Source organism: Petromyzon marinus, chromosome 29 (assembly GCF_048934315.1).
Source record: "Petromyzon marinus isolate PM22_M1 ecotype Great Lakes invasive population chromosome 29, UKy_Petmar_22M1.pri1.0, whole genome shotgun sequence".
Taxonomy (NCBI): Eukaryota; Metazoa; Chordata; class Hyperoartia; order Petromyzontiformes; family Petromyzontidae; genus Petromyzon; species Petromyzon marinus.
This window is the reverse complement of record NC_133695.1, coordinates 192825-473156: the sequence shown is the minus strand read 5'-3', so window position 1 is coordinate 473156 and position 280332 is coordinate 192825. Positions and strand designations below refer to the sequence as shown.

At 43.0% G+C, this 280332-nt stretch overlaps 2 protein-coding genes across 6 annotated transcripts; both read left to right on the top strand.

Moving 5' to 3' along the window:
* The first annotated feature begins 12770 nt into the window (after window positions 1-12770).
* On the top strand, window positions 12771-47467 carry CENPF (centromere protein F). Of its 4 annotated transcripts, none has more exons than XM_032963074.2 (18): window positions 12771-12928; window positions 13689-13870; window positions 14952-15148; window positions 17932-18044; window positions 18224-18330; window positions 18701-19097; window positions 20097-20284; window positions 22175-22300; window positions 24561-24689; window positions 25637-25759; window positions 27179-27314; window positions 27687-33025; window positions 33370-33816; window positions 34535-34696; window positions 35910-36072; window positions 39441-39632; window positions 40313-40482; window positions 41088-47467. In XM_032963074.2, exons 2-18 carry the CDS (start codon window positions 13709-13711, stop codon window positions 41379-41381), a joined length of 8445 nt encoding a protein of 2814 aa, XP_032818965.1. In that variant the 5' UTR covers window positions 12771-12928; window positions 13689-13708; the 3' UTR covers window positions 41382-47467. The 4 variants fall into 4 exon arrangements, with proteins under 4 accessions (XP_032818965.1, XP_075926561.1, XP_075926559.1 ...); XM_076070446.1 differs by having other exon boundaries at window positions 40304-40482; window positions 41115-47467; XM_076070444.1 differs by having other exon boundaries at window positions 40304-40482; window positions 41091-47467.
* Window positions 47468-81602: 34135 nt separating this feature from the next.
* On the top strand, window positions 81603-254658 carry LOC116947392 (potassium channel subfamily K member 2-like). Of its 2 annotated transcripts, none has more exons than XM_032963075.2 (9): window positions 81603-81930; window positions 84038-84561; window positions 94484-94809; window positions 102284-102401; window positions 141876-142036; window positions 169585-169771; window positions 181962-182104; window positions 241542-241814; window positions 246832-254658. In XM_032963075.2, exons 2-9 carry the CDS (start codon window positions 84495-84497, stop codon window positions 247222-247224), a joined length of 1668 nt encoding a protein of 555 aa, XP_032818966.1. In that variant the 5' UTR covers window positions 81603-81930; window positions 84038-84494; the 3' UTR covers window positions 247225-254658. The 2 variants fall into 2 exon arrangements, with proteins under 2 accessions (XP_032818966.1, XP_032818967.1); XM_032963076.2 differs by having other exon boundaries at window positions 84038-84687.
* The last annotated feature ends 25674 nt before the right edge of the window (window positions 254659-280332 follow it).

Here is a 280332-nt window from a genome sequence, read left to right as displayed (position 1 = left end):
GCAATGATCTCAAGGCAGCTGGGACCATAGTCACCAAGAAAACAATTGGTAACACACTACACCATGAAGGACTGAAATCCTGCAGCGCCCGCAAGGTCCCCCTGCTCAAGAAAGCACATATAATGCCCGTCTGAAGTTTCCCAATGAACATCTGAATGATTCAGAGGACAACTGGGTGAAAGAGTTGTGGTCAGATGAGACCAAAATGGAGCTCTTTGGCATCAACTCAACTCGCCGTGTTTGGAGGAGGAGGAATGCTGCCTATGACCCCAAGAACACCATCCCCACCGTCAAACATGGAGTTGGAAACATTATGCTTTGGGGGTGTTTTTCTGCTAAGGGGACAGGACAACTTCACCGCATGAAAGGGACGATGGACGGGGCCATGTACCGTCAAATCTTGGGTGAGAACCTCCTTCCCTCAGCCAGGGCATTGAAAATGGGTCGTGGATGGGTATTCCAGCATGACAATGACCCAAAACACACGGCCAAGGCAACAAAGGAGTGGCTCAAGAAGAAGCACATTAAGGTCCTGGAGTGGCCTAGCCAGTCTCCAGACCTTAATCCCATAGAAAATCTGTGGAGGGAGCTGAAGGTTCGAGTTGCCAAACGTCAGCCTCGAAACCTTAATGACTTGGAGAAGATCTGCAAAGAGGAGTGGGACAAAATCCCTCCTGAGATGTGTGCAAACCTGGTGGCCAACTACAAGAAACGTCTGACCTCTGTAATTACCAACAAGGGTTTTGCCACCAAGTACTACGTTATGTTTTGCAGAGGGGTCAAATAGTATTTCCCTCGTAAAAATGCAAATCAATTTGTAACATTTTTGACATGCGTTTTTCTGGATTTTCTTGTAGTTATTCTGTCTCTCACTGTTCAAATAAACCTACCATCAAAATTATAGACTGATCATTTCTTTGTCAGTGGGTAAACGTACGAAATCAGCAGGGGATCAAATACTTTTTTCCTTCACTGTAGGCTTTCGCGACCAATATCATCCATCATCCATAAAATAGGTTTTTGGGTTAGATCGCGTAAATATATAAATGTGTTGTTAAAACCTGCCACCACCTGACACGGCCTACTAGTAATGGTTGTCACGTAAACAGAACGTGCCAATTCGTCACGAGTACAGCACACCGGTGTGTTGGAGAGCCAAGCCACAACATTTACAATCTGAGCACAACGTTTCGCCAGTAATTACAACTAGCTTCATTGATGAACCTCTCCAACACACCGGTGTGCTATACTCGTGACGAATTGGCACGTTCTGTTTACGTGACAACCCTTACTAGTTGGCTGTGTCTGGTGGTGGCGGGTTTTAACGACACATTTATATATTTACGCGATCTATCCATATTTAACTTGCAACAAATACATCTATGTTCAGATTAGTTAGCTAGGAAATGGATGTAATGTTGTGCGTGTTGGATTTTTTTTCAATTCCTCCGTTCATGTTTTTGGAGTACACAATGGTATATTACTGTGTGGTCCTTAGTAATGTGTTTGCAATCGCAAGGCGGCCTTTCTTTGATCAGCCATGACATGTGCCTATTTGATTTAATGTGGACCATTGTTTTCGAGGGTACAATAGATTTAATCCCGGAGGTTCTTTAGTCGGATTAGCAATCAGGTGCTTGCTCGGGATATTGGCGTTCGACAAAATGTGTTGTCATTTTGTGTGTATGTTGAACTTCTTTTGCACCGTACGTAGCCAACCGTGCTAATCGAAGGTGCGGGGGATGCACAATTTACCGCATAAAAGGGACGATGGACAGGGCTATGTACCGTCAAATCTTGGCTGAGAACCTCCTTCCCTCAGCCAGGGCATTGAAAATGGGTCGTGGATGGGTATTCCAGCATGACAATGACCCAAAACACACGGCCAAGGCAACAAAGGAGTGGCTCAAGAAGAAGCACATTAAGGTCCTGGAGTGGCCTGGCCAGTCTGCAGACCTTCATCCCATAGAAAATCTGTGGAGGGAGCTGAAGGTTCGAGTTGCCAAACGTCAGCCTCGAAACCTTAATGACTTGGAGAAGATCTGCAAAGAGGAGTCGGACAAAATCCCCCCTGAGATGTGTGCAAACCTGGTGGCCAACTACAAGAAACGTCTGACCTCTGTGATTGCCAACAAGGGTTTTGCCACCAAGTACTAAGTCATGTTTTGCAGAGGGGTCAAATATTTATTTCCCTCATTAAAATGCATATCAATTTATAACATTTTTGACATGCGTTTTTCTGGATTTTGTTGTTGTTATTTTGTATCTCACTGTTCAAATAAACCTACCATTAAAATTATAGACTGATCATTTCTTTGTCAGTGGGCAAACGTACAAAATCAGCAGGGGATCAAATACTTTTTTCCCTCACTGTAACGAAAAAAACTGCTCATATAACTCGAAGAGGAGGCGGCAGAGGAAGGCAGCAGAGGTTCAGAAAGTAAGCTCTGTGTTTAGGTCTCATTACGGCATGGGCCGCTGTGGATGAGTGCCAAGAGGTGGGAGAAACGTGGAGCAGCAGCGCGTAAAAACTGTGTTTTTATTGACATAACTTTCAACAAATGGAATATTTGTAGGAATAAGGAGGCACTTCTGAGGGTACGGGAGATGTTTCACAAACTCATTATCCGCTCCACCTATTTCGATTATCCTTGGATTGTTCTTGTCCATTGCAAACCAAGTTCCTCTTATATGCACTTTTTCACGTATAGGAGAGTTCATCTCCAAACTCATCATATTATTCGTGAGTAACGCATTTTTCCCTACGGATGAATGGAGTAAATTCTGCAGATAATAGAATCCTCGACATTGGGCCCCTACACTGAAATTAAAGGACTTTTTACTCTCGCACAATTACATGTTTTTTTTACATTCGGTGATTTTAAAGCTGTATTATTAAATTAAGGTTGTACTATGGATAGACTGGTCCACCGATGGGAATTTGTAACACCTCATTCTGCTTGAGTATACAACACTTTAACCGTTCCTGAGGTATAACAGTTAACTATGTTTTATTTGACATTTTACAATCTGTGAATGAAGCTCTGCATCATTTGATTCAAGCTCTAATTCATGGTAATGCATTTTAGATTATTCAACATACAATGTAATGTTCTGATTTCATTCAGTGTTTTAATATTTACATTTCCATAAGTGTGTGTTTTTTGGCCTCACGTTATTTTACGTATTTCCCCCTCCCTGGAGGTGTATTCTCACTAGGTATCCTCGCAACCAAATTATCATTTTTTTAAATCAAAGCACAAATAATTACAGTATTCATATTCTTGGTTCTTTCAGTAAAGTCACGTAGAAGGCAAACAATCAAATAATAAAAATATAAACAATAAAATTCTCACGACGTTTCGACTGCAACACAAGCAATCATCATCAGGTGTGAAAACACAAGAAAATTTGAAAAAAGTGGCGTTTTTTAACGTTAGCACCACGGACAGCGATTTGACAGTTTGTTCAAATGGACGAGTCAATCTATGTTCGGAAAAGAATAGGGGGGAGACGAAAAATAATGGATGTGGTCTGAAAGCGACCTTAAGCGTGATCAATACATTATTTTTCGTCTCCCCCCTACTCTTTTCCGAACATAGATGGACTCGTCCATCTGAATAACTGTCAAATCGCTATCCGTGGTGCTAACGCTAAAAAAAACACCACTTTTTTTCAAATTTTCTTGTTGTGTTTTCACACCTGATGATGATTGCTTGTGTTGCAGTCGAAACGTCGTGAGAATTTTATTGTTTTATATTTTTATTATTTTATTGTTTCCCTTCTACGTGACTTTACCGAAAGAACCAAGAATATGAATCCCTGCAGTCACGAAAGCTTTAAATCAAAATTACAGTATTAGCAAATGAGGATTTGATATCTATTTTTTATTACGAACCGTCATTTTTAACAAAGATGATGATTCCATGTAACAAGTTTGCTGTTTATTTTCACGTGTGTGCAGTCCCGTTTAAAACCACCGTGTGAATGTTTACCGCTACACTGTGTAGCTCTCTCAAGTGTATTTGGGTTGTTCCACGTTATTGCGCCCTTAAGAAGGTCCCAGCACGTGGAGCGAAACGTCAGACAAAATTCTGAACGCAACCCGGTACAACCTAAGAACACATTGGAGAGCTAGTCTAATTTAAAGGCCAAGTCTATTGAATAGAGGGCTGGGCCATTTCCTGTCACAGACACATTGTGCTTCCACACCCCCGCCAGGGTCAACAATGGTTACTTTAAAGGGCAGGCTTAGAGAAAGAATTTAAATTGAGAGCTATGAGCCAAAAGAACCCCCCAGATTTGTGTGCTGCAAGTCTATCACCTCTCAGGTAAACGCCTGCATAATGTATGCCCATAAGTGCCACTCATTTACCTGCGTATGTTTGACCCTAGAAGTTGTTTCTCCTTTTTTTAGAAGTGCTGCGTATCATGCGAATACAGTTTTTTTTTGGGTTAGATCGCGTAAATATATAAATGTGTCGTTATACCCGCCACCACCCGACACAGCCAACTAGTAAGGTTTGTCACGTAAACTGAACTTGCCAATTCGTCACTAGTACAGCACACCGGTGTGTTGGAGAGCCAAGCCACAACATTTACAATCTGAGCACGACGTTTCGCCAGTAATTAGCTTCACCAGGCGACAACCAGATTTGTGAAAAAGCCCGGTGTGCTGTACTAGCAACGAATTGGCCACGTTCTGTTGACGTGACAAACCTTACTAATTGGCTGTGTCGGGTGGTGGCGGGTTTAACGACACATGTATATATTTACACGATCTAACCCAAAAGAAAAAAAACCTGTATTATGGATGATATTGGTCGCGAAAGCCTGAGTGTTAAACTATCATGCGAATATTGTTACATCTAAAACATGGTGTTGCTGTATTATACAAACGTTAAGTTCAACTGGCCATCCTTATAACACTTTTTTGTATTCTAACACAGGCCAAGTGTTTGACTGTGTTATCTCTACAGCCCTGTGTAGGGACAATGATCAATACTGTATTACCATGAGGTCATTATTGTAGACTGCAGAGCCTTATCAGACGAGAACAAAAAGCATGAGAAGGAACTACACTCTATAAGCATTGAGCCTACCAATAAATAGGTATGACCCCGAGCTTACAGTTTATATTTGAATTGTAAAATGTTCCGCCTAATACTGTACTTACTACAGCATAGATCTTGGCCTTAACTACATGTTTTGGGAGTTAATAAATCACTGCTTTTACAAATGCTTGCTCTATTAATCACGATACATATTTCTCACGAATTTATTATTTTATTTGAATGTGTACTTGTTTTAGGCATGTGTGCGGAATGTTGTTTTTCTCATTCCTCAAAGCCACAAGCAAATACGATGCCACAAACTAGACAAACTAATCAGGTTCTCTTTGGGATACCACACTGAATCTTCACAACACGGCTGGTCTTTTAATTTAATATGCCATAATCGGCCATGATCAATTCATTGCTGGATGAAGGCCTCCCCAAGCAATTGCCATCTCTCACCTAGCACACGAGCTGATCTCATCGCTTTCGGGGACATCCTCTCGGACACGTTCCAAAACACGTGACGTCGGGAATAATTATTAAAATGAAGATAGAGGTCTTATGCGTGTACATGTACATGCATGTGGGTCCTACTGTGGGGAACGGTAGTTTAGCGGTTAGCACGCTGAGCTACGAACCCTGGAGACCAGTGGCGATTATCTGAACCGGTCCTGGGCCGCCTCCCCTAGGTAGACTCAGCCTCAAATTATTACCTGGTGCGGTGTGTAAACGTCGCCACTGGGGAGACAAAGGCGGTCGGGCGTGGTCCTGGCTGCCGTGCCGGTCTTCTTAAGTGTTCGCAAACAGAACTCACCCCAACTGTCTGCTGTTACAGGCTATGCGGGGGACCTTTGTCTTTGTGTACCTGCGCCGTGTCAGCCTTAATAGGTGCTCGCTAAGAGCACGTGTCCCGTAGTTTGTACGGCTATACGGAGGATGGGTGGGGAGTGAGTCGTTGTCTTTGTCCTTCGTGGTGTAAAGTATCCAGGATTATTCATTTAAATTGGCCCTGTGCATCACACAGGCCATGTTTTCCAATCATCCGGAACATGCGAGCGTCAAGTTCAAGTTTACACGTTTTGTTTAACTTGGTGAAACCCCAAGAGACAGTCTCATTTGCAAAAGTGATTATTTACAAGAGTGCAGTGTGACAACTTCATTTGCATTCAGAGAGAAAGATCGGCAAGCACGAAAATGGAGAACGTTTGGGGCCACGAGGTGGGCAGATTTGGAACACCCTGCTAAGACTCGTTCTGGGATGAGTGCTGTGGCTGAATTCAGTTCGCGGCTACAGTCCACATGCCACATGCCTGTCATGCAGGGGCAAGGTACAAATGCCTCTTACACCGCGCATGGAATGGAATGCTCTAAAGTCAATAGCGCACACCTGTATAGCCTCACAAGCTCTTGTGAAACTGCACGCGTTAATTACAAAGTGTGAGCATAACAGCACACTACAGGACATCCTGGTCCTGGACTCTATGCAAGTCAGTGAATAAACACACGCTCATCACTGAGTTACAGTGCAACATGAAAAACACAACAAATAAAATACACATCCTGTACACATTACCTGTAGTAATGCCTACATACACCTATATTTTTATTGCAGCAACATTTTGCCACAACTAAATGCATTCTACACAAGGCGGGGGGGGGATTCCCATGGATTCGGTCATGCTTCCAACATGCGGTCAGAAGTGTTTAACTAGCGATAACGACGCGTGCGTGCACGTGTGTTAGATGCGCAGGCAGTAGCAAGGACGCACGTTTTGAGCAACCATTTGATCAATTGGTCGGTATTCTATCGAGTACATCTGTCATAGCAACACAACTTTAGACCTAAGTTATGTTCATGTTGAATCGTCTTTATCATCATAGAGTTATCGTGCTCTCAATTTTATACATATGGACAGCTAATGTATTAAGTAATTAGTTGGAAAGTTTATAATAGCATTAAATAAGCTTTCCGTTATATAACATAACTGTTGTGATATTTAATCAGGTTGTTATACTAGACAATTGTTCATATTTACAGCCCTTTGTCAATCGACTGCTGGATAAAGGCTCTCCTGTGTCACGTTGGTGATGAGAGTTGTTTAACCATACTTCACCATGTTGGTTAGAAAAGTATGGTGAGGTGGGGGGCCAGGACTACTTCAGCTATCAATCACCAATGTTGTCGGCAAGGTCAGGAATCAAACTGTTCGCTGCTTTTGTAATGGTGTACTAACCACTGCCGTCACTGCTGCACCCAAATTCTACTGATGGCTCTCATATACATTTTCAATCGTTTGACATGGAAGAAATGTAATACATACACTTGGATATATTACAGCGTTGTTTTGCAAAATCTTTACAAATATGAAATATAGATGGATCATATTCTCAGTTCTTAGAAATTTAGTGCCGTTAAGAATTTATCTCAACAGATTCCACTGAATTGGATCCAAAAAACGCTTGCAATAGTAATGGCGATCTGTGATGTGGCCTAGCAGTAGTGTATTTGCCACTTGTTGCAGAAGTTCATGATTTGACACCCGGTGGTTGCCCTGGTTAATACTGTGGAGAATTATTAACTGTCTGCTTCAAAGTGCATGTTAAATATCTTATGAGGATATTCGAAAAATAATAGTCCATGTGTGCAGACGTCATGGACAAAAGTAGATACATTACTCGCAGATTATCTTCCCCGCTTGGTTTATTTGAAGTTTTCACGTTCTCCCCGTGGTCGCGTGAATTTTTGATGTTCCATACACAATCACTTCAATTTTTGCGAACGGGGATTTCATCAAATTACACCCAACTATAATTTTCATAAAATGTGCACTTGCATTGTAAAAACGTTACCACACAAAAACACGTGTAGTACTACCACGTATTTTTTTTACGGTTGTGCCGCATCGCTGTCCAATGTGTTTTCTGGTTCTTCCGCACATTTTTTGCACCTCCGATTAGCACGGTTGGCTGCATACGGCGTGAAGGAAGTACAACATACATAAATGATAGCCAATGTTTTTGCTTTACATATTGAGAGTATCTTCATTAAATGAATGCAAATGAATTCACATAATTCAAAAACAACAGGCGATACAACCAACAAACATATCAGAGAGCTGCAACATGTGGAGGTTTTTGTGTTTTACAAATAAAGGATTATTTTTCATCCTAATCACAATTTTGTATGTACAAAACTGGGTTAAAACTCATAATGAATGGCGAAACCTTTTGCCTGCTGTCCTTTATTGCCTTCTGGTGCATGTACATTCGACACCGAGGTCGATCACTGGGTCTTACTCCTATCTCTGCGCTGCAGTACTGTTTCTGGCACACAATCAGCAGCTCTACCATCTGCTTACGGATGCCGTTAAAACGTCCGCATCACTTTGTGTAACAGAAGGCCATTGTGCGTTGGTGGCATGCCAAGATTAAGCGGCTGCAGTAAATGGGTCATGTTCCAAATAATAAAGGAGGTCCTCGCTTTGTAAAGAGGCTGTAAGCTACTTATTTGAGAACAAAACCACCTCTGAAATATTTATTTCCAAAGAATACAAACACACATATATTCGCTCAAAAATAACTACGGTCAGAATAAATAATAGTACTCCCTTCTATAACAAAGGGAAATTCTCTAGTGCTTCTAGCATGTGTACAGGCACAGGAATTACTTAAGTAAACAGGCATTAGGTTATGTGTATGAATGTTTATTTCAGAAGGAAATATATTACTATATTTTAACTTGTATGCCTAATTAGTGGTCTAGGAAGAAAATAAATATCCAAGTTATCATGTAATGAACATACACTAGTAAAAATGCCTGATATATTTTCGGTTTGTATCGTACGTTGTGCGGTATGATGTCTGACGTTTCACTGAACATCCTTATGGAAATGAAGCCATACTATCGGCAGCTGTAGCATCTGCTTACAGATGTCGTTCATTTCCTAAACAAGCTCTCAGCATGTGACGGGAAAAGTCGGATATCATGCAACACGCAGTACTCTACAACCAGAAAACACATCTGAGAGTTATACAGCACAACTGAAAAAAACACAGTCGTAAAAAAACTAATAAATTGAAGCAGGAAAGCTCTTCATGAAGATGGACAGTAGAAGGGCCAAACATGTATTATTGAATGTTGGGTATTTTGGACCAAATACGAACACGACACAAACCAAAAGTGTTGACATCTATTTGTGGAGACCTTCATTCAGTAGAAGATGGCTTGCAATTAGAGAATATGAATAATTAGTACTCAGATTGTAAATGTTGTGGATTTGCTCTCCAACACACCGGTGTGCTGTAAAAGTAGCGAATTGGCATGTTCTGTTTACGTGACAAACTTGACTAATTGTCGGGTTTAACGACACATTTATATTTATGCGATCTAACCCAAACAAAAACCCGTATTATGGATGAATTAATTCACCCACATGATTTCAACACTTATAGCCATAATATGGTTTTTCCACTTTTTTTCTGGTAACAAAACTGAAACGTTTTTTACGAAGATTCATGTCTGCTTTAATCACAATACCTGCAGTCAAAATGCAAACAAAAAACATACTATGATAATATATGCATTGTCCTTGAAACTGATGGGTCCACACCAAGGGACGGCTTTCTTTTGAGCCTCGACCCAATTGGTGCTCGACCAGATGACGCCAAAAGGCGTACAGCTCAAAGACAATGCACTATCAAAGTAATGAGGGCTCGGGGTGAGCATCTACATCATTATACCTCCTTTGCCAGTACCAAAATGTAATAATAGGGTTTTTTCCCCTTTTTTTCTGGCAACAAAACTGAAACCGTTTTTATACGAGGATTCATGTCTGCATTAACCACAATACCTGCAGTCAAAATGCAAACAAAAAACATACTATGATAATATATGCATTGTCCTTGAAACCGATTGGTCCACACCAAGGGACGGCTTTCTTTTGAGCCTCGACCCAATTGGTGCTCGACCAGATGACGCCAAAAGGCGTACAGCTTATAGCCATCTTTTCCCAAACCATTTAGAAAAATGTGGTGACGTACAACAAGTTAACTAAACTATTGTTGGAAGAAAACAATCAAAAACATAACAGAGTAGGTATATTCAGGGCAATTATTTAAGGAAAATTTAGATACAAAATGATCAAATAAGAGGAGAGCTTATTGGAAAGTTACATTTTAGAATCTAAAGCAACATACCAATGTGTCCGAAGAGGAAAGTTTTCAATCAATACATACACTATAAAATATGTACGTGACTGATGATTACTTCCAAATACAAAGGAACAAAATATAAAAAGTACACAAAGTAGCATGGTGAATGTGTACTGTGACAAATAGCGGAACACATGTACAGTATCAAAGAACAAATTAGAGATATTATTTTGATGGTTAGGAAAACTGGGCTTGGAAAGGACACATCGCTCGAAGGGATGATGGCTAAAGATGGAACATGCCCGAGGATGATGAACCCCACAGAGATGAACCCCAATGAGATCATTGCATCTTCTTTGGTTCTTTCGGTAAAGTCACGTAGAGATGATTGCATCCGCAGGAACGAGATGGATCATGGCATCGCAAGACCATGACGAATGGCGGCTGTTGATATGGATGATGAAAAGTTTCTAAAACGGGTGTGAAAATGTGAAAAACCAAATGCTTCGTAAAAATTACACCTGTTCAAGTGTGAAAATCCCATGGCCTTCGTATCCAGGCTGAAAAGGTTACATTCCCCACTCAGTGCTAGACTGCCCCCAACTGGTTAAAATTGTGGAGATAAACGTAATAAATTGACAAAAAACGGAAACCAAACGGAGACTGCATTGTCAGTGCCGCGCAAGCACAAATAACAACAAAACCCAACAGATTAGTCAATAACACTGCCATACAAGGATAAACATGATAAGCGACGTTTTGACTAATGGTCCTTTATTCTTTCAGATTGAGTGCTATCGACGAAAGTGTTGCGTTGATGACCATAATGCATTCATTTATATGCAGAAACACATACTTCATGGCATCCAGGTACGACTCGAGACTAATGGAAGAACTCATCACGGTGCCGTATGGTACATCTATTTGCCCCCGTTTATCAGTTAAAAGGTGCAACCTCATTCTTTCAATTGCCGCCCCGGGAAATCTAATCGAACTGGCGATCTGTGGATTGCAAAAGCAGTCGTAGTGTGATCGACGACTTGTTGGGTTTTCTGGATCGCGAGCTGTGTTCCATCACCGCTCCCTTCGTTTCTCAGTTAAAACAGGTTCATCCTCGTTTTAACACGTCGGCTTTCGCGACCAATGTCCATCATAGAGTTGTTTTGGGTTAGATCGCGTAAATAAGTGCTACTCATTTATCTGCGTATGTTTGACCCTAGAAGGTATTTCTCCTTTTTTTAGAAGTGCTGCGTATCATGCGAATACAGGTTTTTTGGTGTGTTAGATCGCATAAATATATAAATGTTGCGTCGTTGAACCCGCCACCACCCGACAGCCAACTAATAAGGGTTGTCACGTAAACAGAACGTACCAATTCGTCATTAGTACAGCACGCCGGTGTGTTGGAGAGCCAAGCCACAACATTTACAATCGGAGTACGACGTTTCGCCAGTAATTATAACTATCTTTATGGTTCATACTCGATGTTGTATTTCTTGCGATACACTTCTAGACTTGAAGTGTGAAAAACCGGAAAAAAATTTGCCCGGTATTTTTATTCACCCGGTTCCTGGTAATGCAAAATAAATACCGATGCTGATCATACTGCCTCGTGCATATAACAAAGAACCTTAATACATTAATCATTAACACTATGGCCTTAAAAGGTGACGTGTTGGGCAATGGCCCTTAGAATATCCATTCCGTCAACTATTCTCATTTAAATTTACTACCTATTAAAATCACTCAAGTTTAAGTTGTGAATGTCATGTTACAATATAATTGATTTGAAGTTTTTTTTTTAATCTGCAATTGTGGAATGCTGTTGTTGTCTACCGGCCGAGTCGCCCTTGAAAAAAAGAGCTTCTTAACTCAATATCCTTTAACATTAACTTTTTAAAGTTACTTTTGTACCTTTCCTTCCTATACTCTGCACTCCTATTGTGTTTTTGTATTGTCTGTTGTTGAGACGCTCTGACCTGCCCTTGACTGTAAGGACATCTGTGAAAAAGCTTTATAGCTCATCGGATTCCTCCAAATATGTATCAGCAAATATTCTCATTCTGATCTCCCTGCTTCCTCCGAGAGCGCTCATTCCTTGCAAAAAGTTTATATTTCGTGTTTGAGCATCTTAACACCTGTTTTATTGGCAGGTTTTTTTGTTAGAGCGCGTAAATATGTCGTGAAACCTGCCACCACCCTACACAGCCAATTATTAAGGTTATTGGTCGCGAAAGCCTACGGTGTTAAACTCAATGTCATTAATTATTTCAATCTTGATTTGAAGCTAATTAATTATTGTTGTTATCTGAATGTGGAAAGCATCTTCCGGAAGACAGCGGCGGGGCGCACGTGGTTCCCGGGGACCTTTCCCAAACCGCCAATTCTGCTTCCAGAACACGAGTTCGTGTTTTATTCGTGTAAACACCGCCGGGCGTCTTCCTCTTCCGGTGGTGGAGGCGACCGTTACTCGAACCGCCCAACGTTTAAATCCAGTGACCGCGCTCCCATTGGCTAAACGGCGCGGCGAATGGGTGAAGCCGACGAAATCGAATTGGACCAATGGCAGAACGCGCCGCGCGGCACGTGACTCTATTTTTGGCGCCGCGTTCAAGCCGAGCGAGCGGCCGTCTTGCGGCTGTGGCGGCGTAGACGTTCACAGTTTGTATTCCTTGCGTTGCATTGGCACGGGGGGACAACACTCGTCGTGATAATCGCGGGTAAGCGTCCATCCAACACGCGTTTCTACTTCGTGGAGCTTTGTTTTGTCTGTAAAATATGCTAAAGTGGCCGCTATGGTCACGGCGGCTTTGGTTGGAGGTCTTCATCCAGCAGTGGATGGATCATGGCCGTCGCAAGCGTCACAGATTTTAAGTGCCGCTTCAAGTGTTAAAGATTTAAATTACAACTTAGAGCGGTAATGAAACATGTATATCATTACTATTATTGCACTGCCAATAATGTAACGTGCAATGGCATGAACATGCCACATGTTATAGCTTCACGTACATTTCGCCAATCCACTACGGTTGTAGGTGAGGAGCTGTCCACGCCGTGTCGGTTATGGGCTGATTTGACCATACTTCACCACGCTGGCCAGCGAGGGTTGGGTGTACGCCTTCTGCCCACAACGAACCCAAGCAGCAGCCCAGGTTTAAATGCTCCATCCAGGATCTGCTAAGCTTTGGAGAACTGGCGATTCCGAGTAATTTGGTCACAGGCGAATGCATGAATACAGACAAGGCTTATACATATACGGTGTAATCAATTTGTACATGCTCTCAACGGCCTGTACAGGGTAAAATCCTGACTAAAACCAGAATCCCCTGATGACAAGATAGTTGATGGTACAGCTATAATCTGCAGATGCTTGCATTTCACTATCAAGTTTCGTAAAATATTCTAAAGTAACACGGATATAATTGGGAGCAAATGTTGTACTTAAATAGTTTTCTGCAACTTGCCCCTGGACCGCTTTAGCGCGTGGCTGAGGCACCACCATGAGCTGGGCCGTGGAGGAGTGGAAGGATGGACTGCCCGGACGAGCCCTGCAGAAGATCACGGAGATGGAGACTCAGCTGGAAAAGCTGCGCAAGGAACAGCGCCAGCGCCAACTGCACATTGACACGGTGGAAGCCGCCTGCGAGAAACAGAAGCAGAAGGTCGGGCAACACTACACCCAGGCACCTCGATGTGCCAAACTTACTTGCTTGCTTTTACTCAAGTCGCCTTGAGCAATGGCCATTGCGAGGCCAGGCTGTGCCAGCCCAGGATAAGCCCAGTTACCTGCCCACAAGCAGCATCGCGGTCTCCATGCTTCTTATTCCATGAAGCGCAATAGTGTTGAAATAAATTAGACTTACAATATGTTTAAACAAAAAATTATTGACCAACAAAAGTATAATTCGTAACTGTTGCTCTCAGTAGATTGAATTAAATGTATATTAAACTCAAACTTGGCATTGCACATGTCGAGGAGAAATATATTACGATGGTGTTAACGATAACGCGTTTTCGATTTGCTTGGACACCGCTGCAAACGCAGTTATTTAATTACGTGTTATGACTTTCAAACCTGTGTTTTAACACAGCTCATCAGAAATCATTAAGCAGCTGGTGTTTTATTGAGCTATGTTTATGTTTTCAACGTCAGTTTTTATTGGCTATTTACACAACGACTGATTGTGATCAACAAGTTTTACATTTGCAGCACAGGCATTGGGTTGACAATGGAGGTGACCACAGGCCCCATTCTTCTTTGATCAGGGAAACGCTCTTGGATTTACGTTTTGATTCAGATAATGGCCTGACACCCCAGCTTCTTGGCACTGTCATCTTACAACCTTCAAAGTGTGGTACTTTTTACACCAGAGACGATTTGGTTCTTTGAGTAACATTCCACTTACATTTTTAGACCACAATGGAAATGATTTATTCTTAAATAACTTGAATTATATTATTCCAAATGAAACTAAATCCACATGCTGTAGTTTTTCGACAAGTTCCTGTGGAACAAGTTACTGAATTCCCCATCATTGACTTTGCAGTTTTCTTGCAAACTCATGCTGTGCAGAAAAATTGCAATGCGTTTTTTTATGCATAAAATATCAATGGCATGCGTACGTTAAATGTGTATTTAATTTGGTAAATTGTGCAATACGCACCTTATGTATGGTGAACTTCTTTCGCACCGTACTTGGCCAACCGTGGTAATCTGGAGCGTCGGTGGTGCTGTTATCTCAGGTGGAGGAGGCAAAGTCGGAGATCTCTGCCTTGAAGCGGGAGAACCAGAGCTTGATGGATGCGTGTGATTCGCTACAAGCCGCACGGCAGAAGTTGAGTCACGAGCTGCAGCAGCGCGAGACGCAGGCGAACTGCCTGGATGGCCAGCTCACCTCGGCACGCTTGCACACAGACAAGATCGAGCAGGAGCTCAAGAGGTAAACGCCGCTCAGCCGGTTATCAGCAGGTTGTGGGTCGATGTAGTTTAAAACAATAAATCCTTTGACATTGCATTGTCTAAGAATATGCATAATCGTGATGCATTAGGGCAATGCCAGCCATTCACCGAAGAAGCCGGACGTTTCTTCTGCAGCAATTTTTTTTTATTCATCACTCTGGAATAACCCACCATCACAATAAGGTGAATAGGCACATACTCCACAGTCGGGGTGACAGTTATAAATGCAGCTCCATTTATAATCCGGCCAAAGAAGCAGACAGGTGTCTGGAATAAGGAGTTTCTTGGTAGGTTGGATTAGTAATCGAGTCGTGTGCACAACTGTCCATCCCAATCTCCCCTCATTGGTTTTGTGTCGAAGTGTAATGGGGTGGTGGGAATGATCAGACTCACAGTGACTACAGTTTCATTTCTGTAGTTGAAATGTCTCACTTGTTAAATGGAAGACTGGTGTGCCCAAACTTTGTACGAGATGAAATTAATAGTTCTCAATACACACAATGTGTATTTTTTTGTAAGTATGAATTGTATTGCCTTCTTTGGGATGTAGTATCGACATACCTGTACACTAGTGATTATGATTATATATAATAGGGTTTTTCCCCTTTTTTCTGGCAACAAAACTGAAACCTTTTTACAAGGATTCATGTCTGCATTAACCACAATACCTGCAGTCAAAATTCAAACAAAAAACATACTATGATAATATATGCATTGTCCTTGAAACTGATTGGTCCACACCAAGGGACGGCTTTCTTTTGAGCCTCGACCCAATTGGTGCTCCACCAGATGACGACAAAAGGCGTACAGCTCAAAGATAATGCACTATCAAAGTAATGAGGGCTCGGGGTGAGCATCTACATCATTGGACCTTCTTTGCCAGTACCAAAATATAATAATAGGGGTTTTCCTCTGTACGCCTTTTGGCGTCATCTGGTCGAGCACCAATTGGGTCGAGGCTCAAAAGAAAGCCGTCCCTTGGTGTGGACCAATCGGTTTCAAGGACAATGCATATATTATAATATGGTTTTTGTTTGCATTTTGACTGCATGTATTGTGGTTAATGCAGACATGAATCCTTGTAAAAAGGTTTCATTTTTGTTGCCAGAAAAAAGGGGAAAAACCCTTATTACATTTTGGTACTGGCAAAGGAGGTCTAATGATGATTATATATGTAAAAGGGAAATTTGTGAATGTGTGTCTGTTCAAAATGTTTAGCGTACTTCCCGACATGCAACAAATTTTGAATTTGCCATGTGGGTACTTTCCAGACTGTACACCATGCAAAAGTTATAAAAATACACTTTGGTATATTTTTATTTGGGGGGGGGGGCGCAATAATGCATATATTTTGCACGGCAAGTGTGCTGTGACGTCACATCTATCATGTCACCCGCGCATGCAGAAGCGTAACGCGCAGTGTGCCTGCTCATGTCACGGCCCCCCTCCAACCCTCCGTGGGTAAAGTGAAATACAAATGTGTTGCAGGTCTAAGGCGTTCTTCGCTCAGCATTGCTTTATTATTTTAGTCGTTTACTGCCGCACGCATCCTGAAAGTTGTGTGTGTATCTGCTGCAAGCGCGTTTATGTGTGGGGGGAGCAGTAGTGTAGTGGTTAGCGCTCCGCTGCGCTACGAACCCGGCAACCCGAGTTCGATTCCCGCTCACGGCCAACACCGGTGACGATTATTTGAACTGGTCCTGGGCCTCCCCTAGGTCGACTCGGCCTCAAACGAGTAACTGGTGTGGTGTGTGAACATCGCCACTGGGGAGACAAAGGCGTGGTGAATCCAAGTTTCGGGCGAAGCCGGATAGTAAAGCTAGTGTTTAATAAATAAAAAAAGAGCCATGTGCATTGTGCACTTTGGGAATAATGAACTTCTTACCCTCTTTGAAAAAAATTGGAGAGGATTATGTCGAGTTATGTTAGAAAGAAGCATAAATAAATAACTTTTTCATTAATGACCAGTCTCTGAAAAGTTTTTATTTAAAGAAAAATAATTTGGGTACAATAGAATATAAGAAAAATTAATGGCTCCTTGAAGAATATTGATCATTTTGAGTGATGGTATAAGGAGCTGATGCATCATGTCCAGACTGTTGCCACGATGTTTTGACATTTAAGTTAAAACCCTTGGGTGCACAAGTGAAAAACGAAACTTATTTATTTAAAATAAGTAAGATACTGTACAGTATGCATGTATCATGAGGGACACTTTCTGCAACTCTCTTTAATATGAATTCCACATGTGTTCACTTGAGCTGAAAAAACTATTTAAAGATTTAATTAATAGCCAAGATCATTGAACTCCCAGAAAGCAAATGTTGTAATTATGCAATCCTTGGAAAGGCACTCATTAATTAAGTGATTTATAAATCAGTTAAGGAAGCTGTTTGCACACCAGTAATACTGCCTTTACGTTGTTGTGTATGAAATAATGTATTTTTTATTTGCAATGAAACCTTGTAAATTTCCATGACTTAGGCATTTTTGTTCAGTTTTCTTCAACTTTAAGCCTCGGGCAACTGAATCCAGTCCATTGTTTTGTGTCAGGTAGGCTTAACAATTCACAATTAACTGAACACATCAAGATACTTACATAGCCCCGTCTGTTGGTAAACAAATACTGGACTTGTTTCTATTACCTCAAGACCAGTAATAAGTACACATTGTTCTGTTGGCTTAATGTGTACTGCTGGTCTTGCTAAAGCCATTTAGTAATGCCTCTGATACAGAGCTGTCTTTAAACTTTCTTTCGAAAAGGTGCAAGAATGAATTGGAGTGCCGGTCAAGTGTGTCTTCTTCTGAGCTCCAATCTTTTTCCACACCACATCACAAAGGAGCAAATAACTCTACAGTATATCCTGAAACACGAGGCAAGTTATTTATTCACTTTGTTTTGCTCTATAATGTTTCTACATTCAGCATCGCTTAACCTGAATCATGACAATTCACTATTAGAGTGATTTAATTTGCTTGGTACATTTTTGTTTTGGATTTCACTTCGATTATTTATTTCGTCAAAGGCATTCAATGCAGGTATTTTTTCTTGCAGAAAGGAACACATCTGATGACAAATTTGAACAACTGTATGAGAAGTACAGCACAGAAGTGGCAGAGCGGAAAAACCTTGAAAATGAGCTGAAAGTTCTGCAAATCAAAGTAATATATTATTAGTAATAAAATGTGTGCATTTTCAAACCTTGTGTATGATATTTTGCATGCACTGTTGTTTACGTTGCAGTTTTTCTGAAACTAAAATAGTACAGTTCGTATATCTGTAAGCTGTTGTGGTCATTGAAAGTGTGGTATGATATGCCTTCTCAAAACTATCAGGCAAGGGTAAAAAAGGAGATAATTTGGCATTAAAAGGGCTGTGCTTAACATTGTTAAACCTGCAGGGTGTAACCTTTTCTTGGTTTGCTATTAATCTCATTACAAGCTCCTCATTAAAACAAAAAAACAAAACTCCCAAGTTTGATCGAATATGAGAGAAGTGAAAGTACGCCTCAAATTTTCTGTGATCTTCCAGCTGGTGAGCCAGACGCAGGCGGCCACTTCCACGAGTCGGCAGGCCATCGGTCGGCAGCAGGCCTCGTCCTCCGTCTTTCCGTGGCAGAAGCAGAACACCACGATGCAGGCCCGCTGCGGCCTCTTCACGGGGGACACGCCTCTCAAGCGCACCTCCACCTCGTCTGTGTTCCCCTGGGAGAATGAGCCGGTGTCGGCCACTAAACGCTGCGGCAGCGCGCTCTCCTCACTCGAGGTGGTGCCCTCCAAGCGGGGCTCCTTCACAGTGCCCGTGGCAGACAAGCAGCCGGTGGGGGCGAGTGCCGCTGCTCGAGATGGTGGCGCTGCTTTTGGGCGGGAGCGGTGCGGAATGCCCACCTGTAATTTGGCCGATGAAAGTATACCTTCTCGCAGCCAAGGTAGGTTTTGATGTTTCTTCTCTGGAATAAAGGTGTTTTTTTGGGTTGGATCTTGTAAATATAAATGTCGTTAAATCCGCCACCACCCGACACAGCCAATTATGAAGTTTTGTCACGTAAACAAAATATGCCAATTAGTTACTTCTTCAGCGCACCAGTTTGTTGGAGAGCAAACCCAGTGTTACTTCTGTCAGATATATGTATGTTGAACATCTTTTGCACCGTACGTAGCCAGCCGCACTAATCGCACCGTACATAGCCAACCGTGCTACTTCAAGTTGAAGATGCAGCCCTGCAATTGCTTATTCACACCACTGCTGGTGGAAGAACCACAACTAGAGGGGGCCCATCTATAGTGTTTTGCTTCCTCTTCCACCCTGCCCAAACGTCTTTGAAGAGGCGTGAGTATCCACACTTTACCCCCGCGTATACAACCTGCCGATCGACAAACTCGTTTACCCATTTTATACTGCTGGTTGGACAGAGGAATCTGTTGTGAAATTTTTAAAAGCATTTTTGTAATTTGCAATGTGACCCTGAATGCCACCCCACCACACACACATTGATGTCCTGGGTCTCGTTTGTGGAAAGGCATGCAAAGGATGAACTGCAATGCATTGGTGTTGCTCCGACCCCTCCCCCAATCTCTTTCTACCCAAATGTAGTTTTTTTTGTTACGCATCAGGGCGATGCACTTTCATTTAGATGCAATATTAATTGAAGTGGTTGTTGTTTAAGAGTTAGCTCAGATTTTTATACATTTATTTTGGTTTATGATTTGTGGACATTCTGCTCGTGGTAGTTTCCATGTCCAGAGTTATTTTCAAGCAAGTCTTTTTCTTGGAGAGAAAAACGAATACAAAGTTCTAAATTACAATGAGTGCATTTCATGAAATAATGCGCACTTTGAAAACATTGACAGCTGGCGATTGTTACATTGCTGTGCAAGCTTTTGCTGTACGCGGTCGCTCACTTGCATTTTTTGGTATTTTAATGAAGAGAGGGAGTTGGAGCAGCGAGTGCATAACCAGGAGATGGAGCTGGAGAGCTATGCCAGCAAGCTGAACGTTGCCATGGGACAGCTGGACTCAGCTAGGACAGAACTGGTGGAGAAGGAGCAAAGCCTGCTCAAGTCCCAGAATGCACTGTCTCGCTTGAACATTCAGCACGAGCAAGCAGTTGCTAAGGTATTATTGCTTCGTCTTACTGACACCTTGGTTCCACGTATCCTGCAGCCTTCAGGCCTGCATTAATTACATCTTGGGAACTGAGCCAAGTTAACGTTAGACTAATGGCCTTAATCTAAGTTGTCTTGTGGTTCATATTCTTGGTTCTTTTGGTAAAGTCACGTAGAAGGGAAACAATAAAATAATAAAAATATTAAACAATAAAATTCTCACGACTTTTCAACTGCAACACAAGCAATCATCATCAGGTGTGAAAACCACAGCAAGAAAATTTGAAAAAGTGGCGGTTATTTTTAACGTTAGCACCACGGAGAGCGATTTGACAGTTTGTTCAGATGGACGAGTCCATCTATGTTCGGAAAAGAAGAGGGGGGAGACGAAAATAATGGATGCGGTCTGAAAGCCACCGTAAGCGTGAACAATCAATTAAGACCCAAAATGGTTTATCAAATCCTTCCAATGATTGCTAAGCCAGAATCCATCTTGGTTGAAATTGTCTCTGTGTTTGTATATGCGGATAGCCTCATGAACGAATCTCTCATGGTAGCCAGATGGCTTGCAAAGAACCTCTGTCGTGGAGAAGTCAATGCCATGTGAGCCTACTGAATTATAACAGTGATCTGCCACGGCCGAGGTGTTGGTCCTACCGTGTTTTAGGGCTGCTTTGTGTTCACGAATGCGGTCCGAGACATGTCGTTTGGTTTCTCCAATGTAATTACTACCACAGAGGCAACTTAGTTTATAGACGCCAGGGTACTGTATGTCCGGAATTACATCTTTTACAGACGGAACCAGATCACGGATTTTATGTAATGTATTGAATCGGACCTGGATCTTGTGTTTATTCAAGATTTTGGAGATCTTTTTTGTTATCTCCGCAATGTAGGGTAAAGTGATGCTTTTGAAAGGCTCCTCAAGAGGGTCCTTCTTTATGGTTGGAGTGATAGCTTTGCGGATTGTGTAGTCGGAGTAACCATTAGCGTTGGTGTATGGTGCTTTTTCTGCAATATTTTGCCGTCTTTTCTTGGATTTTCTGTTTGCACAAAGTCACATACAGTAAAACCTTGGATTGCGAGCATAATTCGTTTCGGAAACGTGTTTGTAATCCAAAGCACTCGTATATCAGTTGTGATCACGTGACGCTTGGCAGACAAAGCGTATACATACTACTCGCATTGCAAGACCTCGCTCGTTTTTCAAATTAATATTTATTTTAAAAATTTGCTTGTCTTGCAAAACACTTGCAGACCCAGTTATTCGCATTCCAAGGTTTTACTGTAGTCACTTGAAGATGTTTTCTTGTTCATGTTTTTGTTTTTTTGCTGTTGCACCGGATTGAAGAGCCGAATGGCTCACAGGGCTATACCAAATAAATGAAACTTAAAAAAATGAAAACGAATGCTCGCACCCATTGCCAGCAGGCAAGAATGCTTGAAGCAATGCTTTTGGGGAGATGAGTCTGCATCATTTTGAATGTCGAATAACAAGTACTGTATTTAGGCACACTATTAACTTACTATCAACGTGTAATGCAAATTGTTGATGCACATCCTTTTTTTGTTCAGCAATTTATAAAGCAGCAGAACCAAGCAAGGTATGATGATATGCTGGACAATTTAAGCTGTTCTTTAGTACTTAAGGTGGAGGGTATCTATCATGGGAAAATGTAATTGTAGGTTTGTTAAGATAACTTCTAAACCACTCCACCAATTTCAATGAATTAAGGTATAATTTAAAAGCTTATGATATGTTAATGTGAATGGCCCTGGCACTGCTTACCGACTCTACCATTTTACAGGAGCTATCTTTTGCTGCCAACGTGCCCCACAGCTAAACGAATTTTGTTTTCCCCATGTGCATGATGTTTTGGTTGCTGCTGCTGGTGTAAAGGTGACTGCACTGGAGCAGAAGCTCAAGCACGTGGCAGAGGAGATGAACTGCCAGCGACAGAACGCCGAGTCGGCACGCCTGGCGGCAGAGCAGCGCCTCAAGGACAAGGAGAGAGAACAGCAAGAGGTCATATGCATGCACTTAATTTACATCTGCTACACCTGCACTTTTCGTCTTAGACTAGTGGTCACAGGCTTAACATGTACGTAATGGTTGATCTATGCACTCTATTGAACATTCACTTTTATTATTAACAATGTTTTACTTTCCTGATTATCTGTTCGATTCCTTGAATTATGCAATAACATGACAAGAATTGGAAAAAGTAAAGCGTCTTTTTCCATGCGTGCCACTGGCTGGAAGATGATGGACGGGATTTGTTGATGTCATTGGTATCATGAGCCACGTCACACTGGGTGTGTGGGTGTGGTTTGTTTGGGGTTTCCCTCCTTTGGGAGACAGGGACCTAAGTAATAAACTAGTAAGCTTTTTTACTTAATTCTTTGTTCCAGCTCTAATTTTAATCGTCAAACGCCCTGTTGAGTCATACTCTGGTTTTGCTAATTCAATGGGAATAAATTGGAGTACCTGGAGAGAAAACACCCAAGCATGTGGGAGGGTAACGGTGCAAACTCTGCACAATTTGGTAATTTACCTGCTTGCTCTGCTGTCTCCTACATGCACCACCTATTCTCCTGTATGTAGTTGGGTGTTGCCCATTCTAGTAGGGAGCAATCATACATGAGTTATGAATAATTGCAGTATTGAAAGATAGAAAATCAATTAGACTTGCTCAGGCATATGCACAATAATTCAGGAAGTGGACATTCTCAAAGGGCTGTGGTTGACTGTTTTGACAGAGAACACGATGCTCAATTTTCTTGTTTGCTTATCTCATTAAGTTTAACATGTCTGCGATGTGCTACATTAAACAATGTTAACATAAAAACACGAGTGCATTTATTATAATAAAGCACCTTTCCTCATTATGTATTTTGGCCCTTTGTTGAAACGTTTTATATAATTGCATTAAATTGGTTTGAAAGACCATAACTAATGTGCAAATGTTTATATATATAAAAATGTTTTCTAAACATTGATTTTGCAATGTCAAAACTAACCATAAATCAGAAAGTGTACAACCTATTGAACTCATAATATAGTATTCTTGGTTCTTTCGGTAAAGTCACATAGAAGGGAAACAATAAAATAATAAAAATATTAAACAATAAAATTCTCACGACTTTTCGACTGCAACACAAGCAATCATCATCAGGTGTGAAAACCACAACAAGAAAAATTGAAAAAAGTGGCGGTTTTTTTAACGTTAACACCACGGAGAGCGATTTGGCAGCTATTCAGATGGACGAGTCCATCTATGTTTGGAAAAGAGGAGGGGGGGGAGACGAAAATAATGGATGCGGTCTGAAAGCCACCGTAAGCATGAACAATCAATTAAGACTCGAAATGGTTTATCAAAACTTTCCAATGATTGCCAAGCCAGAATCCATCTTCTCGGTTGAAATTGTCTCTGTGTTTGTATATGTGGATAGCCTCATGAACGAATCTCTCATGATAGCCAGATGGCTTGCAGAGAACCTCTGTCTTGGAGAAGTCAATGTCATGTGAGCCTACTGAATTATAACAGTGATCTGCCACGGCCGAGGTGTTGGTCCTACCGTGTTTTAGGTCTGCTTTGTGTTCACGGATGCGGTCCGAGACATGTCGTTTGATTTCTCCAATGTAACTACTACCACAGAGGCAACTTAGTTTGTAGACGCCAGGGTACTGTATGTCCGGAATCACATCTTTTACAGATGGAACCAGATCACGGATTTTATGTAATGTGTTGAATCGTTACCAGTTATTGAAGGTAAATAGAGCATATGGATGTGGATATTTCTTGCAGTGAGATGGTTGCCCCAATTGAATGGAAGATCAAATGTTAAAGGGAAGTTGATTCTTTAAGATCCACACTCATCCGACAATACCTTCACACATTATATTTGAACTCTCTGTTGACCGCGAACTCTTGCATGCTAAATAAAAATGCTGTTTGTTTTATTTAACCAATATTCAATGGTAATGGTTGATTCGTTAAAGTTATGGCAAATAGAGAAGGTAGCAAATGAGAATCATTAGATCAGTCTGATATTTTCATATGCTAATATCTCTAAAGGTCTGTGACAGTTTATTTTATCAATTAATTTCAATGTGGACTGGCGGTGCCATTTCTTTGTGTCTGTTACATAAAGGCTGGATATGATGTTGACACATTTAGCTGTGGTGTTTCGAAACGTTACTGCGTAAATTCCACTTGTGTTGTACACGCAATTGAGTGGCTTATCCAGGGATGCTTGATGGTAGCAGTGTGTTCCCATTGTAGGAGGTGGCAAGGCTGGAGCACAACATCAATAGCTTGGACCAACAGCTGAGCCAGACAAAGACGAAGCTTGGCCAGGAGCTGCAGCACACCAAGAATGAGCACAATGCCCTACAAGCTGAATTTGACAAGGTTGGTGTTGCTTTTTAAACCAGACTTTTTTAATGACATCAGTAGTTTTTATTTCAGTTCTACGCTGATGCAGATACTTGTTTTTATATTTGTTGTCCATCATGCATACAGAAAAGATGTTAATATTGCATTTTCCATCGCAGATTTAATCACTTTGTTTTTCCATGGTCATCAATTGTATGCATACTTTTGAAAGGCATTTTGTCGCTTATTTGACAAGCAACATCTCTTTTACCGATGTGTTTTTTCACGGTGTTACATCTTACAGCATTGGTCTATAATTACTGCAATACATTTTTCGTATCTTTATTTTATTCTAAGGCTCTTTTACCTGGCATTCTGTCAGCTTGAGAAGCCTTCGGCTTGTGATTTTGAGTAATTAAATTAATATGAACAATTCAAAATATTTAAATATATTTAAAAACTAAATCGCAGTCCGAGCTTGGTAACCATGGATGTGCTACGGTAGTATGCCACATACTGCACATTCAGTTTAAGGAGCCTCTGTATTTGATGTTCTGTAGAATTGTAAAGACTACAGGATGAGCTAAAAATAAACTTGCATAGCAATAGCCCTTTTTACATGTTATAATAAAAAATGCTTTTTCAGTAATTTTAACAAAAATACTTTAATAAATGAACAACCTTTATATTAAATTAGCAGTTTATATTAATTAAGGTAACAAAAAATGACTGGTTATTCAATTGCGGTTTATTTACACAGATTCTTGATATGCTATAGCTTGCCAGTTAAATAGCACAAAAAACCTCCCAGAGACCACATTATAATATTGCCCCCGTTAACATTGTGCTATTCTATTTATCTCAACTTAAACCCAAGGGATAAATGTCCCATCACAACATGGATAGAAAGTGATGCAATGTTCCAGTGGATTAAGGCTGCAGACCAATAGCTCATATCCTTGGTGTTGCCGTTGTATTATCAGGCTTTGCTTCAGAAGCAGCTTCAGGAGAAGGAGGTGCAGGAGCTTAAACAGGTGTTGCAGAAGGCCAACGGCAATGTCAAGCTGCATCAGGACATGACGAAAGATGCCAAATGCAGCTTGGAGGTACCAACACAGCATTTTATGTCCCATTTTCTCAACAGTTCACATAGAGTCTAGAGTTTACACTTAGTTTGGACTACAAAATTACAGTTTATTTGCTTTTAATTACAATATGGGGTGTTAATTATATTTCTACTGATAATTAAGTTTATAATTAAAATATAAAATAAGTGTTTACTGAAAGAAAACGCATACCGACGCCTATCTGAATGCAGAGTCACACCATCACCTCGCACAGAAATCTGCTCTTATCAAGACGTTCATTCATCAAGCTAAGAAAGTGTCAGATGGTCACAGTCCTGGAAGTTCAATTCAGCATGTTAAAGAAGCACTGCAAATGAACGGTTACAATGATGCACAAATCCAACAGGGCATTGAATACCAAAACCAAATAAAATAACAAGAGCATTGAAACTGCCCAAGTAATTAAAACGGTCAAAATACCGTACATTGCGGGAGTAACTGATAAACTAGCCAGATGTTTGGAAAAACAAAACATCCGTGTTAGATTTGGCACGGTACATAAAATACAGAATTAATATGTGGTACAATAGATGTATTACCGAAGCTATCAACAGAAGGTGTGTACAGGATTAACTGCACGTGTGGTAAATGTTATGTTGGGCAAACAGGACGAATGATCAGCACGAGACTAAAAGAACATCAGAGAAATATTAAATTCTCCCAAATGTCAGCAGTAGCAGAACACGCGTGCTAACAAGGACACTCAATTGATTTTGATAATGTTGACGTTTTGTGCAAAACTAGCTACTACTGGCGAAGACTAATTAGAGAATATATCGAAATTCAAAGAAATCAAAATAACTTTAACCGTTATGGATAGCTACCATCTTAGTGCTACTTGGAAGCGAATCATAAAATAATACATTATTAAAATGCATGCCTACAAAGGGCAGCGTACTTCAATAGGGATTACCGTTGGTAGGGCTATTTTAATAAGCACAATAGGCAGGAAGGACAAGTTCAAAGGGCTCGCATAATGCACATGCAATAATGTACGTTGCCTCAGTAATCCATCCCCTCCCATCATTGTGCAAGAGCGCAAAGGGTGGTCAACACATCTACGCCTCTATATAAGGAACGAAACAGTAAGACTTCTCCACAAATCTGGCTGTCGCTTGATGAAGCTAGTTGTAATTACTGGCGAAACGTCGTACTCGGTTTGTAAATGTTGTGGCTTGACTCTCCAACACACCGGTGTGCTGTACTAGTGACGAATTGGCATGTTCTGTTTGTGACAACCCTTACTAGTTGGCTGTGTCGGGTGGTGGCGGGTTTTAACGACACATTTATATATTTACGAGTTCTAACCCAAAAACCTCTTTTATGAATTAAATGTATGACCCACATTAAAGTTGTTTCTTTTTTAAGCAGCAAAAGTGGTTATTTTTTTTCGTGTAGGAAGCCACCAAAGAGAAGAATAACTTAAGCTGCAACTTGGAGCAGAGTGCCCATCGGGTAAGAAAGTTTGAAGATGATATGAAAAATCTCAAGCAAGAGCTCTATGACAGCCAGAGACTACAGGAAGACTTACAGAGTACGTACCAACATTTTTTTTGTATTTATCCGTTATTGTTGTGTTTGGTGTGTTGCCACATGCCACTGATAAAATAATTTGTTCATAGAATTGGTCATGACTAAGGTCCCCTGAAAAACGGGCAGTGATGGTACCTGTCTGTTGGAGGCAATGAACAAGTTAGTTGCTGGCCTCTTGAGTGCTTCCTGTAGATATGAGTTTTTGCCAAGCACTGGTTTCCTCCCACACTCAATACTGTGAAAGTAATTCACCTAGAACTCCAAGCAGGCTTTTTCTGGGCATACTTTTAATTTTGGAAGTTGTGTTTTGTACAGTATTTGAAAGGAGACTGACATGTATACTTATTGCATGTTTGTGTTGTTTGTTTTAAAGGGAAAGTGGTGTCTCAAGAAACTGAAGTTGAAAACTTAAAATCAAAATTGGAAAAGCAAAGCAAGTCACTAAATGGCAATGTGGATAATCTAAAGATTATTATATCCGATTTGGAAAAGAAGAGAGATATTTCTTTAGCTGTGGTAAAGAAAAATGAATTGGAGATGGAAAAAATGCACTTCAAATTGTCTGCATCTACAACTGAAAATGAAGATCTTAAGAATAAGTTGTGTCACATGGCAAGTGAATGCAGCTCCTTGGAAGATGAAAAAGCATCCCTTATTCAGCTTAAAAAGGAAATGTCTGATAACCTAAACAAACTGAAATTGGAAAGGGATGGGCTGTCTGAGAAGGTACACGACCTGGAGGCACAGATGGAGCAAACCCTGTCTGCCCCACTGGGGAAGCAAAACACTGATGTGCTTGAGCAGGAGAATAAAATAATAAAGACACAGCTATGTGAGCTAAAACAGGCACTGGACAACAAATGTCTGAAGAACACAACACTCAAAGAAAAAGTGTGGGCACTACAAGAAGAGCTCGAGGAGTCTGTGAAGAAACAAGGCACGGGAATTATTGAGTTGACAAAAAGCTCGACACAGTTCTCTGAAAAGGTGGCAGGTTTAGAACATCAGCTGAACTTTGAGAAAAATGTTAATGCTGAACTTAAAGAAGAAACTGCGGGTTTAGAGAGACAGCTTACAAATATCAACAACTTGATGAAGTCTAAAGAGCATCTTTTTGAATCAAAGGAAGCAGAATTAAAAGTGATAAAAGATGCATTGCTGAAGATTGTTGAAGAGCTTGAAAAGGCACATTGGACATTATTTGAGGAAAAGGGCAACACTAATGAAGAATTTGGACATAAAATGTTGGACACACCAGAGCAAAACCTCTCAACAATTGAGCCGTCTGTGAGATTAATGCATTATTTTACCATTTTGGGGGAGCATTTGTCGACTCTACAGTCATCTCTTATTGCTCATAAGCAAACGTGCAGTGAGCTGGAAATTAAATATGAATCCCAGTTGCTAGAAATGTCGAAGGCTGAGGTACAGACACTGGAGATGTCTGCGTTGTATACCAAGCTGCAACATGAATTTTATAAAAACACATCCAAAATGGAAGAAGACCTAAATGAACAGGCTACGCAACTTGAAAATATAAAAAAAGTCCTCGAAGAAAAGAACTCAAATTTTAACGATATCTCAAAAAAACTTAAAGATACACAGGCCAACCTTGTGCTGCAGCAAGAAAGGAATACAATACTGCAGCTGGATCTTGAGGAAGCACATCATAATCTAATAATGAAATCAAAGCAACTTGAAGGTTATGCCACCCAGAGTAAAGAAAGTGACAGTTACCTTGCTAAAATTCTGGAAGAAAACGTTTGCTTGAAAGAGCAGGCAAAAGCTTATGAAGATTTCACAAGCAGGCAAAACCAAATGACAGAATATGAAGAAATGATAAAAGAGCTGGAGACTACAGTTAACTGTTTGAAAAGTGAACTGGAAAATGAAATGCATTCCAGAGAGTCTCAGTGTAACGAACTGCAGGAGGATGTACGTGAACTTCAGGCGCAAAATGTAATGCTACAGCAGGAAAAGGAACAACTACTAAAATTGCAAGATGAAAATGAAGCTCTTATTAATAATTTTAAAAGCCAACTGCAACAGGCTGAACATTATTCTTTACAAACAAAAAGCCAGGCCTCCAAGGCAGAAAAGGAATTGGCCAATCTTCAAGAACAATACATGACCAGTGTGGAAAAGCAAAGAAAGCTAGAATATATGTTAAGTGAGCAGGATAAAGAATTGACATCCAAAATCTTGGAAATTGCACAGGTGAAAGATAATTCTCATGAGGCTCTCGAGCAACTTATGTCAGCTATTAAACAGCTGGAAGAGAGCAAGTGTGAGTTGGTGGAAAAGCTTAAGCAAGCAGAGTTGCAGGACAATACAAATAATAATAAAATTGCTTATTTAATGGCTGAGGCAGAATCTGAGGTTAAGCAATTTAATGAAGAAATGACCATGCTTAATTGCAGATTGTCTGACGTTCAAGAGGACAATCAGGCTCTACGACTGAGCAATCAGAATCTGGAACAAAAGATTTGTGAAAACGAGCAACATTTGGAGTCAAGAGAAGAAAAGATGATTGCAAGGCAAAATGATTATACCAAGAGATTTGAACAGTTGGATGTGATTATTGGCAAGCAGACTGCACAGCTTCAGCAACTAGAGGGGGAAAATACCAAAACAAAAGTCACACTTCATGAAAAGCATCAGGAACTGGAACATCTAAAAGTGAAACTAGAGGAGAGTAGATTTGACTTTCTGAAGATTTCAGGGAATTTGGAGATGCTTCAGATGGATCTGGAAGACAAAGACGTGAATTTGGAATTGTACGAGTCACAAATCAAGCAGCTCAAGGATACAATTGAGTCACTCGATAATAGGTTATCTGAAAATGAAGACGTTGACAAAGTGAGACAAGAATTGGAAGAAATAAGGGTGCACTGTGATGCTCTGAGCAGTCAGCTTTTGGAGAGCCAAGCCTCTGCTGAATCACTTGGATATAAAGTTGTAGAGCAGGAGAAGTTGCTATCTGATCTAAGGGTAGATGTGGAGAATGCACACTGTCGTGAAAATGGTCTCTTAGAGAAACTCCACTGTGTGCAAGAGCAGTTGGAAAGTAGTCTTTTGGAAGCAGGCCATCTCAGAACAGATGTTGACAATAGGAATAGTGACATCGCAGCTAAGGATTCAATTATCTGTGATCTCACAAAAGAGTTAAAGCTTTCAGAAGAGAATATTTTCAAAGCTAGAAACATGTACAATGATTTACAATCAGAATCTAATGCACTAAAGGAACAGCTGACCAAAAGACAAAGTCATTGCATTTTACAACAAGATGCTATAATACAGTTAACTGGCACTAATAACAATGATGAAGAAAATGCTGTAAATATTCCACCCACACAACATTGTTTAAATGTCTGCTCGTTACCATCATCTGAACAAAATTCCAGTATAAATATAGAAACTGAGTTATGTCAGCTGAAAGCAGATTATGGTGTCCTGAGTGAGGAATTTAGAGATCTCAAGACAAACTATGATGCTCTTCAGAAGACCTGCAATTTACTGTCAGAAGAAAATACATTTGCTTTACAGGAGAAGATTTTAGCTGGATCCCTTCTTACACAGGCTCTTGAAGAACAGGAAGAGTTGAAGGTTGAATATCATAAAGGACTGTTATTGCAAGGGCAATATGAGGCGCTGCAGAGCTGTCATAATGAGTTACAAGAAAAGGTTCAACAGACAGCAGAACATGTGGTTGAATTGAACAGTGTTATTGAATCTCTTCGCTCAGATAAGAAGAACATGGCTGAGACTCTCATTCGGCAAAGTAATAATAACGCACAAGTAGAATGTCTGGCATTGCATAAGCAAGTGCTTGGCCTACAAGAAAAACTTAAAGACACACAAGAACCCATGAGACAAGTACTCACCAAATCAGAGTGTAACATGGTACAGCATTTACCTCATTCATTACGGGATAATATAGATACCAATGATTCAGATGTGGAAAGCTTTCATAAAAGGCCAAAACGTGACCATGATGTAGAAAGTGCACATGCAGAAGAAATGCATGAAGGACATGATTTAACAATGTCCATTGAGTTAGATGACCAGCTAAACAACGTTGTTGAGCTCAGCATTCAGCTTAATATTGATAATTTGCAGGAAGAAAGTATTCAAGGTACTCACAGTGCTAAAGACATAACGAACGATAAGGTTTCAGAAATTTTGGAATCTCAGATTGTGTTTAATTCAATCAAGGCAGATGAATGTGAATTGTCCTGTAATATAGACGCTTTACAGGAGAAAAATTCAGTTGTACTCAAACAGGTTAGTGTTTTTGAGACAAACCAGAACAATCTTTTGAAAAAAGTTAAGAGCCTTGAGCAAGACTTGGACAGTGTTCTCTCTCAGTCTAAGCATGAACAGGCCAAAGGTTCTGATTTGATTGATAAGCTGCACAGTCTAGAACTGAACAGGACCTTGTTAGAAGACAAAATTCAGGATCTTGAAAATGAAATGCAGCATATCAAGTCGGAGAAGCTTAATCTAGAAAAGCAGATTTTGTCATTGAAAGCTGATGCTCAGGATGTATATTCCAAGAATGCTTCACTTGACATGCCAAATGAGCAGACACTATTGGCACTGCACAAAGAAGAGATGGTCTCAGTAAAAGCTGAACATGCGCAAATTGCTGCAGAGCTGCACAGCCTTTCAAATGCACATGCAACATTGCAGAACAGCTATGAGATTCAAAACAGCCAGTTGTTTACAACAAGGTTGGAAAAAGTGGAAGCTGCTGAATTCATTTGCTCCCTAAAAGCTGAATTGTTAGAATTTAAGGAACGACTGCAAGTTTGTGAAGAAGGTTTTTTGCGTATGTTGAACGAAAAAGAAGAACTTTGTAATAAGCTCCAGAACCTTGATAATGAGGCTTTAGCTAAATCTTTGGAGTATAAAGAAAAGATGGAAAGCATTGAGCTCCTGAGGAATATGAAAGAATTGGCAGAGCAGAAGGCTGCAACTTCACAGGCAAAGCTAGAGTGCTTCCAAAATGAACATTCCAGGGTCTTGGAGTCAGTGAATTCTGTGCTTCTTGAGAAGGCTATGCTTGGCAAGCAGCTAAATTCTACCGAGGAGGCCATAGGTGAGCTAAAGCGCTACATCGAGAAGCTCAAGTTGATACTTGAAGCGGATGACAGGAAGAGAAAAGAAATGGAGCAAAAGATACGCCACAGTGAGAGGAAACATGACGCCCTGCAGGATAAGATTGAGCAGCTGAAAAGAGAGTTGGAGATGAGCGAGGCCAGCTTAGAAGACATGGTTCTGCGCCAAGAAGCAATCGAAGAGGATGCCAAGACAGCTGTGGAAGAAAAAAACGTGGCAACAGAAAGCTACGAGTCTTGCAAAGCGCAACTGGACCTTGTGTCTGCAGAAAAGCAGGAGCTCGTTGAGGAATTGAAAGAGAAGCAACATCAAGTGGATGAGGCCAAGTCCACCATCATTGCACTGCGAGACACCCTGCAGAGGCAGCAGGAAGATGACATGAATACCAGGAAGGTGTTTGAGAAGCACTCTTCTCAAGTCGAGGTTGAAATGGCATGCCATTTGGATACAGCTGTCCATTTGCAGGAACAAATTAAACTTCTAAATGAGCAGTTGGTATCTTGTAAATCTGAGCTGCAGGAATGGCAAAGACAGAAGGATGAATGGCTCTCACAATGCCATGCCCAAAAGCTGGCGTATGATATTATGCAGGTGGGGTTTCCGTGTTCACTTTGAAAATAAGAACTTGTAAACGTGATTGACTCGTTGCTGAAAAATAGCTCATTAAGTTCAAAAGATATATTATTTTTTAAAGTGGTTATAGTTTTGTTTTAATTAAACAGGTGTTTCACTATCAAACGTACAATTTCTAAATGTGTTTTTTTATCTTCCTGTTTAATATTTTAGGTAAATGTATGTGCCATATTCATCTTTTTCCACATTTTTAAATCAAAGTACTTTAAATCTGCGTAAGTCACAACAGGAATATATTTGTCATTTCTAAAATTGCAAACCTGAATAGTAATTTCTGACTCGTGTGTCGCATTGTGGCTCAGGAGAGGGCTGCTGCGGCAGAAAGCCACGTCGCCAGCCTGAAGAACGCCCGTCACGCATTGAGTGTGGAGCTTCAGTCTGTGCACCAAGTGCTGTCTGAGCTACAGGCGAAGAGTAATGTTGCACTGGCAGAACTGCAGGACAAACAGCAGACTTTTGTGGAGGAGCTTCACAAAGAGAATGGTAGAAGATTGGCGGAAATGCAGGTGAAAAATCATAGGGCATTAACTGTGCTGCATTCCCAGCATGATGAGCAACTACTCTCCGTCCGGGGTGATTATGATTCTGCTCTTAGCGAAATGTCTGTCAAGCACGAGACCTTGCGTGCAGAGATGGCAGCAAAACACGGAGAGGCGAGGATGGAAAATCAGGCATTGAAGTTCAAATTGAAGACTCTGCAGGAAGCTCATCAGCAACTGGAGGTGGCGGCTTGTACGTTGAGGATTCAGGTACCTTCAATGATGTGATACTTTAAAAGAAGTGGTCTTTGCAATGATAATTGATGTCTTCGTTTAACGATGAGCAGTGGATTTGCAATTCAGAGATCACTGGGTGGGTTCATTCTCCTGGCATGGCAGTTAAAACAATGGTGTAAGTTTCTGTAATTCCCCACTGTCGCCACCTCTATCAACCCAATAATATGATTGGGTACGCTACAGTCGATCGGCAGATCCTGTGCGGTGGGGTTAGGTACTCCGTGTGGAGGTTAAAGGTAGTCATGCAAAGTCTTAAGTCACCCGTGAGCTTTATTGATCAGAATTCGATCAATTCATTGGCACGTGTAAATGTAAGTGTTTTTTTTCTTTTATCGCGCTGTGCATATATAAATGTGAACATATTTTCTGCTAGAGTTGATTACATGAATTTGAGCATAAAACTACCATGTGCATGAACCCAATAACCAATATGGAACGATTCCCATGAACTCACATTGAGGCCTTGGTCTATCAGACTGACTCTTTCATCTCATCCATACTATGTTCAACCACCACACACAGTGCAGGTCAATACACGTCTCTTTCTGATTCTTTCCTCGCACTGCTCAAATTTGGTGCTGTTTGTTGCTGGCCACTTGATATGTTGGACCTTTGGGCCTGTGCTCGGCAACCGTGATTAAACCATAAAGTCAACAGGAACCGTTCTTGATAATGGCTTGCTTTGTCACAGAATTCGGCAGAGAGGATCGGGCTTGAGCATCAGATCAATGATCTGCAGGAACAGATTTCCAGCCAGGACAGGAAGATCGCCATGCTGAAATTAGCCAAGGAGCACGATGACACCGAACTGAAGGATGCTGAGAAATGCAAGCAAGAACTCCTTGATGCCAAAGTGAGATGACCATGGTTTTTCCCCCCACTGTCACTGCCACTGATACATCACCGGGCAGCTCTTGCAGCGTGAACGTTTTAATAGTGCACATTAGAGCTTAGGGAGTCTCGCAAAACTTTGTGGAGAATTGTAGGGTCAGTGGGGTATGAATGCAGGGTCCATAGCGGCTTGGCCAGCCCATATTCATCATTGTGCATTTTGATAAATAGATTTTTGTTTGCAGTGAATGCTTGTTAAGGATTATTAAAAACGGCAGTAACAGTTTGATCAATGGGATGGCATACATGCAGGAGTCCAGTTAAATAATATAGTAACAGTGTTGTATTACTCATGAATTATAAGAAAGTACGAGTTGTATGAATGTATATACAGTAGTAAGACAGTTATTTTTGCAAATAACATCTAGCAATCCAACAGAATTAATTGAGTTTAACACGTAGGCTTTCGCGACCTATATCATCCATAAGAGGTTTTTGGGTTAGATCGCGTAAATATATAAGCCGTTAAAACCCTCCACCACCCGACACAGCCAACTAGTAAGGGTTGTTACGTAAACGATGAAGCTAATTACTGGCAAAACGTCGTACTCGGATTGTAAATGTTACGTAGAAGGAAAACAATAAAATAATAAAAATATAAAACACTAATGTCGGGTGGTGGCGGGTTTTACGAAAAGAACCAAGAATATGAATCCCTGCAGTCACGAAAGCTTTAAATCGAAAATTGTAAATGTTGTTCCTTGGCTCTCCAACACACCGGTGTGCTGTACTAGTGACGAATTGGCCACGTTCTGTTTACGTGACAATCCTTACTAGTTGGCTTTGTCGGGTGGCGACGGGTTTTAACGACACATTTATAGAATTAATTGAATAAGCCCAACTCTGCTGATGCGATGGAATAGGTTGAAACTGGTCCAGAGGTTGCTTGTTTACTGGAACGAATGCTGCTGGACAATATTGGGCCGGAAAGCCAATAGGCTGGTGGACTGAAAATGTACACTATTTACGTGTTAAGGCACAGAATGGAGATCTGCTTGTACACATTTTACTGTAGTATCATGTCTCTAGCCAAATATGTATTCCCAGGGAGCTGCTGTTCCCCACACCCATGCATATATGCCTATCTTGCTTTCAATCATTATTTTGTTCTGCGCTCCCCTTTGAACATTTTCACAAAGACACGTTTCCTGTCTTATGTTGTTGCTGCCCACCAGGTGGCGGAAGTTGAAGCAGACAAAGCCCGATTGGCCAAGGAAAAGGCTGCTCTGCAAGGAAAACTACAGCTGTGGATGAGCAACGGTCGGCAGCTGGAGAAGGAGAAAGAGGAACTGCACAAGCGAATTCACAAGATGGAGGGGAAACTGAAGACTCTGCAAGGTGCAGTACATTGTTCATATAAAATGACCTTTAAAAATAATACAAATCTACAGCCTTTTGTTAACCAGTGTGAGCGACACAACATGGGGGAGATCTTCAGCAGTGAATTGACAATGGGCTATACTATAGTACACACTAGGCATACTGACGGGGCTACTGTTATATGTATCGTTCTTAGATTTTGGTGTTGTACGTACATATTCCCATTTGAAAAATCCACTGGCATCTCAAGATTGTTTCTTTGAAGTTTCAAGCATTTGGAGTGTGACATGGTTACAGGCAGGGAATGGGCACGACTATCCACATCCTTGCAGGTTATAGTGACCGATATCATAGCTATAGTACATGAGCATGCTAAAGGCATTACTCTTCACTCTAAGTTCAGTGCAATGCAGTAAAGATGCTGGTCTTCAAAACTATGTTCTTGCAACTATCATTTGTACCTGCAGGAGTTTGTGCCATAAAGCATGGCAATTGCCCTATTTAAAGACTCTGGGAAAAGACCAATGTGAATACGCTAATTTAAATCAATTACTCACATTACACTCATGAGAATACTGGGAAACTCTTGCATTTGTGTATGCCCTTCGATATTTCATCAGGTTTTTCATTTGCCAAGTTGTGCCTTTTATCAGCTGCACCATATGCTGAGCTATTTACTGGAGACCAGCTGGAAAATTGGCACAAGCTGCTGTGAAATTGATTTTAAAGAGGCAGTGCATGGTTACCTCTGTTTTTGCATTTATTTATTACTGATACTCCTGCTAACCCTGCTCTGAAAATGATCCCTGAAAGGAGCAGGTGAGATAATTTTTTGTTATACAAAAAGCAGGCTGATAAAGATGGGGCTTTTATAGCTGGCCTATACAATTATTTAAGTAATCGATTACTCTACCAATTATTGCTTCGATCACTCATTAGACAGCACAACAATATTTGGAAAATGCCTCACCTCTTACCATGTGTGTCGCTGGACGGGAGGTGATGAGCATGGCATGGTTACTTGGCATTATCAGACGCGTTGTGCAAGGAATGGCTTGTAGGGGTTTTCTGCCTTCAGTAAACAGCATGCGGGGCGGCCACCATTTTTAAAGGGGCCCAAGTAATCAACCACAAAAGATGAGTTGATTACAAGTTCTGTCAATTAATCGCATAATTACCCCAACTATCATTTTCCTATAAAATTGTACAAGAGAACGGCAAGCACTCTACCCAAACATATACAAATGGACGTTTAATCTCATTTCATTTTATACGTTTACATTTTACAGTAGTGTCTGCATGTGCATACATGCCCTGGTATTTGTAAGTTCCAAAACCTAAACACAGAGATTGAATACAAATGTATGTAAAATACCTTTATTCAGTTTGTTGTGCCGTGCGATACAGAACGTCGTTGCCTCATTTGCAGCTGTATCAGCGCGGCTTTCTTTTCCCGATGTTATCCCTTGGGGTAGCATGAATGGAACGGCTCATCTGAGAGTTCCTGTGCGTTCATAGCCAACCACAACAGAACTGTTTACCAGCATTTAATAAAAATAGCATACCAAACTGAAATGCTCAGTTGGCCTGATAACCGTACAGGTGACTATGGTTTGAAATAATGTGTGTAGTATGTATTATTTAGACGACTGTATTGAGTTTAGCACACATGTGAACATGGGTTTTTAGGCTAATACATACTTGGACTCTACCGTCCTTGAGTTACTCAATCCATCGAGCTATCAGAAAAATAACAGATAAAGTAGAGATCACTTGAACCAGGTACATTGCAGCAGAGATTATATTAATGCATACATCGACAAAGTCAGTGTGTGAAATGGCAACGTTTATTTGCAGTTCTATCACATTGCCTCATTGCCATAGCAACAACATATTTGTCCGTATGTAAGCAATAAGGCTCTATCTTTTCAGCAATGTGATGGTTATTGGCTCGGTTGCTCACTTGTGGGCCATATTGGTGCACCCTAGAGTCATATTAGATTGTTGTTGATATGGCCATTTCACTTGGCTTAAGCCTTTTGTGATGCTTAGAGATGCACTCCGGTGGGGTAATTCAAGAAGCGGATTACATCACGTACTTAAAAAGAAAAAGTAAAACATCTAATTTTGCATGTAAAATAGTTTTCACAATATTTGTATAATTAAGCGTTTTTCTTTATAAATGATTTTAAGCGTGCAGATTAACAAAGGGCACACGATCTGGTTTCACTTCTATTAATGAGCTTTCAAAGTTATGTTTAAATATTCATTTAAAGCTTTCATGACTGCAGGGATTCATATTCTTGGTTCTTTCGGTAAGTCACGTAGAAGGGAAACAAATGGAAAAATATAAAAAATAAAATTCTCACGACGTTTGACTGCAACACAAGCAATCATCATCAGGTGTGAAAACCACAACACTTTTTTCAAATTTTCTTGTTGTGGTTTTCACACCTGATGATGATTGCTTGTGTTGCAGTCGAAACGTCGTGAGAATTTGTTTTATATATATATATTTTATTATTTTATTGTTTCCCTTCTACGTGACTTTACCGAAAGAACCACAAAGAATTCTGTTTAAATGTGTATAAACTCTTATTAATTTTACGTCTTGTCTTATAGTTGCATGTTCGTAAATCAATCTTGATTATTATTTTTTCCTAGGCTATACATTAATTTACTTCACAATGCATATTCAAAACATATTAGATTTTAAAGTGTTCATTGATAAACCTTACCATGTTGTTACTTTAGAATATTATTTCATTGTGGTTGATTTGCTAAAGTTTTTAGTTTTAATACTGATATATGTAATTTAAGTATATTTGGACAAGGGCCGTGGCATGATTTATTCACATATATTTTTTATTGACATGATACAAATTTACTTATTTTAGAAACAAAATTGGAAATTAGTAACGTTATAGGACTGTTAAAATATGTAGTATATGCAAGACGCCAGCGAGTAATGTGAACAACATACATTAAAGTATTTGAAGTATTTGTCTTCCTCGACATCCATTACGGGTGGCTGGATAATTCTTTGGAACCTACCCGAAATTTACTTGGTCAGGGCTCTTTAAATATCCCACCTTTGAAAAATACAATTACCTCTACACAATAGCAATTATTCCCAAGATAATCTTTAAGCAAAACATTTTACTCGTTGGCGATTTATCAAGTGCATAGCGAACTCAATACTTGCAAATTTCAATATAATTTATTGTAAACATGCCGCACATGTGTGGGAATTTATAATTTACAAAATAACTTATGAGGTTCCTCTTTAGTTTGTTGTTCAAGTTTGTAGGAGTGGACTCTGGGTTGTGTCGTGAAATAAAATTATTTGGAAGGTATGCTGAATACCTTGCAATGCTGTGTCTCAGGGCCAGGGGCAGGCTGCAGGAAAGCGCTGCGTGATGAGGGAGACCAGGTGACGGTCAAGCGTGGCAGGAAGGGCGACGTCGAAAACAGGACCGAGGCAAAGCGCATGAAGCCCCTTCCAGAGGGGAGGCGCACTGCCGCACGCGAAGGCACCACTTACCAACCAGACGGGCTTCCGGAGGTTGTAAACAAAGGTGAATTTAACTTATTTTTGAATTAAGCACGACATTTTGTCAGTTTTATGAGCGGGTATTTTTTAAGGATGGGGGACACTAATTATTGTATGTTATTAGAAATAGCATAATATACTTATATTTCTTGTATTGCCGACCAAAAGCAAGTGGGTGGTTATTACTACATTTTGTACTTATGACACTTGACGACTGTCTCTTGCAGCATTGTTTGTGTTTTGGTATATCGTTTGTTTTAACATGATTTATGTGTTCACGTGATCCCAATTGTATTCAATGATAAACTTGCTTAAAATAAGATGCAACCAAAAATATTAATAGCCGTTGAGTTTAAAGTTTAATTAATAGAAACATACTTTCAAATCCATCAGGAATGCTGCTTCCAAAGTGGGTTCTGACAAAATAGCATTTACGCATTCATAAGCGATAGGTCATGAAACTAAAGTACCAACATACTTTGTCTGACATTGATTTCAACGTTTTGTTTCTCATGATGAATGGCAATTTTGGGTGGAACAGCGGCGAACACAATGTATGCATAGTATGCATGTATAAGATACGTGCTATTTGTTGTTTTATGATGCATCTTTCTTTAAGCAAAGCATAGGGATGCACTTCACAGCAGATTGCGGTCATTATCCTATTAGATGTTGTTGTCCCATTTGCTGGGACAGGCTTTGCAGACATCCCATTGGTGCTGGAATCCAGCCCGTACGTGCTCTGTCGCACCACCATGCTCTCCCGGAGGGGAGAGGATGCAGCAGCTTCACCTTCACCCGCTCGGAAGCACCCCGTGACAAACCTGCAGCCTCAGCTCCTTACTCGGAACACGGCCACTGCCAGCAACCCAATGGTAATGCTGCACATTTTGATAGAACGATTCGCATTCATAGGGTGGTACTTGTATCATTCATCAACTAAGAATGCCTTGCATCACATCTCAATAATTCTAATTTCCTGCTGCAGTCTAGCCAAGGGGATCTCTCATGGCAGTTTTCCCTATGTGGTACCCTGAAGCAGAATCCTTGCTCTGCTGCATGTTCATCACTGAACTCGTATTACCTTTTGCCAACCATTGTTTTGACTACGGGTCATGTAGCTCTAATAGTACTGCGCTTGGTTTTCACATTCATCATTAGTTTTACCCCCTTTGTCATTGCCACTTTCTCAATAAAATAATTATGGACTTATACACATTACCAGCCAGATTTCATAGATCCACTTATATGTATGAAAATATTGAAATATATATATAAACTAAAGTTACACTTTTCAAATATAAAATAACTTTAAACGGCTCTTTATCTGAAAACACGTTCTTGGTATATACAATTTTATCTACAGAGAGATTTGTGTAAAATCATTCCTAGTTTGCTCATCGGGCTTGCAAACGGTTGAGAGTATGAGCCGTGAGTGATGCTAACATAGAGCTTCACCCTCCTCGGTTCGCGTCTTGAGCAGGGCAAGGAGCAGGGCAAGGAGCAGGCCAAGGAGCAGGCCAAGGAGCAGGCCAAGGAGCAAGCCAAGGAGCAGGCCAAGGAGCAGGCCATCGGCAGCCTCCCATCGGCGTGGTCGGCCTCTCCAATGACAGTCATCACCAACAGTCCCAGCCGGACGGCCCCAGGCTGTGGCGCCAGCAAGCCAACCAGCCAGCGCTCGCTCAGCAGGCTGTCTCCGGAGCAGAGGGAGAAGCGCAAGCAGACGCAGGCCATCTCCGAGGCACAGCTGGATGAGAACTGCAAAATGCAGTAGAGCTCTTGACCGCATGCCAACCCAAAACACACAAATGAAGACAAACGTGGTATTTTTAAAGGGAATCTACGTTGGATAGAGTCTCATGTTCTTAATGTTTTTCACAGCAGGAATTCTTCATGTAGTTTCATGCACAATTGCGCAGATAACAAGTTAACACAGATTTGGGAAATCGAGTAGCTTTAATTGATGGGTTCGCATGCAATGCCCTTCAGCAGTGGCTCCTCAAACTTCTGCCATTTTACAAACCATCACTGACTGAGGCATAGAAATATGGGCTAAGGTGAACATCCCCATACATGCACACATTCGATTGCTAGGAAATATAGTTCTCTATGAAAAATGAAAAGGTTTTACTCTTTCTAGGCAATACTACCGGTGTCAAGATACTCTTTGGTTTTATTCGGTAAAGTCACGTAGATAAAATAAAACAAAATAAAAGAAAATAATTAAATCACGACGTTTCGGAGGCAACACAAGCTTCCGTCTTCAGGTGGAAAAGTCAACGCAGAATATCTGTGTCAGGAGCACAGTTCAGAGACAACAGGGATTTTATACAGGTGTTGAGGAGTTCCCGACGACGACTCGGAGACGGCTTGAAGGTAAGGGCTTTCGCCAAAGGTTTATTAAGTATATTACAATAACACAAAGGGTGTGACAACTCCCAGGGGTTAGGGGTCTTACACTAAGTCCTGGTCCAGCCCGGCTAGCTCCGGTCTCTCTCCCTCGAGTCGGATGGGGGCACTAGCCAACCCCACCGACCGGGAAGAGCAGCACCTCCTACGGCTACCACCGGCTTCACTCCTGACTCTCGTCGATCCCTCTCTACCCCTGGTTCCTTCTCCACCCTTCTCACTCTACCCGTTCCCACAGTGACCCCGCTTTCGTCACGGGGTCCCCCTTAAATACTAGACGAGACATGACGTCATCGAGCCGCCCAGCGTGCATAATGCCACGTTCCGTGACTCATCGCACTGGACGGCACACATAACGTCACGTTCCCATTTTAATCCTCTACATTACCACTCCCTGTGGAAAAAAATTCAGCCGACTCGGCTGTAAAGAACATAAAAGTAGAGGAGTGCCGGAACCCAAACAACCACATTTACAACAACTCACAACACCATGGAAGTGGCTACAAAGACGGACCGCCCCCAAAACCAAACACAACACCAGGGCAGCCCGACAACAATAAAGTCAAATTTACGAACCCCACATCACTCGGTACGACAATTTTTACAGCCCAACCATAACACAACAACCGACACTTGGGCAGCCCCGACAACACATAAACCGACAATTTTGGCGATGAGGGCTGGAGGCCGACGGCAGCGGTCCGTCTGGTCATCACAGAGCGCCTGCCCCAGCGCACACGTGCTGCAGACCCGCCTCCCCATGCGGCATCAACCGCCAGGCCAGGCACCGCGCCAGCTAGTGACAGGCCCCAGGAGAGCTGCAGCAGCCCAGCGCTCCTCCCTCCAGACCGGGGCAGGCCACTCGTGGCAGCACCAGGAGTGAGCTGCGGAGGGCGAGTGGAGGCTCCCCCCCCCCCTCCCGCCTCTGCAGCCAAAACCCCAGGTGCGCACCGGCCCGAGCGGTGGCTCCTGCTGCCCCCCAGGCGCGGCTGCGGAGAGGGGCCGTGGCGCAGCCGGCGGCCCACCCCACGACCGCGGCGACATGCGGAGCCGTGGCGGTGGGCGCGGCAAAACCCGCAGGCACAGCGAGGGGCGGAGCCGCGGCGGCCCTCCCCGCAGGCGCGGCGAGGTGCAGGGCCGCGGCGGCCCGCGCCGCGGCCGCGACGACGTGCTGAGCCGCGGGCGCGGCAAACACCGCAGGCACGGCGGCGTGCGGAGCCGCGGCGGCACCCGCGGTAACTTCGGCGGCGCGGTGAGGTGCGGAGCCGCGGTAGCGGTGCACGGGGCCGCGGTGACACCCGCGGCAACCCACGCGGCGCGACGAGGTGCGGAGCCGCGGCCGTACCTGGGGCCCCCCCGGCGGGCACAGCGTGGTGCGGAGCTGCGGCGTCGCCGCCGGCAGACCTCGCGTGCTCGGCGGCACCCACGGTGGAGAGCGGCGGCGCCGCAGCGCCCGTTGGCGCCGACATGCGGCGTCGCATCAACAATGGCGGCCGCTTGCGGCGTCGCAGCCAAAATGGCGGCCGCCTCCCGTGGCGCCCCCGTCGGGAACATGGCGCCAATCTTAAAATTAGCGGGAAGCGGGTTGGCGGGATTCCGCCGCTCCCCTCCAAAATGCGTGTTGAGCGCGCATCTTTGCCTCCACCTCCTCGATCTGGGCGCACAGCTGTCCCATCGGCCACGTGAGCAGCTCCAGCTGCTCCGCGAATTCGCTCCCCGCCCCCGGCGGCGCCCCGCTGGCACCCCCGGACGCCTTCTCCATGTTGATTCGGGCGCCGAGCTTCGCCATCGCCTGTGTGAGCAGCTCCAGCTGCCCCGCGAACGCGCTCCCCGCGCCCGGCGGCGGAGCGCTGGCACCCCCGGACGCCTTCTCCTCCCGCTCCGTCCCCTTCCTCTTCTCAGGGGCCGTCACCGGGGCCCTGGACTCCGGGGTCACTGCCGAAGCCTCCTCCATGCCGTCTTCATCCTCCGATCGTCCCGTCGGTGGGTTCTTGCGCGCCGCTCCCGATGTTGACAGTGACGGCAGCGCATCCCACTTCTGACACCAGTTGTTGAGGCGTAAATCATGACTCGGAGGCAGATCTTCGTGTAAGGGCTTGCGCCAAGTTTATTAAGGGCTCACACCAGTTGTTTTATTAAAGACCTCTAATTGCACACGACTCCGTGTACTGCACACTCACTGCCTACACTCCACACCCCAGGGGATAGGTACTGGGGATTCCCTAGCACCCGTAGGCTACGCTAGCTTGGTGCCAATTTCCCCCTACCCCAGGGTCCCATCGCTCCCCCAGGGGAAGGGTACTGGGAAAGTCCCTAGTACCCGCAGGCTACCCTAGCCTGGTGCCAATTTCCCCCTACCCTGGGTCCCGACTTTCACCCTTCACGTTCCAGGACCCTCCAGACGACCCTGAACCCGTGACGGGTTCCAGATTAAATATTAGATGAGACATTACATCATCGAGCCGCCCAGCGTGCATGATGCCACGTTCTGTGACGTCATCGCACTGGACGGCACACATGACGTCACGTCCCCATTTTACTCTACACAGGTTAAGGGAGGGGGGAGGAGTCAGTAAGGGGGCGTGGGAGGGCTGGGGTAAGCAGCCTATTGATAGGCTGCTGCGGGTAACAACCACCTCGCACTGCACGGGAGTGGGTAAAAGACCCACCTTTTGTTATGCTGCGTGGGGGGTCGGGGGGATTTTGAAAGCGGGTGCAGTGCGAAGTGGTTGTTGTCTATTCGTTTTTCGTTATTTTTATACCGGCAAAAATGTCCCCGTAGATATATAGTTCTCTTTGTGTTTATGATCAGCATATACCAGCACTTTTCCTAACACTTAGGTCTATTAATAATTTTACTTGTGAATTCAATATTTACATAATATTCTTATCTATAGAAGTGGATAATCTGTATTATGCATTTTTATCCAAAAAACTCCTAGGCCACTCGACCAATTTCATTGAATGATGTGTTATTTAAAAGCCTATGATATATAGTTTACGTGAATGAGGTGAACATTATTGGAAAAAATACCTTTAACCCAATTAGTTGGCTTATTGATCTCAAGGCTGAGTATCTGCTCCAGCATTTACAACAACCAGGCATGTGGGTGGCGGGCTTGCTGAGTGGTAACACTTGTGCCTCACGCCAACAATGGCCGAGGTAGAATTTCAAACTGTGGTGCCTTACTGTGGCGTCTATGTTCTAGAACCCTGTTTTGCATGGGTTTCCTCCGAGTTCTCCAATTTCCTCTTATCGCAAAAAAAAACCCATACAATCTAGCTGGTAATGGCCAAACATCCCAATGCTAGAAAATTACCTACACATTGCTCTATTGCATGGGTCTGCAGTCAAAATAATAATGAGCCATTTATTTTCTAATTCAGTAAAAACTATTTCAAGAGCCGCGATGCACGTAGTGAATATGAGACTGTGGTGGTCTTAATAAACAACGTCACGAAGCAGCAGTCCTTAAAGAGCCACCGCATGCGGCTCCGGAGCCGCAGGTCACCGACCCCTGGTCTATTGGGTTGACACAGCAACATCGCCTCTTACTGCGCAAACTTGGCAGGACCCTCATAAAAAAGACTTGATACTCGGTGAGACTTCCCGGGTTAAACAAGCGTCCTGATAACGTGGTGCATCTCCATCACAAAATTATACAACTCATAGGTATGTGCTATTGGGGTCAGGTGTGGGTGGAGGTGGGGAGCAGCCATTTTAATATGAACAGGCTACCCTCTAACGGTGTTTTTCACAAATTTTCAGAGGAGAGGGCCACTTTCGCTGATAAGAAATCAACAGTGTGAGGGCATATTCTTGGTTCTTTCGGTAAAGTCACGTTGAAGGGAAACAATAAAATAATAATATATAAAACAATAAAATTCTCACGACGTTTTTTATATATTTTGTTTCCCTTCAACGTGACTTTACCGAAAGAACCAAGAATATGAATCACTGCAGTCACGAAAGCTTTAAATCTAAATTTAGTGTGAAGGCGGTAACATTTAAACCATTTTGTTTCACAGCAGCACGGTGGTAGTGTTTTCACATTTGTGTATTGTCGGGGGTTGCACGTCAGGGGTCGCACCGAAGGTCACCAGGGGCGGCTAGTGTGCCTGCGGGCCTTGCAATGAAGAACACTGCTCTATTGTGTATATACTGGTGAGTGTCAGGTGAGTGATGCATTTCTGACTCGGGACACGTGAGTGGTAGATGTACGTCATTTGTAATTGAGTCACAGCACTTAAGTAATTGTCTTTGTAGAGAGTCGAATAACAGCTTACCTTTACCAGAAGGAATTATTGTATTGCTGATGAGCTATCTAAGATCTGAAGTAAGTAAATAAAGTGCCCTGATGGGGTGTAATGATGCTATTACACCACCACAAGGGCAGCATTTGTAGTGGGAAAAGTCTGACAAGGTTAAAGAATACTTGTGTGCATTCTTGGGTAAATCAGATTTTTGTCAATGGCAGTTGTTGGGTGGTGGAGAGTAGTAATGAGGCTTCAGATCACTCGTGCAATGAGGTGTCATTAAGGATTGTAGTTCGAAACAGTTTCTGCATCTGTTGGATGGGCTAGTACCAGAGTGTGGTGTATTATATTGAAATAACTTTTTTTACGTGTCGTTCATTTGTTGTGGCAGCTATGCTTTTGGATGCTATTCCACATTTACGAAGTATATTCATGCACTTATGTTAAACCCAGTTTTTTTAGTATTGCTCGTGATTATACAATTGTATACCCTTTATTTGCTATAGTGCTAAAGCATTTGTGAACCTGAACAGAATTAACACGTATGCTTGTGATGTTTAAAGTAACGATTAAATATCTCAGCATGGATTCAGTCGTGCATATTTTGTGAGTCCATAATTAGAAAACCGTACACCTTGTTTTGTCTGCATTTACATATCCAATTCGGCAAGTGAAAAAAATCACGTACGTGGTTGTCCAATTCCATTGACGGTGTTTGAACGAGAGCTCAAGCGTCTCGGTGAGACTTTACTCAACATTTCACAATCGGGAATAATCCTGCTACTCGGTGTAGTTGTGGTTAGTGATGCTGCATTTCCAGCTTGCCAACTTGCCATTCGATTTCCGGTTATGGCTAATATCAGTAGCGAGTGATATCTGGACCCGTCATGGACTTTCCAATCCGTGCTAACCATTGTGATGAAGTATGGTAAAACAACGGCTATGACCGATATGTATGGCACTACATTTCAACAATTTTCCATGTAATAGTAAAAGGACCCACATCTCCAGCATGCATATAATATGACATTAATCAGATTCTTTGCAAATATAAATGAGAACTTAAGTTGTTTTACATAGTGTATTTTTTTTAATCCAGTCTGTAATTCTTATGGAATGAACAGTAGTGTATTCTCAGAATCTGTTTGTTCCTTCTGTCAGCTATTTTTGTAATAAACATGTAATACCACTTTTTATTTTGTGCATATATCATTACTATCTTAGAACTTGTCAAACAATTTGGAATGTGTGGTTACGTCACTAGGGAACATAATTCGGTTGTCAGTTGGGGTATGACGTGTTGAAGAGTAAACCCACATTTACAATTCGAATACTGTGACGTTTCGCTGGTGATTATTCTTCTTGCTGCCTCTTCCCACTTTGCTATATGGGTCAGCTGCCCACGTTTTCCAGATGTCACTTCCGTGTCAAAGGCATCTCCCGTGTCACCCAAGCCACTTGTATGTCTCGATTAATGTTTTCCTCCAAGCTCATCTTTGGTCGTCCTGTTCCTCTCCTTGCTATAATTTCTGTTTAAATAATTATATTATTCTTCCCTCTTAACACCAAATGGCCATGCCATCTCAAAGTCTTGCTTCCCTCACTTTTTCAATTCCTTGTAACTCACAGGCGTTGATCTCCCTTAATTTTAAACCGTGTTCACCCGCTGCTCTGCTGTGCTCGTGACTTTTATCCCATCTACAAAGACTCATCTGGACTGCTTTACTATAAAATTCCATCAAAAATAGCAGCTGCACTATAACGATGGAATGGTGGTATCTCATAGTGAAGCTGTTTAATGTTACATTTTTAAGGATCCCACACTAATTCGTTTCTTCATTTCACTATAATGATAATTTATGAAACAGCTTTTTTATATTCGTGAAAATTGTGTATATTATCAATAGAACAGTAATTTTATCCTTGCAAAGATTAGTTATTTTCAACGTAAAATCTCGTCATATATAAAAGGAATGCCGAGGGTTAAGTGGATCACGTTTTATTTTCACTTCAATGTTTAAAACCATTATTTTTTCTACGATTTGACAGTTTGCTGGGCAAAAGGGTAATGGAAATGCTGTTGCCACTGCAGCTGATTTTTAGAAATTTAAGTAAATTGGGCAAAGCATGTATTAATTGAAGGCTACATCTCATTTATTATATCTAATTTTGTAAAAACATTCAAATCAAAGTAGCGTAAATTAAATGTATGCAGTGCCCCTATATTATTCAACATGGTTAAACATTTCATTTTGAATTGACAGGTAATTTCATAGACGTGCTACTTTTGGAAATGTTTGCGTGCCTTTTTTAATGCCTGATTTGCTGTTGTGATATTTGTTAAAAATCAAGTCGAAATTGAGCATGCTTTTGGTTTAGTATTAAAATTAATCTTTTAACACTTTTCCAATTACCATCAAACTCTTTCGTACACTATTCACTACTAAAGCTATGTTACACGTAAAAATTAAAGTGGAACATTCAGGAACCAAAAATAATTAAATTAAAAAGTGTAAGCCTTGCCATCGACATTTTTTTGCCATCATTTTCACTATTAGAGTGGGACGAAATGTTTAGATTTTTGAAAATGAGTAAACAAATCAGTTGAACCTCGTGGAATTCATATTCCCATATTTTTCTTGGTTTTACACTCAGCGTATATTGTCTTAAGTTGGGTGTATTTTATTTGCACGCAGATGTTTCGATTTCCTGCCTTTCTAGTTCGTATTCAGGCCAAGAACCCTTTTGGGGGTCATCTCCCTGCAGATTGGAGGGTGTAAATGAGCAGCCCGGACCAGGTCTGATGGTCAAATACCCAAAACTTTTGAAAAGAAAACACACCCTTTAGATAATTTAGAATCGTTGGTTACAAGCCACAGCCATCTTCTGATTACTGTAAACAATTATGTTCTAAATTATATAGGTTGTGCATTGTCAGCTGGGGAAAGCAAATATTTATTGGAAGCTTTTTTTATATACGGTTGCTAAGCTGCTGCCATGGCCGTGTTGACGCGCAAATCACAAACGGAGATCCATGTCAGAAGTTCACACGACTCGGAAAAGCGTCTCTTGGGAATGAATCACTTTACCAGCTGAACAAATACGGTGAAAATGTCTTCCTCTTGAGTGTGGGGTGGTGTTCATCTCCCGAGGAGACCCGAAGCTAGTGGTAGAACCCCCATGTTCTCACCCTTGGTCAAGTCAATAGAACGTCCTTTATCAACCGTCTCCAAATAACTTTTTTTTAATTAATGTTAGTTCAATGTAACCAATGTGGACCGTTAACTGGCACTTTGAACCAACAGCCATCGACCGACTTGCACATTCTGGAATATAGTTTAGTGGCTTAGCCTAATTTTGTTTTACCATTTAGTTTAAGTGTAATTGGTTTGCTACACGGGTGGTCACGTGGAGCCAGTTGCCCTGCGACTGACACTGAGATCCACGATGGGCAATAATGACAAAAGAAAAGACAAAAAACGAAAATACAAACCTCAACATTGCAAAGAACGAGTCCAGGGTCTTTAACGTTACCCTGATAGGGTGGATAAAAGCATCAAATTTCGTTTTTATGTCTGAAGTCCTTAGAATCAAAATGAGACTGAATTCTTGATAGTATCCGAGATTTCGATTTAAAGCTTTCGTGACTGCAAGGATTCATCTTCTTTGGTTCTTTCGGTAAAATCACGTAGAATGAGAATAAAATAATAAAATAAAGTAACAATAAAATCCTCACGACGTTTCGGCCACAACACAAGCAGCCTTCTTCAGGTGAAAGAACAACTGTCGGGACGACAGAGCTTCAATTAACGCTGCTAAGATTCGCAGCGTCTTTTTAAGCTCTGTGAGAGGCGCAGCGAGCCTTGACAAAGGAGTTTACATATCAGAGCAGGAGAATTTAGCATTGAAATAGTCGAGGGATTAGCTTGTGACGGAAATAGCTGTGTTAAAGTCAAAGTTTACATATCCACAGAAGCATTTAGTATATGGAGGCTAAAGGCCTCCAATTACCAACTATTATAAAGTAAACCATAGCGTCTTTTAAGCTCGGTGAGAAGCGTGAAGAGCCTTGACAAAGGAGTTTACATATCAGAGCAGGATAATTTAGCATTGAATAGCCGAGGGATTAGCTTGTGACAGAAATAGCTGTGTTAAAGTCGAAGTTTAAAAATCAACAGAGGCATTTAGTATATGGACGCTAAAGGCCTCCAATTACCAACTATTATAAAGTAAACAATAGCGTCTTTTAAGCTCGGTGAGAAGCGTGAAAAGCCTTGACAAAGGAGTTTACATATCAGAGCAGGAGAATTTAGCATTGAAATAGTCGAGGGATTAGCTTGTGACGGAAATAGCTGTGTTAAAGTCAAAGTTTACATATCAACAGAGGCATTTAGTATATGGACGCTAAAGGCCTCCAACTAACCAACTATCATAAAGTAAACCGATGTGAAAAAACTAAGTCTATATCACATCAATATAATAAATGTACTCAATATATTCTTGAATAACCATTGGAAAGATGTTTTAAACCATTTCGGTTCTTAATTAATTGTATTTTACGGTGACCGTCAGACCGCAGCTCTTTCGCTGGCATTGTGATTTTCTCCCTCCCTCCTCATCCCTTCCGAGCAGGGATCGACTCGTCCGCCTGAATGTCGCTGTCCTTGGTGCTGATGTTGGGGGGATGGGAAAACCCGCCATTTTCACCATGTAACATTGATATATAACGATTTATTGTTAGTTGCTCAGGTGCTTGGAGAGTATATAGAGTGTATTGATAACATTGAGGAGCTTATATTTTAGTTTTTTTTATTGGTTTACTATATGGTATTCATTATATAGTGTAATGTATACCTAGTTGATGTATGATTAATAGCTCAGCTTATTGAAGCATATATTAAGTACATTTATTATATTGATGTGATATAGACGTAAAATTTCGATTTAAAGCTTTCGTGACTGCAATGATTCATCTTCTTTGGTTCTTTCGGTAAAGTCACGTAGAATGAGAATAAAATAATACATTGATAAAATAACACAATAATATTCTCACGACGTTTCGGCCACAACACAAGCGGCCTTCATCAGGTGAAGGGGCGAGACTGTCTGGTGGGACAGCACTCCAGCGCTGTCCTCCAGACAGTCTCATCCCCTTCACCTGATGAAGGCCGCTTGTGTTGTGGCCGAAACGTCGTGAGAATATTATTGTGTTATTTTATTTTATCAATTTATTATTTTATTCTCATTCTACGTGACTTTACCGAAAGAACCAAAGAAGATGATATAGACGTAGTTTTTTTCACATCGGTTTACTTTATGATAGTTGATTAGTTGGAATCCTTTAGCGTCCATATACTAAATGCCTCTGTTGATATGTAAACTTTGACTTTAACACAGCTATTTCTGTCACAAGCTAATCCCTCGACTATTTAAAAGCTAAATTGTCCTGCTCTGATATGTAAACTCCTTTGTCAAGGCTCTTCACGCTTCTCACCGAGCTTAAAAGACGCTATTGCTTACTTTATAATAGTTGGTAATTGGAGGCCGTTAGCGTCCATATACTAAATGCCTCTGTTGATTTTTAATCTTTCACTTTAACACAGCTATTTCTGTCACAAGCTAATCCCTCGGCTATTCAATGCTAAATTCTCCTGCTCTGATATGTAAACTCCTTTGTCAAGGCTCTTCACGCTTCTTACCAAACTTAAAAGACGCTATGGTTTACTTTATAATAGTTGGTAATTGGAGGCCTTTAGCGTCCATATACTAAATGCTTCTGTGGATATGTAAACTTTAACACAGCTATTTCTGTCACAAGCTAATCTCTCGACTATTTCAATGCTAAATTCTCCAGCTTTGATATGTAAACTCCTTTGTCAAGGCTCTTCACGCTTCTCACCGAGCTTAAAAGACGCTATTGTTTACTTTATAATAGTTGGTAATTGGAGGCCTTTAGCGTCCATATACTAAATGCTTCTGTGGATATGTAAACTTTGACTTTAACACTGCTATTTCTGTCACAAGCTAATCCCTCGGCTATTCAATGCTAAATTCTCCTGCTCTGATATGTAAACTCCTTTGTCAAGGCTCGCTGCGCCTCTCACCGAGCTTAAAAAGACGCTGCGAATCTTAGCAGCGTTAATTGAAGCTCTGTCGTCCCGACAGTTCTGTTCTTTCACCTGAAGAAGGCTGCTTGTGTTGTGGCCGAAACGTCGTGAGAATGTTATTGTGTTATTTTATTATTTTATTCTCATTCTACGTGACTTTACCGAAAGAACCAAAGAAGAAGTATCCGAGATGCCAGGTCAGGCACAGTATCCACATGGGCAGGTGGACATTACTGAGAACAGTTTCTCTGCAGACAAGCGACCTACTAACATAGATTAGGTGGCACACACAAGGACAGACCGTCACGCTTCTTTCATCAGCCATAATCTATCTACTGCTGGATGAAGACCTCCCCGAGTCACTGGCCTTCTCTCACGGTTTCGCAATGCAACCATTCATCTTGCTTTTGCACATCTCATCCGGCTCCTCAGTCGTTCTTCCTCTCGTGTATGACCCCTCCTTTATTATTCTGTCACCAGCCTCGACCATTAGCTGCCATCCCTTCTGGCGATGCGTTCTGCCAAAGCACACTTCACCCTCACGTTAAAGTGTATTTGTTAACCCATTTGAGAGCTCCATATGACAAGGTTTTCACAGTTGTGCTGTGATAGCTCTCCAACGTGTTTGCAGGCTGTCCCGTGTCGTGTTCGTCCAGCATGTGGAGTGGTCGCTGTAAACTAAAACCAAACTAGTTTTTTATTTTACCAAGGAAGGGCCCACTGAGCTATATAGCTCTTTTTCAGAAGCGACCTGCCCACAATTGAAAGCTCAACGAAGTGGCTCATCATGTGGAAATGTATCGCAGCCAAATACTCTAAACGCACGTTTCTAAATGTGGAGGGAAAACCAGAGGACCCGGAGATAGAACACACGGAGAGAACTAATAAAATATAAATATACAGCAGGTGTCAGGGTCGGGATCGAACCCACAACATCCTGCATACCAAGCAAGGGAGTCAACATCTCCTGGCCACCACGGCACCGTGGGCTGACTCAGTCCCCTTCGTTTATAATCGGCACTGCCCATTGTCCCCGCTGCACATCAGACATCGATCAGGGATTGCCAAACCGTGGCTCCTAGGTCGGCTAGGTGTGGCTCTACGGAGACGTATTAAACTTCACCTTTCACTCTCTTACTCTTTGGGTCTTTGGGTAAAGTCACGTAGACAGAAAAATAAATCATGACGTTTCGATCGCAACACGAGCAATCGTCTTCAGGTGAAAAAATATTTCACTCTCTATTTGAAAAAGGGAAAATCTGCAAAAGCAGTTGCCACCAAGGGCACTCCTGCCCGTCAAGGACAAGGAGTTCGTTCTGCCTAAGGCACATTTTTAATTCAAGACTTCACAGCACAACGTCCACAAGCGAAGCGACTATGTGACCACCCCACGTATCCGCCACTCGTGACCTGCTCAGTGTCTCGCGGCTCTTGGTCAAATTTCCGCACCTCCGTTTATCACGGTTGTCTACGTACGGTGCGAAAGAAGTTCTACCTACATACATTTGAAGATGTTCACGTGCAGCACATAGGGTCAAGAAGTTTGGTCGCCCCTGATAGATCTCAGCAGAATACAGTGAGCGTCACTCAGAATTCAAACTCCTGTGCTATGCAGATGTAAGGAAAGCTGCATACGTGTCAATTGAAGGATCAAACTACTCTGACCTGCAAACACGAGTTTATCGTGCAACGTGTGACTTGTCTGTGCCGATGTGTTTCGCGCAGCCGGTGTGTTTTGGCCAACAGTTCAAAGGGGAAAGTAAATCAATGTAAAGTGGGCTGTGACGTATCACCCAAGTATATACTCGCACCAAAAATACAACGTGCTGGGAGTCGAGTTTTATTTTTACAACAGTTTTTTTCCCCCAAAAGTGTAACTATTTCTTCACGGGCCATCAGATGTGTTTATATATCTGTAAAATATAAAGTTAAAGGTGAAACCACTGCAGTTGATTGCTCACATCACTCCTGGTGGAAGGTCCTCCACTCAAGGGAGCTAAAGAGAGCTCCTCGAGAGAGTCGTAGGCCTACTCTTCCATGCTGGGCAGACTACAAGAGGCAGGAGCACCCACACTTTACCCCACCAGACGTGACCTGCCGATCGACAAACTGGTTTATCCATTTACACGAGTCGACAGAGGCCGAGGGATTTAATTAACTCGCAACGTTGTTTAGCGGCTGCACTGGGAGATGCAATTGAACCTGTAACCTCTGCATTGCAAGTCGAGTGTGCTGCTCACCGTTACATAATGGCTGCTTCGCCTGCATTAAAAAAAAACACGTAATTGTGCGATTTTTATTTTTCATATATCTGAAAATATTTGATGTGAAACGCACTTGGTGCTAGATGTTCAATCTTGCAGATTGCCTTTAGCAGTGGGATTTCAACACAAATCCCAAAGAGATACATATCATCAACATTACCATCAGCCATCATCAATCCACTGCTGGATGATGGATTCCCCTAGCCAGCACCTCTCACCATCGTGCGATGCAACAATCCACTCTATATTTATGATTGCACACAATTGAATAAATTATTGTCGATCATGGTATACATTGTACATCTTTTGTATTATTTATTTTAATGAAACACATTTTTAAAGTAAGCTGTTATGTTAAAATGTAGATACAGTATACAAAAAGACATGCATTAAAATATATTTCAGTATTTATACCTTACAAAAAATTGTGAAATGTGTTTTAATATACGTGACATAGAATGGTGTCAGTCTCACGATGGAATCTGATTCCCTTGTATCTAAAAAAAACCCACACACTGACATTCACTGCATTATTCACCAACTTTGCACGAGTCGCCTGACAAGATCTGGAATCGCTTCATTTATTTTTGGGCTGTCAAGTCCTGTCACTGACACAAAAAGTCTATAAAATAGCGGTGGTGAAAAATGACGTCATTGTCTTTTTCTTCTTTGGTTCTTTCGGTAAAGTCACGTAGAATGAGAATAAAATAATAAAATAAAACAATCAAATTCTCACGACGTTTCGGTCACAACACAAGTGGCCTTCTTCAGGTGAAAGGGACAGACCTGTTGGGAGGTGACTACGACCTGCCACGTAAGGTCTGAGAGTGCGTGTTTGAAAGATTTACTTCCTCACAGGAAGGGCTGTCTTTGTTTTCAAGAGCCACTTTAAACAGCGATGTAGACTCTGAGAAGGCTATCTCTTTGAATACAAGCACTTATAACAAGATGTGAAATATGCCTTTGGTAGTCTGTAAAATACTGAACAGTCGAGCGGGGAAAATCGGTCAATTGCATCAATTAATCGACTTGAAATTATAATGAGCTACTTTTGTGGTCAATTACTCGTGTCCAGTCTGTAAAAGTGGTGGCTGCCCCCACATTCAGCCTCACGAAGCTGGGAAACCACCTACAAGCCATGCCCAGCGTGACGCAGATGACGATGCCAATGGCGTCACCAAACCCCGCTCATCACATCCCGTCCAGTGACACACGTGGGAACAGAGGTGGGATTCTTTAGAATTTCCAAAGATTTGTGTTATCCAATTAGTCGAGTAATAAAACTGCTAATTGATCGAGTAATCAACTACTTAATTAATCAGATATCCAGACTCTATTCAATAATGAATTAATGGTTTTTCACATGTCTGATACCAGTTCGCCTGCATCGTGAATAATTGAATAACATCTTGGCATTCAGGCATCTGTTTTCCGTGCTACCAGTAAATGGGATAGTTGTGGGCACCTTCAGGATTTAACTCACGTGTTTTCGAGTTGTCCCTGAACAAACTCCTCGCACGTGGAGCAAAACTCCAGACATCATGTCGAACAACACGTGGTACAACCAGGAAACACAATGGAGAGCTCTGTAGAGCACAACTGTGAAAACCTTAAATATTTGATGTAGAAAGTACGAATATAGACAAATATAGAATGTATGTAAGTGTAAATAGTGATGGCATGTTTCCCCGTGTAGTTTATGGATGACAGTTTGATTCATAATATTCCTGCAGACTTTAGCTCCAGGTTATTATTTTGAATTTTAGTTTATTAAAATATGACACGGATGATCCCGTTAATCCAGTTGCCCGGCTATTTTGCGAGGGAGATTTGTGGTGCGTGAGCACAGCAGCAGCAGCAACAACAAAGACGAACACGTCAAGGTTACAGAGAACGAGTACAGGGTCCTTAAGGAATATTGCACGACAAACAAACGAGGTATTAAACGGTCGCAAACGAAACAAAGTGGAAATGTAAAAAAAACGTGGAAATGTAAAAAAACGTGCAAATATAAAATGAGTGCAAGAGGCGACAGAAAAAGTTAGGTACAGGTGCAAGTATGATCTGTGTTTTGGTTTATTCTGGAAATGACAGGGGGAGTGAAGGGAGGGAACCAACCTACAGATGAGTGACAAGGGTATTCCAAAAACGTGGATCAGCAATGAGGGAATGGCTTTTTACCAAATAAAGTATTTTGCAAATAAGCATTTTAGTCAGAATAAGGAGGTATTTTTTTCTATTATGGCCATTTAAAATGTTTGCTCTGTAAAGTCTTGTCAGGCATTTAATGCATTTCTGAAGGATTTATTTACTTATGTATACAATGGGAATTTCGTATTAAAATACAATTTGTTCATAATAAAGGTTTTTGGGTTAGATCGCGTTTATTTATAAATGTGTCGTAACCCTCCACCACCCGACACGGCCAATCAGCAAAAAAAATGTGTCACGTTGACAAAAAGACAAATAGTTCACTACTTTATCCCACCGGTGTGTTGAAGAGTGAATCCACATTTACAGTTTGAGTACGACGTTTCGCTGGTAAATACATCCAGCATCATCGGGCAATTCGCCAGAATGGTAAAGCCCTCGCTTGCTCCCGATTTTATATAGAGCAGCAGGGTGACGTCATCACTTAACTCATATCAATAATACACATTACATTTTGATTTAAATAATTACTAATCTACAACTCATTACTAATCATAACCAATGACTGATTACTAATCGATTATATAATTACAATACCCCCCCCCCTCCGCCTCTAATCACTGCACCTGATATGAGTTAAGTGATGACGTCACCCTGCTGCTGCTCTATATAAAACCGGGAGCAAGCGAGGGCTTTACCATTCTGGCGAATTGCCCGATGATGCTGGATGTATTTACCAGCGAAACGTCGTACTCAAACTGTAAATGTGGATTCACTCTTCAACACACCGGTGGGCTAAAGTAGTGAACTATTTGTCTTTTTGTCAACGTGACACTTTTTTTGCTGATTGGCCGTGTCGGGTGGTGGAGGGTTACGCACATTTATAAATAAACGCGATCTAACCCAAAAACCTTTATTATGAATAATATTGGTCGCGAAAGCCTACGTGTTAAACAAAATACAATTTGATAAAGTACACATTTGTCCTGTTGGAGTGAATCCCAAGGGATGTCATTGGGAAATACAAAACATTCCACGGAGCAACCAACACAACAGACATTCCGTCATTCAACTTCTAACTCCCATAATAACATTTTGTGATCGACAAAAACTCATTTTATTACCATAATTACATAAGGCAACTCAACCAAAGTATAATATGAGACATGGCTTGAGAAGGCATTCATTCGATAGTGGAAATCGTTTTACAATGTAAATTGTAAGGTGTAATTTACGGGAATTACAGTCACTGTAATGGAATGGGCTATGGGAGGAATTAGATTGCCCGGTGTTTACGGAAATTTACCAGCAAACAAAATCGACTGAATTGTCAACAGTGATTGACCTATTTGAATGTTAGCACCTCCGATTACCACGGATGGTTACGTACGGTGCGAAATAAGATTAACATGCATGTAAAATTTGAAAAAAAAAACAGGTTCACATGCTCATGTGAATGGAAGTAAAAAAATAACAATTGCATTCGACATGGATGTTTCAACCTACCTCAAACTCTGTTTCAAATATAAACTTCTTGTTATATCGGTGGTTCAATGAAAAGCTTGACAATGATGTTTCTAAAGGCTCCTGTAAAACAAGTAAATTGGTTAAATTTTTACTTAACTTTCGTGACTGCAGGAATTCATAATCTATGATTATTTCGGTAAAGTCACGTTGATAGAAGAATATAAGTAAATTGGTTATTGATTAACTAAAGCCGCTGTTTATAAGCACACTTGTGTCGCTATTTATTTCGTGATGCTGCTGAGTTGGCAGTAGTGCACAATTACAAACAACAAGACAACACCCAATCACAAACAACAACAAGACAACACACAATCAGAAACAAAAAGACAACACACAATCACAAACAACAAGACAACACACAGTCACAAACAACAAGACAACACACAGTCACAAACAACAACAACAACAACAAGACAACACCCAATCACAAACAACACCAAGACAACACACAATCAGAAACAAAAAGACAACACACAATCACAAACAACAACAAGACAACACACAATCACAAACAATAACAAGACAACACAATCACAAACAACAAGACAACACACAGTCACAAACAACAACAAGACAACACACAATCACAAACAACAACAAGACGACAACACAATCACAAACAACAACACACAATCACAAACAACAACAACAAGACTCAACACAATCACAAACAATAGGTGACGTTTCGCGCATGGCACATGACAGCCCTTCTCCACCTTGTGATATGAAGAAGGGGAACGGCCCCCAAACAACGCCTATTGGACACTCGTCTCAGGCCACAGAGTGTTAGTGACGGATGTGTTGAGATTTAGGCTCACAATGCTACGCCTCTCAAATAATTAGAGAATGCTCAGACATTGTATTTTACATTCAAAATTTAATAATTCAACTATCCCCGGTCTCCCCCGTTGGCTAATTCCTGTTGGGTGTGCGCTTTATATATTTTGTTAAATTAAACGAAAGGCCATCATTGTTGTGCTGCCCCGTGCCTAGCTTGGGTTTGCTAAATGTGGAATGAAGCACTGCAGCTCTCTGTAATGAAGCATGTGCCAGGCAGCAATGCTGCAGCCCTTTAACAGCTGCACCTAGGCAATGTATACTGCGGTGCACGATTTATTTGCTAATTGTATTTTCATGAAAAATAGTGCTGCGTTCATGTATTGAACCCATCTTTATCACATTAGCTCTGGGAAACAATAAAAAATATGGTTCTGCTTCATGCACAGAACACAGCTGCGGGAACATTCTATACGCTGACCATTTAAGTGCTTATAGGTAGTATTATACAGAAGCACTCCCCTGAGTGTGTGGATTTATTCCATAGGCCATTGTAAAGCTCATCACTCGGGTGAATGGTGAATCCCGTTATAACGCCATTAAATGCACTACACAACAGCCTGTGCAGGCACTAAGGAATGTGGCTCATTTATTTAAGAAGGTTCATCATAGTTAAGGGTGGTAAGTCATCATCATCAGCCATGGTCATCCTACTGCTTGTTGCGATGCAACAATCCACTTAGCACTTGCACACGAGCTGATTTCACCGCTCCATCTACAAGGTGGACGTCCTCCTAGACACGGGGCATTCCTTGGCTGCCGCTCCATCACTACTCTTGACCACGGCCATTCCCCACAGCGACACGGATATCCCCAAACATGGATACAAGAGAATACCGTCCTCTATATTTAAAGGTGTCCGATACAATCATTTGTGTTCCGTACTGTTTTGAAAGACGAAGGTGACTGTGTGTATTTAAAGTATAGAGAGGACGTTGTGTGTGCGTTTTTTAAATATACATGAATTGCTGCACATCTATATAAACAAATGTATACTCATGGCCGAGGCTTTCGCGGTTCTTTTGTGCAGCCCGTCGATGCGCTTCCAATCCTTTCGCGTCTTACTATGCACAATAATAACAACAACAAGAATAATTAAATATGTTAAGGCGCTTTTCATCCGTAGATCCCAATTGTGCTCGCACCGTGTACGGAAAGCAATAAACAAACACCGCCAGGACTAGGGGCTCGAGGCCAATTTACAGAGGGGAGGTTTCAAGACGACCTACATATAGCCAACGATTCTGATGATCTTCTTAGCGAAGGCAAATCGTTCCAAAGATTGGGAGCTGCACTGGAAAAAGCCCGCTCACCTCAGAAAATGACCCTTGACCTCAGAGTACTTAGCAGAAGGCGATCCGAAGATCTCAGGGACCTCGGAGTATAAAGGTGGATTATTGCAGCAGCAGCAGCAGGATCTTATAGTCCACTGTAGACTTGACTGGTAGCCAGTGTAAAGACAGGAGCTCAGTAGGTGTGTGATGTGCTCGCGAAACGGTGTAGGGGTAAGGACTCTAGCAGCTGAATTCTGAACAACCTGGAATCTACATAGCCCCGTACTTGGTATCCCAAACGTATCTATGTTGTATGAATGTTACATTTCTTTCGCATCGTACGTAGCCAACCATGCAAATCGGAAGTGCTAATTGACCAGTAATGCGTTGCAGTAATCAAGTCGAGAAAACACAAATGTATGAACCAGTCTCTCCAAGTCATTAGCTGACAGGAATCGACGGAGCCGGACAATATTTCTAAAGTGGAAGAAGTAATTTCTAACCGCCCTTGGAACATGTGCCTCAGTGGACAGGGACCGGTCAAACTGAACACCATCAGCCGGTGGTTTACTCCACGTGCTTGGAGCGTTTTCAGGAACTGAAGACCTCCATTCAGATTGTTCCATGTTTGTTTCAGAGTTCAGCCATGTTGTGGTTGTATGCCAAAATTATTGCCACTCACCCCTCCACCACCCTACAAGATTGGCATATTTACAAAGCTATTATTTATACTTACCTCACTCAAAAACGAATTTGGATCAGTGTTATTGGCTCTGATAACCTACGGAACTAATTAGCTTCTTCGGGAATTGAAGAGCTGAAGAGTTCAATTAATTTCCTGAAGAAGCATCCAACACGGGGAGTGAAACGTCAGACATCGTGCGGAACAACGAGCGGCACAATCCCTCCTCACACAACGGGAAGCTAGTCCGTGTGGGCTTCAAAAACAAACAATCCCTCCTCACACAACGGGAAGCTAGTCCGTGTGGGCTTCAAAAACAAACAATCCCTCCTCACACAACGGGAAGCTAGTCCGTGTGGGCTTCAAAAACAAACAATCCCTCCTCACACAACGGGAAGCTAGTCCGTGTGGGCTTCAAAAACAAACAATCCCTCCTCACACAACGGGAAGCTAGTCCGTGTGGGCTTCAAAAACAAACAATCCCTCCTCACACAACGGGAAGCTAGTCCGTGTGGGCTTCAAAAACAAACAATCCCTCACACAACGGGAAGCTAGTCCGTGTGGGCTTCAAAAACAAACAATCCCTCCTCACACAACGGGAAGCTAGTCCGTGTGGGCTTCAAAAACAAACAATCCCTCCTCACACAACGGGAAGCTAGTCCGTGTGGGCTTCAAAAACAAACAATCCCTCCTCACACAACGGGAAGCTAGTCCGTGTGGGCTTCAAAAACAAACAATCCCTCCTCACACAACGGGAAGCTAGTCCGTGTGGGCTTCAAAAACAAACAATCCCTCCTCACACAACGGGAAGCTAGTCCGTGTGGGCTTCAAAAACAAACAATCCCTCCTCACACAACGGGAAGCTAGTCCGTGTGGGCTTCAAAAACAAACAATCCCTCCTCACACAACGGGAAGCTAGTCCGTGTGGGCTTCAAAAACAAACAATCCCTCCTCACACAACGGGAAGCTAGTCCGTGTGGGCTTCAAAAACAAACAATCCCTCCTCACACAACGGGAAGCTAGTCCGTGTGGGCTTCAAAAACAAACAATCCCTCCTCACACAACGGGAAGCTAGTCCGTGTGGGCTTCAAAAACAAACAATCCCTCCTCACACAACGGGAAGCTAGTCCGTGTGGGCTTCAAAAACAAACAATCCCTCACACAACGGGAAGCTAGTCCGTGTGGGCTTCAAAAACAAACAATCCCTCCTCACACAACGGGAAGCTAGTCCGTGTGGGCTTCAAAAACAAACAATCCCTCCTCACACAACGGGAAGCTAGTCCGTGTGGGCTTCAAAAACAAACAATCCCTCCTCACACAACGGGGCTAGCAATGCTCTTCTGGCTCGTCTAATATAAATGCATTATTAATGGGAGGCTTGTTAATTATGTCTACATCACACGCACAGACAGAGATCACCCTGATAGCCTCAACTGACTTTCAGCACAAATGCTGTCAGCGAGCACCTATACAGGGGGTGGGTGGCCAGCACCACGCCTGACTGCTTCTGTCTCCCCAGTGCCGATGTTTCCACACTGCACCAGGCACTCACTTGAGGCTAAGTCGACCTACAAGAGGCCCAGGACAGGTTCAGATAATCGTCTCCGGGTTCGTAGCACAGCGTGCTAACCGTTTCGCCACGGCTCCCCGCTGTATTATACACAGGCACACATGCACACAAATAGTGCATTATCAATAGTAATAATAATATCTAAAGTAGTGTTTAATAAAATATGAATGCATTTAACTATGATTCTAGAATTAAATATGAACCCACGTTGCCTTGTATGCTAACCATATTTGCATGGAGAGATGAATGCTTGGAATTACAGAGACAGAAACAGAAACACGTGGTTGAGAGAATACAGGCAAGTTTTAAAGACTTAGTTTAGACTGTGAATAATAAAAGTAAGCGAGGCTTGGGCAGGAGACGTCACGAGAAGCGATGATGGCCAATGGTCACGAATAGCGACGGAGCGACAGCCAAGGAATGGAACGCGTTCGAGAGGATGTCCACGGAGGAGGTGGAACGATGAAATGACCTCGTGAGGATGAAGCACTCCATCGCAGGATCGCGAGCGGTGGTGGCAGCATGGAGAGGTCTTCATCCAGCAGTGGCTTCACCGTGGCTGCTCATGATGATGACGACCATATTTGTTAAATTTTCTTTTGTAAAACTGAGGAAACATTTTAGTTTGACCTGAGATTTTATATTCGCACATTAAACCCACTGTTTTTGTCTACACTTGCCCGGCAGTAGAACCACAAATTATATCCCTTGTGGTTAAATTATCCTCTTGAAAGTAATGGATTTTATAAGCAGTGCTATAGTCGCTTTTATGCACGCAATTGCAGTTATTATGTTTGTTCACTTGACTAGAGCCTTGTCTGGACTGGGCTCTATACCCAGACAGAGAACTTCAAATTAAGAGGTCACCAACATGGTTCATGGTTGATTAACTGTCTAAGGAATTGCACTTTGCACGTCCCGTCTCAGAAATAATAACTTGTAAAGTAGGATCTCTAATATGGGATAATTGTGATTTATAAAGCTACTGTATAATTGTTTGCAGCTGTGCTGTATATCTCTCTGATGTGTTACCGGGTTGTCCGGCTTTTCGTTCCACAAGCTGCGAGCTTCTGCTGAATTCGGTTCCATAAGCCCCTAGCACGTGGAGCGAAAGGTCAGGCATGATGCCGAACAAGACGCTGTAAAAACAGAAAACACATCGGAGAACTTTAATTTATAATGGCAATAATAATTGAGGAATAAAACCATGACATGTCAAATTGTAATGAATGTAAAATAAGGCCCAGACAATAAATGCATTGACCTCATCTCTGCTTTAAATATAAACGGTCGGGCATTAGAGTATTTGATTGTCTGTGAAAAAGCACTGCTAAACACACAACCAAAATCAATATCAATTCTAAGTTAAATGCTAAAATGTGCATAAGAAATAACATTAAATATTTCTCGCATTGATTCTCTTACAGAATAACTTTCTGTTGACTGCTCTGATTTTATAGTTTCCTAGGATCTGCCCTTGACAACTCTAGACCGAGGCTTCATGAGACATCTCCCAGTTCCTTACTAAATCACCGTTCTTAGCTCACATTCTTTCCACACTGCCTTTCAACTACCACACCGCAGGTCACTCATAATTCGCGTCTTCCCTCGCACGGCTCGACTTTGAAATTCCCTCCCATCGTCTCTTTCCCTAATTTCTTAAACCTTGCTCATTCAAAACTTGTATAAACTCTTATTCATTGCACCATCAGTCAGTGCTGTTTGTTGCTGGCCATTTGGTGTTTTGGGCCTGTGCTCAGCAACTGTGATTTAAAAGATTTCCTTCCCAGCACGAGTGCACACGTGGTCGATAGCTATCGTGATAACAGACCCATGTAGTGTGTTTGTGTGAGAGTACCATCACTGCCAAACTGCCGCGAATGGGTACCCATTCCTTTCCGTTTATCAGAATTTCGTTTTATTTTATTTTCATGTTTTTCCATTATCATGGCTTTTGGAACATCACGAGCCGGCAGCTATTAATGTAGGACAATGAAAATTACTGGGACAACATGCACTTGTTTGAAAGATATGGAGCATCACGCCTCCACACTACTTTTCTTAGTTAAATCGTGACCCCAATCACACATATGTGATGGGTTTCCACAAGATTGATGTCAAATTGGTGATTATTATGCTGCTAATAATAATAAGCATGCTCATCAGTGGCATACTAGTCATCAGTGATGGTGAAACTGATGAGCAGGGTTAGTTTAATCACAAGTGCTTGATTATGATTGGCATATACCAGACATGGGCAAAGTACGGCCCACGGGCCGTATACGGCCCATTGGGCTTTTTAATCCGGCCCGCCGAACTTGTCCAAATATTATTATTAAATTAAATTTTACCTTTCTCCTGTAATGCCCCCATTTCCCCATTAGATGGCGCACTTTGACCGGGAGTGTGGTGTATAGGGCTCGAAAGGGCACATGATCTCGCAATGCATTGTGGGCCGTCAGCGCCATTTTCAGGGTTTGTTTACATTGCTGAGTTAGACACGGTGCTCCCTTCACTGTTTCGCTTTGCCCTGTGAGCCCTTCTGTAAAATGAGCGGATCAAGGAAACGAAAAGTGGACAATGAGTGCCGAGTGTTTAACACGGAGTGGACAACAAAATACTTTTTAACTGAAGTCCAATCGAAGGCTGTATGCCTGATATGCCGAGAAACTGTCGCAATTTTTAAGGAGTACAACATCAGCCATCACTTTGCTACGAAGCATGCTAACTACGCTAGCAAGCAGTCAACGCAAGAACGGGCGGCTGCTGCTCAGAGGTTGGCGGCTAATTTACAGACTCAGCAACATTTTTTTCACTGACAAACTGCGATTCAAGAGTCAACTACCAAGGCAAGTTTTTTGGTGGCATTCGAAATAGCAAAGGCTAGCAAGCCTTTCTCCGAAGGCGAGTTTGTAAAAGAATGCATGGTACAGACAGCAGACATCTTGTGTCCAGAGATCAAAAGCCAATTTGAAAAAAGTTTATCATGCAGGACTATGACTCGCCGTATGGAACTGATGTCATGAAAATATAGCCAGCCAATTAAACAAAAGTCTGATTCCTTTGAGTTATATTCACTAGCACTGGATGAAAGTACGGACGTAAAAGACACTGCTCAGCTCCGAATTTTTATCCGAGGCATTGACGACAGTTTTGCGATAACAGAGGAGTTTTTGACCATGGAGTCCCTGAAAGGAACAACGTGGGGAGAGGACTTGTATAACCAGGTGTGTCTGCTGTCATCGAAAGAATGAAGCTACCTTGGAGTAAACTTGTCAATGTCACAACGGATGGATCGCCAAATTTAACTGGAAAAAATGTTGGGCTGCTGAAAAGAATCCAGAATAAAGTGAAAGAGGAAAACCCTGACCAGGATCTTATTTCATTCACTGCATCATCCATCAGGAATCCCTGTGTAAGTCTGTAATGCAGCTTAATCATGTCGTGAATCCAGCCGTAAAACTTGTTAACTTTATACGAGCAAGGGGACTTCAGCACCGTCAGTTTATTACGTTCCTGGAGGAAACTGATGCGGATCATCAGGACTTGCTGTACCACTCTCGTGTCCGCTGGTTAAGTTTGGGGAAAGCGTTACAACGAGTGTGGGAGCTGAAAAAGGACATCATCGCATTTTTGGAGTTGATGGGGAAAATCTGACGAATTCACTGAGCTAAGCGACAAGAACTGGCTTAGTGACTTTGCGTTTGCTGTGGACATATTTTCACACATGAATGAGCTGAACGTGAAACTGCAGGGGAAAGATCAGTTTGTTCACGACATGTACAAACATATGAAAGGCTTCAAATCCAAGCTCACTTTGTTCTCCAGACAAATTGCGAACAAATCTTTCGCTCATTTCCCCACACTTGCCATGCAGGAAGAGGCACCGCGAAACGCAAAAAAGACAGCAAATCACTTGAGGACCTGCACGGAGAATTCTGCCGTAGGTTCTCTGATTTCGAAAACATTGAACAGTCACTTCAGCTGGTGTCCTGTCCCCTGTCACAAGACTCTGAAACAGCACCACAGGAGCTGCAGTTGGAACTGATAGATCTTTAGTCTGACTCCGCCCTAAAGGAGAAGTTCAACTCTGTTAAACTGAATGACTTTTATGCTTCACTTAACAGAGCCACGTTTCCAAACCTCCGGAGGACTGCACAGAAGATGCTGACTTTGTTTGGCTCGACTTATGTGTGTGAGCAGACATTCAGCGTCATGAACGCCAACAAAGCCCGTCACAGATCAAAGTTAACGGATCAGCACCTCAGATCTATCCTGAGAATTGCCACAACCAAAATAACTCCACACTGAAACTGAAAGTGATGATGTGTTGCTGCAGCGAGGTTGGAGCCAAATCTCCGACACACAGCCTGCCTGGCTGCTCTAACCTGTTAATGTAGATCATAAAGATGTTCAAGTGACGCAGTTGGTTTGGGCACAGGCCTCAGATGTTTTAATGATGTTTGATCAATCACGTTACGACATGTTTTTGTATTGTTCATGTTCGTGCAACTTGTTAAATTGCCTTGTTAAGGCCAAATCCTTTCATGTAATGATTTTTACACGTCATTTATATTAGTTCAGACAAACACTCCATCCATATGTTCCTGGCCCGGCCCCTCTATTAAATTTTAGAACCCATTGTGGCCCGCGAGTCAAAAAATTTGCCCACCCCTGACATAGACATATTAGCTTCATAATCATAACGTAAGCTGTGTGGTGACGAATGCTTCAGAGTACTGCAAACAAGTGCACGCACACTGGCAGTACACAGGAATACAACAATAACAGTCAACATCCAAGCAGCTTCAGTCCCAGTTTAAGACTCGAACCAAACCCTGGGACCGTCCGTATGGTTAGATATAAACAGGAAACACGGAACAGAAACATATTACTGCAGATTACTGCAGATTACTATAGATTACTACAGATTACTGCAGATTACTGCAGATTACTGCAGATTACTATAGATTACTACAGATTACTGCAGATCACTGCAGATTACTACATATTACTGTAGATTACTGCAGATTACTACATATTACTGCAGATTACTACATATTACTGCAGATTACTACAGATTACTGCAGATTACTGCAGATTACTACAGATTACTATAGATTACTGCAGATAACTACAGATTACTACATATTACTACAGATTACTGCAGATTACTACAGATTACTGCATATTACTACAGATTACTGGAGATTACTGCAGATTACTGCAGATTACTACAGACTACTACAGATTACTGCAGATTACTACAGATTACTGCATATTACTGCAGAGTACTGGAGATTACTACAGATTACTACAGATTACTAATCCAGCACTTGGAACGCAAGGGTTGGTGGATCGCTCCCTTCGGCCCGGCGTTCAGGAGGTGCCGTGCCCCGGCTTGCCAGGAGACGGCAGTGCAGTGCAACAAAAACGTCGACCCCGTCAGTGTGGGACAGTGTTTCTGTTTCCCGCTGGGATCAGTCGGTTGTGTGCCCTGTGTCAATACATTAATTAGCCGGAGACGCCTTCATGTGTAGAGGGCCGCTTGGGACATGGTTGGTGTCGATCCATTGTGTGGCTGCCTTCCTGCGTGTCCGTGATATCTCGTGCCTGTGAGTTGTTCTATGTTAACGAGAGGGAACGACACTGCGAGAGTAAACTGCGACTGTGCGTGTTACAACGCCGAAATCGTTATTATTGAATGCTAATTGTGATGAGGTTAAGAGGTCATGGTGCTGCGCTGGTACTGCTGAGATCCTGGGATCCAATCCAGGTGGGTGCCTGTGTACAAAGTACAGTGTCAAGTGTGGCGAGTTGATGTCCTCAGTTCAGTCATCAATGGATGCACAAAACACCCCATCTGAGAATTTAAAACATGGGGTTTACTCACATGTGCCAAACATTACTCTCAGTCGCAGAGCAGGAGGGAAAATTCTGACCCGTACTGCGTGGAATAGGTCCCACAAGGAATCTCAGATGTAGTGTGAGGGTATCAACTTCAACAGACCATTATATAACACACAGGTGTGCACTCTTCTTTGAGGGGTCTCAGTGGATACTTCATCTCATGACATGACACCGATAGCACAACCCGACTAAAACTGTGGAAGATGACCAAAACGAAAAATGTATCTATTGGATATCATGGCAACTGAGTTTGGCTGTATCCCTCATGAAGATCCGTAGGTTTGGCATTGGTCAAATTGGCACTGAAACTGCTTAGGTTTTCACTGTGTTATCCAAGTGCACTTCTGTTTTGAGAGCACTTACAATGATGATATTTTTGAAGTCGCTTTCACGGAAGGGTGAATTCACGTGTTTTTTGGATTACAGTATTTATATGAAAGGATAGCCTTCTTCACAAATGCACAAATTAAATGATGTCATCTGCCTATAGAAAATGGACTTGCAGATCAAACCAATATCTTCATTGCAAGGAGTTTGCATTTGGCACTAATACATTGGAAGGCGTTCCACATATCTCAAGATGAATGTGTCATTCTGGCGAAAGCCATTGATTGCCACCACAACAACGCCTGCTGCCCTCCGTCAAAACCCACAGCTGCTGCACAGTAGACACGCCACCTCGCAGACCTGGCCCAACAGTGTCCCACCATGAGGTCACAATCATTACACGCAAAGTGCTTGCCACAAATGAACCACAATACCTTGCTGATCTCGGCAAGGAGTATAAACCATCACTCGTACTCGGGTCATCCTCGCAGCTGCTTTTGGCTCGCCATCAAATAAAGACGGTAACTGCATCGCGCACTTTCAGATGCGTTTCTGCGGCCGTCTGGAACACTCTTCCTTCCGATATTAGGAAGCCACTGGAGTAATGCACTTTTAGATTGAAAACTCATTTCTTTAGAGCTACTTTTTTGTATTTAGTTTGTTTTGCCTTACCCATCACCTCCGATTAGCACGGTTGGCTACGTATGGTGTGAAAGACGTTCAGGTCTTCCCGCTGGTCACCGGATTTGTTGAGACCACTCTGATGCCTCTCTTGGTAACCTGCCCACCTCCATCCAGCACACACGTCCTTCTCAGCGCAATCTGTCTGCCTTATCGCATCTGCAACACTTACCTGGCAAGTTATCGGTCTAGTTGACGAATAAATGTGTATTCTATGAAAGATATGTAACTATCAGCCTCTGCTACTATATACAGAACAGTGGCCACCCTTGCACCACTGATGATGTTTTTTTCACTAATGACTAAGAGTTTTATATACATATCAGCTTGCATGATTGCACGGATAGCATTGTCATTTTCTCATGCTCTCAGTGGGATTAATAGCGTTGCATTACCTGTAGAAGGAAGGATTATCACGCATCGACACGAAATACTGCTTTTAAATCAATACCGTAGTGGCTTGTGCCATTTTCCAGCATTCACCTTCAGCATAATAAAACAGTTTTCCACCATTGTCTTAAAATGTGCCGATAGCCAATGCAGTGCCAGAAGCATTGTGCGGTTGCTGAAAGCGACGATCTATGTTCTTTAGTCTATTTATCCTGGAGTATATCTCACTGAAAAAAACATATTTTATCATTTTCTCTCTTTTAGTTGTGCACCTAGGAGCTAAGAAGCAACATCATGCGGGTACATGACAGGCCAGCCAAACCGAACAGATGCCAAAAGCTACTCCTGTGTCAAAATGTATTTATTGCAATAACCATGCTGCATGTATACATTTATACTTAAATATGGTTACACATACGCCGATACATGTGTATACATAGATGCTTCGTATAATATCTGAGCTTATATGTATGTGATAGTTATATAGACGTTTAATTATGTTCTAGTATTAGAAATATGAACATTTGCATAAATATGGTCACATATATGCTTGCATCTATGCAAATAAAAAAAAGCTTGGAGTCTGGGCTTCCAGGAACTATTGTTCAGCGGTTGATTGGTTTCCATCAAAGGGAAGCACCTGTCTCAGGGTTTATATGGCTCTGCCTTAAAGAAAATGTCGACAAGAATCGTGATACAAACAATATATGGTCCCATCATCAGTAAACCAAGTAAATTGTCTACCGTGGAGTTACGCTTAGGCCATGAACCAGGCCAAGACAGTTATCTGTGCAGCACTAAATAGTTTCCTCAACGCTTCACCAAGCTGAAGTGACGAGCATGGTGAAGTATGGTCAAATAACCTCCATGCTCAGCACAGCGTGGAGAGGTCCTCGTCCAGCAGTGGATGTCCATAGGAAGGTTTATCTTTAAGTACAGAGATTCACTGAATTCTATAATATTGCAATAGCACCTGTTCTTTTTTAATGTCAGTTACAAATCCCCCTTACAAAAGATTTGACGATAAACAAGCTTTCATCTTTAAACAAACTTAATACGTCAATATTATTGTATACTCCTCATAACGTGCCTAAGGGCAATTATAGGGGAAATCGTATTCTATGGAAAAAGAGCTCTATAGCTCAGTGGGCTTTTCCTGGTCAAATAAAAGGTTTAGTTTTTAGTTTGTATGCGTGGGAGGGGTTTCTCTGCGGTTTTCAGCTTCATCCACATGAAGCCAAACTTGAATAGATGTTGATAAGACATCACTATACAGGGACATTCCCTCTCTCAGCCTTTCCCACTTCCACATAGCCACGCCTATTCAATGACTAGCTCCGCCCGTGCGGTGAGCGGCCCAATGAGTGCGCTCTACCTGATGCCGACTCCACCCACTCCCCTGCCAACCACGCCTACTACTCTATAGCCCCGCCCTTCACCGGTATCGCGAATCTAACGTGAAACCAGACAATCTTAAACTGGGACAAAATCCCCAAATTTGTACAAAAGCCTTTCTGAAACTGGGTCACCCAGACCAAAACTGGATGTGTGCTCGGGTTAGCTGTCAACAAGAATAATCCTTGAAAACAACTCGGTGTGGCTTTCCAGGATAAATATTTGTTTGTTTCTTGCAGTCATCCATTCGCTGCTGTGAGTTTTGCCATCACGTGGTTTTTGCACGTTGGCATTTGCTGCAAAGCGCATCTTGGGAAATTCATAATAGTGTAGTGTTTATAAAGACGAATAAACTTCTTAGGAGGCACACTGTTTATTGTAATTCTTTCCTTATACAGTCCTCAACACACAGAGGGGTATCCGGTCCCCTCACCCGATACCCTAAGGAGGTACAGCCTCCGGACTCAGCGTAACCTACACACAGGTCTCCTTAATACCTAAGGAAGTACAGCCTCCTAGCTTGGCGGGACTTACTCTCGCGTCTACCGCTATTCTAGAGTCCTCCGGCTGGGACCTAGGGGAGGCTATCTGACCCACCGCTGGCCCGGTGGGTCCTGACCACTGGGTACCCGAGCCTTAGCCCTCAGAAGGGCTGGAAGGCTGGGTCCAGGGTCCTAGCTAGTCTTCAGCCCGGGCTTCAGTCTTCGTGTAGGGAGAGAACTCCCCGCGCTCTGCGCGCTCACCCTTCTTATACCCGTTTGTGGCCAGGTGTAACCAATCCCACATTCCCACGTGGAACTGTCTGATTGGTTCTTACCAAACCGTGGCTACGATCCACTTCACCTCGTCTGACCCCAACCGTTATGCACCCAGAGGTAATGCTGCACTGCCCCTTTTATACCTGGTGGCAATGCAGGTTATCGAACAGTGCGTAGTTAACACCTCTACATCACCCCCTCTTTCGGAAGCTACAGCCGTCCCGGCTGCAACAATGCGAAACATCTAAATGCAATGACGGAAGAATTGTGAGTGTGCCTCACGAACAACAAGAACAAGAGAAAAACCCATATAAATACCCCCCCCTAACAACATAACGTATATACAAGGCAATAGAGCAGGCGGCGAGTATATCAAACCTGATTAGGAACCGGGAACGTGTCCGCAAGCAAGAGAACATCATTAAAAACGGCGAGATTTAGCGCGCGTGTGTTTCGCGGGGCCATCGTAGGGGATGGTAGGCTTCGTCGGCGGCACAAGAGGAGGAGGAGGATGAATACGAACATCCAGTGGGTCTTGAGGCATTTCCACGGGGACACCTGATGCTCCATGGTCCATCGAGGCCGAATGTGGCCTGCACGGAGCCGTTACTCCCGTGTCATCTGCAGGAGGCATGACACGCCTGCACTATGGGTTCGGCACCAACGGGGCAACATCTGGCTCGTCGTCACGGCCACCAGCGTGGTCGGACGATTACCGGCCGGTCGACCTGGTCGCCATGAAGGCCCGGTCGGGGGAGAACTCGACATCCCTGCTGGCAGGCTCCGATGTCGAAGCCGAGGCGGCGATGGTCGAATCCGTGTGGAGCAGTAGATGTGCGTGGATGCTCCGAGTGGCTCGTAGCGAGCACATACTGTCGTCGTCCACCGCTTGGATGACGGCTTCATTCCCAGAGCTGAACATCCCAGATCCCTCCCGGGACTCAGCTTCATTCCCAGAGCTGAACATCCCAGATCCCTCCCGGGACTCAGCTTCATTCCCAGAGCTGAACATCCCAGATCCCTCCCGGGACTCAGCTTCGCTCCCAGAGCTGAACATCCCAGATCCCTCCCGGGACTCAGCTTCATTCCCAGAGCTGAACATCCCAGATCCCTCCCGGGACTCAGCTTCATTCCCAGAGCTGAACATCCCAGATCCCTCCCGGGACTCAGCTTCATTCCCAGAGCTGAACATCCCAGATCCCTCCCGGGACTCAGCTTCATTCCCAGAGCTGAACATCCCAGATCCCTCCCGGGACTCAGCTTCATTCCCAGAGCTGAACAACCCAGATCCCTCCTGGGACTCCGCTTCGCTCCCAGAGCTGAACATCCCAGATCCCTCCCGGGACTCAGCTTTATTCCCAGAGCTTAACATCCCAGATCCCTCCCAGGATTCGGCTTCTCACCGCTGCGGCGTGGCCGGCTCCGCCCTTCGCCACGCCCCCCTCCAGACCCTTCGGGGGAGCCCTGGTTCCACATCACGTGGCCATCACACCCCCATCTGGGGGTCCCCTTGCCCCCCTCTCGTCCGGCCACATGCCCTCTCGGGTTCACCCAGGGTATCATGTCCTGAGCCGCCCTCAGTGACACCCGGACCCTCGAGTGAGCCATTCCGTGCCATGCTCACACAGGTGCCAAAGAGAGGCACCGCGCATACAGTAGGACTCATCACTCGGTACTGTCGCTACACAGTAGTGACACTATGTATGTCACTACATATATAATCAGCCGATTATACAGAGTGACCGCATTCCAGAGAGGACGTTAAGGTAATTTTGACCTTAACGATATGCAATGCAGAATGACAGGTGTGTAATTCGCGAGCGTGTACGATACACGCACAGGTGAGGCACGCGACATTAAACCGCACCTTCGGCGAGAAGTCCGGCAGGCGACATCCCCAAGGGGTGGATCTCTGTAGAGAGCACTGCCCTCCTAATGTGAGGGCGAGCAATTCCCGCGTAGCAGCAGAGGGCGAGAGGCGTCTCAATCTGCCGCTCACGAGTTCACGGGAGTGTGGAGACCCTTGTGTGTAATGACCACACATTACAAGCGCAGTACTGCACATCCATAGTGGACGATGTAGCCACGGGAAAGCAGGATTGATTGCTCGGAGTGTCCCTTCAATTGAACTCACGGTGCTCGTCCGTTATTCAAGATCAGAGATAGCACACCCCAGTGTGCGCTTTATTATTATTGAGCGTGCCAAGAGCTCGCTAATGCACCAAGTCAGCAGCTGTCGGTGTCTCATTACCCTGCGAGATGCACAACTCGCAGGGCGATGTTGAATAGTGTCTTCAGAACTACCAAGGAGGAATATTTTGTTTCAAAAAACGCCACAATGAACGCTCCTATCCAAGTAAGCCTTTGATCCCATATTATACATTCTCATTTGAAGTGTGTTTTTTTCTCCTTGACTGTGTTTGGTCAAAATAATTCCTGTTTCTGCAGCGGATAATTCATGACGACATTAATCATGCCTTTCACTCGGTAAAAGCTGATTAAGTTCCAAGACTCCTTTTCAGGAGGATCCTTCGTTGGTATGATGTGGCCATGTCTATTAGTGAGTGTAGCTGTGCGTGGGAGGAAACAAATACCCTGGGAATTATCACGCATCGCAGGGGTAATGTAGAAAGCTGTCCACAACGAGTTTGTTCAATTAAGCACATTGCCATGCAATGTACATGTTGTACCAGATGCAGTTGTATGCAAACTATGTTAATCAGAATGGTAGACCACCAGTAGAGTCAGTTCCCAGCACCCTGGTGTAACTCAAGCAACGTTAGGGCATCACAAAGGTTGGCCAAAGTCTGTCCAGCAGCCAGCAAGGAGACAATGGACAATGGGATGCTGCCGTGGTGATTCGATCTCCTGGCTCGGCAGTTTTAACAATGCGCAGGTATCTTAAATGCCCCCCGTGTCTGCCCTACCAGCAGTATAAATGAGTTACACCACAGGCAGTCGGCAGGTCGCGTGTGGTGGGGTGAAGGGTGGGTACTCACACCTCTTCCAAAGATATCTGGTCAGCATAGAAGAGGAAACCAAACACACCCTCTAGAGGGGCCCTACAGAGCTCTGGGGTTGCTCGCCAGCGCTTCTTCTAGTGAGTGGAGGCCCTTCTGCCGGAAGTGAGCAAGGGATGTGCTCCAATGCTATTTAAAACCATTAAATACCTCGTTTGTGCCTTTGTTTCGTTATTGCTGTGCTCATGCACTACGGATCTCCTTTGTAAAATAGCCAGGCAACTCGCTAAACGGGATGATCCGTGTGTAGTGTTTATAATGACGAATAAACTTATTATGGGGCACACTGTTTATTGTAATAGTTCTCTTACACAGTCCTTAACACACAGAGGGGTATACGGTACCCTCACCCGATACCCTAAGAAGGTACAGCCTCCGGACTTAGCGTGACCTACACACAGGTCTCCTCCTAACCTAAGGAGGTACAGCCTCCTGTCTTGGCGGGACTTACTCTCGCGTCTACCGCTATCCCAGAGTCCTCCGGCTGGGACCTAGGGGAGGCTATCTGACCCACCGCTGGTCCGGTGGGTCTTGACCACTGGATACGCCGAGCCTTAGCCCTCAGAAGGGCTGGAAGGCTGGTTCCAGGGTCCTAGCTAGTCTTCAGCCCGGGCTTCGGTCTTCGTGTAGGGAGAGAACTCCCTGCGCTCTGCTCGGTCACCCTTGTTATACCCGTTTGTGGCCAGGTGTAACCAATCCCACATTCCCACGTGGAACTGTCTGATTGGTTCTTACCAAACTGTGGCTACAATCCACTTCACCTCGTCTGACCCCAACCGTTATTCACACAGAGGTAACGCTGCACTGCCCCTTTGATACCTGGTGGCAATGCAGGTTACCGAACAGTGAGTAGTTAACACCTCTACACGTTTTGATTTAAAGTTTTCGTGACTGCAGGGATTCATATACCTCTACACGTATAACGAATCAAATTAACTCATCCTCAATGCTGGAGGAAGGAGACGTGGGAGGCGATCTGGTCAGCGATCTGGTCGCTTCCGGTAAGCTTTGTCGGAGGAAAACGGAAAACTTTGGTAAGATCATACGGAGAGATGTGGAGCGGTGACAAGAGTTGGGGTGTGGGGTTAGACACACCTGGCTGGAGGGACTGATGAGGTCACGGCAATCGTTGTATATCACAACGTTGTACAGCACTGGCGGTGTTCATAGGACACAGTTGAAGCGTCTCTATTGTTAAGGACATTGTTTTATGGGGATTGTTAAAGGCTTCACATTTTACTACATGAGCACTTACAGCTCTACACAGATAGATTCATTAATCTATTGCTGGCCACCTAAAAGTCCAACTCTACAACACCCTGCTATGTTTGAGTCCACTCTATGATGCGTGCCAATCAATCAATGTGTATTTGTGACACGGGAAGTCCCATTTAACGAGTCACCCAGCTAGTTTGCGAGTGAGAGCCATTGTGCGTGTCATCTCTTTTCACTGATTTATCCACGTTGCAGAAGCACATTGGCCGTGAGCAAAAAAGGGTTACCACCTCCTATCGACATCAAAGCCACGTGAACGTTGTTTTTTTAACTGTTAAAATGTCACGCTGACCCCAAACATTTACTTTCTTTTAGCTTCCAAATTTTAGTCACGTTTCCTCCTCATATATATGTATTACTACTCAGAAACTGCCCTCATCTATAATACCCTGATATGCAATGAAATCCTGCTTTAAATTGCTGCTTCTTGTGTGTGTGTTTTTCAGTTAATTTGTTCTCCAATGTTTCATTTCGGTGAAGTGTTATATGGCTCTGTAATGTGGGAGTAAAGTTTTCCATATTTGCCCTTTGATTTATCCAGGAGGTCAAGTTTATTTTGTTTAACCAGTCAAAAACTCAAGAGACCTGGTTAGCCTCCTTTGCAAGAGTGGCAGGTGGCAGAGCGGTTAGCACATAGCAATACGAACCCGATAATTTCAGGTCACTTCCCTGTAACAGCTAATATGTGTGTATGTTGAACTTTTACACCGTACGTAGCCAACCGCGCTAATAGGAGGTGCGGAATCATTGACGATTGGAATCATGATACGGTCCTGGGCTGACCCTTCAGCAAACCTGCACTGACCAGAGCGGTAAAGTATGGTCACACAACTTGATCTGATTGGCTCTGTCGGGTGGCAAAAGCTATAGCTGAAAATTGGCATTAAACTTACACGATCTAACCCAAAAGTTCACTAACTATGAATCATAACAGTGTTCGTGAAAGCCTACGTGTACAAATCGCCCCACTGTTTCAACTGGGAGATCGAATCTATCCGGCGACCTTTGAAATGTAAGTTCCGGCGTCGATAAAAAATGCTTATCGTGACACCACGGCAGCATCCATGCACGCAGGGTCAGACGAAATAATTTCCACAAAGAAACACGAAGCCCCACTCCATCACAACCAATCAGGGGTCGCCAACCAAAATAACAACAGCCATTTCTCCTTAGTTGGTAAAAGAAGCCACTCAATAGTTCACAGTGCCGCACAGTGCGCGTCGCGAGCACGGGGCGGTGGTGGCTGCTTCACGCGGACCGCTGCACCTGCTGGGTAATGCCCCGTCTCGTTTAAACGAACGACTGCGGATTAAACCCAGGGACACGTGTCCCTCGCTGCGCCTCTCCCGTGCACCTCTCGATCGAGTCCCGCCCCAAAATCTCTCTCGGCAGCGGCCACCTCATCAGAGTCACCGCCATCGAAGGCTGCGCCGTAGGGGACTCGACCAGACGCGAGCGCCTCCTGCCACCGGCCGCCCGTCGTGTCGACTGCGCGGCCGTGGGGCCCCAAGATGCCCAAGAAGAATCGCCGGGTTCATTAAATGAAATGCCGACAAAAATAAACTCCCGAAGCGAGGCACGCCGTCACTTCCTTTCAGCAAGACGCACGAGTCGGCATGCAACTTCCTCCGTGACACTTACGTGGGGAGGCTTTAATCCAGCAGTGGATTGATATATCGTCGTTACGTTGTGATCATCGCGGGGTTAACAATACGGCCTCGCCCACGCGCGCGTCTGTCAGTCAGTGACACACTTCAAAACGATATGCGCTATATATTAGCACTAAGCTAAAATAGCACCTACATGCACAGCCTTTCACACCACTTAATACTGATTTATTATTATTACTCACAGCTCAAAAAATACCTATATATATCTTTGCTTGACATGTTTTGCACTGAAATAGTTTACGCATGTTCCTCCTTACTGTTTCGCCGGACTTCGCCACGAACCATCGCGGCGAAGAGCGGTGATGGAATAAACCAGAGCAGTGGCATGTACATTACCACGATATTACTGCTATATCATTTGTATTCATTCCGGGTCTCCACTGCGAAATAACCACAATACCTCGCTGACCTCGTCAAGGAGCATCAACCACCATCACGCAAACTCCGATCGCCCTCGAAGCATCGGCTTTTGGCTGCTGGCCATCGAACAAAGACTGCATCACGCGCTTTCAGATGCGCTTCTGTGTCCGTCTGGAACGCTCTTCCTTCCGATATTAGGAAGCCATTGGAGATATACACTTTTAAATCATCTAGATTGAAAACTCATTTCCTAAAAACTGCTTTTCGTGGTTAATTTCATGTCTCTCCCCCGCACCTCCAATTAGCACGGTTGGCTACGTACGGTGCGAAATAAGACCAACACACATGGGGTCTCGCTGACATAAATACAGTGGCTTAGGAATTATACTTACTATTCTTGACGCCTCTGATAAACAAACGATGGCCAAGTAAAGTAGCTGAGTGGCAGCCAAGGAGTGGAATACGTCCAAGATCGTGTCCACCGATGACACGGATCAATGCAATAGGCTCGTGTGTGGGTGCTCGGTGGAGTACGACTCCAGGCCAGGGAGCGGTGGTGTAGCGGTTAGCGCGCTACTCTGTGAAACCGGCGAGCCGGGTTCGATTCCCGCTCACGGCCAATACCAGTGACAATTATTTGAATGGGACATGGGCCTCCCCTAGGTCGATTCAGCCTCAAATGAGTACCTGGTGTGGTGTGTAAACATCACCAGTGGAGGCCGGGCGTGGTGTTGACCACCCACCCTCTCGTGTGCCGTTCCGGCCTTCTTAGATGCTCGCTAATAGCACTTGTCCCTACAGTCTGATCAGGCTGTACGGGGAATCTGTGTCTTTGTCTTATTGCTAGAGGATCATGAGAGATGGTTACTGATGATGGTAACTTAGACAAACATCATTTTAACTCCATTCCAAGGACCAAATCACTCTCACCAACACCGCAAGTGACGTCACGTGCCAAGATCGGTGCCCTTCGAGGCGACATGAAGTGTGGACGGCTCTTGCTGCTGACAGATCACGGCACAGACCCAGGTGGCATGGGTTAACCGGCTGAGATAGCTGACAGATGCACAAACTTTGCTTCCCACTGTGCCCCCTTCTCTCTCTCTTACCAAGACCTCTGGGGCAAGTGGAGTGAGCAAACACCCCGATGGGGTGGTGTGGCAAGATCCACGCCCGGTCGCCTTTGTTTTCCCAGTCGCACAAGGTTGTCATGTCGGGCGTAGTCGACCTAGGGGAGGACCAGGATCGGTTCAGATTAATCGCCGGTGATGTAAACCCTGGTCGGAAGTCGAACTCAGGTGGCCGGGACTCGTAGCGCTTTGAGCCAACCGGGACGGCAGCGCTCCGACCACCACCCAATCACTCAAAGACAAAGGTCCCCCGTACAATCTTAACAGACGTTGAGGCAAGTGCTGTTAGCGAAGTCCCATGAAGGCCGGCACGGCACTCGAGGGGTGGGTGATCAGCGCCATGCCCGGCCACCTTTGTCTCTCGTTTGGTGATGTTTATACATCGCCACACGGTACTCCATTGAGTCGACTTAGAGGGGCCCCAGAACTGGTCGTGAGGGTAAATCGAACTCGGGTCGACGGGTTCACAGCGCGCTAACTGCTGGACTACCGCTCCGCACACCCATTCACTCACCCAGCCACTCAACCCACTCAGCCACCCAGCCACTCAACCCACTCAGCCACCCAGCCACTCACCCACACACTCACCCACACACTCACCCAGCCACTCAACCCACTCAGCCACTCAACCCACTCAGCCACCCAGCTACTCAACCCACTCAGCAACCCAGCCACTCAACCCACTCAGCCACCCAGCCACTCAACCCACTCAGCCACCCAGCCACTCACCCACTCACTCACCCACACACTCACCCAGCCACTCAACCCACTCAGCCACTCAACCCACTCAGCCACCCAGCTACTCAACCCACTCAGCAACCCAGCCACTCAACCCACTCAGCAACCCAGCCACTCAATCCACTCAGCCACCCAGCCACTCACCCAACCACTCACCCACCCAGACACTCACCCACTCACTCACTCACCCACACACTCACCGACACACTCATCCACTCTCTCGCATGCACCTTGTCCTGTGCCATCGCATGTCAAGTCCTCGACAGTATACTCCACAGAGAGTCTCTTTGCTGTGCGGCTCAGTCCGTAGCACGTGGAACAACAACAACAGCAGTGGCCATCGAGCGGTGCAACTTCTCAGAGGGAAGCGAGGAGGGCTCCACCGCGTGAACAATAACAACCGCGTGGCCGCGTGAACAACAACAACAACAGCCACGTGAACAACAATAACATCAACCACGTGGCCGCGGTGCATCTCCATATGTCACGGTTGGCTGCGTGCGGTGCGAAAGAAGTTGAACATCAATTTCGATTTAAAGCTTTCGTGACTGCAAGGATTCATTTTCTTTGGTTCTTTCGGTAAAGTCACGTAGAATGAGAATAAAATAATAAATTAATTAAAGGTCGCGATCTGAGCGTGACTTTTTCACTCCAGCGCTGTCCTCCAGACAGTCTCGTCCCTTCACCTGATGAAGGCCGCTTGTGTTGTGGCCGAAACGTCGTGAGAATATTATTGCGTTATTTTATTTTATCAATTTATTATTTTATTCTCATTCTACGTGACTTTACCGAAAGAACCAAAGAAGAAGTTGAACATACATGCATCCATGCGCATGCGAACATAACAAAAACACATTCAGCGATCGCACTGCATAAAAATGAAACATAATAGGCGACGTTCCGGGCAATGGGTCTTTTAAAAAAAAAATTCGTGATATAGAATGAGCAGTAATGCATAAGGACAAACAAGAGACTCAACGCATTTGTCAATAACACTGCCCCAGAGGAAACATCGAACAACACGCGACGTTTTAGGCAATGGCCTTCCGTCATCACATTATTATCTCTCTGGTGTGAAGGGCCATTGCCCGAAACATCGCCTATGTAAGCCTTGTATGAGCCGTGGTATTGATGAATGCGCTGTGCTCTTCATGTTTGTGTTTGCTGAGTTCGTGCGATCAAGCCGCTGGGTCCGTGCCATCCTCACGCTTGGGGCTGCGTCACTCACAGCCCTTGCCACTTGGAGCTGCTGGGGGGAGGAGGGGGTGGTGGTGGTGGTGGTGGTGCCCGCGCTCTCGGTCTTCCCTCCCCATCAGCCCCCTCCTTCCCTGTCTTCTCCTCCCATCCCTACCCCCCGACCCTCCACTGGGCACGAAGCATCCACCACCCTCCCCTGCTGGGCTCGGGATGACTGCGGGATAAGAGTGCGAGAGACGAGAGGTGCCGCTACAGTGCAGGCGGCATCACGCGCGGTGCTGCTGCAGCAGGAGGGGGGAGGAGGAGCAGCGCTCTCCCGTAGACCTTGCGCAAAGGCAGCAGCACAACACCAACGCTCTCTCATTTGCGAGCATCTTCATATCTACACGCTCAGGTCGGTACGTGTGTGTATTTGCAGTATGTATACTGTGTCAATGTTTGCACGTTATGTTGTGTTAATGTGGATGTTGTGTGATGGGGGAACGGCAGTGTGGTGGTTACCGTGCCGACGCGACGAACCAGGTTCTATACCCACTCACAGCCAACACCAGCGACGATTATCTGAGCCGATCCTGGGCTGCCTCTAGGTCGACTGAGCCTCAAATGAGTACCTTGTGCGGTATGTAAACATCGCTACTAGGGAGACAAAGGTGGTCGGGCGTGGTGCTGACCACCCCCTCGTGTGCCGTACCGGCCTTCATAGGTCTTCGCTAACAGCACTTGCCCCAAGTCCGTTAAGACTATACGGGGGATCTTTGTCTTGTTTAGACTGATATGGGGACGCGTAGTGGTGAGCGCACTGCGCTACGAACTGAGCACCCCGGGTGAGATTCACCAGCGGTGAGCGGTGTTATCTGAACCGGTCCTGGGTCGCGCCTCGATACTCAGCCTGAAACGAGCACGTGCCTGTGCCCATCAACAGCGGCGTGGTGTCGTGCACGCGTCACCCTGTCCGTGCAGCGCGCCATTAAGAGGTGCTCGCTAACAACAGTGTGGAGGGCGTTCAGGCGACACGGACGATATTTGACGATGTTGTATCGTAACCACAAATCACGTTACCCATCAAGACGACGGCTGTGGCGATATAGAGCGCAGCAGGAGGGGCCAACAACGATCTCGAGATGGATGTTGTGGAGGATGAAGAGCGGGCACAGACGACGCACACTCTGCTCAGACAGACGCAGCGTGCTGAGGCTGATGCTGCTGTTCAGCTCGCTGTGGTTGTCACAAGTGAACGCTGGTGGTTGTCACAAGTGAACGCTGGTGGTTGTCACAAGTGAACGCTGGTGGTTGTCACAAGTGAACGCTGGTGGTTGTCACAAGTGAACGCTGGTGGTTGTCACAAGTGAACGCCAGCGAGAGCTGCCAGTCGCATTCCCGAAGCCACTTTTGTTATCTTCGTGTGAACGGGGATTAATTTCTCTCTCGATATTTTTTTCCGGAATGCTGCGCGGCTGGCTTGGCGTATGGAATTATCGGCTGGCAAGGCACTGCCACTAGAATACAAAGTGTGCCTATCCACAATAATCGTGTATTACCTGTTTGCTATATTACTACAATCCCTTGAGGACAAACAGAGTATCAAATCAAGTGAAGTCTCCAACCTCGATCCCTCCTGTCTGTGTACTATGAAGAAGGACCATTGCCCGGATCCACGCCGATCACGCAATAGACACATTTTATTAATTTAAAATCACTGAGTCTTTCTTGACGAATGAGACTCTCGTGAAGTGTTCAATAGTTCATGGAACAGCGTTCCAGACTGTGTCCGATCGAAATGAAGAGCTGCGTATGTGCGCGTCTGTGCGTGTGAGTTTGTGCGTGTGAGTGTGCGTGTGAGTTTGTGCGTGTGTGTGAGTGTGTGTGAGTGTGCGTGTGAGTTTGTGCGTGTGTGTGTGAGTGCGTGTGTGAGTGTGCGTGTGAGAGTGAGTGTGCGTGTGAGAGTGTGCGTGTGTGTGAGAGTGTGTACGTGAGTGTGTGCGTGTGTGTGAGTGGGTGAGTGTGCGTGTGTGAGTGCGTGAGTGTGTGTGTGAGTGTGTGTGAGTGTGTGTGTGCGTGTGTGTGAGTGCGTGAGTGTGCGTGTGAGTGAGTGCGTGTGTGAGTGTGCGTGTGTGTGAGAGTGTGTGTGTGAGAGTGAGTGTGTGTGAGAGTGAGTGTGTGTGAGTGTGTGTAAGAGTGCGTGTGAGAGTGAGTGTGTGCGTGAGTGCGTGTGAGTGTGTGTGAGAGTGCGTGTGAGAGTGAGTGTGTGTGTGAGTGTGCGTGTGTGTGAGAGTGTGTGTGTGAGAGTGAGTGTGTGTGTGTGAGAGTGCGTGTGAGAGTGAGTGTGTGCGTGAGTGTGTGTGAGTGTGTGTGAGAGTGCGTGTGAGAGTGAGTGTGTGCGTGAGTGCGTGTGTGTGAGTGCGTGTGAGGGTGAGCTTCTATATCATTACTGCTGCTGTGCGCCTGCTGTGTTTTTTTAAAACGCCCGTGCCGTGTGCGTCTGGTTGCGTGCTGTCGAGCAGCCTCTGTAGGGGCCATAGACCGTGAAGAAAGCCGGCGACACCAGCGGCGAGGGACTCACCCCGAGGAGCTGGGGACAGACAACGAAACGAACAAAAGCCAACACAGCAGCCATCCTGCCCAAGGGCGGTGGGGGAGGGGAAGACACAAACATAATTAGCACAAATCAGCGGCTGCTTTCAATACCCTCTCACTCCGGGACTGATGGGAGGGACCTTACAGGGAGGGAGTCGACCCTCGCGCTGAGATGGATTAATAAGATTTGAGGACGTTCCTCTGAATAGACATCGCACGGGCCCATGTCCTTCATGAACCACGGGCTATGGCCGGTGCTGGCCCTGGGTGCAGGTCCACCAACGCCGCGGCGCGTCAGCCCTGAGAGGTCTTCTGCTCCCACATGCGGGCGCGTGGCTGTGGGTGGAGGAGGCCCGGCGTCTCGACACTGAAAGTGGCGTCACCATGGTGTGTCTGGAGACGGCGATGGCCAGTGGAGCGATGGTGTGCAAACCCGACTGCTGCATCAAAGGTGAGAGAGAGAGCGAGAGAGAGAGAGCGAGAGAGCTCAATCACTCGATCGGAATCTCCAGAACGGAGTCGTCGTAGCCGGCGGACCACTTGGCAAGACGCTCCTGAAAAGAGTCCAGGAGACGAGGTGAGGCTTCGCTGGGCTACCGAGCGTGAGGACGAACACGAGAGAGAGAGGGGGACGGAGCGAGTCGCTGTGTGCGAGCCCACAATTGGCCCGGTGAGATGGATTTGGGTCTTTACGGTGGGTTGGGATGTTCACCGGTCGACTTTTGTTGTGAATGATGGGCGGCTGCAGTTCACCGTGCGTGGATGATACGAGTCGATACGTGTCTTTGGAGAAATGTCAATATATATACGTGCCTAGTCAATACGCAATAAGTTATTGTTATAGAATCAGGGCTTACATGTTCATCTTCATACATTTTCCGGCCCCTCCCCTCAACCAAACCCACAACCTATGAGACCCTGAAATATTTTCCGGAAATAAAGCCGATTGTGTAATTTATAATAACAACGGCCGATTTTTATATCAATGAATGCCCCAGCGACCATCTCAATAATCTTCATGAGGAGGGTTCTGCATTGGAATAGATAGCCAATCGCATTCAAATACGTGGCCTTTGTGTCTCTGCATTGATTGCGATGTTTGGCCAGTAGATGTAGTCAGTTGTGTGGCACGTGTGCGGGAATCGCGGAGAGAAGCCACCACTATGCACGTAGCAGGTGAATATCAAACAGGTTCTGATGGATTCATTACACTCGCTGTACTCTCATCTCCGGGCCACCTCGCAGCCCAGCTGATGAGGGCGTCACACAAACCTTGACGTGGTCCACCAACCCTTACATCCAGAGCATGGCGCGGTGCTAGAGTCAATGTTGACCACTCCACATTACCCTGGTACGAGCCAGTTTATCCACAGGACAAGGGGTTGGTAGATGTATACATATTCAGCACGCATGCCTGTACAATATATCGGTGTCAAGCTTCTGCTACAGAAATGAGTAACTATTTACATTCGCGGTTTTATTTGATTCAAATGATATGCATTTATGTTGAACTTCATTCATTGTAGTTTATTGTAAAAATTCGGTCAGTCCCTGTGATCACTGTTACGTTGCAATTATGGCTTTATTTTTTGGTGATTTCGAAAAGTTTTTTGGTTTGGACATGTTTGTTTTGTTGTAGTACGGAGTTAGACGATGGCTTTAATTTAAGTTTTGTTGTGGTTGTTATTCTTGGTTCTTTCGAAAGAACCAAGAATATGAATCCCTGCAGTCACGAAAGCTTTAAATCAAAGTTGTTGTTGTTGTTGTTTGACTTGCATCCCACTGGGATCTTTTGCACACAGCGTTGGTGTACGGTGCTTTTTCCAGGAATATTTTTGCTGCTTTTTGTTCATGGATTTTCCGTTTGCACAGTCACATAGTCACTTTAATATGTTTTCTTGTTCGTGTTTTTGTTTTTTGTTTGTTGTGGTTGCACCCGATTCAAGAGCCGAATGGCTCACAGGGCTATACCAAAATAAATCAACTGAAAACTGAATTCTGCACCGTACGTAGCCAACCGTGCTCTGTGATAATTAAGTTAAAAACTGACAGAGGTTACAACAAATAACTTTATGTCCCCTGGAGTAGATATTTGCCAGTCTGAAATTTTAAATTATCTTATAATCTCGGTTCTTTCGGTAAAGTCGCGTAGATAGAAAAAAAAATAGAGAAAAATAATAAAATAAAAAATAATGCAAAATTAAAATAATGAATTGAAAATAATAAAAGAAAAAACAAAAAGAAAAATAGTAAAATAAAAAATATTTCTTATTTTACTTTTTCTATTTTTATCGTGTTTTTTTTGCTTTTATTATTAAAAAAATATATTTTAAATTTAATTATTTTTAGCTTTTATTTGTTATATTCTTGGTTCTTTCGGTAAAGTCACGTAGATAAAAATTTTTATTCTTATTATGAATAGGTTTTTCCCCTTTTTTTCTGGGAACAAAACTGAAAGCTTTTTACAAGGAATCACGTCTGCATTAACCACAATACTTGTGGTCAGAATGCAAAAAAAAACATACTCTTATCATATATTGGCATTGTCTTTGAAACTGTTAGGTCCACACCAGAGACAGCTTTCTTTTGAGCCTCGTCTCAAGCGGTGTTAGACCAGAGGACGCCAAAAGGCGTACAGCTCAAAGACAAATTCACTATCAGAGTAATGAGCATCTACATCATGGGACCTCCTTTGCCACTACCAAAATATAAGAATAGGTTTTTCCCCTATTTTTTCTGGCAACAAAACTGAAAAAAATGAGAAAAACCTAATCTTATATTTTGTTACTGGCAAAGGAGGTCCCATGATGTTTATTATTATATATTTTTTATATGATTTCTATGTGACTTTACCGAAAAAACAAGAATATTAATTTATGCAGTCACAAAAGTTTTAAGTCAAAATTTAAACGATCTTATGAACGGATTACTTTCCACTAAAGCTTGATTTTACCTATTATATGTATCTATAGGGTGTCACGGTGGCGAGATGTTAACAACTTCGCTTGGTATTCAGGAGATCGTGGGTTCGTGATTTCATTCCCGACCCTGATGCCTCTATATATTTGGAGTTTGCGTGTCTCTCTCCACGTGTCTCTCTCCAAGTTCCCGACCCTGATGCCTCTATATATTTGGAGTATGCGTGTCTTTCTCCCCGTGTCTCTCTCCACGTTCCCGACCCTGATGCCTCTATATATTTGGAGTTTGCGTGTCTCTCTCCCCGTGGATTTTTCTCCGAGTCCTTCGTTTTACTCTCCACATTCAGAGACATCAGTACAGTATTTGGCTGCTATACATTTCCATATGATACTACCTGGTAAAATAAAAAGTAGTACATTTGTGTACAGTCTATCAACGCGTATGAATTCATCTGTGCAGAGCTTCATGTGTGCATGGTGGGGTTCCCCCCCCCCCCTAATGAAGTGAAACATGAACGGAATTGGCAAGCCTTGGTAATGCAGGACCCTCCTGAAAAAAACCTAGATACTCCGTGAGGAATTCCAGGTTAAATCAGGGGGCATCATTATTGTATTGTAGGCTGTGCAATTGCTGATCAACTAAAGAAAGTAATTGTATTGAAAATTTACCATTACTGTTATTATTTTTGCTGATTTCCAATTATAAATTCGGCTGACTAGTTGGAAGAAGCCAGCACAATCAAGTGGAAATCAATCAAATAACATTGACTCTTGAATGATCTTGCTGGGACATTATGGCTCCATCCCATGCTTTAGGTACATCCGCTCTTAAGTTTGTTTCCAGCTCAACTATCCAGGCCAGGCGTGTGATCCCAAAGAAGAAGACTATGCTCGCTGTTGAAATGTAATGATGGTTATTGATGGCATCGGTAACGCCTGTTGGCATCAGCATTGCATAGCCCAATATACAATCGAGGATGGATGCACTGCATAATTGGAATGGATTCCCATTTATCAGGTATGAGATGGTTTTTGCCCAAAGTCTGTCAAATTTTGTTTTAACGTTTGACCTCTAAGCAACATTGAAGAAAACGACAATACTGTATTTATAATTGTGAGTTCAAATCCTGGTTGGGTGTTCACTCAGCCCATCATTCCTCTGGGGTCGACAAAATACATACCAGTCCAACAGTGATCGTCCTTTGGAAAGACTCCCCTGCCGTCGGAATGTGGAATTCCCACCAATATCTCAGGCCTGTTCACATTTGAGCACAGCCTGAATACCAATTGTAGCAGGGCATCGCTTTGATTTTGAGTAGTCACAACTCTTTATTAACATCAGTGTTGGTATATTGTTTTTTTTGTTGGTACCTGCAGTATATGCAATACTATGTCATGTATGCAATGATTTACTCACATGACAACGAATCTTAGCAACATCCGGATGATGGAACGTTCGTCATTATTAGTGTAACCCTTGCACAGTCTTGGCCATCTCAATATCGGGATAGAACGCGCTGATTTTAGAAGCGATTACCTGTCTGTGCAAGGACCTGTAAAATGCCACATTGAGAAAACTCTCAATGTGGGTCATTATGTGATGCTCCCAAACCCATGCCAGCCCCTTCATCATTGTCAGTCGTTGTCTCTTCAGCTTTTGCCATTTGTATAAACACATATATTGATACTTTGATGTAAAGTTGATCGAATGCACATTCTAAGCATGTAATGTTCTAAGTTATTTTTAATATTGAAGACGATAAAGTGCCACAATTAACTAAATGTATACATTCTTAACATAATGTATAAATATACATTCAGTATAAAGCATATGCTTAACATTTTGACTTAAAACTTTCGTGACTGCATGATTTCATATTCTTTGATTCTTTTGGTAAAGTCACGTAGATAGAAAATAAATAAGAAACTCACGAGGTTTCGATCGCAAGACAAGCGGTCATCAGGCGACCGCCGGATGATGACCGCTTGTGTTTTTGTGTCTACGTGACTTTACCAAAAGAACCAAAGAATACATATGCTTAAAAGTTAAACTGTATGTTTTGTTTTGATTTAAAGCTTTCGTGACTGCAGGGATTCATATTCTTGGTTCTTTCGGTAAAGTCACGTAGAAGGGAAACAATACAGTAAAAAAATATGTAAAACAATAAAAGCGCGAATGGTTTACGCATTATTTATTTATTTTATTGTTTCCCTTCTACGTGACTTTACCGAAAGAACCAAGAATATGTATATTTTGTCTTAAATTGTCTGATTCTGATATATTATTGACAATTAGTGTATGGAAAAATTCTGCCGGGGACTAATGTTGCTGCCTATAATGCATTAATTTTGCACGAAATTTAATTACCAGATAAACAAAATATGCTAGTGGCATTTTTGTGCTAAATGTTTTTTTGTGGCCAAAATTAAAATGCCTAATTGAAATCGGACAAAAACCCAAACACATGACATCAAGTACAAAAATAATTAAGTCAGCTTTTAGCCTGGACTTTATTTTAACAAAAATGTAACTCACTGGTTCTTTTTGCATTAATGAAATTCATAGCAGTGAAAGCACTTATTAAGGACAGGCCCGGACAGGAGGCAGCAGATAAAAAATTATTGGCTCAAACATCGTTTAAACAAACAACTGCAGATTAAATACTAAAACTATTAAACTATGTTTTATTTGATCAGGTAAGGCCCACTGAGCTACGTAGCTCTTTTTGAGAAGCAAACTTGCCACAAAAGATAGCTCAACGAAGTGGCTTATCACGTGGACATTTATAGCAGCCAAATACTCGCACGAAGTTGATTCTAACGCGGAGGGAAAAACCGAGGACCCGAATGAAAATCCACGCGACCACGGGGAGAGAGACACGCAAACTTCAAATATACAGCAGACGTCAGGGTTGGGATCGAACCCACGACCTCCTCTATACCAAGTGAGGTAGTTAACAACTCTGGTAACGTCATCAGCAAGCCGTTGTGAAATCCCTGGAGTTTAACTTTTGGCGGCGCCTCATGAAGATTGTCAAGGAACGGAACGTGTCCGAGATGACGTGCAACACGGAGACGGAGCGATTAAATCGGCTCGTGTGGAGTTGAATTCTATCGCAGCATATCAGCAGATGGTGGCAGCTTGAGGAGGCCTTTATCCAGCAGTGGATTGACCATGGCCGACGATGATGACGACTCTGCAATCTGCTGTGACACTTTGCAACGCGAAAATTTACTACTCCTCTTTGTTGGTAACGTGACTCCCTGTGTGGCATCGAGCAAGGGAAACATCGCTTGACCTGCATCACCAATGAATTTCGCTCTACGTATAACCTCATGTAGCTACAATCCGGGGCAGGCTTAAACTTCAAAGGTCATTTGTGGAAGGAGCTTAACGATCTATAAGTGCTGTCATCCTTCTGTTGAGCATATTATATATTTAAGAGGTGAAGGTAATAGAACTTGGCAGAAAATGACAGGCTGATGCCAGCATTGTGTGTGCGCAGAAAATAGGTCCCTCTTTTATACATGCACACACATTTCAAACTGGCAATTGTCAAGTGTTTTAATTCAAAGAAGCACGTGCCCTTTCTCGTGTGCAAATTGACCCGATCCGCCTTCAGGAATGACGGCAGGAAGTATAAAGGAAGGCACTGATCAGAGCCACTGTAACCTCGAGAATTCCTCCACAATGCAGGCTAGTCAGATCACGACAATTGTCCCATTGAGTCTGCACACACTGCCTCTGTGGCTGCCAGATACATTCACTGTGTAGCCTTTCCGCAAAGCACATGTCACGCAAAGTTGCGTTAATTCCCTCCATTAAATATTTTCTCACTTAAATTTTCTTATCCCCCCCCCACTCCTAAATTTACATGACAAGACCCGAGATATACTTTTACATTAAATCTGTGAGCTTAAGGTTCCCGATCAGATATATATATTTAAATCACAGAGATGCTACTGGTACTATTAAGAAACAGATAAAGATTAATGTGATATTAAACGTAAATGAGATGTTGCTGTGGTGCAATGGTCAGCACACTGGACTTGCAATCCACCGCTCATTGGTTCCATTCCTTCTGCTGATGTGGCAGTGGAACACCACGGTGCAAGTTGCTTGAAAGCCACCGCGTCTGTCCACCCAGCAGCGTGAACCGTTTTGCCACGGTGGAGTCAGTCGACAGGTCGCGTGTGGTGGAGTAAAGTGGGAGGACTCCCACCTCTTAAAAAATGTAGGGTCTGTGTGGAAGAGTAAGCCAAGAGAGGGGCTCTCTAGATCTCCCTCTGGTAGAGGTCCTTCTGACGGCAGTGGCGTGAGCAATCATTTGCATGGCAGCCCCTTTACCTTCCGTTGCTAACGTACAACTACGACAGCTCTCAAAGTGATTGATAAAGAAGCGTGGGAAAAGAGGTAAAAACGATGAGAGAATAATGGGACTGGAGCAACAGGCACAAAAACAACTTAGTTACCCAGACAAAACTTTCCATTAATGAATTAATCGACAGCCTGGAGATGTAGCCATTTATAGAGCTCTCCAGTGCCACTGTCAAAAGTAAAATTGCATCCTCACTCGAATGACGAATAGGACAGTGCTCATCTCTGTTGATGGCACTAAGCCAGTGGTGGAAACTCCACGTTACCATGGTGAAAGGCAATCAAATCATATTGTAATAATAAATTGGCATAGCACCAATACATTACTTTAATCAAAAAACGTAAACATGCGATGATCCTTTTCCATTGTTACTCCCACGTTTGAATGCTTTGAAATTTACATTTTCCTATGTGTTGTTCGCCATTTGGCGTTCTCTGGGCTAGCGCTGGTGCTGAGACAAGTCCATAAAGGAGGCTGTCACTGGTGTAGGCCAATCAGATTAAAGGACAATGCACACGTTAATTATTATTAGAGCATGTTTGTTTGCATGCTTTCCCACAAGCATGTGTGGTTAATGCAGATTTGATGCCTTGCAATAGGTGTGTCTATTTGGTGTTTAAAAATATAACACCTCCTGTGTTATGCCGGAAAGGGTAAAGCCTGTTGTTTCTTCATCATCTTGACTGTGTTCTCTACATTATAGCACAATTGCATTGTGTCGCTGCAACCCAGTTATGTTGGGATAGTGGTTTTTCCATGATATCTGATAACTATGAGCACAGTTGATTGGGCAATGAGTGGGACAGTGTTCACGGGAAGACTAAATCGTGATACAAATTAGAGGCAGATTATTTTAAATGCTACCGGGTATATGCCAAGTTGTAACTGAATTTGCAGAAAAACCTCAGCTCGATCAATAGAGGTAATTGAATGATGGATAGTTCTTTATGCAGTTCACATTACATGTATTGATCGTGCCTGACAGGGAACAATCAACAATAACAAAATCCTAGAAAAGATTCTTCTTTCTTGATGTTAATTTAAATTTGCACTTTATACTTTTTTCTCTCTATATGTTATTCCCGAATGTCCTGTTGTCATGATGCCATAAGATGAAGAATCCATTCGAATCTCTTGCAGAGCAGTGCAGCCCTTCATGTTAGATAGCAGTCCACGGAAGTGGATATTACAGAGCTACCTCTGAGATTCCTTCAAGTGACCCCTGGGCCACACGCAGTAGGGGGCAGCACCCTGCCACGGAGAATAATGTTCGTATGTCTGTTGTATGTATGTTATATGTATATATGTATGTTGAATTTCCTTTGCACCATATGTAGCCAACCGTGCTAATTGGAGGTGCGTGGGAAGGACAACAAACTAAACACAAAAAACAGTTCTCAAGAAATTCGTTTTCAATCTAGATTTAAAAGTGCATAGCTCTAGTTGCTTCGTAATATCGGAAGGAGGAGCGTTCCAGACGGCCGCTGAAGCGCATCTGAAATAATTTGTTGCATGACAGTTAAACCGATATTAATTATTCTCTACAATTTTGCCAATTGTAAGTACGAAAAGAAAGTTAATGTGACTGTTTTTGTGCAGTCATTCGTGGCTGGGCTGAGACCACTAACCCAATTTAATCACCATCTCAGCCATCATGTCTCCAGGCCAACCAGTGATGAGTTCCATCAGTATAGTATAATATTAACAACCCCAGAGGGATAATGGGTTATGTTGACCCCCAGCTGGGATTTGAGTTCACAAGCTTGCAAATAATGAGTTGGGCACTGATAAAGTCTTGAATACTCACCAGGATACCTAGTGAATCCCTTGGCAATTATTACTACCACGTGTGAAGCTGTCTTGCCGTATGAAACGGTGAACCGTGAACTACTCTCCAAATAGGCACTTTCCCCACTATAATTCTAAAAAGGGGTCCTCTGAAATGAATGCAGAAACATGTTACTACAGAAAAATAAAATCATCGTACTCTTCAAAATAATCTTTGCCTTGGGATTCCTGGCTTGCTGCTGGCTGGGTTCCTCACCACCACAACAGAAACTCCGTCGTCATCGTTGTTGTTAGTGGCTGCTGCAGGCTATTTCCACCAAAACTAGCTGGGTAACTGGCCGAATGGGATTTAACAAACATTAAAAAGTAGAAACGGTGGAAGAAGTTCAGAAGTCGCAGAATAGACAGTCACACCGAAGAGGTGGGTGTAAGGCATGCAGAGGGCTGACATGGTTCATCACAAACATTGCCCTAACTTTTCAATTCGTGCTTAAGTTCAGTGCTCCGACTCTAGGATTGTGAGATGAGTGACAATGACAGCTGTCTCTTATTTTGTGTTGCCGAGCAACGGGTTCTCTCATAACAAGGAAAAAAGTGGTATTTATAAAACTGAGGAAAGCCTCTCCGAGTCTCAACACTATTTCAGGACGGTCCTGCACTTCGCTATATGACCTCTACTCCATCAGCGAGTTGGTGGCATGTGGGAGAAAACTGTTGTGCTTCCCCATACCTCCGATGAGCACAGTTGGGTTACATACAGTGCCAAGTAACATAAATACGTAGAAACAAAATCACAAAGTATGAGCGTATAGCACCTCAAGGCTCCAAATAGATCAACTACGCTTCCTGTACCATCATCTCTTGGCATCCTCGCAGTCCGGCGGATTTGGGAGTTTCACAATTTCGTTTGATTCACCAATCCGTGCCTCGAAAGCGGTGGATCACAGGTGGGTGCGGTGACAAGTGCCTAGGGCGGGATGGCACCAGTGTGCCGGGAGATGATGAGCACTCAACAACTTCTGTCCGCCGCAGCGCTCCGATCTGTTTCTGATTTGTGCCGCGTGCCGTTCGGCAACGATGTCCGACGTTTCACTCCGCGTGGCGAGAGCCGAGGAAGTTCCGCAGACGCCGAGCGAAACGCGGTAACGATCGCGACGTCGAACGACACGCGGGAACAGCCCAAAAAACAAACCGGTGGCCCGCACCGCAAGCGCCTCCGCTCCCCGGCCACCTCGCAGCCACGACCCCAACGCCGCTCCGCTTTCTCCCCCCGCGTGTGTCCGCGCAGTTGAGACGCCGCAGCGGGGCCAGCCCAAGCGGCGGCTGGGCGTGGCCTCCAAGGTGCGAGTGATGGGTGTGGCGGCGGCCGCGGCCGCCGCGACCACGACGGAGCAGGAGGAGCAGGAGATGGGGGCGCGGCGCAGGATGAAGTGGAAGACGCTGCTGGGCATCTTCGTACTGGTGCTGGGCTACCTGGTGCTGGGCGGCGCTGTGTTCCGGGCCCTGGAGCAGGGCAACGAGAGCGCCCAGCGGGACGCCATCACCGCGCACAAGGCGAGCTTCCTGGTGCGCCACCCGTGCGTGCCGCCCGACGAGCTGGAGAAGCTCATACAGGTGAACGAGACTCGGTGGGCTCTGCTCGGGGTCGCCGGCGTAAACGCGACGTCGGCCCGGAGTTGCGTTCGCGGTTCGTGTTGCGATTGGTGTGGTGATAAAGAACCTCTCGTTCAAATGTGCCAGCCGAGGAACAATGTCGAGTTGTGGCCCTGCTGGCTCGTTCCCAGGTATTTTGGTGCTTTGGGGCAAGGGTACCATCCTTGCACCCGCTCTAGTTAAATTATTAATTGGACAGCGCTCATCTTCTGTCCGTGACCTTAAGCTAGTGGTGGAATTTCTGGATCGGGGATGTTATTCGTAGAATGACCATAATTAGCATAGCACCAATGGAATAAAGTCAAAGAGATGTCCAGGTCATATGAACATTGAGGCAGTGCTCATTTCCCATTTACAGCCCTGAACCAGTGGTGGAAATTCCACAGTTCGATGGTGGTGGCGAGACACCTGCTGTTGGCTTCTTATTTTTATGAACCCTGAAGAGGATGATGCGCTGAGGCAACCTCTAACCCCCCCCCCCCCCCAAAAAGGATTTGAACTCTCGACCTTCTGACTGTGAGCCACTCGCTCGACTATCGAGCCCCTTCGGCGGTATGGTGCCAGACTATTTTCGTAGTGCTGAGCATCACTCAACGCAGCGGTGGTGGTGGTCCGATCCTCTCCTTCATCACCGCCGTGGGGCCTCTGGCGGCTGTTGGTTTTTCTGGCTCACGACCTGATGGGAAGAGCCGCGTGAAGGCGCGGCAAATGCGGTTCAATGTTGATGTTGCGATTGCTGACACGGTTTAAACTTTCAGCGGCGCGGACAGGACACATGAGGAATGTTACGGAAAATAAGTTCTCTATGCTTTCAAAACCATCCGATGTTATCGCGCGGGAATTAGAAAATTCCCGTAAGGTTCCATAGCATTCCTTTCGTGTTCCCTACATTTTTGGAGTAGGTCTAGAAGAGTCGAAGTTACGTGGTTTTATCTCTTGTCTGTGCGTAGTATAAATTAACATGCACACATTACATGGTATAAAATAATTCTGCCTCGGTGTAACGGTTGCCCGTTCGACTCGATCTCCTGGTGCGGAAATTGAAACAAAGGGGGCAAGTTTCTTGAATCCCCCCCAGCCCGCCTCTGTCCACCGAGCAGTGCAAATGGCACACCGCCACGACCAGCCGATCGGCAAGTGGCGCGCAGTGGGGTAAAGTGTCGGTACCGCCACTTCTTCCGAGACGTCTGTGGCCAGTGTGGAAGCGTCGACCAAAATACCCACAAGAGGGACTCTCTTGGGCTCCCTAGAGATCTGCCAGGAGTGGCCTGAGCATGAATGTGCACGGCCGCACCGCCAATGAACGCGGTTGGCTACGGACGGTGCGATAGAAGTTCAGCATACACACGTGCATCTCGTCATAGCGTGGTCGGAAGTCAAAGTGCCTCGCTGCTCAATTGAGCGTGCGGTGGGCGCTTCTCCCTTTGTAGCCCTGAGCCAGCGGCGAAATTTCACATTGCACGTTGGGGGCAATTATCTCCTGAGGGAAAACACTCGCGGTCGATGATAACCTCCAAATATCCCATTTCCGAGTACTACACCTGAGGTGATGTGCGACGTATATCCGCTGACATTAACCTAACCCAATGGCTCGGCTTAGTTTAAATTGTTAAGAAACATAAAAGGTTTCACCATTTTGTAGGACATAAATAGAACGTTATGTTCTTTTTTAGCAATTCTCACACACATGTAATAAAGACCTGCACAGAACTATCTGGTAAACGTGGGAGGCATTTACCCCCTGGCTCGGCAGATCGTGAGTAAGTGTTCCTTCTAACGACCTAACACTTTATCCATTAGGCTTCTTTAGCACAATGAGGTTGGAGCTTGCGCATAAATCACTTGCAGGTGGTCATGAAGCTGAAATAACATCTGATGTTACCACGGTGAACTGCAAAGGTCAGGAGGTTGCATTATTTGAAACTTAACTGCTTCCAATTCTTTCCAAAGAGGTAACGGTTAAATCAACATAAGTTTCTTCTTTTGAAAAAAAAATCACGGCAACATGCCCCGCAAGGCGAACCTTCCGCTGAAATAACGACATTTAATGACATTGTGCCGTGCGTGACCCCCTCGTGAATCGCCGAGTTGGCACGCACGGCGAGAACCACGGCCGGGTGACAGACGTGGAGCCGAGAGGAACTCACTGCGGTGAATCCCAGCGTTCGCCACCTCACTGCCTGGCCTACACCGTGCCATTTACAGCCCTTTGGCAACCTTTACTCGGCATGAAACAGTCTGGTTGAGTGACGATCAAGCACCCACTGGCTGTGCTGTCTCATCATCCGGACTGTGTTCAACAGGTCTAAACACTCCTCTTTTCTTCTCCTTACCTCGCACTATTCGACTTTGGAATTCCCTCCCATCACAAGTTTGTTTTTCCCGAACAATTATAACAACCTTGCTCAATTTTAAACACGTGTTAACTCTTATCTATTACACCTTGAATGGTGGTGTTTGTTGCTGGCTGTTGAACCATTTTGGCCATTGCCTGTGTTCTGCAACTGTGAACAAGACAATCTACTGCCGTGGCCCTCTCCAAGGTGGGCGTAGCCACACTCAACCAAACGAGCGTTTCATTTGGCACAATCTCCAGTGCGAGGATTAGCCGTCGTGCATCTCGGCTGCCAGGGCAACGTCGTCTGTGTAGTCGAGGTGAGCGAACGCCTCGGGTTCTCCTCCCAGCACTCCTTGTGAACTGTGCGCTGCACGCTGCAGCACATCGGGGCAAGGGACAGCCATCCGCGTGGAATTGCCGTTGAAATGGTTTACATAGGCACAGGCCGTGTGCTTCATTGGTGATTTCGGTCGGTAATGGAATCCCGATACCAGCTGGCCGTGAGCAGTATCATCGTCATCACGAGGTATACTTGGCTGGGAAGCGGCATTGGCAGAGTTCCACATGTGAAGTGCGGTCCAAATATCCTGTAGACTTTGAGGGAGGTTTGCTTCGTACCGTTTTGGTAAGGTGTTGTAAATGACTCTCTTTTTTGTGCATGTAAACATTGTCCAAACGACATTTATACTGTTTAAGCTAGATATGGGCTCATTCACAATTTCGCAATGAAAGATGCTGTCGTCTTACTCGCATGGGGTTTAACATTGCACTTAGCTCAACTGAATGTACTGTTGATGACAACTAAAACGCATGCCATAGCACGAGGCCGTGCTGTGAATCTACCTGCACGGAGAATAATGTAATCTGTGCTTTAGTGCACATAACAGCACAACACATTGGTGTGTCATGGATGATGCAATGGATCCGGATATAATTAATTTGCACCAGCAACCGTTTACTGAAATGTATAAAATAGCCGCAACACACGAAGCCCTGTGAATCTGTTTTGAAGCATTCCCGAGAGACAAATGTATGCAAAGTTTAACATTCTATGGAGACTTTAATTTTACTTGTCGCAGTTGTGTGAATGGGAATTTTATATTGCCTCGAAAGAACTGCAACGAATCCCCGTGGCGTTCTGGTTGTCCACTCTCTGTAACAAAATATCACCCTTGGGAAATGTATTTGGTGTCATTTTGGGGGAGGGGGATATTTTTTGAAGTTGTTTGATATTTACAATGCCAGCTAACTTATATAATTGGAAAGGACATTTTGTTATTTCATGCACACATGTTATAAGTTGAACATATAAAAAAATGCGAGTGAGAAAAAGTAAAGACATGCAACATATTTGGATATGAAATCACATCCAAGTATGTTTAAGCGAGTGTACGAGCTGCTTCGCTCACAATGGATTGCTCTGTTTTCAGCATCCACCCTGGCTCTTGCTGCCCGGGTTGATTCGTCCGGATAATTGAGGCTGGGAGTGGTGGTGGGGGGAGAAGATGGTGCTTGTCGGTGCTCTGTCTGTGCGCCTCAGTTCAGATTATTCGCATAGACACTTGCTTTCATATGAGCAGTTCCTGAACAGACTGACAAAAAATGAAATTCTACGATTCTTACAGGTGAACCGTGTGCAATTTAAAGCAATTGGGGAAAAAAATAGTGGACATTTTATTGGAGCCTGCCCACGTCTTACAATTATAGCGTCTGTACATTGTCCTTGATCTCTGCCTGCATGTAGAAGAACAATAATACGATCTATAATAATAATACCTTTTTTGCCGAACTGGAAAATGATCCCCAATTCTTGAGAATATTTTTCAGGAGAGTCTTGGGATATATTTGACCAATGTTCCGTGCCAGAGAAAATCTCAATGCAATGGGGGTTACCCAAACATATGAGAACACTCAAACTCGACTCGTAAACATTACACAATGCAGTACAATGCAATTTCCATTTATACAAAATCTAAATGCAATCCCGTCTGAAGAAGGCATACAAAGTAGCAGAACCTGTATCAGGGGGACCGCCAGCAAAGGGAGGTGTATCTTGAAATATATATTTACACATATTTAGAGATGTATCCGTGGTATAATAGTTAGCACATTGGTTTGCAATCCAGAGGTCACCAGTTCAACTCGATCTCGTGGTGCGGCAGTTGAAGCATTGGTGGCAAATTTCTTAAGTCCCCTCCCACCTCTATCCACGCAGCAGTGCAAATGGGTTACACCACGGTTATTCAAAAGGCAATTTGCATGTGGTGGGGCAAAGCGTGGATATTGTCATCTCTTCCAAGGTTTCTGGCTAACGTTGAAGAGCAGGCAAATATTGTGTCTAGAGGAGCTCTCTAGAGCCATGTCTGCAGTAGTGGTGAGAGCAATACATTGCAGGCCTGCACCTTTGTCTTTTACCATTTTTAAAATTCCGTTTACTTCTAAGTGCCGACTGCATGGAGGTAGCTTGCACACATCTTTGCATGATCCACCAACCCTCCTGCTGAAGTTCTCAGGGATGCATGTGCTCCTATTCGTTGCGGTTATGATTTGGCGACCACACTTGTTTGTCATGAAGTAGCTGTGATGAATTGGAGTCTTGGCGTGACAATAATAGAAAACATGGCATTACCTCGATGTAAAACAATCACGAAACGGCAAAGGTAATGTAAAAACAATGCCAAGCCTTTACCTCTGTCAGCATGTTCTCATAAAATTGTAAAAATCTGTTTGCCCGATTGCTTCATCAGCAGTAAAATCTGGCGAAGCTGCAGACGCTGGGGACCCGGTGTCCCTGTCGCTCACCTCTCTGCCGTCGAGTTCCTGATGCAAGAGCAAAAGCAGCCGACCAAATAACTTATCTCGCCTTTTAAACTTCCACAAAGGGAAATAAATTCTATTAACATTTAATCACGTGCACTGTATACATTACATAACGCTGATGTTGTGGTGTTCATAAAACCTTGGCCGATGATCGGAGCAAAGGAATCGATTTTTAGCGAAACCTTTAAACATTTGTACGCCTGCGTTCTGACGATTTTCGTTTCAAGTGTGCAAAGGCGCTGACACAATGACGACGGCCAAAAAACCCCCACAGCCAGACAGCCTCCCCTTTGCAGTGACTCACACATCCACTCCGCAGTTGCGTCATAACGTCTCGCACGCACACAGACTCCTGGCACGGGCAGCCAATGCAGCCAACATTACGAATTTTAGCTCCCTTATCCATCTCTAACCCATAGTCGCGCGTTGATTTAAGGTGCTTTAGACGAGCTCAGATTTACCAAATGGCTTTGTAACATGCTTTCGTTTTTAGGATGCAATATTTGTTCCGCGCTCCTCTTTATCATGGTAATAATCAGGGATGTAATCTCCCACTTGATATATTAGCGGAATGCTGCTGGGTCTGCTTGGAGTAGGGATTATCGGCATAAGCGCGCTATTGCCACGAGTGTACGAGGTATACATATATGTAATATTTCCATGTTCATGTACTCGATGTTGCTGTAATCCTAGTGAGGACACACTGAGTATCGTGTGAACAAATAAGGTGAGATGGATACAGTGTGCCATGATAATTCCTGGTCTGATCAGGCTGAAATTCAATCACTGGTAATCATAATAATAATGATGAGAAACATTTTTTTGCGATACTTTCCCTTAAAAGGCATAACTCGTTTTAAGTGAATCACAGCTTCCACTGATTGTCTGCTTCTAGGTTGCCACCATAGCACGGGGATTTTGTTTTCTCATCCAGTGCTGTAGAGAGCTGGAGGGGGATATTACAATAATTTTGAGAGCAAAAACAAGGGGCTGGATTAGGCAGTGATTTATTTGTGTAATTCATCACCATCATCATCCATCCCTTGTTTATCCACTGCTGGATGAAGGCTTCCCCACGCCGTCGCCATCCTTCACATTAATTCGATGTCACGAGTCATCTCCCTCCTGCACTGATCTCGTCGGCGGAGTCAGTACAATTGTTTAAAACCATTAAATAAAGAGGCGTATATCGTTTGCTCCAACATAGATCAGAAAGCCTCGCACGTAGATTTAATACTCGCACGTAGATTTAATACTCGCACGTAGATTTAATACTCACACGTATATTTAATACGGCTAATAATAGACATCAATTGATTTGGATTTGGCTGAGGCGATATAATGATCTGGCCAGGTTTATGTCGTAAGCCCTCCACCCCCGACATAGCCAAAGAGATTAAAATGCTTGTTTAACACGCAGTAGGCTATCGCGACCAATATCATCCATGATACAGGGGGTTTTTTTGGGTTATATCGCGGAAATATAAATGTGTTGTTAACCCAAATCTGGCTGTCCCCCTGATGATGCTAATCGTATTTACTCAGATTGTAAATGTTGTGGATTTTCTCTCCAGCATACCGGTGCGCTGTACTAGTAACGAATTGGCCACGTTCTGTTTTCGTGACAAACCTTGCTAATTGGCTGTGTCGGGTGGTGGCGGGTTTAATGACACATTTATATTTATGCGATCTAACCCAAAAAAAAACCTGTATTATGGAAGATATAAATGTTACTTGGTCAAGTGTTTTTATGCACCAATCATTATTGCTTCAGCTCACCAGTAAGTTGATATCGGAGACGTGGAAAGGTAAATGTATTGTTGCATCGCAGGGTCATGAGAGATGGCAGTGGCTGAGAGAGGCAATCGTCCACCAGTGATAGATGATGGCTGATCACGAAGATAATATTCGCCATATTGAATTAGTGGAATTCCACCAAATAATTTATCGTCGTGTGTTTGGGCTGCGCCGCGCGTTGTCCGGCACGATGTCTGACGTTTCGCTCCGTGCCCTGGGAGCTTCTCTCTGTTCAGTTCCCGCAGAAGCTTGGCAGGCGTGAAGCAAAACGTCGATACGACAAAACGGCAAGACCCAAAAATAAATTGGAGAAATAACAAATTTATTCATTTAGCTGGCCCGTGCTGGTTCAAGCTGAAGTCCATTGTTGTTGTTGGCGAGATGTTAACTTCCTGTCATTTATTTTATATTTGTATCCCCATGGTCGGATGTCACGAGAGATCACGTGTAGTCATAATTGATTCCGTCTCTCGTTGGCAGAATGTGGCGGCTGCCCTCAGTGCCGGTGTGAACCCCTCGGGTAACGCCACGAGCCAGAACAGCCACTGGGACCTGGGGAGTGCCTTCTTCTTCGCCGGCACAGTCATCACCACCATTGGTACGAACACGCGCACGCCTATTGAACACGCGGATGCCTATTGAACACGCGCACGCCTATTGAACACGCGCACGCCTAATGAACACGCGCACGCCTATTGAACACGCGCACGCCTAATGAACACGCGCACGCATGTACGCACGCACCACACGCTCGCACCGACGGCCCAGCTGCTTTGCGTGCCGTGGGCATGAGGACGCCCCAAACACTGCAGTAGACATGGCCACGAAGTGATTAATATGCCTAAGAGACACACATGGACATTAACATATATATTTTTTCCCTTCAGCAAGGTGACATAATTGCAGATAATGCCGAAACCTGTAAATACACAGCTGCACGCAAACAACAGGCTCAGTACTCTTTGGTTCTCACATCTGATGATGATTGCTTGTGTTGCAACGGAAACGTCGTGATTTAATGTATTTTATATTTTTCATATTTTATATTTTATACCTACGTGACTTTACCGAAAGAACCAAAGAGTATGGATCCCTGCAGTCACGAAAACTTCAAATCTAGCAGGCTCAGTACCGAGTCGATAACCAGTAGTTGCACAGAGTTCATTTCATTTTCGTGCAGCCGAACTGCTCTCATCCGCGATGACGTGGATGAAGGGAGGCTGCACTTCACAGATCCTATCCGTAATGTTACCAATATTTAAACGTGAGCCATTCCCTTAAAGGTCACCCAGAACTTAACACACGCACACACGCACACACGCGCGCGCTCTAATTATGACCGTGAGCGTGGACCGAAACGAAAGCACTCGCGCACACACGTATGGACAGACGCCCACACGCACGCAGAGATAAAGATCCCCGTACAGACATGCAGACTGTTGGGGCAAGTGCCGGTGAGCGAGCACCTATGAAGGCCGGAACGGCGCATGAGGGTTGGTGTTGCCAGCACCCCGCCTGTTCACTTTGTCTCCCCAGTGCTGAAGTTTTGCAAACTGGGCAGGGGAGATTCATGACAGGTTCTGTTACCACTTTCCATGGTTTGGAAATAATAGCCTTGTAGTTAGGCTCGTAGGCAGTGCGGTAACTGCTTAGCTACTTTTCCCCACACATGAACTTGCGACAAAGATCCCCCGTATAGCCTTAACAGACTGTTGGGGCAAGTGCTGTTAGTGAGCACCTATGAAGGCCGGCACAGCACACGAGGGGGTGGGTGGTTAGCACCACGCCCGGCCCCTTTGTCTCCCCAGTGGCGAAGTTTACACACCGCACCAGGTACTTATTTGAGGCTGAGATGGTATCACTGATATCCAATATCTATTCAAATATATCTTATTCCATCTAATTTGCATTTAAGAATCGTGACAGACGAATTCTGTTATCATCAGAACTAATGGTGCGAATCATCACACGTGCATTGCATATACCGACAGGCACCCACACACCAGACCACCTTGCACACACAACACAGATACGCACCGTCTCGTCGACCATCGTCAACTCACGAAGGCCTTGTCAAGCCTTCACTGTCCACCTAGCGGACGTCCTCCTCTGGGATTGCGTTCCATTATACAGCACAACAAGAATACGTCAACGTGATTTTCTGCTCAAATGAGTGTTGGGGCGGTCCTCTGTGCCGGTGGTTATAGCGGGGGTGAGTCTACTCGCATGACACCCACTGCTTGGCTTCCCATCAAATTTTTATTGACATCGGAGGGATGGTGGTCCGAGACAACCCCAAGAGGGATTTGAACGCCTAACCTTCCGGCAGTGAGCTGCTTGCTCTACCACCCAGCCACGGCCAGATTGTATAACGCGGGCCACTAATGGTCTCTTGTTTTCCGTGCAGCTTGGCCAGACGGAGCGCAGCGTGGCGCGCTGGTGCATAAACGCACTCTGCACATAAAACGGCATTAGCGTGTTTACGTACATACCGGTCTTGCGTACACACACGTGCCTGGTGCCATTACTGAGGCTCCTGTCAGAGCGCTTTTGTGGACCGCATAGGAGACCACGGAGCCCTGAGTATAAAACCACAAAACAAAGCGCAGTGTCGCCTAAAAACCTTTCTGCGGCCACCTACATACACACTGATCTACCACTTATTGGTACTCTATACACAAAGACAAGGACATGAACATTAGCAATAAGCCACTCGGTATACACGCAACGCACGATAGACTCACTGCAATTAAATGTGCCGGTTTCTCTGTTTGTTGTCTGTGCTCTTAAAACGAGATGCACTTGCCAGCACAAAAGCATCGTCTCCGATTGTCGCATTTGCTCACGAGGAGAGGGCACCACGTGAATGCTGGCGTGCGTTCGCGCGAAGGTGGTGCCCGTACTCGCACCCCCTGCGCAAGCCAGAACCATACTAATGGAGGTGTCGTCAGCACACAACCTACTTACGATGGCTCGCCTTTTGACTAACCTTCGAAAAAAGCCAGTCACTGCATTGTGCGTTTTATGATGTGCTTCTGTGGCCGTCTGGAATGTTCTTCGTATATTAGGAAGCCCCCGGAGCTCTGCACTGTTAAATCATCTCGATAGAAAACTCATTTTTTCGTGTGGTTAGTTTGTTGTCCTTCCCCCGCACCTTTGATTAGCATGGTTGGCTAGATACAGTGCGAAAGAAGTTCGACATACATGCATTATGATTAGGGGCTGCTTCGTGCGTTACACATGTAAGCAACATAGAGAAAACGTCTCCAAAGATTCTGGCTTATAGACGATTATTGATACTTTGTCTTTCACTGCTACTCCTGGTATGACATTAATGTTATTACTTTGTTTATTTACCCAGGAAAGCCTCACTGAGTCTCATGACTCTTTTCAGGAGGGACCCGTCACGTCTCCCCAGTAGCAGGGGGGGGGGGCGGGGGGCAGCGAGGATCTTCGAGGGGGGTGGCAGGGGGCGGGGGGTGGCAGGGGAGGGGGCGACGATTGCTGTGCACATTCCAATCGAGTTACCTCGCAGGTAATTTGTACATTTTGGTGGCAGATTTAGACCGTGACGTGGGCCCACAACGGTCTCCTCTCGAGAAAGACGTCACAGGATCTTCAACGTCCACCGTGAAGCAGATAGCACGTCATTTTACGGTTCATCCATGCCGCATTGTTAATCTGGGCAGCCACTGGATTTGAACGCTGAACCTCTGCAGAAAGCGGTGAACGTGCGCCCTCCGAGCCGTGCCAGCGCGGTGGCTCTGTGTGCGTGGGTAGCCCGCAGAGTGCCGCAGGGCATAGGCCGAGCATGGGAGAGTCCAACCGTGGTGTACAACAGCCTGGGCACTTCAGTTCCAGTTTAAATTATCTTGCACGAAATTGAACAACATTTGTCTGTTTCTAGAACCCAATTTGCAATCCACAGAGAGAAATCACCAGTGTCTAATATAATCTCTACTGTTGGTGGGTAATCTATGGCCCTTTCTAGATGACCAGTGTCTAATATAATCTCTACTGCTGGTGGGTAATCTATGGCCCTTTCTAGATAACCAGTGTCTAATATAATCTCTACTGCTGGTGGGTAATATATGGCCCTTTCTAGATGACCAGTGTCTAATATAATCTCTACTGCTGGTGGGTAATCTATGGCCCTTTCTAGATGACCAGTGTCTAATATAATCTCTACTGCTGGTGGGTAATCTATGGCCCTTTCTAGATGACCAGTGTCTAATATAATCTCTACTGCTGGTGGGTAATATATGGCCCTTTCTAGATGACCAGTGTCTAATATAATCTCTACTGCTGGTGGGTAATCTATGGCCCTTTCTAGATGACCAGTGTCTAATATAATCTCTACTGCTGGTGGGTAATCTATGGCCCTTTCTAGATGACCAGTGTCTAATATAATCTCTACTGCTGGTGGGTAATCTATGGCCCTTTCTAGATGACCAGTGTCTAATATAATCTCTACTGCTGGTGGGTAATCTATGGCCCTTTCTAGATGACCAGTGTCTAATATAATCTCTACTGCTGGTGGGTAATCTATGGCCCTTTCTAGATGACCAGTGTCTAATATAATCTCTACTGCTGGTGGGTAATCTATGGCCCTTTCTAGATGACCAGTGTCTAATATAATCTCTACTGCTGGTGGGTAATCTATGGCCCTTTCTAGATGACCAGTGTCTAATATAATCTCTACTGCTGGTGGGTAATCTATGGCCCTTTCTAGATGACCAGTGTCTAATATAATCTCTACTGCTGGTGGGTAATATATGGCCCTTTCTAGATGACCAGTGTCTAATATAATCTCTACTGCTGGTGGGTAATCTATGGCCCTTTCTAGATGACCAGTGTCTAATATAATCTCTACTGCTGGTGGGTAATCTATGGCCCTTTCTAGATGACCAGTGTCTAATATAATCTCTACTGCTGGTGGGTAATCTATGGCCCTTTCTAGATGACCAGTGTCTAATATAATCTCGACTGCTGCTGGGTAATCTATGGCCCTTTCTAGATGACCAGTGTCTAATATAATCTCTACTGCTGGTGGGTAATATATGGCCCTTTCTAGATGACCAGTGTCTAATATAATCTCTACTGCTGGTGGGTAATCTATGGCCCTTTCTAGATGACCAGTGTCTAATATAATCTCTACTGCTGGTGGGTAATCTATGGCCCTTTCTAGATGACCAGTGTCTAATATAATCTCTACTGCTGGTGGGTAATCTATGGCCCTTTCTAGATGACCAGTGTCTAATATAATCTCTACCGCTGGTGGGTAATCTATGGCCCTTTCTAGATGACCAGTGTCTAATATAATCTCTACTGCTGGTGGGTAATCTATGGCCCTTTCTAGATGACCAGTGTCTAATATAATCTCTACTGCTGGTGGGTAATATATGGCCCTTTCTAGATGACCAGTGTCTAATATAATCTCTACTGCTGGTGGGTAATATATGGCCCTTTCTAGATGACCAGTGTCTAATATAATCTCTACTGCTGGTGGGTAATCTATGGCCCTTTCTAGATGACCAGTGTCTAATGTAATCTCTACTGCTGGTGGGTAATATATGGCCCTTTCTAGATGACCAGTGTGTAATATAATCTCTACTGCTGGTGGGTAATCTATGGCCCTTTCTAGATGACCAGTGTCTAATATAATCTCTACTGCTGGTGGGTAATCTATGGCCCTTTCTAGATGACCAGTGTCTAATATAATCTCTACTGCTGGTGGGTAATATATGGCCCTTTCTAGATGACCAGTGTCTAATATAATCTCTACTGCTGGTGGGTAATCTATGGCCCTTTCTAGATGACCAGTGTCTAATATAATCTCTACTGCTGGTGGGTAATCTATGGCCCTTTCTAGATGACCAGTGTCTAATATAATCTCTACTGCTGGTGGGTAATCTATGGCCCTTTCTAGATGACCAGTGTCTAATATAATCTCTACTGCTGGTGGGTAATCTATGGCCCTTTCTAGATGACCAGTGTCTAATATAATCTCTACTGCTGGTGGGTAATCTATGGCCCTTTCTAGATGACCAGTGTCTAATATAATCTCTACTGCTGGTGGGTAATATATGGCCCTATCTAGATGACCAGTGTCTAATATAATCTCTACTGCTGGTGGGTAATATATGGCCCTTTCTAGATGACCAGTGTCTAATATAATCTCTACTGCTGGTGGGTAATCTATGGCCCTTTCTAGATGACCAGTGTCTAATGTAATCTCTACTGCTGGTGGGTAATATATGGCCCTTTCTAGATAACCAGTGTCTAATATAATCTCTACTGCTGGTGTGTAATATATGGCTCTTTCTAGTTGAAAGACATTTCCAAACTTGGACAATAGGATTTATTTTCGGCCAACTGCAAATTATTCGAAGTTTCAGGACTTAGATGTATGCAGCTGCCTTGGGTTTATTGCTATAAAGGTATTTGTATTTGAAAGCCATAATAACTTAGAAGATGCCACGTGGCTTTTTTTGCAAAGGACTTCGCTTCTGAGAACAATGCAAGTCTTAAGCACTTCTGTCTGGTGTGAGAAATTCCCAAGTCCACAATGTAAACGCTTAATATCATTGGATAAAATGGGCTCTCACGTTGCCAATTAAATCCAAATAGTGAAGATTGGTGTTTATTATTATTTTACAAAATAAGTGATGGAAATATCATAAATTTAGTGGGTTTTTTTGTCAAAGATGACTTTGACTTGATGGAAATTGTCAGTCTTGCTGGTGACTATGACCACCCACCAAAGGCCTAAGACTGACTGACTGACTCTGATGAGACAAAGACCCAGATGAAATCATTTTTATAAAACACTTCATAACTAAGAGTGGAATAAATGTTTGACTGGTATCGTCAATTAGACGAAGAGAATGACTGAAACATACCTCGACAAACAAAGGCTTGACAAACATTGCATTGGTTATCATTAGCTGGAATAATGCTATGAGTAAATGGAATTTTAAAAAAATGCTGGCTAAATTTACGGCAGTGAAGGCCGAACGAATGAGTGCCAAGGTCAATGACAACACAACACAACAATTGCAACACAACACACCGCTGTCCCTCCTGCCCATACAAACGATCCTAGCGTCCATCTGTGCCCTGAAGTTGGACGCTCGTCCGCCTCTCGCCCACTGCTGAGCAGCACCAGGTCGGACCCTGCAGGTGGAGGTGCCACTCCAATGGCCTTCAGGGCTCAATGAAAACTGCAGGCTAATGCCGGGCCCAGGGGTATCAGACGCTTGCTGCGTTTGTGTGGTCGCAGCAGCGCTTCAACTCGGTATTTGAATCGGGGACCCACTGATCCCTTTGTGCAGCGTGACCACAAAGGCTAATTAATGGTCACGGCAGAGTGGATGTGGGAGTCTTGTTGCTGCAGTCAATCAGAAAAGCTAACGGAGAGCTTAAAAGTGAAATGCGTTTGTTTAGTAAAGGGCACGTGCTCGCGCGATCGGTTTCTTCAGAGTATATGTTATTGCATTTTATATTTCCAATGAATATGGTATCTAGAATATATATTACTCTGCTAACATCAGTGGCAAGTTATCTAAACTGGTCCTGGGCCCACTCTTCACCAATCCGCACTGACCAGTGTGGTGAAGTATGGTCAAACTACCACCGAGACATGTCACAGGCAGGCCTTCATCCAACAGCGAATTTACAACAGGCTGTAAATTATGACAGTTTTGTTAATTATTTACACATACAAACCTTCGTTTGCGTCACGACTTCCTCAAGTGAGTCCAGGATGCTTATTACATTCCAGACTACTTGGAGAAAATCCAGGTGTATGAGATGAGAACACTCAAACAGCAAAGCACAGATAGCCTGCTAGAAACCTCCTTGTTGTGCTGCTTCATATGGGGCACCTTGCTACCATCCACACAGCTGCACGTTGCATACTTGATAGCTCCATATATGAACGATCCATCAACCCTACCTCCAGCTAGTCATGTGTTGTACCCATTACTGTTTGACCATACTTCACCAAGATGGTAAAGTGCGAGTTGTCAAGGTGGGAGCATAGACTTTGGAGCATAGATGTACAGTACAACGATCGATTTTTCTGCACTGCTCTCAATGTAGCCCCTTCGTTTATACTTGCTGGTCACCCGTCCAAACACAGTCCAGGCACAACCCTGCTTTACTTCCGAGATCTGACGAGATCGGCCACATTCCTCGTGATTCGGCCAATACAGCATCTCGCATTGCAAAATAATTACGCGTGGGATATACTTCATATCGTCAGCAATGTGAAAGCCCTATTTTTCCCATTCAGAATGTTCGGCATTGCTAATAGATTATCTAAATTCAAGGTCACACTGGTAATAGAAAGTTGGCATGGGTAATTGCCTGGGAGACATGCTCCCCATAATTGCTGCCGCTATATTTAAATGTGGTGGCTCAATTATCGTAATGTTGTGATGTCATAATTTACCTAGCAGCCCTTGTGAACCCACTTAAGATCACAATTGTGTAGCCATGTGGATTTTGGAAAGCACGATCAGACATACAAGTCGTGTATGTTTTTATTATTGTTTAGTTATTCTGTCCTTCCATGGTGTTTTCAAAAGGCCGAGTGACAATTGCACCACCGATTGCGATGGTGCAATTGATAACGTGTTTCTTACACTATGTTTTGTTTTGAGTAACACATAACAGTGAAAGCGACTGGACTGACAAACATGAACATTGAAATTGGTTGCAGCGTTCCAAATAAGAGCACGCCTCAACTCATATCTGTCAGCAAGGCCCACGGGGTAACGTGGGGGGCTTTTGGCCCCCTCCCTCCCCTAAAGCCACTTCTTTGTCGTGGTTGATGATACTGGAGCACTGTGATACATTCTATAGATAATTTAGATAATTTGGTGTTTGATAATTTGGTACATTAAAGCCATAGCTACCTCGCTGTTGAAGCAGACACACCCACTGTCGACTTTTACTTTTGATGCCCGACGTTCATATATTAAACTGGTTATTGAAGGATTTAATCAATTTTAATCAATTAAAATCCGTGCAAAAGTTATCCACAACTACAAATGATGAATGTCTTCACTCATACTCATGAATATGAATGAAAGGGTGTATTTTCGGTCATTGGAATACAAATTGCACCCAACATCCCATTTGACCTTTGCTGAATGCCTTAATTAGATTTATATCGAGGTAAAGCTGTAGCTTTAGACATGACTTTACCTTGGCATAGGGCATGGTAATATTAAAGCCATATCTTAAATTAATTATTTATCTATATGGCTAGTCATGCTTATTTTATAAGGGGTGTATGTCAGTAATACACATCACTGTGTTTAAACTACCTCAATCTAAATTATATAGTTTTGTGAATGTTTTTCTTTGATTTAGTTTTACCGTTTGTATGTCATATTTAATGTCATCTTAAAATAAATATGATTTTGGCATTAAAAACAGGTAAACTGGGATGTTGAGTGCAATTTGTATTCATTTGAGCTATTATATGTCATATCCATGAGTATCGATGAATACATTAATTACTAGATTTGGCGCTTTCGTGACTGCAGGAATTACTCTTTGTTTTTTCTACGTGACTTTACCGAAAAAAAACAGAGTAGATTAATTACTCTTTTGTGTTTGTGGATAACTTCCGCACAGATTTGACTTGATTAAAACCCTTGAATGACCAATTTCTAAATTGAATGTTAGACTTGAAAGTGACAATCTAAAGCATGTGTTTGCTCAAACAAGTCTGATGCTTATTCGGGTTGTACCGGCATAATTTGTGACATTTCACTCCGTGAGCTGAGAGCTACTCATCCTGGAAGAACATTTCTGTTCCTGAAGAAGTTTCCCGCACATGGAGTGAATCGCTGCACATGAGTGCCAGTGGTGTTAATTTGTTATGCCTCTGGTTGGGTGCCAGTCACTCTGTATGAATGATACTGTTTACTTCCCACGAATTGCTACGGAAGTCATTTAATCAATCCTCAAGGGATGATAGCCAAAGTGCACAGTATGTCTGACATTATCTGTACGTCTCAATTTGGCTGTACAAAATATATTTTGCATGTGCATGCAGAATAAGGAATTGAACTTCGTAAAGACTGTTGGATAAATAGGACCCTATATATCTCTCTAGATTTACCATATTTACAGTTTATCATGGCCCAATGTGACCTAAATATAATGTCACGTTGTCTTCATGAGCTGGGGTTATATTATTTTAAACTAAAGAATGTTGATCTTAAAATGTGTAATTTATTACGTGAGCATTTATGAATGCTTATCAGAGATCCTTAACTTTCAGTTTCTTTAACAATAATTTATGAATGGGTCAGAAAATATAATGGTAATAATTACGTACCACACTTTTAACAGTCCACTGCCTTAGTCATAGGGGTTGTTTTACCATACTTCACCATTCAGATATCACTGACCACTGACGTTAGCCATGAATTGAAGTCGGATTTCTGGGATCATTGTACAGTGCGATATCCACTGCACCACAACTCAAACCCTGGTCAGGAACTAGGAAAGGAATATAAAATGTGAATACAAACGAAACTCAAATAACTGAGGAATGGGTGTTTATTATGTAAATGTAATGGGTGAGTGAATGCGATTGGAATAATGTGTCTCTGTGGAGAGTGAATTGTAATGATTTCTAAAAGGCTAATGTAATGGAAGCTTGCCAAAATGATCAACTGGAGAAAAGTATTTTGCTCGTTTTGAACTTAAAAAATATATACTCAAGTAGTTACCATGTGGCAAATTAATATGCTGCAGTCTCTAATAAAACTTCATATTTCCTTTGGTATAATCATAAGTCACAAATAAACATTTCCAATACTTTAATGTCATTTGTATAATTACAGAAGTTTAAAACTGTTACAAAAACATTCGAATGCTTTTCGATGAGAAATGCTGACCGAGGAAAGTAAACGGAGAAGTCCATGTTTCGATATAAGTTGACCTTTGTCCAAATGAAAAATTCGTGAGATGACTTTCACAAAACTATCGTTTGGCTATTCTATTGTGTAGGGTTTAGCGATCGCGCTGAAGCAATACGGAACGTCGGACATCATTGCAAACGATATGCGGTACAAGTATAAAACGGGATGGATACAATGTTGTTCGTTCCTAGAAAGGTCTTGGTGACATTATCCAATGTATTAATTTAACTTAATCCCAAGAATCCAAATATGAAAATGTCCTCTTTAGTATTTGCCTGGCTGTTTTGATAAGCTAATATTTACACATTTTGGCAGTATTGGCATAAGTTTCGTTTATGCACAAAAGTTGTTTTAATTGTTGTAGTTGTTAAAGATCTCATTACTTTGCAAGTTTTCTCTCATCCTGTTAATAATTAAAAAGGCAAGTCTCAACACATACACCCTAAAATAGCAATAGTTGCATAAAAAGTACAGCTTGGAAAGAACATTTAAACCCAGAGATGATATCTTTAAAGTGTTTATATTGCCAGCCACATGTCTAAGCCAAACAAAAGCGTGGAGTGTTAAATTGCTCACAAAGATACCGCAAATTTAGCATCCTAGCCCAAATTCCGTATTGACACGGAATGATAAATGTCTTAAAACGATGCCAAGAAATGTTTACAATCTCCAATTAAGGCATAATAAAAAAAATATATAATCATAAGAAGTGTAGGAAAAAAGTGAGCACAACTCAATATCGGTATCGAAACTTATCTTTGAGAAAGTTCTCGATATTATTTAGTGGTTTAATTAAAATGCGATGATCGTTGAAAGGGGCATAGCAATTGCAACAATAACTCCCCCCCCTCCACCCATCGACCCAGCAGCGTGCGAGTGGGTACAGAACAGTGTGTGGTGGTGTTGAAGTCTGGGACTCCCGCCTCTTCCACATTTATAGCCAGCGTGGAAGAGTAGGCCAAATACCTTTGAGGGGCTTTCTTAAGCTTCCTGTATAGGAGGCCCTTCCGCCAGCAGTTGCATGAGCATGACATTGCAGGGAAGCACTTTTGCCTCCTTAAAGTAATTATAACTCTGGAATTTTGTTCAATTTAAATTTCCATTGCATTTCCACGAGACATACGTTGTTAGAGTGAATACAAATGTGGCACGCATGGACGGTTCGTTTAATTTGTTCTATTAATCATCTGGTTCAGCTTTGAAAGCTGAACAAAGTCAAAGGAACAAAGCACATTACATGTAGACCAACAGTGAGGTGGGTTGGTAAATGAGTGGCAATTGTCTCGATGGCAACACTTTGAAATTATCTGCACGTGGTAAATCGTGGCTAATGATCGGCTTTCAGGTAGGACCTGTGGAGAACAAATTTTGATTGCGTAAATAAGCCACCACCTTTCAGTGTGATTTAGATTAAGATTCGTGCCCAATAACAGTAATTTACATGGAAGTTAATCAGCCCATTTGTCATCTGCATAAGGATGAAACTGCATGTGTATGGACAATCCACTATGACTCATCGTCTAGAACGCCAGGATATAAAACAACTGGGAGAGCCTATTTCTTACAGGATATGCCAGCAATTTGGCATATAAGCATCATCATAATAATAATCATAGTGATGCTGCCCTTTCTTTACATAAAAAAGCCTCACTGGGTCTGACAACTCGTTTTCAGGAAAGTCCTGCATTGTAATCACTTGTCCATTTCCATTCATTAGTGTTTGGTGATTCAGAAATAGTATGTGCAACATATAATCAGCCTTTTTTATCTATACTTTAAAGTGTAGGAAATAATGAAATGGCTCCGTAGATTTTCGCGGTAGTGCTTTAGAGTACTGCTCTCTGACGTGCATTCAGGTTGTACTTCGTTTTGTTTGGCATGAAGTCCGACGTTTCACTGCACCTGCCGTGAGCCTCTCCAGGAACGCAATGGAGTAGGTCACATTCTCCCTCGCTTATTGAAAGTTGATGAAAAAAACATGTACATTGGCTGGCTAATGTAGAACAGCAGCAGCTGGAAAATGTTCATAATTGATGGGGCCCATAAACCACTCTGCAGTTGCTGAAGAAGGTCCCAGGACGTGGAGTGAAATGTCGGACACCAGGATGGCAGGGCTGTGTGTTGTTGTGCCATATTTGTATGGTCCCCACTCTTTGTTTGCCACCTTCACCAACCTGAACTGACCAGCATGGTGAATTATAGTTAAACAACCTTTTCAGCGGCCCTCCATGTCGAAGTCTTTCAGCCAGCAATGACCTGAACAAGCAATTGCAGGGCTGCATCTTTAGCCTCTTAATTAAAGTAGTTCGCTTTCGTCTATTGTTGTGACAATGTGCAGAAATGTCAACAGATTAAATATTTATAGACGCGTTTAGTAAGAATATTCCTTTGTCTGGGTTTATAGAGAGCTAATTAGGCCATATGTAAGAGATGATGAAAAGGGCCGTCACCCATGGAGCTGGTATGAAATGCAAATGATCATATTAACAAACGTAAGTAAAGTTAACTTTTGCAATTGGAGCCGCATTTCATTGAGCTTGCATTTCCCATCACTTCTGTAAACACCGTGCTCTTTGTGAGAATGAATTGATCATTTGAGAGAAACATTACATCCACTGGGGAGAGGGGTTATCCACCATGTGCATGCTATCATGTGTCAGCCTGGCTGAATCACAGGCATAGATCTCAAGCCCAATAAATGAATGTACAGCATTGAATGACCATCATGGGAATTTTATCCTTCGAAATGATAAATGTGAGATCTGGGGGTTGTTGAACTCCCCACACCCCGGGAGCTTAAAATTCCCTTGGGCTCGAAACTGAATTCTGGAAATGGATGACCCTGATGACTTTGTTTACCCATCTTAGTCGTGCCACCTGTGTGTGAAAAAACATGTCTTTATATAATGTTTTTCTTCCGAATATTAAACGTATCTGGTTTGTATAATACTGTCAGAATTCCTGAATCAGAATTGGCTGGTTGTCCGTTTAATTCTTGGTTCCAGGTCGACTCTATCCATCATCCTTCTCGGGTCGATACACCGGTGTTACCCCTTCTGAGGTGACGAGTCATCAGTCATCTTCTTGTAGAGATACAGACCTCTACCATTGGAATGTGGAGTGTACGCCACTGTTTCAGAGCCATGTATTGCTATGGCTGTGAGAACCACCCACTGCATGTTTGATCGGAGAGATACTCTGACCTGGCTTTGATCCATATGTAAAACTTTGTAGGTCTCAGTAAAAGTTTAATTCACTGAACTATTCCTTTTTATCCAGTTTTTCTACCACAATTTTTTAAATATTTCTTTAGTTCTGGCAGCTCTGCGGGATGACTTGCCACGTGTTAATATTTTAACAAAGTTAGTGGTGAAAATATTCAAAGTGTTTTTATTCAATTTTATTGGGTCAGTGGATGAGCATCATCCAGCGTGATGATGACTACTGCCCACCAAAAACCAAAGTGTGACTAATTAGTGCTGAGATGTAGATTTGAATTTTCGTGACTGCAGGGATCCATACTCTTTGGTTCTTTCGGTAGTCACGTAGGTAGAAAATAAAATAAATTAAAACGTGATTTAATTTATATTATACCTACGTGACTTTACCAAAAGAACCAAAGAGTAGAGTGCTGAGATTAATGAATCTGAGTGAATGGATATCAATACTGAGATACTTTAGTAACATTAAAAAAGACTGCAGGGCACTCAGAAAGATGATGGAAGGTAGTTGGCTATATGTGTGTGTGTTTTACTGATTTCACTGTTTGGCAGTCATGATAACGTCACGTAAATAAAAAAAGAACCAAGAATATGAATTCCTGCAGTCACGAAAGTTTTAAGTAAAAATTTAAGTCATGATAACATTAAGTTGGGGGCAAGGGAGGATGGGGAAAGTGTACCCCCTGCCCCTCACACCGACTTTGAAGAACTAAGACTGGACTCAATTTTGTACTCCTACAGTCGACTCAACTAAGAGGATGATTCAAATAAAATAGAAACGCTGACTCAATGAGTGCTGGCGTTGCCCTGCTGGAGAGAGGAATGAGTGACACGGTGCCCTTGCCCCACGGAGTAATGCCTTTGGCGACGGTGCTCAGGCTCTTGATGCCCAGTCAGGGCAAAGGAAGAGGCGGCGTGCTTCACCCTTCGCTTCCAAATTCAAATTAGAGCCGGCACATCCCACGGGGCCGCTGCCGTGGTGTGATGGTCACAGCACCGTGGACTTGCGTTGCGCATCTCTCACCGCTCCGCTTAACTCTCCCGGTGCGGCAGCTTATACAATTGGGAACTTGATTAAATCTAACACCCCCCTCCCACTCTCACCCCCTCGCCTTTGTCCACTCAGAAGTATAAATAAGTACGGCACATGAAGGTGACCGGGGGGTCGTATTTGGTGTGGTAAAGTATGGGCCATCGTATCTCTTCCTAGACGTCTGGCCAGCGTGAAAGAGGAGGCCAAATACCCTCTGGAGGGGCTCTTTACATCTCACTCTATTGGAGGCCCTTATGGCAAGATTGGTGTGAACAACCAATTTCAGGGCTGTACCTTTACATTTCATGATTTTTTTTCTATCATTGTTTACATAATATTTCATGGGTTTCAGCTTTGTGCTGGCAGTTGACTTTAAGAATTCTGTTAATAATAGACTGAGTTTGTTGAACTTCACGCCCCACAGCCTAATTTTTCCATGGGTTGGGACTGCAGAAGGTTAATGGTTAATCCATATGATTTTGATGTTCCTAAGTATATGAACCTTATGGCGGGACCCCTGGGGTCCCATAAGCCCCCGGCTCTCGCTTAAACATTATAATTAAAACAAAAACTTTTCTCTTTTTCACCAATGGGTTTGAAGGATGGTGGCAAGTGTTGTCTTGTTAAACTATGCCTTTAAAACTGAAAACTACTTACCTGCAGTACCTCTATTTAAATACACTATCGTAAAAATAATTTGTGCAACACATCTCATCTGTTAAATATCTGCAGGTAATAGGATTCTCATCGATTGATCCTGGCTGCAGACATTGGTAGGTCACAAATAATAATGAAGATAAGAGAGCAGTTTCACTGTATTTTGCATACCGTTATGACAAATAAAGGACTTACGTCGTGTAGATGCCCCTTAAACATCTTGGATAGCTGCACTGGAAGTGAATTGTAACTCCGCAGTATGTGCATACGAGGTTGTGTCATGGGCCCGAATGAAGATACGCCCCTCTGCCTGCAACACGAGCATGTCACTGTCTGATTTGGTAGCTGCTTTCCGACTGTCTTGCACAACAGAACCATTGGCAGACCGGCAACAAAGTCGCATGAGACACGACACAGCATCTTTTCTTTGTATAGATCCAGGCTTGTGTGTTGTAGTCATGTGTTGTTAAGCAGTAGGTTGTGTACATTGCTGAAAGAACAATATTATTTTCTCATCAAGTTTTTTTTATAATTTAATGTCGCCATTTAACGAAACTTTCTTGTTGATTTAAAATATATATTATGCTCACAATACGTGCATTATATGAAGGTATTACATTTTTGCCAGACAAATCCGCAGTCTTGTGCATAGAGAGGATGCTGCCATGCAGTAATGGTTAGCACACTGGACTTGCCATTCGGAGGTTTAATCACCCACCTTCTGTCCAGCCAGGAGTTCGAATAGGTGCAACACAGTTTGTCGATGGGGCAGGTCGGGTATTGATGGAGTAAAGTGTGGATGCTCCCAATGCTTCCCAGATGTCTGGGCAGTGTGGAAGAGTAGGCCAAAACTTATTCGAGTGGAGGCCCTTCTGCCAGCAGTGATGTGAGCAAGGTATTTCAGGACAGCTCCTTTATCTTACCGTTTCACTATGCACAGACAGACGAATCTTGGATCACAATAAATTATTATCGCACATTTGTGTTACTAGGAAGCCTCTAATAAGTTTGCTTCGCTAAAAATGAAGCACGCTTGACAGATTTGTAGTGTTTATAATGACGAATAAACTTCTTATGAGGTAAACTGTTTATTGTAATTCTTCTCTTACACAGTCCCTAACACACAAAGGGGTATACGGTCCCCTTACCCGATACCCTAAAAAGGTACAGCTTCCGGACTTAGTGTGACTTACACACAGGTCTCTTGCTAACCTAAGGAGGTACAGCCTCCTATCTTGGCGGGACTTACTCACACGTCTACCGCTATCCTAGAGTCCTCCGGCTGGAACCTAGGGGAGGCTATCTGACCCACCGCTGGTCCGGTGGGTCATGATCACTGGATACGCCGAGCCTTAGCCCTCAGTAGAGCTGGAAGGCTGGGTCCAGGGTCCTGTCTATCTTCAGCCCGGGCTTCAGTCTTCGTGTAGGGAGAGAACTCCCCGCGCTCTGCTCGGTCACCCTTGTTATACCCGTTTGTGGCCAGGTCTAACCCATCCCACATTGACACGTGGAACTGTCTGATTGGTTTTTACCAAACTGTGGCTACGATCCACTTCACCTCGTCTGACCCCAACCGTTATGTACACAGAGGTAACGCTGCACTGCCCCTTTGATACCTAGTGGCAATGCAGGTTACCGAACAGTGAGTAGTTAACACCTCTACAGATTCACAGCTTACCTGGGCACTTGGCCAGGAATCTGAAAGCCCATGTCACCCTTGAGGCCTACGGTTATAGAACGCTAAAATCTAAAGGGTCCGTTCACGTGAACGTTTTGTCCCTCTGTGTACCACACACGGGCGGCTGAATAAGATCACTGATAATACTCAAAATTGTGAGCTTCCCCCCCCCCCCCCCCCCAAAGTTTCTTTCTCTCACCACAACATAGCCCACAATATCTCCCTCTGCCTCTGCGGTTTTGAGTCCCGAAGTGGTGCACTTTGAATGGAAAAGAGAGTGGGAGTCCACGTGGCCTTTGTGGTTCACCAGCGGCTCACCCAGAGATGGTGTTCCCGCGAGCGGCGTTCACAGCGTGCCGAACGTCCACGTCTCGTCGCTTTCGCACGCCACCGCTGCTGGCAGCTTCACTGATGGTGCTCCACCTCGGGTTGTCACCTCCTTGAGGTGTAAAACAACCCAGGAATATGTCATGGTTATACAGAAAAAAGCTCACAATGACGACAGAAGAGATAAATGCATTGCCTTGAGAGGTTTGTTGTCATTATTGGGGAACGGTGGTGCAGCAGTTAGCTCACTGCCCTCCAAACCAGACCCAGGGGTTCTATTCCTGCTCGTGGTCAGCACCAGTGACGATTATTTCAACCGGTCCTGGGCCTTTCCTCGGTCGACTCGGCCTCAAATGAGTACCTGGTGAGGTGTGTAAACATCGCCACTAGGGAGACAAAGGCGGCCAGGCGTGGTGCTGGCCACCCACCCCCTCGTGTGCTGTCCCGTCCTTCATAGGTGCTCGCTAACAGCACTTGCCCCAACAGTCCTTTAAGGCTACACCGGTGATCTTTGTCTTTATTGTTATTATGATTAAGAAAACGACCAAATCGAGAATTTTTACCGTCCCGGGAAGTCTTATGGAGCTCCCAGGATGGCCGGCTCAAAATGAGGATGATCCTGGGAAAACCAGGACAAGTGGCAACCCGAGGTGTGTACCTCGCCACGGTGAGGGAGCTTCGCCACGAGCGGCTTCACCGGCTTAAGCCTCTTTTAGGGCCCAATAAAAGTGAGGGCAGAAAACCGGCCGAGCGAGAAAAGGCCCTTTCATCGGCATTGATTTTTTTTGTGTGAATCTCGTGGCTTAAATTCTAGACACTTTCTTGGCAATGTGGCGTGAATGTGAAGGGGACCTGCACGAGTACGCGGTGGTATTGTGCTTCTATTTAGTGGCCCTTGTCATCGGCATTTGCTGTTAATATTCCACTGAAAATGCCTGCGATTATGTTAAATATAAATGTATCAGCAGTTAGAGGGCTTTGTCAAACCTACCCTTTGCTGGAGAAAGGCCTCTTCCCCTTGCCGTGTCGGTCATGATAATTGTTTAACCATACTTCACCGTCCCAGTCCGTGCGAGTGGGTGATGGAGGGGGTCCCCCAACAGGATCGATTCGGATATCACCGTCACCGTGGGCGGGAATTGAACTCGGTCGCTGGATTCATAGTCGAGTCCGCTAACCACGGCACCACCACTCCACTCCACAATCACGTTGCTCACACCGCAGTGCCCTTGACGTGTTGAGCAAGGTCTCACTGTGTCGCAGGGTGTTTGTCCAAGAGCAGAATGGGAAGTTTTATTGTGGCAATAACCAGGCCACCAGGACAAACCCCGCACATCATTAACGCCAATGAATTGGAGAAAAATATCGAGCAGTCTCCAGAACAGTTGAGCTTTTACATTGTATTTATTCTGGTTTGTCGTGTTTATTGTCGATACAGCACTGTATTGTTTTTGAACATTCGTAATTAGTCGGCAATTTCTTCCTTACTGAGCCATTCTAAAGAGCCCAGTGTTCTGGCTCTCAGAGATGTAGTCTCCATGGGAGGTGCGGTCTAAATAATAAACGACCATGCACATGAAGACCGAGTGCTCAATAACCCGCTCACTGATCGCGAGAGGGGTACCCGACCACGGCGCCACGTAGCCTCACCTACTTACACTAAAACATGCTTCGCACCACGGATATTTTAGATGACTCATCAAACGTTTCTTCCCGACTCCTTTTTCACGAGGGATTAAGAAACGATTGTCACAATTAATCTCACCTTATTAAGTATCTATCGCGTTCATTTGTCTCTTATTCGATTTTATGCTTGTTTATTTGTTACACAAAATCCCATTTAGCCAGTTACCCAGCGAGTTTGCAAGGGAATTCCGTCGTGCGTCGGCACAGAACAAGAACGACAAAGTGATCCGTGCGGAGGAACAGCAAACAACAGAAAACCTTCGCAGCAGCGGCTTTTGGCTCGCCGTCGAACAAAGGTGGTCACTGCATCACGCGCTGCGCTTTCAGAAGCGCTTGCATCAGGAACGCTCTTCCTTCCGATATTAGGAAGCCACTGGAGCTATGCACTTTAACATTTAGATTGAAAACTCATTTCTTTAGAGCTGCTTTTTGTGTTTAGTTTGTTATCCTTTCCCCGCACCTCTAATTAGCACGGTTGGCTACGTACATTGCGAAATAAATTCAACTTACATACAGCCAAAAATACTACTTAAAGAACAAAACGTGAATAATCTTAACAACATAAAGAGGCACATTGCATCAAAGCAAGGACGGGGCAATGAGCGGTTGGAGAGGAGGTGAGCGCGAAGCGAACAACACAGAGCAATTATCACGGCTGACTATGTACCGTGCGTAAGAGGTTTAACGTACACACAAAGCAACAACAGCAGCCATCACGGGAGCGTGAAACGTAACAGCGGACGGGTTGAGTGCAGCAGCCGAACTGTGGCACTCTGAGCCGGCAGTCGATTTGAAATGGGGGAGGGAGCTCCGAGAGGGAGCTGAGCCTCGGCTGTGAGGCATGGCAGTGATGTGCGTCTTGTGTGCATTCGCAGGATGAGAAGTGGAGTGGCCGATGCTACTCGTTGCTATGTTGACAGTAGTCATTAAATAACATAAATTAATGTCTGATTTAATGGCCAGTTCCTAGTAGTTGACATTTGAAAGTACTGCTCTAGAAGAATACCCATGTTGTAACAATGTATACAATGAACTTGTTATCGATGGTCTTGCAAAATTTCTCTTGACACGGGATTCATAACATTAATGTCTCTTGCTTAATTATCTGACTTTTGTGCTTTGTACCTTCGTCACTGCCAATACCCTGGTCTGAATAATCAAATTAATGTATGCATCATCGTATGCCAAGCTCTAGGCATATGACGATACATACATGAATTGATTTCATGGATGGGTACGTTCGTGATGCACACCGAATCATGCGTGTCGGAATGCAGTATCTACGATTCATGCAAATTACATGGAAATTAAATGTTAGTTTAAGATTTTGGCAAATATAATTATCCAAAATATTTTCAGATGAGACTTTAAAAAAGAATAAATAGAAAAGGTTATACAAAATACAGTTGACTTTAATTGAATTGCGACCTTGAATTGTGACAATTCATCAAAGCCCTGTCGCTGGCAGTTGTGGAGGGTTTAGTCGTTACATGATGAGCCGTGGTGCACCTTTTGAACGTGGGTTATGAGTAGGCGAGTATCCATGTGGACTTCACCCATGTAATGATTTCACCATGGTGCATAATGCTCTCACCTACCGAGGTGCCTGAATGAGGCTGTGTGCAAGGAGGCCTCTGCAGCGTTTTCTCTCAATGAGTCGACTTTTTTTGGAGGCGGGACGCTGGGTATTTTTTTTAGCAAAGCATAAATACCCACAAATCCACTGGGTAAACATCCTAAGCAGGCCTCTCCAGAACGTAAGCCGTGATAGTCACAAAGGCATCTCTATGTGCAAGGTTTCCACAAATATGGTGTACCCATTTATACTGCTGGGTGTGAGGGGGGGTGGTGGATTTAATGAACATACCAATTACATGAACTGCCACCCCGAATAAAGCGGACTGGTGAGCCCTGCAATGCAAGGCCACAGTGCTAACCATTGCAACATGGCAGCATCCATTCTTTGTAATACTGTAATTAATTACAGCCGTGCATGCTGTGAGATACCTAATGAAGCAGCAGACAACACGTGTTTTGAATTATCTGGGGAGACTTCAAGGTTCATGAGGGTCATGGGTGATTCAGCAATTAGCCCATCACCTGGCACTGTTCGTGTTTCCACACTAAAACATATATTTTTCCTGCCCCTCCCGAGGGCTTAAGTACAGATTCACGCCAGCAGAAGCTGGCTCAGTATCGTGATCCACTTGTAACCATCTGCCCAAAGACACAAAGCGAATGCCACCAAGTGTATTTTTTTTGCAAACAAATACTGAAAGGACACTGGCAGAAGGCACGACAGTAAATGGGTAACAATTCATTTTTTGGGTCATCCTCAGTCGCGATGGATATCGGTCAGCCGGCAAAATTTATCTTTATTTTTCATGGACCCATTTCGTGCTCCGTATTGTGGTGGAAGTTTACCCTGTTTCTAAGGGCCCACAATGGTCCAGATAAGCATTTCCAGTAGGGATTGAGTGTCAGTGGATATTACGTTCATGAGTTTCAACAAAATGTATTCAGTACAAACACGCTTAAAAATAATCCTGCATTTTCCTGGCAGAATATAATAAAACATGAACAATAAGGATCTACCTTTTCGTAAACATTCACACACACATTGTCGTATGCAGTGTGTATGTTAGTTTTACGATCCAAATTTTCATTATAGAAATTCACCCGACACAAAGAGAAGCGTGTACTATGAGCCTTGGGCTTAAGGTCAACATGCAATGTTCCAACAGTTGCACAGAGTTGAGATAGCTTACCTGAGAAAGCCTCACTAATGATAGTGGCTTTCCCGTTCACAAGGTGGTCTTGGATAATTATCCCCACGTTCTTGGCATATGGGTCACAAGGTAGAGGACACCTTGTTTGAAGCACCGACATTCTGCTCACTCAAGAGACGTTTTAAAATGCTTAAAAGTAGCATCTCTCAAAGGCAGGAAGGGGCTATTGCCTCACTGCACTGCGTCTGTGGTGTGAATCTGTACATCTGAATATTATGTGGGGCGCAGCAAGTTCGAGTCACGCTCACGGCCAACATTAGCGATGAATATCTGAACTTGTTCCTGGCCTCTCCTAGGTTAAATGAGTATCTGGTGCAGTGTATAAAGGGCACCGCAGTGGGGGAACCAACGTGGCTGGACGTGATGCTCGCCACACCACACCCTCGTGTGCTGCCGGTCTTCACGGGTGCTCGCTAACAGCACTTGCACCAGAAGTTAATCAATGCTAAATGGGAATCTTGGTCTTTGTTTTTTTGCATAATTATATATTAAAATTTACTCTCAAGGAGAGAAAAGTCACTGCCCACCATTGCTGGAAATTTTTGGAGTTAATTTGGGCAGAAAATGTTAAGATCTTTTTCAATAAAAAAAAACGGAACGATTTCCACAGTTTACGTTCAATAGAGAAATGTGAGTGCTCATTTGAAAAGTTTAGATTTGGCTGCAGTGTTATGGAGAATTCATGTGTGGAAATTTTATGACACTTATGCAGGGTCACTTTTTTAATGACAGTAATCTGCAATACATTTATTATGGATAAACGAATCAGGAGCACAAAGCTATTTCATAATTTGTTTGCTTGAGAAAATAACGGAGTCTTTTTATGTCACTCAATTTAATAAGATCAACAATACATATAAAAATTGAAATAGCATTTACACATGTCCCGAAGATCAAATAAAAGGAGAGTAAATCATGTTTGGGCAAGGTTTTTTTTTCAGAGGTAGGTTTGAAAAGGATGATGATGACGAAATGAGTAATCTTGTCACGTACCAAATTGCAAAATGTGTTCGTTATCTTTCTCATCATCACCACCACCATCATCAGCCATGGTCAATCCACTGTTCATTGAAGGCCTTCCCATGCGCCGCCACCTCTCACCATCTTGCCAAGTAATACTGCGCCCAGGACCTGCCACGCTGCACGCTTCGCCGCTCCATCTCCTCGGTGGACGTAGTCTCGGACGCGCTCCGTCACTGGCTGCCGCTCCGCCGCTCCTCTTGACCGTCGGGCGATCTTCCTTTGGAGTGACGCCTCCTGCCCATGCTCTCTCCCTTGTCTTAACAGTTTGAATGATACATTACAATAAACTATTTTCAAAACTAAAAACTAAAACTCACCAGGTAAGACCCACTGAACTATGTTGCTATTTTTCAGAAGCGACCTGGCCACAAATGATAGCCAATGAAGTTTCCTATCATGTGGAAATGCACAGCAGCCAAATACTCGTGTTTCTAAATGTGGAGGGAAAACGGAGGACCCGGAGAAAAATCCACGTGACCACGGGGAGAGAGACACGCAAACTACAAATACACATAAGCCTCGGCAAGGTAAGGTAAAAGGTAAAAACAACGAGCCTACCTTTACCCTACCTTTTACCTTACCACAATACAATCACTCTACCCTACCATTTACCCTTCAGCAGGTAAGGTAAAAGGTTAAAAGCAACGAGCCTACCTTTACCCTTACCCCATACAAATTACCCGATTACAGGGTAATTACTGGGGTACTACACATGAAAACGTTTATAGCAGGTAAACGCTAGGTAGAGCGTTTTATTCATATAGAATACTCTCGATTATTCCAATTTTACACGCTTTCTTTTAACTTACTCTGTTGTTGTTGTCGTATCCTCAAATCTTGTAACTCAATTTTAACACACTTCCCAACGTGGTATAGACTGCGAACTTGGTGTACTTATGTCTTACTGATGACAATACTATATTCTATCATTAAAAATAAAAAAATATAGATTTTTCAACATTCTTTTTTATATGTTATGTTTCGGCTTGGGTCTAATTGTCCACTGTCAACTGACGTTGGCTGTAATTGGCCACGGTCCCTTACGTTGTGGCAAGCTTCGGGGCCACTTCCTGGAGTCGTGGAGTTTTGCCATTACTCGTAGATTTCATTAAAGCGTGTTTTAGAAAAGTTTAAAAAAAAAGTATTACTTATTAAATGGAGGCCACGGACTGTGCCACAGAGCTTTAGCAGTAAACAAGGCACCGTATTTACCGGGTTAATACTTCGCGCTACCTTTACCCTATCGGGTAATTCTTCTGAGCTACCTTTACCCTTCCCTTTACCTTACCCCTTGGCATGTTGACACCATTACCCTTTACCCTTTTACCCGGTAAAAAGGGTAAATTACCTTGCCGAGGCCTAAATATACAGCAGGCATCAGGGTCAGGAACGAAATCACGAACCCACGACGACATCTTGCGCTCCACGAATTATGTCATTAGCCTGCGTACGTTCTCTTGTTCAGATTTTTATTTGTCAATGTTAATTCCATTTATGGGCTTCGGATGCTCGGTTGGGCACTTTCATATTGGTATGGAGTCAGTACCCTTGAGATATCAGTTTCTGTGCAAATCTAGTGATGATGTTGCATATGATTAATAGCAAAACCCTTGCGGGTGATGCGGTTACTCATAAAGAGTGTCTCTGGGTTGTGGGTGACAAAGCTCTGTGCTGCCATCCCGCTGATTTTCTCTGTCAACTTTAACCTCGCAGCCCTGCAGTTTTATCCGTAGCGATCTGCCTCTATGCTGGTCAGAGGTTTCACTCCAACGACCACGGAAGATCAATACTAAGGAATTATCATACACTAAACAGATTGCTGCATTTCACCCTGTAGTCATTGATTGTTCGCACCTGTTTTGCCAGAACGTGGGACAATATTTATGAAGCAAGGACAGCTGCTAGAAGTCAACCGGGGTCATAATCCCGTGCCACCTGCATAACACATTTGTGCAAGCGGAGGTAGTCTATGAAGGAAGAGCTCCTAATACTACACTGCGAGCAGTTATCATGATTTGATTATCTCTATTATTTATATGCGAGAAATTCTATACAACACGGCAGCTCCTGTCATTATTAAGCTCTAATAATATACAGTGAGGGAAAAAGTATTTGATCCCCTGCTGATTTTGTACGTTTGCCCACTGACAAAGAAATGATCAGTCTATAATTTTAATGGTAGGTTTATTTGAACAGTGAGATGCAGAATAACAACAACAAAATCCAGAAAAACGCATGTCAAAATGTTATAAATTGATTTTCATTTTAATGAGGAAAATAAGTATTTGACCTCTCTGCAAAACATGACTTAGTACTTGGTGGCAAAACCCTTGTTGGCAATCACAGAGGTCAGACGTTTCTTGTAGTTGGCCACCAGGTTTGCACACATCTCAGGAGGGATTTTGTCCCACTCCTCTTTGCAGATCTTCTTCAAGTCATTAAGGTTTCGAGGCTGAAGTTTGGCAACTCGAACCTTCAGCTCCCTCCACAGATTTTCTATGGGATTAAGGTCTGGAGACTGGCTAGGCCACTCCAGGACCTTAATGTGCTTCTTCTTGAGCCACTGCTTTGTTGCTTGGCCGTGTGTTTTGGGTCATTTTCATGCTGGAATACCCATCCACGACCCATTTTCAATGCCCTGGCTGAGGAAAGGAGGTTCTCACCCAAGATTTGATGGTACATGGCCCCGTCCATCGTCCCTTTGATGTGGTGAAGTTGTCCTGTCCCCTCAGCAGAAAAACACCCCCAAAGCATAATGTTTCCACATCCTTGTTTGACGGTGGGGATGGTGTTCTTGGTGTGATAGGCAGCATTCCTCCTCCTCCAAACACGGCGAGTTGAGTTGATGCCAAAGAGCTGCATTTTGATCTCGTCTGACCACAACACTTTCACCCAGTTGTTCTCTGAATCATTCAGATGTTCATTGGCAAATTTCAGACGGGCATGTATATGTGCTTTCTTTAGTCAGGGGGACCTTGCGGGTGCTGCAGGATTTCAGTCCTTCACGGCGTAGTGTGTTACCAATTGTTTTCTTGGTGACTATGGTCCCAGCTGCCTTGAGATCATTAACAAGATCCTCCCGTGTAGTTCTGGGCCGATTCCTCACCGTTATCATGATCATTACAACTCCACGAAGCGAGATCTTGCATGGAGCCCCAGGCCGAGGGAGATTGAGAGTTCTTTTGTGTTTCTTCCATTTGCGAATAATCGCACCAACTGTTGTCACCTTCTCACCAAGCTGCTTGGCAATGGTCTTGTAGCCCATTCCAGCTTTGTGTAGGTCTACAATCTTGTCCCTGACATCCGTGGAGAGCTCTTTGGTCTTGGCCATGGTGAAGAGTTTGGAATCTGATTTATTGATTGCTTCTGTGGACAGGTGTCTTTTATACAGGTAACAAGCTGAGATTAGGAGCACTCCCTTTAAGAGTGTGCTCCTAATCTCAGCTCGTTACCTGTATAAAAGACACCTGGGAGCCAGAAATCTTTCTGATTGAGAGGGGGTCATATACTTATTTCCCTCATTTAAATGCAAATCAATTTATAACATTTTTGACATGTGTTTTTATGGATTTTGTTGTTATTCTGTCTCTCACTGTTCATATAAACCTACCATTAAAGTTATAGACTGATCATTTCTTTGTCAGTGGGCAAACGTACAAAATCAGCAGGGGATCAAATACTTTTTTCCCCTCACTGTACGTACGTGTGTACGTTGAACTTCTTTCGCACCACCGTACGTAGCCAACCGTACTAGCCGGAGGTGACCGTAGCTCACATCGTGGCGCCTCATGGCCGCCGCGATGTTGCACATTCAGGCCTGGCAAGGGTAACTCAGACCATCACACCTGGCAAGGGTAACTCAGACCATGACACCTGGCAAGGGTAACTCAGACCTTCAGACCTGGCAAGGGTAACTCAGACCTTCACACCTGGCAAGGGTAACTCAGACCATCACACCTGGCAAGGGTAACTCAGACCTTCACACTTGGCAAGGGTAACTCAGACTATCACACCTGGCAAGGGTACCTCAGACAATGACACCTGGCAAGGATAACTCAGACCATGACACCTGGCAAGGGTAACTCAGACCTTCACACCTGGCAAGGGTACCTCAGACCATGACACCTGGCAAGGGTAACTCAGATCTTCACACCTGGCAAGGGTAACTCAGATCTTCACACCTGGCAAGGGTAACTCAGACCTTCACACCTGGCAAGGGTAACTCAGACCTTCACACCTGGCAAGGGTAACTCAGACCTTCACACCTGGCAAGGGTAACTCAGACCTTCACACTTGGCAAGGGTAACTCAGACCTTCACACCTGGCAAGGGTAACTCAGACCTTCACACCTGGCAAGGGTAACTCAGACCTTCACACCTGGCAAGGGTAACTCAGACCTTCACACTTGGCAAGGGTAACTCAGACCATCACACCTGGCAAGGGTACCTCAGACCATGACACCTGGCAAGGGTAACTCAGACCATGACACCTGGCAAGGGTAACTCAGACCTTCACACCTGGCAAGGGTACCTCAGACCATGACACCTGGCAAGGGTAACTCAGATCTTCACACCTAGCAAGGGTAACTCAGATCTTCACACCTGGCAAGGGTAACTCAGACCTTCACACCTGGCAAGGGTAACTCAGACCTTCACACTTGGCAAGGGTAACTCAGACCTTCACACCTCTCGGTTTGGTAAAACGAGCACCTTTCTGGTTCCATGGAGTGATTCGCCAAAGCCAAGGGTCAATTACAATTGTAATTGTGTCATTCATAATGAATTAAAATCACATTGTAATTGCCATTTCAATTGACAACGCTACAGTGCTGGTGATTATAATTGACCCCTGGTTTTGCCCCGGCCAGGGGAATGTGGAATTTCCACCAATGTGTCGGGGACCATCAAACGAGCATGGACATTGGCCCACTGGCCCATGCTCGTCTGAGCATGAGGACAATTTGAATGTTTTAAAATGTATGAATATCCGGAACATGTGCAAAAACTACATTACTGCACCAATGCATTTATAAACTACCTGCCTTAAATTCAAATGTAAGCTGATACTACATTTGCACAAATAGCATCCGATGGCTTGCTTCCTTCCTTTGGGTTATTCAGTTTTTCAGTTCAATTACCGGAGGCAGCCAGGCATGATGTGGGCTTGTCCCTTGCGCTGCAGGTGAGTTATTGCAGCATTCCACATGGGCCTGCGCTGGGCCCGTTTTTACCCTCGTGTAAATGCCCCATATATATAATTCCAAACGGTCCCTGTAGCATATGAGGTAAAAGTGCAGCCCTGAAATGTCTTGCCAATGCCACTACTGGCAGAAGAGCATCAACTAGAGTGAGTTCTAGAGATCCACTGCAGAAGGTTTAAGGCGTACTCTTCCATTCTGCTCAGGGGCACCGCGGTGGTGAGATGTTCTCTCACTCACCTGGTATCCAGAAGGTCGTGGGTTCCGTCCCAATCCTCGCTCCTGTATGTTTGGCGTTTGCGTGTTCTCTCTCCAGGTCCTCCGGGTTTTTCCTCCAAATATAAAAAAAACATGCTTTTAGATTATTTGGCTGCTACTGTAAATTCCCGCATTGGACAAGGCATTTCGTTGAGTTATCATTTGTGGCCAGGTCGCTTCTGAAAAAATGCTAATAGCCCCGTGAACTTTACCTGGTAACTAAAATAGTTTACTTCGGTTTTCGTTTGGTTGTCTTGGAAGAGGTGGAAGTACCTTCGTTTTATTGCACCACACGCACCACACGCACCCTGCCGATGAACTGACTTTGGCATACCGATTTATATTAATGCTGCTGGATGGACAGAGGTGGGGACGGGGTGAAGTCAAACTGGCAACGTCTGCATGGTGAGCGCAGTGTGCTTGCCGTTTCACCGTGGCAGCGTCCTATCATAGTGCAGTCCTGTACGACAATGTACATCGAAAGTGGCGCTTTAGATGGATTACGCTGCAGGCAATTGGCACATGGGAATGATGCGAGGTGAACAACAGCAATATTTTTTGCTGCTGAGCAGGAGACGAGTTACGTGTCTCTGCTCTCACCAGTTTTCAAGGAGAAAAGTGATTCAAAATTATTCCCGAAGGGTTGCTTGTAAAACGTTAATTAGGAGTGTAGACATTGTACGTAACAGATGTCTTTGCTTACTCACTGTCATACTAATTGCAGAATGTTTACTTCTCTCCCAGTTAGTTTCACATGTGATGGTTGAATGGAAAGCACCCAATATTCACAAAGGGCAATACTCACTTCCTAGCACTGTAGCATACTTTAAACACTTCGTAAAAACGTCTGACACGATATGAATCCAAATTGTTTTGTGTCGTTTTGGTGAATTTAAATCAGATTGTGGGATGCCACTCATCTCAACGATTGGCTGTGAGCCTGCCGTGGAGATTCCACTCTCCATGGTGAGGACCAGCCCTTCCGTGAGACAGCCACAGCTGATGGCCCTCCAAGTGTTCGATGGCCATCACTCTGGCTTTTGGCTAGCCATCGAACAAAGACGGTCACTGCATCACACGTTTTCAGATGTGCTTCTGCAGTCGTCTGGAATGCTCTTCATTCTTATATTATGAAGCCACTGGAGCTATGCTCTTTGAAATCTAGATTAAAGACTCATTTCTTTAGAACTGCTTTTTTGTGTTGTGTTTGCTGTCCTTCCCCCACACCTCCGATTAGCACGTTTGGCTACGTACGGAGCGAGAGAAGTTCAACCTACACACACATGAGAGAGCATTAGTGAGTCAACCACCTGACTGGGACCTGAACTTGTGACCCTTCCAATTTCGAGTCAAGTGCTGTAACCGCCGTGCAGCCCCATTGGCTCCTTCAGCAGCCCCATTGGCTCCTTCAGCAGCCCCATTGGCTCCTTCAGCAGCCCCATTGGCTCCTTCAGCAGCCCCATTGGCTCCTTCAGCAGCATTGAATTTGTGTGGATCCATGTTCAGTGAGCGGTGTGACTTGCATGCTGTCAACTACACATGTGTATTTTATTTTTATTTTATTATGTTTTATTTTTATTATTTTATTATTTCCCTTCTACGTGACTTTACCAAAAGAACCAAGAAGATGTGTACAGAGAGTTCATCAGATCAAGTAAGATGTTTTAGCGAGTTGCATCATGAGAGATGGCGATGACTTGGGGAGGCTTTCATCACCCAGTGGATAGATTGTGGCTGCTGATGATGAGGGGGCATGCATCTTGATGACATCACCATTTACGTTAACTTGCACTCCTGCAGTCAGCTGTCGGCGACACAACAACGCTGCTGCCAATGAGCGCAGCACCACAATTCACTTTCCTGGTCTCTTGGGGTCTCATCTTGTAGAACACAAACAAGCAAACAAAAACACACAACAAGAACTTGAGACTTGAACCATCACTGTGCTGACTTTCAACAGATTGACGATCATCCAACGCGCTCCTTACATTTACCGGAGCACAATGCCCATCCCAGATGTAGCCCTGCAGATAAGCACACATTTGGGCATGCTCTTCTCGCGTGTCCCCCTGTACACAATTTAATTCTCTGAATAACATTGCACAGCCCATAAAAAAAGTTAGCAGCCAAGACAACCTCGAATGCAATTATGCTCCTCCTATGGGGGACTTGTATTGGAGGCACGAAGGGAGTGAATCGGCTTCCAGGGTAGGTGCCGGGGCTGCATCATTGTTACCCCGATGTGTTCAGCATATGGTGCTAAAATAGTTCCATGAAGCGCATTTGCTGTTCCCATAACCGCTGTGCTGCAGGTCAAATGCTGGCATGTGCCTTCTCCCAACCAGATGTGCTCGCTCAAGCTAACTGGAATACAAGAGCCACACACTTAGGTGTCTGTACCCTATCTACTCTTTAGGGTTTTGGGCAGAGCTTGGGAAGAGGAAGGTGAAAAAGGGAGAATGTGTCCCCTTGTCTTGCAGTCGTGTTAAAAAAGATCAGCGTCTCATTCCCGCACTTTATGATATCTGGCGTCAAACTGTGCCACGCGCCCTCCTGCTGCACGGCCTTGTTACAGCCTGGGTACCAATAAAGTTATTTCTATTTTCATTCCGATTCCGTTCCGATGACGAAATCGGACGTACATCATTGGTATGCGAAATGGTTAACATCTTTAAAATGAGCATGTAAGGGGCGTTCAGGATATTTTTTTTCACGAGTGGGGTCTCGCCACATCGTTCCCAAATGGTGAGCTGCCGCTGATGTGATGGATGCCTTAAAGTGCCTTGAAGGGGCTTGCTGCACGCTCTTCGCTTGCATGGCACTCTCCTCTCTCCCTCCGTCATGGCAATACGAAGCAAGTGTCCATAATACCAAAGCACAGAGGCCCTTTATTTTGTTTTTTGCTTCTCAGGTGTCTTGTACTTTGACCTTTGTGGTTTAATTTTAATCCCGACCCTCACGCCTGTATATTTGGATTTTGCGTGTCCCTCTTCCCATTGGTCGTGTGGATTTTTCTCCAACTCCTCTGGTTTTTCCCTCCACACTTAGAAACGTGCACTGAGAGTATTTGGCTGCTATACATTACCACATGATAACCCACTTCGTTGAGCTTTCTTTTGTGGTCAGGTCGTTTCTGAAAAAGAGCTGTATAGCTCAGTGGGCCTTTTCTAGTAAAATTAAAAATAGTTTTGGAAGCAGTTTTTTCATGGCTTTAACATATTTCAGCATAAACTGTCTAGGGGGATTGCACGGCAGTGTTATCGTTAGCACACTGAACTTGCAATCCAGAGGTTGCCGGTCTGATTCAATCTCCTGGCACGGGAGCTGAAATAATAGTGGAGGCCTTTCTGCCAGCAGTGGTGTGAGCAAGGAATTGCAGGGCTGCACCTTTATGGAAACCAGGGGTCGGAAACCAAAATAACAAGAAGAGGCATTTTTGTTCGAATTCGGTCAAAAAACTCAACATTACAAGAGCCGCGATGCACGTAGTGAATACGAGGAGACTGTGGTGGTCCTTAATAAACAACGTCACGAAGCAGCAGTCCTTAAAGACCCACTGAATGCGGCTCCGGAGCCGCAGGTCACCGACCCCTGACCTAAACAGTTCATACTCTAAACTTGTAAGAGGAAGCTATAATTTTAAAAAAAATCTTTAGAAATTTTAAGCGAATATCCAACACCTGGCTGTGCACAATTATGTTTCCTGTATTGTACTGACCTCAGAAAATGAACAAAATGTTGCTCGTAAATGTTATTCACAGGCCTCCTCCATGCGTTCCTGTGTTTTATCATATGCAATGATTTTCCGGTGAGCATTAGACCCTGAATTGTCGAGCAATTTTGGACATGTTATGGATGGCAGGACGGGACTAGATTTATCCGTTTGTCCTTACAGACCGGATCCAAGATACAAATGGAATTTGTGATGCGATATGCTGCTGAGAATGTGCCTTTTGGAGGCTACGTCCTGTCTCCTTGTGCTATTTTGTGTCCGCTTGTCAAATAAAATAGCAGCGATGAACCGAAAGGGGAAACCGTTAAACTGGGTCACATTCTAAAAATACGGAAAGCATTTCGTTCGTGAATGTATAATTCAATATCGTGCGGTATCTCTTGTGAAGGTTGCTTTATGAATATGCTAGGGTGGGTTTTTTACAAGCATGTGCTTTTTCGTTTTTTCGTCATGCCCGGCCACCTTTGTTTCCCTCAAATCATTCTAAACAAGGGGCTATGCACTGCTCTGTAAGATTTCTGAATGAATTCTTCATTTTTACAATTTGACCGAAAGCACCATTTGGATAGGATTGGGGAAAATGACAGAAAATAGATGGTGTATTTAGCATTATAACATCATTAAAAAGCAATTGAAATGGTACACTCGTAATATCCCTCATAAATTGACTGCCGATGGTCATAAAGCATGGCCACTAATTATAAAAGGTTATTTTATATTGCAATTCCCTTCGCTGTATGGCTGTGTTTTTGTTACAAAATGTACAAGGTTACTAAGCATGTAATGATTAATGAATCAAAGGTGAATTTGTGCTAACGATTTATCGATTCGTGTAAGAATTGTTTCGAAATTTTTGCAAATGGTCTGCTTTTGCTGCATGAAGGCTGAGAGGGAACAAAACTGTACAACGATAATTAACAACCGAGACGAACGTGAATTGTATCCAGATTTGAATCGCGACCCCAAATCATGAAACACTATTGATTAAATTGCTGTGGTGAGGCAGAGGTAATAAATGATTATATACCTGGTGGTTACTTTAATACACCATCAAAATTTACCCGAATGAAGGTGGATCCTTTACATTTTATAAACCATGGGCACCACATTGTAAACAAATATTATTTGAAGCAAAATGCAAATACAGTTTAAACCAAATTTAACATGGAATTTTATCGATCCTCTGCTGGATTAAGGTCTTCCCATGCCTTGCCAGTCACGCGAGTTGTTTGAGCGTAGTTCACCATTCTGGTCAGTGCAGGTTTGTGAAGGTGAGCGAGCGGAACCCAGGACCGGTTCAGGCGTCACTCACCACTGATGTTTTACCCATGGCTGGGAATCAATCTTGGCTCTTTGGGATTTTCGCACTGGGCGTTGTCCGCTGGAGTGTGGCGCTAAATCCATGAATTATTGAATATTTCTCATACCAACGCTTTGGCAGAAGACAGAATCTGTAAAAAAAAAAAGATGAGTACTCTTGTGCAGAAGAGTTTAAACGATGGCCTCTAGAAACCCAGCTCTCTTGGGGCTTTTAATCCGGTCTGAATGGGATAATGCAGTGTGACTGCCACAGACGGCGTACGGCTGCATTGAGATGCGCGTCAAGAGGCAATGTCACTCACTGCCCCGAAGCTCACCCGCTCGCTCAAGAGACGTCCGATTGCACATTTTCGTTGCGCTCTTCCTTCACTCTCACGGAGCCCCTCGAGTTATTCGCGAGCAGCAGACGGCCACCCGAGCCGCACTCAAACGCGTTGGGTTGTGAGAGGTGGACATGCGACATCGCGGTCCTATTGTGGTGGGCAGACTCACCATCACATGATCACTGTTGAGTTCCCAAACAGTGGCGCCGATTTCATCATCGTTTATCGTACTCAGTCCCCTCCTTGTTACCCTTCTGTGGCTACTGCCATGGTTACCGTTACCATGGGCGTTACCCATTGATTTCTCCAAACATACTGGGGAGCCGGTCTGGGGTCCTGACTGTTCCGTCTCGTCCACACACTGCGCTCAAAAGCCCCGCAGGCCCCAGCCCTCCTCCTGCTGCTGCTTCTCTCCGCTCACTGCTCAACTCTGAAATCCCCCCCCCCCCCCCATATCGTCTCTTTTCCTAAATTCTAACTTAAGTGGCCTTCACCTGATGAAGGCCACTTGTGTTGTGGCCGAAACGTCGTGAGAATTTTATTGTGTTATTTTATTTTATTAATTTATTATTTTATTCTCATTCTACGTGACTTTACCGAAAGAACCAAAGAAGATGAATCCTTGCAGTCACGAAAGCTTTAAATCGAAATTTAAGAAAATGTGTTAACTCTTGTCGTTTACACCTTCGACCGTGCTTTTTGCTGCCGACCACTTATATTTTTGGGCCTGTCCACAGCAACTCTGATTTATATATGTGTGTGTGTATACTTTAATAAAACTCCTCAGAGGGATGATTGGCTGAGTCATGCTCCCCCGATGAGACTTGAACACAAATTATCCATGAGCTCTGCATATATTGAGAAAGTTTGAGTATTTAGTTACGTTGTCAGACAGATAGAAGATCTATCCGCAGAGGCAACTACAACCCAATGCATGCTTGACCAGTGCTAAGTTGCTGTTGGCACAGCAGGGCAGGCAGGCAAGGGCTGAGTTTGGAGCTTATCTCAGAGTCAATTTGAACTATTTCACACCCAACAGAACCCTTTTGAACTTAGAACCACAGGCAAATGTTTTTTCTGCTCCATCTCTAGCTTGGCAAGCAAAATGTGTGTGTTTAAGCCGCATGAGCTTGACTGATCATATCGTTGCCTTGAACAGTCGCTGTTTGTTCACCAGCTTTTTATATAATGGGGCTGTAATGTCTGGTGTAATTGTGTACACACATTGGCGAGCAATATTTTAAAATAACTACACTATTCTCTGATCAAATAACTTTTCGAAATGTAGTGTTAATGGAAGTATTGCTGTTAACTCAGACGGTAGAGTAATGGACGTGCCCTGAAAAAAAAAGTTTGTTCACGAGACCGGATATTTAAATCTCAAAGCTATTATCTTTAAAGCTTAAAGTTTCTTGATAAATCTACACACATTGTCACCTTCATAATCAACTCTACATTGGCACCAACCCGTAAGAGTGGGGTTATCCGAGTTCAAACCTGTGTTAAAATGAATTAAAATTACATTTACAGTAGATATTTCAATCGGAGAGTCACGGTTCAGAAACCTCTAAAAAAGAACGTGTCCCTGTGACATAAAATTAAGTAGTGAACACGAACGCTCTAGAACACACGCTCCAGAACACATGCTCCAGAACATACGCTCTAGAACACACGCTCCAGAACACATGCTCCAGAACACACGCTCCAGAACATACGCTCCAGAACATATACTCTATATAGAGCAGTGAACACACACGCTCTAGAACACACGCTCCAGAACATACGCTCCAGAACATATACTCTATATAGAGCAGTGAACACACACGCTCTAGAACACACGGTCCAGAACACACGCTCCAGAACATATGCTCTATATAGAACAGTGAACACACACGCTCTAGAACACACACTCCAGAACATACGCTCTGTATAGAACAGTGAACACACACGCTCCAGAACACACGCTCCAGAACACACACTCCAGAACATACACTCTATATGGAACAGTGAACACACACGCTCCAGAACACACGCTCCAGAAGATACACTATATAGAGCAGTGAACACACACGCTCTAGAACACACGCTCTAGAACACACGCTCCAGAACACACGCTCCAGAACACACGCTCCAGAACACATGCTCCAGAACACACGCTCCAGAACATATGCTCTATATAGAACAGTGAACACACACGCTTTAGAACACACGCTCCAGAACACACGCTCCAGAACACACGCTCCAGAACACACGCTCCAGAACATACACTCTATATGGAACATTGAACACGCACGCTCTAGAACACACGCTCCAGAACACACGCTCCAGAACATACTCTATATACAACAACAACCGCCATTCGCCACTAAGTGGCGGTGACGTCACCACGACGCTTGTGCCAGGACATGTGCACCTTGAGGCCACGTGGAGTGTCGAACGCCCGCTGGCAGGAGGTCACGGGGCAGACCCAGGTGCCATGGGTCGACTGACTGAGATGACTGGCTGATGCACCACCTGTGCCCCCTACTGTGCCAATCTGCTGTGCTTTAGCCACCCGGCGCTCCGCTCGTTGTTGTGAGCATCGCTCCTCCGCCCTCCGTTGTTGTTGGAGGGCGACTACCTCCAACTGCCCAGTAGCGTCCTTCACGAGCCTCCTCCACAGAGGCCGATCTTGACACCGCTGGTACCAGTCATCGGCAAGTCCACTCAGCTCTACGTCCTCCTGTACCACATCACTCCATCTCTTCTCTAGCCCGTGCCGCGCCCGCTTAGCCCCCTCGATCCGGCCAAACAAAAGCTGTTTCGGCATGCGGTGGCTGGGCATGTGGGCTACATGACCCAGCCATCGCAGCCTTGCCTGCCGGAGGAGCTCACCGATGGGACCTTGCCCAGATCTTTCAAGGATTTGTGAGCTCCTCACACAATCCAGTCTGGTTAAACCCAGGATGGATCATAGGCAGGCCAGCCTAAATGTTTCTAACCGGCGAAGATGTTCCATTAGGGGGGTCCACGTTTCGCAAGCGTAGAGAAGGGAGGGAATTACCGTGGCCGAGAAGACCTGAAGCTTAATGCGAAGCGACAGACCAGGTAGCTTCCACACAGCGTTACGCAACTGATGAAAAGATATTGCCGCTCGACTGATTCGGAGTGAGACCTCTGCTGTTAAACTGGAGCCAGTCATAAGCACACTTTCCAGGTATGGGAAACTCTCCACTCTCTCCACAACTGCCCCATCACCGATTGGGAGTTGTGGGGGTGGAGTGTCCGATGGTACAAAATACCCAGACAGGTACTCTATATAGAACAGTGAACACACACGCTCCAGAACACACGCTCAAGAACATACACTCTATATAGAGTGTATGTTCTAGAGCTCTAGAACATACACTCTAGAATACACGCTCTAGAACACACTCTCCAGAACATACACTCTATATAGAACAGTGAACACGTGCCCCATCTAGAACATACATTCTATATAGAGCAGTGAACACGTGCCCCATCTAGAACATACACTCTATATAGAGCAGTGAACACGTGCCCCATCTAGAACACATTTTCTATATAGAGCAGTGAACACGTGCCCCATCTAGAACATACATTCTATATAGAACAGTGAACACGTGTCTCATCTAGAACACACGCTCTATATAGAGCAGTCAACACGTGCCCCATCTAGAACATACACTCTATATAGAGTAGTGAACACGTGCCCCATCTAGAACACACGCTCTATATAGAACAGTGAACACGTGCCCCATCTAAAACATACACTCTATATAGAACAGTGAACACGTGCCCCATCTAGAACATACACTCTATATAGAACAGTGAACACGTGCCCCATCTAGCACATACACTCTATATAGAGCAGGCAACACGTGCCCCATCTAGAACATACACTCTATATAGAACAGTGAACACGTGCCCCATCTAGAACACACGCTGTATGTAAAACAGTGAACACGTGACCCATCTAGAACATACACCCTATATAGAACAGTGAACACGTGACTCATCTAGAACATACACTCTATGTAGAACACGTGCCCCATCTAGAACATACACTCTATATAGAGCAGGCAACACGTGCCCCATCTAGAACATACACTCTATATAAAACAGCCAACACAGTGAATATTAAAGAGAGCTGTATTGTTCTTATTATTATTCTATAGAGGTGCGTGCAAGCCCTCTGGTCAATGCACCTCTGCACGATATCCTCCCCAGACCGTGTATGACGTAAAGGGTGGCGTTTAACCATACTTCACTCCATTGGTGCCGTGTCGGGTGGTGAATTCGAGCAGTGCAAACGTGAGAACATTTAAGTGGCGTACCTCTGCTGGAATAGATTGTGTTGTCCTGCCCACCACAGCCCAATAGCCTATAACACCTTGTATGCATGGCGGTCACCAATCCCTACTCTTTCCTTGCCTCAATCCGGCTTAGCTTCTGAGATCTGACAAGATCGGACACCATCCGAGTGATTTGGTTCTTTGGAAATACCCTGGGAGTAACAAAAAACTGTGATCACATTACCAGTGATTACATTAACCTTTCCAATTAAGTGTACGTTTTGTTAATCTAAAATGTTTCCCGTGAGTGATGCCCATAACGATTGTGTCAAAATTAACGTGAAATTATCAGCCGTGCAATTAACACCGACTTAAACTAATACCTGCTGTGACCATTGTAAAACTCAGGAGCTCGCTTGTTTTTTTTAGAAAGAAGTTTAAAAAAACCCTACTTGCATTGAAGAGAAGATGAAATTTCATGCATTATAGGGATGATTTCGAAATTATTGTTAGTTTTGATAAAACATTAATGAGTTCCTGTCACCCACCCTCTTCAATTGAACATTCCAAGCCATGCGCAGCTGATAGCATTGAGAGAGAAATTAAAATAATACTGCACAGTTAACGTGCAGCTAGCCGCACAGTATTCGCTCGCTCCCAAAGAGAGAGAACGAATCGGAGGTGCACCGAGGAATCACAGACAAGCGGGAAGACGACGACGACGATGACACACAGTGTGACACGGTCACCCAAACTCTGTGGTACTACATATATATGAAGGATTTCTTTTTGCCAATGAAGGAGTCATTACATGTGGAAGGAAAGTGGAAAACCCGGAGAAAGTCCACGCGTGTGGGTGGGAGGTGTTGGGGTAGGGGGGGTGGGGGTAGGGGGGGTGGGGGTGGGGGGTTGAGGCAGCTCTCTGCCCCATACAGACTGAACACGTGCGGCCCACATTTGCGGTACTGCCTTCTTTCTGGCAGTACAGCAAATGGATATGGCACCTCGGGGGTGTCTTGACGTCTGTGTGATCCACCAACCCTAGCTGCCTCCACAGTTCTGCATGACAGGCCACGTGTGCCACCACCGCTCAGATAAGTTAAGGGAGTTTAGTTTTTGGTAGATGTCCAAATGTCAACTCGGGATCTCGGTAGCCCTGGCTTAGGATCTACTTTTCGGACACCAGCACTCGTCCCTGAAGCCACCCAGCTGCCTTGTACGCTTTAGCAGCAACAAGCCGTGTTCGATCCACTGCTGGATGAAGTCATTGCCACCACCTCCCCCCCCCCCATGGTCCCCGCAATGCAATAATCCATGATGCGCCTGCACGTGACACCGTCCCGTTGCTCCATCTCTGCAGTCGACGTACTCTCGATCACGATCCCTCTTCTGACTGCCATTCCATCACCAGTCTCTTCCATTGGCCATCATCATCATCCGTTCGTGGCGTTGCGTCCTGTCCATGCCCACCCTACTCCTGATGTTCACTAGTACTCTGCTTCACGTGTTCCTCTTTCTGTCTCTCAGACACTTGTTTTTCTCAGTCGTGGCATGTGATTCGTACTGTGTTCCCGTGTCGCCCTCAGGGTTCGGGAACATTGCTCCCAGCACCAAGGGCGGCCGCATATTCTGCGTCGTGTACGCTCTGCTCGGGATCCCCCTCTTCGGCTTCCTGCTGGCTGGTGTGGGCGACCAGCTGGGAACCATATTTGGCAAGAGTGTGGCCAACATGGAGAAGAACAACACGGTGAGTTGGCTGGCGATGGAGACGCTGAAACAAAAAGATGGAGCCTCTCTCCCAGGGGCATCCTGCGAGAGCAGCGGTGGCCACCCGGCGTCCCCCGAGCTGCCTGTGGCTCTTTAATCCACCGCGTGACGTAGAACACCGCCATCGCAGCAGTAGCAATGTGTACGTCTCCCGTGTTGGGCCGAAACTGTCAATCTGTACGCACATGCATATATATGTACACACATACATGTATATGTACACACATACATATATATGTGCATGTACACACATATATATGTCCACATACATGTATACACTTGGCTCTTTGCAGAACTCGTGGTTAGTTTTTGGCTCTTGGTCTGTTTCAGGTTGGCCACCTCTGCACTCGAGAACGGTTCTCGGTGGTTGTTGGTTGGATTACAGACGCATGAAATGTTCCTCGGTGTTTTGTCAGAAATCAGAGTGGTTCTGCTGTGCTATAGTTCATATTAAATTTTTCTCTTATATATGCGCACAACTTTATCTGTGATGAACGCTGCACTTTCCATCGTTTTCATGCAGGGGGCGCTGCAAACCCACGTGTCCCCTGCATGAACGACGGAGGCGCAGGGACAGACGCTCGATTACGTTAGAATCTATGTACAGACGGCGGTCTTCTCGCACGGCCAGCAGCTCGATGTCTCCTTATCTCGATCCCGCAATCCCAAGCGGGTGACAGTCCGCATCGAACCGAACCCCCAGCAAGGCCATCTACTTAACGACGAGAGAAAATTCACACGAAATGTCCTTTTCAATTAAGTCTTCCAGATGTAAAATGATATAAGCTTTTAATGAAGAAATACAATTATCTAATCCAAAACATAATACAATTCAAAGATGTTTCATTTTAAAACTTCACAACGGAGCATCGGGTGCTTGCGTGAATTCGTCGTTCGTGTGAAATTGTTTTGTGACTTTCCTGGCCGAAGGCCGTAAATGGTTGTGAGGGGCGCCATAGGCACGCCCAACAACCCCGAGTATATTCGAATTACTCTCTTCTATGTCACCACATACAAATTAACTTTTTTCAGTCCATCAGATTATCCAGCAGCATTGAATTCCCTTTTACCCATAATGCTGCACATTATTTATTTTATTCTCATTCTACGTGACTTTACCGAAAGAACCAAAGAAGATGAATCATTGCAGTCACGAAAGCTTTAAATCGAAATTTAACTCACAATAAGTTTGTCTAAATGTATTAAATTTAAGCAACTACTGGATACCAACAAAGGACTGATGCTGTTCTTCTTTGGTTCTTTCGGTAAAGTCACATAGAATGAGAATAAAATAATAAATTGATAAAATAAAATAACACAATAATATTCTCACGACGTTTCAGCCACAACACAAGCGGTCTTCATCAGGTGAAGGGACGAGACTGTCTGGTAGGACAGAGAATATTATTGTGTTATTTTATTTTATCAATTTATTATTTTATTCTCATTCTACGTGACTTTACCGAAAGAACCAAAGAAGATGAATCATTGCAGTCACGAAAGCTTTAAATCGAAATTTGACTGATGCTGTTGTTTGTGCACTACTATGTATGGACTTAAAGGTTCCGTCCTCAAGATAATCCACGTCACCTTGGTGGAGAAGGAGAAAATCACAGAAATGTAGTGGGTGTCTCTTAGCCGCGTCCAGCCCCCCCCGCCCCCCTCCCCCTGCCCAGCTTAATGGAGCAGTGCAACATCGACTAATTAACTTTGTCGCTGTGTATAGGACGATCAAGTCAATAATTGTCTGGTTATTTCTTCCATTAATCATGAAGATTTCGATGGCAATCAGAGACTTGTGTGCAAACCGTTGTGTCTGCGTGTGCGTGATGTGAATTTTAATAGCCAACCAATATCAGCCATGCTCAGTGCATCGTGCGACACTAAAAACAGCTACTCAAGATGTTTGTTTTATTAATATTTTTTTCTGTTACATTACTGTTTTGTTAGCAAATAAAACCCTTTTGAAGAGTATTACTCTTCATTTATGCGTAATGAATTTCCATCCAGCAATTCACTAAACAATGAATCATCCATTACCTCGCATCACACGTGGCCCCTAACCAAGTGAAACGAGGATGGAAGGACTCGCGCTAAAATAACATTGTGTATGTGAGGTGTCGGCATGACTCAGAGGTCGGAGCACTGCGTTGACGTAGCTGACATCCTGGGTTTGAATCCGGGCAGCCCTCTCTGACTAAGCCATGCTTCTCAGGTATACTCAGTTGATGGTCTCACTATTTATTTGCATGAGTGTGTGGGAAAGTGCGCTGCCTGTTGTGTGCTGATTAAAATGCACTTGAGAGGTTTTTTTTTATCTCAAAAGTTCGGTGAAATTCTCCCGTGATCGAGCACGTGGGTTAGCAGTGCTGTGTGAGATGTCCGATTGGATTCCAACTCTCACGACATGGCACCGACAATGCACCGGGAATACAAGACGAAACATCGCAATGGAAGTAAAAGTACCGATGTATTTGTTGCATGTCCAATAAGCTCGGGTATAAGCAGGGTGGCATTCTGTTAAAAGACTGCGTATTTGAACACACAAGTGCCTTTTATAATTATTGGACAAGCAATGCGGAAACAAACAATTTGTGGCATTTGCAAGGTCAGGACCCACAAGTGACCAACCGGCGGTGTAAGTACGTCTTGGCTCTAGTATTTGTGCATTTTATTTTGAAATTAAATTCCTGCAGAGAACAGGGATCCGTTTCTGCCTGATGTTAGTGTGTGCACACTTCACAAGCATATTCATTTCATAATTACAGGAAGTGGTTAAGTAGTTTGGTTTATTGAATAACAAATTGGTTAACTCAGAGAAGTGGCTCCTAATATTTACTAAATATCTGTGTGAGGAATTTCAAACACCTTTGGCGGGCAACACAATAGCACACTCTTCCATTGTCACTGCAAGAGGTTCATACAGTGGCATGAGTGACTGAGTGTACTAAAATCATAAACACATGGTCACCTGGTCAAAATATTTCCCTCTAATACCCGTTTAGTGCGACTGAGATTCTTGTAGTGACGGGATAAATAGCGTTTGTGAGCCTTTTAGAATTGGTTCACCTCATGTGACCGTAGGTCATCAGAAATTAAGTCGTGGGCCATAGGTTCCCCACGGCTGCTTTTGGGGACATGGGGTCATAATAGTAGAATTGGTCACTGGTGCTGAGCTCTCCTTCATGGTCCATAGGTAGGGTGGCTGCTACCTCTTAGGTACAAAAAAACAGGAAACATGGGAATAAGAATATCTCACAATTCCGGAAGAGGGGAGGACTACGCACGAATGCATTGTCTGGAGTGGTGTACTATTACGCAACTGACAAAAACTCTGGCTATCATTATCACTTGGAAAGTTTGCTCTCGGCAATGAGGCTCTTTGATGTGGATTGCAGTGGTAAAGAAAATAAGTGCCTTTGGTTAATAACACTCGTGAAAAGTGTGAAAATTACTTGGCATTTTCTACAACATCACATTAAACGGTCTCTCTGGAGTTGGTCCCATTTGCTATTATCTGTTGACAGACGTGTCCAGAGTCGCAAATGGCATCACATTAATAGTCTGCCCGTGACGTGGAAGCGTGATAAAGTTGTGCCTCAACATTGACTGCACGTGTGCATGTATGCCACATGATATCCTGATTAAAAAAAGTTTGTTGGAAACGCGTGCCTTCATTGGCAATGCAGCCACGATTACAGATTTCAGTAGCCTTGTATAATGACGTCTCATACAAATGTATTAGATGTGGTGTAATCGTTGGCACTGTCTTGGAATGCCAAGACATTGGCCAGGAGACATTGCAACAGCAGTGATTCTTGAAACCATTTGTGCAGAGCCTTGAGTGTTATTTCCTTGTATGCATGTGTGGGGTGTCTCCAGGTTCATGACTGGAATTGGCCAAACATCTCAATGCAGGATCCTCATGAAAAGGAGTCTTACAATTCTGTGAGGCTTTCCTGGATAGGCATTTGTCTGTAGATGTATCATTAAAATCAAGTCAATATGTCTCCTAGCTGAGACGCATGCCCATGACAGGGAGCTAGCTTATCCATAGCATTACCGCTGTTGACTTCCCACAAAATTGTAGTCATTTTAAGCAACCTAGGAGACGTGAAAAATACGTCAACTTTCGACTGTGATTTGAATTCTCCCCTTGTGTAATCGTCGGGGTCAAAGTATTATGCACTGCACTTGCAATGGAGAGACGGGGCAGGCACTGCAGTGTGAACCGATAGATTTCTCCTGCACTGACCAAACATCGTGAAGAAATGATCACGTGCAATCAATACGAAGAGCACCCTGGAGTTTTATGCTTGAGTTTGGATAATGGAATGTTTTTCATGAGTGAGCTTGATGATCACATCACAGTTGGTTGGGTATCGTGGGACATATATTGTCAATAAATACAAGTGTAGATCGAGTTGGGCAGTGGGGGTTTGTTTAACACGTAGGCTTTATATAGTCGCCAAATATCTTGCTGCGAAAGCCTCTCAACCTGAGATCCATGCTCGACGTGCGTTACCAGATTACCAAGAAAATGTGGATTTTTTACGAGTTTATTTCTAGTGTGGGTGTAACTGAAGAAGAGGCAATATGTCGGCCAAGGGCCCTGGTGAGAACAAATGTGATGGAGCCCAACATCGGTGTCAGCCGGAGCATTCATCAGGTGCTCACAGAGTCGCATCTCGCATGGCGACAAATTCCCATGATCGACCTCTTAGACAAAGCTCGCCTGGTCGGCCCCTGTGTCCATCATGCTGATTAAGTCCTGCAGGAACATTGCGAATAAGTGTCTTTGTCCTCAATGCAATGTTGCCGCTGCAATGGTTAGCACACTGGACTGGCGGTTGAGAGGTTGCCAGTTCCATTCGATCTGCTGGAACAACGGCGTGAGTTTCTTAAATCCTCCACAAGCCGCCCTCAGTCGCTGTCCACTCGGCAGTCAAAATGGGTTCGTGACAGTCGATCAGCAGATTGCGCGGGTAGTGGTGCTATTATTGGCACCCCAACGTCCTCCAAAGGTATCAGACCAACGTGGAAGGGTCGGCCATAATATCCTCGAGAAAAGCTCTCTAAAACTGCCTACAGTGTAGGGGCCTTCCGCCAGTAGTGGCGTGAACCAGCAACTGCAGGGCTCCACCTTCAGGTTCACTTCAGTGGAGACGTCAAGTTTGATGCCTTGTCCGAAAGAAAAATAAATCCCAAGACTCCTTTTGCAGAAATGAGAAATTGTATAGCAGGCCATGGTCACGTATTATTATTCTACACAGTCCAGGCTCTCTGGTAGGTTACAAAGGGTCCCCTTCTTAACAGGATTTATGGCGTTGCCCTCTGTGGAGATGCAATCACGCACATGATGATATGTGTTTATGGATATCTTCGTGTGCTTGACTGCTATTTACACTGTGCGTATGTACCTGTGTGTATGCTCACATTCCTATATGTGGGGAGTGGTTGTGTAGTGGTTAGCACATTTATTTCGATTATCTGCTCACAGCCAACATCAGTGGTGAATATCTGAATCGGTCCTGGGCCTTCCTGAGGTTGACTCAGGCTAAAAACGGTGGCAGTTTATAAATACAAGCACTGGGGGAGACTAAGTTGACCAGGCGTGGTGCTGTCCACACAACACAATCTCATCCGTGCACCGTGTTGGCCTTCATAGGTGCTCGCTAGCAGCACTCACAGGCTGTATAGCTACATGGGCGATCTCTGTCTTGTTGTATGCTAATATACACTGCTCCTGTATACTTGTTTTTGTATAAACGCAGGAATAGTCCACCATCGTCGTGACTTTGTAAAAATGTACAGTGTATGTAATCCATTCAAAAGACCATAATGGTCGTGCAATTGGTGTCTGTGTAATCAGTGTGTTCTACAAAGCTATTGGATCAAACAAAATAGCGGAGGGTAATGCATCTGTTTGTCACTCGACCAGTTGGTGTGAATTTTAGATTTTCCGTTATCTCTGGCATAAGTAAGATGCGTGTGTGTGTGTGAGTGACGTTGTTTTCCCCCCTGCTCGATCGTGGTCACTACGTGAGCGGTTTGAGATGATAAACACTTCAAGACCGGCTGAGCAGAATGTGACTCATTTCTCGTGGGTGGCTCTTCCGTCATCCCCTTCCTGCCTGCGCAGGTCGAGCGGTGCTGCGTTTATCTGTGGCCGATTTAAGCAAAGCAGTACAATCTCGGCACCAATCCGTGGTGGACCGTGTTCTATGGCATTGACATTCAACGCTTCCCTTGACTTTGAGCTGCATAAATACAATTTAAGGTCATTTATGGTCGTCTTATAAACGCAGTTTTGGAAAATTACACTTTTGTTTATAGCTATCCTTTCTTACGACATAAACTACTGGACATCTATGAAACTACTGGACATCTCTCAATAAGAGCTTCATCGGATTCCTCAAGTATAAATACATTTTATGATTCTGAGATGTTTAAAATACTGATGTAATAAAAAAATTATATCACTTTATTAATCAAAAATTTGGCTAGTTGCCCATGCAAGCCAATATCTTTATTGCATGTGTATTGATTTTGTTTATACTTAAATTGTATTCTGGATTAGAAAGACATTCAAAGTGAATTAAGTCCCATAAAATAAATATGAATATAGGTGGCTGGTTGGGATGAGTATTCCAGAGCCTCGAGCTGGTACCACTCAGATCCCGGTTTTAAATCCATTTTGTTTTAGCCGCTTGTGGTGGAACTGCGTTCTCAACTGTGCCGTTGATCATGTAAGCTTGGTCACTAATGGTGTCACGAAAAAAAACATCATGTCAAATGTGGTCCTTTATTTGGTGAAATCTCTGCTGTGAGATTTCTTAAAATAAATAAATGAAATGTTTTGACAATGGCCCATCTTTGGGGGAGAAAATTATATATTTGTTACTGTAGAAAAATACCTCAGAAGCACTTGATATTTGTTTTTATTAAATCCAATATTTTTTGTTGATCAATGTGATGGTGAAACTGACATTTGTTGTCCAGAGAATCAAGATTTTAACTTTTAATGCTCCATCACACCACCCCCGTATCAATAGGCGATTCCTATTAGAATTCATGACTTGTTCTCTAGTGCATGTCAGGATTTTATAACAAAAACTTGATTGACAGTCGAGCTTGAAATAAATAGATTGAGAATTATAGTCTGCCCTCCAAAGATAGGCAATACACACAGGCATCTTCTAAAAAAAAGCTTTTGATGGGTATTACCAGTGGCTCAAGTGAAGCATTTACATTATTTTGTGTGAGCGTGTGTGTGCACACACAAACACACACTGATACGTTTGTATATTTGTTTGTACTTGCCTGAGTGGGGGCATCCTTGTAATGGTTTTGTTGTTAGTGCACTCAGCTACAATCTCAGTGACCTAGATTTGTCTCTGTGTCAGTGTACAACAGCACATGGCAGACAGACCTCAGGTCATCTTGACCTGAAAATTAGTCGATTTCCCCATCAGCAGCTGGGAGAGGGTGGGGGGTTACCATTGAAACTTAACATATTGCCTCTCTCCACAATCTCAATGTGTGCCACACAAAAGGGTTTCCGCGAAGAGCACTTCCGTTAAGCACACTCACAGCTCTCTGATGTGTTTCGGGTTGTAACGCACCGTACTCGGCAGGATGTCTGATGTCATCCCCATGTGCTGGGAGCTTCATAAGAAGAGCAGAAAGATGCCCAGTTAAGTGGCGCTGTGGCACGAGACACTCGTCTGGACAGTCGCTGTGGTGCATATTCTAACTTGCGGTCGACTCAGTCAATCACGCATTTTGGTGCAATAACATTAGTACTACTTCGTGGGAAGTTAAACGTGGTCATTCCTCTCTATAAATTGATGCATGGGAATGTGGAATTTCCACCATAGGCTCAGGCACCTCAGCAGAGTGAGGAGCGCCAACCGTTGCACATCTGAGTACATTGGCACTTTGACGATTTAAGATAAAAAAAACTTTTTGCACCTGTGTGTTTGCACAAGCATTTCATTAGGTTGCATTAGAATGCAGAAATAGAGCTGCACATTTTAGTCCTGCCAGTGGGGAGTCCCGGGATTGTTTAGCTTTATTCAGCAGCGAGCAGTGGGGTGAAGCTTTTCCATGAGAGGTTACCACTAATGGAAACCCAAAGGCATGGAAAACACTACTAATGAGTCAAAAGGTGTCCCAATACAGCCCAGCGCATATCATGTATACGAATTGTGACCCAATTTATTTGGAAATAAAGGTTTTTTCCTGCCACAATAAACCATTTTAGATGGAAACCTAGGGTACAGTGCATGCCATCTCTTCCACATCTTTCTTTCTTTAAACGCATCACATTTTGACTTGCATACGTTTCAGAATAAACAATCTAGATTTTTCACATCAAGGTCTCAGGTGCATGATTGTCAGTGAACTGTGCACTGAATGCAGTATAGTTGTGTGCTCAAATCATGGGTTTCTGTACAAGATCAATATTGACCTATTCTCACTGTTAGCATGTTCACCAAGTTTGTGAAACATCTGCCAGGAGGCCGAATGGCGGTGTTCTTTATGTGAAGTGAAAATTAAAAAATAAATTAAAAATAAAGTCTAGCCATTCTGAGTCCAACAACGGATGAAGTCCTCCCCATAGTATATCGGTCATGGGGTTTGTTTACCATACTTCATCACATTGGTCAGTGTGGGTTGGTAAAGGGGGGTGAGGGAAGCAGTGGTGTAGTGGTTAGCGCTACGCTACACGACAAACCCGGAGTCCCCAATTCTATTCCCGCTTACGACCAACACCAGTGACGATTATCTTAACCGGTCTTGGGCCTCCTCTCGGTCCACTCAGCCTCACATGGTGCGTTGTGTAAACATCGCCACTGGGGAGACAAAGGCGGTCGGGCGTGGTGCTGACCACCGACCCCCTCGTGTGCCGTGCCGGACTCCATAGGTGCTCCCTAACAGCACTTGCTCCAACAGTCTGTTAAGGCTACACTGGGGATCTTTGTTTGGTGAGAGTGGTAGAGGAGGGGACAAAGCCAATTCTGATTTCACTTTCCACTTATGTCAGCCATGGCCAGGAATCGAACTCAGGTCGCAGCACAATAACCACTGCACCAGTAAACCGTCCCTTTTTATTTGACTCTATTAACATGAAAATAAAAGTTTAATGTAATTATAGTGCTTCTTGCAAACTGTGTGTATGGTATCTACTTATAGCTTATCTGACCTGCAAGCCATTGAAATTGTGGAAGCACCCGATTCGGAAACTTGAATTTAATAATCAAGTGAAAATGCATTTACATTTAAGTCACTAATATAAATGGTATGAGAACCGTTAATATTTCATTATTTAGAGGGTACAGTCCTCTGGTTGTAAGAAACAAATACATGGTAGCATCAGTGAGTAGTATAGCAATGTTTGTTGAAGGTCTTCATTTCAAGGTATAATTTGCATACTATAATGCCTTAGCCAATTTTACACTGACAGTGCCACACATGAATGGGCAATTTCTAAGCGTGTTAAGTGATCCTTGCTTTAGACGGAAAGGCATTTATCTTGCGAGCCACGGTGAGTGTTGTGATTAAGTGTTAGCAGCCCATCACCAAAACGTTTTAAGAGTGAGATGGCTACACAACAGCCCATCTAGTAAACTATCATATGCAAGAAAGCCAGGAGGCTGCACTTACAGTTGATTCTTTATATGTGGAGATTCTAAATGGAATTATGTCTATGGATGGTTTTACCCATTATACTCCACAGCAACACGTAATGAGTTTGTCTACAATTGTTTTTAGTTCTATTGAACATTGCCCAATCGTTTCGATGGCATGCTCTTGCTAATAATATCTGGCAACCAGCAGCATTTGTTTAACAAGCCTGACTGCTGCTGATGAGACTGATAAGGTCGAAATCGGTGAAACGTTTTCTTGCTTAAGCAAATGTTGCTGGATAATATTGGTCTTAAAAGCCAATCGGCGGATTGATTTAAAGAAATGTTTCATTTATATTTGGAGACACAGACTGCTGTTTTACTTGTATATGCATTTATCACTTCCAAGAATTACCCAGTTGCATTTGAGAAAAAAATACGAATTATACACTAAAAATAATAAAAAGCAGGTGATGAATTATATACCACGAATCAGGCAGTGGATTTTTTTTATTCAAAGGGTTTTCTTACCCAAAGAGTGAGGACAATGCTCATCCCCCATTGGTGGGTCTAGACGAGAGTTGTAAACTCTGAACAAGAGTTGTAAACTCTGAACAAGAGTTGTAAACTCTGAACAAGAGTTGTAAACTCTGAACAAGAGTTGTAAACTCTGAACAAGAGTTGTAAACTCTCAACAAGAGTTGTAAACTCTGAACAAGAGTTGTAAACTCTGAACAAGAGTTGTAAACTCTGAACAAGAGTTGTAAACTCTGAACAAGAGTTGTAAACTCTGAACAAGAGTTGTAAACTCTGAACAAGAGTTGTAAACTCTGAACAAGAGTTGTAAACTCTGAACAAGAGTTGTAAACTCTGAACAAGAGTTGTAAACTCTGAACAAGAGTTGTAAACTCTGAACAAGAGTTGTAAACTCTCAACAAGAGTTGTAAACTCTGAACAAGAGTTGTAAACTCTGAACAAGAGTTGTAAACTCTCAACAAGAGTTGTAAACTCTGAACAAGAGTTGTAAACTCTGAACAAGAGTTGTAAACTCTGAACAAGAGTTGTAAACTCTGAACAAGAGTTGTAAACTCTGAACAAGAGTTGTAAACTCTGAACAAGAGTTGTAAACTCTGAACAAGAGTTGTAAACTCTGAACAAGAGTTGTAAACTCTGAACAAGAGTTGTAAACTCTGAACAAGAGTTGTAAACTCTGAACAAGAGTTGTAAACTCTCAACAAGAGTTGTAAACTCTGAACAAGAGTTGTAAACTCTGAACAAGAGTTGTAAACTCTGAACAAGAGTTGTAAACTCTGAACAAGAGTTGTAAACTCTGAACAAGAGTTGTAAACTCTGAACAAGAGTTGTAAACTCTGAACAAGAGTTGTAAACTCTGAACAAGAGTTGTAAACTCTGAACAAGAGTTGTAAACTCTGAACAAGAGTTGTAAACTCTGAACAAGAGTTGTAAACTCTCAACAAGCTTTGTAAACTCTGAACAAGAGTTGTAAACTCTGAACAAGAGTTGTAAACTCTGAACAAGAGTTGTAAACTCTGAACAAGAGTTGTAAACTCTGAACAAGAGTTGTAAACTCTGAACAAGTGTTGTAAACTCTGAACAAGAGTTGTAAACTCTGAACAAGAGTTGTAAACTCTGAACAAGAGTTGTAAACTCTGAACAAGAGTTGTAAACTCTGAACAAGAGTTGTAAACTCTGAACAAGAGTTGTAAACTCTGAACAAGAGTTGTAAACTCTGAACAAGAGTTGTAAACTCTGAACAAGAGTTGTAAACTCTGAACAAGAGTTGTAAACTCTGAACAAGAGTTGTAAACTCTGAACAAGAGTTGTAAACTCTGAACAAGCTTTGTAAACTCTGAACAAGAGTTGTAAACTCTGAACAAGAGTTGTAAACTCTGAACAAGAGTTGTAAACTCTGAACAAGAGTTGTAAACTCTGAACAAGAGTTGTAAACTCTGAACAAGAGTTGTAAACTCTCAACAAGCTTTGTAAACTCTGAACAAGAGTTGTAAACTCTGAACAAGAGTTGTAAACTCTGAACAAGAGTTGTAAACTCTGAACAAGAGTTGTAAACTCTGAACAAGAGTTGTAAACTCTGAACAAGAGTTGTAAACTCTGAACAAGTGTTGTAAACTCTGAACAAGAGTTGTAAACTCTGAACAAGAGTTGTAAACTCTGAACAAGAGTTGTAAACTCTGAACAAGAGTTGTAAACTCTGAACAAGAGTTGTAAACTCTGAACAAGAGTTGTAAACTCTGAACAAGAGTTGTAAACTCTGAACAAGAGTTGTAAACTCTGAACAAGAGTTGTAAACTCTCAACAAGAGTTGTAAACTCTCAACAAGAGTTGTAAACTCTCAACAAGAGTTGTAAACTCTCAACAAGAGTTGTAAACTCTGAACAAGAGTTGTAAACTCTGAACAAGAGTTGTAAACTCTGAACAAGAGTTGTAAACTCTGAACAAGAGTTGTAAACTCTGAACAAGAGTTGTAAACTCTGAACAAGAGTTGTAAACTCTGAACAAGAGTTGTAAACTCTCAACAAGCTTTGTAAACTCTGAACAAGAGTTGTAAACTCTGAACAAGAGTTGTAAACTCTGAACAAGAGTTGTAAACTCTGAACAAGAGTTGTAAACTCTGAACAAGTGTTGTAAACTCTGAACAAGAGTTGTAAACTCTGAACAAGAGTTGTAAACTCTGAACAAGAGTTGTAAACTCTGAACAAGAGTTGTAAACTCTCAACAAGCTTTGTAAACTCTGAACAAGAGTTGTAAACTCTGAACAAGAGTTGTAAACTCTGAACAAGTGTTGTAAACTCTGAACAAGAGTTGTAAACTCTGAACAAGAGTTGTAAACTCTGAACAAGAGTTGTAAACTCTGAACAAGAGTTGTAAACTCTGAACAAGAGTTGTAAACTCTGAACAAGAGTTGTAAACTCTGAACAAGAGTTGTAAACTCTGAACAAGAGTTGTAAACTCTGAACAAGAGTTGTAAACTCTGAACAAGCTTTGTAAACTCTGAACAAGAGTTGTAAACTCTGAACAAGAGTTGTAAACTCTGAACAAGAGTTGTAAACTCTGAACAAGAGTTGTAAACTCTGAACAAGAGTTGTAAACTCTGAACAAGAGTTGTAAACTCTCAACAAGCTTTGTAAACTCTGAACAAGAGTTGTAAACTCTGAACAAGAGTTGTAAACTCTGAACAAGAGTTGTAAACTCTGAACAAGAGTTGTAAACTCTGAACAAGAGTTGTAAACTCTGAACAAGAGTTGTAAACTCTGAACAAGTGTTGTAAACTCTGAACAAGAGTTGTAAACTCTGAACAAGAGTTGTAAACTCTGAACAAGAGTTGTAAACTCTGAACAAGAGTTGTAAACTCTGAACAAGAGTTGTAAACTCTGAACAAGAGTTGTAAACTCTGAACAAGAGTTGTAAACTCTGAACAAGAGTTGTAAACTCTGAACAAGAGTTGTAAACTCTGAACAAGAGTTGTAAACTCTCAACAAGAGTTGTAAACTCTCAACAAGAGTTGTAAACTCTCAACAAGAGTTGTAAACTCTGAACAAGAGTTGTAAACTCTGAACAAGAGTTGTAAACTCTGAACAAGAGTTGTAAACTCTGAACAAGAGTTGTAAACTCTGAACAAGAGTTGTAAACTCTGAACAAGAGTTGTAAACTCTGAACAAGAGTTGTAAACTCTGAACAAGAGTTGTAAACTCTGAACAAGAGTTGTAAACTCTGAACAAGAGTTGTAAACTCTGAACAAGAGTTGTAAACTCTCAACAAGCTTTGTAAACTCTGAACAAGAGTTGTAAACTCTGAACAAGAGTTGTAAACTCTGAACAAGAGTTGTAAACTCTGAACAAGAGTTGTAAACTCTGAACAAGTGTTGTAAACTCTGAACAAGAGTTGTAAACTCTGAACAAGAGTTGTAAACTCTGAACAAGAGTTGTAAACTCTGAACAAGAGTTGTAAACTCTGAACAAGAGTTGTAAACTCTGAACAAGAGTTGTAAACTCTGAACAAGAGTTGTAAACTCTGAACAAGAGTTGTAAACTCTGAACAAGAGTTGTAAACTCTGAACAAGAGTTGTAAACTCTGAACAAGCTTTGTAAACTCTGAACAAGAGTTGTAAACTCTGAACAAGAGTTGTAAACTCTGAACAAGAGTTGTAAACTCTGAACAAGAGTTGTAAACTCTGAACAAGAGTTGTAAACTCTGAACAAGAGTTGTAAACTCTCAACAAGTTTTGTAAACTCTGAACAAGAGTTGTAAACTCTGAACAAGAGTTGTAAACTCTGAACAAGAGTTGTAAACTCTGAACAAGAGTTGTAAACTCTGAACAAGTGTTGTAAACTCTGAACAAGAGTTGTAAACTCTGAACAAGAGTTGTAAACTCTGAACAAGAGTTGTAAACTCTGAACAAGAGTTGTAAACTCTGAACAAGAGTTGTAAACTCTGAACAAGAGTTGTAAACTCTGAACAAGAGTTGTAAACTCTGAACAAGAGTTGTAAACTCTGAACAAGAGTTGTAAACTCTGAACAAGAGTTGTAAACTCTCAACAAGCTTTGTAAACTCTGAACAAGAGTTGTAAACTCTGAACAAGAGTTGTAAACTCTGAACAAGAGTTGTAAACTCTGAACAAGAGTTGTAAACTCTGAACAAGAGTTGTAAACTCTGAACAAGTGTTGTAAACTCTGAACAAGAGTTGTAAACTCTGAACAAGAGTTGTAAACTCTGAACAAGAGTTGTAAACTCTGAACAAGAGTTGTAAACTCTGAACAAGAGTTGTAAACTCTGAACAAGAGTTGTAAACTCTGAACAAGAGTTGTAAACTCTGAACAAGAGTTGTAAACTCTGAACAAGAGTTGTAAACTCTGAACAAGAGTTGTAAACTCTGAACAAGAGTTGTAAACTCTGAACAAGAGTTGTAAACTCTGAACAAGAGTTGTAAACTCTGAACAAGAGTTGTAAACTCTGAACAAGCTTTGTAAACTCTGAACAAGAGTTGTAAACTCTGAACAAGAGTTGTAAACTCTGAACAAGAGTTGTAAACTCTGAACAAGAGTTGTAAACTCTGAACAAGAGTTGTAAACTCTGAACAAGAGTTGTAAACTCTGAACAAGAGTTGTAAACTCTGAACAAGAGTTGTAAACTCTGAACAAGAGTTGTAAACTCTGAACAAGAGTTGTAAACTCTGAACAAGAGTTGTAAACTCTGAACAAGAGTTGTAAACTCTGAACAAGAGTTGTAAACTCTGAACAAGAGTTGTAAACTCTGAACAAGAGTTGTAAACTCTGAACAAGAGTTGTAAACTCTGAACAAGAGTTGTAAACTCTGAACAAGAGTTGTAAACTCTGAACAAGAGTTGTAAACTCTGAACAAGAGTTGTAAACTCTGAACAAGAGTTGTAAACTCTGAACAAGAGTTGTAAACTCTGAACAAGAGTTGTAAACTCTGAACAAGAGTTGTAAACTCTGAACAAGAGTTGTAAACTCTGAACAAGAGTTGTAAACTCTGAACAAGAGTTGTAAACTCTGAACAAGAGTTGTAAACTCTGAACAAGAGTTGTAAACTCTGAACAAGAGTTGTAAACTCTGAACAAGAGTTGTAAACTCTGAACAAGAGTTGTAAACTCTGAACAAGAGTTGTAAACTCTGAACAAGAGTTGTAAACTCTGAACAAGAGTTGTAAACTCTGAACAAGAGTTGTAAACTCTGAACAAGAGTTGTAAACTCTGAACAAGAGTTGTAAGCTCTGAACAAGAGTTGTAAACTCTGAACAAGAGTTGTAAACTCTGAACAAGAGTTGTAAACTCTGAACAAGAGTTGTAAACTCTCAACAAGCTTTGTAAACTCTGAACAAGAGTTGTAAACTCTGAACAAGAGTTGTAAACTCTGAACAAGAGTTGTAAACTCTGAACAAGAGTTGTAAACTCTGAACAAGAGTTGTAAACTCTGAACAAGAGTTGTAAACTCTGAACAAGAGTTGTAAACTCTGAACAAGAGTTGTAAACTCTGAACAAGAGTTGTAAACTCTGAACAAGAGTTGTAAACTCTGAACAAGAGTTGTAAACTCTGAACAAGAGTTGTAAACTCTGAACAAGCTTTGTAAACTCTGAACAAGAGTTGTAAACTCTGAACAAGAGTTGTAAACTCTGAACAAGAGTTGTAAACTCTGAACAAGAGTTGTAAACTCTGAACAAGAGTTGTAAACTCTGAACAAGAGTTGTAAACTCTGAACAAGAGTTGTAAACTCTGAACAAGAGTTGTAAACTCTGAACAAGAGTTGTAAACTCTGAACAAGAGTTGTAAACTCTGAACAAGAGTTGTAAACTCTGAACAAGAGTTGTAAACTCTGAACAAGAGTTGTAAACTCTGAACAAGAGTTGTAAACTCTGAACAAGAGTTGTAAACTCTGAACAAGAGTTGTAAACTCTGAACAAGAGTTGTAAACTCTGAACAAGAGTTGTAAACTCTGAACAAGAGTTGTAAACTCTGAACAAGAGTTGTAAACTCTGAACAAGAGTTGTAAACTCTGAACAAGAGTTGTAAACTCTGAACAAGAGTTGTAAACTCTGAACAAGAGTTGTAAACTCTGAACAAGAGTTGTAAACTCTGAACAAGAGTTGTAAACTCTGAACAAGAGTTGTAAACTCTGAACAAGAGTTGTAAACTCTGAACAAGAGTTGTAAACTCTGAACAAGAGTTGTAAACTCTGAACAAGAGTTGTAAACTCTGAACAAGAGTTGTAAACTCTGAACAAGCTTTGTAAACTCTGAACAAGAGTTGTAAACTCTGAACAAGAGTTGTAAACTCTGAACAAGAGTTGTAAACTCTGAACAAGAGTTGTAAACTCTGAACAAGAGTTGTAAACTCTGAACAAGAGTTGTAAACTCTGAACAAGAGTTGTAAACTCTGAACAAGAGTTGTAAACTCTGAACAAGAGTTGTAAACTCTGAACAAGAGTTGTAAACTCTGAACAAGAGTTGTAAACTCTGAACAAGAGTTGTAAACTCTGAACAAGAGTTGTAAACTCTGAACAAGAGTTGTAAACTCTGAACAAGAGTTGTAAACTCTGAACAAGAGTTGTAAACTCTGAACAAGAGTTGTAAACTCTGAACAAGAGTTGTAAACTCTGAACAAGAGTTGTAAACTCTGAACAAGAGTTGTAAACTCTGAACAAGAGTTGTAAACTCTGAACAAGAGTTGTAAACTCTGAACAAGAGTTGTAAACTCTGAACAAGAGTTGTAAACTCTGAACAAGAGTTGTAAACTCTGAACAAGAGTTGTAAACTCTGAACAAGAGTTGTAAACTCTGAACAAGAGTTGTAAACTCTGAACAAGAGTTGTAAACTCTGAACAAGAGTTGTAAACTCTGAACAAGAGTTGTAAACTCTGAACAAGAGTTGTAAACTCTGAACAAGAGTTGTAAACTCTGAACAAGAGTTGTAAACTCTGAACAAGAGTTGTAAACTCTGAACAAGAGTTGTAAACTCTGAACAAGAGTTGTAAACTCTGAACAAGAGTTGTAAACTCTGAACAAGAGTTGTAAACTCTGAACAAGAGTTGTAAGCTCTGAACAAGAGTTGTAAGCTCTGAACAAGAGTTGTAAACTCTGAACAAGAGTTGTAAACTCTGAACAAGAGTTGTAAACTCTGAACAAGAGTTGTAAACTCTGAACAAGAGTTGTAAACTCTGAACAAGAGTTGTAAACTCTGAACAAGAGTTGTAAACTCTGAACAAGCTTTGTAAACTCTGAACAAGAGTTGTAAACTCTCAACATGAGTTGTAAACTCTGAACAAGAGTTGTAAACTCTGAACAAGAGTTGTAAACTCTGAACAAGAGTTGTAAACTCTGAACAAGAGTTGTAAACTCTGAACAAGAGTTGTAAACTCTGAACAAGAGTTGTAAACTCTGAACAAGAGTTGTAAACTCTGAACAAGAGTTGTAAACTCTGAACAAGAGTTGTAAACTCTGAACAAGAGTTGTAAACTCTGAACAAGAGTTGTAAACTCTGAACAAGAGTTGTAAACTCTGAACAAGAGTTGTAAACTCTGAACAAGAGTTGTAAACTCTGAACAAGAGTTGTAAACTCTGAACAAGAGTTGTAAACTCTGAACAAGAGTTGTAAACTCTGAACAAGAGTTGTAAACTCTCAACAAGTGTTGTAAACTCCACATCCCCATGGTGGACACCAGTGGCTCCATAAGTCGACCACTTTCTGAAATGCCAGTAAAACATCGGTTATTTTTCTTAAAAATGGTGAAGAATTGCCAGCATAATGCGTAAATTTGATCTTTAACAAAAACGTACACTATGAGTGTCTTGTGCTCTCACCACAATACTTCCCCGACCCACGTGGATATTATAACAATTCCACTGTCCCAGAATGCAGAATACACATTTGCTTCAGAGATGCAAGGTGTCTGGCTATTGTTGTCCTTCACAAATGTTGAGGTGGTTGAAATTTGTACGTACCCACTTTACGCACGTGGGTACTGAGTCACCAGATTGAATTGGGGGATGGGCTTTGTCATCAATTCGGGAACCATCGCAACCCCCGCGCCCCTAGATGTCACTGCGGTGGCAGTGTTGTTGGATGCTGATTTCATCCCAGGTTTTCATTTCACACTCGGCGGTGTGTGCAGCATGGGGCACGCATCCAAGAGCGCCAGAAGGACAACGCAACCCCAGTTCCCGTCGTCCATCCAAAGTTATTTGTGTGCTGGCTTATTAAGGAAATAACCAAACAAACATTAGCGATCTTTGTGAAAATGCCGACGTGCATCACTTACAGCTGGGGTTTGTGCTGCAGGGCTGATTGTCGGGTGCACGGTGACTGATGAAGTGTCAATCGTGCAACACCAATGGGTATTATGACATAGGCAATAACATGGGTTAAAACTGGGGGGAAACCACAAATTATTGTGCTTTAAAAAAAGAAAAATTCATAACTTCTCTCTTATATTTGACTCACAGATATATCCATCTCAAGAATAATTCTAAGTGTTCAGACTTACTTTATGTAGGTCATGGTAATGTGCACTATATATAACAACAAACCAAAGTTGAACGCTCATAAGACTACATTGCATGTTTGCTACCGTTTGTGCATGAAAAGTGGGAATGTCGATCCGAATGAAAGTCTCATGGTAATAGTCTCCTATGAAGGAACAGCACGCCTAGTTTTTTTATTAATAATAATTATTAATGAATAATTATTATTAATAAGAAAAGATTGTAATTAAAACTGTGAGAAAAAGTCCATTTGAATTCACAGGTGGGAGCTCTCTGATATTGCACTGCTTACTTACGTGGATTTTTAATCATAGTTAACTCAAGGCATTATTTTAAATCTACAGTATATGTAAATTGGATATATATGGATAGTCTTGGTTTAAAAAAAAAACATCTCCCAGTTGGGTTTTAACAAGTGTGCCATTGTGCTGACATCAGAACTAACTACGAAGTCGAGACAGAAATGGATGGCACTGATCTCTGATTGAGAGGCCAAGGCCTATTCTGCTGAGGAGCATCCTCTGTCGCTAGACTCCATCTTCACTTGGAAAATGTCACCTCCCATCTGTCCTACTCGCACCCACTCACCTCTGGGGAATGTGCCTGGCTCTGCGTGCTTAACCGTGTTTGTGGACCAATGCATTCTCTTGGCTTTATAAACACTGCGATCGTAGTGATTATGCCATCATGCCCATATGAAAGTTGTTCATTTCATTACTAGTGAAATGACACCGACGACTGTATACTTAGAGCCTCTTTATTTCAGACACAACAACAACACTAGGCCTGGGCTTCGTTCTTCATCTTGAAGCTCCTCATCCCTTCCCTCGATCATCCCCTCTCCTCAGGCTCTCCCCTTTTACCCTTCCCTCGATCATCCCCTTTCTCGAACTTTCTCTCACTCTTTTTCCCGCAGCCCTGTCCTCCAACGGTTCCCAACCTTCGCCTCCGAGTTCTAGAATCTGTATCACGTGAGGCAGGACTCTGTCGATATCAGCATTGATTTCTGATTATCTGACGCAACTCTAAAAGACTAAGCCCAAGAGATGGAAACAAATTCTTCCTGATGCCTTTAAGGAAAACTAAACTAAACTATTTATATTTTACCTGGTAAGGCCCAATGAGCTCCATAGCTCTTTTCAGAAGCAACCTGGGTATCACAAATGATAGCTCAACAAAGTGGCTTATCATGTGGACATTTATAGCAGCCAAATACTCTAAATGCATGTTTCTAAGTGTGGAGGGAAAAACCGGAGGATCAGGAGGAAAACCCAAGCGACCATGGGGAGAACATGCAAACTTAAAATATACATACGTCAGGGTCGGGATTGAATCCGCGACCTCCAGTATACCAGGCAGGGGAGATAACATCTCACCACCGTGGCGCTCCTTATGAAGTAGTACAGTGAAATGAAGGTGAAAGCTCAATATGGAACAAAATGTAAGGATAAAATAGGTTATTATACTATGGAATTGTAAGCTTAAAAGATGGAGTATTTTGTTACCTCATATTTCAATGCCATACAATGAACATTTCTGGATCCAGATTGTATGATTATGTTTAACCAGGCTTTATTTTTCAACATCCTGATGGTGAATGGCCATCAAACATTAACCAGTCCGCTTCAGAAAAAAGTTTGACTAGTTTCCCACAATGTGACTCCAATTGTACTATCAGCATCGGGTCATGAGATTAAGACATTTTCATTTGTAACTAACAACAAGAAGCAGTGCCAGTGCCGTGTCAGGGAAGATATCCACATAACTACAACATAACTACAACAGAACTACAACATAACTACAACATAACTACAACAGAACTACAACATAACTACAACATAACTACAACAGAACTACACTGAAGGCACTTCCATAGGCCTCTAGTTTTCGGTGAAAGGAAAAAAAATAGACATCATTACGGGGTCTTTTGTGTGCATTCATTGAGCAGACCTCACTCTAAAACCCAGGTGCATATCTTGTGGCTGAATCCTGGGACAATCCCAGGATGTCATCAGTGATGGCTCAGGGCTCTGGCCTCCTGGCCGCCTGGCCACCTCGACCATTGTTCTTGACTCAAATAGTTAAAATTTCACATTTTCTCCAAAATGTTCACATAAATAAATAAGCAAAAGGACTTGCCCATCTTATCTATTATTTTTCTGTAAAGGGCATGAGTCTGAATTTGTTCCTGGATGGTAATAACATTGTAATCTCACGCTCTGATGCAATGAAGCAACCGATGGAAGAAGATGAAGCCACCGGGAGTTATTGCTTTCATCACATCAAAGCGTTTATGTATTTAAGCAGGATTGGGGTGAGCTGTGTAATAGCAGCATTCTGCTTCACTCGAACGTTGTATTTCACACTGTGGCGCCAATATAAACCTTTAATGACCTTCATGTGTGATTGGTAAATCTTGAGCGTTGGCAGGGTAATACGCAGTCCCCTTGGTTAGGTTTCAGGAAGTCTAAACATCTTATGTCGAGGTGACTGTAGAATAATAAACATATGTGGATTGATTGGCAGGTCATATCAACAAGTTTCCCAGGTAAAGTTTGGCATATATGTTGAACTTCTTTCGCAGCGTACGTAGCCAACTGCATTAATCGGAGGCGCGAGATGCGAAATATCATCGTAGAAATTCAACTTTACAGTGTGAATTCTACCACTCAAAAGTCTTCAAAATGGGTTTTTTGCATGTCCGTGGATTGGAGCCCATCAATACATGCACTTCTCATGCATTTGTTCAATTGCCAAAGTGGGAGATGATTTGAAAGTAAAAAAGTGGCTTATGTAATCCAACAAAGTGTTTTGCTAATTGTTATTCTTAGCTCTTTCGGTAAAGTCACGTTGAAGGGAAACAATAAAATAATAAGATATATAATAAGATATAATAAGATATATCTTATTATTTTATTGTTTCCCTTCAACGTGACTTTACCGAAAGAGCTAAGAATAACGTGATATTACCGAAAGAGCTAAGAATATGAATTACTGCAGTCACGAAAGCTTTAAATAAAAATTTGCTAATTGTTGTTATGGTTTGAATATGGCCATGTCTCTAAACACTCCACTACCACGTGCTGTTCAACAACTGCAACTAAAAATGTGATTCTGACAACTGAAACTGTATGATCCACCTATCTACACTAGTCACCTACCTACTCTAGTCATCTACCTCCTCTAATCCATGGCAGTATTTATTTGCCTGGACACTGTTTGCCAGCCTGTGCTCAATGACAGCATTCGGTTATACTATTACAGGTACACATTGGTATGGAAATATATTCCACGATTTTAACAAAGTGTCGAGTTCTCAATAAACGTTTAAAGTGAGTAGCCTCACCCTTACACACACGTGATGTGCTGATGACCTCAACATAAATGCACGTCACCATAATGGAACATTCTGACACAGGCACTTATTCATATAAGTCCGAAATAGAATGTAATAGAATTCATGCTTTGACTTTGCACCATATTTTAATTGCCGTATGGGTGAGTGCAATATTGTCTTTTTTTTAGGAAAGTCACTGCACTCTCTTGACCAAACACGCGAATCTTTAGTTCCGCCAGCCACAGGGTTTCTTGCACAAGCAGGATAAGCGTGGTGAGCAAGAAAAAGTGCCCTTCAATAAGCCAATGGACGACAGCTTTAATGCACTGAGATGTACTTCATAGTCTCCTGGAAGCTGAATGAATGCACTAGGAGGCATGAGAGGAGCACGCGTCTCATAATTTATAAGTTGATCGTGCAGTGGCATGAAAAACAAACAGTTAACGGGGGGCATAAGTTTCGATTTAAAGCTGGCAAAGTGTTTTAGTCGGGGGGGGGGGGGGGGGCTTATGGCTTTATGTTATTGTGTTTATGTTATTGTGTTTATGTTGTTGTGTTATTGTGTCTATGTTATTGTGTTTATGTTATTGTGTTATTGTGTTTATGTTATTGTGCTATGTTGTTGTGTCTATGTTGTTGTGTTATGTCATTGTGTTTCTGTTGTTATGTTATTGTGTTTCTGTTGTTATGTTATTGTGTTTATGTTATTGTGTTTTAAGATGCATGTTGAAAATTATGGGCACAGTAGGATTGCAATCCAGAGACTATTGCTTCAATCTCTCGGTGTGGCAATTGAAACAATTATGCAAATGTACGTATGTTGAACTTATTTAGCACCGTACGTAACCAACTGTGCTAATCGGCGTACGCGTGCGAGGCTCCGGCACCGCCTTACTTCCGGCATGCGCTGTGGCCGAGGGGGTGCGGAGCCACGAGGCTCGAGCGTCGGCTCTCCTCTGGGGCTCTTGCTCTCACCTCAATGTCCACTCGGTAAACTTCCCCGCATCTCTTCTGCGTATGTATATACGTATGTGTGTTGAACTTTTTTCGCGCCGTATGTAGCCAACCGTGCTAATCGGGGGGTGCTGCAGAAGGACAACAAACGGAACACAAAAAGTAGTTCTTCAGAAATTAGATTTCAATCTAGATAGCTCCAGTGGCTTCCTAATATCGGAAGGAAGAGCGTTCCAGACGGCCGCAGAAGCGCATGTGAAAGCACACGATGCGGTGACCATCTTTGTTCGATGGCCAGCAGCCAAAAGCCGCCGCAGCTGCTGCTGTGAGGTTGCGTTCCTCGTCGGAGGGGTCGTTGGAGCGCAACAAAATGGTCTCGGTAACTTTGAAGCAAGTTGCTGGTGGGTGACTATCGAGATCTTAGTGGATGTGCAGAGAATGCTCGATTATAATACATTTTTATCGCCACACCATGACAGTCTCAACGAGTCTCGAGACTGTTATTCTCAAGGAGGGTTCTGTCAGATTTTCTCACTCGGGGGACGATGTTGCTCCGTGTAATCCCAGTTGAGTAATTTGCAGGATCTTGTCGTACGCTCGTACTCTTGACATACTTTGGCATATGGCAAGAGTAGGGTTGTTGTGTGCAAGTATATGCAGTGAAATGTTAGAGTCACACAGTGTCCATAAAAATCTCCTTTTGTCACTGTATAATCTTGAAACACTTCGTGGGAACAATATGAGTTTTATATTCTTGGTTCTTTCGGTAAAGTCACGTAGAAGGGAAACAATAAAAGAATAAAATTATGAAACAATTAAATTCTCACGACGTTTCGACTGCAACACAAGCAATCATTATCAGGTGTGAAAACCACAGCACGAAAATTTGAAAAAAAGTGGCGTTTTTTTTAACGTTAGCACCACGGAGAGCGATTTGGCAGTTATTCAGATGGACGAGTCCATTTATGTTTGGAAAAGAGGAAGGGGGAGACGAAAATAATGGATGCGGTCTGAAAGCCACCGTAAGCGTGAACAATCAATTAAGACCCGAAATGGTTGATCAAATCCTTCCAATGAATGCTAAGCCAGAATCTATCTTCTCGGTTGAAATTGTCTCTGTGCTTGTATGTGTGGATAGCTTCATGAACGAATCTCTCATGGTAGCCAGATGGCTTGCAGAGAACCTCTGTCTTGGAGAAGTCAATGTCATGTGAGCCTACTGAATTATAACAGTGATCTACCACGGCCGAGGTGTTGGTCCTACCGTGTTTTAGGTCTGCTTTGTGTTCATGGATGCGGTCCGAGACATGTCGTTTGGTTTCTCCAATGTAACTACTACCACAGAGGCAACTTAGTTTGTAGACACCAGGGTACTGTATGTCCAGATGGAACCAGATCATGGATTTAATGTAATGTGTTGAATCGGACCTGGATCTTGTGTTTATTCAAGATTTTGGAGATCTTTTTTGTGATCCCCGCAATGTAGGGTAAAGTGATGGTTTTGAATGGCTCCTCAAGAGGGTCCTTCTTCATGGTTTGAGTGATAGCTTTGCGGATTGTGTAGTCGGAGTAACCATTAGCCTTAAGAGCTTGGTGTACGTGCTTGAGTTCACTGGCTATGTGTTCCTGGTCGAAACGTCGTGATAATTTTATTGTTTTATATTTTTATTATTTTATTGTTTCCCTTCTACGTGACTTTACCGAAAGAACCAAAAATATGAATCCCTGCAGTCACGAAAGCTTTAAATCTAAATGTAATATGAATTTGTTCAGTTTATGGAGGATATGTCTCTCCCATTTACAAGATTGAATATTTGCAATAATATTGAAAACATGACACATTCATCAAATTCATTTTTAGTACTATTATTTATTTTTGAAAATACTTCTGAAAACATTAATACAGGTTAAAAGAACTTGAACAACAATAGACATTGACAATGTGGAATAACAAATTTCCAACACAGCAACATTGGTATTATGTGAACATTTTGGAGATTTTTTGGCACATTTTACCAGCCAGCCGCTATAAAATCACAAAAGTTATTTTTGCAAATATCCCTGTGGGTATAAAAGTCAAAGGCGTGCCATTCATAGCAGCTTAATTTACATTTCACAGTCTGAAACAAAAAAGTCCTCTACTATTCTGTTTTAATATGATACGTGTTAGGCACATTGAAGCAGATTATACGAGATCAGTTTTAAAATTCCTCATGGTCTTTGCTAAAGGGAATTTGAATAAGCCATGTAATTAAACACAGCCAGTAATACACATTACCAAATATCAGCACTTCGCAAATAGATGTACCTTCAAAGTTAAAAGCAACAACAACATTACATAGCACTGGGATGATGCTATTTGTAGATTGGAATCAATATTAATGCTCAAGCCAAGTTATATATGAATTGGTTATAAACTGGTGTCATAGACGTTTAAACCTCGGGCAGTATTCCATTATGCATTCCTGACAATCCAAGACACCTTAGCCAAATTACCAAATTACCGCTCTACTTAACATTCTAACAGCGCACAGGGTGGCCTCGTCACCACTATTATTTATAAGTTTCCTTCTACTTTCTGGTAACAATTAGCGCTCTAAACGTGTTGTTGTTGGGCAGTTTAGTTTTGTATTTTCCTAAAAAAAATCGCGTTCCAAGTTTTCCAGTGCAAGTAATGAAAGTGATTTTAAAATATAAATAGATGGTGTTTATATAAGATTTTTGATCGTTCAAGATGCCTCTCCTTTTTCAGAACCTTGAACACATGCTAATGAAACTCTAAACGCATCTTATACATTTAAAAAACATAAATTCCTATTGTCGTGTGGCAGCTGAAGAACCGGGCAAATGTTTTAAATCCCCCTGCATCTGTCCATCCAGCAGTATAATTGGAGTATAAATAGGTTAACCACAGTTAGTCATTCTGCAGATTGCGTCCAGTGAGATAAAAGTGTGGTTACACTCGCAGCTTACTCGACAGTTGGCCATTGTGGAAGAGTAGGCCAAAAACCTTATGCCCTATAGAGGGCCTCTCTAAAGCTACCTCTAGTGGATACCGTTCTGCCAGCAGTGGAGTGAGCAAGGAATTGCAGGACTGAACCTTTACTTTATATAACAGCCCAAAGTGCAGACTTATGGGAAAGTACAACAACTAAATCTACCTCTTGCAGTGGATAAAGCCTGGTAAGGGAGGATAAACAGGGAGGAGAGGGATTGTTAAGCCCTCAGAAGGTACAGCCATCTGTCCAACACGAGATGTCCCAAATTAGCAATCTGGTGAGGGATTTTTAGGTTTCTATAAGCAGGTGTGGTCATTAAAATTAATGTGAATTTAAAGGCATGCGATCAGTCATTCAATTAACTGTTTTAGAGCCACAGTCGACAATGGGAATTTGAAATTCAGAAAACTCTGCACCTAATGGTGCTAGGTGGTGTTATTGCACCAGTGAAAAGCCACTCGCACAGGCATCATCGTCAGCCTGATTAGTTCACTGCTGATGAGTGGGGCACCGTGGTGGCAAGATGCGTTTGGCTGCTATACATCTTCTGAAAAAGAGCTGTATAGCTCAGTGGGCCTTACTTGTTAAAAATTAAAATAGTTTACATAGTTAAATAAAATAGTTTTCCGAAAAAAAAAAATTCATGAAAATCGTGATGTTAATGGTGTGTTCAATTTGTTGGGAACTCGTACAGGGCACGCCAACGTGAAGACATTTGTCACGTGTTTTACAACGCGTCCTCCCAATTGACAACAATCGATAAGGAATTTCGCGAAACATCGCCAAGCGTGATCGTTTTATGAAAATGTTTTGAACTCCTTGACACTTAAGGCAAATGGAGGCCCGATTATAATTATCGCAAGCAAGCGAGAAGGAAGCTTGTATTGCCTCTGAAACGTCGTGATTGGATTTTATTATTATTATTTATTATTATTATTTTTTACCTACGTGACTTTAACTAAAGAACCAAAAAGTATGGATCATTGCAGTCACGAAAACTTCAAATCTAGAATTTAGGTGGAAGAGGTTGATGAAGACTGCGATGTTTTCTCTTCCATATACCATTGTAGGAAGTGAGCAGGTGATCGTTCTTCTCGCGTATAAAGTCCAATACCTATTTGGATATTGATATAAGATTGATGACATTTGTAGAGCCTGTGTTTTGCTCCTTCGTTTCTCCATTGAACGATCGCTTGGGGCAGTGGTTTAGGATATGGTCTATGGTCATTGTTCTGTGCAGACTTCTCTGGAGATGAGGGCTGCACCATTGCTTCTTGCTTTGTTTTTCAGCACTGCAGGGATCTTCAGCAGTTGGAAATTATGCCTCCTGAAAATGGCCACAGTCGTGGTGCGTGGTGGGAAAATCTTGAGAGAAGAAACGCACAGCGCACGGCCTAACCCTGTAGATCACACTTACCAGGCATTGTATTTATCGTTCCGTTTATAGCTCATTGTAGTGGTGGTAGTAATTACCACCACGCCACATCGCTGTAATGGTAGTGCTCCGCCTATCTCTGTTCATGATCTCTCTGCGTGTGTCTCCACCCCCACCCCCATTGCTGCACGGCGCAGCACAAGCACCTGAGCCAGACCAAGTTCCGCGTCATATCAACGGTGCTATTTCTGCTGGCCGGCTGCCTCTTCTTCGTGGTCATCCCCACCGTGATCTTCATGCACGTGGAGGGCTGGACGACACTCGAAGCGATTTACTTTGTGGTGGTCACCCTCACCACCATCGGCTTTGGGGACTACGTGGCGGGTGAGAGCATGGACGCGACCTGGCGGGTGGCACGGCCCGCGCTCGTTGCCGGAGGTGTTCGCGGTTCCATTCCACCGGCCACGCTTGGTTCACGCTGCGGCTGTGGTGGTGGCCGCCATAAAATACGCTCGCCGTCTGCTTTACAGTGGACGTTATTAAAGATCACGTGACATTATTAAGTATGATTTTGCGTTGTTAAAGATTACGTGAAGTTGTTAAAGGTCACGTCACGTTGTTAAAGGTAACGTCACGTTATTGAAGATCAGGTGACGTTGTTCGAAAGACAGTAGGGGCACATATGCCGGCGTGTAACCACTTCGTAGCATCACCCCCTACTTACAAACCAATTTCCGCTTTGCTGGCCAGTGCTGCGGTGACCTTGTGTTGACCTTGTTGACCTTGTTGACCTTGTGCTACACAGGTATAGCCGCCGCCAGGGTGCCTCAAAATGTACTGCATGGGAGGTGCAGTATTAATAGTCAGCGAAAATAATTATGAAAATGAAAGGTGTTTTTACTTTTTACAATGTTATTGTACAATTGTTTGGGAGCCAAATTTAAATTATTTCATACGTTTAGGGTTAATGAAGTAGGCACTCATGTTTATATGCACAGTCCTCTGTCAGTCCACTGCTGGATGAGGGCCTCCCCATGTTGAGCAAGTTGTTAGGGTGATTGGACCATACATCACCACGCTGATCAGTGAGGGTCAGATTAAATATCCAGGTTTAGTCCTGCTTGGCTTCTCAGATATGCTGAGATTGGGTGCATTCTGGGTTATTGGGTCATAGACAGAAAGTGAGAATTTCCCATCTCTCTTTGGAGCCTGGGTGGTCTTGCGGTCAGTGTGCCTGCCACTGAACTCAGTCTTGTTCGACCATAGTTTTAAATTGCCCACCACGAGCTGAGAATTTATGTGGGAAATGACCAATTTACCTAAATTGCTTTCAAAGTGGGCATTACCACGTTAACCAATAGAACATAAAACATGTGTTCCACATCTTTTTCTCCAGAAACTCCAAACTCATCAAATAGAGGTTGGTTTTCAAATATGCTCTTAAAATAGAACCCTTATGGTCGAAAGAAATGTGACTTGGAGCATGAGCCACAACGTTATTAAATTAAATATAATTTTTTAGGAGTGTGCAATGAGAGTGCCGGAAAAGAATGAAATGTTTGGTCGTTGAATGTCTGCAGACTGCTAAATGCCTCTCGAGTCTGTATGTATGTTGCATTTCCTTTCCACCATACGTAGTCAACCGTGCTAATTGAAAGTACCTCCCCATACCATGTGGGTCTTGGGGGTTATTTGAGCATACTTCACGACGCTGGTCAAGGCTGGTGGCATAGATGATGGAGCATGGTACAGTACAAACATTTTTGCTGTACTGCCTTCTGCTGATATTGTAGCTCCACAGCTGCCTGTTTAATTCACGGTGGTCGCCCATCCGAGGGCAGTCCAGGCAGTGGCGTCACTGGGGGGGTGCGGGGGGGTGCGGACCGCACCGGGTGACACCATCAGAGGGGGTGACACCATCAGAGGGGGTGACACCATCAGAGGGGGTGACACCATCAGAGGGGGTGACACCATCAGAGGGGGTGACACCAAAATTACTGTCGAAACCATTTTTGTGCAGTGTTTCAGCATACATTTATTATTCTTTATAAAAAATATATCCACGTAGTTTTAATAACAACAACACAAATTCGTAAGCCCAACTTACATGTACAATATACCTACAAGGCAAAAACTCTATGCTAATTTACTTTTTGAACCTTTTAATGCGCTCCGGTCAGATCAGTCATTGTTACCCAACTCCAGTGACGCTTCGAGTCACGTGGTTTCGTCTGCACGCGCTACAAGCACGCGCTGGTGTGTTTTCGTCGCTGCTGCTGTTTTAATAGTCGCTGTTTTTGTCAAATTTTCTGGTGTTTTAGCTACAATATTGTGGTCATAAGTATTTGTGAACCTATATCAATAACTTTTTTACAGAATTAAGTAGTAATTAAAGGAAATTGTAATTTAAAGGTATAATTTAATTTTTACTAGTTGTTTATGTCACTACTATTGCCATTACTTTTAGTGATATACGGGAATTACGATTTACGAGTGACATTAGTACAAAAACTATTACTAAGGATTCTGTATGGTCTAGTACGGGCGGAGGTCCATGAGGGGTGACACAATGAGTTACCGCACTGGGTGACAGCAACCCTCGTGACGCCACTGAGTCCAGGCACATGCTTAATGCTTAATCAAGATTGATGCCTGCTTAGCTTGCGACATCCAATGAGTTGTTCGTGCATTTGAGGTAATTTGTTTATTCGCTGAGTTGAAGTGATCCGATGTAATAATAATAATTTAAATGTATTTATGTATTCATCAACAGGTCAGAGTAAATGCTTCAATGTGTTTAGTCATCATCATCATCCTCATTATTAATGTCAGCCACGATCTATCCACTGCTGAATGAAGGCCTACCCAAGCCATCAATATCTCTTCATGTATTATTTTTGTACTTTTATAACACTGGAGTATATTATTTCTTGCACTAAACATTCTGCTGTGCCCTTGAGTAAATACAACAACAAATGTTCTTTCTAGTTTACATAGTGCAAAGTACTTTGTGTGTGTTTATTGCTGAGAAAGCCTTGCCATACGATAGAACCTACCCTTCTCAGTAATGTACTCTACACTGTGAGAACATCACATTCCCTTCTTGTTCTGGATGAAAAATTGCCTCATTGGATCGCTCTGACATGGGTTAAATTATTCCACTACAAGGAGTATTTTTTAATCAAATCAATTGCTCCAGCTTCTAGTTACTACTCAGTCAAGGTTAGCGTGTAGGTTGATATTTCTGTAACATACAATGAGGGAAAAAAGTATTTGATCCCCTGCTGTTTTTGTACGTTTGCCCACTGACAAAGAAATTATCAGTCTATAATTTGAATGGAAGGTTTATTTGAACACTGAGAGACAGAATAACAACAACAAAATCCAGAAAAATGCATGTCAAAAATGGTATAAATTAATTTGAATTTTAATGAGGGAAATAAGTATTTAGCCCCCTCTCAATTAGAAAGATTTCTGGCTCCCAGGTGTCTTTTATACAGGTAACGAGCTGAGATTAGGAGCACATTCTTAAAGGGAGTGCTCCTAATCTCAGCTTGTTACCTGTATAAAAGACACCTGTCCACAGAAGCAATCAATCAATCAGATTTCAAACTCTCCACCATGACCAAGACCAAAGAGCTCTCCAAGGATGTCAGGGACAAGATTGTAGTCCTACACAAGGCTGGAATGGGCTACAAGACCATTGCCAAGCAGCTTGGTGAGAAGGTGACAACAGTTGGTGCGATTATTCGCAAATGTTAGAAACACAAAAGAACTGTCAATCTCCCTCGGCCTGGGGTTCCATGCAAGATCTCACCTCGTGAAGTTGCAATGATCATGAGAACGGTGAGGAATCAGCCCAGAACTACACGGGAGGATCTTGTCAATGATCTCAAGGCAGCTGGGACCATAGTCGCCAAGAAAACAATTGGTAACACACTACGCCGTGAAGGACTGAAATCCCGCAGTGCCCGCAAGGTCCCCCTGCTCAAGAAAGCACATATACATGCCCGTCTGAAGTTTGCCAATGAACATCTGAATGATTCAGAGAACAACTGGGTGAAAGTGTTGTGGTCAGACGAGACCAAAATGTAGCTCTTTGGCATCAACTCAACTCGCCGTGTTTGGAGGAGGAGGAATGCTGCCTATCACACCAAGAACACCATCCCCACCGTCAAACATGGAGGTGGAAACATTATGCTTTGGGGGTGTTTTTCTGCTAAGGGGACAGGACAACTTCACCGCATCAAAGGGACGATGGACGGGGCCATGTACCGTCAAATCTTGGGTGAGAACCTCCTTCCTTCCCTCAGCCAGGGCATTGAAAATGGGTCGTGGATGGGTATTCCAGCATGACAATGACCCAAAACACACAGCCAAGGCAACAAAGGAGTGGCTCAAGAAGAAGCACATTAAGGTCCTGGAGTGGCCTAGCCAGTCTCCAGACCTTAATCCCATAGAAAATCTGTGGAGGGAGCTGAAGGTTCGTGTTGCCAAACGTCAGCCTTGAAACCTTAATGACTTGGAGAAGATCTGCAAAGAGGAGTGGGACAAAATCCCTCCTGAGATGTGTGCAAACCTGGTGGCCAACTACAAGAAACGTCTGACCTCTGTGATTGCCAACAAGGGTTTTGCCACCAAGTACTAAGTCATGTTTTGCAGAGGGGTCAAATACTTATTTCCCTCATTAAAATGCAAATCAATTTATAACATTTTTGACATGCGTTTTTCTGGATTTTATTGTTGTTATTCTGTCTCTCACTATTCAAATAAACATACCATTAAAATTATAGACTGATCATTTCTTTGTCAGTGGGCAAACGTACAAAATTAGCAGGGGATCAAATACTTTTTTCCCTCACTGTACGATGGGTTTGGGAATTTTTTTTTCTTCCAAATTACAGTGTGTAAGTGTGCTGTATTACATTTGAGAGCACGTACAAATGTTATCAATCATTTATTTGGTACAGCTTTCAGGATTGCTTGGGTAGCATTTTCCATTTAAAACCCCTAAGGTGTGTGCAGTGCAAAATGCTCTGACGCATGCCTTTTATCATCCAGCATTGCGGTGGTGAAGATTGGCGGATCATACAAATTTTGTGAAACTCCCTGCCTGTGGACATTGACCTGCCATGCCATTGACGTGTAATATTCTGCTTTACCAGGAGATTGCGGTACAGCAAATATGAACTTTATCTGCTCTATCTGCGTGGGATAGAGTGTGTTCCCCTCCAGGTGCTCTAAATTCCTCCCACATTAATGGAGTTGGCCAAACATTGTATGAATGTACGTATGTTGAACTTGTTTCGCACCGTACGTAGCCAACCGTGCTAATCGGAGGTGCAGGGGAAGGGCATCAAACTAAACACGCACACAAAATGTCGGTCCACAGAGCTTGGTCAATTGTTGCCACTGGTTCTGGCTGCCTTGTCGCTTGTCTGTGGTTTCCTGCGCCCCTAAATATCTATAAACCATGCGCGTGACATTTATCAGTACCACCTCATTGCTTGTTTGAGATGGAAGACACTTTGGTTTTGACCATGACGATGCCCTTATGGGATATCAATATAATTTACAACCTCTTTTGTTAGTCTGCGTGTACGAGGAAAGCCTCTCTTGACCGTGTTGGTCTTGGGCGTTGTTTGACCATACTTCACCGTGATAGTCAGTGTGGGTTGGGGAAGGGGGTGGAAGAAGCATCCAGGACCATTTGAGTTATCACTCACCACTGATGTCAGCTGTGGCCGGGAATCAAACTCGGATCACTGATTTCAGAGCGCAATGTGAGGACCACTGCACCGCTGCCCCACCCCATCATCAGGTTCAAATATTTGCTGGCACTAAAGGTCGCCCGACACTGATTGGGAAGAAGTGACCCTCACATAATTGTTGCCAGAATCAGCTTGGTTGAGTGCAATACATCACACAAGTGCCACACAGGACTAGGAAATAGTGTTGTTAAATCGAATGCCTTACTCGGTTACGCTCGGCGAACTAAACTTACAAAATTGAATAACCGTTGCTGTGTGTTTTAAATCAACACCACAAAATTGAAGTGTAGTGATGTAGGGAGGAAATACACGCCGCAATTTGAAAATCGGAGCTGTTGTTGATATAGATTTCCCATAAATTGCCTGGATTCTCATGTCTCTGCATCCTCCCTACGCTTGCTAATCACGTTTGTTTCAAACTCGCCGCTGTTCTCATTAGTTGAATGAAAGTGATCAATTTCCCGCCATTTTTGATGCTTTGCAATTAAGGATGAAGGGCATTCGTGAATTGGCTCTGTCCTGCCCAGCCATCTATATTGGGTATGGGGGAGGTGGGGGCATCAAAACGCTTGTTAAAGTGATTCGGTGGGATTGAAACTGCAGTATAAAGTTGTCTTGCTGTTAGGAACTTCACCTATAAATGAAACCTGGTGAAATTGATCAAAGCAATGCAAAAAAACTTTCAGACACAAACCAGAACAAAAAGTACTCGAAGCAAAGACGCAAACGCATTCTGCTCCTGACGATTCCCTGTCGACTTCCGTACTCATGAATGATTCCAGGGACAAATGCATGCACGTGCACGATTTTACATAACTTGTTTAAAGATAATGTTGCGGTCTCACTGTATACTGTTAAGCCACGCTTGCGAATTAAATTTTACATTGTTTAACGAGTGAGTAATAAGAAAACTCCCAATGAATTCCCTATGTAAAATGCCACCGCACAGCATTCGTTTTAACCTTCGCTGCAGTGTCTCGATTCAAGCATGAAACGAATAAAAAATAAACATGCACAAAGCAATTCAAAATAATCATCACAACGTTTTTATAGTTGAAAAAGTAATAAAGATAAGTGGTGTACGCGTGAGAAAGTCTTTGCCAACTCATTGCTGGATGAAGGCTTCCTCACTCCATGTCGGTCATGGGGGTTGTTTGACCATACTTCATCACACTGGTCAGTGCGGGATGGTCAACGGCGGTGCAGGACCGGTTTAGATATCACCCGTCACTTGTTAGAGCTTTGGCCAGGAATCAAACTCAGGTTGCTGGGGTCTAGTGTGACGCGCTAGCCGCTGCACCTCAAAGGTTGCATTACTTAGCAGCTTAAAAATTGCACTTTAATGCACGAGGGTCGCTCTAAACCACAAAAATCCACTTGATTGCTTGATCTCAGACACATGTCCCTTACACAGTTGTTATCTGTATTGCATTATCACTTTTATTCACATTACATGTGTTTTTTCTAAGTACATATTTATCTATAATCTCTTTTATCTGCTGGTTCCAGTGCTATATATATATTTTTTATCAGTGGTTGTGTTTGGAAAAAAGGGTTAATGAAATATATTTCCAGTGCGAGACTGTGTTACCATTAAAAAGCCTGCTCAAGTGTTTTTGTATTCGTGGGACGTGAACACATGGCCTCAGCCATCTGCCTGGCGAGTGAATGTTCTGGATCTCAGGTAAATACTTGTTATGCGAATGTGATGGCCATATTGTGATGGCCATCGTGAAACACACGAGCTTTCTTAAAATAATCGTCAATCATCATCACGATTCATGGGCAGATAGCCCTTCGTCGGTTTTCCACTGCAGATCTCATCATTTGTTTCCACTTTCCTCTCTGTCTTCTGGTGCCAATGTGCTCAAGCAGTGCCACAACTTGCTGGCACCCATCTCGTGATGTAGTCATCACGCCACTCTCTGTGAGGTCTTCCCTTCTATCCGGTTCCTTCTCTTTTTCTGAACAACAACAACAAAAACAACACTTTTAATTCTCCTGTTGTTTTTGTCCATATTATTTATGTGTCCAAATAGTGGCAGCTTCCTTCTCATCGCTAGCTGCATCATCAGGTCGTCGTCTTCGATGTGCAACATTTCTCTTCGACGTTGGTCAATCTTTGGGTCCAGCTTAGATGCTTAGATGCAGTATCCTTCTGTAGCAATACTGTTCAATCGTCAATAACACTGCCTTAATAATGAACAGTATATAATAGACGACGTTTCGGGCAATGGCTCTTCACAGAAGTCAGATAGGTGGTGCCACTCTACCTCTGGCCTCTCTATGTCCTGTGAAGAAGAGTCATTGCCCAAAACGTTGCCTATTATAGACCTTTCATATTTAAGGCTGTGTTACATGTTGTTGTTGTGCTTGTGCACTACTGCCAATGCAGCATCAGCAAATAATGTATTTTTTTCTTGTGGAATAATTTCTGCATATCAGTAATAGTGTCTTCCAATAAATAACTCCTGTGCAATCTCGTGTAACTCCATGCATAGTACATGTGTGGTCCTGGGGATTGCTTTTTCATTATCATACTTCACGGTGCTGGTCAGTGCAGGTTGATGAAGGGACAGTAGGCTCATGACCGATTCAAATATCACTCGCCACTTATGGTAGCCATGGCTGGGAATCCAACACAGGTCTATCAATTTCACAGCACAGTGCATTAACCACTGAACCAATCGGCCACCCTGTTGTTGATTGTGGATTATAAATAACTATGATGATGATGATGGTAGTGGTTCCAATGAAGTTACAATGAAGTGGTTACGATGATGATGGCAGTGGTTACAATGAAGGGCTGTAATTGGGAGGCGAGGCTGAATTTACATTGACTCCAGGTTGAACTCATGGCGTTATTATTAGGGAGCCTGACAACCACTCCACCAACTGAGATGTCTCAACTTTTTAAACGTAATTTCTGTGTCGGCACAGGATGGAATATGATACGCGCACCACTAAGTCGTGCAGCATTATGCAAGAACCATTACAAAACTCTACCGCAACAGAGTTATCAAATGTATACAATGAATTGGAAGCAAAACATATCTGAACCATAAATAATTGACAAATGCTATTTGTATTATGTTATGCATTGTAATTTGAAACGTATTCAGATATCTGGCATCAGCATGTTACACTCTAGGGACTTCGCATATTATACCATAGACATACGAATGGTATGGATTGACTGATGTGTGGCTGCCAAAATAATTCTGCCACTTGCTTGGACAGGAAGCGTTCTGTTACAGGATTCAGTTTGATGTAAAATCTATTGACAATGACACGAACGCTAATGCCGTCACTTTGTTCGTGTTTCAGCAAATATTTCTCTATTGATTGCTGTTTAACCGACGTTCATGCCCAGCACATTTGTCAAACACTGCTGGATAAGGGCCTCCCCATGCTGTGCCTCCCCACATACTTCACCATGCTGGTCAGTGTGGGTCAGTGAAGGTGGGCAGCTTTTCCACAGGATCACAGAAGTACAGTACAACGTTGTATTTTGCTGCACCACCCTCTGCTGCTAACCACGCAGTCCCATAGCAGCGTATAGAAACCTGTTTGTGCGTGGTGGTCGCCCATCCATCTAACCAATGACTCACGCTCAATATTCCTCAACACCCAGGTCATTTTGAATGCCCATGATGCATGTGTAGTGCAGTCCAACCACGCGGAGACGGGGAATTCTATAAGGGCTGGCAACCGTTTATTAATACACGCTCTCACACTGCATCCTGCACTCACACCAGCGTAGGTGCACTTTGTCCTTCACTTGGACCTGGTATACTATATACGTCGAAATCTCTTCGGCTACCCCTCGGCTCTCTCACCCGTTTGCCCGGGGCGGGGAATCAGCCAACACCAGCCCGCGACGAGGAGCGATACCTATTCCAGCCGATCCTCACCCTGGCTACCCACGACGACCACGTGTCCCTCACGTGGTCCCCCTTAGAAACACTCTCGGTAACTCCTCCCCCTTAGCTCGGCACCGCCCACTTTCTGGAAAGTACTTTCCCCTCCGTGGCCCGTGACGTTACGTCATCCTTGGCCTCGCATAGCTCTCCATCCACTCGGCCTTCCTTACGCTCATCCCTCATTGGCTAATCACAGTACTCCTCTACACATGCATTACTTTAACTTACGAAAAAGTGAGTGTAATATGGCATTTTGTTGTCATACAAAATACGCATTGTTTTTGTTTGGATTATGCAGGCTATTTTCATACATTTTACAATGTGTGTGATGTGAGTGAGAGTGTTAAAGTAACTGTGCATTTATTTTTGTCAACTTTATCCTTTTTTACTATTAATAAAGGTGCTATATTGCATATGTCAGTTTCATGAGTGGGAACAATCTATTAAAATAAGTTTTAATTTTTACCTCTTAACGTTTAAGTGTAGCTACCATCCTTTTTTAAATATCCAAAGTCACTGTTAACCCAATAAGGTCAACTTGGTTTTTGAGTTATATTGTAAGACGTCTTCGAGAATGTGTCAACATTGCATTTTTATAGAAACATTCACGAGACGTGCATGTTTATATAGCGATTCCATCTGGGCGGCGGTGACTAATCACGTGGCCTGTAATCCAGCAGGTCACGTGATTAGCGAGAGTTGGTGGATCTGAAAAATTACAAAATCTTGTGAAACTCCCAACTTCATGCGTTTAGAGTATTTGGCTGCTATACACTTCCGCATGATAAGCCACTTCATTGAGCTATCATTTGTCGTCAGGTCGCTTCTGAAAAAGAGCGACAGTTCAGTTGTTTATAGTCAATACCCTGGCTTGCAAGCAGATTGCAATGCAGCAAAGTGTGGACTGACATCATCCATTTCGTCTTTTATGGGATTGATTGTTTCCCCCTCTCACGCACGGGTGTTCTCCGAGTGCTATGGCAATTTCCTCCCACCTGTATAATATGCACTCACTAAGTGGCTGAAAACATCTTAATATCGAGAGAACTGCAGAGCTGTTGTTGGCGCTGGCCCATCATCTGGCAGCCTTCCAACTCGTGTCTGCGGTTCCTCAGCGATTGTGAGATGCAATTTGCATGAATGATGTTATGTAAAACGAATCATTATGTTTTTATTTTCCCGAGTAAAACATATCTATGTAAATAAAACGTAGTTCTGTAATCTGTGTTTGAGTTGTTGCCGAACAACACCGGGTACAACCACAAAGCGCATCGGAGAGCTGCACGGCATTACCGTAGAAACCGAGGCGGTGGTATGTACAAACTGAAGGAAAACATATGCAATGGCATGGTCACCGTCCACGTAAAATTGCTGGCTGTAAAACTTTAGTGGTCGTGTGTGTCTTTGGAGTCTATTAAGAAGAATGGGAAATAAATAAGCGTATTTAAATACATATTTACGAAGACTAAATTAAATAGCGTGCATGATTTAACAATAAATGTTTTTCTTAAACATCTATTTACTTGTGGTACTGCCATTTCCATGTTGCGTTTGCAGTAGCATCCTGATTGTAACAGCCTACAATTGGATGAAATCTATCACATGCAGCATATATCGCCTTAATACTTGGACCTGTTTAATGTGGCTATATTGGCTATTGTTTTGTGAGGAATGACTGCCACTTCTGTATACAATCGGCCCAACTTCACATTCGGAAATTCACATGGGGCGGATTCTGCACAAATTACTCACCCATTCCACCATTGTTCATTCTTCACAGCCAGCATGTCCCATGGCGTTTGGGGTTAGGAGCAGGGTTAGAGCACAGCCACCAATGGGGATAAACAAAAATCTTTCCAAGGAGCAGAAACTTTCCGCCAATGTGCAGAATGGCGTCGATCAATTCACTTCAAACTAATTCCATTATATGGTCAACGTCAGGCTACTTTATTTTGTATGATGCTGGCTGGGGTGCCACGGTGGCGAGATGTTAACTACCTCGCCTTGTATGCAGGAGGTCGTGGATGCAATCCCGACCCTGATGCCTGTATAATTGGAGTTTGCATGTTTTCCCCGGAGTCACGTGGATTTATCTCTGGGTCCTCCAGTTTTTCCCTCCACAATTGGAAAGATGCATTTAGAGTATTTGGCTGATATGCATTTCCACGTGATAAGCCAATTCGTTGAGCTATAATTTGTGGCCAGGTCGCTTCTGAAATATAACTTTATAGCTCAGTGGACCTTATCTGGTAAATAAAAAGTTTGGTTTAGTTTAAGCTCCACAGCCATGTTATTGTAGAGGAGTACTGCGGGGACCCAATGAGGGACAACCACGGGAAGGGGTCTAAGCAGAAAGGGGAGTGCCAGAAGGCAGAAAGAGAGGAGGGTAAGCAGCAAGACCCCAGGTGAAAGGGAGGAGCCCGGGCTAAGGGGATAAAAGGGGAACCTGGATGGAAGAGGAGGGGAGAGTGAGGAAGGGGAGCCAGAGAGAGAGAGAGAGGAGCCAGGTAGCAGGGAGAAAGGCTCCTGGGCTGGAGGGACAAAGGAGGCTAGGAGTGGATGAGTACGGGGTAGCCCGGACGAAGGTCGAGGGAGTCAGGAGAGAGGGCGACAGTCAGGGAGTAGGGGGGTACTCGAGACAGAAGAGGAGTGGGATGTCGGCATGAATAAACGGCAATCAGCCCTGAACATTCTACCCTGGTCTCTGTCTGAGTCTGTAATCACGAAGCACGACTCTACATTATGTATTTCCCTGCTCATTCTATCGCCTAACCCTTCCCCCACAGTGCTTCTCCCAACAGCCCTTTAGGTTGAATTGGGAGCTGGGGAGTCTCATCGTTGTGTCTGCATTTGTGCGTGTGATATTTGCACGATGGCCAGGTGGGAACTTGCAGATGCAGTACAAGGAGTGGTACAAGCCGCTCGTCTGGTTCTGGATCCTCGTTGGCCTGGCCTACTTCGCCGCCATCCTCAGCATGATTGGGGACTGGCTGCGTGTGCTCTCCCGCAAGACCAAAGAGGAGGTACCTGCTACATTTGTTTTGGCTGCACAGTCGCTATTCACTGAAACGATTCTTTTAACACAACTTTTTGTTTCACTTAACCACGTAAGGCTCCATGAGCTACACAGCTCTTTTTCAGAAGCGACCTGGCCACAAATGATAGCTCATCAAAGTGGCTCATCACGTGGAGATGTATAGCAGCTAAATACTCTAAACGCCACGTTGATTCTAAATGTGGAGGGAAAAACCGAAAGACCCGGAGAAAATTCCATGTGACCACGGGGAGAAGACCCAAACGCCAAATAAACAGGCATCAGGGTTGGGATCGAACGCACGACTTCCTGTATACCAAGCGAGGTAGTTAACATCTCACCACCATGGCAGCCACTTGTTTTTTTACTTTACTTCATGGCTGTACTTTATTTTGATTGCTTTGTATTTATCAATTTGGTGATGCAGGTCACTCTCTATCCTGGTCTCTTGAGTTCACACCGGGTTAAACAAAAAAAACTTAAAACCTTTACATAAATTGGTGAATTAACACTTGACTTAAATAAAAAAAAACAGTGATTTCGGAATGCTTACTTGCTTATTAAGCATAGGCCTTGTCTGTGTTTGCAGCCATAGCCCTGGGTCTTTTGTGAGTCTATATATCATTGTGAGTCTATGGATCTCTATGCGAGTCAGTGGGTCTTTACATGAGTTGATTGTTTTAAGGGAATCCGTCTAATTCTGTGCGAGTTTGTCAGTCTCTATGTGATTATGTGGGTCTCTATCTGAGTCTATGGGAGTTTATGAGTCGATGTGCATATCAGCCAAAATGACCAAGGCTGTAATCATTTTGTCTTGGCGATTTGAAAAGCTTGAATCATAGACCACATTTTCTGGTGGATTATTTTGTCAGTCCCAGCAGATGACATGCAGGTTATTCTGGAGCTGTCTTATTGTTGGGCGAAAGTGGAATAATGAGGCTACATATTCTTTTTAAGAAGTTCTTGAAATGTCTTAATTGTGTTTAAATGCACTAATCTCTGAACTAATACAGAGGTCAACTCACAATCCGATGGTCTGAGTTAAAAACCCTGGTTGCGAATGTATTCACATTGATCAGACCTCCGCTCTCTGAAGTTAACAGTCATGGCTATGAGGATTAACAGTTCCCTACCATAGGAATGTGAAATTTCCACGACTGACTCAGGTTCTCCAATGGATACGAGCACAGCCTCCACGCTCGTTGGAGCAGAAAAAAAACCAGACTTTTTGGCTCGGATTCTGTGGTGGAATTGATTTTGCTGTTACAGGGGTGCTGTTTGCTTTTTAATATTTATACCAATAAAATCGCACTCACACCGTTTAAACCGTCAGTAGAAGTTTGCACAAAGGACGCTCATTTCAAAGTTCAGTGACCGCTTGGTCGCGTTTACAGGCTCTGTCCGTCAGGGTGGAGAGTGAGAGCTCAAGTCTGCGGATCCCACGTCTACCGCATACCAATGGCGCCTTGACCTTTCCCAGACTGGGGGGGGGGGGGGGGGGCAGATGCCAGATGTGCTAAAAGGCATTTATTTTCTAAAGCCTCGATTATCATACAAACCAAATGCCTCGTGGCTGACCATCGGTGCAATGTGAAGGTCCGCTTGACGTTGATGTGCCAACTTGGGGTGAACGAGTGGCGATGTGATATTAGTGAGTTCTATTATTATTAATAATGATGAGGCGAGAGGCTGCCTCGTAGTCTTTTGACACGGAATGAGTATCCTCATCACGTGGTCCTTCTTGACCTCCGATGTATAATGTTTACGTGCGAGCAAGAATACAGATACATCTGGCAAAACACGTTCCGCATAGTTGTGTTTATTGTCCTCTTCATGAGATTATACATTGCGTATTATGGATCTAATGTTTTCATATTATAAGCACACATCGATTTACACTGCTTTACTGGTAGGTAATATATTCCATAATTTTATCGATAAATGTGGATCATCAAGTTGATCTAATTTTTTTTCTCCTATTCTGAATTTGATAATAACAGCTAAATGTGCAGAAAGTCCAAAACTTAATTGCTTCTGGAGATAATTAATATTTAATTCTAAAGGTTTTTTTACATGTGCTTTTGATATACTTTCATGAAATATAATCGAGTATTACACAAATGTAGCATGACTACTCTAAAAGTGCAGCAATACAAATTCATGTGGTTCAGGTTCACTGTCCAATACTGCAGGGTTCATAATCTTATAGATATGCGCTATCCACTTCACAGTGGATCCCTTGATGTCATTCACAAGAGGAGGGGGTCAGTGTGTGCCTGAGCGTCATGGTCCAAATTTGCGAAATATAAAAAATCACACGCAAATATATTCAATTGGAATGTACATTGCAATTATTTCCATCGACTGAAAAAAAACATTGGCAGGAGCCACTCCTCAAAAAGAGTCGGGAGACACAGTGAGGCTTTTCTGTATATACAATTATCATAATGATACTAAATAATAATTTGGCAGATTTCCATTCCATTCTCAAGCAGACTTCAGCACATTGACGTCCTTTATCCTTTTCGTTCCTGTTGAGCGTAATGTGAAAAGATGTGTCCCTTGTTTTGAGTGTTTATATTGAATATAAGGCCGTTGTGAGTGAACAAACAGCATGCAGCAATATCAGTTGTGTGATTGCTGTCAGGACATTTAAAATGTGTGATCCAAATTTGTTTTAATTCCCAAACCTAGATTGTCTCATACTGTAAGGTTGTCTTGTTTGTTTGTATGTTCCTACGAAGCTCGATTCATCTTTGTATATTGGCAAAGTGGCACATTAATCTCAATCGATTGACATATATCCAGGCTGAGCTATTTATAGATACATACTCTTTAGTTTTTTCGGTAAAGTCACGTAGGTAAAATAAAATAATATAATAATAAAACAACTAAATTAAATCACGACGTTTCGGAGGGAACACAAGCTTCCGTCTTCAGGTGGAACAGTCACAGCAAGATAGCTGCATCAAGTTCCACCTGAAGACGGAAGCTTGTGTTGCCTCCGAAACGTCGTGATTTAATTGTTTTATTTTATTTTACCTACGTGACTTTACCGAAAAAACAAAGAGTATGAATCCTTGCAGTCACGAAAGCTTCAAATCTAGAACTATTTATAGATACTCAACAATTTATAATGACCTTATTTCTAATGACTTCAGCTTCATGCATCATTCAATGTGGGATGCAAATCTAACAGGCTATATTAGACAAACGGCATGAGGAGTGTGTTTAAATATTTAAATGTTTTCTCAATGACATATCCCTATAATTGTAGTGGGGTATCTATAAAAGATATCGTCTTTGTGTAGTTTCTGTTTCAATATTTCAGTTTGTGTGTGTCACTATTTTTAGGTGTGCATTTACTTAAAAAATGTTATCACACCTAAACATATAAATATATTTACTTTTTAAATCGTTGCTGGAATCCAAACACAATGCACAACCTTGCTGCCTTATGTTGGAACTTTGAGACATATATCACTTCTGTAAATGGTCTCAAGACAACACTTGAAACACACTTCACTGTCTTGGCAGAAAGTTATGAAAGAAATAAAAGTATTCCTTGACCGCCTCCCTCCCAGTGTGAATTTGGCACGGTCCATGCGGTTTCGTCGCATGACGCACACAAACTGTTTCTGACCCGGGGCACGGGTTTGGGAAGTTTTACACGATTAATCTGAGTTTCAGGTTTCTCTGGCAAATGAAGACGTTTCACCTGCAGGCCTGTGGTCCCTGGTTTCTGCATCTCGCTTTCCAGCATGCATTTGTCCTTTGAAGTATTTGCTATTTATTAATGCGTTATACTTGAGTAAGTGGGCAAGTTAATTATGGATGCATGACTCCATCCTTATGGTGATATTTTATTACAGTAAAAATCCATTGAATTCTGACGAGCTGTTTTAGAATGACTTACACCTAATTATAGAAGAAACCCCTTTCCTGCAGCTCATGCAAGCAGCATTGATTTATTGCCCTTTCTTTAGCCCCAGAATAGCTGCAGAATGCCCCATCCCCCTCTGCGTTTCCATCTGTGATGGAGGTATTCCTCCTCCACTTGTTTACCAAGGCATGAATCAGACCTGTGATGTTGTTTACTCGTCGGGCTTATAAAAGGTGAAATTCCAGATTGCTATGACCAGCACAGTGATTTGTCTGTCTGCAAGTGCACGTCCTATCTGGAGATCACTGTATTCCTCCAAAATTGATCTACAGAGTGCAGATTACAATGGTCTCCATGAATCTGTCGACCCAGGGGAAGGCCTAAGACCAGATGGTGAGACACTATTAGGCAGATATTTGAGGTCATGCATCTCCTGTGCAGCAGCTGCAGGATCTGGCAGTAGGTAGAAAGGTGCCGCTGGCACTAGAGGCCGTAATATCATCTAGACCTTCTTGTGACCAGCCCAGAGAATGCTGTGTCTGTAAACGCAAGGCTTCATCTATAGTTCATTGTGTTCCTTCCAAAGGAACCTGTACTCTGACAATCGAAGATATGCCGATTTTGCTAATAAACCAAAAAAATTGGCATACGTGTCCACGTGACAACCTGATTGGATTGGCTTTGTTAGGTGGTAGAGGGATATAGTTTAACATTGGCATTATACCTACACGATGATCTAACGCAAGATAAACTAATTGTGAATCATTGTAGTTTTGCATGTTCGCCCTGCTACTGCAGTGAGAGAAAAAAGTATTTGATCCCCTGCTGATTTTGTACGTTTACCCACTGACAAAGAAATGATCAGTCTATAATTTTAATGGTAGGTTTATTTGAACAGTGAGAGACAGAATAACAACAACAAAATCCAGAAAAACGCATGTCAAAAATGTTATAAATTGATTTGCATTTTAATGAGGGAAATAAGTATTTGACCCCTCTGCAAAACATGACTTAGTACTTGTTGGCAAAACCCTTGTTGGCAATCACAGAGGTCAGACGTTTCTTGTAGTTGGCCACCAGGTTTGCACGCATCTCAGGAGGGATTTTGTCCCACTCCTCTTTGCAGATCTTCTCCAAGTCATTAAGGTTTCGAGGCTGACGTTTGGCAACTCGAACCTTCAGCTCCCTCCACAGATTTTCTATGGGATTAAGGTCTGGAAACTGGCTAGGCCACTCCAGAACCTTAATGTGCTTCTTCTTGAGCCACTCCTTTGTTGCCTTGGCCGTGTGTTTTGGGTCATTGTCATGCTGGAATACCCATCCACGACCCATTTTCAATGCCCTGGCTGAGGGAAGGAGGTTCTCACCCAAGATTTGACGGTACATGGCCCCGTCCATCGTCCCTTTGATGCGGTGAAGTTGTCCTGTCCTCTTAGCAGAAAAACACCCCCAAAGCATAATGTTTCCAACTCCATGTTTGACGGTGGGGATGGTGTTCTTGGGGTCATAGGCAGCATTCCTCCAAACACGGCGAGTTGAGTTGATGCCAAAGAGCTCCATTTTGGTCTCATCTGACCACAACACTCTCACCCAGTTGTCCTCTGAATCATTCAGATGTTCATTGGCAAACTTCAGACGGGCATGTATATGTGCTTTCTTGAGCAGGGGGACCTTGTGGGCGCTGCAGGATTTCAGTCCTTCACAGCGTAGTGTGTTACCAATTGTTTTCTTGGTGACTATGGTCCCAGCTGCCTTGAGATCATTGACAAAATCCTCCCGTGTCGTTCTGGGCTGATTCCTCACCGTTCTCATGATCATTGCAACTCCACGAGGTGAGATCTTGCATGGAGCCCCAGGCCGAGGGAGATTGACAGTTCTTTTGTGTTTCTTCCATTTGCGAATAATCGCACCAACTGTTGTCACCTTCTCACCAAGCTGCTTGGCAATGGTCTTGTAGCCCATTCCAGCCTTGTGTAGGTCTAAAATCTTGTCCCTAACATCCTTGGAGAGCTCTTTGGTCTTTGCCATGGTGGAGAGTTTGGAATCTGATTGATTGCTTCTGTGGACAGGTGTCTTTTATACAGGTAACAAGCTGAGATTAGGAGCACTCCCTTTAAGAGTGTGCTCCTAATCTCAGCTCATTACCTGTATAAAAGACACCTGGGAGCCAAAAATCTTTCTGATTGAGAGGGGGTCAAATACTTATTTCCCTCATTAAAATGCAAATCAATTTATAACATTTTTGACATGCGTTTTTATGGATTTTTTGTTGTTGTTATTCTCTCTCACCGTTCAAATAAACCTACCATTAAAATTATAGACTGATCTTCTTTGGTTCTTTCGGTAAAGTCACGTAGAATGAGAATAAAATAATAAATTGATAAAATTAAATAACACAATAATATTCTCACGACGTTTCGGCCACAACACAAGCGGCCTTCATCAGGTGAAGGGGACGAGACTGTCTGGAGGACAGCGCTGGAGTGAGAAAGCCACGCTGAGATAACGACCTTTAAGCTGTGTGAGAAGAAACAAAGCACCTTGACAAAGGAATTAGCATAGAATTTAGCATTGAAATGGCTGAGTGATTAGCTTGTGACTGGTCACTGAAAACGCTATGTTAAAGTTAAAGCATACACATCCGCAAAGGCACCCCTTGACAAAGGAATTAGCATAGAATTTAGCATTGAAATAGCTAAGTTAAAGTATACACATCCGCAGAGGCACTCCTTGACAAAGGAATTAGCATAGAATTTAGCATTGAAATAGCTGAGTGATTAGCTTGTAACTGGTCACAGAAATAGCTATGTTAAAGTCAGAGCATATACATTGACCGAGGCACCTAGTACAAATCAAACAGGAGAATTTAGCATTGAAATAATTAGGCGAATTTAGCATTTAAATAACTGAGTGATTAGCTTGTGACTGGTCACAGAAATGGCTATGTTGAAGTCAAGGCCTACACATCTGAGCTATTCACAGTAACTGGGTTTACAATACAATATATAATGAATACTATATAGTGAACCAATAAAAAATACTAAAATATCAATTACCTCAATGTTATCAATAAACTCTATATTCTCCAATCAGCGAAGCTACCAACAATAAGTCGTTATATAACACAATGCTATATGGCGAAAAATGGGTGGATTCTTACCCTCAACTTTAGCAACACGGATAGCTACGGGTCCCGTTCAGATGGATGAGTTCATCCATGGTCGGAACAGAGGAGGGGGAGAGAGACAGCTGCGAGGCGCTGTTATACTCCATGTTGTAAACCATACCATTAACCGTGGTGTGAGAGGTATTAAGAGTCAATGCCAGCGAAAGAGCTGCAGTCTGAAGGTCATCGTAAAATACAATTAATTAAGAACGGAAATGGTTTAAAACATCTTTCCAATGGTTACTAAGCCAGAATCCATCTTCTCGGTTGAAATTGTCTCTGTGCTTGTATATGTGAATGGCCTCATGAACGAATCTCTCATGGTAGCCGGTTGGTTTGCAAAGAACCTCCGTCTTGGAGAAGTCAATGTCATGTGAGCCCACTGAATTATAACAATGATCTGCCACGGCAGAGGAGTTCGTTCTACCGTGTTTCAAGTCTGCTTTATGTTCGGGGATGCGGTCCGAGATATGTCGTTTGGTTTCTCCAATGTAGCTACTACTGACTTTAACACAGCTATTTCTGTGACCAGTTACAAGCTAATCACTCAGCTATTTCAATGCTAAATTCTATGCTAATTCCTTTGTCAAGGGGTGCCTTTGCGGATGTGTATGCTTTAACTTTAACATAGCCTTTTCTGTGACCAGTCACAAGCTAATCACTCAGCCATTTCAATGCTAAATTCTATGCTAATTCCTTTGTCAAGGCGCTTTGTTTCTTCTCACACAGCTTAAAGGTCGTTATCTCAGCGTGGCTTTCTCACTACAGCGCTGTCCTCCAGACAGTCTCGTCCCCTTCACCTGATGAAGGCCGCTTGTGTTGTGGCCGAAACGTCGTGAGAATATTATTGTGTTATTTTATTTTATCAATGTATTATTTTATTCTCATTCTACGTGACTTTACCGAAAGAACCAAAGAAGATGAATCCTTGCAGTCACGAAAGCTTTAAATCGAAAAATATAGACTGATCATTTCTTTGTCAGTGGGCAAACGTACAAAATTAGCAGGGGATCAAAAACTTTTTTCCCTCACTGTATTTCATGACTCTTCACCAATAAGCCTTATTACTATGATGAACGCAAATGTAAATGCATGTGGAGGGGAGAAGATAAAGTTTTAAACTTACAAGTTTAAAATTTTAGTTTTGCGTGTCAGCCACACTGTGAACACCATGACTGTAAACAATCTTAAATTCACAGCTTTATCATGGCCCTGAAGGCAGTGGTGTATCAGCAATAGGGACAGACAAAACAATAGTAAATATATAAATGAAATCGCAGCCAAACACAAGCTCCACAATAAATAATGCATGCACAACTAAATGCACCCTGGCTAGTGCCAGGGTGCATCGGAGGTGGCCTGATTTCCCTCTGAGTAAAAACTGCTGTTCACAGCTCTCTCGGGGACCACAGACCACAGGCTAAACTCTTCATAGCTGTTGGTGGCCAAGCGGAGTGTGGACACGTGTAATTAGGTCTTCTCTTGAGCAGCAGTGACGAGAGATGGTTAGACAAATGAACATCACACACATGCAGTGTGTGATGTTCATTTTATTAAAAAAAACGCATTCTTGTGATTGACACATCCTTTTCCACTAAAATATATAATCTATATGCCTGTCACTATAGATGTATGTATATTATAAAGTAAGTAAGTGGTGCTTTTTTAACTTAAGGTATCTGCTGTATGATTAGAATGTGCTGTAAATTAGTGTGCACATATGCCGATGTGTTCTTTAAAAAGTAGAAGTTCAGCCCTGCAAGTACTTGCCCATGCCACTGCTGGTGGAAGGGCTTCCCCTAGAGGAAGCGCTACAGAGCCCCTTGCTTCGGGTACGTGCACCACTCTTTCAGTGGTGACCAGCTGTATCACAAGAGGTGGGGGGCAGTTTGTGACAATTCAGTATATATGTTATATATATAAAAAAAAGAAATGCATCAGATCACTCAGATATGCCAAATCTAATCAGTGCTTCTATGAACCTGGAGAATGTATCTGTCTGTCCATTTGGTGCTGCAGTAATCTGATATCATATATTGCATTCACTTTCCCAGACCATGGAAAATGTTGATGTATTGAAGTGCAGCGATTTGAGAGTATGAGGCAGCTCGAGGAAATGCCGACGCTACTACCAGACCACAGCTAAACACAGTCCTTCTGTGAACACGTTTATCTCACCGCACTGCCAGCCAACAAATCCGTACGATGAGATAAGAGGTTGTTTTTTTAATTTAATTTTAATAAGATCTAGTACAAGACGGGATGGTGTTATAGAGTTTAGGAAAAACAATCACATTATCTCTTGTGTGTAGTGACAGTTTTCACAAAAGGCATAAGAGAGCATGGGACTCTTTGCATTACTTCCGCAAGCTGATCTGATAGCTGCAATTGAGTTTCTCTGTCTCTGGACGGAAAGTAACATCATTGCAAGAAGCTCGATTAATGGAGGCAACTTTATCTTGTGAAATAAGGGTTATTGCTGGCCTGGAAGGTACAAAATGGTTCTGTATTCCTTTTCCAAGGACAGGCGAGAAACGAAAAACCCTGCATCGCCCAGGTGGTATGGACACGGTCACCGAAACGAACACAAAGTGAATGGAGAATCCCAGCCCCATTGTTCATATGCTGCTTGGTGAAGGCCACCCACACGCCGTGTCGGTCGTGGAGGTGGCCCGAGTGTACTCTACCACCTTCTGGGTTTGTCGAAGGGAGCATTCCCAGGACCAGTTCAGGTATCACCAGGAATCAAACTCAGGTCGTCAAATTCATGGCACAGTATGTGAACCTTTGCACCACCTATCCCGCAGTTGTATTTATTTGTATATAATTTAGCATTACATGTGCATGATTTTTAATTATTCAGAGTCAGAATCAGAATATATATTTATTCTGGAGGAATCCAATGAGGAATCCGAAGTCCAGTAGATGAAATACTTGCTATAGCTATGGGACCATCTGCAATGTCTACAAAGTCTAAAATGTAAAGGGAGTAGTCGGTTGTCCTCTATCTTTACTCAGCGCTACTTCCACTGCCCAAAGTTTGTTTTCCTCTGAATCATTGAGCAAGACCAAATGAATTGGTTACTTGATAGTCATTTTCTATTGCGATAGCTCCTCTTTCCAGCAAGCTGTCTTGCATTCGATTAGTTTACTTACTTTCATGCTCACGGTGAAATATGCCACACAATCACACAAGAAGGGCCCATTTCACTCGGTAGCACATGTAATTTGATTCTGCCAAAAATGTATTTAGGTGCAATTAAATATTTTCTTGGAACCCTGGGCTATGATTTTGTGATGAATAATGTGGCTGAAGACAGGTCGATAATCCTCACCGAAATTAGTGAAGGAAAATGCTAAATTATTTTACGTACAAAAATACACAAACACGATAATAATTCTCATATTTAATTGTCTAAATACTACTGCATTTCAGGACTGTACAGAAATCAAGGGACAAAAGGGGAGAAACAGTGTAAGCAGAGGGAAGTGTGTGTGTGGCAAAGTCTGGACAAAGATTTGGACAAAGTCCCACCGGTGAGCTCCTCCGGCAGGCAAGGCTGCGTTGACTGGGTCATGTAGCCCGCATGACCAGCCACTGCATGCTGAAACAGCTTTTGTTCGGTGGAATAGAGGGGACTAAACGGGCGCGGCACGGGCTAGAGAAGCGATGGAGTGATGTGGTACAAGAGGATGTGGAGCTGAGTGGACTTGCCGATGACTGGTACCAGAGGTGTCAAGATCGGCCTCTGTGAAGGAGGCTCGTGAAGGACTGGGCAGTTTAAGGTAGTGGCCCTCTTATAACAACGGAGGGCAGAGGAGTGATGCTCACAACAACGAGCAGAGCACCGGGTGGCTAAAACAGAGCAAGTTAGCAAAGTAGGGGGCTCTAGCACCTGGGTCTGCCTTCTGACCTGCCAGTGTGCGTTAGACACTTCACGTGGCCTCAACGTGAACATAGCCTGGCACAAGCGCCGTGGTGATGTCACCGCCACTTAGTGGTGAATAGCGGTTGTTGTTGTTGTTATGGCTAAACAACACTTGGACAACAGCAGCCAGACAGAGGAGCGAGACTGTGGGGGCCTGAGCACTGGCAGCAAGCAAGGGGACAACATGCTGGACCCATGCCATCTCCAAAATTCAGCAAGCAGCATAGGTTTGCCATCTCCTGAGGGGCAAATAACCGGGACACATCATGGGAAGAAGTAAATATCTCACAATACCAGAAGAGGGAGCACTACGTGTAATGCATTGTGTTAAGCTGTATATTACAAGACTGCTAATCAACTGAAAAATGCCAGGATTGTTAATTCTCTGGGAAGACTTGCAGATTTCCCAGCATGGATGACTCAAAAAGAAGACACTCCTGGTGCAATCCAGTGCTCAGCGGTTCATTCTCCCAGAGCAGCAGTTTAAATCCCACCCACCTCTATCCATGCAGCAGCAGTATAAATGAGGTGCACCACAGTTAGTCCACCGGATGGCCGTGTGTGGTGGATTAAAGTGTGGATACTGCCACCTCTACCCAGATGTCTGAGCAGCGTGGAAGAGTATGCCAAATGCCTTCCATCAGGGTTCTCTAGAGTTCCCTCTAGCGGAGGCCCTTCTGCCTGCAGTGGCATTAGCAAGTAATTGCAGGGCTGCACCGTTGCCTTTTTTAACATTATGATGTTTGGCAGTGGTAATATATTCGCGCTTAGCTGCCTCAACACTGGTGGAGAGGTCAAGCGGGGAAGCAGGCTCACCCGAGCAGCGGGCAACTTCCCACGCTGCACTCTAATCAAGTGCAAATGTGCAGCCCGAGGTCAATCCACTGCTGAACGATGAAGGCCTTCCCACACCATGTCACTCACTGGCCTTGTTTATCCATACTTGAGTTTGGGGGTTGGTAAAAGGGGACCTCAGGGCTGGTTCAGAGATCACCTGCCGCTGATATTAACCGTCACCACGAATCAAATGCGGGGGTTGCCGGGTTCACATCACAGTGTGCTAACCACTTTGTCACTGCTCTAACAATTAGGACATTACATGGTTAATGAACACACATTATCATTAGGCTGCAGGGAAATCTTGCAGGCTGGAAATTGTAATACTTTTCTAATAAGAGTATGGGGTTGAAGCTTGGGAATGTGTCGTCAAGGGTTAAAGGGAGAGGGGATAATGGTGATGAAAGATTTAGAGAGTGGGTCATTTGAGTTGATGGGCAGGTCATGGGACAGGCACTGTCGTATTGAAAACACTCAATATTAACGTGTCGTATTGAATTTTGATTTAAAGCTTTCGTGACTGCAGGGATTCACGTAGAAGGGAAACAATAAAATAATAAAAATAGAAAACAATAATAATACAGCGCCTCTCTGTGTATATGCTTAATGCACAAGCAGTCTGCAGTACACTGACTGGTATTGGACTCTATTTCACTGTTGTCCTGAACACGGCACATCATTTCATTGTTCCTCTCTTCCCTTAGCTAGAGCAGTCAATCTATAAAAAAGATGAGAATATCATTGTAAAAACACACACACACACACGCCTACATATAATATGCCCTGGCATGCCTGGACCAGAGGCTAATGGAAAATTGCCATCACAAACATGAAAATTCCGCGCACCTCTAAGCTCAGTATATGTGCATGCACAAGGATACAAAGGCTGTCACTGAATGTGCAAAAGTAATCCCTGTTTACAGATCACGCAGGTGATACAGAGACTCAACACCTACAGCTATGTACACGTTATATATTCCACAAGACATTGCTCGTGTCTTGTATCAATATACCCAGTGTTACCTGCGAGCAGGGATTGCCTTTACCCATGGTCAACACGACAATACTGAGGGCAATATGAGAACAACGATAATTAATGAGCGCATTTGGGGTAAAGTGTGGGGACTCCCACGTCTTCCAAGTGTGGAAGAATCGGCCACGACACCTTGGAGAGGGGCTTGCTGGAGCTCCCTCGAGTGGAGCCCCTTCCACCAGCAGTGGCGTGAGCATGCCATTGCAGGGCTGCTAATTAACTTTTATTTCTGCGAACAACTTTTGTTCATCAGTCTTACACTGTGGGCTGCCAAATGCATTTTCTATTACACGCAGTGGCTGAATAATTGTTCTGTATTTTGTCTGTGAGTAAAACAAAACATTTTCGCATCTTTTTTGGTACATGGTGCCTGAGCAGGGCACCCCAGTGTGACTAAGCCAGATCAACTAAGAGGCAATCCTTAAATCAATTCTTTTATTTTTCAAGTGAAAGTGGTAACAGTGCCAAACAGGTCAATGGTTGTGGTGGCCCCATCAGCATTTACCACGGGAGATCTCAAGAGCCCCCTCCCCCATCGCCCCTTCCCCACAGTGCCCGCTATAGTCTTACACTGCATAATGCATAGAACCCTTCCAAACATACTGCCGTATGCAAGGTTAATGAAGCAAGGGGAACGGGACCGATTGTTGAGAGGCCTCTGTGGAGATTGCTAACACAGTGTGAGACTCTCACTAGGACACTGCCCGAGGGAAGCAGAGATGTAATCATCCTGAACACCTGGTCACGCTTGATAATGACTCGAGTCTTTCACTGTGAAAGATGTTTAAAGCCACCGCCTATCATGGTTGGGACAGTCAGAGAATCTGTAGTTCTCTGCTGGTTTTTCGGGTTTGCTGCTTGCTCGGCAGGATGTCCAACGTTTCACTCCATGGCTCTACATGCCGATTACTTCTTCACTTCTTCAGTTCCTTGAATTCAGTTCCTAAAGTGGCTCCCAGCATGTGGAGCGAAACGTCGGACGTCATGCTGACCACAACGCGCAGCACAACCTGGAAAACACAGCGGAGAGCTGTCCAGCGGGAGCTCCAATTAGCACGGTTGGCTACGTAGGTTACGTCTAAGGGGAGATGGAGCAAAGAAATCAGCTCGTGTGCAATAGCTAGGTGGAGTGTTGCACCACACGATATGAGAGATGGTGGTTGCTTGGGAAGGCCTTCATCCAGCAGTGGATTGATCATGGCTGATGATGACGTATAGGTGTAGTAAATTATTGCCAGAGAGCACTGTGTATATTAGCCCCGTATGAATGCCTTATAAATGAATACACCAGTTTGTTAGCCTACCGAAGGAACGAATCGCCGATATTTTCGAAATGCCGTGTTGGTGTGGTCATCCTTGTCAAATTAGAAATTCCATTCGATTGCGTAAATGTGAGATGACTGCTTCGCGCATTACCTTGGGATATCCACTTTATACATTTGTATTCTATTTTAGTGGGAGATGTAATCAAATGAAAATTTATTTGAAGGTTTGCTGATGAAAAAAAAATCAGACGATTAAATTCAAATCGTGGAAAAAGCAGAGGGCTTGCTTGAGGCAAGATCAGATCGTTATCTTATTATTTCACAGCAGACGCCTTGCAGTGCGAGGGATTGTGTGTCATTTGTGTAAACAACAAGTACAGGTAGTCCCCGACTTACGACGGAGATGCGTTACGACGACCCCATCGTAAGTCGAAAATATCGTAAGTCGAAAATGACCCTGCCTACCCAGGAGTCTTAAAGAATGGTGATAATTTAGCAAAACAGAGGAATTTACAGTACCGTACTGTATAAACAATATACTGTGTGAATTTATTAATTACAATACTGTATTGCACAGTAAAATTTAAAGTAAAAAACAAGGTAAATTCTTAGCCTACCTATATGAACTGCAATTTCATAGAAAGTTTTTTTCAGGAAACAATCCTATCTGCTATAAAAAAAAAATAAACTTTTAACATGCATTGAACGTATGCATCGTATCGTGGTAACCCTAAAATTAAATCGCTAAAGCTATGTATGATACATGCATTGGACGTATCGTAACGTATCATATTCTACTGTACTCACCAAGATTCTGTCCGTCGTCTGCACACTTGAACGATTTTAGGTTGTTGATGGCTACATTAACTTAGTTGTCGGAAGAGGAGGATGGCGATGATAAAGTTACAGTATCGTACCTCGTACACTGCTGCGTTTTCCTTGCCTCACGAAATGAAAAATATTTTACAATTTTGTCATATCGCTATCGCCATCGTAAGATAGAAATATCGTAAGTCGGGAACCATCGTAAGTCGGGGACTACCTGTATGCGTTTTGAAATTCCTATCAAATATTTATTTAAAGGCCATTTATGAAAATTACATTTCATTCTTTAATTACGTACAAATACATAATTTGTTCACACCAGTGAACATTAGTTACGGTTAGGTTCTAGGTTCATGGTTAGTTTGTAACAAAAAATAAATAAAGGGGTATAAATACATATTGTTGTGGGAACAAGCATGTGGAGGAAACATTCTCTGATACCAGGGTAACTGAAGAGAGCACCCCATTTAAAAGGATAACACTAGAATGTTATGCACAGGTGGGTTCATCAATCCCCGCACTGTTCCTGCTCAGTGACGTAGCTATCGAGTGTGTAGGTGGTGCAACTTCACCGGGCGGCCCACGGGCTGTTTGGGACCCAGGCTAAAGGGGGGGGGGGGGGCATTTAATTTGTTTTTACCGGGGCCCACATCCCACAAGACAATCAAACTGCACAATTGGTTCTGCTATCTCCCGGCTGCCTCAAAAGCCAGCGGGTTTGGGATTCCCACAAATGCACAGATCTGCTTGGATTCATTAAATGCATCTGCCACTAGGCCTGGTTAAAACCCAGCACCGACAATTATAGCACATCTATTGATGTGCAGTGGAATACACAAAATCAAAATAATGTTGACGTACTCTCACACGAGCCATATCTTTCCGTCTTTGAGTGCATCCGTATTACATTAAGTTTCAATGGTCATAAAACAATGTCCTCTGTTGATTACTAATTGACTTGCATAACCTACTTAGGGCTGCAGGAGACAAACAAACAATACCACCATGACTATCGCACAAATTGGCAGCTCGTGAATTCAAATGTAAATGCTCTGAATGTTGTCTGGCATTTGCTTGCTTCACACTAACAAAGGCATGAATGTGGTGGTTGGTCTCTAGAGATGCAAAGGAAAAAATAATTTCTGTTTTGGGGCTCTTACAGTAACCACTTCTTCCTGCCAATTCAGTTGCCTGGCTTTCAATTAAGCCCATTTTGTGCAACTTGATTGATTACCATTAAATCAATATGTGACTTCCTGTATTGATATTGATTAAGCATATGACTTATAAGAGTAGGGGTCTTGCCCAAATCATTTATAAGCAACCTTGGTATACTATCTATGACGGATCACGTATTCAAGTAAATAAAGCAGATCTATGTTCTAGATTTCATTATTTGAACTTTATGACGGTACCCCGGGGTACCATAGAACCCCGGCTCTCGCATGATGTCCGTGATGCAGTCATTCTTAGTCTGTTGGTGGTCGGCGATGCGGCAATCGACTCATCTCGACGAGCTGTACACGATGCACCACTACGGTGCGTACGAGCGTTCAGGGTTTCGGCGCAATCATCGTCATCACTGCGTTTCGACATCGCGGAGTAGCACTGATTTCGGATTGATTATTGGTACCCCAGTCGTGGAGTGAAGTACACCCCTTATATATAGAAAAAAAGAGTGTTCCAGAAATAAAATATTTAATTGCCTCGGTCATTTTGTATTATTTGGTACCCCGGGGTAGCGCCATAAGGATCATTTACCCACTTTCAAGGCAATGCTGCGTTGCCGTAAAGATTGTCTCACATTGGACTGCAATCCAGAGGTCGCTGGTTTTATCTCCAATTTTGTGCAGTCGAGACAATGATGCAAGTTTCTTTATTGCCACTCGCCTCTGTCCACCCTGCAGCATAAATGGGTTCACCACAGTTGATGGGCGAGTTGCATGTGGTGGGGTAAAGTGTGGGTGCTTTCACCGATTCCAAGACGTCTGGCAGGATGAGCAGTCGTCCGAAAGCCCTCTCGAGGGGCTCTCCAGAGCTCCCCATAGTGGAGGCCCTTTCATACGCGGCGATGAGCGCAGGCAGCTGCACCTTCACCTCGCACCGTCTTCAAGGACGGTGTGAGGCACCACGGTGGCTAGGAGATGTTAACTACCTCGCCTAGTATACAGGAGGTCGTGGGTTCGATCCCGACAACCCACGCCTGTTTATTTGGAGTTTGCATGTTCTCCAACGTGGTCGCGTCGATTTTGCTCCGGGTCCTCTGGTTTTTCCCTGCACTTTTAGAATCAATGTGAATTTAGAGTATTTGGCCGATATAAATCTCCACTTGAAAAGCCACTTCGTTGAACTATAATTTGTGGCCAAGCAAGTGGGCCTTACCTGGTAAAATAAAGATAGTCGAATATATTGTGTTTATTGTTCACATCCATACGATTGACTTGAGAGTCGTGAGAGTGGAGGGGAATTGGGTTCGTGTGTACGCTCCCTCCCAGGACTAATAATGTGTTGAAGAAGCAAGGGACAGGAAGCACGCTGCAAAGCATGCATTATGCACGTCACCATGCACCATGCATTAATACCGCTTTCCCTCACGGTGCCAAAGTGTAGGGGCGGCAACCACTCAGGGTCCATTTCCCCTCTTGCCCCTTGTGAACTCTTACTGCTCTGTTGGTGTGTGCGCGTGGGACGACAGGCGTAGTGGGCTTAATGCGAAGAAGCCCGCCTCAATTTTCAGAGTAAGGGCTGGGTGGGTTTAACGTGTCTTGGATAATTGTGTTGAGGAATCTGCGCAAGCAAATCAATTATGTAAACACAATGTAAGTACGAAAAGAGAGTGCCTGTTAATTACAGATGACTACTTAGTAGCTCTTCTTCATCAAGTTCAATTTCGCTACATATTCTCTCAAGTCCAAAGTAGTCCAAGTTTTCCTTGTTTGAAATGCTTTTTCATCCTGATACATTGGTCTGCAATGTTTATTTTTCAATAGATTAAGTGGTCTTCCTTTTCCTTTCAGGGAATAAACAAGCTGTATTATTTTACACTGATAAGTTCCACTTTTAAATTTGGCTGAAACCCCATAATGGATAAAATTCCAATTATCTTGCCTCTCCCTTTCTACACTTCGACATCAGCCTGACAGCAGAATCCTAAAACTTTTTTCGCGCGAGACATTGATCTGACAAACGATGGCGTTGCATTCATTAACAAGTTGTATGCAATATCTCCATTCGTTAATGCTCTCAGAATGCTTGCGGATGCACAAACAAGAGGTTTTGCCGTTAATGATCTCAGCGATACAGCGTGCTTGAGGCACGGCGAATAGCAGTGGGCCCTGGGATCGCGAATCCTTATGGGCATAAAAAAATAACAAAAGTAAATAATGAGCCTCCCCATCTCATAGGAATAGCACATAACTTTGGACAATGACCCTAAGTTGACAAATAGGCAGAGCAAAAGATTTCACAATGAGTCCATGCCAACCAGTAGACAGAGTATGCATGTGTGATGCAGTGAGGAGTGTTTCATTTGATCGTGCACAGTGACTGCTGAGCAACAAATCGTGAGCATAATATTGATCACAGCCACGAGTCTGGTAAATGTGCAGCCCTGCAACTGCTTGCTTCTGCCGCTGCTGGGAGAAGGACTTCCACTAGAGGGGGCTCTAGATAGCCTCCTTAGAGGGCTCTCTGGTATCCTCCTCCACGCTGATTGAGAGGCCCCACACTTTACCCGTGGGTAGTGATGAATAGCAGCAGTCTGTCCACTGCCCAACGGCTGTTGACTTCTCACCTATTGGTATTCACAAGGTGGTGCTAAATTTATCAACCCTGGAAGGATGATGGGCTGAGTTAACCATAGGCTGGGATTTTAATCTATGATCTCATCATTGGGAGCCCTGCTGATTTAGCAACTGAGCTACTACGCCTTGGATTTACGCAACTTAATTTGCTGTACTTATTTTGTGAATGTCTGCTAAATGTTTTATTACATTTCACTATACATTTCTTTGAGGACATCAACATAAAACTTGGAAGGATTACTTTGAGCATACTTTTTTTGAACCGACACTTTCGAAATTCATACAAGTCTCAAATTGCTTGGTTCAAATCTAATTTAGGTTTACACTAAGAAGTCTTCAACTCTGTACAATGTCAACGGATCGTAAACACAAATGTGTTCAGAGCGTTTCAGAAGGATAACGCACAAGCTTTTTAAAAAAGATGCTTAACAGCACTCGCACTGCTATTGTGACATTACATGTATTACCGCATTGGGATGTTGAGGCTTTCAAGCACGTATCAAATGTGATTATATTTAAATACACTACTGTATAAGCGTAATACACTGCCTTTGATGGGTGTACATCAACCTGGTGCATCTGCTGACATGCACAGCTCTTGTGTTAATCCACTTCTGGCTGGACGAGGGGCCTGTCCATGCTGTGCGTGTCACGGAGGTTCTTTGACCATACTTCCCCATGCTGGTCAGTGTGGGTTGTTGAAGGTGGGGAGCATAGACACGGGAGCACGGACGTGCACGTGCAGTGCAACAATATATTTTGCTGCACTCATTCTCCATTGTTCTCCACAGCTCTTCAGTCACCATGACAACCTGGTGGGCGTGGTAGTCACACATCCAGACACAGTTCAGGGCGTGGTAGTCACAGATCCAGGCACAGTTCAGGGCGTGGTAGTCACACATCCAGACACAGTCCAGGGCGTGGTAGTCACACATCCAGACACAGTTCAGGGCGTGGTAGTCACAGATCCAGGCACAGTTCAGGGCGTGGTAGTCACACATCCAGACACAGTCCAGGGCGTGGTAGTCACACATCCAGACACAGTTCAGGGCGTGGTAGTCACACATCCAGACACAGTTCAGGGCGTGGTAGTCACACATCCAGACACAGTCCAGGGCGTGGTAGTCACACATCCAGACACAGTCCAGGGCGTGGTAGTCACACATCCAGACACAGTTCAGGGCGTGGTAGTCACACATCCAGTCACAGTCCAGGGCATGGTAGTCACACATCCAGACACAGTTCAGGGCATGGTAGTCACACATCCAGACACAGTTCAGGGCGTGGTAGTCACGCATCCAGGCACAGTCCAGGGCGTGGTAGTCACACATCCAGGCACAGTTCAGGGCGTGGTAGTCACACATCCAGACACAGTTCAGGGCGTGGTAGTCACACATCCAGGCACAGTCCAGGGCGTGGTAGTCACACATCCAGACACAGTTCATGCCGTGGTAGTCACACATCCAGGCACAGTTCAGGGCGTGGTAGTCACACATCCAGACACAGTTCAGGGCGTGGTAGTCACACATCCAGGCACAGTCCAGGGCGTGGTAGTCACACATCCAGACACAGTTCAGGGCGTGGTAGTCACACATCCAGACACAGTTCATGCCGTGGTAGTCACACATCCAGACACAGTCCAGGGCATGGTAGTCACACATCCAGACACAGTCCAGGGCGTGGTAGTCACACATCCAGGCACAGTCCAGGGCGTGGTAGTCACACATCCAGACACAGTTCAGGGCGTGGTAGTCACACATCCAGGCACAGTCCAGGGCGTGGTAGTCACACATCCAGACACAGTCCAGGGCGTGGTAGTCACACATCCAGGCACAGTCCAGGGCATGGTAGTCACACATCCAGACACAGTTCAGGGCGTGGTAGTCACACATCCAGACACAGTTCAGGGCATGGTAGTCACACATCCAGACACAGTTCAGGGCGTGGTAGTCACACATCCAGACACAGTTCAGGGCGTGGTAGTCACACATCCAGGCACAGTTCAGGGCATGGTAGTCACACATCCAGACACAGTTCAGGGCGTGGTAGTCACACATCCAGACACAGTTCAGGGCGTGGTAGTCACACATCCAGGCACAGTTCAGGGCGTGGTAGTCACACATCCAGACATCATCCAAGCTCAGTGATGAGATTGGAATCTTTGTGGGTATTTTGGTTGTAGCCTGCCTGGTTTATGCTGCATAAAATAAGTTACCCGGCGCATTAAACATCAACAGATAACAGCGGCCAGATCAGATGTGGTGCTAGACACATCGCTCCTCTGTGGGCGATGTCAGACTTAATTTTCAGACGACCTAACCCAAAATAAACCAATTATAAACCATAAGCTCATGCCCTCGAAGAGGTTCGGAGTAACACGTACATAAAACTAACACGGTTAATCTTAAATGTGTCTAACTTCTCTATTTGTACTCCTATTAGTGTATATTTTTATTTAATTCCGAGAGAATATAAAACAAATCTCACAATAGCTATTATTTGGCATTTTATTGATGTAAAAAGCCGATGCATTAAGTGCTTCGAGTAGAGGATTGTGAGCAGAGTCATGTGAGAATGATAGCTCTCTCCTCTCTGTTCGTTGCAATGGTTTTTCTCCCGTATCTACATTTATAGTATCTACATTTATAAGATCTACATTTATAAGATCTACATTTCTAAGATCTACATTTGTAATATCTACATTTATAGTATCTCCATTTATAATATCTACATTTATAAGATCTACAATTGTAATATCTACAATTATAAGATCTACATTTCTAAGATCTACATTTCTAAGATCTACATTTGTAACATCTACATTTATAGTATCTCCATTTATAATATCTACATTTATAAGATCTACATCTTGATTCGAGTGTCTGCTGCTGCTGTGTCCTGTACAGCACTTTGAGATCCTTGCTGAAAAGCGATAAATTAAATGGAATTATTGTATATTTGAAACATTTATGTTCACGTGCAACTGACACATTTTTCACAAAGTTAAATGCCCCCCAGGCAAAAGTGACATTAACCATGTGCCAAGTATTTCACTCCACTGTCACTCTGGTGTTTATAGACAATGTAATGTGTGCACATGTGCCATGGCGCATTGGTACACATGTGCTTTCTTGCGTGCTTATATATATAAATGCATGTGCGAATTCATACAAAGTGCAACTGTTCACGAGCGTGAGAATACATTTAAATAAACCGGCTTGATCACACGTATGTATGTACATATGTTGAACTTCTTTTGCACCGTACTTAGCCAACCATGCTAATCGTAGGTGTGGGGGATGGACAACAAACTAAACACAAAAATCCGTTCTAAAGAAATGACCTTTTAAATGCGTGCTTAAAAGTGCATAGCTTAAGCGGCTTACAAATACAATGTTTGGACGTGGAGCGGTGGCGACGTGATTACCAAGCTCGACTCGTCAGACTCGAGTTTGATTCCCGGCCACGGCTAAGATCAGTGGCGAGTGACATCCGATCTCGTCAAGCTCCTCCAGCTTCCCTCCACCCTGCAGGTCGCACTGACCAGCACAGTGGAGCATGGCCATCCCCCCCACCCATCACTGATACAGCATGGGGGGTGCCTTTATCCATTGTTGGATTGAGAATGTCTTTTAAGTTTTTTTGAAGTTTTATTTTACGTGCATATTTAAATAAATTACGTGTGCAAGACGTGCTCACGTTTGCACCTGTGCTAAAGTGCCTGAAAATGTTTTATCAGGACACGATGAGGAAAGAAATATAACTGTGTCAGCTGAAAGCATAATTAACATTTAATATGGTTGGTTTGGAACATTGCCATTCTAAGATGTAGAGAGGGACATCGAGAATCCAGTTTATAGTTTCTCACAGTAGCGGTTCCCGATGGCTGTGTGAGCTTTGCCACGACCCGGTGATGCTGTCTGAAGGAACGCAACTCTCGAGCCTGCAGTCTAAACAGAGCTGACACTCTGACACACTGACTCCCACTATCCGTACTCAGGCTGACAACTGCCAGATCTATCTTAGGCAGGCTAAAGTAGTCTCTTTCTCTCATCCATTACTCTTTAATTGGGTTTCCCTATTGTTAGGCAGTGTGGAATCCCGCTGCTCGGATATTCGTTTAAGCACTGAAGTTCGGTCTTTGATTGGGGGGGGGGGGGGGGGGGGGTTTAGTTTATTTTGAAAGCTATTTGACATTATGCATGTCAGTTGCAAACATTGGAGCCGTCTCTATTTTTGCTTCTTGTTGTGTTTTTCAAGGCAAACTATTTTTGCGTGGGGGGAGAAAAAAAACCTTTCGGTGTCCATTTTTCTTTCCAGCTGACACCAACCACACTCAAACCCATTTTTTTAAACGCCACAGACAATTCTATCTGGCGGGATGCTGTCTGGCTGGTTTTACAACGTTACTCCTCGGCTGGTTCTGTTCAATTATTTTGGATCCAGTCTCTTTAGCTGTAGATGACTGGTTGACTTTTGAATGCCGTGAGGAGGGCAAAAAGGAATTACCGGAGCATGAGAAAAGTTGAAAAATTAATATTTCAATCCTAAGTAGTTTGTGTTTGTGTGGGATGTCACCAGTAAAATAGTAGTACACATGCTCCTTAGAATGACTGTGCACGTGATACCCTTTCATTATAGACACAGGCCAGAGGGATTACATTCCCCTTCTACTTGGAACATAGAGAAAGCCCATTGAGCAAAGTACTTTTGCCTCCCTCTATTATTTGGAGGATTGGACACTTTGGTAGCCATTTGCAGAGTTCCCTTTCTGCTGTCACTCCTGCACCGTGCTCATCACTTCAGCTGGACACGCGTCCCGCCATGCCACCCTCTCGTGCCATCTCGCCATGGCCTTTCTTCGACAAGCTCGACCCTTTGTTTCCCTCTGACCAACTTCTCTCGATTATAATTGGAGTCAAGTTGCCAGTGCTTCGCCATTCCTTAATGTCCCTAGAAACCAGTCTTGGGTCCTCAGGATGGAGTTCGGCACAGGGTCACTTTCTCAGCTCTCATCCTTGAACTTAGCCTCCAATGTTCTTGGACTAAGGGCTTTGAGACTTGAGTCCTCTTTCAAACTGGATACCCTTTGCAAATGAGATGTGACACGTGAAGGGATTATCCAGGTGAAATATTTTAATTAAGAAGTAAAATATAAATGTAAAAAATACGGATGACTTTTATAAAGTTTCAAAATATTAACTGATTGATAATTTGTTGTAAAATTGAGTTTTTTCACGAAAATAAAATTGCGAGGAAGTTAATTAGGTGTAATTTATCAGTTTTGTTACAAAGTGTTGGCAATGTCTGTACTGTGGACATGAGCTGCAGCAAGCTAATGGACTAGTCTAGAGGACCAGGCCTAGACCCAAAAGGCTCAGTGGCAAGTACCCAGAGCTGCTCTCAACAATATCACCACAACATCACTGGGCGGATATAAAAACTGAACCAATGACCTCTTGTAAACTGGTTCAGCAGTGAGGATGCTGAATATTGCAATATCTGGCTGCCTCGACAGCTGTATAATTTATTAAGGATTACATACATTGCAGTCCATTCCTTTCACTGGGTTTTTGTAGGATTTAATCCCAAGAGGCATATGATGTGGTAGTGCTCTTTGAGAGTGGTTTGTTAGCACCCCCAAGTCGAGGTAGAATGGTCTCTTCAGCAGTAAAACATAACAGGAATCGGAAGTGTGCTTTTTATGTGAAGATATCACCATTCTTGCACATGTTCTGGATACAGAATTGTGATGGCCAGAAATTCATACAGCTGAGATTGTGACTTTTAAAATAAACATTTATTTGATGTAATTGCCCTCCAATTGTATACCGGCTGCGGTGTTGGCATCATGTCAAGAGAAGAAGATTCCATTCAGATTTTTTTGTAGAGGTGCGAACTCTTCATATCAGAGAATGGTCCATGGAAGCAGATAGCACAGAGCTACCTCTGAGATCCCTTCAAATGACCTCTGGTCCACACAGTCGAGGGCAGCACTTTCCTACCCGCTCTGCATGTGAAGTTAACGTTCATTAAATGAAAGCCAAACAAATATATACCAAGAATTCACCAACTTAAATGTTGAACCAAATATTTAACGCGATGGTTCTTCATGCAGACATTGGCGAGCAGCCTCCTACAAACTAGATTCAAAGCTTTCGTGACTGCAGGAATTACTCTTTGGTTCTTTCGGTAAAGTCACGTAGAAAGAAAATAAATAGAAAAATAATAGAATACGACGTTTCGATTGCAATACAAGCAATCATCATCAGGTACGAATGAATGCGAAAACAAAGCATGAATGAGAAAGCAGCCTCATACAATTGAGAAAACAGAATTTAATCTCAGGCTACTGCCTGGATTCGAATCCAGGATCTCAGCGGTGCGAGCTCAGACTGTCATTTCTAATTTAGGCAGCGAAATTACAACAAGACAGCTCTCCGTGGTATCATCCTTGTCAATACCCATCGGTGCATTATAAATCTAATGAGAGTTAAAGTTAATGAAGTCCATGTACTGTGTTGTCTTTCTGCTGCCTCAATCAACAATACCACGATCACGGTGATCTTTTGATCTGGTGACCACCACGAGGAAGTGTTCAGATTGTACGCAAGAACGTAGAAGTACCCACACTACTCCACGACACGTGACATGCCAATAGGCCGAGTGTCTGACTGGAAGAATATTAATGTGGAACACAATCATTGCTGTTGGCTCGAATGGGTATTGAATAAGCATCGGTGACATTGCCTTGACGTCACATATTTTTCCAACACTAACCCGTGGCCATTATGAAACACGTTCATTATTAATTGTGCTAAATATATATGTTTCGTCTTCAGCTCTGGGTTTATTGCCATGTTCTAGCAAACACTTAGCACTCAGGAATGAGGAACGTGGAGTTTTAACCATTGGCTTAAGGCTTCCAAGAGAGCTGATTGCCACACGATTTAATGTTTTCAGGGAGACACCTTGACCTTGATTAATTTTACCTCTAGTATTTTCATCATCACCATCGTTGCCAAGCATAATCTATCCACTGCGGGTCAGTGGGGGCTGGTGAGGGGGGAACCAAGGATGAGTTTAGATATCACTCGCCACTGATGTTAGCCATGACCCGGAATCAAACTCGGTTAACCAGGTTAATAGTGTGTTGCGCAAACTGCTGCACCACCACTCCATCAAAAGCTAGCACAGTTATTAACGCCCTTAACAAGCACTGATCCTGTCCACCCTAAACAAGACGAGATGCAACGTTTACCTCATTTAATGAATGCACGAGAGTATAATAGAATTACTGGCCATGCTTAGAAGAAGGGAGGGCACAACACTTTTATTTCATTTGCATTAAATATAAAATAATGTTTACATTCCAGTCACACTTGGTGAAGTCAATTATCAATTCCAACCTTTGTGATACTCGCTACGAATGCAGATATGCATGAGATGACGAGGATTGATGGGCTTTTTTCTTTTTCATCAAACATTATTAATATGACTGTGAAATAAACAAGGTTTGAGTGATTACGAGATAGAAAGGATGTTCTAAGAAATGACAGCTTTACTATGAATGGATTGGCAAATACATTTTATGTGGACATGGACATTCAACCAGAGTTCTGAGAGTTTGAAATGATAAACCAGTAAGCCGGTGGGTAACAAAAATGTTGTCTATATTGGTATTTAATTTAGATATGTTGGGTGATTGAATTTCCTTAAACGATTTTACACCTGTCTGATGCCTTCAACACAAAGTACTTTTCAATTGACCCATTTAACCAGTCAAGTAAACAGCACTGTCAAGTTGTGCAGATTGAGTGCACACGTTGTTCCATTCTAAATTAATAGTGCAACAAAGAAGCATGAAGACATGCACGCCCGGAATCACCCTGAGAGACAAAACGAACAACACGTAGATGGGAAAAACGTGCGCAAGTTAGAGATCATCTTATTGGTGTGGTGGGCTTGGGGTGTTAGCCGGTGGTTGAGACTAACGATGGAGTGGTCGTCAAGTAATGGAATACCAAGGTATACTACAGTCTGCTCTATGAGGGTCTCCCCACACTGTGCAGATTGTTGTGGTTATTTAACCATACTTCACGCTGGTTAGTGCAGGTTGGGGAAGATAGAGAAAAGATATGGGAGCAAATAAGTGCACGACTACAACACATTGTGGTACATTGGGGCCACCACTTAGCCTCTCATCATAGAACGTCTGTTTTCCATGATGGTCAGCCATCCAAGCATTATCCAACCAAAAAATCCTGCTCAGCGTCTGAGATTTGATTATACTGGACTCATTCATGGTGATTTGGTCATAGCCCCTTAATGCTGTATATTTCACTACATATGGTAATATTTATATAGTATTCTAGCTTTGTGGTATTTCAGCAGTGGAAAGCAACATCCTTCATTTGGTAAAATTAGTAAGATTGTTCATTATTACAAAGCATAAGGTATTCCACATTCAGGTGTGTTGGACTCTGCTATTGGTTCCCAATATACGTTTGCTAATCTTTCCTAATTTAATTATTTGATTGATGAAGGCTTCCCTATAGAGTGTCTGTCATGGTGGTTGTTTGCCCAAACATGGTCTGGTACAAGCGTCGTGGTGATGTCACCGCCACTTAGTGGCGAATGGCGGTTGTTGTTGTTGTTTGCCCAAACTTGACTATGTTGGTCAGTGTAGGATGGTGAAGGGTTGACCTAAGACCAATTCATATGTCACTCGCCACTGTTGTTAGCTGTGGATAGGTATCGAACTCATGCCGACAAGTTTTCTGGCATAGTGCATTAACCACCACAGGCTACGGAGCAGATTGAAATGATTCGCTGTTTATTTACACAACACATTCTCGACAGTGGACGACGAACCAATGCATTCATGAGAAAATATTAAGCATGTGGGTGTATGGAAGTGAAGCACTCAGGGTGTTGCTAGGAAATGAGTCACATTGCTGTGCTTCACAAAGGCTAATAGATGTGTCCCTTTAAAATACTTTCAGCTGGAAACTCCAATCAATTAGTGCACCTACAGAAGTCTTCACCCATGAACATCTGTCAGATGTGCGGAAAATACGGAGCGGGCGTTTGGTGAGTCATGCTATTAAAATAAATAACCAACGGCAACTTGGAAAATCAGCAATTAACTCAGACTGAAGCGGTATCTAACGTGGCAAAGGCAACAGTGGATGTGTGCGATAGGAATTTAAATGCAAAGACAAGGTCTGTTTCACAAGCGTTGTATATCTTTTTAGACATATAAGGAAGCAATGGGCAACTTCTCTGCCCAAATCTTACCCTGCACAAAACTGAAAGTGTGGGAAGAATATCACGAGATACTGTGATGTTGGCCAGGATAAAGTTGTTTTGATTTGTGCTGCAATATCGTTTGGGACTGGTAAAGATGACATGTGTTAAAGCCCTACCTCCTTTGCCCGTATTGTTCTGGTGCTTCCCAAGTGGAATACCTGAGCAAGCGAGTCGTACAGGTGTCAGTTGTGTTGATGCCACATTAAGCATTGACTGCACGTACCAATTTATATGGTGGTAACCACGACAGATATATTAACGTACACTACTACTGTATAGGCTTTCGTGGTTGTGCAGCGTGATGTTCGGCATGATGTCCGACGTTTTGCTCTACTTACTAGGTGGGAGCTTGCCATAAAATGTATGTGTGTATGTTGAACTTCTTTTGCACCATACGTAGCCAACCACTCTAATTAGAGGTGCGGGGGAAGGACAACAACTAAACACAAAAAGCAGTTCTAAAGAAATTAGTTTTCAATGTAGATTTTAAAACACATCGATCCAGACGGTCGTAGAACCGCATCTGAAAGCGCGTGATGCAGTGACCATCTTTGTACGATGGCCAGCCAGAAGCCGCTGCGAGGATAACCGGAGTTCGTGTAATGGTTTATACTCCTTGACGAGAGATGGCTTATGCTCGAAAACATCTCCTTCTGCAGACATCATGCCGAACAACACGTGCCACAACCTGAAAACAAAACAGATAGCTGTGTTAAAGCATAGTTTGATAAATTAAGTGAAGATGGGGGGTTTCTTAAACGGTGACATTTTCATAAATAGAAATTTTAAAATCATCAGTCTACCTGTTAAACAGTCATCAACCTCATGGGGCCTCCTTTGCCAGTATCATAATATAAGAATGCGTTTTCCTCTTTTTTCTGGCAACAAAACAGGTGTTAAGATGTTAAAAGACCAAACTGAAACATTTTGCAAGGAATCATGTTTACTGCATTAACCACGATACTTGTGGTGAAAACACAAACAAAGGGAGGTCCCATGATGTAGCTGCTCACCCTTATCTCTCATTGTCCTGATAGTGGCATTGTCTTTGTGCTGTTCGCCTATTGGCGTCCTCTGGTCTAACACCGTTTGAGACGAGGCTCTAAAGAAAGCTGTCTCTGGTGTGGACCAATCAGTTTTAAAGACAATGCATATACTCTTAGTTTTTTCGGTAAAGTCACGAAAAAACTAAGAAAAAACTGAGAATATGAATTACTGCAGTCACGAAAGCTTTAAATCAAAATTTAATGCATATACTGTCAGAGCATGTTTTTTGTTTGTATTTTCACCACAAGTACAGGGTGTTTCAAAATAATGGACCCATTTTCAAAGCAGTATATTTCACGATGGCAACATGTTACAATTACACAAGAAGTACAAACTAACCATTTTATAAATGCTCTATATGTCCTCCACCTGCTGTACGGACAGCATCGAGAGACGATAGTTGAATTCGTCCCAAACGCCTCTCTTCTCACGTTTCCCTCTGAGGTGCGTGGTCGCCCTGTGCTCTTCCCCTTACATAAACAGCAGCCCGCTTCCTCAAATTGTTGGTACCAACGACGAATGCTCTTTGACATTGGTGGATCAATGCCAAAACGCCGTTGAAACGCACGCTGCACCGCAATTATGGATTCGGTCTTGCTGAACTGCAGAACGCAACACGCCTTGTGTTGCGGTGTCACCGTCTTGCGAATGACTGAGGCTAGGGGCTGTTTGTGCGCTGGGAGAGGCATCTGGCGGTGATCATTTGAAACTCTATGCCCCGCCCTCTCTATGCCCCGCCCTCTCTATGCCCCGCCCTTTCAAGTGGTAAGAGTTTCATTCATGGACGGTTTGTGGTTGCAGAGATATAGCGATTTCAAATCGGGACCATATATTTCAAACACCCTGTATATGTGGTTAATGCAGACATGATTATTTGCAAAAGGTTTCAGTTTGGTGTTTTAACCTCTTAACTCCTGTTTTGTTGCCAGAAAAAAGGGGAAAATCTATTCTTATAGTCATCAACCTGTCATTAAAACAAACTTCACCCTGATTAGGCGAATATAACCCTTGGGGCCTTTCAAGGGAGTGTATATCCAATGCATTTAAATTAAACGGTCGTCTCTTGATCACATGGGATAAAAAAAAACATTGTCGGATAACACGGTTAGACACTTGTGATGTGGGCGCAAGGTAATCCCTGAAAGCTGTCGAGAGGCATGCCTTCTTTCTGATGCCCTATAATTACCTGCCATGGCAGTAAAGACAGATGCTTTCAATTTGCAACTGATTTTCAGTCATAACTTGCTGCTGATGGATTCCGTAATTCTCATGTTATTTCACTGAACATCTTTTTGCTGAGATTAATGGAGCTGGATGTCATTACATGAACTGATACATTTGAAAGGTTTAAAATGCTATGTGTTTTTGTTGATGTTGTTGTAGGGTTCTGAGTATATGCTTAATGGAGAGTTTGCAAAAACAATTTTACTCCGAATAATTTAATGAGATTGCAACGTTTGCAAATCATGATGGTAATGCAAGGTTGCGTATGCCGTTTTGAACGGTGGGTGGAAAGCCCATAAAGAAATGTTACGGTGATATATTTTGATAATATCCCATCAACTTTAGATATACACTTTAATAATTTAAAGATACCATCTGTTCCATTAACAGGTACATTTGTGCATGCACATGCCCAAACACGCACGTGCACGAACACATAAGCAATATAGTGCGCACATGTAAAATACATACTCTTTGGTTCTATTGGGTAAAGTCACGTAGGTGAAAATAAAATAACAAAAAATAAAGAAATGAAAATAAAATAACAAAAAATAAAGAAATGATTTTTTGTTATTTTATTTTCACCTAAATGACTTTACCCAATAGAACCAAAGAGTATGGATCCTAGCAATCACGAAAGCTTTAAATCTAGAAATGTAAAATACAATTGAAGGCATACATTTGTGGTATCTATAATAGTGTGGCCGTCGGGCTTGCATACAGTCTGCCACGTCTACCGCCTCGGATTGCTTTCTTCTGAGATATTTAACGCAGGAATGGAATGCATAATTCTGTCGATTTAAATTTATTGTGAAATAATTTATCAGCACAGAGCAGTTTTTACACCTGCACAGAGCAGTTTTTACACCTGTTATTTATATTGTACATGTTTCTATAAAATGCCCTTCATCATAGACTATTGCTTATGATGAAAGTTGGTACGTTTGTGAGCAGAATTTAAACTTTTCTTTATAGCAAGTTTTTTCCGGGTGAAAATAAGATGTGCAAACCACATTGGGACACCAAAATAGTAATGGACCTAAACAGAAGAATTTGTTAACAGGAGAGCTGAAGACAGAGCAGAGGGAGATCGATAAAACAAAGGGACATTAGCCCCTGCATGGCCAGAGAAACCCTGCTGGACCGAGTTATCACATCATAACTCTGAACGAAGAGCACATCTCCCGATATAAATTGGGTTTGAGAATGACCGAGGGAGAGAGATGATTACGGATGCAATTCCAAAGAGGAGATGCCGCTCTTTTGACATTGTACGTTAGTTCAATGTCAATGTGCCACTGCATTGAGGGACTACTGTGTGGCGTTATCTTGGTGTGGTCTGGGACTTTGCTGATGCTGTTGTTGTTTTTCTGCCTTACCCAACCTTGATACTGTGAATGGGACTTATCTAATTATCAATTAATTGATTATATTTAGTCACTTGCTTACCTTTTTCTTTTTTTCACTCCTCTCCTTTGTTGTATTGTGTTGCTGGTGTAACTTGCTGACCAGCCCTATTGAACATCTGTGAGAAAGAGCTTTACAACTCATCGGATTTCTCCTGCAGTCTCAATGGAGATTCTGATTCTGAACTTATTCGCACCATACCTAGCCGACTGTACTAATCAGAGGTGCGGGGCACGGACAACAAACTAAATGCAAGCAATGAGTCTTCTTTGTTTTTTTTTTGTAAAGTCATGTAGATAGAAAATATTTAAGTAAAAAATATATAAAAAGCAATAATAATTATTTCTCATTCATATTTTTATATATATTTATTATTTTGTATTACTTATTTTCTAAAAAAATATATATATCTACGTGACTTTACCGAAAGAACCAAAGAATATGAATTCCTGCAGTCACGAAAGCTTTAAGTCAAGATTATTGTGAGTGTTAAAATTGTTCTTATTGCTCGGTACCTTGATGACTGGTGGTGAAAGGGCGTCCTCTACTCAGGGAAGCACTCCAGGGGGATGTTGGCCTGCCGTAATGTGGAAGGGATGCGCCTTTTTCCAGGTCTTTGCTCCCTGATTTCCTCACCTCTATCCCAGGGCTCACGAAAAAGATGTGTCAATGGGTTGACCATTAGTTTAACTAGAACATATATGATAAATTGAAGTTATATAAAAATCATATATTCTTTATTTTCAACATTAAATATTTTCACTGTAAACCGTTTAAATGTCATACGAAATTTATGACAATTCATGCAATGAACAAAGCACACCATTCAACACCAGATAAAGCCCCAGAACGTGTAACCCGCGAAGCAGCGTGCTGGCATAATGCCCACGTAGCTTTCTAAAGTAACAATTAAAGCTTCTGATTAAATCCCTAAGCTCGCAGTGATGCTACGGCTAATTACTGTCAGGTCTGTTCGAACTACATGAATGTGAATTTCCCACAAAGATGTTCACACTGACACTGAAGATTGCTGTAAAAAAAACGAAAAATTATGCACTGGCGAAATTAAGAGGAAGTTTATTTTCGTTACTATTTTTATTTTTCTTAAATCAGGTTTAAATTCGGAATTCTGGCAGCTTTTGCGATTGGGTGTATTCTGCTTCAAGAAAATGTAAAGAGAGCGATCTAGTCTCTGTTTATCGATTTTTATTTCACAAACATGTTGATGCCCTTCGCAAGAGACTATCTGCTGTGTACACTCCTATGTTGGTGAACGTAAATAGTGAAGCTTTGTTTTTACTCCCGTTTCTTTAAAGGTCACCGATGTAAGATGTGAGATATCCACATGCACTTTCGCTATATTTTTGCATGGCTGTGTATATGTGTACTGTATATATACATAAAATGACAAATGCCAATTATATTCCACACCAACGTGCAAGGCAGATATTCATGAGTTCCTTATTCACCAAATAAATATTAATTAATTTCTTCTCAAGACTCACTTTTAAGAGGGTCCTGCTCTTAAACCAATACATTTTGAGTATTTTGGCAAGTCGCAGGAAGCACCCAGACAAAAGCCTCTGGCACACGAGGGGAAACAATTCAAACTCAACACAGGTCAAAACTGGTTTGCTGTCTGCCTCCTGACGATGCTGGACATCAGTGCAAAAGAGCTTTATAGAAAATCGGATTCCTCCAGTATAAATAAATATTCTGATTCTGTTATCTAGTTTTGCTTCCGAGTCTGTGTCTTCAGATGAGTCGCATCCCTCACCGATCAACGTCAGCTCAAGATTTGTCAATAAGACTGTGGGCCTTAAAACGAAAAGTTTTTAAGAGGTGCAGTTTCAGGAAATGGTCCAATAATGTTTTATTCAGGGATTCATTTCTCACTAATCTATTGTCTGGGTTGTATGCATGTTATTTTGAACTTCTTTTGCACCGTACTTATCCAACTGTGCTAATCAGAGATGCGGGGGAAGGACAGGTAAGCTGGAGGAGCCATGTTACTAGAAGCCACAGCCTCTGCCTAGAAGCCACACCCTCTGCCTAGAAACCACAGCCTGTGACTAGAAGCCACAGACTGTGATTAGAAGCCACAGGATGTTACTAGAAGCCACAGCCTCTGACTAGAAGCCACAGCCTCTGCCTAGAAGCCACACCCTCTCTGCCTAGAAGCCACACCCTCTCTGCCTAGAAGCCACAGCCTGTGACTAGATGCCACAAGATGTGACTAGAAGCCACACCCTTTGACTAGAAGCCACAGCCTGTGACTAGACGCCACAGCCTGTGACTAGACGCCACAGCCTGTGGCTAGAAGCCACACCCTGTGACTAGAAGCCACACCCTGTGACTTGACGCCACAGCCTGTGACTAGACGCCACAGCCTGTGACTAGAAGCCACAGCCTGCGACTAGATGCCACAGCCTGCGACTAGAAGCCACAGCCTGTGACTAGAAGCCACAGCCTCTGCATAGAAGCCACATCATGTGACTAGAAGCCACATGATGTGACTAGAAGCCACACCCTGTGACTAGAAGCCACATCATGTGACTAAAAGCCACAGGATGTGACTAGAAGCCACAGCCTGTGACTAGACGCCACAGCCTGTGACTAGAAGCCACAGGCTGTGACTTGAAGCCACAGGATGTGACTAGATACCACAACCTGTGACTAGAAGCCACAGGATGTGACTAGAAGCCACAGCCTGTTACTAGAAGCCACAGCCTCTGCCTAGAAGCCACAGGATGTGACTAGAAGCCACAGCCTGTGACTAGAAAGCCACAGCCGGTGACTAGACGCCACAGGATGTGAATAGAAGCCACAACCTGTAACTAGAAACCACAACCTGTGACTAGAAACCACAGCCTGTGACTAGAAGCCACAGGATGTGACTAGAAGCCACAGCCTCTGCCTAGAAGCCACATCCTGTGACTATAAGCCACAGGATGTGACTAGACGCCACAGGATGTGACTAGAAGCCACAGCCTGTGACTAGATGCCACAGGATGTGACTAGAAGCCACAGCCTGTGACTAGATGCCACAGGATGTGACTAGAAGCCACAGCCTGTGACTAGAAACCACAGCCTGTGACTAGAAGCCACAGCATGTGACAAGGAGCCACAGGATGTGACTAGAAGCCACAGCCTGTGACTAGACGTCACAGAATGTGACTAGAAGCCACATCCTGTGACTAGATACCACAGGATGTGACTAGAAGCCACAGACTGTTACTAGAAGCCACAGACTGTTACTAGAAGCCACAGCCTCTGCCTAGAAGCCACAGCCTGTGACTAGAAGCCACAGCCTGTGACTAGAAAGCCACAGCCGGTGACTAGACACCACAGGATGTGACTAGAAGCCACAGCCTCTGCCTAGAAGCCACAGGACGTGACTAGAAGCCACAACCTGTGACTAGAAACCACAACCTGTGACTAGAAACCACAGCCTGTGACTAGAAGCCACAGCCTCTGCCTAGAAGCCACATCCTGTGACTAGACGCCACAGCCTGTGATTAGACGCCACAGCCTGTGACTAGAAGCCACACCCTGTGACTAGACGCCACAGGATGTGACTAGATGCCACAGCCTGTGACTAGAAGCCACAGCCTGTGACTAGAAATCACAGCCTGTGACTAGACGCCACAGCCTGTGATGAGAAGCCACAGCCTGTGACTAGAAGCCACAGCATGTGACTAGAAGCCACAGGATGTGACTAGACGCCACAGAATGTGACTAGAAGCCACAGGATGTGACTAGATGCCACAGCCTGTGACTAGAAGCCACAGCCTGTGACTATCAATCACAGCCTGTGGCTAGACGCCACAGCCTGTGACTAGAAGCCACAGGATGTGACTAGAAGCCACACGATGTGACTAGAAACCACAGCCTGTGACTAGAAGCCACAGCCTGTGACTAGAAGCCACAGGATGTGACTAGAAGCCACACGATGTGACTAGAAACCACAGCCTGTGACTAGAAGCCACAGGATGTGACTAGAAGCCACACGATGTGACTAGAAACCACAGCCTGTGACTAGAAGCCACAGCCTGTGACTAGAAGCCACAGGATGTGACTAGAAACCACAGCCTGTGACTAGAAGCCACAGGATGTGACTAGAAGCCACAGGATGTTACTAGAAGCCACTGCCTCTGCCTAGAAGCCACAGCCTCTGCCTAGAAGCCACAGGATGTGACTAGAAGCCACACCCTGTGACTAGAAGCCACAGCCTGTGACTAGACGCCACAGCCTGTGACTAGAAGCCACAGCCCGTGACTAGAAGCCACACCCTGTGACTAGACGCCACAGCATGTGACTAGAAGCCAGAGGATGTGACTAGAAGCCACAGCCCGTGACTAGAAGCCACACCCTGTGACTAGACGCCACAGCATGTGACTAGAAGCCAGAGGATGTGACTAGAAGCCACAGCCCGTGACTAGATGCCGCAGGATGTGGCTAGAAGCCACAGCCTGTGACTAGAAGCCACAGCCTGTGACTATACACCACAGCATGTGACTATAAACCACAGCCTGTGACTCGAAGCCACAGCCTTAGCGACAGCTATACTGGATTTCCTGAGGTAAGAGGACAGACCCGGTTAAAATTAACCCCTCGTTTTATTCATGTAAGTTTTATAATAATCATAATGCATTCATGTTTAAGGTGGCTGGTTGATTCTGTGGCGAGAATGCATTTCACTTCATGGGAAGTCAACAGTTTTTACCGAAAGAACGAACTCACGCTGGCCCTTGGAATGTGGAATTTACACTCTAGGCTGGGGGCTGTTAACAAGAGAAGATAATGGTCACAGGTTAAATTGAACAAGACATGTCTCCTGTTATTTGTGAGAATTAAATTTTGTAATTATAAATTAATCACTAAATGGAAATTCACACACTGTGTGGGTCATTTTAAATGTAGCGCAGAGCTAAGCTCCTTATTCTACGTTATTTAACATAATTTGATTGAGGATTAGCTTTAAATAACATGGAAATTAAGAGGTGTCAATTATGAAAACAAACTGATTAGCAGTTAGATAACTTGTCTGGCTGAGCCACAATGGGATGCAGCTGTAATTCCCCAGGATTTGCACTCGCCCTCTAATGAGCTGACGCAAGGTATTTATTTGAACCGTTGGGCAATAATCCACAAAGAGCCTGCATGGCAAACTTCTCCCGCGTACTCACAATGTTCATGTGCACCATATATACATTGATTTAGCCTTTATCCTTCGTATTAGCAGTTAAGTCTGGGAGACATGGAGGAGTTCAGAGTTCATTCTGAACGCAGTAATGCTAGGGATGCTGCTATGGTGTAATGGTCAGGACACACGCACACAACAACTGCCATTCGCCACTAAGTAGCGGTGACGTCACCACGACGCTTGTGCCAGGCTATGTGCACTTTGACGCCACGTGAAGTGTCGAACGCCCACTGGCAGGAGGTCACGGGGAAGAACCAGGTGCCACGGGTCGACTGACTGAGATGACTGGCTGATGCACCACCTGTGCCCCCTACTGTGCCAACTGTGGCAACTCGCTGTGCTTTAGCCACCCGGCGCTCCGCTCATTGTTGTTAGCACACGCACACACACACACGTCTCCGGTTTGATCTCCCAGCATGGCAGTGAAATGGCTCCACCCCCCACCTCTGTCCACCCAGCAGTATGAGTGCACCACAGTCAGTCGATGGGCAGGTGGCGTGTGGCGGGGCAAGTGTGGGTACCCACACCTCTTATAGGATAGATCTTGCCCAGCATGGGAGAGGAGGGCCAGCGACCCTTCAGGGCAGTGGCTCTCAGAGCGGTCCCCGTACCAACAGTGGTCTGTGACGCTCACCCACGTGGTCCACGGGCTGTGATGCAAACGCAGCTGATCCGGGATAATGGCAACGGTTATGACTTTTGTTATGGACTTTAAATTTCGATTTAAAGCTTTCGTGACTGCAGGGATTCATCTTCTGGGTTCTTTCGATGAAGTCACGTAGAATGGAGATAACATATTTTTTTTTTTTTTTTATCTCCATTCTACGTGACTTTACCGAAAGAACCCAGAAGATTATGGACTTTAATTAATATTCTACTCGTGATATTAATTTTTTAAAAAGTTAGGTAAGCTACCCTGATTAAAATACCCTGACCCTATCTTTGAAATGCACCCCACCCCCTAGAGAAAAAAAAAAAACCTTAGAGCTGCGTAAAAAAAATTCATGTTCCGGTAATGCGATTAATTGTTTTCCTGGCATTGAGAGAGAAGTGAATGCGTTCCGTCACCAGAGGTGACCAACCAAGTTTGAGAAGCACTGAGTGAGGTGTGGCTCTCTCGAGATCTCTCCAGCGGAGCCCCTTCCTCCAGCAGCCGCGTTAGCAAGCAGTTACAGGGCTGCAACTTTACCCGTTTTACAGCTCTGTTAAAACCAAGAGATACTCTTTGGTTCTATTCGGTAAAGTCACGTAGGTAAAAAATAAAACAACAAGAGATGTATGCACTAGTCATTATACATTGCATGTTGACACTAAACTGCGAAAGAGCAAGCTAACTCTGATTGCATTCCTTAACGTTGCAACAAGTTAATAATTAATCTTTAAACTGATTTCAAAATGGTCTGCTTAAAGAGCGGCGTTTTTACCAGACAAAATGAAGCAAATAGGTATTTGTTGACAGTGTGTACATCGAAAGAATCAATCACCACATAAACATTGACAATAAGTATCTCTACCAGTCGGAACGAATGCCCCCAGCCTGGCGCTTGTTCCGCGAGGTTTCATTCGGTGTTCGATGTTTCTGTGGTGACGGCTCACTCTGTAGTGGGAGCGCTCTTGCCAATAACAGCGGGTGAAGCGACCGCGGTGTTCACTCAGCACCGTTGACTGTTTACAAGCGCCCAGAAGGGGCGAAACCCGTCTGGAGTTTGTATGTTTGAATACATTCTGCTGGTTGACATGCATGTGTAAGTCCAGTATTCCAATATAATATATACTGTCCAATATAATAATGTATACTGTCCAAATATATAGTTGATGTGATAATATGCAAGGAAAACGAAGTTATTTAGTTAATTGGTTACAATGCGGTTGTTTTTGAACAAATACCAAATGGGTTTGATTCAGTGTTTTGAGTGTGACTATATATTTCGATTTAAAGCTTTCGTGACTGCAAGGATTAATCTTCTTTGGTTCTTTCGGTAAAGTCACGTAGAATGAGAATACAACGTCGTGAGAATTTTATTGTGTTATTTTATTTTATTTATTATTTTATTCTCATTCTACGTGACTTTACCGAAAGAACCAAAGAAGATGTGACTATATACTTTATATATATGTGAGCTACTGTCACTATATACTTTATATATAGTGAGCTACTGTCACTATATACTTTATATATAGTGAGCTACAGATTATATACTTTATATATCGTGAGCTACAGATTAATAGATATGAATCCTAAACAAATGGAAGTGTAGCCAAGCAGTGCTGAATGCAGCAATCAGGATTAAGTGTCATAAATTGTGACTTTTGATGAGAGAGTTTGTTTATTGTATCGCTGTTTGTGACGTCTGCTCCTGCTGTGGAATCTGGCCACTTTTCAGTGGCTACTAAATAAAAAGCTGAGTTGCCGCATTTCCAGCATTACTCACTTTTTCCAGCATGTCTTCTAAATTTGTTTTCTTTTAAAAGCTTATAACTTAAAAAATATCAGTGCAGTTCACCTTTAACTTAGCTATTCGCCTTTGTGTAAAGTGATTGTTAAATATATTTTTTATATATTGTATTGTTTTCTAAATTAGCCGATGCAATCCAGGTTGCCCTTGCAAAATAGGCCATTTCTCAATGTGCCCGTATTTGATCTATTGGGTATATAAAGGATACTAACCAACCCGAGGACATTTATAATATATTGCAGTATCTCGAGAATTGGCAGCAGATTGTGGAGGCCTTCATTTAGCTGTTGATTGACCATGGCTTCTTTTGATATTAACGATAAAAAGCAATAAAAAATAGTCTGTTTATGCTGAAATTAATACACGTTTGAAAACATGTACGTCAATATATTTCAACCTTGCATTCCATTATAACAAAAAAGGTGTCCCATTTAATTACGAGACATTTGCCCATTACACCATTACATTAGTGACGCACATGACGTTTCTTGACGTTTAACCTACGCACAGAACAAAATGTGTTCTACATCTCGTTAGCCACTGGGTATCTGTACGCGTGGCAAGCTAGGAAAGTATTTAAAGGCAGCCTGAATACAAACGGCTACGATATTCGGCAACCTTCTGCTACTGGGGTCCTGGGCCTTGAAAATTGTTGAACTAAGGAGGGATTTATTATGATTACAATTCTGGCTGCCTGAACATGAGTGTTGTGGTGGTTTTGTGCTCTGTCAGCGTTCAGCATATTACGATGTTGGATTATTCTAAGCAGAACAGACACACATACTGCATACAGTGAGGGAAAAACGTATTTGATCCCCTGCTGATTTTGTACGTTTGCCCACTGACATAGAAATCATCAGTCTATAATTTTAATGGTAGGTTTATTTGAACAGTGAGAGACAGAATAACAACAAAAAGATCCAGAAAAACGCATGTCAAAAAAGTTATAAATTGATTTGCATTTTAATGAGGGAAATAAGTATTTGACCCCCTCTCAATCACAAAGATTTCTGGCTCCCAGGTGTCTTTTATACAGGTAACGAGCTGAGATTAGGAGCACACTCTTAAAGGGAGTGCTCCTAATCTCAGCTTGTTACCTGTATAAAAGACACCTGTCCACAGAAGCAATCAATCAATCAGATTCCAAACTCTCCACCATGGCCAAGACCAAAGAGCTCTCCAAGGATGTCAGGGACAAGATTGTAGATCTACACAAGGCTGGAATGGGCTACAAGACCATTGCCAAGCAGCTTGGTTAGAAGGTGACAACAGTTGGTGCGATTATTCGCAAATGGAAGAAACACAAAAGAACTGTGGAGTTGCAATGATCATGAGAACGGTGAGGAATCAACCCAGAACTACATGGGAGGATCTTGTCAATGATCTCAAGGCAGCTGGGACCATAGTCACCAAGAAAACAATTGGTAACAGACTACGCCGTGAAGGACTAAAATCCTGCAGCGCCCGCAAGGTCCCTCTGCTCAAGAAAACACATATACATACCCGTCTGAAGTTTGCCAATGAACATCTGAATGATTCCGAGAACAACTGGGTGAAAGTGTTGTGGTCAGATGAGACCAAAATGGAGCTCTTTGGCATCAACTCAACTCGCCGTGTTTGGAGGAGAAGGAATGCTCCCTATGACCCCAAGAACACCATCCCCACCGTCAAACATGGAGGTGGAAACATTATGCTTTGGGGGTGTTTTTTCTGATAAGGGGACAGGACAACTTCGCCGCATCAAAGGGATGATGGACGGGGCCATGTACCGTCAAATCTTGGGTGAGAACCTCCTTCTCTCAGCCAGGGCATTGAAAATTGGTCGTGGATGGGTATTCCAGCATGACAATGACCCAAAACACATGGCCAAGGCAAAAAAGGAGTGGCTCAAGAAGAAGCACATTAAGGTCCTGGAGTGGCCTAGCCAGTCTCCAGACCTTAATGCCATAGAAAATCTGTGGAGAGAGCTGAAGGTTCGAGTTGCCAAACGTCAGCCTCGAAACCTTAATGACTTGGAGAAGATCTGCAAAGAGGAGTGGGACAAAATCCCTCCCGAGATGTGTGCAAACAGGGTGGCCAACTTCATGAAACGTCTGACCTCTGTGATTGCCAACAAGGGTTTTGCCACTAAGGACTAAGTAATGTTTTGCAGAGGGGTCAAATACTTATTTCCCTAATTAAAATGCACATCAATTTATAACATTTTTGACATGCGTTTTTCTGGATTTTGTTGTTGTTATTCTGTCTCTCACTGTTCAAATAAACCTACCATTAAAATTATAGACTGATCATTTCTTTGTCAGTGGGCAAACGTACAAAATCAGTAGGGGATCAAATACTTTTTTCCCTCACTGTATGCATGGTTCTGCAGTATTTGAGAATGCCGGGGTCTTTTAACTCGGCTTGCGCGAGTATTGTTAAGCTATGGGGCGTTGACATGGCCGAGGGGCAGTGCTAATGCCACTCATTGCAGCGGTTTGCGGTGTAAGCCCGACGGCCTTCCTTGTTAATACTGCAGATGGTGTTAGCCAATGATACGCCCCACCTGCTTCATGCGTCGTCAAACAAAGACCCCGCGATGTTATTCGATAAAAGTAGGCCACGTTTGCCAGTGGTACGGTCCAAATTAACCATATTTGAAGAATTACTCACAAAATATTTAATTTGCTAAAACTACATAGCACATTGCCTCTTACCATTTGTCAAACATAACGCCTCTGTCATAGGTTAATGGTATGCCAATGACACAGGTATTAAATGTATGAATACAGTAATTATAGACAGCCTTGGTGCCTGTAAGTGAATGGTCAATGGATCAAGTAACTTAATTTTTTAATGTTAAATAATACGTAATTGTCAACTTTAATTTGCATAATTGCAGAAATAAAACCTGAATATGTAATTCCTATTATCTTTTAGTGGATAGAAAATTATGTGAGAAATGTGATCAATAGTGAGTGCTGTACTCCTGTGGTGTTGCTTGGGACATCACCTGCTTCGCCACTCCCTGCCGACATTTATCATTTTGCGAAACTCGTTAAGTTAGGCTGGGGGAAGCTGCCCTGCTGTAATGGTTAGCGCAGCAGACTTGCAACTCGGAGGTTGGCAATTCCATTCGATGCCCCTGCACAGCAGCAGGGTTTTTAATTTCAAACCAGGCAAAGCCCACTGAGCTATTCGGTGTTTTTCAGAGGCAACCTGGTCACACATTATAGCTTATAAAAGAAACCATTTTTATTTTACCAGGTAAGACCCACTTAGCTATGTACAGTGAGGGAAAAAAGTATTTGATCCCCTGCTGATTTTGTACGTTTGCCCACTGACAAAGAAATGATCAGTCTATAATTTTAATGGTAGGTTTATTTGAACAGTGAGAGACAGAATAACAACAAAAAATCCAGAAAAACGCATGTCAAAAATTGTATAAATTGATTTGCATTTTAATTAGGGAAATAAGTAATTGACCCCCTCTCGATTAGAAAGATTTCTAGCTCCCAGGTGTCTTTTATACAGGTAAGGAGCTGAGATTAGGAGCACACTCTTAAAGGGAGTGCTCCTAATCTCAGCTTGTTACCTGTATAAAAGACACCTGTCCACAGAAGCAATCAATCAATCAGATTCCAAACTTTCCACCATGGCCAAGACCAAAGAGCTCTCCAAGGATGTCAGGGACAAGATTGTAGACCTACACAAGGCTGGAATGGGCTACAAGACCATTGCCAAGCAGCTTGGTGAGAAGGTGACAACAGTTGGTGCGATTATTCGCAACTGGAAGAAACACAAAAGAACTGTCAATCTCCCTCGGCCTGAAGCTCCATGCAAGATCTCACCTCGTGGAGTTGCAATGATCATGAGAACGGTGAGGAATCAGCCCAGAACTACACGGGAGGATCTTGTCAATGATCTCAAGGCAGCTGGGACCATAGTCACCAAGAAAACAATTGGTAACACACTTCGCCGTGAAGGACTGAAATCCTGCAGCGCCCGCAAGGTCCCTCTGCTCAAGAAAGCACATATACATGCCCGTCTGAAGTTTGCCAATGAACATCTGAAGGATTCAGAGGACAACTGGGTGAAAGTGTTGTGGTCAAATGAGACCAAAATTGAGCTCTTTGGCATCAACTCAACTCGCCATGTTTGGAGGAGGAGGAATGCTGCCTATGACCCCAAGAACACCATCCCCACCGTCAAACATGGAGGTGGAAACATTATGCTTTGGGGGTGTTTTTCTGATAAGGGGACAGGACAACTTCACCGCATCAAAGGGACGATGGACAGGGCCATGTACCGTCAAATCTTGGGTGAGAACCTCCTTCCCTCAGCCAGGGCATTGAAAATTGGTCGTGGATGGGTATTCCAGCATGACAATGACCCAAAACACATGGCCAAGGCAACAAAGGAGTGGCTCAAGAAGAAGCACATTAAGGTCCTGGAGTGACCTAGTCAGTCTCCAGACCTTAATCCCATAGAAAATCTGTGGAGGGAGCTGAAGATTCGATTTGCCAAACGTCAGCCTCGAAACCTTAATGACTTGGAGAAGATCTGCAAAGAGGAGTGGGACAAAATCCCTCCTGAGATGTGTGCAAACCTGGTGGCCAACTACAAGAAACGTCTGACCTCTGTGATTGCCAACAAGGGTTTTTGCCACCAAGTACTCAGTCATGTTTTGCAGAGGGGTCAAATACTTATTTCCCTCATTAAAATGCAAATCAATTTATTACTTTTTTGACACGCGTTTTTCTGGATTTTGTTGTTGTTATTCGGTCTCTCACTGTTCAAATAAACCTACCATTAAAATTATAGACTGATCATTTCTTTGTCAGTGGGCAAAGGTACAAAATCAGCAGGGGATCAAGTACTTTTTTTCCTCAATGTAGCTCTTTTTCAGAGCGACTTGGCCACAAATGATTGCCCAATGAAGTGGCTTATCATGTAGGAATTTATAGTTGCTGCCACATAATCGAATGCATGTTTCTCAATGTTGAGCGCAATACTGGAGGACCCGGAGAAAGATCTGCGTGAATCAATGCTGCACGTTTATTAAATGACCCCGCTTCCATCGAGCCAGCAGAATAAATTGTTCACATCAGTTAGTCGATCGACAGGATACGCGTGGTGGGGTAAAGAGTGGGTAACTTCCTCCTCTTTTAGGTGGAAGTAGGCAGTTTTCCTTTTGAAAGTCTAATCACCTATTTATGTGTAAAATATAGACCTTCAAGTTATTCATGATTATTAACCAATCGTTAAGATTTGGTGAAAAAATGTCCTGCGTGATTGCAGATGTGATTAAGAAATGTTACTTATGGTGAGCAGCTAACGTCCACGCCAATTATCATTTCGCAAATTGCGTCCAAAAAGTCAATTTGCTTAGCTTAATATTCTGACGACATGCTGGCAACAGATTAGCATAATTGACGTTCGAGCCCTTTTTGGAGGAGTGCTGGAAGGAGCCCCAGAGAGACGTCAATCAAGGATGACGCTCGGCAGCTAAACCCAAATCGATATTCTCTTCTGCGGAGGTGGCGGCGAGAGTGCTTCACTGTTGTGTCACTTGTGAGCTGTTGAAAAACACATTTCATGGTTGTTGTGATGCCTTGTATTGTGTCACCACCAGCAGTGATATATCCTCTGCTGCTTGGAAGTGTGCCCAAGCCGTTGCCATACCTCGCTGTTACGCAGTTGTAATGCTCCACCTCGCCCCTGCACACAACCTGATTTCATTGCTCAATGTTTTTTTATTTATATTGTGTAAAATTTAATTTCATTAATCTCGCTCGAAAAAGAATATTTTGTCAGAGACTTGAATTTATGCACGCTAGTAGGAAAGATAAGGTGCTCCGCTTGATACAGACGTCTTATTTGTAGATAGCGTGTTGGTGATGAAGATAAAGGTAGAGACGTGTGATCCCCTACTCAATGTATAAGTATTTCACTCTGAGGGAGGAACTAGAAATGTATTTATCAGCTGTTGTAAATTAGTGATTTGTGAATATTAGCAGAGATGAGTGCCAACTTGATGAGTCAATAACGCAACTTCCCACGCTTGAGCAGATGCTCAACTTGCAGGGATGTTTCCCTGTCCTTACCTGTTACATCATTAAACCTTAAGCTCAGAGGCCTGCACACCACCACCTCAGTCACAATTAGCAGCTAATAAATCGACCAATGAGCATATTACAATAACGCAACCAATTACAATTGTATTTCTATCTTGCATATGACAATATGTTTAGGAGCTAAATGCCAATTTCTAGGTCTGATAGCCACAAGAGAGCTTCAGGAGAAAGTTTGTATCGTTTTGCCTTTCCTCCATTGAAGGATCGCAGACGACATTGATTTACAATATAGTCCATAATTTGGGTTTCAGGGCCACAATTTGGGTTTCAGGGCCACAGTCACACTTTGGCTAATCTCTAATTTCCCATTTATAAGATGTGTGCATCGGTCTGTTGATGATCGTTACACCACCAGTGTCCTCAGGGAATTTCAAAGCTGGAAGGTGCGTTGTTTGGGTCTCGAATGAGGTGTTTATTCTGGACATCTGAATTGTTCCTCTCTGTCTGCCAGCATTCTTCCAGATCTGGTTGAGATTTTATGATGGTCACAGCGTGAAGCCAGAGGGAGAATCGGGACTTGAGTGGGCAGCGAGGTACATTGTTGAGGTCTTGGTTGATGGGTATGTTGTTGTCGTGGGAAACAAAACGTGTAGACTCCCTTGCAGTTTGCGCGATGTCTCTGCGGATATTTGGTGGCAGAATGTTCACCAGCACAAGGAGCCAGGGGATTGGCATCGGTTTCGGTGTGCTGGTTACGATGCACATCGCGTTATTTTACGTTGCATCTGGCAGTTTTGTGTATGAGCTACCGGACCAGGCTGGAGCATGATGACTCTGCTACTGAGGAGATCGGTGAGAGGGAGGCAGTTCGCAGAACATCAGCTGAGGTGCCCCCACGTCATTCCTGCAAGTGTTTTGATGTAGGGCGATTCTTGATTTGGTATAATTGTATTACCAGTAGTTAAAGCACAGTTTCATTTTTATATTGTGTTTATTCCTGTTTGTCAGTGTATATTGTCTATACTGCTATATTTTTGAACATTGTATTTGGTCCGCAATCACTTTCACACAGAGTGATTCACTTGTTGTTATCTCAAATACACTTCACTATTCCAGTACAGTATAGTATTTCACGAGTTTACCCAGGAAAGCCTCGCCGGGGCTGAGGATTATTTTTCCCAGGAGGGGACAATGTTACAATGTGTAATCCCAACTGAGTAATTTTCAGCTAATTTTACAGCATTGAGATGTTTGGTCCATATCAGTGAAAATCTGTTTTGTTTCTAACTTTGGGAGAAAACTAGAGAACCTAGAAAAAAAACGGCGCAGAACAGGGGGAGAACACACAAACGCCACACGGAAAGGCGCCCAAGTTGGTAATGTAACCCAGGCCCTTGTTGCTGTGAGGCGCGAGTGTGACCACTGCGCAACCCCTGCCGCCCGGACACCTTTGCTCCGGTGCTTCGAGATGCCCCGTGGGAGGTGTGGCATAAATAATAAACGATGATAATATAAATTTTGATTTAAAGCTTTCGTGACTGCAGTAATTCATATTCTTAGTTCTTTCGGTAAAGTCACGTTGAAGGGAAACAACAAAATAATAAAATATATATAAAACAATAAAAATTCTCACGACGTTTCGACCATAACACAAACGGTCGTCTTCAGGTGTGTCGGTTTGCATCAATTTATTTATTTTTAAACAGCCTCGTCACACAAACCAACAAAATAATTTCTGATTCAACCGCATTAATTGATCAATCTAAACAGTTTTCGTTGAAACCTTCTGCTGCCAGGCCACCAAGATTATACGGCTTACCAAAAATACATAAAGTAGATGCACCCCTTCGTCCCATCGTCTCTACTATCAACTCCCCCACCTACAAACTGGCTCGTTTTTTGTCTGAAATCCTGCGTCCTTTCACTGGAAAAACCACCTCTGCGGTACAAAATTCTACTCACCTGGTATCGACAATCAAGGGTATTTCCCTGTCCCCAAACGACCTGCTTGTCAGTTTTAATGTAGTTTCCTTATTCACCAAGGTTCCTATACCTGACACCATTGCAATCATTGAAGACCTGGTTCATCAAGGACTAAACACTGAGGTACCCCCCCTGGTGAGACACTGTTTAACCAATACATACTTCACTTGGAATGGAACTTTCTACAAACAAACTGAGGGCACCCCAATGGGTTCCCCCCTATCTCCGGTTATAGCTAACATTTTCATGGAGAAATTTGAGACTGACGCCATCCAGACTGCCACTCTGCGCCCAACCTTATGGAAGAGGTACGTGGATGACACTTTTGTCATCTGGCCACATGGCCGACCTGCTCTAGACCAATTCTTCGACCACATCAATTCCATACACCCAGCCATCAGATTTACCATGGAAGTCGAAATAGATGGCAAGCTACCTTTTTTAGATGTCCTAATTAAAAAAAGACCTGATGGTTCAATAAGCCACTCTGTCTAGAGGAAAGCTACCCATACGGATGCTTATCTGAAACCGGATTCCCACCACCATCCATCACAGAAGAATTCTCTCATCAAGACTCTGTATCATAGAGCCCAATGCATATCCGACCAGGAACACATAGGCAGTGAACTCAAGCATGTACACCAAGCTCTTAAGGCTAATGGTTACTCCGACTATACAATCCGCAAAGCTATCACTCAAACCGTGAAGAAGGACCCTCTTGAGGAGCCTTTCAAAACCATCACTTTACCCTACATTGCGGGGATCACAAAAAAGATCTCCAAAATCTTGAATAAACACAAGATCCAGGTCCGTTTCAACACATTACATAAAATCCGTGATCTGGTTCCGTCTGTAAAAGATGTGATTCCGGACATACAATACCCTGGTGTCTACAAACTAAGTTGCCTCTGTGGTAGTAGTTACATTGGAGAAACCAAACGCCATGTCTCGGACCGCATTCGTGAACACAAAGCAGACCTTAAACACGGTAGGACGAACTCCTCTGCCGTGGCAGATCACTGTTATAATTCAGTGGGCTCACATGACATTGACTTCTCCAAGACGGAGGTTCTTTGCAAACCAACCGGCTACCATGAGAGATTCTTATAGCCTACTGTAACATCACTTAACATTTTCTTTTTTTTTTTTATTCATTGGGATTGCTGGAGGGTCATGTGTTGAACTTGGGCATTTTCCAGACTCTCTAGATACCTATTCTAGGATTTGACCCTCAATGCACTTATCCCAGTTTTGTCAACCTTCGTTCAGTGCAGAACTCAGAATAATGAATGGGATAACTTACCGGGATCAGGGTCCAAACCGAAGTTCAGCCCTTAACCCCCCCCCCCCCCCCCCCCCATCCTATCAGCTGCATATGCTGCCAGCCACTGGGAACAGCAGGAGCAGGAGAGGCTGCATGCACAACGGCACACACCCATATGGATTCTATAGTGCTCACTCCCACCCCCGCTACGTACTCAGCTCTCCTCTGTCCACCTGAGCCTTCTGCCACACGGGACGCTCGGCCAGCGTGCAGCACGGGGTCAGCCCACTTGGCATGCCGCTCGTGATTTGGGGCTTTCGGCTGCCTTCCTGCTTAAAGGCACAATTACTCAATGCAACCCTGTTTTTTTGTACGTGTGAAACACAGCAGCAGTATTTGTGAAGACAAATGTTCCATTGTTGCCGTGCAGGCTTGAACAAAGCATTGGTTGCATTCATCTCCAAAGATTTTCGGAACCGTGCTGCATGGCTCTCCAAGGTTTTTTCACATTGAACCCAATTTAGCTCCTGAGGAAACTGGACAGCCATGGCCCATGAATTTGCTTTAAGAAAGCTTGCGCAATGCAACATTAACATGCTACACCAAGACATGTAATACATGCCCTACAATGCTAGGATCTTTATTCTAGCTCTGCCAGGTATATTAGCGTGTGTACATTTGTGTAGATGCCAGTAAAACACTATGTATGCATCATATACCATCACTCTGGATGTCGAACAGTAAAGTGGTAAATAGAGCTCTGCATTAGGAATAGGCTTTACCCTTTTAACTGGCAAAAAAACTGACACCTTTATTCAAGGCATCATGTTTGCAATAACCACAACACAAGCAGTCAAAATGCAAACAAAAAAGACAACTCTGATAATAATATGCACTGTCCTTGAATTTGATTGGTCCACACCCGAGACAGCTTTTCTTAGAGCCTAGTCTCCATTGGTGTTGGACCAGAAGACGCCAAAAGGCGTACAACTCAAAAACAGCGCACTATCAGAGTATTGAGGGCTCGGGGTGAGCATTAACATTATGAGACCTCCTTTGCCAGAAACAAGATTTAGGAATAGGCTTTACCCTTTTAACTGGCACAAAAACTGACACCTTTATTCAAGGCATCATGTTTGCAATAACCACAACACAAGCAGTCAAAATGCAAACAAAAAAGACAACTCTGATAATAATGTGCACTGTCCTTGAATTTGATTGGTCCACACCCGAGACAGCTTTTCTTAGAGCCTAGTCTCCATTGGTGTTGGACCAGAAGACGCCAAAAGGCGTACAACTCAAAAACAGCGCACTATCAGAGTATTGAGGGCTCGGGGTGAGCATTAACATTATGAGACCTCCTTCGCCAGAAACAAGATATAGGAATAGGCTTTACCCTTTTAACTGGCACAAAAACTGACACCTTTATTCAAGGCATCATGTTTGCAATAACCACAACACAAGCAGTCAAAATGCAAACAAAAAAGACAACTCTGATAATAATATGCACTGTTCTTGAATTTGATTGGTCCACACCCGAGACAGCTTTTCTTAGAGCCTAGTCTCCATTGGTGTTGGACCAGAAGACGCCGAAAGGCGTACAACTCAAAAACAGCGCACTATCAGAGTATTGAGGGCTCGGGGTGAGCATTAACATTATGAGACCTCCATTGCCAGAAACAAGACATAGGAATAGGCTTTACCCTTTTAACTGGCACAAAAACTGACACCTTTATTCAAGGCATCATGTTTGCAATAACCACAACACAAGCAGTCAAAATGCAAACAATTGTTAACTGTTGACCTTATTGTTGCTGGTATTGCGCGCGTGCATACTTTGTTACAATGGCAGCACCTTCAAAGAATGCCCCACGTGGACATTATCTGACATACAAAAGAGGATCATCTTCTCGTTCCAATTTCCCGCACCTCTCTCTAGTAGAGGCCCTTCTGCCAGCTGTGACCCGAACAGGAATTTGCATGACTACACCACCGATAAGCATGGCTGGTTACATACGGTGCGAAAGAAATCCAACATACACACGTACATGTTTTTGGCATGGGTCACCTGCCTTAAGTCTGAATAATGAAAACAGTGTGTTTTATGATGCGCCAACATCCGCATTATGAATTGAACTGGAACCGCCCCCTCCCCTCCCCTCCCCTCCCCCCACAATCTCTCATCCTAACCCTAAATAGAACTTGCTGCTGCTGCCTCAGCATTAGAGCCCACTCAACGGTGTCGGTATATGTGCATGCGCTTATAGCTGCCATCGTGTATATTGCATAACATAAGTATAACTAAATAAAGATACATTTCAGCCTTTGTCAATCCACGAATGGATGTAAGCCTCCCCATGTCATGATGGTTATTTATCAATTTGTGTTTCCTTGCTTCATCAAGGTGGTCAGTGTGGGGTTGGTGAATGGCAAGGGATGGCAGGACCCATTCTGATCTCACTCGCCATTGACATTAGCCGTGGCCAGGTATTAAACCTGGGTCACCGGTTTCACAATGTGGCATTATGTACTGCACCTTCACCACAGATGTAGCCCATGTTGCAATGTGACTAATGTCTGACCAATAATAAAAACAATGTGCAGTTCTCTTTTGAGTTTGTGACTTGAATGCAGCTAATACAGAATATTTGGCTTTCCTTGCATCCTCTTGGTTTAACGTTCAACTTTCAATTCATAATTGTACATATTATGCTGTGTTGGCATAGGCAGTGCAAAAGAATATTGACAGATAAAATCTCCAGTATTATACAAACGTGTGTGTGTTTTTATCCTGCTATGCTAATAAGTCTTTAAGGCTTGCGTGGTGGTGGCCTCAGATTGGCTCACAATTTTTGCATTGAGACTGGTGAGCAGATAATTGGAGGCATTTCAAATCAGCGGTCACATGAGTGATGGCTTCATCTTAGGTGTGCATAGTGAGGTTTTTACTAGACCACTTGGTAATGTGTTAATAGAAAGAGTTAGCCAACTGCTTATCTAAAATTAAGTTTTTAATTGCTTCCTCGGGCTATATATGGAGAAATAAATTGTTGGAATATGTGTGTGGGATTTTTTATGGTATTTTTTTCATTCGTCAGCTTGAGTCGTAGGCTGCATTGATTGTTACACATGAATTGAGACTTGGACAGGGGTTAGTGAGATGAGACAATTTACATTTCACGCTGGGATAGACGCTGGCCCAGCCAGATGCGGTTATTTGATTAACTGTCTCCCTTACATACTTGGCGCAGACAATAAAAAATTAACTGAAATCTAAGACTATATTATTAGATCAGAAGCACTCTAACAATACGCATTTAAATTTTGATTTAAAGCTTTCGTGACTGCAGTAATTCATATTCTTAGCTCTTTCCCTTCAACGTGACTTTACCGAAAGAGCTAAGAATATGAATACGCATTTAGAAAAAAAATACTATGTCTACAAATGGGAAGCTTTTTCCCCGACATACATTTTGAGATACAATTTAAACTAGTGACGGAAACAACACATGACTGAGTATTTACCACGGCTATCTTGTAAGTTGACAATAATCCGCACGTGAAAACAATGCAGTGGATGTTGAAAACATAACCACTGATCTAAACATAAACAGCAAAATGTCCATCATCGTATGTGCACGTCGCTATTTTTGTATTCTTCACAAGAGCACATTTGATCCTTATGGCACTACCCCGGGATACCAAATAACACAAGGCAAAAAAATATTTAATTTCTGGGACACTATTTTTCCCAAGGGGTGTACTTAACTCCGTGACTGTGGTACCAATCAATCTGAAATCAGTGCTACGCCGCAATGTCGAAACACAGCGATTGCGCTGAAACCTTGAACGCTCGCATGCACCGTAGCGGTGCATCGTGTAGAGCTCGTCGAGATAAGTCGATTGCCGCATCGCCGACCATCAACAGACTAAAAATGACTGCATCACGGACATTATGTGATAGCCGGGGTTCTATGGTACCCCGGGGTACTGCCATAAGGTTAATTTACAAAAGCTATACGTTACCGATAAAACAATTTATACATAAAAGATACTGCATGGAAATATACATTTCAGAAAAAATAACCTGAATAATGAATTTGTTGTAAAGTAATGGCTCAGACAATGTCAATTATTAAATCCCCTCCCACTTCTCTCTGCCCGGCAGTATAAATGGGTTCACCACTAGTCACCTGTGGTGGGATGAAGCAAAGTCCTCCCACCTCTTACAAGATGTCTTGCTGTGGTGGGAGATGTTCAAATATCCTCGAGACACCTTGTCTGGAGCTCCTGCTAGTGGAGGCTTTTCTGCCGGCAGTGGTGTGAGAGATAATTACAGGGCCACGCATATACTTTCATCTTTTATATTACAACAACTACTAATATGTTATGGTTAAGGCTATTCTTGGATATGAGATAACCAGAGTCGCTTCTACAAGTTCATATCCTAGCAGATGCTGGTCTGGTTTGATCTACAAATGCACCTTTGCCCTACTCATTGTTTCACATGTTTGTGTGAAGGAGGATATTTGCTCTGGATTTATATAGGCTCTTGTGATTGCCTCGTAATTACACGCTATTTACATCACATTGATGCCTTCACACTTAAAAAAGGGCCCCCTTGTGCCGAATTAGTGGATAGCCCTAAATCTAGGAGTTTCTGAATAACGTTTATCAGACTGAATAAATCGCCATCAGATGGTGAGCTTGTAAACAAGCTGTTAATTACCAAGACATGTATAGTGGGTTCACTGAGAGACACACTAACTCAGGAGGCAACACGTTTATTCTATGGACCACAACGGGATAACAACATAAACCGGGTCAGAACAGTCGGCACACTGCCTGACCCACGATGCCGAGCACGAAGACCAAAGACCCAGGGGAAGAGGCAGCACGGAGGACTCCATTCCAGCAGACAGCCCCGACCCAGCCTTGGGACCTCCCTTTTATACCCCCCAGCGTGGCCTGGCTCCACCCTCGGCCACGCCCCCTTCTGGAACCTACCAGACGGTTCTGGGCCATACCCCACGTGTCCTTTCTGTGACCTTTGTCCCACATTGTTATCCTGGCCTATCACGTGCCCTTGCCAGCCAACCGGCCTGCTACGTCCTCAAATGCCCCCTCTCTGCCGACCACCAACACTACGCCCCCTAGGGATCCGTTCCGTGACTTTGCAAGACCTACTGGCAGAGAGGGCTACTACACTCCCAGTTCCCCTCTATCAGTAACTGGCGCTAAGCGCCGTAGTGCCCCATTCTATGTCACTACACATGTCTTAAATTGATAGTTAAACTCCCACATATTCAGGAATAATCGAAAGGACACACCCTGAATATGCACCAGTGCATATCACGTGGTGTAGGCCAGTGGCTGTGATAATGGCTTTCAGGCTAACTATGAATGGTAGTATGGCTATGGGTGTGGTCAGTAGTAGGATTTGGACCAGTGACTGGGTGTGGTTTGTCTGTGGGTTGCATCCCCTCGTGTTTGTGGGTTTTCTTTGAATACCCCTAGTGTCCTCCAACATGTCGATACCTCGATGTAAACTCATATTGGCCCATTTGCCCAGCGCAGAGCCCTCCTTGAAAAAGAGTGAGATTCTGTCTGGCTTTTTGGGTTAAATAATTAGCCGTGTTCTGAGTTGATTATATATTTGTTTCATTGTAGTTTGGCCAATATTGAATTCACAAAGTGCAGCACAGTTTTCTCATGGCTCGTATTGCAGTGTAGCAATTAGTGTTATACGTTAACTGATATTGGTGAAGGGTTGGCACAGTGGTTTGCACAATGTGCTATTTATCCAGAGACCTAAGTTTGATTCATGGCCATGGCTAACAGTGATGAGTGATATCTGAACTTGTCCTGGGCCTTCCCAGCTACACCAACCCACACTTACCTACATAATGAAGTATGTTAATCATGCCACGTTGACTAACGTTGACTAACGTGGCATGGGGAAGCCTTCATCCAGCAGTGGATTGACAAAGTGCTGTACCTTTTTGTTGCTTGATATTGGCTGCATGTATATGACATGAAATATCAAGCTCTGAGCACGTGTTTGACTTGATACATTGAGACCTCTAAGCAAGCGATCCAAACCTCCAGACCCTATCCCACTCCAGCCCAATTTGCACACAATTGCTCTGATTCATTACGGTTATATACTGGGGGAACAAAAGTAAATTACAATGGTGTAACTTCCGTTTAGGCTGATGTTTTAGTAGATTTCTCTACTCTATAATGAACATTTTCTATACATAAGTCAAGCAGATGAATATTTCCACCTTTTTAAACCTCGTAACTAAAACAAATTGCGATAAGGAGTTTGCTATTCGTAAAAATAAGTGTGTAAGCCTGATCACGCGGTGCTTAATTTGCTTATCAACAGGAGATCAAAAACGACACGGCTCTGCGCTGCACTGGAAATCACCGCTGCACCGGAAATCACCGCTGCACCTTCCGTCGTGTTGATGTTTCCCATTGTAGGGGTCACCCTCCACTTCACAATTGTCCAGCGAACGCATCAGAATAATGGGTTTCCCGGCGGTGTGACGTGACATCCAGCTCTGAGAAGTGCTTCTGCGTCCAAAAAACATTTGCGCTTTCGCGTTTGGGACACCCACTGTTGGGAAACGCAATTACTGGCTCACTTTCAAGATGATTAATCGGCTTTTTTCACAGTTAAATTAAGCTTGTGCTTGCACCTGTTTGTTTGTTTGCCATGTATGTAAAGTTGCAAGTAAGGTAGAGGTAACACAGATAAAGGTACAGCTCTGCAATTGCTTGCCCACAGCACTGCTGACAGAAGGGCCTCTACTCGAGCAGCCACTCTAAAGGGTTTTTTGGCCGACTCTTCTATTCTGCCCAGACAGCTTGGAAGTGGGAGGTGGGATAGCCCACACTTTGCCCCACCACAAGTGACCAACCCGTCAACTAACAGCGGTCTACCCGTTTATAACCGTGGAGTCGTCAGAGGCAGGGGTAATTTAAGAAGCTTGCACCATTGCTTCAACTGGCGTGCTGGGAGATTTGAGTCGAACCGGTGACCTCTGGATTGCCAGTCCAGAGGTCGCACAATGACAACAAAGTATGAATGTGCGGCAATTGTATTTAGGTTTTCTATTGGCACAATTTTCTTAAAATAAACAGATGTTTGGGTTTAGTTTGTTGTCCTTCCACCGCACCTCCGATTAGCACGGATGGCTATATATGGTGTGAAAGAAGTTCACCATATATACATCATGACTGAATGTAGGTAAATACCATGGTATATACTTTTTGATGGTGAGTAATTTTTTACTGCTTGGCAAATTATTAATTTAAAAGCTAGTTATTGCGAAATAAATAATATCCCGTTATATCCAACAAATTATTGCGTATTTGGTCTCAACTGTCGGGTATGGGATCAAGTATACATGAGTGCTCATTTGGCCTATGGCTGACTGTTGCAGTGAGAGCAGTCTTTGTGCGATTGGCCTCAACACATCAAAGGTCCTGTGTGATGTTTTTCTCCCAAGGAACATAGCATCACACACTACTCTGGGTATGCATAGTCAATCTTGTACATGTACACTTAATTGTAAGACCTTTGTTTTACAATATTTACAAGAAAAAATATATTTTGACATGTAAAAAATGTTCATGTCATTTCACTCATATGACATCGGAAAACTATATCGCTTTTCTTTTTGGATAAAGTATAATTTTAGTAACAGTATTCATGCTGTCCTACCAAACAACTGTTTTTATACAGTTGGAAAAGATCACAATTTATGTACGTTTCTATATAGATGTTCTCGTTACAAGGGGACATTTTAAAACTCTTTTGAGAAAACAAGTTGTGCAGTGTGTGGTCAATTTGCCTGGAATGTGCCCTATCACATCGTATCCTGTAAGCTAAGCTGAGTTTGATCCTGGAGAGTGCTTGGATGAGCTACCACCGCACATCAACCATGACACAAGAGTTGCATGGCTGCTTGCGGCGCTGTTAGAGCAGCAGAGGGCAGTGCATAAAAAAATCCATCACTGTGCTGCACTACGCTGCATTACGCTGCATTGTCTACACACAGTGCTGCACTACGCTGTATTGTCTACATTTCCTCCCACCGTGAACAACCCGCACTGACGAGCGTGATGAAGTACGGTCCAATAACCCCCATGTCCTACACTGTGGGCAGGGGGAGGGGTCCTCATCGAGGAATGGATAGTGACCATGCTTACGTAGGGAACGGTGGCAAGAGGAGATCACAACAACAAGGCACCATTTCCGTGTCCATTTGTTTGTACACCTAGGCCAAGCAGCTGCTAGTGGAAAGTGGACGTTCCGTTTAGCCACGCTTCAATGAATCCTGGTAATGCAACTGGAAAACATGGATTGTAATTATTGTACATTTATATGCAGATTGAGCCTTACAAAGGGAAAATGTCAAAAATTATCCATCGAGCAAATGAGTAATGTAGGGTGTGATCAACATTGCTCCAAGCATTGAAAGACAAATGCATGTGCATGTGAGTTGCATTTTATTTTAAGCACCTCTCGTAGTAATGAGCTCCTGTTTCATTTTGTGGGCAAAATTCGTCATGTAAAAAAAAACATAGCACGAGGTCATGATGCTCTGATTGTTCAGCGAAATGTATTTTCGAAGAATTAGTAAAGAAGTATAGAACAAAATTTTGATTTAAAGCTTTCGTGACTGCAGGGATTCATATTCTTGGTTCTTTCGGTAAAGTCACGTAGAAGGGAAACAATAAAATAATAAAAATATAAAACAATAAGAAGTATAGAACTGCATTTAATTTAAGTTTTTATGGAAAATTCGCTGATGTGTCGGATGCCTTCTGACAGAGACACAAGTTACAATCAGAAGCCTGTAAGCTCGTCCTTTTATCATTGAGAATAACTATGTCTGCCTTCTTGGCGAAGCTGACATCGCACCCTGTAAATGATGACAACTGCAAGAACAAATTGTATATGCTATGGTATTTTATCTTATTTTTCGTATGTTTTACGACTGGTGCAGTGGTGTCAGACCTATGATCAAATCACCCAGAATGCACCCAATCTCATAAGACCTCGCAATCCAAGCCGGACGGAGCTTGGAGAGTGCTCGGTGGGGTGACCACCACGCACAACAGATCGGTGCAGTAGGCGTTGTGTGCAGTGAAGTATGGTCAAATATCTCTCATGGCCCACATGTCTTAGAAAAGTTCTTATTATAAGTGGATTGACATGTACATGCAGTGTTCTGAATGCCTGACTCGATCTACTTAACCCTTCTTCCTCCTGTGCCTGATGGAATGAGCACTACTTTGCAGCATGTCAACAACCCTGCCATAAGATAGCGGTGGTAAGATGTTATCTCCCTCGCCTGGTATACAGGAGGTCGTGGGTTAAATTGTGACCCTGGTGCCTGCATATTTGGAGTTTGCATGTCTCTCTCTCTTTGTGGTCACGTGGACTTTTATCCGGGTCCTCTGTTTTTTCCCTCCATATTTAGAATAAACGTCACGCGTTTAGAGGATTTGGCTGCTGGAATTTTCCACGTGATAAGCCACTTCGTTGAGCAATCATTTATGGCCAGGTCGCTTCTGAAAAATAGTTATATAGCTCAGTGGGCCTTACAGGGTTGTGCAGTTGTGGCTGTGAGCAAAATCCGTTATCACGATGAACATTTTAGGTAGATTGACAGGTCACTCATGATGGAGACCAACCGAGACAAGCAGTGATTGACGGACACTTACTGTAACAAGTGATTTTCTCTGCAGGCACCTTTATGTGAAATATTTGGAAGTAGCATCACAGAAACTTTCAACAGCAACCCTCCACTTAATGAGTGGCGCCCGGCTCCACTTGATGATCACCGAGGCTTTGGCAATGTCGGAGCTTTCTCTCGCCGGCAGAGTGAACCGCACTCGATCATTGTGATGAATCTCATATTTGTTTATTTAATGTATAAATGGCTCTCTTTGTGATTTATAGAAAGGGGAGAATATTCCTTCTGCTGGCTTTTCATAGATTTTTTGCAGCCCAGGCACAAGATGATGTTAGCAAGAACAAAGCGGGCAAGCCAGAGATAGCAGCGACCACTTATTAACTTTCCTGCGTGTTCCTCTGTCTGATGACACGCATTCGGGGTGTAACAATGCATCAGTTGTTGACAGACACTCTTTAATTACACATTCCTCACATTCTGTGTGCAAGAATTGTTTTCTTACATTTTGTATGGAATGGATTATTTTGTGTCCTACAGGCACTAACTATGGGCAGCTACTTTCATGGTGATAATCATTTTAATGAGTGATGATTATGATTGATAGCGGATGATACATTTTTTGTCTGATATATGATTGATTAAGATTTAGGATTATGGTGATAGAGGATGATGGATGATGATTATTATGGATGGTGGATGATGAAGATTCCATATGATATATGACGATGGATAATAGATAATGATGGATGATGATGACGGAGGGCAATGTGTGACGATGGAATCTGGATGATGTTAACCCCCGGTGGATTTAAATGAAGATGACAGACAAATGGCTATCGATGACGGGTGACGATCGTGACGATCTGAACGACCGCGATTCGAACCCGCAACCTTCCTGTCACAAACACTACGACCGCACCAGGCCCCCAACGACGCCCACCTCTCGTTTCCCTCTCTCTCCACTCTCTTTGCTCTCTCACCTCTCTCCGCTCTCTCCACGCTCCGGCGCGACAGGTGGGGGAGATCCGGGCGCAGGCCGCCGAGTGGAAGGCCAACGTGACGGCCGAGCTGAAGGTGACGCGGCGACGCCTGAGCGTTGAAATCCACGACAAGCTGCAGCGCGCCGCCTCCATCCGCAACCTGGAGCGGCGGCACCGGCTGGGCCCGCACGAGCCTCGCCGCCACTCCATGGACGTGCTGACGGCCGAGCGACGCGCGCCCTCGCGTGCGTCCTTCCTGGCGCTCGCCAACAAGGCTGAATCCGTCGACCGGATTGTGCCTCCCTCGGTGAGTCTACGGATAACTATTTTTTATTTTACCAGGTAAAGGCCCACTGAGCTATATGGCTCTTTTTCAGAAGCAGCCTGGCTTTATAGCAGCAGCCAAACACTGTCGATGCGTAACGTTGATTCTAAACGCGGAGGCAAAAACCGGAGAACCCAGAGAAAAATCCACTCGACCACAGGGAGAGAGAGAGACATGCAAACTCCAAATATACAGCAGCAGGCATCCAGGTCGGGATCGCGCCCACGACCTCCTGTATACCAGGCGAGGGAGCTACCATCTCCGAGACACTACTCCCCGTACCACTGACACCCGAGCGATGCATCGGTCTTCTCGAGCGATGCCTCATTCTTCCCCACTGGAGCATCGGAGCTGCATGCCAGCGCTGCGGCTCGCAGCCTCGGCCCTGAACCAGCGAGGCAACCTTGTCCAAGAAGCCCCATGTTGTTTTTTTCACTGGGAAAGCCGAGCCAGGCAGGCTGATGTCGCTCGATGCGGTTGAGTGGGGAGTCGTCTCTAGACGGTGCAGTGAGATTAGGTAATGAAGAGAATATCCGCGTATAGAATCAGTGTATGGTTGATAGTATTGATGACGATTAAGATTAAACACAGTGAGCAACTGAGCTTTAATTCGATTGCAAATTGCAGTGAATTGATCCATTAATCAATATACGCACTTGCATTTCCTGAATCAAGCATAGGCCAACACTGGGAATCTATTCTACCAACAATTTCACCCGATACCAATTCCCATTCATGTTGCTGTGTAGACCTGTCCTATTGCAGGGCATAGCATTGACTCAGATTAGTTTAAGGAATTGATGGCGAAGCAGCTCCTGGCAATGCGGTGTGGATTAAATTGATTCCCAGTTAAGGGGATGCAATGATAATAATTATCCCTGCCCTTGGCCTTGCTAGGCCTAGAGCCAGATTTGGAAGTCTTGTGCGGCCCACATATCACGGTTTTGTTCAAGCTGAACCTGACAGATAGCCATTAGAAAATCACCTGTACCATGAGGGCTCCCTACTGGCTAGGCTTTGACTCGAACGTGGGGGTTGGTGGATCATGCTGAGATGGTTCTTGCAAAAGAGACCCTCTTGTTACAGCACGGTGCAATGCACATGTAGGAAGCGGGACGCCAATTATGGTTCTGTGTGTTTGCAGTGCGAGTGTTTTCTCTGGGCATGTCTATTTTACTACTTTTGCAAGGACACTTCCAAGAGGTCAACCAGTGTGGAGATGGAGCATTGAGATCAGTTCACGTGCAGGAGTCAAACTAAACTCAAACGGGTTTTATTTTACCAGGTAAGGCCCACTGAACTACAAAGCTTTTTTCAGAAGCGGCCTGGCCACAAATAATATCTGAACGAAGTGGCTTGTCTCGTGGACATGTATAGAAGCCAAATACTCGAAACACACATCGATTTTAAATGTGGAGGGAAAACCGGAGGAATAGAGGGAGCGCTATAAAGTGTATTTGGCCTACTCTTCCACGCTCCCCATATTTTGACGCACTCCGTCACTGTTTACCTCTGCAGTTTACTGATCGCAACAACAATCTGCAGTAAACATATTCAAAAGGTATTGTTAGGCTTCTTCACATTTAAAATCAGGCCCTTGTGTCTTGAGGCATTGTGAAAGGTGCCTAATATGAAAAATATCATCATCATTATTATTATCTGTTCATTTACACTCTTGTATGCTACAACTGCAGCTGTTGCAACCATGATTCACGGTTTTGGATACATTTTATTTCAAACAAAATTACTTCCCCTAGCTTATGCACTTAAAATGACAGTCCATGTATTTGCAAGGACCGTTGATTGAATGCTTAAATGTTACCTTTATAATAGACATTTAAATTGGACACAATTGAACATATTCGAAGTTTTTTGGTCAATACTTTATTTTATCGTAATTGAGCTATCGGCGTCATGTCAGCGAACAGACTGCGGACACTACGGAGCTGCTTCTCAAATCCCTTCAAGTGACCTCTTATCCTGTTGAGGGGGGGCAGCACCTTCCCACACCCTTGATACAGAGAGTCATGTTTGTCACATGACGATAAAACCAATATTTGTCATTTTCAGAGTTGCAACTTAGCCAAATTAAGTGTAGAACCAGAAGCTAAATCCAGTTTAATCACAGACGGGTGTCTGGATTCGAACCTAGGAGATGCTAACTTGGTTCTGTGACCACTGAGTTGCCCAACCAGGTCGAAGCTTATTTTAAGTTCATTTTATATATATATACAAATTGGGGTGAGTTTTCAAAGAAGTTTCTGTAATCTGTTGAAATTTAAAGCGTTAGATAATGATTGATACTAATGATGATGCTTATTATCATCATCAACATCAAGCATCACCGCTACATCTAATTTGAGTTGATCATGTGTTGACGTACAGATCTTTCACACACACACACATGCAAAACTATCTCTCCTAGCAAAGTTAGACTGTTTTACGCTATACTAGCAGGCACAATCACTCATCCAATGTAAAGTCAGTAAACTCTTCACCGTGTTTACGTGACCCAGCGTGATCCCTAAGAACTCTTCGGAATGAAACATTGCGTATTGGTGTACAATTTTTACAAAATGGAAGCCATTGGGTAGATTAAACAACAACAACAACAACCGTCCTTCTATATGTGAACACCACATAGCTTCATACGCTGCCTTGATGTGTTCCGGCTAACATCTTTCATATCTGGTTGTTTCAGCCTTATCAGGAGGAACTCCGTTCAGAAAAGACTTTTAAATGTGTCCCCAGGTATCATCTCATTTCATAAACGCATACATCACACGATTTCAAGATGTTCAATAGCCAGGTAAAGTTATTAATTATGCCATTCAATCATTATGCACAAAGTGTGTTTCCACCTTTAAATGGAGGTTTTGAGACTTAAAGTATGAAATATGTAAAACTATAATTTGGAACACGTCCTTGAGGATCCCCACTGACACGTGAGGAGTGTTGTTTGGTCTGCTCGTCCACACTGGCCAGACATCTTGGAAGAGATTGCAGTACCCACACCTCACCACACCGGAGCTGCCAATTAACTCAGTTCAGTTGGACTCATTTATACTCCTTAGTGGACAGAGGCAGGGGGATGCAAGAAACCAGCACAATTGTTTCAACGGCCGTGCCTGGAGGTCAAATTCAACCGGTGACCTCTGCATTCCAAGTGCAATGTGTTCACCACCACCCCTAACTAATTGCATACTGTCGTGTAAATGGAAGATCAATGGTTCAGGGAAGTACTTTGGCATCAGAGAGCCAGATAATCCAGTTCCATGCACCAGCGCACAAGACTAGCGAATCCGTTTTCATATTCCGTCAATACTTGGCTTGGCTTTGCAGGCTTGGCTTGCAGCCTCTACTTGTTTTTGTGCTCTTGCACTGGGAATGAACAAGGGACGTGGGACACGGTGCTATGAAGAAGCCAATGGATGTGTGGCGTGCCAATCAATAATAAAAATTTATCTGCACGGCTAGAAATGTCTTGGGTAACCCCACAAATACCGAGTGTATGCCTCGTTTAGTAACCTAATTGCATAAAAGGCAAAATTGGTTTAGAGATGCGGTCTGCTGGTCCCTTGGATAAGGGCACAGAAACATCTGGAGTCATTAACAAAAGCAATGCATTTTTGAGTGCTATTGGGGACAAAGAATAAAGCTTTGGGAGAGGAACGGATTTTCTTTTTTTTTATATATATATAGCTTACAAAAAATACATAAATTCAGCTCTTTCATACATCATATCAAATGTGCCCACCTTGGGAAGTGCCCTTGTCCATTGGTGGTGTGGTCCACGTGTGGAAATTCAAAATGACTCAAATTAAGTGAACAAGAGAGCAGTCTCGAGTACAGTTGACCTCTTCAATCTCATTTATTCGCGTTTTCTGTGGATGTATCGTCTACACTGCATTGTGTTTGAGCATCGTAATTGGTCCGTAATCACTTCCTTACACTGAGTGATTCTCTTGCTATTACCTTAATCACTCCTTTGTTCTGGTGCCTCGGGACAGGCTGCATGAAAGGCAACATATAAATAATAGATGACAACGATAATCAAATATCTGTGGCATGGAGTAGTCTCGCTGTACAGCAACCAGAGCTGGCGTCCCACTGAGTGGTGGTGCGTACATGGTCCATCGGGTTGGATGAACTCTCGCCCGGAGCATGAACTTGGCGCAATGCCACTTGGCGAGATTCTTTAATTCGTGAATCCCACATTGAAACCTTCAGCGTAAAAACACCCCTATTTTATTTAAACGAATAATGTAACTGCAATGTGCTCGTTGGGAATTATACATTATTTTTTAGAAGGCGAAATTGTTTTGCGCAGCCCTTGGTCAATCCACTGCTGTATGAGAGCTTTCCCACACTACGAGTCTTCAAGTTATAGACAGGTTGAAGACTTCCTTCCATATATATTTGGTACACTTGTAGATTTGTTTACGTTTCTTCACAGTGAGTTGAGGCCAACCCAATCGCATAAACGTGAATAACTGTGCCCTGGGGAGAAGTAAACAATAATGGGCATGCTCCCCTGCCTGGGTATGTCTGTCTGCGTGCTATGTGTGTGTCTGTCTGTGTGCTATGTGTGTGTCTATCTGCGTGCTATGTGTGTATCTGTCTGCATGCTATGTGTGTGTGTGTGCATACTATGTGTGCTATTTTTGTGTCTGTCTGTGTGCTATAGGGAGCAGTAGTGTAGCGGTTAGCATGCTGCACTAAAATCCCAGCGATCCGAGTTCGATTCCTGCTTATGGCCATCAACACCAGTAACGAATATCTGAACTCGTCCTGGGCCTCCCCTAGATTGACTCAACCTCAAATGAGTACCTGGTTCAGTTTGTAAACATTGCCACTAGGGCGACAAAGGTGGCCGGGCGTGGTAATGACCACCAACCCCCTCCTTGGCCGTGCCGGCCTTCATAGGTGTTCGCTAACAGCACTTGCCCCAAAAGTCTGTTAAGGCTATACGGAGAATCGTTGTCTTTGTCTTGTACAGGAGCTACAGAACGGCGAGGTGCTGCATAAGCCGGCGTCGGGAGAGTCGGTTAACTTCGCCGAGGGCTGCAACGCAGGAGGGAGCGGAGGCAGCATGGGCAGTGGCGACATGAAGCCGTACAGCATCAGGTCGGCGTTCTCACGACGCAGCGATCACCGCGGCATCCTCAAGCACACCCGGTGGCAGCTGCAGCAACAGCAGCAACAGCAACACCAGCAGCAGCGGAATCAGCAGCAGCAAAGTCAGCATAATGTGGACAACAGTTTAGAGAGGGAGAGCGATAGTCAGCAACAGCTGGAGCAACAGCCAACGCCAGACACTGCGCATGGATCCTGCGACAGCTTTGGGATTGGAAACAGCCAGGCACATGCTGATGCTGTCAACCAGGGATGATGAAGCTACACGTGCATTTGGGCAACAACAAAATCAAAACGATACAATGGAAACATTGAGGATTGTGACACACAGCTTTGACGACCTGCTTGAGGCTAAAAAACAATTGTGGTGGTTTCTTGAAGCGATGACGATGACCAAACTGCAAATCGTAAGATGTGCCCGGAAAGTGCAAAAGAGGAGAATAGAAACGTTTAGTTGCAAGGGTGGCATGTTATCTTGCCAAAGCATCGTTTAAATCGGGAACGTATGTTCCACTGAAGACTCATCAAATTGATTATATTTGATTTTTTTTCAAACGCCTCCTAATGCGAATAAAAATGCCGCTATGCACAATGGCAAAAACCATGAAGAGTTTTAAATAGGTAGACAAGCGAGGACTTTGCTAATACCTACACCGAATGGTGAATGGGAGAAAATTTGCCAAAATACTATGATACATTTTGAAATAAATAATATGAAATGAGCATGTCAGCATTGTGCCTCCATGCTGCGTACGAGGTCAACCGTTTGTCTTCAGTTATGAAAATGTGTCGTGTCGTTATCTGGACAACTGGAATATGTTGTAATCCATTATTCAAATATATGTTGAACAAATATTGTGCCTGCTTACAAAAAAATGAGATTTAAAGATGTATGTCAAAAATATACTTATTTTATTATAAACCCCTCTGTCAATAAATTATCGTGAACTAAATCACATGTAGGCTGCCTCTGAGCTCCTTACTGGGCCTCATGGAAGGGAGCGGAGTAGCCTTGCAATCGCACTCCGTGCCACTGCTGGTGTGGGTCATCCGCCAGAGAGAGCACTTGGGACTCGCCGCTCCCATAGTGTATTTTGCCTACTCTTCCATGCAATGCAAGCGTCTTGGAAGCGGTGAGAGTAACCGCACTTTACCCCACTACACGTGACCAGCCGATGGACTGTGGTGAACCCATTTATACTGCTGCTGGGGTGGGGGGGGGGGAGGAGTTGTTTCAGAAACATACTTATTGGTGTGCCGGAGAAGAGGCATTTCAGAAGGAAAACGTTAAACATTGACGTTCTTTGCTTCGTAATATGAAGCAGAGCAGAACACACATACTCTTTGGTTCTTTCGGTAAAGTCACATAGGTATAAAATAAAATAAATCACGACGTTTCAGTCGCAACACAAGCGTCCATCATGAGGTCGTTTCTCACCTGATGGACGCTTGTGTTGCGACCGAAACGTCGTGATTTATTTTATTTTATATCTACGTGACTTTACCGAGGAACCAAAGAGTATGGATTCCTGCAGTGGAATTGGAGACATTTTCATGAAATGACCTGCAAGATTATTTTAATGGCTACCTTTTTAAATTACCAAAATAGTTAAATTTATACTTTAAAAAAATCAAAAATAGCTGTAAAATCTTATAGAAAACTATAGAAGCCTTGTGCAATTCCTTCATCGCTCTTTCAGGTACTTAAAGGAATTTGGGTCACAAAGACCACAACTGATGTAGGTGCACGCCTAGGCGCTTTGTTCCTGGGTGCGGGACATGCATACGAAGCTTTGTAAATGGGGTACAAGGGCTGCTGCCACGGTGTAATGGATAACATTACACCGTGGACTTGCAATGCAGAGGTCGCCAGATTATTTCGATCTCCAGGCACGGCACTAGAAACAAATGGATACATTTTTTAAATCCCCCAAACAGTACAAATAGGTAAACCACAGTTGATTGGCAGGTCGCGTGTGGTGGGTTAAGTGTGAGTACTCCCACCTCTTCCAGGCCGTCTGTCCAGCATGGCTGAGTAGGCCAAATAGCATCTGGAGAGGCTCTGTAAAGTTCCCTCGAATGGGGAGATCCGACCGCCAGTGGTGGCATGAGCAAGTAATTGCAGGACTGGCACCTTTATCTGTTGAGAAGAAAATACTTTAGTCTGGAGCACACTCAACTGATGTCTGCAGCATCACCTCCAGAACGTCACTGCGGTGACCGTGGCTACAGTGCTTACTTTCTCATAGAGCGTTAGTTAAACTCTTGCCAGACAGCCTGTGGCTTATAGCCTAAGCGTGTATCTATAAGGAAGAGTGCACTTGTTTCCCGTGTTGAAACTTCATTTAAATGTAGTTCTTCATACATCTTTTCCAATTAGGTATTTTATTCATTGAGCAGAACTAGCAAGATTCATAATCCTGCAGAGTGGCCAACCAAAATCGGCATGCACCACGCACATTAAATAGTTTTTTTTCCCCTTGGCAGAGGTAATTCGCCGTGAATTTGGTGGTATTTTTTTCCAAACGCTCATTAATTATGTTCACAAAGACAGCCCAGGTTGTCTTTTATGAGTAGATACACTCAAGCTTGTGATTATCAGGGGAAGTCGCCGCCGCCGTTGCTTGCATTGTTAATGTATTTCGCCTCTACAATTCATTCCCCGTGTGGGTTAAAAATCATCATATTGTCCGGACAAGCCGTGGCCACACACCAGTTTCCTGGAAAACGACCCACGCACATCCTAAAACCACAATTGTAAAGCATGCCATTTACAATCATTAATTCAAGTTCATTTAAACAAAAAAATTAGTTAATTTGATCCACTGCAGAGTTGAAATAATTTGAAGGATGGATTTTGGACATGATAGAATGTTTTTGATTTAAAGCTTTCGTGACTGCAGTGATTCATATTCTTGGTTCTTTCGGTAAAGTCACGTTGAAGGGAAACAATAAAATAATATATAAAATATTATTGTTTTATATATTTTTTATTATTTTATTGTTTCCCTTCAACGTGACTTTACCGAAAGAACCAAGAATATGATAGAATGTGTGGTAAGCAGGTTGCTTTTCTGAGAGACATCACCTGTGTCCATAATGCACCTTTGTGTACCACTAACCATTTGTTGTGGTTTAATTAAATATACGCATCCTGTATTACCTGGATTATAAGACGAATATATTATCCCTGTCTTTTAGTTGGGGATACATCTTACAATCCAAAGAATACATGTACCTTCGAGCAGATGTGTTTTAATATAGTTGCTCAGAATCGTCTGCCAGAAGACGGTTCTCCACAGAAAACATTACCACCTCGAGGGCAAAAGACCAACCACCAGCAGAAACATTTTCCAGAAGCCATTTTAAAGCAGCTCATTCATAATAATCTTATGAAAGACGGCACTCGATTGCAATACCGTATTTTCCTGATTATTAAACGCACTTTTTTTGTTCAAAATAACCCCAAATTTTGGAGTGCATCTTGGTGTGTGCATCTCGCTACTCTCCGGTGCGTTTTATAATCCGAAGATTGCGGTGCGTGCAAAAAACCTTCCAGTTTAAAATTGTAGGGCATTTGCATTTGCCATAGCAAGCCAGTACACACTGGTCACGTGGTGTTGTTTGTTGCTCTAAATGTCTCGGTGTTTTCCACACAATAATACAACAAACGGAAAGTCGCGTTTTGATGTACATGTGTCCCGCTGGAGGATTTTCATAATACTGTATTGGGATCTTAAAATACAATTTCAGCACTGCTGAAAACCCATGAGCCTAGTCCAACAAACGTGGTGTAGCAATGCAAATGTGTTTATTATGTTAATGGTAGCCAGGCTTAATGCGCCCTAGGGTGGAGTGAAGTGCTTCAGAGAAGAGATACGGTACAAGATACAACATCGCTTATCTGACCTGATGGACACCAATGTCTAGGAAGGTATGTGTCGAATTTGTGAACATTTGCAGACAATTATTTGCTATTCCATGCACAGATATTGAATTGCGTGTGGGCGGTTAAATGGTCAGGGCGGATATGTGATGGTCAGATATGTGACACTGAAATAGTAGGCTGCTGTAAAATTTAAGAAAAGAGGTTTTATTTTTGTTATTGAAGGAACAAAGATATTGACACAGCAAACATTTAAACCAAAATACAAATAGAAAAGTACATATTGAAATTAATTACCCGGTGATTATTTTCCAAAGAATCTGCATCGCATGTATGCAGTGTAGTGTTAAACGTTTGTGAGCTTTCTATTCGTTTCACTTGTGCTCTCTTAGATGCACTTTACTTGACCACCTTCACCAATACTTTCAAAGCTCATCTCATTTTCTATGCGTAAGTGTTTGCCCAGAAAGACACTCCTGGAGTTGGACCACCGAACGCACAGCCCAACTATAATAATAATCAACGTCGATTGGCCGGATAACGAATCAAATTTTGTGGTAGCAGTCCATCTTCACGAACGGCTTACTCAGCGAATGTAAATGCATTTCTAGTTGCCTTTTGCATCTGGGTAGAGAATAACTCTGTGCTGTGTGACTCCGTAAAACAGGGACAGCAAGGTAGAGTTTGGTGATGCTGGCCCGAGTGGAAGAAGTGAGGCTTCTAAAGTTTTATTCGAGTGAGTTGCCTATCAGTTGAGTCTGCCAGAATGCGCCCGATCTCGTCAGGTTTCGGAAGCTAAACAGGATTGAGCCTGGATGGATAACCACTATGCATACCAGGTAGTATAGACTGTGGGGATGCATAACGGGCAGCAGAGGATACTGCAACAAAATACATTGTTGTACTGTACTTCTGTGCTTCCACATCTATGCTCCACGCCCTGACCCACCCGCACTGGCCAGCGGGGTGAAGTATGATCAAGTAACCCCCCATGACTCGCTTGGCAAGAGGAAGCGCCCTCATCTAGTAGTGGATCAACAAAGGGCTGTACATGTGCGAGTGACTGATTCTAAAATCATTAATTACTGATGATTTTGACATGAAAATGTGATAAATGTGCGTTATAAGTCCTGGTATAATTATATTCTTGCTTTTTATACATGTGTTGAGTGCCTAATTTTAATGGGAGTTTAGCCGGGGGGGGGGGGGGCATTGTTTGGGAAGGATGCTGTACACTTTAAAACACTTTTATGCAAGTGTAAGTACTCATTTCCACGTTAGCATAACATCACGATGCTGCAGAGACCGTTGGACCAAAACTCTTGCCACAGCCATTGCTCGGGGCAACGTCATGGTTGGATTGGGTCAGCAGGCCACCAAACATTTGCTCGGGGCAATGTCATGGTTGGACTGGGTCAGGCCACCAAAGCATTTGCCCAGTTTTTCAGTTCTGGAGTGGTTGGCCACCACTCACAGTTTCACAACCCAAATAAAAGCTCCACTTCAATCGGCTGAAGAATGAATTGTTCACATTGGGTCGAGCGTGTGGCGAGCCCAACTCCAGGACCGGCTTTAGCACGGCAATTGTAAACGCATCTTAATTTTTATTTTGCATCGAGGTAAATAGTTACAAAAAAATGTGAATTATGGTCCATAAAGCCCTCATGATCAACGTGGTGTTAGATTGGCCTTCATGCAGCTGTGGCTTTATAAAGGGCTATACTTTACACACAGAGATGTGTTTGATCATCTAAAGCAGGGACACCTGAGTGGAAGTAGATGTATGTTGGCCCAAGACCATTGGATTGTCTTTGGTCTTTGACATTTCAGATACCATCTCATAAATAGCCAATAAAGAGTAAGTGTGGTTGTATATAATTGAAATTTTATGTATTTAACAACTTAAGCAAAACACATGGAAATGTCAAAAGAACATCACTCTGCTGTTTCAAACTGGCGTTTTTAACTTCTACATAGGTTTACACGGTTGTGCTGTATAGTTGTGTGATGTGGTTTTGGGTTGTACCCTGTGCAGTTTGGCTTGATGTCTGACGTTTCGCTCTGCGTTTTGAGAGCTTCAGGAACTCGGCACGTGGAGCGAAACGGTCGATATTGTGCCAAACAGCACACGGTACAACCATAAAACGCATTGGAGAGCAGCCATTCAGAATGATTCCTGGGTAGTGAACTGCATCTAGGTTTGGAAGGAAGAGGGGAGTACTAAGCTCTATTCCAAACCCACTTGTGTAATGTTCGTGAACAGGGTAGCACTGCTTAGCATGAGTAAAGTCAACCATGAACAATAACTCGATCTCTTGGTTGCACCCACGCGATTTAGGGGGGCAGGTGGCTGTCTGACTGCCAAAGAGAGGGAAGCAGAATGAGAGGGTGTGGGGGAGAGGGTAGAGGCAATGCTGCACCTTTCTTGGTCACATTAAATAGGACAAAACACTCATTCATGTGGAAGTGACGGCTGTAACTGAGGTCAGAGGGCAACTAGGTAGGCGAATTTAACATGCAAAGGCAACAGTTCAAATCCCACGCTCAAAATTTGTATTAATAAACAACATCCATTAGCAAGGACATACAGTAATATGTACATTTAAACTAAGTTATATTAACTGAAAAAAAAACGTGGTACCATAATATTTACAAATTCTACATTTTAGAGCGTGATGTAAGGAGAGGGTCCCTCGATCTTGGCTACAAGGTCTCTGCTGCGTGATGCTGTTTTTAAATAAATAAAATCTGCAATTAATAAACCGCTTAAGATGGAAAAGATGTTTAAAAAGTAAAATGTTCGTTTAAATAAGAATGTTTACTGTACTTAAATGTCATTAGCTACTACCCACAATCGGTTTACCAGCACTGCATATAGCCACATACCTTTATTTTGGCGAGATATATTTATTTTGCCTCTTTAACCGCGGAACTACACAGTGATATATTGTGCACCCACTGAAATGCCCCACCAATATTGCCACGTTTACAAAAGTAATTAGTTTAACCACGTGAAGTTATGTGTGTCTTTAGATACAATGCTGACAATGTTGGCATCTCATTTGAATCGATTACCTCACATTCTGTGAATGTTATTCCAATGAATTCCAAAGTATAATGCGTACGTGTCTTGAGAGACATCCTGCTTACAAACTTTAATTGTGTCACTGGGTTTTTGCTAACAACTGAAAAAGTGCATGGTACTCGGTTGCAAGGCTGATTTTCGTGGATGAAAAAAGTAAACATTTCAAATGTTGCCTGCTAGAGTAGTTATTCAATATACAATCGCTACAATAGTTAAGTGTGAATGCGATGATGGGCTAGCAACAATAATTGTTTAACTGTCAAACCATGCATCTGCAGGCACCCTCAATCCACTCTGCTCTTATATGCTGATGCCTTTAATTTTATCAGTTAACTTGTGTGTGTTTTAACATAAGTAGCAGAATAGCTACTGGTACCACAAAGGAAAGAACAAAACTGTTGGAATGTTGAACAAAACGATAATTTAAAGGTAAAGATAACACTCAGATTGACCTACCAACTATAGCAGATGATGTGATGAACATTGAGTTGACATGTCAATTATGAATGTAAATTATTGATGTTTGTGAAGGCCACTTTATGCGAGGGAGAATACCTAGCGAGGTTGATAAGTACACTAAGATTTGTTTTACACATGAGGCACTTTAAATGATAATCATTACATTTGAAATGCTCTGAAATCAAGCTACATCTGTTTTGTCTATATTTTATATGACATGTTTAAATTGCATCAATAAAATGTTTGCTTTTGCATCTGTACACTTTTTTCTTCATAGTTTTTTCTCATGAATTCATATATGTAAAACATGACAATTTCATTGTACTGTAAGAGTTGTTCTCAGATCAAGATTCAAATAGAATAACGTTAGGTTTAAACATCACAACTTGGCAATAGAAAATGTAAGCAATTTCAGGTGAAGAATAGAAGTAAGTTGTTCACATCTTCTTGGTTCTTTCGGTAAAGTAGAAGGGAAATAATAAAATAATAAAAATTTAACATAATAAAATTAAATTCTCACGACGTTTCGGCCACAACACAAGCAGCCGTCTTCAGGTGAAGAAACAGAACTGTCGGGAAGACAGCGCTCCAATTATTTTTTATAATGTTTTATTTTATTATTTTATTATTTCCATTCTACGTGACTTTACCGAAAGAACCAAGAAGATGAATCCATGAAGTCACGAAAGCTTTAAATCATAAATTGTTCACATTTTAAATATTTGTTTTAGTGCAAAACATATTCCCATTTGGTTCTTTCGGTAAAGTCACGTAGAATGAGAATAAAATAATAAATTGATAAAATAAAATAACACAATAATATTCTCACGACGTTTCGGCCACAACACAAGCGGCCTTCATCAGGTGAAGGGGGCGAGACTGTCTGGTAGGACAGCGCTGGAGTGAGAGAGCCACGTTCAGATCACGGCTTTTAAGCTGTGTGAGAGGAACAAAGAGCCCTCAAATTTCCGCAAAATTAGGACAGCGCTGGAGTGAGAGAGCCACGTTCAGATCACGGCTTAAAAGCCTTAAAAGCCGTGATCTGAACGTGGCTCTCTCACTCCAGCGCTGTCCTACCAGACAGTCTCGCCCCCTTCACCTGATGAAGGCCGCTTGTGTTGTGGCCGAAACGTCGTGAGAATATTATTGTGTTATTTTATTTTATCAATTTATTATTTTATTCTCATTCTACGTGACTTTACCGAAAGAACCAAAGAAGATGAATCATTGCAGTCACGAAAGCTTTAAATCGAAATATTCCCATTTGCTTAATTTATTATGTATTACAGTATGTTTTAAATTAAAAATAAAGCATTTTAATGTTTTGGATTCATCTCATATTTTTGAACATCATTGTGGATAACAGAGGACCTCAACACCACATTTTAAATGATCCCTGCATCACTGCTGCGGTCAGTGGGTCACATTTGCTCGAATGTATTTTCATGGTAATATAAGACCACAATGCCGTTTTTCAGGAAATTCTGATGGAGTATTTGCACCCACGTATGTGTCTTGTTTGAAGCTTACAATTTCCAAGACTGTCATTTACAGATTTGATTTGAAGGGAAACAGGCGCTATTTCAATACTGAGGAGATAAGACAATGAATTTCGCTTGTGTATGGGAGCTGGGTGGAGTGTTACACTGCAGAACCATAATATATGGCAGTGGCTTGTGGAGGTCTTCATTCAGCAGTGGATTATGGCTGATACTGATATTGAAAAGGGCCTCTAAATTTTATGTTATCATTTCATTTGGGGTTTTGCATTGACAAATCGCCCAATGGTATATTACAGAAAAATAGTATCCCCAAAGGTGTGACATTGAAGTAATGTGTGCTGTTATACATGGTGTCTCTAGAGCCTGGTGTATATTTCAATTGTCAATATTCCTAACATTTGGGGACAATTTTGCCAAGATGTGTCATAATTTGATGCCATTTCCATTATGATGGCAGTGCAACTACAACTACATTGCTTTCTATTTCCAAAATAGCATGAACACAAATTTGGCTATATATTTTTATACCAATGGTTTTACTGTGGGATATGACAAGTTTGGTTAAATAGTGAGAAAATTGCACGTAAAAAATGTAATTGTGCAAATGTTTATACATTCATGTATTGATTTATAATTAATGTATCCATAGTCTAACATTTATTTTAAGCGTTGTATACACAGTATATGCATATGGCACTACTTTATAAATGTACACCCATCTTAACAAATTGAGCATATGCATCATTAGACCGCCTTTGCCAGTACCAAAATCTAAAAATAGGGGTTTTCCCCTTTTTTCTGGCAACAAAACTGGCGTCATCTGGTCGAGCACCAATTGGGTCGAGGCTCAAAAGAAAGCCGTCCCTTGGTGTGGACCAATCAGTTTCAAGGACAATGCATATATTATTTCAGTATGTTTTTTGTTTGCATTTTGACTGCAGGTATTGTGGTTAATGCAGGCATAAATCCTTGTAAAAAAGGTTTCAGTTTTGTTGCCAGAAAAACTGGGAAAAACCCTATTATTATTAAATTGAACATACTTGCATATATATTTTGATTGAGATGCTTTCATACATTTTACCTATTGGAATGCCTGTGTATCACTTTTATTGATATGGTGGCATCATTGTAACTGCTACCGAAATACTGGCATCAAATGAAAACTGGAAATCTTGTCATCTCTCATCTTCTCTGCAGTGTTAATGATGAGAAACAGCATACACATTCGCACAATGTATGCTGACTGACTGAGCAGGGCTATACGAACAAACCAGTTTGTTGGGCAAGGCTCATAATACTTGATACATTAACTTGCTAAAGCTGTTAGAAATATTCTGTTATGCATAACAGGAATGATCTTTACTCTGTTCATGCATCGCGTAAATGGATGGCAGTTAAATTTCACATCGAAATAAAGGCCCCTCATTCTCACATTCAAGGTCCTGAATGATCTCGCTCCTCCGTATGATTGGGAGCTGCTGCTGCGCCCCTTCGTTTCAACAATAACCGACCGACGTGGATCTCCTCTGCATCCCCAGAACGAAGCTCAAGTCCATCATGGGCAGAGCACGGCAACCTGCGACTCTGGAGCTGCATGCGGTGGCTCTTTAACAACTTCTTCGTGGCGTTATTTATTAAGAACCACCACAGTCTCGTATTCACGTGCACTGCGGCTTTTGAAAATTTGCATTTATTACTGAATTCGAAAAAAATTGTTCAATCTTGTCATTTTGGTTGCCGACGCCTGATCATGGGAGATCGGGCCTTCACTCTCATGCTGGACTGTGGAACTCTCTGCCTTAGGCCGTCAGGAGGAATTCTAGTTCGATGAAGACCGTCAAGTTCTGCCTAAAATCAGTTATTTTTAAGAAATAATTTCCTCTTAACTTCACTTCTTACCCATCCCTCCCATTGCAATTGATATATTGCACTTTGAGATATGATATAAGCTGAAATTAGGATTAATGTGAGCAGGGTGGGAGTGATTGTCAAAACGGACTGCACTATTAACCTGGGGACTATTTTGATTTCCCGCCATAACCAACATCAGGAGCAAATGTGACACCCATAAAATGAGTACTTGGTTCACTTTGTGAACATTAGTGCTGGTGGAAGCACACGCGATGTGAGACCTCATCACCACTTAGTGGCAAATAGTGGCTATTATTGCTGCTGTGTATTGATGGTTGAGTATAATCCCAATGAGAGATAATATATCAGGCGTTTGAACCACTGTAGTAATATATTCTGATTGACAAAAGTCGTGAAAATGGACACATTACAGTGTGTATATACTCATCTTATATGTCGGCTTTCCCGACCAACATAATTCATAATTGGTTCCTTTTGGGTAAGAGTAATGCCACTATCATCATGGACAAAACCACATACAATAACAAAATTCAGGACCTACTAAATGATGGCAGCTATACCAAAATCAATAGAGATCCTACCACCCGCCTGGTTACGAAAACCAACAATATCACTGATTCGACATCTTTAATCGAACCAACCCAGCGGCTTTCCTTAAAACCCTCTGCTGCTAGACCACCCAGATTTTATGGCTTACCAAAAATCTATAAAGAGAGTACACCACTCCATCCTATCGTCTCCACCATTGACTCACCCACCTACAAACTGGCCCGATTTCTGTCTGAGACCTTACAACCATTCACCGGTAAGACCTCCTCAGCTGTACTTAACTCACTGGGTATCATTAATTTAGGACTTCTCACTATCTCCAGGTGATTTGCTTGTCCTTTTCAATGTAGTATCTTTGTTTACCAAAGTTCATGTGCCTGACACCATTGCAATCATTGAAGATTTGGTCCAACAAGGACTGAATGCTGATGTACCGGCCCTGGTTAGACACTGCCTCAACAACACTTACTTCACCTGGAATGGAACATTCTACAAACAAGATGAAGGTAACCCCAATTGTTTCTCCCTTATCTCCAGTTGTAGCCAATGTTTTCATGGAAAAAATTTGAGACAGATGCAATCCAGGCATCCACCCTACGTCCTTGTGGAAGAGATACGTAGATGAAACGTTCGTCATCTGGCCACATGGCCTACCAGCGCAGGGCCAATTTTTCAACCATATCAATTCCATACACCCAGCCATCAAATTCACCATGGAGGTGGAAAAGGATGGCAGATTCCTAACTACAGATGCCTAACTAAAACCACCATCCATCCCAGAAGAATTCCCTCATGAAAACTCTACATCGTAGAGCTCGTATTTCCGACCATCACCACCTAGCCAGTGAACTGGAGCACGTACACAAAGCCCTCAAGATGAATGGATATTCGAACAACACAATCCGTAAAGCCATCACCCCAACCGTTGGGAAAGAACCATCTGAGGACCCAATCAAAACCATCACCTTGCCATACATAGCAGGTGTTACTCTTTGGTTCTTTTGGTAAAGTCACGTAGAAAGAAAATAAATTAAATTATAATAGAATACGACGTTTTGAATGCAACACACGCAACCATCATCAGGTAAGAATGAATGAGAAAACAAACATAGTAAACTTACAAATATAATTCAATACAACACAGAGAGTCGGCTAACACTACAGTCAACACTCTACCTGGTTGATTACGTTCTTCCAAAGATTGCTAAATTTGAGAGAAAGACAAAACACAGACACGGAGACACATAGACAGAAACACAAGCAGAGAGAGAGAGACACACACACAGAGACACACAGAGAGCCCACTGGCTATCAACAAAGACTCGTTCATGAAGTCATCCAGATATATAAACATGGACACAATTTCAACCGAGAAGATGGATACAAACTGAGCAATCATTGGAAGGACGTTATTAACCAGTTTAAGTCATAACTGGCTGTGATGTTTCCATCCTACCTGGCGATGCTAGCAGTTACTTCCGTCTCTCTGAGTGACATACATGCTAAATGTCTCACTAACACAGCCACTGTTGCTCCTTTTCCTCGATATGGTGTTGTCCCTCGTTTTTTTAACGAGCTGGATGTCTCACAAGCACAGCCACTGTTGCGTTGGTTCGTTTACATTGGCATGCTAATCTCTCACAGTACCGTGGCCACCTCCACAGCTGCGTCGTCGTCGTGGAGGTACATCACCGATCTTACATTGACATGCAAATTCCACCTCTAGCCCCGCCCACTTACCCTTGGGCTAAGCCATATAACTTCGTGTTTCAGCAGCTCTCCGATCTTACATTGACATGCAAATTCCACCTCTAGCCCCGCCCACTTGCCCTTGGGCTACGCCCATCTCAAGCCTATATAACTTCATGTTTCAGCAGCTCTCCCGCTGTATTTTCTCCTGCCTCGGCAGCTCTCTCGCTATATTTTTTTCACCTGATGACGATTGCTTGTGTTGCGATCAAAACGTCGTGATCATTTTTATTATTTTTCTATCTACGTGGCTTTACCAAAAGACCCAAAGAATATAGGTCATAGAAGTAATGTGTGTCATAAACCCTTCTTGACCCGACAAAGCTAATTATAATCTGAGCTTCTATTAACCTGAAGATGCTGGATGTAATCTCCAGTGATACGTCATTACCCATGTTGTGAGGTTGCTCTCCAGCACAGTAACAAATGTGGCACGTGTGAATCACGTGACACTTTTATTAATTGGCTGTGCCATGTGGAGGAGGGTTTACGACACACGTTTTTAAGACACACGTTTTTACATGACCTACCAAAAATAAACCAATTATGAATTATAATATTGATCGGGAAAGCCTGCGTATAAAATTAGTATATACGCACTATTGGTTGTCCCAAGAAGTTGCAACATGGGCAGGTCCATCTGGTTACCACCATTTCAGGCCTGACTCTGGAACTGTCAACACCTCATAGACTAATTTTTAAGGCTACAATTTCTCCAGTGAAACGCGTTTCATTTTCTCCATAACGTTCTCAGTGTTGACGCTGCAATAAAAATCCACAGGAACATAATTTCAGGCGGCCAGGTTAGGGTTGACTCAATTTCATTTCCTTAATATTTTGACAATGAAAAGCCAGAAAAATACCTGATTGTTTCGTCAGTAAATGGCATGCAGTATTTTGAATATTATTTTCTAACCATTCCCGTAAAATTATATTCCTAAGTATTGCTGTGATGCCAGTGAACTATGGCAAGAAAAGTTATTTTAGTGATTAGTCTAATTTTTTTACAGGAATTCTCTCACGGAAAAAAAACTCCTTATGTGACATCTACTGCACCAATAATATTGCTTTATTTATTTTAAATGCACACAAAGTCAATACACTTTTACTTTTAAGATGCTCATCATTACCACCAATTATCAAGTCACTACTGGATGAAGGTGTCCTTAGGTGTTGCCATCTCTTATGATCATGCGTTGTAAGAATCCACATAGCACCTATATAACAACTGATTTCATGACTCTATCTCCTCGCTGGATGTCTGTTGGATGTGTTCCCCTACTTAGCTGTAACTTCGTCACTATTCCTGACCATCATCCATTATCCCATCAACCGCTGTATTCTGACCATGTCTCTGAAACATAATAAATAATACACGTCTTGCTTATACTGGCCAATATGACTATATATTTAATTTACATTGAGGAAAAGTCTTGATTTGAAGCTTTCGTGACTGCAGGAATCCATACTCTTTGGTTCTTTCGGTAAAGTCACGTAGGTATAAAATAAAATAAATCACGACGTTTCGGGCGCAACACAAGTGTCCGTCATCAGGAATTTGATACCTACGTGACTTTACCGAAAGAACCAAAGAGTATTGAGAAAAATGTTACATTTTCATGACTGGCTAAACAAAACAAATCCTTCATGATGCCACAGTGAACACAAATTACTGGGAGTTGTGTGTGCATTGGTAAACACTTACTCTATGGTGAAGGAAAATCTTGCACAGCAATAAAATCATGCGTTTTTAGCAGGAGTTGCGATAATTACTTTCAGCTCATACAATTGAATAGCCTGGGTGTTATTGGACCATGCTGTAAAGCACAGGTGAAGCAGCAGAGACACAGTCACAGCAAGTCATCAACAAACTGCTCAGATGTCAGCAAAATGTCATGAAAAAAATATCCTCATTAATATTTTCCTTGTAACGTTTAATTGGAAGATTATAATACCCAATCGCATGTATGTTATCTGAATTGCCAAAATAAGTAAAGGTGCAGTCCTGCAATTGCTTGCCCAATCCACTGCTGATGGAAGGACCTCCACTAGAGGGCGCTCTAGAGAGCCACTTAATATAGTATTTGGCCTACTCTTCCACCCTGGCCAGACATGTTGGACATCTTTGAAGAGGTGGGAGTACCCACTTCTTTACCCCAACACATGCAACCTGCCAATCAGATAGTTGTGGTGTACCCATCAATACTGCTTTTTGGGTCTTACCTGAAATAAAATGAGTGACTGACAGAGAGGGGGGTTCAAGCAACCTGCCCATTGCTTAATTGACCGCACCGGGAGATATAAGAGGCGACCTCGAGACTTGTGTCAAAATACTTCCCGTAAAAAAATAAATGTTGGATTTACAAGACACAAAGTGTGGCTTTTGGAGATATTCAAAGTCGGCAGCATCATTGTCATCATTATATTTTTATTATTTTATTGTTTCCCTTCTACGTGACTTTACCGAAAGAACCAAAAATATGAATCCCTGCAGTCACGAAAGCTTTAAATCAAAATTGTCATCATTGTTAAATGTACGATTCATGGTGGTGCCGAAGTGAGGGAGCTCATATTTCTAAAGGCAGTCTCAAAAATATAGAGTTTTAGTTTCTTCTCTGTGGTCGACTGTCGTTTAAATGCTGCAGAATAACCAATTTCCTCTGCCGTCACTCAACTCTCCACTGAACCACGTGTGACCTTCACGAGTCAATTTCGCTTTTATGACTGTTTTGATAAATGAGCGCAGTAGACTGCCTCTGCAAAATATGTATCAATTAAAAATCATATGCGCCAGAATGGTTTGCATTTTCAGAAGTATGATCATTTATAGATATTGTTTAAGATGTACGTTTAGAGCTGTCTAAAATGTAAAGTAGCATTGGTCATTGTATACCGATGTATTTATATATTTTCATAATAATTCACGAAAGTAAGCAATCAAAAGCAAAGCGATTTACGCACAAATGAATTACACATTTTGCAATACAGTACGTCACATATTCGCCCAACCAATTAACCTCCCATACCCAGTGCAATATTTGTGTATTGCACACCTGTCCATTTCTATAAATTTTCACAAATCTAACCGTTTCACACGTGATATGTCTTCTTAATCTCGCACACAACCGCTTACTTCTAAAGCACAGGAAAACATCCGTACTTACTGAGCAGTTTTCACATTATATTGTCTTGTAACCGACATGTGCATGGTATAACTAGAATTTTCTAGTTATGTATACATAAATCACATTTTCACATATTCATCCATACCTCAGTGCCCAGCGAGTAGGATACGAGACATGTTGTATGAATGTATAAGCAAGCTTAGTGCACACAACGGGTGCTCCAGACTGAGCCACACAATAAACCTGGCCTCATATCGCAGCGTGAGACCCATTCTTGGCTCACGAAATCACGGAGGATGGTGAAGACTTGTGAAGGCTTTCATCAAGCAGTGGCTAGATCATGGCTGCTGATGAACATATTTATTGTTATCATTTTTAAATGTACGATGTCATTTTATGTCATTGGCATTCCCTTCGGGGGTATATTATTTTATCATTGTTTACGGAGCCACCAGAGCATATTTTGTCCTCCTGTTCCAAACCGGCCAGAAGTCTTGGAAAAGGTGAAGTACCCTCCGCTTCATCCCAATACATTCAACTTGCTGGTCGACTACCGTTGGCAATCCTATGTATAATGTTGGCTGTACAGAAGCAGGGGATGCCACCCTGGGATATCAAACGTGGATTGCAAGTGCAGTCCGATAACTATGACACGATGGCAGCGTCACACATAACGAGTAGTAGACTGAGAGGTTATGTATCTGCGAAATTCACTGGAGTCAAATAAAAATTGTAAGTGTAAGAATCTTGGCATAAATCATGTGACCTAAAATCAAAAGTCTAATTAACGTCTGCAATTTACACAAACAGTTGACATGCAGACCATTAAACAAGAGAAAACGTAAAAATTAGGCATCTTTCAACGGTCCAGCATTCGTGGTTTAAAAGTCTGATATCAAAACCATGTGTTCAATGATGAGCTCTATGGTGTAGAGGTCACAACAAACCTCACTTAGTGTAAGAGTCAGCAAATAGCCTGGGACAGCCACGTCTAGAATTCCAAATAAGGCGGCACGAGAAGGTCACAGTCAATGGACCTTAAGGAAAATCAAATCGGGGCAGACCTCAGCATAAAAACATCTCATTAATCCGTAGCGTTTGTATATGTGGTGTATATAGAAATACTATCATGTTTACAACACATGGCCGTGCTCAATTGCTCGAGAATACTAAAGGATTGCTTTTACTAGCATAGTGTTATTCCAATACATTATAAAGCGACATCATATTACAGTGTAACACCTTAAACACGGTGCTCTGGGGTATTGGTAGAGGTGAAAATATGAAAAGGTCTGATTTGTGACCATAGCTTAAAAAGTACAAAATGCACAATTACTGCACTGGGTGTGGGCTGTTCACTTGTCAGGGTGGATATGTGACGGTCAGATATGCGAAGTTGTACTATTCTCACGATGGTCATATATGCGACGTTGTATACTGTACATGTGTTAATTAAACAGTGACGAGAATGCTGTGCTTATTTGACTCACTCACACCAGGTGGTCAATATTTCAATAAGTTCCCGAGTGATGTTAGAGATACAATTCACGAACATATACTCCACGTGTAGTGGACGTTGCCACGCAATCCCCACAGGCCAGATGAGGTTTGGTATGAAACTAAATTCCTATCCCACACTGGACGTGTTTACAACCCCCAACACTGGTTCACATATTACATACCCCTGATGTTAGCCATGATTTGGAATTAAACTGGGGTCATAGGGTTCATTGCGCAGTTTGCTACCTCCTACGTGAAATTACTTAAATGAAATCAGATTGTCCTGTACTGTAAATTCCAGGATATTTTGTGACAAAAAGGGTTCGTCCCAGCCACAGGGTATATGATGGTAAAATAGGTCATGCTGCACTGTGATTTATAGCGAAATGCGTTGACTCATTGAATTCCTCTTATCAGCTGTTTTATCTCAACCAGTGATGAACTGTCTCCTGACCCTCCCCATTCCTTCACCCTCCTCACCCTTCCTCCAATCCCCCGATAAACCAGCAATTTGTTAGGGTAAATAATGTACCATTGCATAGTACTCCTCTTAATGATGCTTCACTATATCACTTAATACATTGGTGCGTTTGTGTTTCCCGTAACCTGTCTGGCGGGGCGCTGTGTGTCCATTTATCAGATTAGCTTCCAGCACATCCATTTCTCTCTATTGCTGTCACGTTGCAACGGTTAGCGCAGTGGAATTCCAATCCAGGGGTCACCGGTTCAGTTCGATCTCCCGGTGCGGCAGTTGAAACAATGGGGCAGGTTTCTTAACCCCCCCCCTCTGTTCACCGGCAGTGTAAAGCGGTCCACCACAGCTCGTCTTTCGTCAGATCGTGTGTGTCGGGGTAAAGTGTTGTATACTCCCACCTCGTCAGAGACGCTCGGTCGGTATGGAAGAGGAGACCGCATGCCTGCTCTATGGATGTCGAGAGCTCCCGAGAGTGAAGGGCCTTCCAGCAGCAGTGGTCTGAACAAAACTCTTTCAGAGTTGCAGATTTATGTTCAATACCCCTTTTGTGAAGAAGAGCGATGTATTTGTTCTAGCTAAGCAAATGTAAATAAAACCTTAAACAGTTATAATTGCCACACCCTAATGGCTTCACGTTCCCCGTGATAGACATCAATGCGGTTCGTTATAACCTCCCAATGCGTTTTACCGTTGGTGACTCCATTTTGCCAATTAATTGCTTATACATACACCAGGGCGTATACATTTGCAACTTTAGAGCATGTTAGTGAAATTAAACGTTCCATGGTATGTTGGCAGATAGTTCAGAATGGGAATTTCGCCACACCAGTCTCCTGGTGACTTGCATAACCCAAATCGCTTTCATGACACCAGAGCAACCACAGTGTAAGAATGGGGGGGGGGGGGGGTCTTATCGAATATTTACTTAGAGTCCATCTTCGTTGGTTCTTTCGGGAAAGTCACGTAGAATGAGAATTAAATAATAAATTGATAAAATAAAATAACACAATAATATTCTCACGACGTTTCGGCCACAACACAAGCGGCCTTCATCAGGTGAAGGGACGAGACTGTCTGGTAGGACAGCGCTGTCCTACCAGACAGTCTCATTCTACGTGACTTTACCGAAAGAACCAAAGAAGATGAATCCTTGCAGTCACGAAAGCTTTAAATCGAAATTTACTTAGAGTCCCTTAACCAGTGTGGCGTTTGATGTGAGCAAGGGAAAGATTGAAGATGGGTGGGGGAAGGGGCAGATTGTCCATGCTTGAAATAGGATACAGCGATACATCACTTTTGTCCTGGTTATCTGCCTGTGATTGCAGGGTCACGCTTCGGAGATGACTTACTCATTTCCTGTTGAAATAACTCTTTTTTTGTTTTCACGCAAAACTAAACTGTAAGAATGTTGACACAAAATAAACATTTATTAAACAAACAAGTAAACTAATCTTGCGCTTCAGATTGCTTTTTCTTCTTGTTATCATTATTACTTGCTCTTACAAAGAATAAGCAGATTAGCATCTATTTCATCTATTTTATGCAAATTATCTGTGCTTTGCGGCATGTTTAATAAAGATAATACCAACGTGTGTGTAATTTATCTAAGTTTTGTAATGCAGTTGAAAGCAATACTATATATTACTGTCACCTTTCATTATATTTTATTTTTTGAATGGGAATTGAATTTCGTGTGGGTATCCCCCCCCCCCACCTCTGGCTATCGTGGAGGACGAGTCCCACAGTATCGCCCAGAGTGAGATCCCCATCGCTTCCTCCAGTGCAAGCTGTTGTTATTCCTGCAGTGATGTTAGCAAGGAACGTCACCGCTGCACCTTTACCTTCTGTTTATGCAGACTTCAGTATGTGTGGTCATGTTTGGGGAAACGATATATATCACGTTAATCGTTTAAATGTAAAATGTTTAATTCTTATCCATTTGTACTTTTTGACTGTTGCTTAAGAATACATATATATAATGAAGAGTCACAATAAAGCATGTTTTTTCTCTGTCAGGTTGTTTAAAAGTAGTTCTTGACATTTTGGTTGAGTTGCCTCTTCAAGGAAGACTGAATCAAAAAATTTTACTTAAAACTTTCGTGACTGCAGTAATTAATATTCTTTGGTTCTTTCGGTAGATTCACGTAGATAGAAAAAAATAAAATAATAAAGGAAGTGAATAAAAAATAAATAATAAATAGATACTGTCTTTTATTATTCACTTTCTTTTTTATTATTCTTTTTTTTTTCTTCTACGTGACTTTACCGAAAGAACCAAAGAATATGAAGACAGAATGCATAAAAAATAATGTGCACACAATTATTTTAACTCTAATCTGCTGATATATTTTGCTTTAAAAATTTAATGTATTTAATTAAAATTACATTTTCTCATATTTAGAGGCTCGGAAAATTGCTTAATGATGTGCTATTTTAACATAATTGTACAAGTGTTCTGAAAACGTAGTGGGCACATTTTCCTGCAGAATAATTGCTGCACATCGTGCGTATGGCACAACAGTGCTGATGTGTACATTTACAAACCTGACAATGCTTGAATAATTGGTTTAAAACTCATTTGCTAAATTATGAACCATTGCATTCATGGTCAGCTCACGAATAAATAAAGTCGTGTCTGTGCAGTGAACCATGCATCTAGTAAAGTTTTCAATTTCACTTTACTAATGATTACTTACTCTTTGTTTTTTTCGGTAAAGTCACGTAGGTAAAAAATAAAATAAAAATAAATGAAAACTAAATTGTAATTTAGTTTTGATTTAAAGCTTTCGTGACTGCAGTAATTCAAATATATATATAAATATAAAAATATATATTTTATTCTTTTGTTGTTTCCCTTCAACGTGACTTTACCGAAAAAACTAAGAATATGTAATTTAGTTGTTTGAATCCTTGCAGTCACGAAAGCTTCAAATCTAAAATTAATGATTACTTGCAAGCAGCTGAATATGCCTCTCTCTACAACACAATAGTCCAGCCGTGGTGGCATGGTCAGGGCGTCTGACTCGGAATTGAAATATTATTTTAATTGTAAGCCATGCGCTTCTATTCCATGTCTCTTCTCTCGCCCCACGCACTGTCCTCACGTCTCACTCCACCGCATTATCCCATCTCACCCGAGGTCTCCCTTGACTCCAACTGCACGGCGCTGGTGGCATCTCCATAGCACTTCTCTCATTGCACCATCTTTGTCTCTTCTGTACACGTGCATAAATCATCTAAGGTTAGCTTCCCTGACCTCATGAATATTTAGTAACCACTGCTTAGAGTCTAACTTCTTCATTCGTATTGCTTTCCCTTGGAGACTATCCCAATATCCATCCTCCATTGGGGCTAGCCAACGACGCTTAAAGGAAAGACCAATGACAATCAATTGAAAGGTTGTAAGTGTAACAGCTGTGATGTCTAGTATGAATAACACGTTAAATACCATTTCATTACGTCTTTGTTCGATGTTTGCTGTGGTGTTGGGTGTCTGGGGCAGGTTCACAACCTTACAACTGTCCTCGCAGCTCGCATGTGTTCACTTCAGAATTAAACTTATAATGGGGATTCTGCAGAACTTTCTCGAAGCTTCTGCGCCCTGCCCACCAAGAAAAGTAGTTGGGACAAAGTTAATAAAAATGTGAAAATAGAGTATTTTGATCGGCTGTTCAATTGTGGCTGTTTAAATGTGCTGTGAACTCTACATCTAATGTCGTATTAAATAGCAGCAATCGGCATCCTTAAGTTAATTCTGTCCGAGACTCCTGGAGGAGTGAAACATCGTCTCGCATGCGAGAACTTGGGGACATGTTGCATGATTGTGAATGCTGATGGTCGTTAAAAGAGCCTTATCGTTGGAACATGGCGTGTCGGCTCCCTCTGGAGAGCGTGTGGGCAGAGTTACAACGTGAAGAATAAATCTGCAATCCAACAAAACACAATTTGTCATCTACACAGAGTGTCACGCATGTCGTGGCATTTCATTGTTAGCTGCCTGCGTGTGAGTGTTGGGTGGGGAGACAGTGGTGCCTGCCCAACGTGACACGACAGCCCCACCAACATTAATGTAACCCCAGTTTGGAGTCAATTCAGCCTATGATGCTTCTGGGGTAGACAGAACAATCTCCCACTATTATAAAGGCTGCCAACAGTTATATATTAAAACTTTGAAATGTACAGTAATCTACATGCATATGTAGCATTTGTAATTCCTGAGTAGTCTAAGAGGCAGAGCACTACCTGCTGAGACCAATATTGCTGTTTGGAGATTCAGACATATAATAATCGGTTTTCATGTGCGTTACCAATTTTTGTTACCATATCCTGGCGATTATAGCCCGTCATGAAATTATTCAAGCATGCCACACTGTCCTATTTTGGACAATTTTCTCTGCATTGCTTTTTTAATACAGGGAGGGACGGACCACGCACAATAATGTGGTGCCCGTAGATGAACGGTTTTCCGTTAACTCTCACCTCTGCCCATTAATTGAGCAAAATAACACAAATGTATCCTCTATTGAGAAGTGGACACTTAATACCCTGTGACATCATTGTCAAGGTCAGGGCAGTACTTGACTGGTAGCTTGGATAAAATCAGAAAATGCATTGTTTTAAACGTCTGCCCTTTGTCAATCCATTGCTGGATAAAGGCCACAGATGTTAGACATAGCCAGCAATCAAACAAACGTCACCCCATTTATAGCGCTATGCATGAACCATTGCACCACCTCTCCCCCACATTCTATAATTATGCCTTTCGTTTCAATAAATCAAAGTCCTGCATATTCCATTGCATATGTGAATATTTTATTGCAGCTTGTTATGTTTTTTATGTTAATATTTTTAAAACGAAGGCTTTCGCGACCAATATTATTCATAATAAAGGTTTTTGGGTTCGATCGTGTAAGTAAAAATGTGTCGTAACCCTCCACCACCCGACACAACCAGTAAGGTTTGTCACGTAAAAAACGTGCCAATTAGTTACTACTTCAACCCACCGGTGTGTTGGAGAGTAAATTTACAACATTTACAATTTGAGTTCGCCTTTTCGCTGGTAATTACAGCCAGCATCACTGGGCGATTTGTCAAAAGAGTGAAACAATCCACCTGCTTCCGGTCGTAAATAGAGCAGCAGGGCCACGTCATCACGGAACCCAATCAGATGCAGAGATCAGAGGCGGAGGAGGGGGGTATTGTAATTACATAATAGATTAGTAATCAGTTAATTAGCATGTGTTTCCTCTATAAGGAATGCAGTTGCAGGATGTATTACTGAATAATACGCTTCCAGGCCGCACGAAGCCTGCAGCTGTCAGAGCGGTTAAAATTATTTGTATTTCTCTAAATTTCAATGGATTCTCGAATTAGTCTCGGCTTGTAATAATTGGTTTAACACAACACTTCAACGTTATCAAAATCAATTGAGTGTCCTTGTTGGGAAGCATGTTCTGCAACTGCCGACAGTTGTGTTTGAGAGTATTTAATATGTATTTGGTGTCCTCTTAGTCTTACGCTGTTACGTCCCGTCTGTCCAATATTACATCTGCCACATGAGCAATTAATCCAATACACACCTTCTGTTGAGAACTGAGACAATTCATCTTTAGTACAAGATAGTTGTTTTTTTATGTTGTGTACCGTGCCAAATATTACTCTGATTTTTTATTTTTCCAAAACTCTAGCTAATTTGCAGTTACTCCCACAATATATGGTGTTTTTATTGTTTTAATAATCTGATCGCTTTCAGCAGTATTGCTGTTCGATCTTGGTTTGGCATTCAATGCTCTGTAAATTTGAGCATTATTGTAGCCATTTAATGGTAGCGATTCTTTAACACGTTTAATCTCTCTCCTCAGATTTTCACCATCTGACACTGTTTTAGCCCGATATATGAGCGTCTTGATGAGAGAGAATTTCTATGCAGGGTGATGATGCGAATCTGCATTCAGACAGGCATCAGTGTTGTGTCCTTTTGGTAAACGCTGTCTGTTATTTTACCATGTAGGCCGCGTTCTAGTAAAATATCCAGGAATGGGAGCGTGTTATTCACCTCCATTTCCATGGTGAACTGGATGGGCGGGTATTGCGAATTGAGATGATTGAGAAATTCATTGTAAATGTTGTCGATTTACTCTCCAACAGATCGATGGGATAAAGTAGTAACTAATTGGCGCGTTATTTATGTGACAAACCTTACTGGCTGTATCAGGTGGTGGAGAGTTACGACACATTTATACTTACGCGATCTAACCCAAAAAGCTTTATTATGTTAATCTTCTACACATATGTGGTATTGCCATGTAGGTGTGCAATACACTGTATTGCTGCATCTCATGTAGAGTCTGTGATGCTGACCATGGGCAGGACTCGAACTCAGGACGATGGGTTCGTAAGCATAAGCATAGTTATCTAACCACTGCACCCCTGCTGGATACATACTGCATTCTAAACCATGTGGCTTAAATTATTGTCCTTTCCTGGTGATTGCCGTTTCATAGAGTCATGTCTATCTGTGGGTTGGCTGCACTCAAGCAAGAAGTCTTGTGCTGTCGTTTGGCTCATTGGATTATCGTCCACTGAGACTGGTGTCAATTGGGCCTGGAGTGGGCAAGCACAAGTTGAAAAGCCTGCTTCATTAATTCTACATCCAAATGTAAATGTGCCCAGATTTATGCTGATGGGATTTACTGATTTAAGTCACCAATAGCTAAAATAATGGATATGGCTGGTCAGCTAGGAGTGATTAAACATCCATTTCATTCATCACTGCACTTAGTTCGACTTACATAGCTCAATCAACACATGTATCTTTTCAAGAATCGAGAACTCCTCTTTCCATGCTAAAGTGAGGGAAAAACTTAATGGATCATATTATATGTGGGATTATCTGTGGACGCCAACACTTACCTGCTGCAAAAAATGCAGATCAGCATGGAGAATAAGTTGACATTGCTGACAAACGCCTTTTATGCATGAAACATTTTCAGATAATAGGAATAATGACAATAAGGGACATTTCAAGACCCACAATCCACAAGTGGATTACATTTCTGATATATTCTACTTAAACGCCAAAGAAATGTATTAGTAAGAATAGTGCCAGATAAGAGGACTTCCCCTGTAGCAAGCAAGCGTCCCCTGCTTTATAGCGGCTTTAGCATCACACTCTACAAAAATGTGAGTTATTTGAATATATCTGACTTCATATTTGGATTGAGCACCATTCAAAACCTTCAGGTGTAACCCACAACGCTTAAATGTGATGCAGATTTAAATGTCCAAATTGTATGCAATGGTGTTTTAGGCGGTATTCACTTATATGGTGTAATGCGAATGGTGGCGAAGAGCCATTCAAGCCTGGCGGAGTACTGCATATTCTTGTCAGAGCTAATGGCAAACACAAACACAAAAGGGTCTAACGGCCTAACACGTCGGCTTTCGCGACCAATATCATCCATAATAGAGGTTTTTGGGTTAAATCGCGTAAATATATAAAAGTTTCGTTAAAACCCGCCACCACCCGACACAGCCAACTAGTAAGGGTTGTCACGTAAACAGAACATGCCAATTCGTCACTAGTACAGCACACCGGTGTGTTGGAGAGCCATTGCTGTGTCGGGTGGTGGAGGGTTTTAACGACACATTAATATATTTACGCGATCTAACCCAAAAACCTCTATTATGGGTATAACGGCCCTTTGCCAAAATGGGAACCACAGTCTTCGATACTTATATCTATGCTATTGTCGTAAAACACAAATTGCATGACAAAAAATAACATGTGCATCAACGGTTAGTGGTTCAGTTAGTCTATTATCTGGTTGGGTGTGGTGGGGATAAATGTGGGTACTCAAATCTCTTACAAGGCATCAGGTGAGCTGCATGGAAGTAAGCTTAAATACCATTTGGAGGTATTCTCTAGAGCCCCCTCTAGTGGAGGAGACATTTTAAATTACTGTATACATTTAATAAAACAATATAAAAGTAGACGACAATTGTAATCAAGAACCGTCAAGGCATTTCCCTGTAAAATAATTAAATAAACTGCCGTGTAAAAACTACCAAGAGCTTACACATTCTACATCATGTCCTTTTGATGTAATAATACATTCAAATTATAAAATCTCCCTCCAGATTGTATAAATATTGCATTGAGTAGAATTGTAATGAAGCTACAAAAAGTTGCTTATTTTGATTTACTTATACATGAGGAAGCTTGTATACTGTCATGGAAAGCGATATTGTAACTTTATATCCAGCAGATACATTCCATTTAAACTTGAACTTTTATTAAATGCCATGGTTCATATTGTTCCCATAAAATACAAATCCTTACAATGCAGTCAGTCTGTGGACAATTTATACCTTAATCCCACATTGCCGCGTAAGAATATTTATTTTAAAATAGCAAAGCAAACTTGTTTGCAGTGTTCATTAGCTTGTCTTTGAACGTACATCTGTTACACATGCATATTATTTGTATACCTGTTATAACCTATAGCATGCTATTGTCTGATGCACACCCACGCTTTCTAAAGGTCACAGCTTGTAATTTTTACGTCTGATTAGATGTATGCATTTACAGACCTGTTATTTTCAAATGCCTTTGCCATCACTGAGGTTGATCTCCCACTCCCCATGCACGTATTCTCAGAACAAAATATACCTCATCATCAACAGCGTCAACCTATCCACTACTGGATGGAGGGCTTCCTAAGCTGTCGCCATCTCTCATGCTTTCACAATACAACACTAATAATGCAAGTCCTCAATCTCCACAGTGAACATCCTCTTGGGCAGGTTCCCACTTTTGGCTGCCACTGCATGATTAGTCTTGACCACCAGCCATTATCCCGTAGAGCAACATGTCCTGCCCAAGCCCAATTACTTTTATTAGCGTTCTATGTCTCTAATTTGTGTTTGGTTTCTGTGTAATCCCAGGCATGCACATTGCCATGCCTCTTAGCACTATTCTCAGCTTTTGTTCCATTTTCTTTGTGAATGTCATACTACCCTGCTATGTCATTGCAGGGTAGTATGCATTCGTTAATTTTGTTAAATAATAGTTATGAGATTAAATGTATTGGAGAATACATGCATATGTGGACAATATACTGCTGGATAAACTTAGCGTACTCCTCTTCGCTCCCTTTGGAGCATAAGGCCGCAACAAGCCCACGCCATGCCGGACGGTCTTTAGCAGCTTTCTCTGTTTCATCCCAAGACAGGTCCCCCATGGTCTTCAGTTGGTGTTGAATGGTGCGTCGCCAGGTGGTCTTTGGCCTGCCTCGTGGTATTTCCCCTTGTGGTGTCCACCATAGGGCAGTTTTCGCTATGGACTTGGGTTCCATTCTCAGCACATGTCCCTCCCTTCCCCCCCCCCCCCCCCCCCCCCGCGTTATGCATCTGAAATGGTCTTGATGTACAGATTCCGGTTTGAAATCTTGTTTGTCCAGAATATACGACAGATTTTTCTCAGGGAGTTGTTGTTCTCACAACTTTCACTATTGTAGAGTAACACTGATTTTACTTTGCTGTTGTATATTCATACCTTTGTCTTTAAACTGTATTGGCCAGACTTCCAGATGTTTCTCAGTTGGAAGGTGTCTTGCCTTGTTTAGCCTGGACTTGATATCTCTTGAGGTGGAGTTTTCTTTGCTTATTACAGCGTCAAGGTACGTAAAACTATCAACCCGTTACAGTTGTTTTTTCTTGATTGTTGTATTTGTTGCTGTGTTGATTTTCATTTCTTGGGTCTTTTCTACATTTATCTAGTGGCCTAGTTGGTCAGCAAACTGGCTCAACCGAGTTGTTTTCTCCTGCATATGAGTTTGTTTAGAAGAGAGCAGAGCTATGTCATCTCCGAAGTCAAGATCTTCGAGCACTGAGAAGGGGGTCCACTGGCTTCCCCTTGGGAAGTCTCTTGTGGTGCATCTCATAACCCAGTCAATGGCAACTCGGAAGATAATTGGGGAAAGGATGCATCTTTGCTGTACCCCTGACGTGACGGGGACAAGGAACCGGTCAGAGTTAAAAAAACTTGGTTTGGCGCTTTTGTGACTGCAGGAATTACTCTTTTGTTCTTTCGGTAAAGTCACGTAGAAAGAGAAAATAATAAATTAAATAATAGCATACGACGTTTCGATTGCAACAAAGCAATCATCATCAGGTACAAATGAAAGAGAAAAAAAACCTAGTAAACTTAGAAATATAATGCAATACAACACAGATAGTCGGCTAACATAACAGTCAACACCCTACCTGGTTGATTACGTTCTTCCAAAGATTGCTAAATTTAAGAGAGAGATCAAACACAGAACCGGAGACACATAGACAGACACATAAGCAGAGAGAGATAACACAGAGACACACAGAGAAACAACGCCTCTGTGTCGAGGCCTTAAATAGAGACAGAGGGGGCAGAGAAATAAAGGGGGGGGGGGGGGTAGAGAAATTAGCATGTCAATGAGAGACTTGGAGCCTTCGTAGCTGCAGGAAATAAGAGCAACAAAACGAGGGGAGACACAGAGAGAGAAAACACACTAAATCAAACAAACTTAGTAAAATTTGGAAATGTAATGCAATGCAACACATTAGAGTCGGTCAACACACAATTAACGCATGGCCTGGTTGATTACGTTCTTCCAAAGATTGCTAAATTAGAAGTTAAGTGTGAAATTTGAGAGAGAGACAAGATACAGACACGGCAGAGAGACAACACAGAGACACAGAGAGAGAGAAAACAAACTTAAAACATTCCCGTAGAGGTGGTTCAAACTTGATTTGGCACTTTCGTGACTGCAGGAATTACTCTTTGGTTCTTTCGGTAAAGTCACGTAGAAAGAGAAAATAATAAATTAAATAATAGCATACGACGTTTCGATTGCAGTCTCAGGTAGTGTTGTTGACCAGGATGGCGCATTCAAATTCTTCAAAGAAGCTCTTGATCAGCTCAATGAGTTTTAGTGGAATGTCATATGTCAGTAAGATCTTCCAAAGACTGTCTCGGTGTATGCTATGAATAACTTTATTAAAGTCGATGAAATTTAGGTATAGTGGGGCTTTACATTCCAGGCACTGCTCTATGACATTGCGTAGAGTGAATGTTGTCCATATTAATCCTGTTGAACAGGATTTTGTAGAAGGCCTTGCTAGGAAGCGAAGGGAGTGTAATTCCTCGCCAGTTGTCGCAGTTTCCAAGCTCTCCTTTTTTGGGAAGTCTCACGATTAGGCCTTATGTCCAGTCCTTGGGAATGCTTTCACTCTCCCATGTGCGTTGGAACAGGTCTGTAGGTGAATATGCCGTGGTCTGTGAATCAGCTTTGAGCATCTCAGCATGCATCCATGCCTGGAGCCTTTCCTAATTTCATTGTGGATATGGCCTTGTTGACCTCTTCGTTGGTTGGGGGGGGGGGGGTCTGAATTAATCTGTAGAGGTGGGCCATATATAACATAGAAAACATATGTAACATCTTGTAATGAAGAAGTCGGTTGAGGTCTATTTAAGACGGTGTTAAAATGCTCAACGCATCTTTCTGCCTGGGCTTTCTCAGTGGCGATGGTCTTGCCTTTGACTGGTGGAGTTTACTTCTTGTTTCGCAAAGTTATTTTGTGATTTTGTAGACTGTGCTCATTTCCCCTATAGCCGCTGCTTCCTCGGCAAGTTTAGCTTTGCTTTCAATGTAAGGTCTATTGTCAGCTCTTGCTTTCATTTTGACTACTTTGTCCAATGTTTTGTATGCAATTTTCCTTTTTTTCCTTTTACCGAGCAGATTGAGTGTTGAGCAGGTTTACTTTTTCCTTAGATCTTTCTTCGATTGCATTCCAGGTGGAGTAGGTCAACCATAGCTTTGAGTTCTTCTTTTTGTATCCTATAATTTCCTTGCTTGCCTCTTTGTAGGCTTTCTCGATGTCCCATTTATCCTCCACTAGGGTTTCCTCTGTTATGTTGAGATCTTGAAGTGCTTTGAACCGGTTCCTGAGTTCTAGCTTGAACTTCTGTTTTAGTTATGGGTTTTTGAGTCTTTTGCTGTCCAATCTCTTTCGTCCTGGTTTTTGGTCTCATGTTTTCTTCAGCTTAAGTCTGATCCTTGCGATGATGAGATGGTGGTCGCTATACACTTATGCCCCCCTATGTGCTCTTATATCCAAAAGTGACTTCCTCCACTTGCCATTTATGAGAAGGTGGTCAATTTGATTTTGATATCTTCCATTGGAGATGTCCATGTTGTTTTATGTTGAAAAATAGTCACTCCAATTACCAGACCGTTTAATGAGCAAAAGTTAGCAAGTCTTTCGCTGTTTTCATTCGTTTATCCATATCCGTGTTTGCCCAAGTTCTGTTTGCGGTTTGAGTTGTCTTTCCCCACTTTGGCATGTTGGTCTCCAGTAATAAGTAGCATGTCATGATGTGGTGTCCGGGAGGGCAGTGTTTTCAAGGCTTTATAGTATGCATCCTGTTTGTTCTTCTGCATCATTTGTTGGTGCATAGGACTGAATGATTGTTAGTTGGCAGAATTTAAAGTTGAAGCGTGCTCTGATGAGTCTCTTGCTAACTGGTTCCCATTCTATGAGTGATTTTGCATGGTTCTTGGATATGATATTGGCCACTCCCTCTGTGTGTTTGTCGTCCTTTCTGCCAGAGTGAATGTATCCACTCTGATGAAATTATCCTACCTGATCCAGTCCAGCGACACTCGCTCACTCCGAAGATGTCAATTTGATAGTGTATCATCTCGTGGACAATTTGGGCCATCTTGCACGTCTGGTACATGGAAAGCACGTTCCAGGCTCCAACCTTGATGTTCTGCTTTGGATCTAGGGAGGCCCCCTTTCACCTTTCCAACGTCCCTCTGAGGGTTTTGATTGGAGAGGGTCATCTTGCCAGTGCCGTGGCTAGGTGCTTCCTAGCGGTCCGGTATTGAATATGTTCTTGTTGCAGTTTCCATAGCAATTCTGTGTTTTCCGGGGTGGGGTTGTTAGCCCCAAGCCCAACCTGGAGGACCAGGGGTTGTCCATATCCTCTGCCCTCTACCCTTTGACCAGTCCAGCATGGTTGGACCTGATGGGAGCCTAAAGCTCCCACCAGCTTTGCTCTCTGGGTCATGGAGGCATACAAGCTTCTCTACACGACAAGGTGACAACCCATGAGAGAAGACTGCTGGATGAAGGTTTTCACAAACTGTCGCGATCCTTCAAAGTCCCACAAAATGCCACACAGCCCATCTAGATCCTGCAAATAATATGATCTCATCACTCAATCTCTGCGGTGAACACATTCCGTGCATGTTAAAAAAGTGTATTCATAAGTATATTACAAATACTTATCTAAGGCATTTCAAAATATGATTATACAAATGTAATAATAGTCAGGGTTCTCAATTTTTAAACTTATATTTCCCATCATTTCGAAAGTACATGTTTATTATGATCCATTGCTAATTATTCACAATACTGTAATTGTACACTTGCAAATATCTGCTGATTGTTGAATGTTGAAATCTGGGCCAAAGGATATATATTCTTGGTTCTTTCGGTAAAGTCACATAGAAGGGAAACAATAAAATAATACAAATATAAAACAATATTATTTTATTGTTTCCCTTCTACGTGACTTTACCGAAAGAACCAAGAATATTAATCCCTGCAGTCACGAAAGCTTTAAATCAAAATTTGGGCCAAAGGATGTTTAAAGGCTGGCGTTTAAGAACCGCCGATTTTTACTAATGGTTCTACACAAATGGCAAGCACAGCATGTCATACCAGTGAGATAAATTGGGATAACAACGGTTGGTGAAAAGGACGTTTCTCTGCTAAACGGAGCAGGTGTCATGTTTTGGCATATAGTGATGGTTTAAAATATGAGGTCGGTGCTTTTTCTGTAACATTTTATTATTAGGAGTATTTTTAGCTCTCAGCTTGACATCCATCCGATCTAGGAAGGTTGCCATATGACTACACATAAATTACCAATCTCCTAAGACATCACTTAGCCTTTTTAAACATGTGTGCAACGGAGCTCATCTGTATTAAGAAAAAATATGTTGCCCTGATTTACTATAGCATGCGTCATTTGTAATAAATTTGCCATAAAATATGTATAAGTATTATTGTTCTGCTTGTCCCATATTCATTTGAGACAGCAGAGCGTAACACCTATTTACAGGAAGGTGCCACCTTGAAAACAAATATTGAGCACAGACACTGCTTTCCTTAAAAGCCAGAGATACAATTTTTTTAAATATTTAGCTCATGTATCACCTATTGGTATGGGAATGGTGCAGTGCTCAGTACAGTGGTGCAATTAATTTATTTACCAACCTGCAGTGACCAGCGAGGCAACTATTTCTATCTGGCCATTCCAATTTTTTTGCCAGTACAATACACAATACATATTTGCAAGCGAGGCGAACTAGTTAACCTAGCAGAGTTGTTACACTATATGACAGTGTATTGAAGACCTGCTCTCTAGTTGTATCAGCGTGAAGTGTTCTGAGAAAGTGTAAGAAAAGATCACCATGATGCTTTCTAGATTTTAAGTTTTCGTGACTCTAAGGATCCATACTCTTTGGTTCTTTCGGTAAAATCACGTAGGTGATGCTATTTCAGACAAGCGACAGAGGAACGTGCTGCCTGTTTGTGTATTGAGTATAGTGAAATATAATGCAGGATACAATAAGTATACCACTATTTATTATCCACCCTTTCCCGGTCAAGTGAAGCTTTTTTAGTTTAAATATATACTACCGAATGCAGTGATCGTAAACGTTAAACATTTTTTGACACATTCAATGTGTGAACACTGCCATCTTGTGGTTGCAAGACGAATATTTAAAGATGGTTGTGGTTTAAGCAGGAATTAAAGTGAATGTGCTTATGAGTATTGAGAGATTTTTGATTGACAAAGCTTGTGAGATGCCAATAGTAATAATAACATTGCACCACTTTGTGATTGGGAGCATGTTTCCGTTTTCACGAATAGCATTTATCGTGACGTGTGCATCCAGAAATGGATTTGCAAAGGGCTGCAAATTGATAAATATGTAGTGTATACACGAGTTGAGTTGGCAGGCATCAGAATTGACAAGTGATGCAAATAAAAGATTGGGCCATATTTATGCACAGCTTTCAATGCAAGGTTATAGGGGGATATTAAGG

Bases quoted from the DNA above. Each gene is read 5' to 3' on its own strand.
- CENPF (XM_032963073.2), top strand. From the start codon at position 13,709: ATGAGCTGGGCCGTGGAGGAGTGGAAGGATGGACTGCCCGGACGAGCC. The intron at 18,331-18,700 runs GTAATATATTAT...GTGATCTTCCAG, and splicing joins TGAAAGTTCTGCAAATCAAA to CTGGTGAGCCAGACGCAGGC. The intron at 20,285-22,174 runs GTATTATTGCTT...GCTGGTGTAAAG, and splicing joins ACGAGCAAGCAGTTGCTAAG to GTGACTGCACTGGAGCAGAA.
- LOC116947392 (XM_032963075.2), top strand. From the start codon at position 84,495: ATGGTGTGTCTGGAGACGGCGATGGCCAGTGGAGCGATGGTGTGCAAA. The intron at 84,562-94,483 runs GTGAGAGAGAGA...GTGTCCGCGCAG, and splicing joins ACCCGACTGCTGCATCAAAG to TTGAGACGCCGCAGCGGGGC. The intron at 142,037-169,584 runs GTGAGTTGGCTG...TGCACGGCGCAG, and splicing joins ACATGGAGAAGAACAACACG to CACAAGCACCTGAGCCAGAC.